The 288,358-nt window shown below is 41.2% G+C and overlaps 5 protein-coding genes across 6 annotated transcripts; 2 read left to right on the forward strand and 3 right to left on the reverse strand.

The window, feature by feature from the left end:
- Nucleotides 1-44,945: 44,945 nt before the first annotated feature.
- On the reverse strand, nt 44,946-53,361 carry TYW3 (tRNA-yW synthesizing protein 3 homolog). Its single transcript, XM_032192505.1, has 6 exons — nt 53,188-53,361; nt 52,985-53,068; nt 48,338-48,436; nt 47,413-47,484; nt 46,983-47,116; nt 44,946-46,144 (listed from the first exon to the last, which is right to left on the reverse strand). The coding sequence occupies exons 1-6, from the start codon at nt 53,359-53,361 to the stop codon at nt 45,922-45,924; spliced, it is 786 nt and encodes a 261-aa protein (XP_032048396.1). The 3' UTR covers nt 44,946-45,921.
- A 103-nt stretch (nt 53,362-53,464) lies between these two features.
- Nucleotides 53,465-61,912, forward strand: CRYZ (crystallin zeta). Of its 2 annotated transcripts, none has more exons than XM_032192721.1 (9): nt 53,465-53,523; nt 54,978-55,102; nt 55,465-55,617; nt 57,134-57,297; nt 58,122-58,173; nt 59,593-59,742; nt 60,164-60,265; nt 60,360-60,455; nt 60,736-61,912. In XM_032192721.1, exons 2-9 carry the CDS (start codon nt 54,986-54,988, stop codon nt 60,895-60,897), a joined length of 996 nt encoding a protein of 331 aa, XP_032048612.1. In that variant the 5' UTR covers nt 53,465-53,523; nt 54,978-54,985; the 3' UTR covers nt 60,898-61,912. The 2 variants fall into 2 exon arrangements, with proteins under 2 accessions (XP_032048612.1, XP_032048611.1); XM_032192720.1 differs by lacking the exon at nt 53,465-53,523 and adding an exon at nt 53,727-53,832.
- Nucleotides 61,913-63,864: 1,952 nt separating this feature from the next.
- On the forward strand, nt 63,865-98,951 carry ERICH3 (glutamate rich 3). Its single transcript, XM_032192210.1, has 15 exons — nt 63,865-63,904; nt 73,838-73,931; nt 75,464-75,589; nt 76,465-76,539; nt 78,364-78,492; nt 79,179-79,259; nt 79,758-79,913; nt 81,567-81,785; nt 82,198-82,378; nt 83,726-83,912; nt 85,898-86,196; nt 88,330-88,545; nt 89,900-90,403; nt 95,680-97,505; nt 98,034-98,951. The coding sequence occupies exons 1-15, from the start codon at nt 63,885-63,887 to the stop codon at nt 98,103-98,105; spliced, it is 4,185 nt and encodes a 1,394-aa protein (XP_032048101.1). The 5' UTR covers nt 63,865-63,884; the 3' UTR covers nt 98,106-98,951.
- Nucleotides 98,952-102,312: 3,361 nt separating this feature from the next.
- Nucleotides 102,313-160,698, reverse strand: LOC116492190 (serine/threonine-protein kinase TNNI3K). The gene is made up of 25 exons (XM_032192742.1): nt 160,659-160,698; nt 159,945-160,053; nt 157,432-157,517; nt 155,795-155,892; nt 154,382-154,492; nt 150,386-150,484; nt 149,174-149,312; nt 148,751-148,895; nt 148,555-148,659; nt 147,839-147,933; nt 147,041-147,190; nt 144,487-144,573; nt 142,735-142,791; nt 141,679-141,771; nt 141,532-141,589; nt 141,227-141,421; nt 140,765-140,869; nt 125,172-125,224; nt 123,705-123,757; nt 122,385-122,517; nt 118,684-118,793; nt 112,122-112,181; nt 109,796-109,965; nt 106,633-106,712; nt 102,313-102,471 (listed from the first exon to the last, which is right to left on the reverse strand). Exons 1-25 carry the CDS (start codon nt 160,696-160,698, stop codon nt 102,395-102,397), a joined length of 2,508 nt encoding a protein of 835 aa, XP_032048633.1. The 3' UTR covers nt 102,313-102,394.
- Nucleotides 160,699-168,013: 7,315 nt separating this feature from the next.
- Nucleotides 168,014-172,141, reverse strand: FPGT (fucose-1-phosphate guanylyltransferase). Its single transcript, XM_032192211.1, has 4 exons — nt 172,060-172,141; nt 171,764-171,931; nt 170,398-170,490; nt 168,014-169,692 (listed from the first exon to the last, which is right to left on the reverse strand). Exons 1-4 carry the CDS (start codon nt 172,139-172,141, stop codon nt 168,239-168,241), a joined length of 1,797 nt encoding a protein of 598 aa, XP_032048102.1. The 3' UTR covers nt 168,014-168,238.
- Nucleotides 172,142-288,358: the final 116,217 nt, after the last annotated feature.

The raw sequence follows: 288,358 nt of genomic DNA on the forward strand, positions 1-288,358 counted from the left end.
TAGCTCTGACTTGGGTGTTTTGGCACTTCCATGTGTTGTATTGTGTGGGCAGTTATCTAGAAATTTCCTCTGACTGGAAATGGGATGCTGCTTCTGTGGTGCTATTCTGAAACTTCTTGTGTGCATTTTAATATTTATTCAAATCTGTCTGTGTGCAACCCCCTAGGCAGCATAGGTCAGGAAAAAAAAAACACACTACTTTTTGTTTAGAAGTATTTGTAAATATCTTGTTTTGACTACATTTATTACCTTGTACGTGCCCTGATAAACACTGTCTTTGAGCTTTAGTCAATAAGCAGAGTGGTCAGGTCTTCCTTTACAGATGGCAGTGATGCCAGGGAGCAGGGATTTAGGGGGTCCATAGGCAGGTGTCTTATTCTGCTCAGTGACTCCTCGCACATGGATATCAGCATGATGTGGGGGGCTGTTTTTAATAATCACCAATCCTGTTTGAAAGTATATCTTCTAATCCTGTTTGTTTTTTCTGCTAATGAACATATTCACTGAAGCAAGCACCTTATGTTGTGCAAGGTCTTAGCGCTAAGCAAAAAAAAAAATAAAAAATTAATACGTATCATTCTGTCAATATTTATATAACTGAACTACCCAGGTAGCTGTGGGAGAAATTACGGTGGCAAGAGGGAATTCTTGAACCTATGCCTGTCTCCAAAGGAAAAAGCTAGCATGCATTTGTAGCAAAGAGTGTGATGAAATGGAGAGCAGTAAAATGCATGGTATTTCACAGGTGAGCAGAGCATAGCTGGCCCTTTGTCTCTCTGCTCCTGGACAGACTGCAGCATGGTTATCAAAATGCTTCCTATTGCAGAGGGGCTGCCTGAGCACACAATACTCTGCTTTTGCCTGGGGTCTCTACCTGTCCTTTCCCTGGCTTGTGTCTGTGGGAACCACACATAGAGCTGCCAGGGTGTGCGGTGCCTGCTGTGGCTGGCCCTGCTGCAGGGCTGTTGGTAGTGAGGCTGGCTTGCTTGGCAGTGGTGGAAGGCAGGACTGCGATGCTTGCTCCACTGCTATGCCCTAGGTTTTCCTGTGGGGCATAGCTGCCCCTGCTTGAGCAGATGCTGGTGTTTCTCCCGAGTTACCATTGTGGCTGCTACCTTGGAAGGTTAAGGTTAGCTGGAGCCACAGCACTGCAAATGCATCTCCTGCAGCTCCCTGAATGTTTATCTCAATAAACATTGTGAGAACAGTGAGATGGAGTGCAAAAGAAAACCAACAATCTAGCACACAGACTGCAACTAAAAATCTTTTTTCATTTTTAATTTCCACAAGGATTCACATGTTTATTAAAATGTTAAAATCTATTGTCTCACACTTTTCTTAGGCTAATCCCAAAATTTGCTAGAAAAATTCCTTCTTATAGAGAATGCATTATATATCTTGACTTGTTTAAATAGGGTTCATAGTAGAACTTGGTGAAATTAATTACTTAAATTTTGCATTTAAAGGTCTGTCTGAATAGTGTGGCTTTGCTCAAAGTGAGAGTATCCATGCACAAGTGCTGCATAGTTTTTTAAACCTCAGGAGAAAATGAATATGTGCAATACATGTGGTGAAGTGTAACTGTGGAAATAGCCAAAAGAACTGTCTTTCCTGAAACCTGAATTTTGATTTGTTTTTGTTTCTTTGCATTTTGGAGTAAGTCTGTGTCCACTTAATGTTGCTTGCAGAATGGGAATAACTTCAGGATATTGCACAAGAACAATAATTTTTTTTCGCAAGAGTTAAATATGTGCCATGGAAGTGCTCTTCATGGTTTAGTTGGCTAAATTTTACCACCAGCCTGACCCTCTTTGTCGCTGGGGCCCTGGGCTCCTCAGTGTGGGTGTTGGATCACCAGTGGGGCCCCAGCAGTGGTGCTTCCCAGGTCTCTCAGCCTCTGGGGTCAGAGCACTGGCGGCTCTTGGGCCATGATCCCATCATCACAGTAGGGACCCTACCACCTGTAGGATCAGGGCTTTGACTTTTTTGAAAGCACAGTGTGGAAAAAAGAAGGAAAATGAGTGGTGGGAAATTGTGAAAATACGATTTTTGGAAGTTAATCATCTTGTCTCCTTACTTTCTTGCTGCTGTTTGTAGACTGAGTTAAGAAGAACGGATTATTGAATTGCATTTGCTAGTCTTTCTCAGATTAATATGATATATAACCTGGAGCCCACTTATTTTAGTTAAAGCATTTTAGCTACATATTTTTTCTTGGTTATGTCCTGAGCAAAGTCCATATAATTTTGACTTAGTAAGGGGTGTGAAATTACTCTTGTAGTGAGTGAAATAGCTCTCTTCATATATATTTTAAAGGGGAGGCCTTCTGGTTAGGGTCTCAAGATAGGATAGATTGCATTTCTGTTTCAGTGGTTAGAGGAACTCCAGAGAGGTATACCTTGATGAAAATGACATTAATAAATACATCAAATAGACATTACTGTTGTGCCTTTCGGTCTCATTGTAATGGGGGATTGTTAATGATTATGCTGGAACTCCTGTGTGCTCTCAAAGGAATTCTGTATCTGTTTAGCTGTTGATAAAATGCCACTGGAGGTTAAAAGACTAAGTTTGAGCAGCATGTGTTGTAGGTACTTTCAGTCACACCAAGTGAACATTTACAGAAGGCTGTAAGTAACCTACTGCCCTGAAGGACTCCTTAATAGTCTTCAAGAATTTAAGAAATTTACAGAAATGCTTTTGTTCGCCATCTTTTATGAACAACTCATAAATAGAACTTCCATGTAAGGTCTGATTTGTAATTTCCTGGTAGGGACTTAAATCCCACGTTTGGTGGGAACTGATATTGCACAGAAGTAATCACAAGACAATGAAAATAACTGCAATGTAAATTAAAAGCATAAAACACTGGAGTCAAGTGATTGTCAGGGAAATATGTTGTAGCTAGAGTAAAGTGTTAGGATTTGAAACCTTAGGAAAGGTTTCACTTTTTAGTCATCTATGTGCTCTAAGGTGTGTCATAATGTATAAAGAATCACAGAATAGTTGAAAAGGGACTTCCAGAGATCATCTAGTCCAACCCCCCTGCTCAGGCAGGGTCATCTAAAGCATGTTACACAGGATCACATCCAGGTGGGTTTTGAATATCTCTGAAGAAGGAAACTCCACAGCCACTCTGGGTAGGCTGTTCCAGTGCTCTGTCACCTGAACTGTGACAAAGTTCTTCCTTATATGGTGATGAAACCTCCTGCGGTTCAATTTGTGCCCATTAACACTTGTCCTATCACTGGCCACAGCTGAGAAGAGTTTGGCTCCAGCCACTGTACATCTAATGGACTGATTTTTGGCTGTATCACTTTTGAAGTTTAATGGATTAGTTCTGTTGACCTATGAGACTGTCCCCTCTTGTTCTCTTTTTCTTCTGCCTGGAGAACTCCCTTGCTGATGTGCATGCACATGAAATGTTTGTGCTGTGCTGTTCTGCTGTGGAGCTCTGGAGAATGCAGCCTAGACTTTCTGCAGCAACAGGAAATCCATAGCTTTCTGCTAAGGAGCTAGAGACCAAGGCAACACCAGTACATTCATTTTCCACACAATTCAGCAGTTCAAGGGAATTCTAGATGGTCATAATTATTCTGTTTCCAGTTTTGCTGTAGCAGAGGATGGTTCTTCTGACTTTGTAACACAGTTCTTATACTCACTTAACCATGTGATGATTATTTTTGATATATACAGTTGGTAACATTTTAAAATTCAAGTAAGGACTAGGGCTTATTACACTATGCACTTGAATGTATATTAGATTTCCTTGTTCCAAAAGTCTTACTGTGCATAACAAAGGAGACTGCAGGGATTTCTTGATATCATCATTTCCCCTTTTTCCAAAATATGCTCCCTTTTCCATTTTTGATCTTCCTTTTGGCTTTAAGATGCTGTGCCCTACAAATGCTGTCTGCTCTTGTTAGTATTTTGTTACTTGTAAGGCTGAGGAGTGATATTGAGTTGCTAATAATGAACTGGATGTCAGTTGCCAATACAACATGTCATTACTTCAGGATATCTTTGGCTTCCTTTTGCCTTGTCTTGGAAGTGAGCTTTATTCCTATCTGCTGTGGTTGCTGGAGGCTTTGGCAAGGATTTCTGGGATGACTCACCAGAGGAGCAGCAGAAACAGAGAGAAAGCAGATGAGAGAGAACGTTTTTCTTTCTTTTTTTTTTTTTTTTTAATTTAAATATGAGTTCAGTTGAGAAATGACTCTCTTCTGGGGCTGGGAGGGAAAGCAATGATTGCATTTGTGTCCTATGGCTGACATCAGTGCCTGCCCTTAGGCTAGTTATAAGGGAGGGGATTTGGTTTAAGGCTTCCCATCCAGCTGAGCTCTGTTATCCTCAGTAAGTACCAGGTGTGTGAGGTTTTTACTGGGGAGAGCTCTTCATAGCCCTCTGCACAAAGGGGGGTACATCACACCACTGGAATTCAAAGAAGGCATAGAGATCTATTTTTATAAAATTCTCTAATTCTGTGTGACTATGAAGGTTCAAGTACTTTTTCTTTAAACAAAGGAGATGCTGGGGAAAAAAAAAAAAAAGACCTGTCTGCAATACCACCGAAGGCCTTCAGTATCTGTGAAGACCTGTCTGCAATGCATTCTTGAGTAGGCAATATATTGAAGGACAACATCCTTGTCATCCAGGACCACATGCTTAGCTGTAAAGGGTACTGTTCTGGTTGTGGTCTCCAGTGGGCAGCTTCATGGGTGATTAGCCCTGTTTTTGCTTTTCCCTAGGTGCTTTCACGGTCCATATTTTCTTCCACTTCCATATTATGATTCTTTCATGACTAATGTCTGTACACGTCAAAACCCAATAAAATCTTTCCTTAGTAGGAGATTTGTAAATAGAAATAGCCCAGCAAGGAAGCAGCTTCTGAACACTGCAGAGATCTAAGTCCTACTCACATGTCACATAAATATGGTGTTGAGTTTTAAACATAGTCATGTTGTTGTCAACAGTGATGTTGCAGTGCCAGTTGGTGGTACCAACTGGACTAGTGAGACACCTCTCATCCTTCCGTTTGCTATGTTCTCTCCTATAAATTGGTTTTGAAATCAGTGGTTTTCCGTGACCAAGAGAGATGTCAAATTCAAAGCAGAAGTCCAGGAGCCACAAACAGGAGCAGTTGGCTTGGGATGGATGTGGTAGCAAGTTCTTATCCCTTGGGGAGTGAGTGTGCATGTATTTATCTGGAATAGCATTCTGCACTAATGACCTGGTGACTGTAAAGAACAAAGATGATCTAATGTGTATAGAAAGTGGAATCTGTCTGAGATGAAATTGCATAGGGAAAGGATGATAGGAGAAGCTTTCGTGGGGCAGTGACAGGTGTCTGCTGTAGGCCCTCAGGGTTGCATCTGGAAATAAAGAGAGATCTTTGCAATGTTATTAGAGAGATAAGTAGTACCAGTAATTGGATCATTACAGGAGACTAACTTTCCAAACATAGATTGGAGAACAAATGCTATTAACAATAACAAGGTCCAGATATTTCTACTTATGTTGATCTCCAGATTTCTTTGGATGTAGAAGAAATCTGGAATTGCTTTAAACCAAAGGTGTAAAGACTATTTGGAATCTTTATGGCAGACAGAAATAGATGTGGAGAACAACTCCAGACTGAACTGGATAAATGCCTCAAAAAGACATTATGAGTGAGTATAGAGCATGCAATGAAAAAAAAAAAAAACAACAAAAAAATGAGCCTTAAAGAGGAAAAAATGCAAGATAAAGTGAAGATTATCAAAGGCTATGTGAACTATATTTTCATGAGGAAATTTCAAAGGTTTAAGTATTCATGGAGGCTTGAAAAAGTAAAAGGAATATTAAAATATAGCCTATCCTAATAATAAGCTAATGCTTTGTCCAAGCTTCCCATAAATGTTATTTTAGCATCATGAGCTGGATGGCTAATGAATCAAAATAATAGGGAAGAAGACCTGAATTAGAAACAGTCTGTTGGATTAACCCTAGCCAACAGTTAAACACTCTTGATCGCTCCTCCCCACCTGCAGTGGGGTGAAGGAGAGGATGAGAACAGCAAAAGTGAGAAGAATCAGTCAGAAGAGAGACAGTTTAATACATGATGAGATTTAAAAAAAAAAAAAAAAAAAAAGGTGATGCAAAGGCAATCACTTACCACCTCCCACCAGTAGATCTGTGTCCGATCAGTCTCTAAGCAGTGGCCACCTTGGAATGACTGTTCCCTGGTATTATTATGTGATGCCAAATGGTACGGAGTATCCCTTTTACCAGTTTGGGTCAGCTGCCCTGGCTGTGACCCCTTGCAGCCTACTCCCTAGGAGTAGAGAGTGTGAAGCAGAGATTGCCTTGACACAACAAGCACTGTTCAGCAGTAGCTGAAGCACTGGTGTGTTCACAGTGCTGGTTCAATCACAAGTCTGAAATGCAGCATCATATGGGCTGCTGTGAAGAATATTAATTCCATCCCAGCCAGACCCAGAACAGTTTCAAGGATCTTGGTAGAGCTGAGCAGATCATGCTATCTCCACCTCTGGAAGAACTTGTGTGTGAAACGGCAGTGAGTTTTAGTGAAACTGGTTGAGGGGGTAATGTGTGATTACAGACCAGTGGAAATGTAACCTCTGGGCAGACAGGTACTATCTCATCAACCAGGCCAAGAGAGCAGAAATAGCTTTACATAGGAAAGGATGATGAAAGGTGTGGAGGTAAATGACAAACGGGTTAAAATACAACATGAATTTAGCAAAGACAGGTCTTCCCAGACTCTAAGACAGTATCCTTTGCTTTAAAACAAACAAACTATTCCTAGAAAAAGGAAATGCAATGAACCTGTTTACTGTTTATAACAAGGCAATTTTTACAGTGCCATGTGAAAAATTCCTGGTTAAACCAGTATTAGTTTCACTTTAAAATATGATTTTTCTTGATGATGGTTCTGCATTCATCTTCCGTGTCTAACTTAGTGAGTGAGGGACTGTTGTGATAGGTAAATGGTAGAAGACAAATTATTGAATTGCAGGGAGGATAAAGATAGATGTCTCAAAACCTCATTTATGGGGCCAGTCACATCTAATATTTGTATTGCTGTTGCTGGCAAAAAGCTCCAAAACTTGTGGTAGAAAATCTGGAGGCAGTACTAGAACAGAGAAGGACAACAACATAATGCAGGGAAAAAAGTAGTGATCTTAGGAACAATGTGAATTCTTATAACTTCGCGGCCCAATGTAGTAGTTGTTCTTGTACTTCAGGATGAATAATTAGTTGTTCTGCAGCAAGCAAGAAGCTTAGTAAATGGAGAAGTGAAAATGATTAAAAATTTGGCTGAATGTGAGCCACCATAGTGAGAACGGCAAATGTGTTGAGTGAGGTCGTTTCTGGGACAGGAGATGTTAACACTGTTGTCAGTAGTGCTGATCTGCTTAAGCAGTGACCAGCTGAGCTTGAGCCAAGCAACCAGCATAAGTAGAGTAACGAGGAGGCTTAAACAGACCAGTGTGTTCAGCCTGACAACCAGGAAAGTGTTGTGAGAAATGTAGGCTGATCATGCTCTGTAAGTGCCAGTGGAGAAAGAATTTTTCAGGCTGTAGGAAAATACAATCACAAGAACAGGTATAGCGTGGTGAGAAACAGTAGAAAGTCCAAGAATAAAGTAGGTCCTAGAGCTGTCTCCATGCAAGGAGACTTTGAGAAGGAATATGCCCAGGGTAAGGAAGTGAGATGGTTGCTAGGCTGGATGTACTGTGGCCTCTTCTGCTAGCTGTTTTATCCTCTAGGAGATCTCTCAGAGGGACTGGTTGCCCTGGGAAATGCAGGGCTGTAATGGTGCTGCATAACCAGAAAGGTGAAGAAAGCAAACTGCAGACTGTATCTGGGGTTATTGCCTACACCAGTGGTTTCTCAGAAGGATGTGAGGGGGTAATACCTTAGTTTAGGCAAGTGCTTGCTATCTCAGAGGCTTTTTGGGTGATTCAGATGATAGCACTGGAGCATCTGTGTGAATTCCAGGCCTACTGCATCAGTTCATCCTGGCTGTGCTTTTAGTGTGTGGCATGCATGGCCCTTCCAGCCCAGGTGCCAAGAAGTGCTGGGAAAGGTTGAGTTCATATCACAAGTGTGTATCTGAGCACTTTTATGAAAGTGGAACAAGAAATTAGCTGAAACTCTTCAAAGTGATTTGTTCAAGATCACTTTTTTTTTTTTTTTTGGTGGGCTGGTGGTTTATCTTTGATTTATTTATTTTTTCATCTGCTAAAGCAGAATTTTGCACAGGAATAATCACAGATAAGTTGTAGGTGTAATGTTACCACTGAGTGGAAAATGATTTCTGAAATGACCAAAAGGTGGAATGTCTTTTCTTTGGGTATTTCAAAGTAAACTCCAAAACTGAGGAAAACTGTCAAAGGGAAATGAAAGCTTTGTTACTTGTCCATGCTTTTGCCAGGAGCTGAAAACAGTCCTTAGCCAGCCATAGGTTGTTGCTTGCTCTGGCAGAGCACTGCCACACTCTTCCCAAAAGCACAGCCTCAAGCAGTGATGATTACAAGAATGTCCAAAAGCAGATGATGGCATTGAAGCCTTAATGACTCACAGCTGAAATGCCTTAGTCTTACTGCCCCTTTCTCCATATTGTGAGAAGACTAAACCAGCACATTGAGAAACACTTTTGCGTGACTTTTTTTTTTTTAGATTTGCTGCTAGAACAATTCTCCCTTCAGTAATTCCAGTGTTCTAAAAAAATTAAGGCTCGTACTCATTGAGGTCCATAAGCGTTTTGCAGCCAAGCTTCTGATTAGATTGAGAAGTACTGGATGGCTCAGTAAATGACAATATGACAAGGTTCGTCCTCTCTGGGATGATTCCAACTGGTTCAAATTCAGACCAGACTGATAATGACTAGCTGCTCTCTGGGGAACACGGTTTAGCTACCCAACTTGCTGTTGGAGAATGTGTGATCCTCCTATCTATGACCTCCACTGCTACTAAACTAATCTTCGGTCTCAAAAACAAGGCCGTGGGCTGAGAGAATAATGGGAGTATTAGGAAAGTGTTAGAGTAGAGGTGGAAAGCTCTTCTTGCTGGTATCACGCTATAAATTTAAATGTTTCTATTGTAGATGTTTTGGTTAGCATCAGCCTCTCACTGAGAGGTTGCTGTACAAATTTTTATTACAGGAAGGGAGACAAACAGCAAAACTTGTTTTCATCCCTTTTTAAAGTATCACCCCGAAGTAACTCCAGTGAGTTTCCTGGAGTTACTCTAGTTTAAAAATTGGAGAAAATAGAATAGTCTCTGCATAATACACTTCTTTTAAAAAACATTTATTGGGAATGTGGCACCTTACAGTGCCCCAGGAATCAATGCATATTGTCGTAATGATTGGAAATGTTTCTAACTCTGTAATGTTAAAGTCAAAGTGAAGTGGAAAAGAACATTAATGGCTGAGCATTTTGTTGGTTCCAGGAAGGAATATAAAAACATAGCACTAGTGCTAAAAAAAAAACATTGGCCTGAAATGTCTTGGCAAGGAGTTATCCTTCTATCCAAAGAGCCAGGGCTCGTGGTGGGGGGTCAGGTCTCTGCTGTTCTTGATGCCCCTCATACCTTTCTGTAATGCAATGCTGCATTTCCCTTGTGGAGGGGGAGAATGCCATTACATCTGGTAATGATGTTATTCTTATTGCATTCGTGTGTTGCACTGCTGTACAGACCTTGAAAACATACATTCAGCCATTTGATACAGCTTTTATTTCACTATACACATTCTCTCAATCTTCAGCTCTGAGGCATATTGACTTAATTCCTTCTTTTCTAATGCTGTGTGTGGTTTAATCACATCCCCAGGAAAAGGTGTAATTATTAAACCACAGGAAAGTTAATGACTGGTATTTGCTCTTCAGCATTACCCATTTTGGTGTCCATGGTTTGGCATGTCATCCAATGGGAAAACCAGCCTAGAGACAAAATGCTTAAATCACATATGATTTTCCAGTGATTTATACAACTCCCCCCTCCCCCCATACGAGTTAGAACAATAGTTTTGCTGCTTGTTTTAGAAATGTGTTTTTTGATCAAGCTGTATGGTGCTTACTGTGTGGCAGAACGTAATACCTGCTGAAAATTCTTCCATGGAATTATCCTGTCTCTTAGATGGGGGATGGGCGCTTCACCATATGCAAACTAGGTTCTACATAAAATTTGCATACTTGTGTAAATGTTGCCTGCAGTACTTGTCATTACACAAATGCTTAATTCAGGTTTTTTTTCTGAAATCAAGAGCTCCTAATGTACTTTGCTTATTATGTGTAAAATCCCTAGGAAATTCACTAACAATTGCTCAACATTTTCTTTACTGAAGGGATTTCCTGGTAGTCTTGCAATAGCAGTTGCTCTGTAGTAACTCACTGTATGTCTTATGAATTCTATTTAACTAAAGATCCTCTAAACCATAACAATTCTTATATTGGTCAAAAAGAAAGGAATACCATCCATTAAAATGCAACCTTTCTGCATTTAGTTGGCATTTTATTTAACAAATGACATTCTAGAGTCAGCTCTCTGCTTATTGCCTATGAGATTCTTTAATAATAATAGAAGCTTAGAAACAGGCCCAGTTTAATCAGTGGTGTGTAAAACCAAACAAGAAGTATCTGAGATGTGATAACCTGAAATGCTACTGTGTTGATCCTGTAGCCGCTTGCACACATGTGAGTCTGTCCCTGTCTTTGCTCAATTACCCATTCAAACCAGTAGATCAGACACTGGAGAGAGACTTTATGTATGGATAATTAGGGAACAGTCAGAGTTTTGCTTTTTGGGTGGAGGAGACTTGTGCAGTGGTTGTGCTTTATTATATATGAAGCTTTAAGGTGAAGACAGAAGGCATACCAGTAACAGATGGATAGCTTCTTCAGGAATTGTGTGAGATAAGGGGAAACACCCATGGAATAAGGTGCTATTCTTTATGAGTAAAGGTATCAGAACTGCAATGAATAAATTTGAAACAGCACCATTGCTTTAAATAAAGTGGATAATTGTTCTGAAAATAGAGGTTTAACAATATTTTTAGAGTGAAATTGTCATAGTTTACTTTGTTTCACTGAACTGAATAAGCTAGAATCAAATTGTAAAGTTGCTCAGTTGCATGCTGATCCGCTTCTTGAACATTTGTGATGCTTCTACTATTAAATTGTGTAGAACTCACTTCCCCCTTAATAGAGCTTTTAGTCTGAGCTCTATAAGGGATGGGACTGCCATTCCAAATTATAGAGACACTAATGAGCTGGTTCTGGGTTTGTGCACAAACTTCACACCAGTGGTATTCTGCTGTATTCACTTTAAAGACTGTTTTTGATTTCATGTTTCAGTTCAAGAATGTCAGGTTTCCTAATTTAAACTGACCTTCAGGTCAGAAACAGGCTTTAAACTTTTTCATAGGAATTTATGTTCCTTTGTGCCACAGAAGGGACATAAAGCTCTTCCACAACAGGGATGGTAGACTTCATACAGGTGTGAAGATTGCAGCTGATATGGGCACTGGTGAACCAGGCCCAGAAACTCATCCTCCTTCCGCCTGAACACCTCATCCATCTCCTCATTCTGGCAGCTCAGTGAGGACAGTCAGTGTCCTCAACACTCACAAAATTTCCACACCCTTTACATGTAGATGAGTTACATCAGTGAAAGTGATTCTTGGAGGAGGTATTTGATTTCCACAACCCACTTGGATGTTGGTGGGGGCCAAGAGGACTGATATACTGGGAAACTGGCTGCATGCTGTCAGAGGTACATGGCTATATCAAAATCTTAACTCAAGTAAATTAGATGGTTTCTCAATGAAAATGTGCATGGCGTGGGAACTGTTTCCATGTTTTAGGTAAGATGAAATCTAGGAATGTGCTTTTGTTTTTTATACATTTGGGGCTTAAAATAAAAGAATGTCAGCTGGGGAGTAGGGAAACAGTTGTTCAGTTAGCAAGTTTGAAAGTTGTTTTTGAAGCAAGAGAGCATTTTTTTTTTCCTCTCCTCCCCACTCTATAAATAACTCTTGGCAGGCAGAAACAACCTTGATTGCATGAGATGAAGTAGAGCAACCAGCAGGCTCTACAGCAGAATAAATGGCACTGTGCCAAGAGCTTCATCAAATGAATAATAGCTTCCACTTGACAATCAGTAAAGTGCCTCTTCTCCTGTGGATTTAGTTTTTAATGATGATTAGAGAGGATGGGCCCCTAAAATTTCTCTGGTAGAAATGACCTCCTATTAATTTCTGTTACTTGAAATGCTGAATTTCAAAGCTATTTTACAGCTGCAAAACCAAAGGCATTGACATAAAGGAACTATTATCTTTGTAATTGTAGCAACAAGTACTAAATTTGTCATTGATTAACAGAGACTTTTTAACTTTATGATCCTTCTACTGGCTATGTCCCTTATATAATGTTCTGAGCTTTCTAGATTGCTGTGCTTTGAAAGTAAAATGTTTTCTAGAGTGTGAAAGAATATCTTGTGGACTAGAAACCATTTCTGCGTTTCTGCCTCTTTCTAATTTAATTCTTTCACATATTTTGTTCTAACATTTGGTATTGAACATTGTGGATAGCTAGATGTCTGTTTCAGTATGTGTGGGATAGGAGAGTAGTTCCCAGGTGCATGTATTCAGGGTAGGTAGGTGTGCTTTGTCAGTGGGATGCTTCACAGACAGTGAAAACAAATACCTAAATCCTAGATGGATGTCATTTTTCTCATGAACAATGGGATCTTTCTCAGCTCAGCTGAGTAAGGAAACCTGTGGATTTTAATGCAGAAGGATTTTAATTGCCTTGATATCCTGGACCTGCAAACATATCCTGTGCCTTTTTTTTTTTTTTTAATTAGGAAAAGTAGTAGAAAGAAACTTTGGAGAACGCTCCTGGAGCCTCTGTGATGCTGTTTTAGAGGGTAGTTATAAGGCTGATTAGGTCTTGCTTTGCTATTAAAATTAGGGAAAAAAAAAAAAAGAAGAAATAGAAGCAAATTACACTCTAGGCTTCTGTCCTTGGGCTGCTACTGCTGTTGGTTTGGGACAACACGTGCTGCACAGTGTTTAATAACACAGCATAATTTTACAAAGCTACAAAACACTTTGTACAATCACCCCAGTGTTTCAAATGCCCTGAAGGTACCTGTTTCACTGCTAGCAAGGAGCCAAAAAGTGCTGCAGTACCTTGCAAGTGTCTGCCCTGATGGAGAGCTGCCTTGCACCACCACTCCTGGCCCCTGGCAAGCAGAGAGGAACTGAACCTCTCCTGTGGCCAGTGGGGCCCGGAGCCTCGCAGGGCTGGCTGACCACACCTCACTGGTGGGGATGAGGTGATGGGACTCCCCACTGGAGTCTCAGTTGTGCTCACAGGAAGTGTTGACAGCTATCGATAGTACTTAGAAGAGTGCTGAAGGGAAAAAATGAGAAAAGATTAAAGACTACTGTCCGGATCTCTGAATGTATGGTTAGGACTTGAGGAACTGACTTCTGCAAGTACTTTATCGCTCATACAGCTCTCGCTTTTTGAGATACGATTTAATAGCTTAGTGGATAGTATTGGTGATAGGAGGGTGGTTGGACTAGATGATCTTGTAGGCCCTTTCCAGCCTTGTGTTTCTATGATTCTATGATTCATGACTGGCACTTCAGTATAGTAGAACCATCCAAGAATTCCTGGTAAAAAAAAAAATTCCTTCAGACTGTTTCCAGCTGTCCAAAAAGCAGCACAAGGTAGATCTATGAGCTCTCAGTTGCGTATTTTTGTCTTGAAATGTCATCATTAGTTACTTTCCTAAGAAGATACTTCTAGGAAATCCATTTCCTACTTCATGCATTGCAAGGTATCTTCTTCCACGTTTACTTTCTGTGCTGGACCTGCCTGGCTGATTTTCTGCTCAAGGTACAATAGCCTTGGTTGGCAGATGAATAAGCCTATGTGCTTATGCCTGGGCAGTTTCACAGGCTGTCTGCCCTCCTTTCCTAGCTTGAATCCTCTGTGAATGGCTGTATGTGGGGTAACATAGCTGGATCCTGCAAGAGCTTTCTGAGCCTTTGGTCTGGTAATGCTTTCTCATGGTCCTTTGAACTTCCTTCCTGCCTTCTCCTACAGGTGTTTGGATGTGCAATATTAAACAACAACAACAACAAATGCTATTTTTGAACCCAAAATTGGAACTTTTAATTTAGGATATTGAAACTGTATGGTTTGGCAATTTGTCATAACTGATGTTTTCCCCCACATGAAAAATCAGTGTTGATGAATCAGCATATTTATTAAATAAACATTTTTCTTAAAAAGTTTTGGCAAGAAATCTCAACAGAGTAGGCAAACAGATAATCATTTATTACTGGAACTGTTGTATATGCATATGGTGAGAGTTGGCATTTTCTTCAATTTGTAATGATTGAAAATTGTTTTGCAAATCTCTTCTGTAGATACTTGTTTTGGCTGCCTTTGTGTGTTGCGTACTATTGTGTTTTTTGCCAAGTCAACAAAATAGCTAACATTTTGAATTAAGAGCTTTTCATTTGCAAGTTCAGGTTGTAGGTGAACCTTGCCTAATGCTTGCATAAAAGCTGCTGCGTCTCTGATTCCTGCTGTTGTGAAATTACATAGCATTTGTGTAGCAAGCGTGCTGCAGAGGCACAGCATGAGAAAGGGTGAGGTGCTGTTTTCCTCATGAGCAACTGCGAGGTCTTCTGTCTCTCTCTGGGGTCTGCAGAACCCCTGTAACCCTGGTGGAAGAGGGCTGCAGTTCATTGCTGGTGCTGGCATGCAGGGCTGCGGGATCAGGGGATGGGGCAGCAGGGCAATGCAGGGCTTGTGCAGAACAGGGATGAGGGTTTAATGTGTGTTTTTATGAGGATGCCGTAGTCCTTCTAGCTGTTAATAACTGGCCTCAGTTTTTGGATGCCTGTCCCAGACACTTCTGCATGCAGGTTTCCAGCCATTGCTATCTGCGGTACACAGGTATGACATGGAGATGCTCAGAGTATTATTGGCTGTGATGAGATTGCAATGATGGAACACAGTCTTGGGTGGATGGTACACCATTCTAGCAGCCGCTCTGCTCGCTGGTCTGCAGAATGTGCCTCCACCATGTCTTTGCAATGAGATCAGTCTGTTTTTTCTCCTTCTGCTACTGGGACCTCTACTATGCATACACAATCATGTTTTGATGATTATTGGCATAAGTTTGTGTTCATTTAGCATGTGGTGCCCTATCACTTAATCTAGAGTCCTCTCACAGATGATGTGTTACCAGCTAACAATGTATAAATTACATTTCTATTCTTTCAGATGTGTACTCCAGGAAATTTTCATCAAAGCTTTTGGAACTCTTATCAAGGTCTGGAGAATACAATGGAGTATCCAGTGCTGGCAACTTGATTTTGCTGAGATATCACAACATTTCAAAAATTATTTCCTGCTTTAAATTTGTGGGGCTATGACACTGTCTTGGACATGGCTGTGTGGTAACTGTTAAGAAATGCTTCTTTAACTAGTGATGTGTGTGACTGAGGCAACACCGGGCAGTGCTGAGGTAGTCATGTAACCTCTGTTTGCTGATGAGGGGCTAAGAGGCAGAGCAGAGGCAAGGAAGTGCTGAGAATATCGTGTTATACTAGTGGGAAGGACTTTATTTCTTTTCTCAACAGACAGAGGCCCTATAGCATACATTGTAGATCTGCAAAATTCATAATGAGATGAAATAGCAGCAAGAAGCATGCTTTTACGAAGTCCCTCCTACTGATGAATGTCCTTTGCATACTACTGCATCTTCAAGAAAATTCATCATTCTATTTAGAAATTCTTGACCTATTTGTTCTTTCTTTTTGCACCTTCCTTCGTGATAGAAAAACTTCCCATCATTTCAGTTGCGACTTCAGTGTAAGTGCTGACGCTGTCAGGATATGCTTGATAAGGTTGTGGCAGCCTAGTGCTTCTGCTTTCATATACAATTAAATGTATCTGGGTTATTGCAAAGACACTAGCATTGCCCATGAAGCTTCAAGTCACTGTACATCTGTGAGAGCCAAATGAGGCTGTAGATAGTACCTCACCCAGTGATGTTGCCAGTGCCCTGTGTCAATTTCAAACCAAACACATTGAAGTTTGAGTTTGTTTCAATGTCTTTAAGTTCAAACTTATGAACAAGATAAGAGCTGAAACCAGACTATGTGGCTTTAAACCACACAAGACTTTCCCTTGTGATTTTTTTTTTTTTATGTTTAAGCTTAGTTGAATAAAGTAATCAAAACACTCTCTATAGGAATAATAAGTTTTAAAGCATCTTATCCCAGAAGTGTGGTTGGGATAATTCGTGGTAACCTGAAACTCAGAGTGGTCAAAATAATTTATTGTAAGTATTAGGAATCAAAATTAACTTTAGAAACCAACCCCTTCAGATATTCTTGTGGTTTCAGCTTGCAGAAACTGATCAGATTCATTTGAAAAGCTTTGTGTCAAATGTACGTGCATTCTGTAGTTGCTCAAGTTTTAAAAATGATTTGTATTTTTTTTCACAAGAAGCCTACTGCTTCTCTATGTCTCCATACTTTTTATAATCATTAAGAATAGTAATTATTTCTCAAAGATCCTTCTCTCTTCCAATGTCCGTTCTCTGGTTACCTTAAACAAAAAGAAGCAGTCATTTATTTCAACAAATGGTAAAGTTATGAAATCCTCTGAAATCTAAATATTCAAGAAGGAACCAAGGATCTAGCTTTCCACAACAATCCTGCAATAGTTTCTTCAAGCTGGAGATAGATAAGCTCAGAGGTTTTGTACTGCTGCGAGTTGTGAGCTGCTACACATGTTGCAAAGTGGAATTATTGTCTTGAGGTTCATTCTTTTCTGAACTGCAGCTAATTTTCATGTTATGGGGCAGATTCCTCTATAACAGGTGGTTATAGTCCTATCTTATAGGACTATAAGATATAGGACTATATCTTATAGTCAGGACACGGAAATTTTGGAAAATCTATGCAACTGGAATTGAATCCACTGCTTTATTATTTTGGATTTATAATAATTTCTGCAGGTTTTATAGGTCTGATCTACATTTACCCAGCAAAGTGAGAAACTTCCTTCTCAGGGAATAAGATATGTCTTAATGCATTACAATAAATTGTTCCAATGGAGCCTTCACAAGATGTCTGAACTGAATAGACATTCAACCAAGTAAAACTATAGGCAGAAATGAAGAATTGAGGGACAGATCTTCAGGTGCAGTTAATTAGCTTATTTCATTGACTTTGCAACTTTTGAGCTGAGGGAGGCAGAATTCACTATACCTGTAACTCATAGTGCCTACATCAGCCAGTGAATTAACTAGCATTTTCTTAACTGAAATGAAAGCCAAACTACTTATGCTTTTCCTTTGACATAACATCTCCACATCGCTGTTCCAGAACCATTTCAGATGTGAACTAAAACTCTGGAGAACTGTCTTTGTTTGAGGTAGATGTGCCATAAATTAGCAGTGTCTGCTTCCTCTGCATGGCCAAAGGTAAACCCATCCTGCTTTGCTGCTGAAGAGGTGGCAAAGCTTTGGGTCTATTGAATAAATGTTAGAAAAGTCTGGCTAAAATAACGTAACAGTTTCTTGATCTCAGTATGAATTTGTCTTGAACTGGTGAACTACAAAGCTGTAATATCTAACAAGTGGGACGGAACAATATTTATTCCAATATTCCCAAGGAGCCCTGAGTAACAAATGTACATGTTCAGGGCTCTGCCTTGTTAATATGGGAGTAATAGACATTTGCTGCAAAATTTAAGAACAGAATTTGCATCCCTTGCTCTTGTTGTGGTAATTAAGATGACTGTTATTTCTCTGCTATCATCATACTGATCTTCCAAAAATGTGAAAGCTGTGCATGATGCAGCCCAGTGACTCACCCAAAAGAAAACAATGCTTAATTATCTTTAATAAAAGCTGCATTTTTCAGGAAATCTAAGCCTCAGAACAGCCATGTTGAGGCAATCTGGTATTTATCAGTGAACAAGGCCCCTTGTGGGGCATGTAAGTGTTTGCTGCAATGTATGGGGAAGCACTGATGGATCGCTGACTATCGGTGTCAGGGGTGGGTCCCTGGAGGGTGCTCAGCCATGGCCCACCCCTGATACTACTCAGTCCCCGAATTATTCCTTATCTTTGCCCATGGCTTTACTATGCATTTCAGTGAGAGCACAAACAACTGTTAGAAAACCCTACTCACTGCAGAAAGCTGTCAGCACTTGAAAACCTGCCAAAATTTAGGCTAATTATTTGCTAATTAATTTGATGGTAGAGGTGCATTTGAGGAAAGAATGAATATCCAGGACCCCCACTGATAACCAGGGCTGTAATGAACTAAATTCTGCTTGTTGTGTGATGAGCTAGCACCCCTGTGAAAGGTTACTGCAGGACTTACCTGTCGCTGTAGCCTTGTTTGAAGGCTGCCCAGATGTCTGAGGAGTCCTCTGCCCTTTGCTCAGTCACAATACAAATTGTTTGGTAGCAGCAATAGTTTACTTCTGTTTGCTACAGATGAAGCTGATGCCTCCTGCTCACCAAACTCAGCTGTTTTCTCTTGCTCCTGGTGCTTTCCTTTGCCTCTCCTTGTGTGGTATCATCCCCTCCTCGCACTAAGCAAGTTTCTCATTCAATGAAAAATATAGAAAAATCATGTTTCTTTCTGATTAACACAGGAGCTATGATGGTTCTGGTGCATTATGCTCACTGGAAATAACACATCCCTAGTGTTTAACTGGTATGCAGTCCTTGTCCTGGAGTACTTCCGAACTCTCTTCAAAGCTGCCTGGGACATTGCAATCTGTGTTAAAAGCACAACAAAAGTAATTAGGCACTGAAGTTACACCCACAATGTCTCTCACAAAGGACTATGCAGTGTGTTTTAGCCACCTCTCTGCCTTGGAGATGGTGCTTAGCTGTGTTGGCCCAGCAGAGTGGTCAGGTGGTTACTGCTGGAGCTCCGAAGATGACGGTGGAGAGCATGCAGCATGCACCCTTCCCTGCCATGGAGTCAGCCAGTGCTCATGTCTATGCAAAAACACAAAGGTGTTTCCCAGACCACTCCAATCAGTCTCCTTGCTTTGGCAGTGACTCTTAAGCCAGGTCACATGCTTTCCTCTTGCTTCAGTGGGACTTAAGCATGTGCCTATGTTTTTTCCTGGTTGAGAAGCCATTAAGAACAGATAAAATGCCTTGTCTAAGGTAAGTAAGCCAAAAGGATGGTTGGCATGGCAACAGCTGAACAGTGCTTCCAGCACAGAAAGGTGGAGTGCTAGAAGGAGCAGAATCCTTCTTCCCAACTGGCTCGTCTAGCTGATAGCTTCAGGTATGCTCCGACAGCCCCTAGATCCTCCAAAACCACTTAAATGTGGTCAGCTGTCTCATCTTGCTTAATGCTAGCTGAATGGTTAGTTAGTTCCACAAGTAAGTACATAAAAGTATCTCTTTTCTATAATTTTTGATCATCATAATATTTACGTAATTTCCAAGTAGACAGAGCTTAGCTTTTACTTGTGATTATTTTTTTTTTGTGGAATTGCTCCTGTATATGAAGCTAATTCTGTGTTTGATCACAGCGTTGTCTCTAGGCAGAGAAATATCCCATGCAGCTCCAAGAGGTTCTCAAGAAGATCAATGTGCAAAATTTTCAGTTTAGGAGGCTGTATTTTTTTTTTTTTTTTAAAGTTATCATGGGTGGTTTTAACAAATTGTATTACTTAATGTGTTGATTTTGATTGAAGATTATAATTCAAAAAATGACTTCAGTAAGACACTATCCAAGCACAGATTTAAGTCTTAAGAATGAGAGTTAGATCAATAAACCTCTCTTAATATACTTTATATGCAGAAAAAGAATCATTTATCAGTTCACTTACAGAGAGCTTTTAAAGATAGTGAATGAGGAGCCAAGTTTGTTTTAAACACTGAGCCTCTGAGATAACGTTATTGACCTGGCTGTGTTCCTCTCCTGGCAATATGACACAGCCTCCAGATAGTCCTAGAAAAGAAATCACCCTTCTGTGAGTGAGTGAGTCTGAAGAGAGCCAAGAAAAGGAGAAAATTCACATGACGACACTGTTACTCATGCTCATGGGTACCTTGCTTTTCCAAGAGCATAGACAAAGGAACTGTGTGCATCTGTGTGTAAATTAGTGGAATTCTTCTTGTATAGGCTGAAGAACTGTCATATTTGAAGTAGCACTTGTCAGTTCTTCAGGATCACTGTTCTCAAACAGGGAAGGTTGAAGAGATGTGCTGAGTCCTGTAACTTATCTCTTCAGGGCTCAGGTGTGAATAGCAACTTCTTAAGATGGATTTTGTAATGTTGTGTACATTCTACTGTGGGTAACCACAGGAAGTTATTTTCTTTTCTACTGTTAATTCCATTGCTTTTTGTAGTGTCCTTTAGCAAAGCTATAAGCTTTTATGTTTGCATTGAAAAACTAACGCAGGTCAAGTTTGTTAGTTACAGCCTTAGTAACTAACAAAACTAATACATTTTAATGTTGTAAGTGGCAAGTATGCAGGCGACTACTCAGTAGAGAGGGTTGCAGCATTCGGCAGTGTATACCCAATTCCTGGATTTTAGAACCAATAGAAATGATTTATGATAACTGGGGATGGCTTGTTTTGTTCAGCTGTTAATTTTAACTTTTAATACTGAAAGTTGAATAGGGACCTGGCAGCTGAAAATGTTGCATAAATTCAGTTTTACAGAGGATGCCATGACTATCGTGACCTTGCTGTTTATTAGGATGGCTTTGCAATAGTACAGTGTTTTGAAAAAAATCATTTCCATATGAGCATTGGTGTGAGATTTTACTTTCTGAATATATCTTCCTCAGTTTGTCATGGTTTTTGCTGCCATGGAGCTATGAGGAGGAACCTGTTTTCAATTGGTTGCCAGAATACTCACATATTTAGACAGCGCAGTTCAGAATTGATTTATTTTGTGGATATAAAGTTGCAGTTATAACATTTTATTGAACAATCATCATTGGTAAAGAAAAAGCTGAGGCATGCTGCAAAGAGATTAAATACCTCTGAACCCATGGGTTTTGGACTGAGTGATGCAATAGAGAGCTGTCTTCCCTTATCTGGTGGAAAAGGGCCTGGGACACTCCATTGTCAGCCTGCTAGGAGATCTTGATTTCATACTGAGTGTTGTGCTGTAGGTGATAATGGATCTTTGATGGACTATTCTGAATATGGGCAAAATTCCCCTTTGTTTTTGTTGCCGTAGTCCCTCTGTAGAAGCAGTTTTTTTGTTGTTTGTTTGCTTTTAAGCTAGGATACATCCAGGCTGTATGTTGGAGTAATCTGAACTGGATCACTGATCGTTACAGTGAGGGTAGCTTTAAACATTTTTGCGTCTCTGCTTTCCGCTGTTTCTTGCTGGACTGCATGTGCCTTTGAGCACAGATTAGGTGTGGAGAATGGTCTTGTGTTTGGAGAATGAGTCAAAGACTTGGATATTAACATTCAATTTCCTGCTGTGGTATGACTTCCTGTGTCCCCTCAGGTAAATTGTCCAGTCACTCATTGTGCCTCAATTCACATTCTGCATAGTGGTGCACATTGTTGCCTCTTAGGGGTTTTTATAAGGAAAAATATACCAAGTGTGGTGAGCTGTACAGCTTCTATGGCAATGCAAAATGCTGCCCAAGCCTTGGGATCGGACCTCCACTGGGTCGGCTGGGTGTTTTACTTTGGCTGATTGTAGTAGGAATTCACAGTCATGGAGTGCAGAGGAAAGGTTCAAATTAACATCTGGGTATTTATTATGCTCACATTCATCTGTCATCTTTGCTCAGTCTCCTACTCTGATTAAGCCATCCAGGAAAGGCTGGAAAGGGCTGGTTTTGTAATTAAGAAGGGAATGCGTGGTTGAGTTTCCTTTTACCTGTTGCAGAACATGGAGCACCGGGCATGAGAGACATGAACTGGATGTAAACTTCCAAGAGGAACTGAGTAATCATCTTAGTGATATTGCTTGCAGCTTGTCTGCATTTTATGCAGCTATAAGATTACTGGAGGATTGTTCACATCACTGTGACTGCTCGGATTCTGGGATCTTGATGACAGTTCCTTTCACTCTGTTTATTTCTCTTCTATTCATTTGCAAGAGTGCATATTTTCTAGTTTGTTTAAAGGAGTCCTGGTCATGTTTTTCCCTCCAATTATTTCTCAAAGAAGCAAACTTGAAAAGAAGTGTCTTGTCAGTATTTTGGCTTCAATCTTTGGCAGATTTTGAGTAAAAATGTGGCATGAAAGGTGTAAGCTTATACTATTTACATCTACATTGAATAGCTGGTAATAATGGATTTGCAGTGTTAGGTTTGTTACCTTTGAATATCAGTCAGTGTTTGCAACTCAAAAATACTATTTGCAAGTGTCTGACTGCCAAATTTTTCCAGGCTAGGTTTTGTCTGTGAAAGCACAGATAGCTGTCCACTAAGATTTCCATAAATGTCTCTTAACTCCAGCTGTAATTTTCCTGGAGATGTCGCAGAAACCTCAGTCCATTCCCTATTTAATACCTGTGTCCACATGTGCTCAGTGCTGTTGGTGCAAAGGCATTGCCGTGTGTTGTGCCAGTGTTGAGTGCCTGTAAGAGGACAAAGTCACCTCATCTCCTCTTGGGTAGCTGTGAGCTTTCCCAGCTGGGAAACCTCCATGAGGAGACAAGCAGGTTGTTTTCTCCTCTCCCCTGTGCTCCCTGAGGCTGAGTGAGGGCAGTTCTTCCCATCTGTTCTTCTGAGAGACAGCCTCTCACCAGGTTCCCCCCCAGACACCTGGCTCTCCAGAGCAGGACTATGACAATATTTGCTGTTGTCTGTGCGTCTGCTGGTGAGTCTGTGCACCAGCAAAGCTGATGTGGATCTGGCTCAAGTTCCTCTGCAGGGTGACAGCAAGAGGGACCATTCAAACCCTCAGTAGTGCAGATGGGCACAGAGGTTATTTCATGGTGATGTCTCTTCAGCAATGCCCTCTTATCCCAGGCACCCTTTCTTTCTTTCATCCTCTCCTTTGAATTTGCCTGTGCTTCTCCTTGGTCTCATACAATTTGCTGCTTTACTATCTCCTGACCCTTCTTCCCCTTCCCTCTTCAAGAACTTCTCTTTTGTAAGTCTGTTGCAAGAATATAAGTTACTTATTCCCAGCAAGGGATGAAGTAAAATGTAAATTCAGGGTCTCATTGACACCTTTTTGGGAATTTGGTAACATCATTTAAATGAGAAAATATATCTGCTTATGTTCTTTCCTAATCCTGATATCCCTCTTGCAGAGGACATACTCAATTCTGTTGTTTTTATTAATTGACCTGTCAAATCTTCAGATTGGTCTTGAATCCCAACACTGAAACTGGTTCTGTTCATCACTGAGATACATAAACACCATTCCCAAGACTGTGGAAACAAATAAAAACTTACAAGTCCTCAGGTAGCACTGTGACTTAGATATGCTTTGTTAAGGGCTCAGCCTGCCTCAGAGGTTCCATTGAGAAGTTTTTATACCTGATGTTTGCAAAGCAGCTAATCAAACTGTTCTGAAAACATCTTCACAGAGCACTGTGCTGGTGCAAGAGAGCTGGATGAGATAGGGTGTCTGGTACTGCAGTTTTTATTAGGACTTGTTTTACCTGCCACTTTGTGTATTCCAGTCACCCTTTGAGATTAAAGCTCACTTTACAATTGGCAACTGTAGTTTGCTCTATCGAAAAATGGGAAAAACAGCACAAAAAATGGGTAATATATTTAAGGTCACATGGAATCTACAGGAGAGCTACTAAAGACAGATGTCAAATTTCCCAATAACTGGGCCTCAGCTATAATCATAAATCTGTTTCACTCTCATTTACTTGTATTGTCATCAGGAGATGATTTATTAATCCCCAAAAGTTACCGTGCTGCCTATAGTAAGAATGAGACAATACAAACTATTGTCTGCTATACTTGCCATAATCTGATATAATTGTTTGTGTTAACATTCACATCTATTCATATACCTAGGAAACTTTTTACAGTTTACTCTTGCTTGCTCCAGTTGTCCATTCTTGGTCAAATAATTAAACCTTGATATCCCACTGGAAACCACCATCTATCCTCAGTTTACTCAAACAGTGCCCTAAGCAGGGGAAGTGTTTTGGTATAAACTCCAGGCTCTGTCTCTGTGGAAGCGTACTTTGCTCAGACTCCTCCGTACTGCAGGTTCACGAAACTGATTGTGAAATGTTCTGCTCTTGGTTTTGCCTTTAGTCCTTCTTCTGGTTATGAAGGATTTTTTTTTTTTCCCCTTCAGAAAAAATCTGTGCTCAGGTGACGGAGAATCTTGGACTGAGAGTTTTCTCTTGAGTTTGACAGCTTGTGATGTATTCTTCTTGTACATAAGCACGTACGTGCTTTTTGAATGTAAGGGAAGGTATGGGTCATCCAGAGCCCCAGCAGCTCTAAGTTCCTCAACAGAAGTGGATGTTGTGTGAAAAGTATCTCAATGTGGTGTTTTTTTTTTTTTTTTTGTTTTTTGTTTTTTTTTTGGGGGGGGGAGGGGGGGAGAGTCTGTGTTTCATGCTTGCCAGTATGCTGACACTTGATGGGGCTTTGGACACTGCTCTACTTCACAGTATTTTTCTGCTTAATAACTGCTTAACAGGTAACCTGTTTCCTTTTCAGCATTTTGTGAATTTGGAGGAGAAGAAACTGGAGGAGTTGACAGGGCTGCTGCCAAGTCAGACTATCCAAGAGTTTTAGACCAGTCATTGTTTCAGGCTCTGAAGCACAAATGAGTCAGAAAATACTATGTTGCTTGACATTTTTACTTCCTCATTTGTAACAGTGGGTGACCTGTATTCAGATGTAGGGGAAAATAAGCCTCCTTAATTTTGTGGAAATACTAGAGCTGTTCTTTCACCTGATCTGGAAGGAAGAGGAAAGGGTGCCAGAAACAGCACAGGAATTAATGACAACATGAGATAGTGAAGATATGAGGAATTGGCTTTTATGCCTCCTTGGATAGCAAAAGTATCTTTAAAAGTAGCTTGCAGGGAACAGTCTACTTGTTACACAGAAAAGATCTTGGAGCTGACAATGAGGAACGCTTCTTTTGTACAGCTGGTGTTTCTGAAGGGTAGGAGGACAAGCCACACACCCTCTACACCAGGTGAAAAGTCTGTGTACATGTAAGCCAGGGTAGTGTAGAGCTGGAAGCTTCTTCCTGAGTGTTTCTATACTGAAACTTTCCTTTGGCAATTTAAATTCTACCTCAATCATAGCTAGTCATAGGGATACAAGATGTTTTTCAGGAACATACTGGGCCTTTGCTGGAGGCTTATTATTTCCATCTCAACTGAGATTGATGCCTGGAGAGCAAGAAGAGGACAGAAGAGTTTGTGCTATGCAAAATCAATGTGACTCAGCAAGTGGTACCTAATTTGGCTGAAGTATGGCCTTTGAAGTGGTGGTTGGGACTGGAAGGAACCCAGCTTCCATGGGCATATGTGCCCTGCAGTGCTTCTGCTAGCACATGTCTCTGTGCAGACTGCGTTTATCTGATGTGGACTCTTATTTTGTGAGTGGGAGTACTATGTGAGAACTTTTAGCTGTTTTTCTTGCTCTCCCAGGCTGGCTGTTTATGAGGTGTGACATGGGCCGCAGAGGAAGGATGGAATTGGAAGGAAATGAGCTTGGACACTCTGTGGGACGTGTGTCCCAGGACTGGGGTCCTTCCCTGGCAGAGAAGCGTTTTCATGGATGGGCTCTGTGCCTGTGGGGGTTCCTGGCTGCTGTGCTGGGGTGCACCCACTGCTGCCTTCAACCGCAGGGCCCCAAAGGAAGTGCAAACACCTTGTGTTGCACTGCAGTGGGGTTGCAGTCGCTGACGGCAGCGTGAGAGTGGGCCACCTGCCATGAGCCCTGCACCAGTGAGCAGGTGGCCTGGGCAGGGGGTTCTCACCAGGGCCTCGCAGCTCCTCATCCTGCGTCAGCCTGGGGAGCCCCATGAGCGCCCTAGGGGGCTGCCTGGTAGCAGCAGCGTGGTTTTAGGGCCCTTCTGCCTGCATTGGACCCACTGCAGGGAAGGAAGCCATGATGTGAGATGTTGGCAAACAAGTTATCTGAAAAGAAACATTTGTCAGTTTGAGTCAGAGCCCTGCTTGCTTCAGTGTCAAACCAGAAAATAACTGGAATCAGGTTGAGTTTCTTTTTCGTTATTGAAATAAAAAGCTGGAGAAAAATAAAATAAAACAATTTTTAGTGTGGGATTTTGTATGTTTTTTTCTAAACTGCGATAGAATTTATGAACACCAATCTGAAGTTATTTGACTGAGCATTTTTCACCCGGCTCTAACTATAATATTTTAAGCTCGTTTTAAAAAGGAAACTGCTGAGTAAACGTTTTTGAAGTGCCACATTCCTAGCTGTGAAGATCAACATCTTTTCCAGAGAGGTAGTATTTCTTGTACCTGTCATTTCTGATTTGACTTCTGATATTTTCAATGCATTTTTTTCATTTAATTTGTGTGCTAGTTTAATCTCCTTACATTCACAACAGTAATAATTTCAAATAATTACTGTAATAGAACCACCAATGGTTGCTGTCAATTGTAGGAAGAATGAGGCATATCTGATACACAGCTCCATAGTAATCACACATCACTAAAAATATATCTCTATAAAATGAACAAATAAAAAGAAGTTGGTTTTGCGTTCAGCTATTGGAGTAGGAACCGATTTTCAATTTCTTGTTATTCTTAACTTTTGTACACAACATTTTACTGAACGTGTGGTTTTATTTTTTTTCATTCTTTCTACTTCATTTTTACTACTTAATTCTGAGAGACTGGCTTTTCATTTATGTATACTTGTGTTTTCTTCTAGACCCTGGCAGCACTGCTGGTGGTGGGGAGGGTCTGAGGAGGAGACGTGTCTGCTGGGGGACTGGTGATTTGCTATTTGTAATTCACTCCAAGCTCCAGCAGCTGTTTGTGTTTTTGTATTTTTTTTTTTTCTACCCCACAAGGCAGAGTACCAGCTCATTTCAGTAGTTTTCCTGATGCTCCCTGTGTCTCATGCTGTTTTGAGCACAGTGTGAGCTGTGTGGGTTTGGGAGCAGAGCTGCCAGCTGTGCGAGCATTTCGGCTTGGTTGGGGCACTTGGTGTGGTGTCTGTCCAAGATGGAGCACAGCTCTGCTGGTTCCCACCACAGCTACTGTCTGGAAGCTGCCTCTGCTGCTGGCTCTGGTGACCAGACTCACGCTGGCTCTTCACTATGTGCTGAAGAGCCAGCCACAGCCACTGATGGTCTGTCCTTGGGCACCAGCACTGAGTTTATTTCTCAGGTGCTCTTCTCCTGGCAGCCTCAATGAGGTGGTCTTCAGGGATAACATAATGAGGATGTCATTGTAAGTTAGCTCTAAATGCATTTGGATCCTGGAGCTATTTTTGGTTCAGGTTTGGTGGAGCCTGAGTGAATGCTGCTGTGTGAGCATGCAGGAGTCACTGCCTGGGAACTGGACTGACAGCTCTGTCACAGCTGCACCAGCCCTATGGGTCCTGCACAGTAGCTGGAAGTGTTACCAGCCCTGGCATTGCTCCTGCTACAAGACCTCATGGGTTGCAAAGCAGTTTGTTACTTTCTCTGTTGGTGCTTTTTCTCTGTCCTGTTGTCCTTCCTGTTCATTGCTCACCTGATGATGCTAAGCCATTTGTGGCACTGCTGAACAAGCAAGATCTCCTGATCTTGTGGGATCTTAATGCTAATAAGCAGTATTGGCCACAACCCCCATTCAAAACGGAAGATGTGCTCTTTTATCTTTGAACTTTTTAAAGCGTCTCATGGCTCAGCAGATGCTGACATGTCCCAGCCCTGTGATCATAACTATCCTGGATTCAGTCCTGTGTTGTGACTGTTGTTGAAGACGGGTGCAGTCCTTACTTCTCTATGGTGGTTGCTAAAAAGGCTCCTGCACGGACCTCGTCAACATGTGATTTGACTGCTTCTCTTTTCCTGTTTTCAGATTGAGAGCCTGAAAGCTCACATGCTGCCTTTTGGTATGGGGGTCAGACAGTCCCAAGTCTCAGAGAAATCAGTTGTGATCTCTTAAGTCCACCAAAAATTCATATGCGATTAAATACTCAGGTGCAGAAATGATGCTAGTGATGCTGCTTGAGAGCTGAGAGTAACCTGAGAGGTGAGGGGGCTCTGGATGGGTAGAGAAACAAAACCTGGCTCAGGTGAAACAGGCTCCTGCCCTACACCTGGGGAGAGAGAGAGGAGTCCTGGTGCTCCCAGGTGGGGCAGGGCAGGGCAGGGTGCTTGCTTGCTGTTCTGTGCATTTTTCTTTTTCTTTCATGTTTTTGAGATTATTGAGTAAGGAAGAAATTCCTTACTTAGAGGGTGGTGAGAAAAGAAGTTGTGGATGCCCTCCAACCCTGTAAACATTCAAGGCAAGGTTGGATGGGGCTTTGAGCAGCCTGGTCTTAGTGGGAGGTGTCCCTGCCCGTGGTGGGGGGGTGGGGTGGGGTGAGGGGTTGGAATTAGATGATCTTTAAGGTCTCTTCTAATCCAAGCCATTCCATGTTTCTATGATTCTGTGACTTGATTATACCTTTCCTGGGTGAGCTTTGCTTCATTGAATTATTAATGACATTGTTGCAACTTACTGTGTGCAAACTTCTTTAAATGATGACTTTTGTTGGTAACTAAAATAACCTTCCCAAGTCATACAAGCCAAAGAAGTCACACTGGAAGCTATTGTGGCAATAAATTAGCCACTGACACAACAAATACATGAGGGTCGATGGAGGGAAAACATGAATGTGGTTCATGTTCTTACTGAGCATAGCTGACCTTGGGGATTGCCAGGGCTCTGTGGCAAAGTTTGGGTGGCTACTTTGAAGTCTGGTAGTCATGGAGAAAGGTGGAACCCCAGAAATAGATTTTTTGTTTTGTTTTGTTTTATTTTGTTGTTTGATTTTGGAGGGTAGGGGGGATGGGACTAAAAAACATCACTGACCATCCCAATGTGCACCAGGACTCTTCATCCCCGCAGTGCTCCTCTGTGTGTACTCACAAAGGCCTGGGGTTTCTGCTTCTCTGCAAAGTAGGATCAAGCTTCCGGCCTGACATCACAGCAATGAATGAGAAGAGCTGTTTGGAAACCAGATTTTCATTCTAAGGACTGAAAATTTGTTACTTAATATTTTTTTAGTGTCATTTCTCCTGTCTTTGAACTTTGAAAGCTTGTACACAGGCACAAGTGAAGTTTGTTATGAAAAAAATGGATTGTGTAATAGAAAGTTGACAAAGAATGCCTGGATTGGGCTTCCTGAATATGTAGAACACTGTTAATGGAGAAAAAACGTGGAGGATAATAACTGACTTGGAGAGGGTGTGGCTTGATCTTTTGGAGGAGAGTTTTTAGGAAGAGCAGCTCCATCTAACTGGAACACAGACAAACATTGTCTTAAAACAGACTTAAGAAACTGCTTGAAAACAGTGCAAGGGCAACCTGACAAGGCATTACTGTCCTGACTGTCAGGTAGGCTTGAGGTGATGTTCTGGTCCTTGTTGTGAGCAGCTTTTTTCCTGGCTTTGATGCTGTGTAGAGGCAACAGTCGCTCCAAGTGAAAAAGGATAAAGGCAGGATGGGAATTGCCTCATTGGCCATTGAAAAAGCTCATCTGACAGTGCATGGGGCAGCTCTGGCATCTGTCTCTCTGTGCCCCATATGCTGCTTAATACATCATATAAAAGTTGTCTTGCAGCCAGACCCAGAATGCAAAGATGTGGGGTGTGTGCGTGTGTGTGTATGTATATATATATATATATATATATATATATATATTTTTTTTTTTTTCCTGGGGAAGTGCCCAGAAGTGAGTCTGTAGTACCTGGCTTGTAGTTATCCCAAGGTAGGTCCAGTAAAGCCTATTAGCAATATGTTGTTTGTTAAAGGAAGGTTTGCACTCTGTTCCAGACTGCAAAAGTATCTGTGTGATATGACTCATTCCACCAGAAATATACCCCAAACTACCAAAAGCTCATTGCACTATGTCAGGAATAAAATTTGGACAGGAAACAGAGGGGTTTTTTTTTTGTTTGTTTGTTGTTTTTTTTTTTGTTTTTTTTTTTTTTTTGGCTTCAGGCAGAAAAAGAGAACCCCTTGTGAAAAAAATTTGCAATTTCAAGTGGAAAATGTGGAATGAGGGAAGAATGTACAAAGAATGCCAAGAAACAGACTCACTTCTCTGGCACCAAATATAAAAAGTCTTTCCAGTTGATGGCGGGGAAACCAGAAGCAATGGGGTGGTCCACAGTTAGCAAACTGAGTTGTCTTTTCATTCTGTTTTGTAGTTTTCAAGTAGATTTTGAAGAGCCTGCAGTATGTTGTAAAATCCCTTCTGGATGACAAGAGCAAGAACAAAACGCAGATTCTAAGTTTGTCAGATGCATATTCATGTTTTGCTGGTGAAAACAAACAGAACGGCCAGTTCTTTTGAACTTGGGTGTAGGTGTATACAATGAGCTCATGTAGATCCAGGTGCAGCCATTAAGGAAACATTTGATATTGCTAAGTTCCTTGAACTTCAAATGCTGGTACTTCTAGAAAGTGTGTTATTTAATGTAAGTGTAAATACCAGACAAGAAAGGGAGCTGCTCTTTATAGCTTGGGAAATCATGTACTTTCTAAATACAATTAACCATTTCATATGCTTAATATACAAGAATAGAGTTTTAATGAATCTGATGTAGAACCTGTGACATTATTCCTGTATACACTGCTGAAACTGTGGTGACATTGCCCACCCATAGTTTTACTAAAAACCGTGCTTGAGTTGTCCTCCTCCTACAAAACATAACCCACTCTCTTCTGAGGTTGTTTCCAGGTGTCAGTTCCCAGGTGTTTCTTAGCAGAACTTACATTGCTGATTCTCCTGCCTTCATACCTCTGAACTTTATCAAAATCAGTGTAGAGAAGTGATGGATTCATTTAACCTCCCTCCCCAGTTCCCTGCAAGGTGAGCTCACTTGGTTCCAGGTGACCATGGCTGGAGCTGAGAGCCGTGTTGGCACTAGGGAAGTGGAAATAAGAAATGGCCTGGGATGTTGAGGCAAGTTCTTCCTGCCAGCTGTGGGCACCACACCGAACACAGTGCTTGTTGGTTTTGTCATCTGTGCTTCTGAAGATGTGCTGGACAGACATGGTGGCTTCTGAGCAGGACAAAGTGATCTGCAGAACAGGCACTGTCAGTGGCCAGCCTGGGGCGGATGTGACCCTGCAAGGACAGCAGTAGCTGTGCTTGGAGGAACTGCCATGCGGGTGGCTTTCCTGCCTTCAGCAGGGATTTGGGTTCATTCTGTGAGCTGTTGGGTGTCAGTATGGTCCGCCTGGTATGCTGCATGGGAGGAAAAAGTTGGTGGTTGGTCTTAGTGAATGTGTCTTAGATAAGGAAACCACTTTGCTTTTGGCAAAGCAAAATACCAGGAAAGCATTAATAATAAAGATAGGCTTCCTCCTGCACTCCAGGTTCATTGATTTAAATGCTGTAAGGCAGGAATTCGTATTTCTTTAGTATTTCATCTTTTTAAATTATTTCCAAATTTTAGTAGTCTCTAAAAGCTATTTAAGGCAGTAAGTAATCAACCTTTGTCATTAAGTGTTAAGTGTTGGGGGTATCAGAATAGTTTAATATATTGGTGAAGGGAATGAACTGACAGATACTTGGTCAGCAAAACTTTAGGCTGAACTCTACTATCCACAGATGTTTATCCTGTGAAATGCAGATACAAAATCTTTTCAGACTTGTTTTGGAGTTCTCTTCAGTTTCTCAGCTTCTAATATTGAAGACAGCCTCTCACAAATATTGTCTAAATTTATTACATTCCTGTTTTTATTGACATATTTAGATTCTGAAATATATTGATCATCTCTCTTAAGTTCTTTTGTGAAGGACTAGAAATAAATTACCTTAGGTCAAGTTCTGTTTATACAGTGGACTGTTCTTGCAGAATTGCCTTCTTGACTTAATAGCTTCCTTTTGGATGACATTTCTCCCAGAAAGAAGACAAATTGTCTAAGGTCAGCTTGCAGATCAGCTCAGAGTGTAGGAGGAAATTGTAGTGGATCAGCTAAATTACGGCGGGTCTGCCAGGCAGTGTTAGGCAGCGTGTGGCTGCTCAGAGGCACGCACTGTGGGAGTGCTGCCCCCCGCATGGCCAAGCACAGCTTTTTGCTGTCTTTTTTTTCTCCCTTTTCCCTTCTCTTTTTTCCATTTTCTCTTTTCTGTAATTTGTCCAATTCTGGCTGTTCCTCAACGCTCACAAATTTGACTGGCCCAGTGATGATTAATTAAATGGGCATAGCTATCATTTTAACATAATGTTGAAATGTCCGGTGGTCCCCCAAATTTCTTGTATTAAATCCAGCAACTACCTAGTTGTATCCAAAGTGGTCATACTTCTCTGCCAACATTACACAATGCAATTTTCCCTGAACCTTCCCTTCCTATACTTCCTGCAGCGTTCTTTGAAATTGTCTTAAAAAGAGTTAGATGCTGAAACCATGCAGCTGAGCCTGGTCTCACAACTGCTCAGGCTGTCATGTGGAATTTTTTTCCTGATGTATAGCACTGGGGGAGAGGGCTGAAGGACTTGATGCAGGTCCCATTAATTCTACTTTTGGTGAATGTGATATTGCACCACAAATACATATATAAAATAAATACGAGATGATTGAGAGTAGTTGTGCTGCAGCTAGTGGCTGTATATTTATATGAAATTTACGATAAGAGAACAGTCAGGCCTGCAGGCAGAGATCAGAATAGCATCAAAACCTACCTGTGCATTTGAAGAAGCGCTTAAAGAACTCAACTAAAGGTTGACTTCATGCCTGTGTCATAACACACTCTGCCCATTGAGGCAGTGGTTTAGCCTGTTTCTCTGTTGCAATGCTTGTTACTGCACCATAGCTCTATCTTGAAGTGCACCTCCAAAGCCCTGCATGTGGGGTAAAAACCTAAAGCACAACTGTGTCATATTTAAAACACTGGAGTTACCTTTTCACTTTGCAAATTGTTCTGTTTATTCTAAGCTCTACAAGAGAAGAAAAATAAAAGTCTCCTTTTAATTAAGCTCTTTATCCTTTGAAGTTTTTTTGGATTTTTTTTTCCCATTGGTGATGTAATTTATGTAAATAATCATCTATCTATGAAAGGAGTGTGTCTGTCAAAAGCTAAAATAAAAAACATCCGTCATTTTGAAGTGATTAACATTCTCCAGATGTTTAAATCATCAGATTTCAGGAGTTTCCCTTTGTTGTGATAATGATATAGTATCCAGAACAAGAATGTTTACTTTTTTGTATGGGTCAAACACAGATTTTTCACAATCCTATTAAAGCATGCAGTTTATTGTAATTGTATGTGCAGATGAAAGCATATGCAGTTATTATTATTTCCCTTAATTGTAAACTGCTGCTGGTAATTTTACTGTAAAACTGAAACAAAAGGAGCATACTTGAAAGGACCACCACTGCCCACTTATGTAATCAATTTATAGATGTCAAGTTTGTACAAAGATGGTTATCCCTTTTTGTTACAGGACATGTGACATGCTACCACCCTGCAGCGCGTGCACACGCTCTCCCCCTCTTAATTTTTGGGAGGGGGTTTGGGGAGTTGCTTGGACATACTGTAGATGTAGCTGATAATATTAAGTGACAGTTCTGAACCCTTGCAGTCAAATGCGTTCAACTTTAGACTTCAGGGAGGAAATAAAAGCATGCATTCCTCTCTAATGCGACAGACCTCATGGCTGATCAAGAGAGTTCTACCCGGCCTCTGCCTGCCAGCTCACTATGGTAACTAGAGCCACAAAGCCTTGCTGGAAGTTAAAGGTTTTTTTTTTTTTTTTTTTTTTTTTTTTTTTTTTTTTTTTCCTGTTCAAGGAAAATGGCTACGCATATGTAAGATGGGTCATTTCCTTTCCCTTTGATAATGCTTGCATAGCAACTCCCTAGTAGATAAAACTAGCTAACATACAAGAGAAATGTAGGGATCTTGCATGTTACCGGACTAGCAAACCTTTCTCAGAGCTGAGAAAATAGACCCAGACAAAACTACTGAGTATGCTGCTGGATGATGGTAACTAGCTGGCATTTTTCAATGCCTGTTTTTAACAAAATCTCTTCTGAAATATGCATTTTGAAAAAAATCTCTAAAAATATAATAAATAACTGTACCAGATAAATAACTGTTTCTTTTTTCCAAGATTTCATTTGAGCTGAAGTGTTAACAAAGCAGTTGTTCAAAATTTAGATATATTTTTTTTTCATTTTTCAAAGTAATATCATGTCACATTGTGGGAACATGACAGTATATGAGCAATGCAGGAACGGCCTGCAAACTTGACACTTGCCACTTTCTGCCCTCTGACATCTTTTTCCACATGGCTTGTTTTAGCACCTCTATCCACTCAGCAGCTTCAAGCAGGCTTTTCTTAAAAATGGCAACAAACCTGTCAGAATGATTTCTTCCTTGTCCCACCCAGAATTCACATTTATTTAAAATTGCATTTACATGAGGTCCGTGAGGGGGAAGTTCTGCCTTTTGCCAATCTCTAGTCTATGCTATGAAAAACACGCCTTTTTGTAACCATTATCTCATCCCTCCTCACTGGCCTTTGCACCACTGCAAAAAGGAAGATAAGTGAAAGCTATGTTTTGTGGAAGATGAGAAATCAGATTTTCTCTCTGTTTCTCTCTAGGGGGCCCCTAAGATACTATACATGATTACATCTCTAAATTTTCCTTTTTATTTATTTATTTATTTTTTAATCTGGCTTTTCAGATCTGATCTTGCCTCTGGCAATGTGAAAGAGAAACCTCATTTAAGTACAGCTTTTTAAAGGTATGAGTTATCCCGAAGTAAGTTTTCTGTGGCATGTAACCTTTGCATGGCACAGTTACTCGTCAATGTGCTTGCTTAGTAGAGCCAAAATAATTTACAAATGACTTCAAGATTTACTTGCAAATAAAACAGACTTGCTCCACAGCCAAAGGGCTGAAATGGTGAGCCAGATCAGCAGAGACAGGCAGCGAGGGAAACACGCTCGGTCATGCACCCAGGGCTTGCATCCAGGACCCCGTGGGGTATGGCAGCAGCTGGTCAGGGCACAGGACTGGGGCAGCAGGAGCATGGCAGGGTGATGGCCCCGGTGCTGCTGTGCAGGCCGGGCTGTGGGCGACCCTCTTGTGCTGCAGTGGCTGCTGCCGCAGCAGAAGAGCAGCCAAAGGGCGCTGGTGCTGGCACTGGGATGCCATGGGCTGGGTGTTCAGTCTGGGGCTTCTTTCCAGCTGGGCTTCTGCTTCTGGATTGGACTGACTTTGTTTTCATTATGCCAAACTTGATTGCCATTTTAATTAGCTTAGCTAGGAGAGATGGACATGGGTTGTGTTCTGCATCATTTTCCATTATGTTTTCTTCTCTGTTTCTATGGGCCCAAATGGAATGGATGCATTAGCACAACTCATAAGGCTGCTAAGAATGGGTAAAGCTCATTGTTGATTTCCTTAGCCTTTACCCATAGTGAAGTCCCTGGCTACCTCTAGAAGCCTGGCAGCAGCTCGCCACCTTGCTGTGCTCTGCTTTGCTGTGTGGGTCTGCCTGTCCCTCTCCAGAGTTGGTGTGGAGCTTAGCTGCTCCGCTGCCTCAGCGGGCACAAAAGCTTCACCTGTGAGTGTGGACATGAAGATCAGGTGAAGCTCCTTGCAGTACACTTCACAATATATATAATTAACTGTGCAAATGAGGTGAGCAGCTCAGTGGGGCAAGTGCAGCTAGGCATGGTTAACTTAGTGCAAGGAGAGTGGGTGGATGAGCTTGGTTCTGAGTTCTGGGGTCAATTGGGAATGAAACAGTTGTCACCTTGAGAGTTATGTTAGCAATATCTAGCATAAATGGTTAGTGAATTAAAGCCAAAGGCTCTTCTGCCTTTGCCCTGCCTTGGTATTTTCATGTTATAGTCCTGTGCAGTTCAGTCTGGACTCAGTGATAATTAAAGGTAAGTACAATACAGAACAGTGTTTTTGAGCCTGTACTTTTGTTTGGAGCGTGGCCTGTTAATTGCGTATAATGCAATTAGTCAGAGCAAGGCCATTTTTTCCTCATCACTAGTACACGGTGCATCCAGTTGGCTTTTTCTGGTTTGTTTCCTCCACTTGTTCCCCAGGATTCATAGCAGTGGCAGTCCTTGGGGCTCCTTACCCATCCCTTGTAAATGAGAATGGCATGTTGCCTTTGTGATTGCCCGTGCAGTGGGAGACTGGTGCCCTGCTCCTTCGTGAGCAAGCTTGGCAAGTGGGGATGTGCCAGAGAAGGGCCAGCCCTGCTGCACTGCGTGGCCTCAGAAGGAAATGTGGGTGCCTGGGCAGCATTTGCAGAGCACTGCTCTTCCCAGCCCAGGAGAGCTGCAAAATGCAGTACTTGTTGCTTTGTACTGTGGACCTGCCTGCCTGCTCGTCTGGGCAGTGTTGCTGTGAGCACGGCTGGCAGAAAGGCACTGCTTCTTTAGGTGGGCATTACATACAAATCACATCAACTTTCTCCTCAGCACTGTCCTATACCGCTTCCAGGGGAAGGTGTATGCTGGTGCTGTGCAGTGACACTCGGTGAATGTAGGTTTAAAAGAGCGAGTAAATTCTGTCATCGCATTTCAGCTTCACTGTGCATTCACTGTTAGCCTGACTAATGACTTTTGTTCCTGTGATGCTGAAACAGATTCCTCTCTTTTCTGAAGTAACTCTTTTAGTGAATCTTCCATTACCTCATTCACATAAACTTGCTAATTGGGCTGAAATATGACCTGAGTGTGCAGCTAATTTTCCCCTTGTTGTACAGACTGATGACTTTGACTCCAAATGATGACTCTGAAAAACAAATGGCTACTAAACAGAAAAGAATTTACAAATGTGTATTAAAATACCCATTTTCCTATATTTGCAGTCTCTTGCACCCAGAAATATTTTTATTTCTACTCTTCCTGTTTTTACATACAGTAGCAAGTACGACCTTTCTCATGCAGCATTACATTACACAGTACAATTCAGCTTTTGCGTTCCCAGATCCCATTGTGCTGTTACAGTCATGGATTTGGAAGCATTTCAACACTAAACTGCTAGTTTTAGGGGTATGCCAGTGGACCATGGAGCTATGATTTATATGGTTGGTTGACATAGAGTTTCTGCCTGCAAATGTACTCTGAAGCAAAATTCAGCTATATCAGAGCAATAGTAATTGAAGAAATAAAGTAGGTATTTGTCACTTCCTACAGACGTGTTTCTGAACCCAAAAGTGTCTGTGTGTTCTGCAGCTCTGCAAGCTGCCATTGGAAATTGGCTGGCCTGGCAGCGAGCTGGGCTGCCCTCTCAATGCCAGCTTTGGCTCCTTGCTGCCTGTGCAGGGAAGTGGCAGCAAAACCTGGGGGTGATGGGGCCAACCCTGGTAGTCCACTGGGTGTTTGTCCCACCACCAGCACCCACAACAGCTGTACATCTCTAGAGCAAAGCTGGGAGGAGTTGTAAAATACAATGAGCCATTAACATGGACGCTTACAAATACAACATGGACGTACAAATACAAGTTCTTAGCCAGACTCTGGTCTTCAGGTGAACAGAATTTTAAAAGCAACACCTGGACAGCTGGTCCATCCATGCATTTGGTTGACTTCAGTCATATGAAACAGTCACTTCATCTGTATTTCTCAGGTAACTGCTGATTTGTTATGTGCCATGGAGTCTGGGTGATAACCCAGGCAGTTTCAGCTGTCTTCTTTCAACTTCATACTTGGAATTAAAATTCACACAATGTTTTCATTAAAAAAAAAAAAGGGGGGGGGGAAAGGATCCAAAAGAAAAAAAGAGGAGTAAGAGGGTGGGGAAGGAAAAGGGTGGAGGGAGAAAAGACACACAAAATGCTGTTCACTTAAAAATATCTCTTCTTGATGGAGGCTAAAAGGTGGCAGCTGTGCCAAAGTAGTGGACCCTAAATCGCTGAGCAAAAAAGAACAGGGAAAGCTCTGATTGCTTCTAGTACAGTAGTGAATGTGCGCTCTCAGCCTCAAATCAAGCAAGCTTTAAAAAAAAAAAAAAAAAAAGACCCAATCAAGGCAATAATGGCCTCCACTTCACAATCAGAGAAGTGCTTCTACTTCAGAAATCCTACCATTTATGGCTGATTGCTAACCCTGGCCTCATTTCTAATCTAAAGGGCGAGCAATAATTTGGAAAAGGAATTATAACAACTTCCCAACCATTTGGTAAATCGTTATTATTTTAAAGGGGTGTTGGGAGGCTGTTGCTGTTTGTCAGATATTTTTTCCTGCTGCTGCTCTACCACTTCCACCACACTGATTCTCATTGATGTCACACCAGAAGGAAAGTAATGTAAAGTGAAAATATATCAGAAAGAAAAGCTGAGAGTGATACTCTGATCACAGGGCTTCGGTGTGTGAGAAGCATGTACGGAGGCACACAAAGAGGAGTGAAAAGGCTCTCCCGTTGTTCCTGCAGTGCTGCCCAGAGCCTTGCACGGGGCCTGGGGCTCCCACTCCAGCAGGTCTGCTGGGATCCATGATGGGTGGGAAGCCTCGTGCGTCAGAAACTTCCCAAATGAGTGCTGAGGCAGGGGACAGTGCTGCCAGGTGCCGCAGCACCTGCACACATCAACGAGGCATCTCTGGGGGCATAGGGAGGCCCTTGGCAGCCCTCGTGGAGCCAGCCCAGCTCTGCTGGGGTTGGGGTCTGCCCAGTCTGAGCAAGCTGGTGCCCCGCTTCTCCATCTCTGAGTGCCACCTTGATACAGGCAGCATGGTGAGAGAGGAGAACACACATTTAACTGATAGGTTGTTCTGATGGGGGAATGCAGGATGTGTTAGTCCAGAACCCTGATATCTTAACTACGTTTATTGCACTTGTTTTCCTGTTTCAAGCATGGAGAACTGCCTATGCAAATGTATACATAGTTCAAAATGTATGCAAATATTTATTCAAACGTCTTCTGCAAATCTTCTGTCATTTTCACATATGCGTTTTATAGGGAAAAACCGCTGAATCAGGGGGTTGAGATACTGCATCTTCTAGCCATGAATCCAGGGAGTGCCCCAGTTGCCCAGGATCAGGACACAAGGACTTGTCAGATGCCTCTTTTCTGAATGACAAAGCACTTAAAAACAAATGCCGTGTGTCGCAGAACAAAAAAGCCAGGGGGACTTGTGTGCAGCTTTACCTGTGTTAGTTTGTCCTGTTGAAATCATGGTAGTGTATTGATAATAGCAGGTATTTGTGATCAAAATACCTCTTATTTTAGAGAATTGAGGACAAAATGGGATGTCATCATCTCCCTGGATGATTGAGCTCTGTGAACTGATGTGAACTGATGTTTTATGAAAAGGATAATCAGTATAGTTTGTAGGATGGCAAAATTTCATTCACTGACTCAGGAGATAAACACAGCTACAGTTTTACTGCAGCTTTGTACACCTGATCTCTGTTTTATGTAGTTATCTGATGCCATTGCTCTCTAAGTCTGTATTTTAAATATGATTTCAAGAGAGACCGATTTAAAAATTTTCAGTGACCCAGTGAAATCTGAACTACTTATTGCAAGACAAAAAGTCTAATGCTCCAATCAAAATAACAACTTGGAATGTGTTTTATTAAAGGGAGTTCATTTAATATTACCCTAGAGTGCTGTGGATTTGAAAGCACATTCTTGAATTTGAACATTCATATCTAGGTAATAAGAATGAGGGGAAAATAGTCATTTATAATATTGAACAGTTTGGTCCAAATTCTGATTCCATGTAGAACTAGTCACGGCATCTCCGCATATGTTTTCCCTAAAGTGGCATGTCCTTGGGTTCTGCCTGTCATTTTGAGGTGAAGATGGGGCTGGGAAAACATATATCCTGCACAGAACTCCACTAAGAATTCTGCTGTCTTTTACTTTCTCATCACTGCTATTTGTCTGCAATATTTTGAGGTGAGCCTACTTTCAGTGAGAAAACAAAACCTGATCCAGTCTCAGCGGAACTTAAGTCTAACATATGCCATGGAGCGGTGAAAAAATAATGGAAAAAAAGTAGATTATATGCATAAACTCTGGGAGCATTTCACTTGTAAATATTCCTTGATTTTTTTTTTTTTTTTTTTTTGTCAGCAATGTTATGCAAAAAATATTTAAATTAGCTGCTTATAAAAGTATTACTGTCAGGGTAACACGGATACGTAATTGACCACGGACAGAAAACCTTACAAAGCAATAGGATACATTTACATCTCTGTTAGTGGAAAATTGGTAGTCACTCCAAGGAAAACGGGTTTTTCCAGTGCAGCTGTTTAGTATTTCAGGAGAGTGGGTTTAAATGACTCCTAGTGACAGAAAGCAGCATGTATGAGACAAGTCACAAGACATGATTTTTCTCTTCAAAGATAGTTCTGCGAGTAAAAGACTCCGATACACATTGTCAGGCAAAAGAATAGCCTAGCGACTGACTTGCTATGAAGCTGAAATACTGCATCTCTCTCTCTCTCTCTTTTTTTTTTTTTTTTTTTTTTTTTTTTTTTTTTTTTTTTTTTTTTTTTTACGGGAAGTCTTAAGTAAAACTGTAATAATCTGTTTATTTGATCTGAGACTTTACAGCTTCTGTGATGTGAAAGGTATCTTTTTTATTTGTGGTAAAAACCACATCATAAGGTGGCTGTAAGATGCAGTCCAATCTGCAGCCAGGCTGGGGCGTAGGGTATGGCAAAGGACTATGAGCTCCCTGCGTGCGTAACGAACTTGGAGAATTGAGGGAATTTGAGAGGAATATGCAAAATAAATAAATAGTTCACCTGTTAATTTAGATGTCAGTGAGTTGCGGGTGCAGAGAGCCGCAATTTAAAGTTCCAGTATCACTGGTGAAGCTTTTTAACGGAGAACCAGATCGCGAACGCTTCTAGGTCCACGATTAGAAGCACCATAGGCCTGACGCTTCACCTTTCCTGCCGCCGTCCGCGCACTTCATGTGCTGCCTGCGGGCAAGGCTGAGGCTGAGCGGGGCTGGCGAGGCGGCTTGCTCTGGCCAAGCGGCCCGGCAGGGCGCCCGGCCGCCGAGAGCCAGCCGGGGGCGGGCAGCCCCAGCCCCAGCCCCCTGCCCGCGCCGCCGGGTGCCCCCCCTGTCCCCCTGTCCGGCCGTGGCGGCGCGGGGCCGCTGCCGGGCTGCGGCCGCCGGGAGCCGTCGGGGCGGGCGGGCGGAGCCGCGGCGCTGCCCCTCGGGCGGGTCTCGCTGTCAGCGCTCGGAGCAGCGCTGGGCTTCGGGACGGGCCCGGGCAGCGCGGGACGGTTCCCAGCACTACCGGAACGGGAGGAAGCTCCGGCACCCCCGCTGCGCGGACTGCTGCGGTCCCCACGACGCGGTAAACGCGCTGGGACAGCGTGCTCCAGAGGTGCGTGCTCGGGCGGCGGGGAAGCCTGCTCCGTGCGCGGAGCGAGCCCACCCGCACGCGAACCGTCACGGGCTTCTAGGTCGGGGTGTTTCTGACCCTTCTCACCCCTGGCTCGGTTGTTCTGACACCTTTCGCCACCGGCAACCTGTGCGCCACAGGTCAGGGTTTCGCTTTCTGCTGGGAAGGAGCGCACCTAGCAGCGTGTTGAGCTTTGTGGCAGCGCAGCGCGAGCGTTCATTTAAATGTATGCCTGCGGAGTGGAGACAGAACAAAGAGGTGCACGTTCCTCTGACGAGGTGCTGAAATTGGTGTCTGCCACTGAGGTGAAGTGATTTAACATCACTTAAATTGGTAGCTTTTGGGACTCCTCTTCAGAAAAGCTAATTACAATAACTATAAAATATGATCAGTTTTCTTTGATGAAAAAATATTTTTTTTTTTGATAAAAAACAAAAACGAAAACAAAGGTGGATTGAGAAAAATATGCTTTTTTTTTTTTTTTTTTTTTTTTTTTCACGGTGTCATGCTGAAAATTAAAACTAATTTTTTCCCCCACCCAGTATAAAATTGACTAAAGTATTCTATCTGCTTGGTTACTATAAATAAACTGTATCCAGAAGGCAGAATAAAAGCTCATGTACAATTGCTATGGGGGATTTGGATGTTGGTCTTTTAAAAAGGAGCTGAAGACACTTTCATTTTGACATCTAGATGTTGTCTGCTGTTGTCACACCACAGTGTTTCTAACACACTTTACTTTCTCTTGGTATAAAAAAATTGCATAGGCAGCTGAAAAAATCTACACACATTATTATTATCTACTTTTAAAAACTCTTAAATTCCTTTTCAAAGTTATTTATTTGTTAACTATTTAATGCACAGCATACTGCAGTGGTATTGTATTTAGCTGTTGGTAGACATGGATTTAAGCATCCTCCTTAATATCACATTTTGTAAAATCGAATTGCCAAGATATAGTGAAGTAATCATGTATTTCCAGTAACTGGAAGTACTAAGGACCTTCTAAGACACCAGTGCAGGATGTATTTAATAGTACAAAGCTATTTTAAAAAAATGAGACTAAATTTTATGTAATTGCTTGTTGTTAAATGCATAGACCCAGGCAAATTCAAGTAAAGCATCCATAGGAGTGATGATTGAAAACTCGTAAGCAGTCTTGTAAGGAGATTTTTAACCACATTTGAAAACCATGTCTGCCACTGCAATCTGATGCTGTTTCTGTTACATTCTTGAAAACTGATTTAAGGCACTTACGGTTCAAGGAAGAAGCTGTGTCAAGCAAATACATGTGCCTGTGACTTCTGAGATCTGCACATAGCATTGTCTTAGTGGCACAGTCAAGTGAGTTTCATGCTGAAATGCCTGCTGGATGTAGTATATTTGTGAGCACAACTGGCTACAGCTTTCGCTCTGATTTGAGGAATGACAACTTACATTGATTTTTCTGGTGTGGATGCTCAGTGTTAGGGGTGAGACAAGACAGTCAGTTACTAGAGTGAGTGAGTATGTCTGCTTCCCCAGAAACAATTTAACGTAAGGCAAAATGAAATCGTCCTTAAAAATGACCTGATATTTTAAGAAAGCAAAAGCAGATAAAAAGCTTGGGCTGAGAATACCCTTTCATCGATTAAGTAGCTAAGCATACTTACAAATGGCAAAGATTTGTCAACATTAGGAAAATGTTTGCTTATCAGCAATTTCTTCCTTCTCCCAGAGCCCCCAAATCGCCTTGCTAAAGGCTGCTGTCTGGTGTCATGTGTGCCCTTGCCACCCACCTGGATGCAGGTAGTCTGACTCTGAACACTGCTTTAAAGCATAACAGAGTTAGTCAGAGCAGCTGGAAGTAAAGCAGGGCATGACAAAATCAATCTCAAAAGGAACTTGTGAATCCTGTAAAAGCATGGCTGTCCCCAGGCATGCAGGCAAAGCAGAAGGCAGCGGTGTATGCAGGGGTTGTGCTGGTGTTCTGTTGACAGGGTGCAGGGGCTGTGGAACACAGGCTGTGGCATCACCTTCTGAAATGTAAAAAATCCAAAAAGCCTTGTAAAAGTGGCTCAAGTATTTAAGTAAAACGATTCCCTAATCCTTCGCTCAGAATCATGTGACTGCATATTTTTCTTGCAGTAGCGTCATGTTTCCTTTTATTTTTAAGAGTACGAAGACTCTCCAGCAGTCATCAGTGATTGCAGTTAACACACATGAAGGAACAAGATGGTGATAGTCCGGCTGCAACTGTTAAACAGAGCAGCCGCAGACTTCCGGAGGTGGTATTGCTTTTACGAGGGATGGGCTCATGCCACACGCAGGTTCTGACATGGTTGGTGGTCCTAAGGCTGCAAAGCTGCCCGTGCTGGCGTTCACCGTGAGGGCAGGGGCCGTGCCTGGTGTGCCCAGGTGTTTCCAGCGAACCGAGGCGGCACCGAGCACCCGCTCCTGCCGGGCACAGCCCTGCAGCCCCGCACCACAGTCCCGCCGTGAGTGGCTGGCGGGCACAGCGCGGTGCTTCACGGACATAGTCCACGGCCGGGCCCAGCTTGCATTGCTCATGCCGCTGCTCGGGCAGCTGCTGCAGCCGGCAGCTCAGCCAGCCCTCTGCGACAGCCCCCGCACACTGGGGCCACCGTGGAGACTGCAGGCCAGCTGGAGACATGCTGAGCCGTCCGTTCGGACCCTCCTGCAGCTGGGCTGCCCGCTCCGGTCTTGCCAGGTAGCAGAGGCTGAGGGGCTTCGGTGGTGCCTTGGGCAGAGACACCCACACACAAGTGCAGGCGCTGAGGCCTGCGGCAGCCCCTGGGCTGGTGGCCACTGAGAGGCTCTGGGAGCAGCCCACGGTCAGCCCTGAGAGCTCCCGCCTCCCGTGGCAGCAGCTGCCCTTCAGCCATTTCTTCACAATGGCAGTAGTGCCTTGTCCCCTCCGCCGAGGAAGAGAATAGGCCTGTCTCTAATTGCTCATTCTCTGCAGGTAGCCAACAGCTAAGGTCAGCATCAAGCACAGGCCCTTTCCATTCACGTGACTGACAACAGTTTCTCCACAAAGACATCTTGGTCTCTTGCTTTCCCATGCTCCAAACGGATGCACATGCCCTTGTCAAAGTGCTCAGCGTGTAAGTTCACAAAGCTAACAAACTCCACAAAAGGCATGAGCTTTTTTTTGTTTGTTTTGTTTTGGAGAGCCTGCTACTGCAGACGTAGTCTAACCAGTCTTTCAGAATCTATTTAAAGCCCTCAGTTTTCCTTTTGACTGCTACCTTGCATGCCAAATTTTTTACAGTGGAATTAAAGTGTCCCCAAGATGTAGGTTTATGTAATGGAAACAATGACAACCACCTAACTGTACCAAATAAACCATTTCCTTCAGTCAGGGTCCTGTGAGGCTTTGTTAGTAACCACTCAGTCATAAAAATAATGGCTTGGAGTTCATTGTTGCTAACATTTACAAATTCATCATTTTTCTGCAAAATAAACTCCAGCATGCACTGACTTTTTCAGAGGGACAATACAGGAATATATACAGATTAAATGGTGCAAACATCTGTAACATTTAAGGCACGTCAATATTTTATACCCTGCTAAGAAAGCCTGTTCGCATACACTTGGTTGACTTTTTGCCCAACAGTTTGGACTGATGCTGGGTGCTGACCAGATAGAAATGTATCTAAGTGAGCTAATGAAATAACAGTTTACGGAGTTGGCTAAAAGAAAAGTAACACTCAATAGCTGCTGGCCAAGGGAAGCAGAACACATTAAAGCAGTGGGGCTAGAGCTTGAAACAGTAAAGTGCAGGAAAACAGTGCCAACCTTGCTGCTCAGTGCAATAGTTAGGACAGGATCCTGGAGGCACCAGGCTGAAGTCTGCATGCAGCCATACTTAAGTTTTTCTTTCCTGTACTAACCTCCAGACCAGGTACTGTACTGCAGCTGACTAATGAGTGGCTGTGTTTTCTGAAAGAGCCATCTACATTGCTGCACACTTTTCTGAGTTCCTACTGGGTCTAAAAACTTTCAAGGATAACAACACAGTTTTTAGAGTCTCTCCTCAGGAAAAAAAAAAAAATAAAAATTAGCAGGCCTAAACCCAGCAATTGAAAGGGAAATGCTTCTACAAAGAACAGGGCCAAAGGCTATAGCAAACCAGTCACTTCTGTGATAACTGACACAGTAAGAGAATGTTAATTCAACAGTGCTGTTAACAACAACAACAAAAAAATGAGGTTTTGTTTCCTGTGCTTCTATGGCATTACATCTGTCCACAATTCTGTTTAATTAATTTTCTTTCTGGTAGTGTCCATAGGAGTGTTACTACCTAGAGCAATTTCAGTATCTTATAAAGAACATTACAGCTATCATCCAGTTTGTCATTTGCTTTCAAATGCCTTAGTCTATATCATGATTTCAGCAAAAATACCAAGGTTACTTTCTGGATCATCCTCAGGCTCTAATTCTTCACTATGATCCTTTGGAGAGGTGTGTACATCTTGTTCTTGAATGGTCTCTCTTTTTCTTCTGTGAACGTACACTGAGTGATACTTCTCCGTCTCCTCAGAATGCAAATTGTTTGCACTGACATCAGCCTCCAAAGCTAACTGTAAGCATTTGTAGAATCTAGAAAGACAAGCATGTAGTTATTTTTGTTGGTTTGCTCAGAATCTGCAAAACTGCTCTGAGAAATGAATGCTTTTGGAATGCAATCAAAACATATTAAAAAAATCCTTACTAATGTTGAAATGGTCTAGCCAGTTCTGGAAGAAAAATTAGAAATACAAGCATGTGTCCTTGTGTATGTCATGCCACTTTGCTCTGTGATGCCACAATGCTACAAATATTAGAAGCCTATTAGTGATTACATTCATGTCCCATTAAGATCCAATTAATCTTACAGAAAACATAAATGTTATCAGGTCACATATCTGATGAATGATGGCACTGATGACCATATGGACATATAAAAATAAATTGGTCTTAGTATATATAGGTGTCTCCTCAGCATTTGATCTTCGTGCTCTTTGGCTCTTCTGCTTATTCTGTTCCTCGTCTGGAAATAAACATATAGACCCCCTAGAGTGTAGCCTTCTAGCACCTTCATGAAGCACACTGGTTTTGGAAACTATACAAAACATTTAGTGGATTAAAGTGTGCATTGCATTCTGAATACTTCTGAAACAGTTACTGAGTTAGAACAACAAATGCTGCTGTAATCATTAGGAAAAAAAAAAAAACATAAATTCTACTCAGTAATACACAGTCTGCAAACTCTTTGCTTATAGGTTTTTTGCTTCAATAGTTTATAGTCTTCTGAGCTAAAAAAAAAAAAAAAAAGAAATTGTAATTTAAACATCTGGGGTATGTTTGTTTATCTTTCCCCCCCTTAAATAACACCCTTAATGCATTTTTCACTTTTGGAATTAGATGTCATGAATAGGATTAGTATTATCTAACAAACCTGTCAATCCTCCTTGTGTTTTCTTCCATTTTCCGATTAGCCACGTGTATAAGAAACTCGATATATTCTTCAGAGACCATCAACTTCCCCATGTGGCTCAATGGAACTTCTAAGCAGTGAGTACTCCGGACAGCCTAAAAACACACAGAGAAGGATTTCTCTAGAATACTTTTTTTTTTTTTTTGAAGGTTATGTAAGCAATATGGGCAATTCATCACAGGAGAACAAAACAAAACAACCAAACAAAACCCCTAAACTTATCCACACAGTTAGTTTGCTGTCAAATAAAACAATGTTATTTCTTCGCAACAGCTTTCTCTTTCATAGCTGTGCTTCACATTAAGAGACACAGTCTAAATTGTAAATATTTGAGGTTAGTATTAATGAAATATTTTTTATATTCTTTACAGCTAAGGCAGTAAGTCCTTACCATCATAATTTTTCCTCCTCTGCCAACGGTAATACCAGAGTTCTTAAACCCAGAATCAATAGCCACTGAATGCTGCAGCACAAATAAATGTCGTTAACATGTCATATACACTTTCACAGCAAGAAATAAATAGGAATGCAACGTGATTTATAAACTCCGTTTTTGGGGGAAAAAAAAATGAATTTATTCAAAACACCATTTCCCTGAATTAATGCAGTAATAGTTACATTGAGATGGCTTTAAGATCAAACCCACAAAGTGCCACAAATTTTTATGGATGGTTTTCAAAAGAACTACAGCCAATTGATTGTCTAATCCTAAACCATTAATCCAGATGGGCCATTGACATCTCTCCTGGCACTTTACTATTGCATCTTTAAGAGCTGGTAACCATACAGACAATCATACAACACTTTCATAGTTAAAACTGCAGCAGTACTTTAAAAGAACCTAATCAACTCTCTTCTCCATTAATGAAGGAATAAAACCATCATGCATTGCTCTCCAGAGTCACACTGAAAAAGCAGAAGACAAAGGTGCTACTCAACTAGTTGAAATGCTGGAGCCAAATGGCTTGGCCAGTAGCAAAACAATATTTTAAAAAAAAAAGTCAATTTCAGCCAGCAAAAACGATCTAGGCTCACTGCTTTATTTATTTATTTATTTATTTTTACAAGCCAACCTGCTTCAAAGAAGAAGATTAAACTGTAGTTAAGTAATTTTGTTTTCTAAAAAGTACAGCAAGATCTCTCCTAAGTTTAAAGCTGTTTTCTTCATCAGCTTGTAATACCACAGTTGTTAAACATATAGCACATCTGGGACTATTTTCAAGTGCTAAAACTTACTCAAGAGCCAATACTTTTACTTTTCTAGCAAGGAATATAACAGACCAACAACATTACATTGTTACTTGATGTAATTTTACCAGAAGCTGTGCATCTTGCAGCTCTCGACAAAGCACATGAAGAACAAATGGTTCAAACTTGAACACAACATCACCAGTGGCTTTTTCTAGTGCTGTCATCTGAAAAATACATGAAGAATTTACATTAATACTGTAAATATGTATTGTTAGTACCAAAACAACTAAAATAATAGTTAGCATATGAAGCAAACATTAAAAACATAGCAAATGAGATCCAAGCTATCATGTTCTTTCAGCTGCTTCCGATTTTTCATTGCTCATAATGCACAAAAACTCCACAGATTTCCACGATTTTGTTTGCTAAATTGATTAGGTTCAACAGAAATTCATGGTAAGGTAAGACTTCAAAAACTTTAACGTGCTTCCCTGTTTATTTCTTTGTGAATCAAGTGAATTGATGCAGTCACTACAGTATGGGAAGAGGACTGTTTAACTGCAATCAGATGAAACCTGAGAAGTCAGGTGTTTGTTTTGTTACGCTGTTCTTTACCAACAACCACATTTACTTTCTGAAATATATTTCTCAACTTCAGAAAACTTTCTGAGCATCAGCCAATTGAATATATGGCCTAACATATTTGATCACATTTTAATCCTAATTTAAACAACAATGCATAGCCTACAGTGTAAGAGTTAAAGAAACACAATTCAGGGGCTGAAATTAGACATATAAACAAACAAGACAAAAAAAAAACAAAACAAAACAAAAAAAACCTTAATTACACAATTCAAGAAGTTACCTTAAGACCTAAGTTCCAGTAGCAGAATGAGATGCTAGTAACATTTTTTTTCTGGGTTTGCAAGTGTGGAGAAAACTCTATGACATTCTGTATGTCATATTAGTACAATTTCTCTACTTTTCAATGCTATCGTTATGTAGAACAACCTTTAATGGTTGATACGGCTTTTTTTTTTTTTTCCATTCAGATGATCTGCTTTGATGCAGTTGTATTACTTACTCCATTTTATGATTTAATCCTAAGTATTGCTTGTATTTCGGGTTCTTGTTCACCTTCACTTCCTTTAATTTGCAGTGCTAAAAAGCTTGCTACATTAACCTGAGAAGTTTCAGTGACTTTCCTGTATTTTTTGTTTCATCTAGCCTCTCATCTTTTCTGTAAGACAAAAATATTCAATAAAATCTTCAGGAAATAATCAAATTCACATGCTTTTTAAGGCACGATGACATAAAATTGCTGAAGTAACACATTTTTCATTTAAGCATTGCAAAATATGTAAATATATTTATGCATCATCCCATCTGTAAATGTTCTTATTTTGAGTTGAAAGCAGGTCTTCCTGAACGTCTAATTTATGTGCCAGATTTTAAGAAATGCCAAGTAACCACGGCTGTGCTAAAGCTGATGAGAAACAGAAATGACCAACAGTGCATAATGCAGCGTTGTACAGAAATACCTAAGCTAACTTACTTAGTGTTTGCTTGGACCTGGAAACCAGTTGTGTTGACACAGCGCTCCACTGAGGTGAACATGCCCTGCTTGAGAGTGTGCTAACGTGGTGAAAAAGCTTCCTTATCCAGAAGGCTACGCAGAGTCAGTGCAGCTCCCCTGCAGGGCCCTGCACAGGGCGGCTGTGTGCACCCTGAGGCCCCTGCGCCGTGTCACGTCTGCCTGGGCTGTGCTGGTGTCAGCAAGGGTACCAACACGCAGCAGCCGGCATTCGTGTGGCTTAACCCAGGCCAGGACCTGCCATCAACATGTTCATTGCCTTTTCAGAGTTTTTTCCCTTGTTTGAAACTCAGTTCTGACCATCTGAGCGACAGTGTCCTGCTTCAGCAAAATGATTGGCATGTACTGTGGTTGGAAGCCAAGCTAGACAGCCTTGTCTCTGCCGCAAGCATTATAACAGAGAACGCATTATTACCTGTGAGCAGCGTGTGTGATTCCAGTGAGGGTGTTTTTAAGGGTTTCTGTTTCCCTGCAAAAGCTAATTAATTTAGCAGATACTTTAGAGGTAGCTTTTCAGTGAGAATACAAATAGCTACAAAAGCCCTATTGGCTGAAATTATCAATGTTTGTTAGCACCACCTCAAAGCTGTCTTACAATACTTATTTCATCAAAAAGCTTACTAATGGAACAAAACATTTTTGGTAATTTTTTTTTTTTTTTTTTTAAATCATCATCTTATTGCTTCTAAATCAATTAAGTTTCTGTAAACTCAAATTAATAAGAAATTACTTTCAGTAGTTCCCTATTAATTCCACAAACCTTGAGGCCCAGACTTGCTCCCAGTTAAGTGCATGGGAAAATACCTATTGGGAACAAGAGTAGGTACCTCATGTTACAGAATCATAGAGTTGTCTGCATGGGAAGGGACCTTGAAGATCATCTGGTTCCAACCCAGTGTCTAAATAGTCAAAGTTTAACTGCTACCATGAAATGACAGAAAGTATTTGTCTCTGGTGAGTAAGAAAGCTCACAAGAATGAAAATCCCTCTCTTTAGACCACAAGACCAATTGATAGAGATAGGAAGCAGAAAATGACTGGTATCGTTTAATGAAACCATGGCAGCACATTTACTAACACAGAAAACAGCCCCTATTTCAGGAAGGGCAAATGTCTGTGTTGCAGCAAACACTTTCACTTCCATGTTGTATGGCTCCTAGCCCAGGTATGATACCGTCTGACAAGAGCAGCGTGTAGCCCCCTGCATTTGGCAAAACCTACTCATGAGACAGGGATGAGCAATGATGCACTCGTGAGAAACCTTACACTCACAGTCAAGTACTTGTAAGGTATCCCGTACTAACACTTTTGTGAAAGGTTTGTCAGCAACAAACAGCAGCTGAAGACATACTTTATAGGTCCACCCATACCTACGGGTGGATTAAACTATGTATGCATAGGGCCTGGTAGAACTGAACACTCTGCGTGTGCATATCCTGAAGTACTAAATGCTGGCTACCCCAGTTTTGCTGTACACACATCCAGAAATCCGAAGCTGAAGGTGGTTGAAACTCACACCAGTAAATTGTGAAGGAAAAGAAATACACCAGTTTTATGTCACCTGTGTAATTCTGAGATTATGCTTGCGTCACGTCAATAACCTTGTGAAGAGCTCCTTAATAATACATAATGCTTTTTCTCTAAGTGCTGGGAGGATACTGGGATAAAAATAAAATAAACATCTCATGCTCATTAACATACATGGTGAAGTGAAATACTTTGAAAGCAGAAAAGCAAATCGGAGTATATGATTCTGATTTCCCTTCTCATTTCCTAAATATCGGACTGGCAAACCTTTATCAAAGGTGTTTAAAAATTATTCAGACATTTTTCTTACAATTCATGCATTAAGAAAAATCCATTTTACTTGCTAAAGGAATGGGAAAGATCAGAGTATTTCCTCTCACAGGAGTCAATAGCAACATCCTACTGTGTCCTACTCAGCCTGAAATATACTGATGGAAGTAGCAGCAAGTTCTGTTCTGCTAAAACAAATACCAGTAAAGAATATTTGGAAGATTTTTTTTATATGAATGTGTGCAAATGTATACATATGGCAGAGCAAGCTGTGATTTGAGAGAAGGAATTTGGGACCTTGTAACTGCTTCAGTTCTGGGACAGACCATGGAAAGACATGCACATAGAAGGTACAGTATTTTGAAAGAAAAAAAAAAAATTATATTTCAGGGGATTTTAAGACACAATTCAAAATGCTGTGTAAGAGATTCATTGTTACACTATTTTCAAGTGTCTGCTTGTAAATGAAGGCTGTTCTCACAGCAAGCAGGGCTCAAGACTGTTTTTAATGAAGAAGTTACTACATATGAAATGAACATACTCACTCACCGGCATGCTAACCTAAACACGTCTGCCTTTACTGTAAGCAAAGGAATTAATTTTGGTCGCTTCTTAAACTGCTGACCAAAACAATGAAGCAGAAATAGCCACAGGTTATGGAAGTTGATCACTTCCATTAAAGAAACATTTGTTAACCAGAACCGACCCATTCTGTAACCCACTTTACAGTTACTGCTGCAACACGCGTTTCAGGCTCTGACTGGTGGAGAACAGGACGAAGGCCACATCATCCTGCACCTGTGGAGCAAGCATCATCTCAGATGGTGCCCCGGAACTTGTGTTAGGCAAATGCCTATTTTCCTGAGGCAATTTGGTATTACCAAGGCACACGCTACTCTATTTTAGCCCAGCCTTGGCTGTTAACGACTCAGTCATCATTGTAAAAATACCAGCAAGTATCCTACAAAAATCAGTTTTATTTTGCTGTTGGAGGTGAAGGCATTTAAACCAGAATTAATCTCCAGTTGATACCTCGCTGGCAACCCAAGCAGCAGGAAAAACAAAGAATAGATGAAAAACACAGTTACTCTGACAGGAGCCTTTCAGGAAAGGAAGAATACCTACTACAACGGAAAACAAACAAACAAAACAAAACAACAAAAACCAATCGTGCTTATTCTGAACACAGGGAGTTGTTTGGAAAGAAATATCCCTGCTGCGAACTCCCCCCCGAGGGACGGCCTGCTGCTGCCGCAGGCCCCGCAGCGCCTCAGGGCACGCTCGCTGCGCGCCGACAGCCCCGGTGCGCGCAGACGGCGCGGCTGGAGCCCGGCCCGGCCCGGCCCGCCCCGCCCCAGCCCGCCCCGCCCCGCCCCGCTCACCAGCTCGTCGCGGCGGCACGGCTCGTGCGTCACCAGCAGCCACACGCAGCCCTTCTTCGGCGCCCCGCGGCGCTCGGCGTCCTCCTGCCGGGGACAGCAGCTCACGGGCGGGCTCCCGGGGCGCGGCTCCCGCCCCGCCCGGCCCCGCTCCCTCCCCGGCAGCCCCCCGGGACCGGCCCCGCCCCGCCCCGCCGTGCGCTCACCGCGGCGCCGCCCTGCGCCAGCACCAGGCGGCCCGCGCAGGAGCTGGTGGTGCAGAACCGCGCCCACGCGTTCAGCAGCCGCACCACGGGCGCCGCGCGCTCGTCCAGGGCGCCCTTACGGCTGGCGTCCGCGCGCGCCAGGCGCTGCGCCTTCCACCGCCCGAAGGCCGCCATGGCGCGGGGCGGGGCGCGGCGGCCGACGGGGGCCCGCGAGGCCCAAACCTCCCTCCCTCGCGTGAGGGCGGGGCCCGCGAGGCCCGCAGCGCCCGCCCCCGGCCGCGCCCCGCCGCCGTGCAGCTGGGGCCGGCCTTCCGCCGCGGGACGGGGCCGGCGGAGGTACGCGGCCGGCGGGGGGGCCGGTGCTTGTCCCCGGGCCTCCGCTGTACCCCGGGAAGCGGGGCGGGACCGGGCGGCGGCCGGGGCGGGCGGCGCAGGCCGCGGAGAGCGCGCAGGTGGAGCCGGGGCATGGCGGAGGGGCGGGGCCTGATGGGGCGGGGCCTCGGGGGCGGGGCCTGATGGGGCGGGGCCTCGGGGGCGGGGCCGCGGCCCAGAGCCGGGGCTGTCGCAGAGCCGGGCCATAGCGGCTCGGGGCCCACCCGCCGGAGAAGCCGGGCCCGGCTCCTCTTGGTCCCGCGGCGCTGCAGGGTGGGTGCCGCGCCGTGCCCCCCGGGCCGTGCCCCCCGGGCCGTTCCGTGTCCCCCGCGCCGTTCCGTGCCCCCGGGCCAGGCGTGCGGTGCGGCCGGTGACCGGTGCTCACGGCAGCGGCGCACGGCGGGGGGGGGGGGGGTTGTTGCCGCCTCCCCGCGGCAGGCTGCGGTTGGCCGGGCCTCCCGGCTCCAGCAGGAACCGAGCATCGGCAGCCGTGCAGTCCGCGTTAGGCGCGGAGAGCAGCGTTCAAGTCGGGCACGTTTCCAAGCGCAGCCTGCCTGCGGCCGCAAAGCCCGCGGCTCCTACACACAGACACAGCGTCCGCGGCCAGGGCCGAGCCAGAGCACGGCCCGCAGGGCTCCTGCAGCGCCGCGTACGGCTCTTCGCAGTCCCGTGAGGATTTGCTGTGCCCAGTAACGATCCCGTCTGAACGGGTCATGTTGCTGAAGGAGGTCCATACAACTTTTCCTGCGGCAGAAGTACTCCACTTGTGGCGTTAGTTAATACCTTACGAAAGGGTGCATTGGGGTAGTCCCAGCTTGACGTGTTGATAAATTGTCATCGCTGACATCAACACGCGGGGCTGTGAGCCACCGTCTCTGCTGCATACAGCTGCAGTGGCTAAATCCAAACCCAGCTGACATTATGAACTGCAATCTGTACTTTATTTTTTCCTGACTTATTTTAATATCCTATGGTATCTTTTAGTTTTGAAAGCTGGTTTTTTTTTTTTTTTCTTTTTTTTTTTTTCGTTTTTGCACGAGTTTGATAGTAAGCGAAGCAGGGACTGCAGTGCTACTTGGTTAGATTAGCCAGTCAGCTGGTGTGCAACAGGCTTTTCTTCAGCAACTCAAGGTTTATTGTGCTAGAAGGTAATAGTACGTGGGCAGTGCTTTTCCCCAAAGTACCACGCATCACTGCATACGGTATAGCCAGTGCAATGTTTACAGGAGCTGTTGTAGAAATACTTCTATGGATAAATTATTTCCATATAACTCTTAATACCCATGAAGTCCTGCAAATGGTGGGGTTATTTTTCTGCCTTTTGGGGAGACTTTTTTTTTTTAACAAAATTTAAATCAGAAGTGAGGCTTGTTTTAATCAGTTACTTGAGAGGAGGTTGTTTTCTGTCTTTTTTCCAGATATTCTGATGGCTATGGCAACCACAAGAAATGTAATGAGAGCTGTCAGAGTGTTTGAATTTGGTGGCCCTGAAGTACTTAAACTCCAGTCAGATGTTTTAATTCCTGTCCCAAAAGAAAATCAGGTATGTGAATTGTATGGCCTGAATAGCTACACAGAGAACAGAGTGTGAACAATGAAGTGTGCAAAGCAACACTTTTCATCCTCAGTTTGTACTTGTCGATCAGCCTGTTCATACTGGCCGAGACATCATATTTAGCAGATGCTTGTTTTTTAAACTGTTCTATGTACTGTTGTACACATTCCACATAAAGGATTACCTGAATATAACTTTAGTTCAGTGCTGGTTTAGTTCAGTTCAACGTTGTTTTTTTTCGTGCTGACTGTAGGAGTTTAGTTAAAATGCTGTGATGCTATGATACTCTGCTGTGAATTCTAAACTTTAAACCTTTTCAATTATTGTTTAACAAACTTGCTTTCTTTTAGGTATTAATTAAAGTCCATGCCTGTGGGGTGAATCCTGTTGAGACATATATTCGTTCCGGGAATTACGCTAGAAAACCAGCTTTACCTTATACTCCTGGCACAGATGTTTCTGGTGTGATTGAAAGTGTTGGGGAACATGTGACAACGTTCAAGGTATTTATATGGTGGCTTTTAATTCATTACTGTGTACTGAATCCTCTTTGTGTGATTGCTGTACTACTGTTACTGTTTTGCTGCTTATAATAATTTAATCTATTTTGGAGGGAGAAAATCATTTTCATAGACTGGCAAAAGCTTGCAGCAGGATCATACTGGCAATGCAGAGTCTGCAGACTGAATTGTGGGGAAGTTTTTTAGGCTGCTATGAACCTCCAAGTGTTACAAGGTCTTGGACAAGGCACTTCAGTTTGTCTGCTTAAAGCAATGATATCAAGTGTACAAAAGTTGTGGTTCAGAAGTACTTTTGTGGCATCACAGATATATTTGAAATTATTATTTGGTAATTCCATGCAGAACTGAAATAATTCTGTATGGCTTTCGGGGAAATGAAAATAGCTCTTATTTTGCTGACCAAAAAAAAAAAAAAGCATAAATTAAATATTTGTTGTTAAGACAGGTCAAATACAGTCTAGTAATTTTACTTAGGTTTTCTTAGAGGGGAGGATATTTTGGAAAAAAAGAAGGCAATTATCATTTTGCTAAAAGATACCCATGAAATTTACATAGTTTTTACATCTGTTCTTCCTTTCAAGTTACTATAGACTGTTGGTCTCAGACAAATGTATAAATTACTGTAAAAATCATTTTGGAATTTCCCAACTTCACATTTGTGTAACTGTTGTGGGAGAGGTGAGAGATTTGGTTATTCAGGGAGAAGAATCATGTTTATTCATATTTTCTTATCAGTAGCTTGCTCTATCTGCTATGTTAGCTTTTTGTTCCTTGTGGAAATCATGATGCTTGTTGCTTGAATAAAAGAGAGTAGTCTGCATGCTGTGTACTTACGGCAGTCGACACATAAATAGTAGAAAAATCAGACCTAATTAACTGTGAAATTTAATGGGTGATGATGTTGTTCTGCGAGCAGATACATACTGAGTGGGATACGTACCCGGACCCGAGCAGCTGGCATTCCAGTCCACCAGCAGGAATGAAGCACCTAAGCACACCTGTAAAGTACAGTGCTAGGTGGTCTGTTTCCTGCGTAACCTAGTGAATTGATGGCTTGAGTATTCGCTGCTGAAGAACAGCTGCAGTATTTACTTACTTTAGGGTATATTGTGTGTCTTTTCTCCATGTTTAAACAAAAATAATTAAGAAACCTTTCTTCTGTGTTTGTAAAACTTTTTTTTTTCACTTGAAATCTGTGAATGAATTCTTTGATGGTCAAATTTATTAAGTTTAATATTAATGAGACAGTAGGTTTGTGTGTTACACTGTAGAGCACTGTAGAGCAGTAATTATGACACTTTAAGTATATGAAATTATATGGTTGCTGTTACGTTGATTGTATGCATTAGCATTTCTAAAAATCTTCTCTGTGGCAAAGATAACAGTTCATTTTTAACGGGAGAGCTGTTAGAAATAGACCGAGCTAGTTCTTAATGTTTATTACAAAAGGAAGTAAGACAAATTATTAATTTCTCTATTTCCTTTTCCTGCTTTCTAGAAAGGAGACAAGGTTTTTAGCATTGATACGATCTCTGGAGGTTATGCAGATTATGCACTTGCTGCAGCTAATCGAGTCTTTCCTTTGTCGGATAAATTGGACTTCAAACAAGGAGCAGCAATTGGAATACCCTACTTCACTGCTTATCGTGCTCTTTTCCAAAAGTAAGTTGCCAAATCTAAGCTTCTGCATTTTACTTTTGAACATTTAAAATACTGAATCCCGTGTTTGTCATTGTCCTGTAAAATGGGGGGATGGAGACACTAACAAGTGCAAAATGTTTAAAAGACTTAAGTTATATTTGTTATACCGAGAGAATTGTCAGATAATTTACCTAGAAGCTAGTGACTGTATTTTCCTGTTAAGTGTTCCTTCTTAAGAGAACAGACGTGGAAAGGCTTCTTCAGTATGTATCACATAATAAAAGTGCAACTCTTTTTCAGTGCTCACTGGTGTTCTAGCTAGGGAGGAAAAATGGGAATAGTTCTAATTCTTAATTAACCTGACAATGCGCTGTAGAGCAGAATCACCTCTTTTCTTTATGAACCTCTCTGGTAAAGAAACTCTCTATATAGGCCTGTCTGTAGGACTGTATAATGACTAAAAGCCAGACTTCCATGTCAGCTAGATGAGAACTTAGAATTGGAAGTCTGGTTTGGTGTAATAGAACAAACGGTTAAAACTCGTGTGGTTTATTTTAAGTTTTTTAGCAGGTGAAGATTGTGAATTGGGGTTCAGTATCAGACTGTTACATGCTGCTAGTTGCATGTTGACATAACTGTATGTTACTTGAATTCATAAATTAAAAGGTTTATTTTGTCTCCTTGTTTTCCAGAGTCTGATTATACCTGTTTAGTGATAACATAAACTGGAAATAATTATGTGTAAAAGATAATATTTAATGTCAGTATATGCACTCTAATATATAATGATTATGTATCATAATTGTAATGTCCATGTTTGTTTGTTTGTTTTTGTTTCCTTTCAGAGGCCATGCTAAAGCAGGAGAAAGTGTTTTAGTGCATGGTGCAAGTGGGGGTGTAAGTATTTTGAGAAGGCAGGTTATAGAAAATGCTCTTTTCTGTCCTTCTATCTGCTTCTGTCTGATTTACGGTCACATTTGTATCAATAAATGGATTAACAAAATAGTTTTTTCTTCCAGACACTTTAGGATACTTTTTTTCTTAAAGCAAAAGCCCTGTTATCCCTAACAACTATGAAACTGCATGAATGATTGCATAAGGCCCCTAATAAAGAAGTCACATAATAAACACATTGCGGCAGTTGGAAGTTGATCCAGAAGCTGTATAATCAATCTTCTTCAGGTGAATCTAATAATGGAAAGCTGTAATTTTAAAATACGTACAAGGTGTTTTCAGTTCTCTGAGAAGTAATCACTGTTATGTAGCAACTATGCATTTCTGGGATATTTTTACTACTACCTAACAGCTACCTGCCCATGGAGAGATACTGGAACACATGAATTTATGACTGAATACTATGTTAAATTGCACATCTAATTTTCCTTGGTTTTACATGACAAGGTAACTTTTATCTCTGTCACACAACATAGGAATTTAACTCATCTCTCATACTCTGCATTTTCTTGTTCAGCTTCTACTGATGAGCCAAACAACTGCTATGAAATGACAGTTTTACGAATTATTTGGTAAACAGCAAAAAGGTGATTTTGACAGTCTCATATGGGGAAGAATTCTGATATCATTCTAAGATACTGCAATGCCATTCAGCATCATAGCCTCTTTTTTTTTTTTTCCTCTATAAGCTAAATGTAGTGTTTCTATAGTTACATATTTTACTTGCTTTCTTGAAATGACATTGATTTTTGGTTTGCTGAAACATATAGTCCAAATCTGTTTTTTCTGTGGAATTGTATCCTTTGCTATGGGAACATTTACAAAAGCTGTGAGATACACATATAGGGATGAATCACATGCTGAAGAGAAAAGATAGTTTGTGCTGCATCTTTTCTGTAAAGTCATGCTGTCTTCCATAATGATTCTTAAAAATGTACCTCCTTTTGAATTTTTCACTGATAATCAGTCTGGCTGTAATGCATTTTAATTGATGGCATGGTTGTTTTGTTTTTGTTTGTTTGTTTTTAATATAATTAAAATCTGATGGTCTGCTACTGGGAAAAGGTCTACCCTTTTCCACGCAACAAAACACAAAATTTTACTGTGTCTCCAGAAACATATTTTCATTTACCAAAGACTATTGGGTTATCCTTAAGCTTCAAGTTACCTATTATAGATGAAAAAGTATCAGGTCAACTTTTTAAATGGTTAAGTTCTAAGTCACTGGTAAAATATATCAAATATTTTATTTTATCAAATAAAAATAAAATAAAATTTGATAAATTTGGCATTTTGATATTTGATAAATTAAGAAAGAAAAGGCAAAACATTTTTAATTTTTTCCTTCTTCCTCTTATTCAGGTGGGAATAGCAGCATGTCAAATTGCCAGAGCTTGTGGTTTAAAGGTTTTGGGTACGGCAGGAACTGAGGAAGGCATGAATATTGTTCTGAGAAATGGTGCTCACCAAGTATTTAATCACAGAGAAGCTAATTACATTGATAAAATAAAGGTACGTTTGTATCAGGCCTAGCTGATGCAGCATCTATTTTTCTTATTAACATTATAAAAATGTATAAACAGTTGTTTCTGGAAGCTTTTAAAAATAAACGTATTTAGGAACAATAGTGAACTGCCTGATTCATTTCTACAAGAAGAAAAGATTTTCCAGGTCAGAAAAGCTGAGCTTTCTTCACAGGCAATGGCATTTAAAAACTTACACATTTCAGCAAATCTCAATATGATAATTTATCATAATTCAGCTTATCAAAATTTGCTAAAGTTAAAATTATTAACTCTTAGCCTTAGCACAAAGCCTGTATTTAAAAATTAAATAATAAATTGTAATATATATGTTATCAGTAGCATATGAAATATGCAACAGCACCAAAGCAGTAGTTGACTTTAATAACATGTTATTGTATTTTGGATAGGAATACACGAAAATGCAAGGAGTTGATATAATAATAGAAATGCTCTCCAACATCAATCTTGCTACTGACTTGCATCTGTTGTCCTATGCAGGAAGGGTGATGGTAGGTATATAAAACTCACTGACTTGAGTTTTTTTTTTTAGCGGTGCAATTCAACAGTTATATCTTAAATTATCTTTTAACTTCATCGTAACAGGTTGTGGGCTGTAGAGGTACCATTGAGATAAATCCAAGAGACACTATGAGTAAAGAATCTAGCATAATAGGAGTTGGTCTGTTTCTTGCAACTGAGGTATGAGAATAACATTTTTATTTTAAAGAATGCTCCATTGAACCTATTCCAGTACCTCTGTATTTCCTGTTGAAATAGTTAGTCTATTTTAAAAGGGGTAAAGAAAGCATATTTTTTCTGGAAGGAACTTGTTTATTTGTTCTTTTACATTCTGATTTCATCTCAGAACATCATAAAATATTCCCGGGTTGTAAAATTTGGTTTAAAGCTTGCAGAAATTATTAATACTTTTCTAAAATGTAAACACCTTGTGGTAAATGCTGTCTTTTGTTTTATGTAGGAAGAAAGGCATGAATGTGCAACAGCACTTCTTGATGGCATAGAAGCTGGCTGGCTGAAACCGATTGTAGGCTCCGAATATCCACTGGAGAAAGTGATTAAGGCTCATGAAGACATTATTCATAGCAGTGGTGCTCGAGGAAAGATGGTGCTCCTTCCATAAAGTCTTCTTCCATTTATTTTCTAGCTGTTCTAACTGCACCTTTGCTTATATGATTCATTGAATATATTTTATAAAATATACTTTTGATCAGGTTTGAAAGGAACAGTAAATGCTAGCTTACTAATTATATTGATTCATTAATCTGTTTTATTTTTCTAAGAAATGGACTTGAGCGTACTTTAATTTTTGTAACTTTTTTGGCTGATGTGGAAACAATAACTTTTCTTTGCTGGTGAGGCCTTCTGATGGAAACCTAGTGGTAGGGAAACTAGTATCTAAACTGGAATTTAAGATCATCCTCTTTACAGGGAAGCTATAAGTAGTGCAAAATGAATCCTGCTTTTTAAGCAGATAGACAAATATATGTAGCTTACTATATGCATGTAACCAGGACTGTAAATTCTTTAGCTAACGTTTTGTTCATCCTTTGTCACAGAATTTACTTGGAATCCATTGTTAAATTATTAAGGTAAGAGACGGCCCCACAATGTGTCTCTTTAAGCCTCTTCCTCAGATCTTAACATTTTGTTTTAATGCTTAGGGGACCACTATTGTAAGACCACACAGATAAAGGGAATGAAAAAATGCAAGTGTTGTACAAACTCAAAGAGAATAATATGTGCTAGCAACTACCTGAAACATAAGCTGAGCAGAGCACATCAACAGCACCAAATTCAGTTTAACTGGTTTAAACAGACTCAGCACAGTCCACAGAAAAGGAGCCACCTCTTCTTGGTGTGGACTCGGACTCTCTGTCAGCTGCCTGCACACTGACAGCCCACCCATTGGCAGGGCCACCCCTGGTGGCAGCTGCCAGGGAGGGTGAGATTCAACCCATTGTGGCTCAAGCATGGTGAGGACATTTTGGGGAAACTGATACTGGAGGGGTGACTGATGGGCAAGAGTGTTAAGTCATGTACCTGTGTTATTTGGAGTAAGGCCTTAAAGAATTGATTAACTGGAACTACATATCTAGCTGCAGTAGAAAAGAACTGAATAATTTTTTTTTTTTTTTCTTTCAGCTTTTTTTCCTTTTTCCTCCCTCTTTTTACTCGTATGCTTTTAAATACTCTTTAGCTTGACCTTTGTTCAGGGGGTGTTACTTGAGAGGTTTATGATTTACAATTATCCCTTTCTTGCTTAGTGCAGTTTCTATATTACAGATAGATAGTGTTAAGAGATGAAATTTCAGAGCAGAAGTGTCCCGAGCAGTGTCTGCTGTGGCGTTGCTCACCAGAAGGTGTCAGGGTAGCTCTGCTGTTGCTATTACACTGCTGGCTTCTCTGTACAAAGGTAACATAGCAAAGTAAGAAAACATAACAGACTGTTTTGTGAAGAAATTTAGAATAACAAATCTTTTGTGCATTTTTGAAGTTTTGCACAAATGGAAAAGGGTGTTTTAATATTGGAAAAGAATAAAAATAATGGCATAGCAACGAACACAAAATGCAGGAGGGAGTAAGGAAGCTGTAGTGGGTACTTTCAGTCTAAGTGCAGGAGATGCATATTTGAGAGACCGGAATTGTATTGCTGGTGTTGTTGCAAAAGTAATTTTGGGCTTCAGCTGGTGTGTAAGACATTGTCACCTCTGTCATGCCAAGGGTGGGGGGAACAAATTTCTCAGAATTGTAGGGGTTGAAAGGGACCTCAAGAGATCATTGGGCCCAACCTCCCTGCCAAAGCAGGTTCCCTAGAGGAACCAAAATTTGCCCATGACTCAGTTACACTATTAGGACTACTGTGTATTAGTTCAAGCCCACTTTCATAATGGTCTGCAAGTGGGAGCTGTTCATGGCTGTTCCAGGCTGTGTTCGCTGTCAGAGAGACACTAATGAGCAGTGAAAGGACAATCATCTCTGCTAGACAACTTCTTCAGCTGCTGCAGTTAAATTTGTTAGAGCCCTCATTAGTCACATTTCTGCCTAATCTTTTAGGTGTATGTGATCCATACCCCATCTGTACGGTCCATCAACATGGAAAATCCTTGTTTTAAATATTGTCTCCCATGGTGGGGGCAAAAAGGATGGAGCAAGAAGATGAGGATCGCAGGCAACTGAGTGAGGCAGAGTAATCCTGTCAGCCAGGTTGTGCTACAGCAGCTTGTCCCGGTTTCATCAGCTGGGGCTTCTGAGGCAGTGGTTCCCAGTGGCAGTCTGCTTGACACTGCCGCGAGGGCTGGGGGCGGGTTGCACAGGCTCACTTCTGTGCTGGCCTTTGCACAGGCAGAAGAGAAGGCTGGGGTTTGGCGTGCACGGCTCATGCTGTGGTGACGTGTGGGTGCAGCCTGCAAACTGCTGCTGCACGTGCATCTGAAGCAGAGAAGGGTGGAGTTCTTCTGAAAAGCATCTGGTATTTGGTAATCTTGTGCCCAAAACCCTCTTCCCATGGCTTTCCAGTGACTGACAGCGTTCCCCTTGCTTTGTGGTCATGGGGTCCCCTGCGGGCATCCCTGACGTCTTCCTGCGCCACGGTGCAGTGCAGTCAGCTCACGGGACATGACGGAAGGGCAGCAAACACAGAGCTCAGGGGGATGTTGACATTCTTGGTGGTCACTTCCTTTGCAGAAGACGAGTCCAAATGAAGCCCAGAAGGCCTGAGGACAGCGGAAGGCTTCCACGGGGGTGCTGCCGGGGGCTGTGCCTCGCCGGGAAGAGAGGAGGTGCAGCACTGGGTGGGGGGGGGAGCGCATCTCGCTTATCCCAGCAAGCGCAGAGCTCGCCAACGTGCGACAAACCTCGGGGTTTGTCCTGGAAGCAGGGGAAGGATGCTCGGGCCAGGCAGCGCCGCGCCCCCCGACCGCCGCAGCGCCCGCTCCCGGCCCGCGGGGAGCCGCGGCCCCGCCCCGCCCCGCCCCGCCCCGCCCCGCGGCGTCACCGCGTGGCCGTGCCCTGGCAACGGCGCGGACGCGGCGGCAGCGCGAGGCCCCCGCCCGGCCGCGCCGCGCGGACCCCGAGCGCTGCCCCTGGGCGCCGCCGCCCGGCGCCACCATGAGCGACCCGCGGCCGGGGTGAGTGGGGCGGCGGGCGCGGGGCCGGGGGCTCGGCGGGGAGCCCGGCGGCGGCGCGGCGAGGCCCGAGTCCCGTCCCCTCCGCGCCCCGCGGTGCTCCGGCTCCCCTCGGTTTTTCCGCGGGCGCTGGGGCGGCCCGGCCGGGCTGCTTTGCCGGGGGAGACGAGGAACCGGGCGAGGATCTGTTGCAGGAGTCACCGTGCAAATGTACTCGTTCCCCTGCTGCCTCGGGCAGCAGGACAGCTTACCTGAAGGGTCCGCATTGGTAGGCGACGCTTTCTTAACGATTACGTGCATTTGCAGCTTTGTAAGAGCAATGACTGCAAACAACCTGAAAGACCTAAAGGTATTTTCTTGCGCTGCAGTGTAGACAAAGCAGTGGTTCGGATGCTTGTGAGGAGTCTGGCTGCTGTGATGCATGCCTCGGAGCGACCTCGGGCAGCCTGCGTGGAGGCGAGCTCTGTAATCCCGGGGCCTGAGCGGCCCCTGGCTCTGCGCCTTCCTCCTCGTCTGACCAGCTCAGGGGGTTTCCGAATTTCCAGAGCTCCCCAAGCTGATGTGAGCTCCTCGATATTTGTGATTGAGGACCTCTGCAGCTTTCTGTAACCACGGCTGGATTTGAGACATTCCGTTTCAGTAGACAATGTTCTGAATAAAGAAATCATAATGTAACTTGGGCAAGGCCACGCAACAGTTTATTGCACAACAGGAGTCTTTTAGTGGCCTTTTCCATGTCTGGTTGTGTTCAGGATTGGAATTTGTAGCGTGATTTGAATATTTAAAATCCGTTGGAAAAGCTGTTATGTGTGAAAAGCCCTTTTATAAAGAACAGTATAGAAAATATATGATTAATTAATTATTAACAAAATACTTAGAGTCTTTTTCTTGGAATACTGTTTCACTCTAGTTGCTGCATATGGCACTTTTGCAGTCTGGAAGGCATCTGTTGTTAACACGGCTGTTGGGAAACAACAGTATTGAGGCTGATTGTGTTGTGTCCACAGCTATGTCAAGGAATACCTGCGGTCTGCATCTGACACCGAAAGCAGTGAAAGTTGCCCAGCCGTGACTTCCAGAGAGCATGCTGAAGTGGATGAAGCAAACCACTTCATCCAACACATGGGTTTTCCCTGTGCTCCTCACAGGCTGGGTGTAGAGCAGTTTCTTTACAGAAAGCGTAAAGCTATGCCAGACTAGTACAACTGCCAAATGAATCATAGGATCAAAAAATAATGCACAGTGGAGAAGACCACATGAGGTTTGTAGTCCAGTCCCCGGTGCGCAGTGAGACCAAGCCAGGTCACTTTATCCAAACTGATCCTGGAAACCGCAAGGATGGAAACTGTGGGCGACCTCTCCACCCTGTGACTATCCTCATGAGGAAAAGCTTCTCCATCAGACCCTGCCTGCACCTCTCCTGTTTCTACCAGCATCTATTGTCTCTTGTCCTCCCACGACGCATGGCAGTGGGGGCCTGCCTGGCTCCCCAGAACTGCCACTGCTCCAGGCTGCGCTTGCTCCCTCAGTCTCGCCTCCCATGGCAAGGGCTCCAGCTCCCAATGTCCCAGTGGCCTCCAAATGTCCAAAACCAGACACAGCAGTGCATGTGGGGTCTAGTGAGTGCCAAGTAATGGTGACAAACTGTTTCCTCATTCTGCTGGCCATGCCCCTCTGTACAGCCAGGGTACCGCTGGCTTCCCTCGCTGCTGGGGCCTGCAGCTGGCACCTCCTCGGCTTGTGCCCTCCGGACCCAGCAGGGCCTTTCCAGCAGAGCAGCTCACAGCCAGGCTGTGCGGAAGGGCATGGCCACCAGGACTTTACAGTTGTGTGCCTTCAGCTTTGTAAGGATCCTGCACCAGGCTCAGGCAGAGCGCTGAGCAAGTCACTGCTTCTAGTGCAGCATGGCTGCTTTTGGATACCCGCAGAACAACTTCACTTTCATTTGCTTGTTAGACCTACAGATGCCTTTGAGCTTGGTGACCATCCCTCTTGTGGCAAAGCATTCATAAAATAAATGATAACATTCTCACCGAGTATCTGGGCAAAGAATCCTCAGTGCTTTGGCCATTAAGTAGGTCTATCAGAAGAAGGGTAGGGAAAGTTGTGTAAAGCTTTTGAAACAAAAACCCAGGCAGGTGTGACCTGTGTATCTCAGTGGGAGACCAAACGACTGGGGCTAAAGTGGTCCTGCAAATATTTGAGCAGAGATACAGAGTGATTTGGAGCAACCACAACCTCCCCCTTACTTTGTTGAGTTACCACCTGAGTAAAACTACACATGTGCTTAAGGGTTTTGTGGGCTCAAAATAAAGCAATTAATTATTGTTAGAATCTGAAGTCCCATTAAACTTTCAAGTCAGCTGCTGATTTCAGTGAGTAGTTGTTTTTTTTTTTCATCTTTTTTTTTTTTTTCAGTAGTTGAGTTCTAGCATGGTTTCTCATAAAAGGAGCAGTAGTAGTGAACATTAGTAGAACATTAATAAATGTAGAAACTCAGGCTGTGCCTAGGGGTAAAGTCCAAAGGCTTTGCAGTTGTTGGTCAGTCAGTGACCCATTTGCTCAGGTGCACGGTTTCCCTTCTTTGCAGAAGGGCTGTGATCTAAGGCCTAGTTACAAGTGTTACAGCCTGTGTCCGAACACAGCAAGAACCTCCTTTTGTGGAGGCTGAGGGGAAGAGGAGAGGCCCAAAGAGAGAGGAATGCAAACACATCGTAGTCAGTTTCGCTTAGCTTGAACTTGGAGTCACCAAACAAAATCAGCATTTATGTAACAAAGAGTGTAACAAAGGCGGCAGTCTGTTTCCTGAATGTCTGTGATGAAATCGTACCATCTATTTTTTGCATGTGTGACAATTAGGCCATTCCCAGCTAGGATTCACAAAGTCCTGGCTTCCAGGATTTAATACTGAATTCTAGTTCTGCAGAAGAAAAACACTTTGGCAAATCTGATCTTAATGATGTTTAAAGACCCTGATAGCCTTTTTTGGGGAAGAAGGCTGTAGTTCATAGTTGCTGAATAATTTCCGTATGGAGGGAATGGCAGATGGTGGTTGGGTATCTGGAAGGCCTTGTGAGAGCCATCTTGTCTCTCAAGCAGATTGTGCTGTTGCAGGTGCCCCTGCCTTGTGCAATATTGAACTTGCTGTTTGTGGTTAACAGCTTGTGCATTGGTGTTATGGTTAGATTTGTTCTGCCCGAAAGCCAAACAAGCTTTTCTTGTTTATGTATCCAGCAGAAACAATGCAAGACTCAGTGGTTTATGAAAGGTTAGGAATGCCTCTCTCAGGTCAGGGCTGGGACTGTTGTTTGACTGGAGCAATAAGCTGCAGTTGTAACATATGACACGGGAGCTGTAACTCCCGGTGCCTCTACTAATCAATAACTAAAGTTTGATGCCCTCCTAGATTATTTATTTGGTAAGCAGTCACTGACTTCATTGCACAGTAAAGTATTAACTTTGAACATTTGCTTCATAAAAGTAACGTAAGAGGCCTGCTGTGACTTTTTGTCGTGACGTCCCTTCAAAACACTGAGAGTGGTCATCAAAATCATTGTGATACACAGCACTAGCTCTGAATACAGTGCAAGGTGCACTGTGAGCTGATAAAAAAATGGATACTGTTAATAAAATAACAGTGGCAATGATAATGCAATGAAACTCATGTAGAATGTAGAGTTCCAAATGGGCAGTTCCTTGATTTATTGAAGTCCTAGTCATCAGCTGTAGTGCGTTTTATGTTTTGTGTGGTCTGTCACACACGGCTGGACTCCCTGTGCTGCAAAGGGAGTTCTCTGTGCATTTTGGTCTGATGCGTATTGTACTTTAGCCCAAAATACATTTTTAAAACAGCAAACTAAACTGTGGCTCTTCCAGTTTCTGTGGTACCATTCTGCCAGTTGATCTGGGTATTTGCAGTTGCCTTTATTAATTTATTAATTCTGTTATTGGGGAAAAAGGATGAGTTGGCTCCAGTGACAGCAATTAATTTTCCTGAATGAGCTGTGAAGGTGTCACCCTGGAAATGTAAGCGATACTGAAGCGTGAGAGGCAAGCAGCGGAAATGCCGCTTGTGTCAGAGGCTGAAGGTGAAGCTGCTGCAGTGCAGAGCCCTGGGAGGGGACGAGTCTGCTGCCCCGTGCTGGTGGCTGGCACGCAGGGTGCTCTGCTTCCCTCTGGCCTGGGCTTCCTGAGGTCATTAGGTACCCACGCAGAGCATGTGCCCCACACGTCATGACTTCTGGTAGAGTGTGCGCCCTGGGCGAGGACGTGACCTGACTTAGTTTCCCACCTTTTTGGGGGTCCGGAAAGTCTTTGTGCTCAGATGACTTTGGGGATGGGAATCGTAGCTGGCCTCACCTGATGGGAGAGCTCCTTGGCAGCTCTTCCCCGCCTTGGCAGGTCCATGTTAACTGAGCTTTAGAGGTTTGCTCTTTTTCAGTAGAACTGGCTGGTTAATAAAAGCTGCATGTAAATTGGAACAATTTTCGTTTTTACTAGTTCTCCAGGTAACCAATGACAGGTGTGCGGGAATGCCACAAAGCCGGGCTGGGGATGGTCAGGCTGGGCATTAGGAAAAATTGTTTTATTGTGAGGGTGGTCAAACACTGGGACAAGGCTTCCTCGAGCGGCAGTAGATGCCCCTTGCTAGTCAGTGTTCAAGAGGCATTTGGGCAATGCCCTGAATAATGTGCTTTAACATTTGGTTAGCTGTCAAGGGGTCAGCAGTCGGACTTGATGATCATGGAAGGTCCCTTCCAAGTGTTCTGTTCTGTTCTGTTCTGGTCTTTTCTACATGGTCCCATGCTGTAAAATTCTAGTAAGGTGAGAAGCAAAATGTTTTTTGACTATTGGCTTTTTGCTTTAGAAATTAAGACTGTAATTAATCTCTATTGTAATGTAAAGTGTATTCTGGCTTCTGATAGTAAGCAAGATAAAGGACATTTATGGAAAAAGTGGACTTAATTGAAAAGTTCTCGTTAAGATACGATGCTACTGTTTTTCAGTGACTGTAGTAAAAGTTCTATGTCTGAAATGACACTGTTGAAGAATTTAAGATTTCTTAACTTGAATCAGTCTTGATTGGACATGAATTTGGGGAACTCAGCTCAAATTTAGATGCAAGTGAGGGAGGATTTTGAACAAATTGATCCAAAAAATCAGGAACAAACTGATTATATCCAAGAATTCTGAAGAGCCTTAAATATGAAATTACTGAATGAATTATGATATGTAGTCATTGGCAGTGATACCAAAGAAACAAGTGAGATACTAATTTTGAGAAGAGCTTCAAAACTAGTTCCAGAAACTACAGGTTAGTCAGTCTAGGTTCTGTGCCAGAAAAAATGCCTGCAATTGTAATAACAAAGCAGATTTTTTAAATAAGAGAATAAACAAGATGGACAGAGAAAAATGACTCCCAGCAATATCCAGAAAAATGACTTTTTGGGCTTACTAAGGTATAGCAGTAACAAGCATTTTGCATAATTCTGTTTAAGACTGATGCTTTTTCTTTGCTATGTGTTTTTCCAACAAGCATTTTTGTCAGTTCTGCACTTTCATCTGTTATAGAGGATTTAGAGGTGACATTTGTGTATAACTTCAATATTTAAATCTGAAGGAGATAACTTCTTTGACAGGAACTTCTATTATTTTTTGTTGTTAGTATGTGCAGGATCAGAGAAATAAATGAAACCAATGATCTGCTTTGCTGAGGAGCTTGTTTCTGACTGATACCAAGTTAGATAACTTTAGTGTTATATCTCAGATAACTTGCTCAGAAGTTAAAAGCTGCTGCATTATTCTGTGAAGTTAATAATGAGCCCAGACCTGTGTTGTATCAGCTCTGCTACTGCATCTTTCTGAATCACCTTCCTGTCTGTTTTACCTCTGTAATTTGTAGGCAGCATTCTGAATTTTCATGGTTTGTGAGTCTGCAGAGACTGAAAGGAAATAGCTCTTGGGATGTGTCCCTTTCACCACACTGCACACGTCTGTGCTGTGGTCATCTGTTGGCACAAGGGAACACAAGCTGTGGCTGAAGTTTAGGCTTGAAGATACGCTGAAGATACGTTGTGCAAATGAAGGGCACAAATCTCATCCAGAGGATAATGTCTTACCCTGGCAGCCCATAGACTGGAAGGTATGCCCGCCTTCTGTTCTCTGGAGCATTGCACAAGTCTGATCCTTTGATGCCAATGGGATAGTCCAGAAGGATTTTGACCAAGCCAAGGCATAGTACTGATATGACCCAATCCCACCTATGCCTGCCTAAAATCTTCTGGAGGAAGGTGAACTGGGCATGTGAAGTAAGCAGGAGAACTGGCAGATCTCCTTCCAAGTGAGCATGAGCTTGCAGGGCCAGCCCCTGCTTTCTGCATTTGGTTTGAAGTTGAATGCGGGTCGGTGCCTGGGGTGCTGTGCATGGCTCCTCCCTCTGGCACCCTGTTTTCTCGGCCAGGAGGCATTCATTCATCTGGGCAGGGAGTTCAGGCTTCTGTTGGCGGTGTGGCTCTGCCAAAGCCCGCTGGATTCAGTTGCATTCTAACGGTTCCCATGGCTTTTGGTTCAGGCCCAAAACATTTTCTTATTTCTCCCAATACTCTGTTGAACTTTGAATTTAATTCACTTGTTCATAATTTAAATGAGAAAATAAGTATAAAAAGATGTCTGTGAAACTATATTTGCTACATCTCTGTGGTCAGAGGGAACTGCATTTTAACTAATTCCATGGTCCGTGAAATATTAGATGGAAGGAATCAAATGGAATGGAAAGGACTGGAATTGAGTTTCTCCTCTGCCTCCATATGCAATTGCTAGGTGATAAGTAAACACTTAGGTGCAACTGATGTAATCTTGCAGTTTCAAATGCAAACACAAACAATGGATGAAGAAAGTAATGCAGAACAGTTGCTATAGTACCAGTGTTTAATCAATATGCATAACAGGGTAAACTAAATTGTTTGTTTAAAGTTCAATTTATTGTTGGTAGGCTACCTGTGAAATTACTGTGAAACCCCAGATAAAATTCCAGTAAATTCATCATCTCTCTCTCTCTCTCTCTTTTTTCTTTTTTTCTTTTTTTTTTTTTTTTTAAAGTCTTCTTTCTTTCCTTGAATATACTTTTGTGCATGGTAACTCAGCCTAGCAATAGACATTTATCTTGAATGATCCCATTGAAAGATATGTAATACAGGTATTTAAATTTAAAGCCAAAGGGAAGAAGAGCTCTCTTATTGTGTTAGTTAAAACATATTCTGCCTACACAGATGAAAGGTCACTATGAATATATTATGCAATATGTATCTGATTGTATACATTTTACAGATGTGAATGAATATAGAACATTAAAAAATTAAGCCTAATTAAGGCTACTGTCACACTGCTATTTGTCCTGTTTCCCAAGGGTTGAAATAAGGTAAAATTATGCTAAGAACTATATAAAAATAGATTATGGATGCTTCAGTTTTGTGTTCAACCCTCCTGTTTTAGGTTCAATTTTTGGAAGAACTGACCTTTGGTAACTGCAATGACTGAGCTCTGTTCGCTTTCCAGAGATGTGTGGCGTATCTTGGGTACAGCAAGGGAGGGCTTTGGTCTACATTGTCTGGTTATCCATGTTTATTGGTTTTACAGTTTTTCACCAATAAATATAAGAGAGTTGCAGTTTGTTCACTTCAAATTGTTACATGCATGCATTAAAGAGAATCTTCAGCATATGGAACTGAGAGCTGGAAAAAACTGAAGAGGTTCTTGCATTTAATTTTGGTCCCTTTTATATTGCTCTGGATACAGAAGAAGCCATGTACCTTAAATCTGAGATCATTAAATAGGAAAAGATTAGCAGAAGTCTAGCACAACCAGTCCGTCCACTAAAACAGCACAGCCCCAGAAGTCTGTTAGACTGAGTGACATTTGAGAGCGATTGCAGCACAAGATGACCAGTCTCTTTAATATCTGGAGAGCACTTTATGGTAAAATACATGTAGATCTGTGTCTTTAGCTTTGACCTGCATAAGTTAATACTGAAGTGGATGGTGTTTTTTTCAGTGTCTTATTTCTAAACTAGGTGAGGCTGGATTCTTGAAAGAGAGGCACTGTCCTTCACCTCTCAGCCATCTTCTGAAATCCCAGTTTTGATGAGTACTCTTTTTCATCCTTTCAGCAGCCTCTGCAAAAAGGTGGTAAATAGATAGCAGCTTGGTGGGTGTATCGGGACTGTCAGTCATGCAGACAGAATGGTGTAAGAGATGACTGCGCTTGCTGGCCTTCTATACAAACTCTTTGGTTTCCTGCAGAGTAGTTTTTTGTTTGTTTGTTTGTTTGTTTTTTAAATTTAACTTGAGCAAATCAGTCCCATAGAGTAGACCCAATGATTTTTGGTAAAATGAAGTAGCTGTTTTTAGAGGGGAAAAGTATTCTCATCAATGCTAGCTGCATTTTCAGACAAACTGCTACGATATGGTAACATCCAGAAAAAAAGTGTACTAGAGTAACATATGCTTTGTAGCCTATAAATATCACAAAAGTCATGACTCTTGCCCTGAACAGTCTTTGTGCAATTGAATTTACAAATATATTTGTGGGACAAGCATTCTTGGATGTTTGTTTAAATAGTCTAGGGTAACTGCTGTGTTTGAAAGAATGGTCCCTGAAGTAGGCAGGACAGTTCCTAATCTTGCTGTCATGGGTGGGTTTTCTTGTGTGGCTTGTGAGTTCTGTTGGTGTAAGAGTGAAATGGAGGAAATTGACTTTTCTATTCATTAACAAATTAGTTGTTGGTCAGGCAACATTTTATCAGACATGTAGCTGAATCCCAACTGAGAAAATCTTTCAAAGGAGGGTGAAGATTTAAGCTTACGTTTTTATAGCCAGAATTGAAACTAGTTAGATTTCTGTGTAGGTGTTCCAACTGATGAATTTGATACGCTATCCCTGTGATGGTGGGAACAATAAAGAAAAGGAAAGTGCCATAAAAACAGGTAGAAACATGGCTTTGGCTGAAAACGCAAATAAGTAGTCGTAATCAGAGTGAAGATTTACACCTAATATAATAATGTGTATACCGACTTTCAGAGTAATTAAAATATTACAGAAAGTGTCATGTCTTAAGTATGTGTTAGCAGTTTCTGCTAACATAAGTAGACTGAAAATTGCATTTTTGTAATTCATACCAGATATTAATGGCTGAGAACTGGCATTGAGGACTGATATGCTCAAGCATATTACATCAGACTTCATCTGCACAAAGGAATTGGACTAGAAGGCTTCTGGAGGTGCCTCCCAACCCAATTCCAATAACTTGAAATAACCAAGTTATTATTGCAGTTGCAAAAACTGGCAGAAACTCTGGCTGCCCTTTCTGGCACCATTTAGCAGGCAATGGAAGGAAGGGGGCACAGAGCACGTGCTGGGGCAGTGGAAGGAGTGCAATGGTGCAGGACTTCAGGGAACTCTCTCTCCTGGTGGCTAGCAATAGCTTGTGAAGCTCCAGCAGGGCCTGCTGCAGAAGCATAGGCTGGGATCTCTGTCTGCTGGACTCAGCCAGGAATCCAGCTTCAAATTCTGTATGGCATGGGACTGACCTGCCACAGGTCAGAGGTTATTATTTGGGGCAGCTCTTGTGGGAGTTCTTGGAAGAGGCCTTCAGGTGTGGGCTCTGCTGGAACCTGTGCCTTGGTACTGGTACACTGTTCAGCTCTGAGCGGCTGTACGCTGCATAGAAGTCACTTGTTTCTGATATGACTCTTTATGGGGCAACAAGATATTACTTTTACATAATCTAATGGGTGTTTATATGAAAAAATTCTGGACGTGAATTTTCGAGACATTATTTTGTACAGCAAACTATTGGGTAATTTTTTTAACTTCAGCAAAAATCTGTAACATGTAGGCTGTCAGGAGGCTTTTATGACATCTGTATTGATTTCATTTCAGGTTTCTTGCAACCTACAATAGCCTTACAGACAAACACCTGGCTGGGTATTTCAGCAATACCAGGATAAGACGACATCTTCAGAGATCAGGACTGGTGAGATTGAAAAGTTTCCTTTTTTGAGGAAAAAAAAAAAGAATTTGTGCTTATTTTAATATTGAAAAGTCAAAACACTGATGGTTCTGTTGTTTATTTGTTAGAGGTACATGTTGTTGTTGGTAAGAATTTGACCAGCTAGCCAAATACATGAAATGATGCTGTGCCAGGTCAAAAACATATGATCACACTGTGACTGAGGGCGGGTTTGTTCAGTCCAGATATTTCCCACTGTGTTATTTCCCAGTGTTGGTTGGCAAGATATCACAGGGCTGTGTATGGGGCTGTAGTGCATAAGTCTGATATCAGAACAGCAGAAAGACAGGTAATACTGAGCTCAGTGCTTAGCTCCCTGTGCTGAGTGGTTTTAAAGACAGTAGTACAGATGAAGAAATACCACTGCTGGTATTGAGCACATTTTGGGATGGCCAAGAGCCACCTGGGCTATGGAGATGCTGGCACATAGGTGGGTGATGGGTGGTGGTTCCACAGGGGCATGGCTGCTGCATGGCCTGCTGTGCTCCTTGCTGCCAGCTTAATGCTGGAAGGAAAAGTTTCAGCTTCTTGTTCCCTGTTGTCAGACCACAGCCAGCTGATGCCTCTGGTACCCTGACAGCATAGCAGCTGTAAGAAGTGGTGATTAAAAGTACCAGCAGGGAAACTGCAGAGACTTTGGCAAGTTGTGTGTTTGGTGCTGCCTTGGGCTGTGGGTTCCCCTTCAGTTTCCACCACCCAGTCCCTGACAGGATTGATGGGGATCCGTAGTTAGATGGTGGGAAAACCTCATGCCAAGGAGCACAGACTTGTGGAAGTGAAAAAAGTGTTCTGCTTGCGCCTATAGCCTCCCCAGATGTTACTATTTCCTTGCCCTTGGTAGCATAGTAGCGTAATGATATTGACAGGCTGAAAGATGTAAGTGGTGTTGCCTGTAGTTAATGTGGACGAACAAGGCACTCATTTTCTGTTTCTCTTCATGTGATGAATGAGATGATTCTTTCCAATTCACGACTCCTCTGTATTAAACAAAGAGATTATTGGACACAGGCGCTTACTTACAGTGGTAGGAAGAGATCACAGGAATAGATGACATGGCGCGGTGTATGTGTAGGATCAAACATTTCAGCTTGGAAAAAACATCAAGTTTTCTTGTGAAAGAGAGAGGACTGGCACTTAAGTCACTCCTAGGTGTGACTCTGTTTAGCAGAGGCAGATGCAACCCTTACAGTGTAGGAAGGCAAGTATTTAATTCCCCTCCACTGAGTTAGGCGACAGTACACGAAGAGTAAGACTGAGCCTCAGCTTTTACGAAATGTGGCTGCTTCTCTCTTGCTCTCTTCATTCGGCTGACAGGGTCCATGGGGTGAGAGAAACTACAGTTCTGTGCTGGGGAGGTGAGTCCCAGCACCACAGCAGAAGCAGAGATGACGGCTAGTGATGAGAAAGTAATCCTCTTGCAAAATTATGCTCTGTGTAGAAATATATTTTATTCTGTCTTCTCTTCTTTTTAGTTACATATTATTTGTTTATGGCAGATCTCAAGGAGTGGAAGAATAATACCTGAGAAAGAATACCGGCTAAATGCTATGAGGAGGGATCACCAGAAATATGTACAGGAGTGCCTGGCTCGGGCCATATTTCTTAAGGTCCTTGACATGGAGGTATGCATTTACTAGGAATGGATAAGCCTTTTCAGATGCTTCCCTGCTGACAGCTAGTGGCTGTTATCTAGAACAATTTTTATGCTTGATGTAGCCTGTGTGAAGTCTCCACTGGCCTCTAGCCGTTACCACAGAATCATAGAATGGTTTGGGTTGGAAGGCACCTTAAAGATCATCTAATTCTAACCCCCCTGCTATGGACAGGGATACCATACACGGCCATACACTGCCCAGCCTTGGGAGCACTTGTCATAGTGGCTCACTTACTGCACTTTGGTAGTCACCTTATAAATGGGGCAAGAGGTTAAAGAAAGCATGTAGGGAAAGTTTTTTAGGAAACAGTAGCACAAGTTGCATGCATGGGAGAGATTAGAACCTGCTGAGAGCTGATAGCTTTGGAGTTCATTCCGTCAGATGATAAATCTGTGACACATTCTACGGGATGACAGCTTTATTAGTTAGTATACCTGAATCCACCTATTTCTTTTCGTACATGAGGGTAAAATTACTTAAAATAAATAGATTATAAGATGATATTCACAGGGCTAGTTTGTTTGAAAACTTTTCCAGTCAAGCTAATAAAAAAAATATTGCATATCTTATCTGAGTACTAAATTTGTGCACATTCCTGCTGTGTATCAAGGATGGAGTTAATCACTGCAGCTTTAAAAATGCTCAGTTGGACCCTTGCAAATGTTAAGATACACAGGTATAATGCAAGTGGATTGAGTCAATAGCAGTTTTATAATAGGATTCAATGAAGCTAATGACCAGGGAACAGGCAAGTGATAAACAGAACAGAAACAAGTGTTCTTGTATTCATTGATATCTCATTATGTCTCTTAATGAGATTCGTCTTTCTCTTACATTAATAGCGTCATCATCAGCTGGAAATAAAAAGGAAACTTGAAAATTCTATGAGGAAGGAGAGGGTTCTGCAGAAGAACAAGGTAAGGCTTGAGTGCTACTGAGTGCTGGTGGGACATGGCAATTTGGCTTTGTTAAATAACAGCCAGAATGAGTTAGACCGGAGATTTAGTGAGCCAAGTGTCCTGTCTCTGATGTTTATGGGACAAGTACAAGAAACAGGCAAGCAGAAGATGATCCTGCCCCAGGTTACATCTCCTTCTTCTATCCAGAAATTCAGGAACTTCTGTGCATATTTCTGAGTCCTTTTGAATCTACTTCTGCAGTGTTCTCAGTTGTGGTATTTAATTAAGAGTTGTATGAAAAAACAACTTGTGTGTCCTTGCGTTTCTGCACAATAATTCATTTATCAGCTTTCTGATAATTCTGTTTGATGCTCCATTGTTCTCAGTATGTAAAAGTTAATAACTGTTTCCCTTTTCCAAGGCATTGATGGTTTTACATACCTTTCTCATATTCCTTCTCAGTCTTCCAAGCTGAAGAGCCTCAGTCATTGAATCTTTCATACGTGAGCCATTCCAGGCTTCTTATTACTGTTACAATTTTTTTAACCTTTTCTAGTTCTACTGTTTCTGGTTTGAAATGGTAAACCAGACCTGGATGAATAATTTAATGTAAGTGTTGCAGTTCTTCTAGTAATTCTAGCCACTATCTGCATTTGATTGTTGCTGAGCACTGAGATCATGTTATCAGTTGTTTGCCTATCCACGTGATATTTACTAGAAACAGCGCGTAAGTAATGAAGAGAGGTTTCAGAAGTCCTTACTCTGGTGTGATGTGAGTAAAGCTTGTTTCTGTGGTTTCAGAGCCATGAAATCCCACAGAAGTCAATGGTTGTTGTCCCCATGAAGTCATCTGAATGTTTAGGGGAAAATTTTTTCTCATTTTGGCTAAAATATCCTCAACATGTTATTTCTTTACTAGGAGCTTTATACATTAAGAAGAATGTATTAAGAAGCTAGCTGCTTCTTTGAGCAGTTGAAAAACAACGTCAAGTCTTTTAGAATTTAAATAATACATTTATGAGCAATTCATCAAGAAAAGAAAAGAGATGTACTTGAAAAACACTAACTCTGGTAATTGCAAAGACCTCATTTACTGACAGAACTTCTGCTACTAGAAGATGGAAGCAGCATAGTTGTTGTAGGGAAGGAGTGTGACTAAGGCATTCTGTTAAGGGATTCTGCACTTGGATAATATTGGTACATAAACCAAAACTGCTTCTTTCAGTGAGAGATGTAAGGGAGATGCCTGTGGATATGTGATCCGTTTCTCTGCTGTGATGCCACATTGATACTCAAGAACCTGGCAGGAATTTGCAGTGTAATTTATTCTTTTCTCACACATTCAGTGATCATCTGAGTAACTAATCTAAAAGGAAAGAAGAAAGACAGATAACTGAGAAAATGAGGATGAGAGACATAGCTCTCTATTTCCAGAAGTATAGTCAGTCCACTGTGGAGCTTTTGAGAAAAAAAAGGTAGGAACGGGCAGCAGTCAGGGCAAGGAAGTGGCAGAGGTAAGCAAATTTAAGAGAGACCTTCAACCAAACTAAAAATTGGGAGATGCACAGAAAAAAAGGCAGATGAACAGAATCTGGGAGGATCAGCAGCTGGTGAGGGCTGCAGAGAAATAGATCAGAGAAGGGAACAAGTATTTTCCCTCGTCCCTCTCTTGTTCTGTCCTTCTTCCCATGATTTCCTTCCTTCCTTAGCAGGCCATCCATTGGGTCTAGTCAAGCTAATTGTCTTAACTGTCCAATGAAAGACATGCAGAAGGCAAGCTCAAACATGCTGTTTGATACCTAATTTTTAATACCTCGGATACATACATTTTCATTCTTTTAGGTGGAACGGTCCAGAAGATCAGTGGAAGGTGCTAGCCCTGTGCACTCCCTACATCCACCAGTTGGTCCCAGAAGTCATTATGGACTGCATCCTTTAGTGGCTGGAGAACCAGCTAGTCATTCACAAATGGTGAGTTTCATCAAGTGCTTCATATGCTATATTAGCACACATAACAAAAAGCGTGCACATGTACCTATGACATCTGTGCTTAGCCTAGACCACTGATGGTCTGCAGACTGATTGTTGCAGAGTCTCATTCTGCATCACTTGTATTTGGTTTCCTGTTTGCAGGATTCTGTCACTAAAAGAGAAATCTAGGGAAGCCAGTGTTGCAGGAATGGCACATTAGAATACATAAAATTAATTTTGCTTTGAGATAAATCTGCTTTAATCTTTGCCTTTTATCTGCCATGTCTTTTATGCCAAGCCTTGGCTTTTATCTGCCAAGGTTAGGTATGTATCAGTACAGTAAATGTGGTCAATAAATACTGTGACTGTAGGCAAATTTGCACATGTTGTAAAATCCTGAAAACAATGGAGGTCTTTTAGAAAAAGGAGTTGAAGGGATGAAATAAGATGATGATTCATTCCAGAAATCTTTGCTTTGGATCTCTGACTCAGAAGCCTCTTACTCTCTGTTAACATGTAGAGAAGGAATGTTAATATACTCTTGAAATACAGTGATTCCAAAGTCTAAGGTCAATGGCCAAATATACATGTATAGTACAGTTCTAACTGGTTCTTCATTTCAATAATGATAACTTGTGCAGACTGAAAAGAGACTTCCTGAATGAACTTCTCTTCATCCCATACAGAGGGCACCTGGACTTGCAGATTATAGTGGTGGACATCCTTCTTATCAACACCGATTCAAGGAGTCTTCTTTTTTTAAGATAGTGAGTTAAACCTTTTTTTTTTTTTTAATTTTGATTTTAACATTTTAACTTGATATTCTGAAGGGTATAAAAGAGAAGGATGAAATAAATAAAAGTCAGAAAAATGATGAGTATTGAACAAAAATAGACATGATTTTATTATGAATTCTCTGTGTCCATGTACTCAAGTCAGCAAAATAGAGCATATTGCTACGGTTTTTATGAGTTCATTATGTTTGTTTCAAAGTTAGACCATGAATGGACAGTAACAAAGGCTAGATTTATGGCCAAGGGTTATTTTGGAAGTTCCAGTTTTTGGATGCTCAGTTAGAGATCCCTAAAAGAGTGTTGCTCTTCAGAAACAGAAGGTACTAGAAAATAAATTTGCCGAAGATACCTGAGCTCCACTCATCACTTCTGATTATCTTGATCAGTGCTATATTTTTTTCTGTATGGTACTGTTCTGCACTGGAAACTAAACACTGAGATTTTCTAGCTGTTTTCTTTTTCCTTTTCCAGACTTCCTGTCGACCACATACAGCTCCAGGAAATATGCAACACCCACTTCGACTCCAGCCACTTCACAGCAGTGCTGTAGTAGGGTCTGTTCCAAAGACTTCAGGCTCTAAACAAAAGTGCCATATGCTTGAAAATGATCAGCAGTTAGCTAGTGGGGTGAGGCCATATTTCATTCTGAAAATAATATATCTTAGTGACAGTTTTGTAATATTGCTAAATACTGTAGATCCCAGAACTATATATTTAATGTAGATAATATGCCTATCGAATGTTTAGCAGCTTTCACTGAACTCTCTTATCCTACCCTTAATTTTCAAGACGTTATTTTAATGGTTTAATGCCTGGTCACAGCCAGGAAAAATGTGATGACTTCTCTTTCATAATGTAAGATCTGTTATGTAGAGAAAAAGGCAGGCACGCAGTTAACACTGATAACTCAGGAATATTTCCCCACAGTCTTATAAGTTTTCATTTTCATCTACAATTGTGAAGTAGCAAAAACCTTTCTTTTTTTTGTACCATTCGTCCTAGTAAGCCCCACTAGTGGGGACAGAGAGCAAGAACTCTTTAGAGTAACAAAACAGTCTTCAAATGTACACAGTTACTCCCAGGTGAGATTTGGATTTGTATTCTGTCCTAGAAAACCATTATGTAACTGGCTTATGTTAGGAGTTCCTTGGGACTGGGAGATTTTGGAATGGGACTGTGATCTGCTACCACTGACTGGTGGACACTGTATGAATAGCTCACCTCTGCCGTGGATTTGCTCTGTATTGTGATGGTCACAATCCTTTCTTCAAGAATTTTCTGGCTTTATTTAGTACTGTTATCTACAACTTCCTTGCGAAGGGGAGTGGAGAGGCAGGTGACTTATTCTCTATAAACACCAGAGATAAGACCCACAGGAATGGTGTTAAGCTGAGGCAGGGGAAGTTTAGGCTGGACATCAGGAAGAGGTTGTCACCAAGAGGGTGGTTGCACACTGGAACAGCCTCCCTAGTGAAGTAGTCACTGCACCAAGCCTGTCTGAATTTAAAAAAACATTGGACTATGCACTTAGTCGCATGGTCTAAACTTTTGGGCAGACCTGTGAGGTGCCAGGAGTCAGACTTGATGATCCTTATGGGTCCCTTCCAACGTGGGATATTCTATGATTCTATGATAGGCCTACTCGCAAATTATGTGTGATTTAAATGGTTTCTTTAATGCTTGCTACTGACAAAACAACTAAATTAATTATAGATTATGAAGACATGTCAAAGAGCTCAGATCCAGTGCATGCAATGCTTGCAGAATATTGTGTCTTCTGTTTTGGGACCCCAGTGTTCTGTGTGCATTTCATCCTGAAGGAGGACTAAACCTCCACTACAAATGGGAAAAAAGCATTGTGAACCACACCTCATATAATTGGTGCCAAATCATGCTACTATTGGAAGATTCTGCTTCCTTTGAAATTTGCTTGCCAGTGGAGAGAATACAGCAGTGCTGTGGGGTTGTGCAGAGTTCTATCTGCTTGTGATCAGGACTCTGCATGGTTACTAGTAGTACGTGGTTTACAATACTGTGTATATCTATGTGTGACATTTTCAGCCAATCTGATCTTGGTTTCTCCATTTTGCCTGTTGCTTTGCAAATTGGAAAAAAAGGAGTTTAGCACAGAAATGTTTTCATAGAAAAAAATTGTGGAGGTATGAAATTCTAGAAGTATGTGTGTTTCTAAAAGTAAAGAATAGTAAAACCATGGTTAGTTCAATATGTTCAGTAGCTATTTTTGCACGACCAGTTTAACATGGTTACATTTTTTTTCAGGGGGAGAAGACTGAGTTAAGACTTATGAACTCAATGGAATATGTGACTGGTAAATCCCCATATCGACTCCCTGTTATTAACAATTATGTGATGCCAGTGCCACCTCCCCCTCTACAAAAAGGAGACAAGAGTGTAAAGGCAACAAGAAATGGGATGCCCAGAGGGAGACGATTTCGCCCCCCCCACACACCAAATGGTTTAGAGCAACTTTTAACAAAGGTAAGTTGTCTCTTTCTACTTCTCTAAGTACAGGTATATTACCGTCCTCACTGATACATTCAGAACTTCAGGGGGATTTATGAAGCACCCCGAGTGTATAAAAACTTCATCTGTTACACTAGATCTCCGGCCAGGAATGCCTCCTGGAAGTGAAGTTACAGGAACACAGGATTGGAACGGACTATATGGGTCATTAAAGCTGGCCTCTCCAATCTCAGGCCATTCAATGCATTTCAGTCTGAAATCTTTCCTTGCCCTTCTGTATGCTACAAAGCACGTTTCAGCTTAAGCAGCTCAAGGACTGTCTTAAAAGAGTGAAAGCTTCAGTTTTATGAAGCATGTGTATCATCATTGTGCTCACCTTTTGTTATTGTTGGAAGCTGAGTGCATTTTTATGTATTTTCTGCTGCAGAATTCTGGAGGATTACCTAAGCCCTCATTACGCAGCAATGCATTTATTACCATGATCTTTCTAGGAAAAAGTGTGCATTTATCTCATGATGATGCTGATTATAAAGATGAAGTCAAAGTCTGTCAACAACACTGTGGAGGAGAAAACCTTTGTGTCTACAAAGGCAAGCTGTTGGAAGGAGGTAAGGATAAAGAGTGGAAGAGTTCATTTTGATTCTGGCAACATCTTTTTGGCTAAAATACTGATGTGATATCAAAATGATTTCAACTGTTCTCAGTCAAGATATGTGCATCCAAGGATTTTTCACCATCTGCCTTCAAAGAGAAATCTGGATCTACAGTTTCATAATTGAAATTGAGGTTGCAATTACTTTTGGAAATTATGTTAGAAGGAGTTTAGAGAACTGATTTATCAAAATACTGTTAGATTAGATTAATTTTGTATAGAGATGTATGATTAATAAAATAGTTTTAGCTGTAAACTGTCCATAAATGCTATCTTTTTTTGACTTGCTATGATATATCAATGCATGTTTATTATTCCAGAAAGAAAAGTACCTAGCGAGAGCCCAGTTTCCATCTCTTTTATATGAATGTGACTCCATCAATATCTCAAGGGTTACTCACACTGGTTTATCTTGTCAGTAAAAGTCAAACTATGTTCTGGAAAATTAGGAAGAGGAAATGACTGGGAGATTTTCACTCATGAGAAAGAGAGCTGTACCCCTCATTCCAGCTCACAGAACCCACTGTGTCTGCATTTGCATTTTTACTGGATATGGGAAGATGGTGCAGAGATTCCTGCACTTCAGTCTGTCCACTGGCGTTGTGGATGCATTGCAGTGTGCCCACAGATCTGATTTAAAGATACTCATTGCAGCTTTGTCCCAGCTGTGCAAGAAGGTGTCCTTTGTGTGTCCTCCTGTTGTTCTGTGCTACATTCATACCTCTTAGGGAACCTGCTGGCGTAGTGTGGCTTCCTCCCTACTTGTGTGTGCTCAGTTTACTTTGGAAGGATAGCATGAATTGTAATTAAAGGCACTACAAATAAGTCTCTCTTGGAAGGGAGCTGGGTAGGAGCCTCAGTGCTCTTTAAGTTTGTATGCCTAACAGTGCCCTTGCAGAGTAGCTTGAAAAAACTCCAGAAACAGTAGCTTTCAGCTGCTTAGTGTTGCTATGAGTAAGATCATATTACTTCAGGCCCAGAGCCACTAATATGTGTGGAAAAGTCATTTTTTTTGAGATGAGAGTCTCTGGTTTCTATTAATGCTGTAGCAGCAAGTGGCTAAACTGGCGATGTATTAGCTTGTTGCAGGTGTGTCCATCCTGGTACTTCTGGGTTGGAAAGAGATAAGACTGTTGTGTTTGGAGGAGAGTAGAGTTTTACCAGCTAATACAGCTGAGAATGTAAGAACCCGACCTCAGAGGGCTGGATGCTCTGGCAATGATGTAGATGAGATGCAAGAAATGCAGTGGGCTGACCATAAAGCATAACCTTTTTCTTTGAACTCTCATTTCTGTGGTTTCAGAGACCTTCCAGTTTGTCTCAAAGAGGCACCATGGTTTCCCATTCAGCCTCACCTTTTTTCTCAATGGGATGCAAGTGGACAGGTTGAGCTCTTGCTGTGAGTACAAACATCAGAAGCGTTCCAGGCTGGGAGGCAGACATGGATACTTTGGGTTTCTTAACGTGGAAGGAGCATCTCCTTGCTATAGGTATGGAGTCACATGCACTTTTTTCACAGGGTCTTAGCAGCCCAGTTTTTAGAGTATTTATCACTTGTTTCCTCTTTTTAAATCTTTCTGGCATTCCACAGCTCTGTAGAACCTGGTCAGTTTCTGAGTACCCCTTGCAACGTGCATAATTAAGCTTACCCTTCAAACTCTTACGTTCAAGGATGTCATCAAAGTCAGCTGACTTTTGTGCTGCCTCTTCAAACACTCTGTGGAGTTCACATAGCAAAGGACAATATTTGCATCATATCACTTCATCTGTCAGCTTGTCATGAAGGCATTCAGTGCTTCATCAACAGCAGAGTTTGGAGGAATAGGCGTGGAGTGGTATAAGCATGCCACCTTCATGTTTCTGGTGGAAGCGATAAGGAATATCAAGAGTGCTGTTTAGTAAGTTGTAGTCTTTGGGGTTTTCTTTGTGATTGTGATAAAAAGATCATTTATTATTAAACAGCTCTGCCTCTAAAGTGTAATACTCCTGGCTGCAGAATATGGCAGTATTGAATGTTAGCCATGTTCTGAAAACAAATCCGTGCAGAGAAGAGTTCCATTCTCTTGGTACAGAGGTTGGTGCTGTGAGCAACAACTGGTTTTGCCAAGAAGCTTTAATTTTAGCATAATCTTCCTTAAACTTCCTTAAATTAAAATAGGTTAGATGTAGACTAGACATTAGGAGAAAATTCTTCACTCTAAGGATAGTGAGGCATTGGAATATGTTGCCAAGAGTTGTGGATGCCCCATCCCTGGAGGCATTCAAGGTCAGGCTCGATGGGGACTTGGCCAACCTAATCTAGTAGGTGGCATCCCTGCCTACGGCAGGGGAGCTGGAGTTAGAAGATCTTTAAGGTCCCTTTCAACCCAAGCCATTCTATGATTCTATGACTGAGTATCTCAAAGGTCCCTGAAAAATACCAGGAATAATTAAAGTCTCTTCTTAGAAATTGGCACATTTACATTTTATGCCTGCAAAACTAAAAGATTTCTAGACTTCTTGATGATGGGATATTCACAGTAGTTTGTAAACAGCTGTAATGTGAGAGGAATTACATTTAAACTTTAGATATGAAAAGCATTTTAGGTGGAGGAAACGTTTTTAAGACATAGGTGTCTATGAAGAAAATACAATTATCCACAGAGACTTAAGATTAGTTAGAGTGAAATTCCCAGTTTCAGTTTCACTCAGCCTGTAGATTTGAATCAACTTATTATATGCAGCACAATGTCCTCACACTCATAGGTGGTGTAGAGTTGTTCATTATGTCTGCAAGTAATGCTAAATTCGGAGTAGGAACTCTGGTCTCCTACGTGTTTCTCCTAACCATAAGAAAGGGAATTTGGCACTCCTTTTATATGAGAGGAGCAGTCTCAACAAGTCATTCAAAGCATTTTGTTTTTCATATGTTTGTATTTCTCTTAGATAAAAAACAGAACAGAATTTTTAAATAATCCAAATTCAATACCCCTCTTCACCCACAGTTATTTGACCCAGCAGGCAAATTAAAAAATGTTATATTCATAAAACCTGTGTTACTGCTTTACTTGCAGATAATGCAGGATCTGTATCCAGTACACCTCTGACTTGGAGCTTGCCTGCCTTTCACAGTGATTATGTCTTTGCAGATCATGCTTGGTGTAGCTTGAAGTTAATGAACCCTTTTGATAATTTTGATTCTAAACTGCTTATCCTTCAGTTGTCACCTTTAAGTGCAGATAGCCTTACTGTCCTTCAAGGGAGAATTGCATCTGTGTCTGTGGAGCACTTGAGGATTTTAGGGTGCTTCTCAAAGACAGTTGTTATCAGTATCCTTGTTGTCTGAGAGGTGAAATGGAGGCAGATACGTGCCTGATCTCACAACTGGTAATGAGCTGGAGAGCTCACTGTCTACTGTTTTTTCATTGTTCACTGACAGAAAAATGCCATGCTTTCCAATTCTCCTTTTTTTTTTTTTTTTTTTTTTTTTTTGTAGGTGCATTATTGCAATGGGTCTGGACAAAAAGCCATCCCCTCCCAAGAGAAAGATGGAGAAGGACTATGAGGAAAAGCAAGTGGGTTCCTGGAAAGGTGGAGCACACAGTGAGCCAAGTGATAGCAGTGTTGAGCAGAAATCAAGCAAAGATTTGGTGTTAGTCATCTTACCAGGTCATGAAGCAAGTATGGAAACCATTGAAGAGAAAATGGAGACCGGACAGGAGCATAGAGGAGAAGAAAGGAAAAAACTATTAAATCATGAGACAGAAGATAGTCAGGAAGACACTGGTAAAAATGGTACGGTATTCCAAAACACAAGCAGGGGATGAAAAATAGGAGAGGGTAATTCTGGAGAGGGTGCGGGACTGCAGGCCTCCAGCTCACTTGGTGGTATCCACTCTTAGGATAGCTCATATGTGAGAAAAATGGTGAGGATGGTGAAGTTATCAGTGGCTGATAGCTGGGAGGAACACACAGCAGCAAGATTGAGCGCTAGGTGAAATACCTCAGTCTTCTCTCTTTGTTGCCAGCAGCAGCAAGATGCTTTGTTCGTGTAAAGCTCTTCCCCTTCTCCATCACACAGCCCCAAGCACCGTGTACCTGCCAACCACCACTAACCTCCAGCTTCCTCACTCTTCTGAACATTCGTTCCCTCTGTCCCTGGCTTCCCAGCTCACCCTTCTTGCCTCCTCTGCTCTGACCCTGCTGTGATGATCATCCTTTCGCTTTACCTAGCACTCCCATTGACAGCTGTACCTGGCTGACCTTGCCCCTTTTGATTGAGTTGCACCTGGTTTCTATTGACAGAGATTTAAAAACAAAGACCAGAGAAAGGCTTCCCTTGCTCTAAATTTGCCCAAGGGATGTTTCATTTGGTGGACAAAGATGATATTTGTGGTATAAAAATAATGAAAATAATTGAAAATAATGGTATAAAAATGATGTGTAGCAGCTCAAACTTCATGCTGAGAATGTGGCATTTCCCAGTGCCACCTCAGGCCAGTCTCATCATCAGTTTGTGTACACCTCTGCCTGCCCCTAAAGGAAGAGACAGCTAGCTCTGCCTGTTCTTTCACTCACTCCTTGTTAAAATGCCTTTTTCAGAGTAAGTGTTACTCAGAGAAGATTTTCATTTTTATTTCCTAATCCTATATTTTACTTTCATAATTCTGCAGTGCTACTGCACAGCTTCCTTGTTAGTCCTTGTGGATGTGCTTTTGTGATTAATCAAGCCTTTTTCCTTCCAGGGTGGTAGGCATCTTTCTGACAGTTACCTAAAGAGGCCTTGTTTCCAACAATGCAGTTGGAAACTCAATTGATTTTTAATACAGAAAATAAATATAATTATTCCCTTAATCTGTGTTGTCTGGGTAATTGTTTATTTGCTAAATTGCTTCTGCATCAGATAATCGTCATTTCTGCCCATGGCATTCTGTCACTTCAGGACTTTAAAAGCATTGATGGAAAGAAAAAAGAAGTGAGCAATTATGGTGAAAGGTGAGAAATAATGGCCAAGAGGGACAGCTGGTGTGTCAGCAGTGACAATTTTCCATCACGATGTAGGTGTGTTGCTTCTCTGCAGCATGTGCAGTGAGCTAGTGGTAGCGGTGGAATTACTGAATTTTAAATGGAAATCATGGACATCACTATTCTTTCTGGTGACTGGGATTTAAAATAGTGCACTCCTGGCTGGAAAGGAAAGGATGCTTTAATGCATATGCATGAAGACAGCTTTTACCTCTAGAGCTGAGCAAAGTTATCTATCTTATGTGTCAGGCTAGTAGCCTAGAAAGAAATCCAGACCCTGTTAATGTAAAGATAGTAATTCTGCTGTAAGCGTCATTTGTACTAGGATTTCATCTGGGAACTAAATGAGCAAATTAGAATAGTGTGATAGCAGAATGTTCCTCTGCAGCACCCTTTGCCTGGATTTAATTAATTAACTCAGTTTGTAAGGCAATTTTTTGCTAATTAGCTGTGTCATTTATCTTACTTTGTTCCACCATATATTATCTTTCTACACTTTTTTCTATTGCTTCTATTTTTTTCTCATTGCAATGAGTTTTTCTGCTGTAATAAGAGAGTGTCTTGCATTTTATTTTTGAGTTTGCCTGTTAATTCTTGTAGTCCTCTCAATGGATAACTTTTTTTTTTTATTTATTTTGTTTTTAATGTATTAATCGTACTTTGTCCATCATTCAGTAGCTTTATTGCATTTGTGCTACTCTATCTATGAAGAATGTGATGCTTTTTTACAATAATGTGCTCTTACTATTCCCGTCTGTGGTTTTAGATTCTCTCATGACTTTTACGAGTGAACAAATGAAAAGGGAAAAGGAAATTAATGAAGTTAACCTTTGTCTGCTGAAAAAGAACTTTAGTAGTTGTGAATTCCATTTCCTGTCTCACAGTATGATTCTTTTATTTTAGACTATGATGAAGATTTTGAAGCAGAAGTTAATGAAGAAGGACAGACTAGTGATCAAAGAAATGGAATGTCAAAGTCATCCCCAGATGATGAAGAACATAATTTAGACTATGAAAAGGAGAGTGAAAACTCATCACAGAAGGCACTGCAGGCCTCTGTCAGTGAGAGAGATGAAAGTGATGGATATTCTGACAGTGACTTGGAGGATGACAAACAAGGTTAGTATTTTTATAATGAGGCTTAGAGAAGTTGACCTGATGCATGTTTTATATGTTGTGCATGTCCAGTATTGTATGTTGAGTCTGCATAGAAAAGATCATGTAGTGCCTACTGAACTGATAAAAAATAGCTATCTTACCTGTGTTCTTATCAGTTCCACTAACTGTCACAGAAAAAAAGCTAACCCTATGGGGCAATGTAAGCATGTGCCAGCTCACAGTAGACATGACTGAACTGTTTAGTTGCATAAATTGAGATAGTGCCAGCCAGCACTGTTAGAGATTAGTAGCTCTAAATCCTTGGGACAGGTAAGCACTTAATGGTAAACAATATCCTTGAAGCTATGACCACTTACACTTCCTGAGGATGTGCACTTTTATCTCAGAAGTCACTGGGAAACCTGACAAAACACCCTGCATTTCAGAACTGCTGTCTTTTAATGACATAAATTCTGAATAAACTTCAGTTTTATACTCTGCTAGATCTCTGGCTCTGCTTCCCCACTGTGTTTTCCCACCACTGTAAATCACTGGAGTCAACGGTGGTCCCTTGTACTTAGTAGGCCTAAATAGCTTTTTGTTCCTTGACTTTGACTAATCTCTTCTTGAATCCATATGAACTTTGGACACTGGCAATGTCCATTAGAGTGATAATCTCTACTGTTTGGTTAAATGTTACTGAAGAATTATCACTGCTTTTTTTTTTGTTTCCTGCAAATTTTCCATTTATGAATTTCAAATGATGCTCCATGTATGTATTATTAAAGGATACAGTGAGCTTCATTTCCTATTCAACTTGATTGTTTTACATCTGATTTTGGATATCTTTATGATATTCACTGAGATAATATACCATCTTTGAAGGTCTTCAAGAAACATGTAGATTTAGAAAGTAGTAGCATGGTTTAGTGGTGGGCTTTAGTACTAGGTTAAAGGTTGGACTATATGATCTTAGAGGTCTTTTCCAACCTGAATTGATTCTATGATTCCATAGCAGGAGTGCACTGAAGGACTGCTGCTATTGTTGAAATCTTTTATCAAGCAGAGCTCAAGAAACTATTCTAAAACTCATCTTAGCCATATTTACAGGGGCTTTTTAAAGTGTATTTTTTGTGACAGATGGAGCTACTGAGGCTCATTTCCATTATCGTAAAAAAATATATGTTAAATGGCTTTGATTTTAACACTGATACATTTGGGCAATGCTCTCCTATTACTGTTACTGGAATTTTGTCACAGTATCTTCAGATGGTTTAATACAGAGGTTGATATCAGACGAGTATCTGTCTGTGGCCAATGAATACAAATGTCTTAGTGATAGATACTAAAATAAAATTGTGTTTTCTATTTCTAGATAGGAGGTCTGCACATTCTCTCTCATCCACCAGTGCTCAGTATAGCAGTGGAGATGACTCTGATGTTCAAAAGATGATAGAAAATGTTAAGGGCAAAGAGGAGTATGATATCAAAAAGGCATCTGATAACACAGCACATGCACAATACAGAAGTGAGAATGGGGAAAATAAACTGTTCAAAACAGAGGACAACCAGGAAACTTTTACACTGGAAAAGGAAGCCATACATGAAGCAGAAAAGACAAAAGTGCAAGACCTACCAGCAGGGGAAGATACTGAAATTTTTCATGAAAACATAACGTCAATACAGCATCAAAGTCCTGAAGTTAATTGGGAACTCAGACAGGCTGGGACAGTAGAAAGTAACATAAAGGAAGGTGGGGAGAAGAATGCAAGTAACAAGAGGGACAGTGGGGAGAAAGACGTTCTAGTGCCTTTGGAAAATAATATGATGGAACTGGAGAATAGAAATGAAGAATTTCCTCAAAGTGACGAAGGAAGTGGTGAGTACAGTCCCCCTGCAGAACTGTGATGTGATCTGTGAATGCAACTGTAGCTGTATTTGCCTTTATCCTAAGTCACGGTGCAGCAAGGGGAATGCAGTTGCTGGACTATTTTCAAGCTACCGAAATACTCTATATTTCTGTGAGCTAAATAACCAGAATGTAACCTCATTTTTTTTTTTTTTTTCGCTTGTTTCTTTTCTAGTGTTTCCAGTGTAAGGCTTTGGCTATTCTTTTTTTTTTTTTTTTTTTTTTTACTTCACAAGTTAGGTTTCACATATCATGATATTACTATAAAATCCAAAAATAATTCATTGCTTATACGAGAATCAGTGTGCCAGACTGGGGAATTTTCTTTATAATGTGGAAATCACAGAACGGTAGGGGTTGGAAGGGACCTCGAAAGATCATCGGGTCCAACCCCCCTGCCACAGCAGGTTCCTCAGAGCAGGCTGCCCAGGTAGGTGTTCAGACAGGCCTTGAATATCTCCAGAGAAGGAGACTCCACAACCTCCCTAGGCAGCCTGTTCCAATGCTCTGTCACCCTCACCGTGAAGAAGTTCTTTTGCATATCAGTGTGGAGCTTCCTGTGCTCTAACTTGCAGCAATTGCCCCAAATGCTAGATTCAAAAAGAACACCAAAAAAATGCTATGTGAATCATGGTGCAGCAGATGAGGATCAAAACTACATCAGTAGTTCCATAGTTGTTTTGCTTCACTCTGTCATGGATTTGTTGGCAAGGAGCAGATCTGTTAGTTGTGTGACACCTCAATTTTCTGATAAAATGGGCATCTTGTGGTTTCAACTTTACCTTTATAGATAACGGGCACGTAAAAGACGGTTAGCCATATAAACAATGTCTGCATTATTATATTTGAGGAAGGGGAAAAATATAAGCCCTTGCTTTACAGTGTCATTTAGGTTATGGAAGAAAATTCCTGGATGTTGTTAAATCAGGCAGTATAACAGAATGGTCACCTGCACTGGTGTTTACATAAAGAAGGAGAGGCACAAGCCATAGCAGATTAAATTTCTAATTGTCTTTCTCCACGCTCCATTAGCAGTGGAATGTATAATGCTTTTCTTTTGTTTCGAGTTTTTTTGTTCTGTTTCTATTGCTTTCTGTTCACTGCAATGCATAGATCTAAGACAGCTATGTGTGGAATAAACTCTTCAAACGCTGAAGCTTAATGCTTGACAAATCTGTTGCTGCTGGGTTACTTTGACTGTCTCGTGCATTGCTTTTGCTTTGTTATGCATTCAGAATTGAGTCGGTAAAGACATTAGCATACTAATCATTGAATAATGCTGAAGTCTTCAAAGATGTTTGCTTCTAGAACCCCTCTCTTCACTTGCATGAAAGGAACTTGAATGTAAGCAGCTTCACCACTAGACTCAGATGAGTTGAGTAAGGACCGGTGAAGAAGAAAGAACTCTGAAAACATACAGAACAGGAAATTACATGGTAATACAAAAGCAAAGAGAGATCAAATGAATGTGTAAAGGATAGTAATTTCAGGCTGAGTTAGCATAAAACGATAACATTGTTCTTAGCATAAATTCTTATATGTTTACATTCAGTGCACTTGGTTTTATGGCTCTAGGTTTCAACAGAGTCCCTCTATCAAGTATAGATAGAATGTCCAAATGTTACACGGTAGCAGCATTTACATATGTAGATATATATAAACAGCATTCTTAGCCAAGCCCTGTATCATCTCTGCTGCCAGAAGACTACCAGAGATTCAGGGGTAGACCAGATCAAGTAGGGGAGAGGAAGAAAAAGAAAAATTGTTGAATCATAAAAAATACAGATAGGAGTTTGCAATCCTAAACTGAAGAAGGCTTTTTCCGTGTCCACATAAGAGTTGTATAGGTGAATTTTATAGCAAATAAGGAATTGCCGAGAAGCTTTGTCTAGAGAAATAAAGGAAAAAAATAATCCCCTTTTTTGAGATATAATTAGCATGTTGAAAGATACATTGTGGGGTAACAAACCTCACGTGGGAATCTTAGCTTCTTCTAGGCACTTAGTACAGTGGCAAACATGATAAAGATTCAAATTGCAAAATTTAAGGATGTTTATAGTTAACAATATGCCATGTGATTCCAACTTCCACTACTCCAGCCCTCCAAAACGCTGAGGGCTAAGAGCCTGCAGAGACACCAGGAGAGCTGAAAGCACTCAGTCCTCTGCTGTGTCAAAACTCGTTCTCAGTCCATTCTTGGGCTTCTGTTTTTTTCACATGAACTTCTCCATGAGGCTGGTCATTCTCATTAGCTTTCCAGCATCTGTTTGCATGAGATTGATAGGACACTGTTTCTGTTTCTGTTTTGCCCTGATGAGACCAATTGTGCTCTGCTCCTGACAGGGTTTCTCCAAAACAATTCTGTCATTAACAGTGCAGAAATAAATTATCGCAGTAATTCATGTATGCTGAAGGAAGCAAGTGGTGCAAAATGCTCCACTAGAGTGAGTCTGTGCAAATCATAAACAGTGGCATGACACGATCTCTCAGAAGTATGGAAATACCTGGGTTGGGTTCCTGCTGTGCATCTTCTGATCTTGCTGTGCTCTATGTGACAAGGAGATATTGCTGAGCCCATGAGAGAATTCCTGTGATCAGTATTTCTCATCCTTCCCTGGGCTCTGTGTTTTGATAGACTGTCAGTTTCTCTTTTGTCAAGTATTACATAGACAGAAAACTGGAAAGAATTTGAACTTCCAAGTAGTCAGACTTCAGGCCCATAACCAGGTCAAAGCAAAACAATGTGCACAACAGCTAGCAAAGAATTTGGTATTTCATTGAGTCTGAAGGAAGTGTTGCCTGGACATCAGCCTGAGCCAGCAAAGGGACGTCCTGGAGTGGAAAGCTTCTTATCTTCTCTTCAGCATTGGAACAGCAGAATGAATCAAACAGGCTGTGTGCTATTGCTCAGAAACCTTTGTCAGGATCTTGGGTCCCAGGAGCAACCTTGTCAGTGATCTCCTGTGAACTTCCCTGACCATCTTTCATGGTTCCTTGCTACGCAGATCTTAGTAATTCGGGTAGTTGCAATGTCAAAGCAGTAGTGAAGCCATCAATACGTTTTAGGACCTGTGGTGCAGGCAAAAAGGCCTTAATGCCGAGCAAGTTCTTTATGTAACATCAACTGAAATGGTCTTTTAAAAATTTTCTCATGCTTCTCTTCAGAGCTGTGTGGGTGCAGGGTTCTCATTGGGAAGGATAGTTGTAAGCAGGAAGTGGGAGAAACCACAGGAGGAAGGAGAAGAAAAAATAAAAATAAAATAAAAAAAAGAAGAAAAGTAACATATGTGGCCAAATAAAAAGAATCAACAGTGTACAAAACAAACAAAAACAAACAAAAAAAAACACAACCTCATAGGAAAAAAGTGAGAGATCACAGGGTGTGCACTGGCAGGGGAGAAGCAAGGACTTGGGAAGAGAATAATGCAAGTTTGTGGCAAGGAAGACTGTGGGAACAAGACCTCTCCCACTCCATGTGGAACTCTTCATTGATTCTGAAGCAGCAGACAGATTAAATTCCAAATACACAGGTACATGTGTAAAAAAAAAACAGGTGCTTTTTCTCCAGTCTCAGAAGAACTGATAACTGTTTTTCTTAATATATTGATGGAGGGAACATTCAGTTAAATGTAATTACACGTGGCTTGAATACATGACACCTAGAAGACACAGCGATTCACGGAAGACCTCTACAAGTAAATGTGTTGAGGCAAGACAGTATTTCCATGGGTTAAATATATTCTTAAATAGGGACAGATGCATCCTCCAGAGCAGATTCTGGAAGGCTATTTGTCGCTTCATGGCAGAGGTGGGTGGACAATTTGAATGAGACTAGCTGCTAGGTCAGTCAGTCTTATTGTACTTACTTCTAAGCAACCAATTCTTTTCTAGCAGACCTCCTAGTAGCAGAAGTGTAAATTTACAGGGCAGGAAACTAGTAGTACATGTAAGCAATACACCTGGTGCAAGGTGCTTTTGCAGGAAGGCATGACTTCTCATATTGCAACATGTAATATGGAGTTATTAATTTTGAAGTGTGGTCTACTGGTCAGGTGATGCATGGTCTGGTGGGAGGAATCAGCTTTCTGTGCTCTCTTCTCTCCTTTCATGGTCTCCATTCTCTCTCAGTAAAATTTCTTCTCAGCCTGTCCTTTATTCCGCTCCCTTACTGTCTGCAGCTGCTTGAGCTGCCTTGTGCACCTTCTGTGCTCCTTTGCAGCTGACCTACCTAGTGAGTGGTCACATCCAGCCCTGAAGGGCAGGAAGGGATGGGGGCAGCGGGGAGTAAGTAAGGCCAGTGGAAGGGTTGTGGGAAACCAGACATGGGCTCCACTCTTCTGCTGGCAGAGATGAGAGACAAATATTGTCCTCTTGGCCTGTTGGTCACCTGGAGTCCTCTTTGGCTGCTGTTCCAGAGATGGGGTTTTGTTGCATGGGTACATGCCCAAGCAGACAGCAAAAAGCAATGATTTTGGAGTACAGCAGTAGTGCAGGAGCATCAAATAAGTCAAACCGCGTGAGATGATTTGGGGCAAGAGAGCCTTTGCCCAGTTTGCAAAAGGGTAGCTTGGGAAGGACATTGCTCCTTGCTCTCTTCACTGGCACAAAACCTCCCATTTTCTAAATAAGAACCTGCTGTGTTTGTGCAAAACAAGGGTACAGCAATGCAGCCTGCTGGAGGTGCCTGCCCAGGGACAGGCCCTGGAGCACCAAATTCAGTGAGGAACATTGCTGGTAAATTCTCAGGGTGTAGGAAAAGGCCCTGTATTATTCCCCAGGTATAATTACAGAATGCATGGGAAGCATTACTCTGCATGAACAGCTGTGTGTTCTTCTTCCCATGTATGCATATTTTATATGAGCAGTTTACCACCTATTTCTGAATTTTGAGTGTTATTGTCAAGCTTGCAGCTATTTTGTGTACACACAAGCTCTCTGCAAGGCAGGTGGGCTGGGGGGGAGAGAGAGAAAGGAGTAGGAAAGGGCAGGCAGAACTTTCAGAACTGAAAGCCAGTCATGCATCGACATTTTTGCCTAAATTTATCATGGCAGATGCCAGAATGGCAGCACCAGAAACCTAGTCAGAGCTCAGGTGCATGGTAAGAAGCAGCATGACAAGTCTCTTTCTTGCCACCATGCTGATGTCCCTTCATTGCTTGCGAGAAATAATGTTTTTAACCCTGTAAACCAGCCTTAACATTAACTCAGCTCTCAGTAAAACCAATGTTTCAATTGTGTCTTACTAGCACCAGATGGAGCTTTCTTGGCAGAAGGAACAAGAGCACCTGATGTGCAGAAGGCAGCAGAACAAGAGGCACGAGGAAAGCAGGTGGCAGGGCAGAGACAAGCACTGGTGGAGGAAGGCCGTGTAGCTGAGGAGGGAGATTCTCACGCTGACGGGGCAAGACGGGGAGCGGCCCGGGCAGGAGATGTGCTGCCCAAGGGAGAGGTGGTGGCCGTGGTGCCAACAGCGGGTCAGCTGGCTGTGGAAAGAGTAGCACCTGCAGGGGGGGCCACGGCAGAAGGAGATGCCAAGGAAAAGGAGACAGGGAAGGGAGTGCCTGGAGCAGAAGTGGTAGCTGGGGGGCAGAAAGCTGTGACGAGGGTGATGGAGAGCGTGGGAGCACTGCAGGAGCCAGGGAGCAAGGGAGAGGAATCAGCAGGAGTGGGGGGGCTGGCACGCAGGGAGGCAGACGGGGCAGTGTCTGGGTGTGGTGAGGGAGCTGGGGAGCTCTCTGGAGGCGGGGAGGCCATGGAGAAGGCCTCTGGGGTGGAGAAGGCAGTGGGGGTGGCAGAGCCCCTATTGAAGGAGGCAGTGAGTGACACCATGTCTGAGGCAGAGGAGGCTGCGGAGGAGGGACGTTTTGCAGGGAAGGGCATTGTGGAGGATGCTGTATGTGAGGGAGAGGAGGCTGTGGAGGATGCAAACTTGGCAGAAGAAGAGATTACGGGAGTGGCTGGCCTTGAAGGAGCGGAGGCTGTAGAGGAAGCTATTTCTGAAGGGGAGGAGGCTGTGGAGAAACGTGTGGCTCTCAGGGAAACATTAGGGGATACCGAAGTTTGCACAGGCAGGGAAGAACTAAAGCCAAATGAGTTCACCCAACTGAAAGCTTCAGGGGAAGAGAAGGCAGAGATGAAGGATGCTGCCATAGGAATAGCAACGTCTGAGACTGACAGACCACCAGAAGTGGAAGAGAGATCTCTCCCAAGAGCAGAGGAGGTGGTGGAGGAGTCTGTGGATGCACGCAAGGGTCCAGTGTTACAAGCAGCATCTGGATTAGGGGCTCTGGTGGAGGCTGGAAGGGATCCTGCAAGTGAAGGGTCATCTTTGTTGGAGCAGACAGCAACAGCAGAAGATGAGGAGGGTTCAGCAGAAGCACTTTTGCTTGAAAACCCATCTTTGGGCAGCAAAGCAAAGGCAGATGGAGTAATGGAAGAAAATCTTGATGGGCCAGTGATGGGACTATCTGCAGAGATAGATGGAGCTGAGATAGGAGGTGGAGGAGTCATGGGAGGAGTGGCAGGTCCATGGGAGCTGGAAGCTGCAGAGCAGGGATTGAGGGAGTGTGCTACAGGTCAGGATGGGGTGGTGCTGGGAGCGGGGAGAACTCCTGGTGAGGAGGTGGTGGAGGAACCAGCACTGCCCTCAGAGGGGCTGTGTGAGAGCAGAGCTGGGGAGGCAGCTGGCACTGCAGTGAGGAAGGCAGAGAACGGGGGGGGACCGGAGCCGGTGGGGGGAGCGGTGGGGCTGGAGGTGGCGGTGGCTGGGGACGGCTGGATGGGTGATGGGGTGGGGGCATGGGAGAGGGGGACAAGAGCAGGGGCAGGGGGACAGAGCAGGATGGGGGTGGCAGTGGCAGAGGGGCCAGCAGTCCAGGGAGAGACGGTGCAGGCGGGAGCACATATCGAAGGGAAAGAGTCTGGCTTCAGTGAAAGTGCCCAGAAAGGAAAGGCTGAGGGTGTTTCAGAAGACACACAGGGTGACTCCGGCGCTCAGGAGCAGAGGAAGGAAAGTCCCATGCGAGGAAGCCCAGATGCGGGAGCTGCTGCCACGGATGGGAGCTGCTGTGAGGTGAGTCCTGCCTGGGTCTGCTGCTGGCATGTTCCTTTTCACATCCCCAGGCTCGTGGCTGCTGGGAGCAGTGTTGGGAGCAGAGGATGTCTTACATTTTCACTGCTGCTTTCTTATGCTCCCCTTAAGAATCTGCCACTGATAGCTGTGGTACAGGATGGCAAATCCTTCTGCATGGCAGCTTCTGTGTGCTTACCTGTTCCTGAAGCCCTGTTGCATGTACCTTCACCATGGTGCTAAAGCTTGCAGCCCCATGTCTTCTCGGCCCTCCAGCCATGCCCAGTGCCCTGTGTTCCTGGCTCTCAGCAGCACCACTCCTGCTCCCAGTGCTGCTGGTGGTGTGGAGCGGCCTCAGTGTCACCACTGCTGCTGTTACTGCCCGTGAGCTCTGTGCTGCACACCAGTAGCAGCAGCAGGCTTCTCTGGTTGCTCTGGCATCTAGCTGCACGAAGTGTCTTACAGTGGTATCTCTGTACCTCAGTTTAGCCTATTTTCTGTAAAGCTAACATTTTTCTCATCATTTCCTAGGATGCTGTAAACCTGGATGCAGCTGTTGTGCCCTCCATAGGGCCCCAGGACAAGGAAGAAACTGTCCTCTGAGCTTTTTCTGCAGCTTCTTCAGTGCTGTTTTCTGCAACATTTACACATCTACTAGATTTGTGCCCTTCAGGATACTCACTCCTTCATTTTACTTTGCGAGTACAACTGTCTGTCACATTCTCCTACAGCAGCTTCTCAGTGTGCAGCAGACAGCTCAAATTATCAAGTGTATGCCAGCCCGGGGAACAGCACTCCTTTGTAGTTATGAAGACCTAAATCACAAGGATTGTTCCACAGCTGCCACGCTTGCTATTTCCAAAATCCAGAAAAATATTGCAGTGGGGAACTTCCCATCCTCCCCAGACACCCCTTGCCTTTGCTACCTGATATGAGTGACAGCTAAGGATAGGTGCTCTGTGTGTGTTACTGTAGGACTACAAATGTACATCTGAGTGTATGTGCTTGATTGTATCTCCTCTCTGTGCATTTTTATGTGAGTTATTTGGCTTTTTAAACTGTAAACTCTTTCCTGTGAGATGAGGTTGCGTCTTCATTGGTGTGTGCAGGACACTTGAGCACGTCGGTCGTTTGATCTGGTGCGGGGCATCGGGGTGTTGCCGCAGGAGTGGGAAGCGGCCCCGTCTCGGCGGGTGCTGTGCGCAGGGGTGGCTGCTGTGGAGCACTCACCATGCAGAGCCAGGCTTGGTGCTGACCACACTTCAGTGTGTTCTCAGAACTTTGAAAAGATGTTGGGAAATGTTAAATCAGAGCAGTTGTAACTCATTTACAATGTAAATGAGGAAAGCCTGAGCCTTTTGCTTTCACTGGTGTTACGTGTAACTCCACTGGCCCATGCAGTCTGTGGTGGAACTGCTGCTGGGCCTGTGGCAGCATGTGGTTCAGAATAAGGACATTTCAACCCTAGGTTGGCTGTGGGTCTCTGCTGCCCATCCCCTTTTCAGCTCCCCCACCTCTGGAGGGACCCTGAGGTCCGGCCTGCCATGCGCAGGGGCGGTAAGCATAGCGGCATGTAGCTGTAGCTGGGTTTTCAGATCAGGAAAGGAACTGAAACAAGCAGGATTTTGACATGTTTGTTACCCTAAATTATTTAAGATCAATACACATTTAAATACATACAAATTTAAATGCAATCAATTCATTTTTGTTTCCTCCTGTACTAAAGACGGTTACATTTGTATTTTTAATCTGGATACCAGGAAGTATTTTGAAAGAAGAAAGCAGACAAAGAAGACTCATAGCTTTACTGTCATCAGCAGCTTAAACAAAGCATTGCATTAAGTGATCCTTTGTGGTGCAGTGGAAATGTTTATTCTGTGCAAGATAGGCAATATTTGCTTACAAAGCATGTGTTCGACTTTTGAGAACTCAGCAATGCTCCTTTCCTTTTAACCAGGGAGTGTCCATAAAATCAGTATTGGCTTATTCTCTGGACCAAGACATTTCCAGTGTTGCTCAGCATAAAAAACTACAGTAAATAAAAAACCTGTGTTTACATACTCTACAGTTGAATACACCTGGTATACAAAGTGTTTGGAATTCAAATTAATGCTAATGACCTCCAGAGTTGTTTTTTTTCTCTACACATTTGCACATACGCATATTTACTTGAGTCTATTAAAAACAAACAAACAAACAAGAAAAAAACATGATGTATCAGTCTGTGTAGTTCATTGAATTTTTGCAAATGATTAAATTGTAAGAATAATACTTGGCAATCAAGTAGGGCCTTGTCTTCAGTAGTTATCTCTGCTTTCTAACTGAATGACTAAGTAATGTTGGGTTGAGTGTTTGTGCTACTAAAACTGGATCATACAGTTTTGTATGAAAAGCAAATGGATGTGGCTTGTGGACAGGACCAGACAAAAGTGTTTTACGAATGCACATGCATACACACAGGTTGCTCAAGTGTTAGGGGTGGACAAAGGCGAGAGGCAAGGATTTGCCTCAGCAGTGATTCCCTGGAAGATTCAGGATTACAGCTAAGGCTGTACTCAGGCAAGTCACGAACCAAACAACTGGCTTGTTTGACATTTATCTGCTTTACTGAGCACAGGATGAAAATGGGAAAGGTAAGAGATTTGTGTGTCGTAGGTAAGTGCCAGAGTGATCAGCAAAGCATCTCAAAATGCTGTTAAATACTCATCTCTGCCAAAAAAAGGGCACAGGGAATGGGAACGGGGTCCCCATTGCAGCACTGACTGCGTTGTGGCAAGGGAGCCCCGTGTGGCTCTGCCCGAGGCAGGGATCCCCCCAACGTCAGCTCTGGGGCAGTGTCCCTGCCCCAGCGCGTCCTTGTCCTTTCTGTGGCTGCTGAGTGGCAGCAGGCGAGGCAGTGGCAGGACCCGTGCCCCACAGTGTTGTGCAGGGGACTCCTCCTGGAGCAGCTTATTGTCAGATTGCCAGCCTCCAGTCTCTGCTCCTGGCACTTCAGCCATGAGAGCACGAGAGCGTGTTTGTTTGTTTGTTTTTTCTCCTTATGGGTAGAATCTTCCTTTAAAGATATCTGACATTCAGAGCACTCTGGAGACGATTAAGCGGGGGTGTGAGTTTGCAGTAGCAGATATAACTAAATCCAATCCAACATTTTAGAAAAGATGGCAAGAGTTGGTCACTAAGAAGCACCTGAACTCCCAAGACACTCCTTGGCTGCAGAAGATCTGGGTCATCAGGGAAATCCCAAAAGAGTAAGGCAGCAGTGACTGTAAGGGACAGGAAAACTGATAATACATAATTTAAAATACTTCAATATTTATAAATGGTTCTTGTGTGTATGATTTTAACAATTAGGGAAATGAGTCCTGTGGTTAGGAACATGCTGGCTCTCAGAGCTTCTTGTATTGCTCTAAAAAAACACCACACTCCCAATACTCTGGTTTTACAGACTGATAGAAAATTTTTCCCTAGGTGAAACAAAACAAATGGGAAAAAGACCTGTAAACCTCACTAAGTGAAACCTTCCCCATTTTTATTGCTTCAGGATTATGAAACTAACAGCATGCAAGACATGAGTCAGCAGAGCCTATTACTAATTTATAGAGCATGTCTGTCACACTGCACAATGCCTTATCACAGAGCTCAGTTCAGACACTGTAGTCATAAGAATACAACATCCTGAATAATATCCACAGAGCAACATGCAGTAATCATGAACCCACATTTCTACCCACCTGACAGTTGTGTATTCAAATGCAATTAAGGAATAATATTATAGCAGTGTTGCTTGCAGCAAAAATTTACTATTTTCAAAACAGATTCCAGAAAAATAACAGCATAATTTTAACTGTGTAATTGCTTCTAGAAGAAGGGTTCATGTTGTCTTGCCCTTTCTATTTTTTTTTTTTTTTAAACTTCCAGTGAGAAATCTGTTGCAAACCCGGTCTCGGCAGGCACACTCAGCACACACTAGTTGGCACTTTGCCTTGGAACTGCTTTGAGTGAAAAATGTAGCTCTGTTCTGCTTTAGGATTATCACACTTGTGGCACAATGATTTTACCTGTCTGCAGTAACATAGGTGGTTTGGGATTTGATTTGCATGTTACCCTGCTGGTGAAAAGTTTCTTTTGAAGTTCCCATGTGGCTTTTTTGTTACCAAATGACTGAACTAGAGCATGTACTTTTTAAGAAAAAAAATAATAAAAAAAATAAAGGAACTCAAACCAAAACAAGGAAGCAAATGAGAAGACAGAAATGTCTGGAAGAGTACAGTTATGATGGCTACCCAAGTACCCCATTATTCTCAGAGAGCAGGAAAGCAACTGCAGATCAGGGCTCAGAAAAGATGTAGTGGGGCTGCTGTGCCAGCAAGCTGTGTGAGCCTGAGGTACTGAGAATGCAGGGCAAGGTGTTTCTGTGATGGTGGGGAGCTCACAAAAGAGACAATCTTGTTCAGGATCTGGGAGCTGGAGCTTGGCCTGGCATGGTGGCAGGAAGGACAAGCTGTTTCTCGCAGTGGCGAGGTGGGCTGGGGCTCCGGGGCAGCTGGTGGTCAGGGGATGTGGACCCAGGTAACAACAACTTGCAGCAGAGCTTTAAACTTTAACAGACACACCTTTACTGTCACCTCTTCATATTTTTAATGCTCAGGCTGGAAGTGCAGGCATTCACTTTGTATAAGGGTAGATGCACACCACCAAAAGAAAAAGCCCCCTCAAGATAAGCAGAAAAAGATGCTAGCACATAACATGAGAGGGACATTCATTGTCAGCAAATAAAGGGTTCAGTTTGGGTACCATCAATATAGCACGCGATGCTTGGGAGTTAGGCTGGTATGGTAAGAACAGTTGTTGCTGGTTTTTGGTGACTTTCTGCAGTAAGGCGGTCCATGCTGTCAGCTGCTTTCTTCAAAGCTACCGCTGCTGCTGCAGGAATGAAATCTCATGGTACTCATGGGATCCGACACGTAACCTGCAAGATGCAGAGGGAAGTTCATGTGCGTCCTGACACAGCAGCGATTCTCCCCTACTTACCCCTGCAGTGACAATGTCAACAAAATAATGTGCGTACCATTTTGAGATAAATAGGCACTGATCACACATACCTTTTTGCTGTCTGCAAGTCACCATTCAATATCATCTACCAAGGAGAAATTTAAATGGGAAGTAAACAGACTCAATCATTCATTGAATGCATGCAACATAGTCAAACACAAAGAAGCTTTGGTGACCAACATAAAAGAAATACATAAAATCTGACATAAAATCTCAGTGTTTTAAAGACATTTGGCATTAAAATATATATATATTTTTGTCCTTTCAATTAGAACTTAGGCGAGCTCAAAATCAGCATTCTGACAAGTGTTTTTAAAATATTTTAACTTGTTTAATTCTTGACACTACAAAATGGACATCAACTGCTCTTGACAGTGCTGTGTTTTCAATGAGCTTTCCAATAATAAGAATCCATTTCTCTCTTTACACTGTCGTTGGCAGCTGCTCCCACTCTCCTTGTTTTACTGTACTAACATAAAAATAAACCCTATGTAGTCATCTCAAATTTCCTGATAACAATGCATCATACAGAGCCTTTCAGATGCTCAGGGAACAAAAAAACCTAGTGCACAAAAACTTTCTGGGGTGTAGGGATTGGGAGAGAATTAGAAAACATTGCTCATGCTCCTCCGTGCCAAATTCCTACTGCCAAACAGAAATTATACACAGCTGCATAAAATTAAGGCTCTGGTAACTAAAATTGCAGTGACCATTATATCCCCAAGCTGTACTCCATAACCAACTTTGGTTTATCTTCTGATCATGGCGTGCTGTGTTTTGAAAGCTGCATGACAAAGTGTATCTTTAAGGAAATCTTACTCATGTTCTAAATATGCAATCTTAAGCCCGTGATTGTTGTCATGCATGCTAGATGTGCCCTGGATGTTGGGAGGTGAAGGAGGCACGTGCCTTCATTGAACCATTGAAGTTAAAGCCATCATGCTTCAGAAAGTGTTGGTCTGTGATGGGGCACATAACAAGAGCATGACGTACTTTTAATGACATCTCTGGTCATGGTGACAACACTTTGCACTCTGATGAGATTCTCCGGTCATGCTGGGTTGAAGACTGTCCACATGCGCCACCATCAGTTTCTTTGACTTTACTGCTTCCACACAATGGGGAACATTTGCTTTCTTAAATGCTTTCATGTCTCCAACCCCCCCAAACACAACCTGTACTTTTTTTTTTTTTTTTTTTTTTTTTTTTTTTTTTCTTGCTGTGCCTGTGAGTTTTGTACCACCCAGGAACAAGCTTACTGGGTTGCTTGGTTTGCCTTACTCCCACGGGTTTCTTCTTGTCTGCCCTGTGTTCAGGGAATGCATGCATTTCCTTGTGCTGCAGCAAAGCTGCTGTGCTGCAAGCCTTGCCAAGACCATCTTTGCTGTTGGGAAACCTTGGTGGCTGTTGCTGCAATGTCAGTAGCTTGTCTGCCTGTGTCTGAGTGCTGCAATGAGCAAGGATAAGCAGAGTTAAGGTTAAACTTTCTGTTTATGATAATCTTAAACTTTAGAGGATATACAGTTTTCTTTGGCCATTGTGTATCTATCTCATGTGATTTTTCTCCTTTCAATGTACTTTTTAACTCACAATTTGTGACACTTCCCACAAAGAGCAGGTCCTTTGCTTTCACTAAAGAGGTCATGGGTGTGTTTATTTGTAAAATTCCTGTTTTCAAATGCATTCAATAAAGAAAATTGTTCACTTTGACAAGGGCTCTTGCAGGAATGGGAACAGGGTGCTTTTAGGGCTTTTACTAAAAAAGAAAAAGAGTGAAGGAATTATTTATTGCTTACAGACTGCAAGTGCAAATGAAGATAATGGAAAACATTATGCAAAAAGCAAATGAAAAGAAAGAAGATCAAAATGGAGATGAGTAAGGAGAGACAACAGTGAAACTGGTTTATGTGCCTTAAATAAAGAGTGCAAATATTTGCAATCATTAGACCAAGCACTCTAATAAAAAAAGTATCAGGGCTTTCTGTTTTCTGGCGTGCTGCTCTGCATTGCAATGGCTTGATTACTCTACCAGGATCTTGGAAGGCTAGGGTGCAGCCTGAGAGAGTAGTGACTGGGATGCAGAGTGTTATGGAGGTCCTCCAGAGCAGCTGGTTTTGGTGCTTTGTGACAGAGGATGGTGATTCTGATGGTCCTCAAGACACTTATCCTGGAGACACCACAGGACTCAACTTTGAGCTGCATAAGCCTGATGAAATGAAGTATACAGCATGGAGTTTTCCAGTCCTGTTGTGTCTATCAGCCAGGATCCTGAACAGGTTCAAGGACAGGAATATTTAAAAATAAATCTTGAGGTTTTGTGAGTGGAGTCTGAAATCCCACCTTAATTCCACAGTTAAAATGAAGCCATGGACAGTCTCTTTTCTGACCAGCCCATATTCCCTTTTGTCCTTTTCTAGTGCAGACTTGAGAGGCCCTCTCCAGTCCTTCCTGGATGGTCTTACTCTAGGAGTTCACTGAACAGTCCCTGTTTTGTTCCTGGCTTCTTCTTCCTCAAATTGTCCAGCTGCTGGGTGTATGATAAAAGCTGTGCCCCGAGGAACTGCTTTGTGCAGATGTAGAATATAGATACTATAAGAAAAGTAGTAACATTTTTGTTCTTTTTTTTTCAGTTTCAAAGGTCATTAGCTCACTGCTCGTTATGGCATCAGCACTGCTCTTAATACTGTACTGAGTAAATATTTATATGACTGTTTTTTTTATTTTTCTCATCCAGTGTGCTCATTTCAGAGGAGGGGAGGTAGTGCAACAGACACATTGAGACCAGTGAAAGACAACAAAGATAACAAATAGGATGTATATGTGCTTCAGGCAGAATGAAACACTAAATTGTTTTGTTGGCAAAATGTGTTGGAAAGTAGCAGAAAAGTGGCAACAGATGACAGGAAAGGGGTGAGGGTGTCTCAGGGGACAGCTTAGCTGGCAGCAGCAAACTGAATGAGGACAGCAGCATCATGCAACCAATGGATCCGCTCAACACAGTTGTGATTCAAACACAGAGAAAAGCATATGAAAGCACATGGAACACAGAGAAAAGCATATTTTTCCTCACGCATACTCAGTAGGTATGCCTGGGAGAAACAAAGACTTTACATCAAACATAGCACATAACACCCCCTGATCCTAGCAAACACCTTCCTGGTGGGAACTCCTGGCTGTCAGAGACCACAGTGTACAAGTGTCCTCAGAAGTCTGTTGTCTTCAAAGTCCAGCTCTGCTCTTTGGCACTGAAGATACTGCTGTCATTCTCTACCATGTCAGCCTCATGGCTCCCACCACTTTTGTTTGTCTCCTTTGTCAGTCACACGCTAAAATCTGATATAAGTATTTGTAAAAAAAGTTCTCTACCCAGTTTTCAAAACCAATAGCTGGCAACCTATCCTAATGCCAACTACATTTCATATGTTCTTTATTTTAAGGATGTATTTATAAATTATGCTGTTGGGCTAGAAGTTGCTCTAAGATGAAACTACTCTTTGATTGGGAAACTGTAAAGAAGCCGGTAGTGAGCTCATGAGCCATTCAGAAAGGGTGGACAAGAAACTGAACCCCATGTTGCTGCCTGCAAGATGAGACATGAACAAGATCTATTTAACAAGAAAGTTTACAGGGGCTAGGAAATGCTAGATTGCTCTTTGTGTGGCAATGCATAAAAACATGCTCAAATGTAGTAGGATGGAAAATCAAGAAGAAAAGGCAAGAAGGAAAGGCAAGAGGAAGAAGCAGTCAGAACATTTGTTCTGGAGAGGAGCAGAATGACAGGATGTCCTCTGAGAGGGGTGAAGTTATAATACCACAATCTTCTCTTTATTCACAGATTCATGCACACAGATAGAACAGAACACCCCATTCCCAAAAAGCTTGGTGCACAAATAGATTGAAAGTGGCAAAGAGCTGCATGGAGCATGGGGTAAGACCTCACAAGCTCTCACTGACTGTAACTAGCAGTCTGCATTGAACATTAATTTTTTCATCAGGCTTTTTGATACTGCAGGAGACTGTAGCTCTGCACTGGTTAAACACTGCAAGATACTAAGAAGAGTATTGTGCAATAACTCACCATTTTTGTCAATCGGTGGATACTGGAAGTTTCTTCTCATGTCATCCAAAGAAAGACCCTGAGAAAGGTGTTGCCCAGTGCTGCAAATTAGATAGGAGGTATCAGTTTACATAAGACTAATAAAATTACATCTCCAGACCACAAAAACATTTCTAGAAATTTGGAAAGAAAAGACAGTAACATGAAGTATATCATCTTGATGCTCAGCCACTGGCAATTGCTGTGAATCAAAAGCAAGAAAAAGCTGCGAAATAAGAACATGAACCACATGCATGCCCACAATGCTTTTATTTTCAAAGTAACTTCCCTCAGATATATTGTTTAGGGCTTCAAAATTGTTAGTACATTGCTATTTTAGAAGCAACTCCAGGCATCAGTCCAGGATGTATTCTATGCATCCCTGCTAACAGGTTCCTGCAAGTAGGTTTTTCTGGCAAGGGAGATCACTGAATTATCTTTGAGTTACTGACCAAAACCACTGTCCTGGCAAGAGGTTCTTTATCTCTGACCCTGAAGAGCTATGAAGTACAGGATTTTCTCCTACCAGCAGCCAGTCTTTTTGTTCAGCAGTGGCAGTGCTGCGTGCTTTGCTTTGAACCACAAAGCTCCTGACTGCTGCACGCTGTCTCCAGTGGATGAGTGAGGCTCTGTCTGCACACACCCAGGCTGTTCCACAGCAGGCAGAGCGACGTGGTGCATGGCTTCTGTGTTCAGCCCAGATAAGGAATTCTTTTGGAATATTACCACACACCATGCCATATACATATATATATGTAAGTATGTATACACATTTTGTCATCTGAGGCAGCTTCAAGTACAGTCTAAAAAGCAGCTCTGGCATAGCCTCCTGCCAAAGAGTTCAGATTTTTTTTCTTTTTTCTTGGCCAGTTACTTGAGAGCTTCTTAAAAAAGAGATTATTACTTTGCAGGTGTTGTCCTCAGACTCTGTGGGGAATGTTAAAGGTGTAAAGTAGAAAATCAACAGTTAAAGCATCTATACTGTGATGAGTTGGCATGCTAAGCTGTCCTGTTAGACAGACAATTAAAATGCGCTGCTCTTGCATCCAGCTCATTACATGTATGAGACTACCGCAGCCCACCTCTCATTACTTTGTGTGTAGCAACAGTTGCCACGAGGGAGGGAGATTTGCTAAACACTGGCACTGAAGTTACAAGGCAAGAAACAAGTTTGGTGTTGGGGCTGTTCAACTCCATAGTAGATGGAGACTTTGTTAGTTGGGTTGTTGCTGCTGTGGAATGGAGTTGCATGCTGTGCAATACTGCACAGGACACGAAGCTGTCAGCAGATAAAACGGGGGACAGCCCAAGAAAAACAGTCCAGCTGGGGAAAAAACACAAAAATAGGGCCCATTCCCTCTGAAAATGCCTATACTTACAAAAAAGAAATCCTAAAAAAACATTGTCATTAGAAAGTGAATTCATTAATCATCTCAGGGTGTTGTATAATTGAAAAACTACTAAAGCAGTGGAAGCCATTCCCTTTGCATTGAATGCTGTGCCTCTGGATGAGCCTTCCTGGGTGCTATTTATAGATTTGAATGTTGTTAGTTTGTATGGCAGAGCATCTGATAAAAGCATACAACTTTAAATAACTGGTGAGGTTACAGAAGAACCCATTTTGGTGTGCTAACAAGCCTCAGTGCTGTATTGAGAACACTGAATTACAGGACAAGAGAGGCACTTTTAAGTGTCCCTTTTCTCTCTCTTGTATCTATGCTGTAACCTAAATACACCATTTTCTTATTCCTTTCATGCGCATCTATTACACCTAACAGCAAAATCTGGTCCTTTATAGACAATAAAAGGCTAGTTCACATTCTTTCCATCTTGACCTCAGTCCCCACCTCCATGTCCTGCCAAGGCAGTGTACATCAAAGCAAAGAAATTCATCTGGTATCTTATGTTGCCAGATAACATTTTAGGTGTGATTTTTATTTTTATATGGAAGTTTTCAGCATCTGTCTGCAGGTGTTTGCCATCTGCCTCTCTGTCAGAGACCCCAAACAGTGAAATGATTGATTTACCATGCTCCTCTACTCCAGCTCCTCATTTTAGCTGACTGTATTTCTGACTTTCCACATCCCTGTTACCAAGAATGAACCACAAGGGCAGGGCTTGCTCTGCTATTAATATTTCTGACTGCTAAGTGGTGCTAAAGGGTAAAGTTTAGACTAAGCGCACAACTCTTCTGGCAGAGATTAAGAGATCATTTCATTTTCATAGTACTCTCAGTCCCCATGGGACAGAGACAGGAGACTGCTAAATTTGCTCTCAAAGCCAGGTCTTCCTGAGTGGTAGGGTAGACTGCCTCAGATATTAACTTTAATGTTGTGGTTGTATAGAGAACTAGTATGTTGCTTTGCATTGAAAATGTTGGGAGTTCTTATCCTTCTGTGGGCATAAACTGAATGAAATGCAAATTTTAAGATGTGCCCCAGTAGGAACAGCTACAGCAGTGCTCTGTGAGGCAGAGATCCCTTCCTCTTCCCAAAGGAAAAGGGACTTTGCATTTGTATTTCTTGCCACGGTACCTGCTGGGACAGCCTGGTTTGTGCCTATCTCCTTTTTAGTCTGGATGCTTTCACCTGCAGAATGACAGCACCTGGCGGTGCTTGCTCCTCTTAGTGCAACACCATTAGCCAGTGTTAATTAAATCATTCATTTGATCATATCATGATTTGTGATCAAGATGAAAAAAAATGAAAACTAAAATCCAGAATTGAGAAACACAGTATTAAAAAATGACACCCGTTCAATTACTTCGCTTTTCTATCTCAGCCATTCCACTATCTTGATGTTATCCATTGTGAAAAATGCAAATGCTTAGTTAGCAGTTGTCTTGACAGCAGGACAGCTTCCTCAGAGTTCAGATAACCCAGACCACCATATTAGAGGAGCTACACGAGAAGACAAGACTGCAAAAGTGCTTTCCCAGGCTGGCCCTGGCAGTGGATCAGCTGTGTACTGCATCCCCCAGGGTGTGTTTCTACTGCCTGCTTCCCATGCAGCCACACCTGGTAGCGGGGGACAATCCCTGCCACAGAGAACTCCCATCTGAGCCAAGTGAGCCATACCGCCCTGGGAAGGATTCTCTCTGTTTCGGAGTAAGAGCCCTCCTGAGCATGCAATGTGTGGAACGTACCTCTGTGACCAGACAGCATAAGCTCTTGCATTTAAAGCATATTCCAACTCAAAACGACTACGTAATGCTGCAACATGACTACGGCCAGGACCTCCACGTGCAACGAGACAGTCTGAAGACGAGGAAGGAGACAGAGAACCACTGCTGTTGCTAGAGGCAGGAGACATTAACTGGATTAAAAAAAAAAAAAAGCACAAAAGGCACTGTTATTACATTACATTCATACATATATGTCCTCTCACAAGTTGTGTGTCCCATATTTCCTTAATGTTTGGCTGAAAAAAGCAATGCCTTCTGACTTTGAACAGCTGAGGAGGACAGCTGGATGCTGCCTGCCAACAAAGTGGTTGGTTCATCATTGCCAGCAGTTTTCAAGCTGGGATTGGATGACTTTCAAGAAGATAAGATAAACTTCAGCCCAGATGCAAGTTACTTGGCTTGTGAGCATTCACTGTGCAGCTGGGAGGCATTGCTGCTTCCCTAGTGGGAGCCATTGTGTGAGACTTTCCCACCTGTACCAGAAAGGTGGCAGTGCTGCCTGATCAGAGTGGTCCTGTCTGAGTATCTCAGGACACGAGTTCAGGAGTTCAGACTGATGGGACAATGTGAATACAAGGCTAGCACATTAATATGTGTGTTGATATAGTATAGACTCACTTCAGGATAGAATAAATCTTGTGGTTAAAAATTAATGAGAACAAAATAGATGACATCTTGTTATCTGTCGACCTTTTGTTATGTTGAAGCATCTTGTTAATTGAAACATCCCGTTATCTGTCAACCCTCAGTCAGGCTGAGACTTGAGATAGCTTGAGTCAACCTTCTGTTATGTCTTGTTAACTGAGACATCCCATTATCTGCCGACCCTCAGTTAGGCCAAAAGCCAACTCAGCTTGGAAAACAACTGATTCATCCTATCTGGCATTTTTTAAGCAAAAGGTGAAAAGTGCATTATGAGCAAAGACCACTGCCCACGTCCTGAAGACCCTGGCCCACAATTCTTGGAAGGCTTTGCGCAAGCGCAAGGACTGATAAGCTAATCAGCATACGAAGCAAGAGTAGGTGGGTTTAGGTAATGAATATGTATAGGCGCTAATAGAATATTCATTGTTTTGCTGTATAAATATGAGATGGTTTGTTACTTCGGACATGCACGATAGGTGGAAAGATCCCCCGTGCATCCAGCACTGCAATAAAGAATATACCACTTAAGGAAATTTCGGCTTCGATCTTCGAATCAGTGTATATACAAATGCATGTATGCAGCAGCAGGGCCATAGACTTGCTGGCACAAAAAGTCCTTGTCATGCCTGGATTCTGAGATATTTAAAAAGAGAAGAAATGATTTGCTGAGCAAGAAGAAGAAGAACAGGAATTAGAGGGAAGTGGAGAGTTTTCCCCAGAAACAAGGCTTTGCCCTGGACACAGTGGAGCTTAAGTCTAACTCCAAAGCTAAATAAAGCATTTTTTATTTGTGTGTGTGTGTGTGTGAACTCTTGATCCAGATTTCTTCCTGCATGCACTGCTGCCTGTGTATCATAGAAGTCATGTGTCCCACGAGATGGCACTGTTTCTTGTGATATAGTGCTTCACAATTTTTTGCACTTAAAAGCTTCCACCTATGTGTAGAGCAACCAACTATAGTCAGAACATGAAGAAATGCAGTAGATTATGGGTGTCTTTCTGATCCTTAAGCTCAAGAGCAGTGATACATTTTAAAAGGAAGGATTTATATTTTTTAAACTCTTAAATACATACATACACATGCACACAGAAAATATAATTTTAGGAACTGCAACCCTGATTCAAGTTTAGTTGCTGTTTGACCACTTATTTTATACCAGGCTGAATGCTGATACATCCATTTATGTCATAGCCACAGGGCAGAGCAGGAATTTGTCTTTGCATTCATCCTTCTTATGTTTTGTATTTTTACCTTTCTTCCATGGGTCTTGTCCAGTTTGTCTTTTCTTCTTCTTAAACCAAGTAGACTTGGGTTTGATGAATGGGAGGAAAAAACCCGCCAAGGACTAATGTGAACCACACCTCCACCCCACTGGTCGCACTCTCTCATCAGCGTTCCTCTCTCTGAGTAGTTGCTGACACTCACAGCAATATCTGGTGCTCCTTCTGACACCTCTGAAAACCATTACTGATAATGTGCCTTAAAAATTCAATGTGTTGGTTTGCAACAAGATGAAGCAGCTCAAGCACTTTCAGACAAAAGCTACCAATTCCCTCAGCACCTGCTGCTTCCCTTATTTGTATTTTTTTTTTATGACACTGCATACACACAGATATACCACAGTAGAAATAAGGTCCTTACCTCAATATTGCACAGACATTCTTCTAATTTTGTGACCACTTCTGAAAATTCTGGTCTTCCCTGTGCATACAATAGAAAAAGCAGAGCTGTGTTAAAAATAGAAGAGACATCTTCTGTGATTGAAAAGACTAACAGATATATGAGGAATCACAAATCCCCTCCATTTCCTTTTCTTTGATTTTCATTGCATTGCTTTCAGTCTGCTTGTGAATCTGATGGAAACTGCAGATTTAGTACAAAGCTATGAAACTAAGAGTTGTGTGTTTAACATTAACTGCATTATTCTATTTTTCGGTAACAATTAGTCTTGAACTAATAATAATTAGGTCATAAGATTTCAGTAATACAATGAAGTATTGGTGTTCTTTCTGTCACATGATGCCAACTGTTGCAATGAGATAAAAACAGATAAAAACAAACAAACAAACAAACAAAACCAACAAGGAGGAACTACTTTGGAAAGATACTGTGATCTCATGGAAATCTTGGGCTTCAGTAAGTTGCTTCAATAAGTTATTCACTGCTGTAAGTTATTCACTTCTGTAGTTATTCACTGCTGTGAATAACTTGTGCCTATCAAAATGTTCCCATGCAAGTAACTTCCCTACAAACACAGTATCCTTCACAGGGTCAAGGAATTCTCAGAGTTGCCTCTTCTTTAGCTGGTGCAAGGCTGGTGGGAAGAAAGGAGATCTTGTGTGATGACTGGACAGAAACTTCATTGTGAGATGATTTCAGTGGCTCCCTTTATAAAGGATTTTATTATAAAAATGGTATTTGACCATGTACCTAAGTCCCCTCTCTTGCAGTATTAGAGTATCACTGAGCTTTAGTCTACAAAGTGTTTAAGAAATACTTCATTTATTGCATGTGACAAGCTCTACCACCTTCAACAGAACTTGATCAAAAGCCCATCAGAGACTATGGAAGAACAGATCAGTGCCTTTAAAATAAGAGTTTTACTCACTAAACCTAAAGCAATGTTTATTTGAACCAAGCCACGGATTCTATGGCAAATACTTTGATTCTCATTAAATCTTATAAATTAAAATATCTAATGGAAAATGCTGGTTAAGAGCCAGTCTAATTTTCTTTTCTAGTCATCTATTTGCCTTTGTAAACAACTATTTTCAGGAGTGTGCAGAAAGCAGATGTTCAAGTACTCGATAAATGGAAACAGTGACATGATACATAGGAACTAACTTTCAGTTGGGATGAACCTTGAATGAAATTAAATATGATTAAAAGGATAAGTCTTCCAATCTGGAGGCATTTCATAGATGTTCAGCAAAATTCATCCAGATAGACATCATTTTATTACCTAAGTTTTGTTGTTGATGTTGTTTGTTTGTTTGTTTTTAAACTAAGCTAACCTAGGAGAATTCTGTGAACACTCATTGAGCCCCAAAGTTCAACCATTTTCCCCTAAAAAATAACCCCTCTTTTAAATAAATATATAGAGAAATATGTTTGTTTATGCACCTACAGTGAAATTCTGCAAAATGGGTATTTATATGGTGATGTTTTTTACCATTTAGGTATTTCACTCATTCTACTTGTTATGGTGGCTCACTAATAGCATTCGGTTCCTCTTCTTGTGTGTTATGCTCAGAAGATATCACTGAGTCAAGGATTATTATACATGCTAGGTACATACATGGTATAATGGAGACACTTTAGAAGAACTGGTTTTTAAGCTGTGCAGTGATTTTATAGCAGTATTCCATATTTGTATTCACTGTTTTAGGATAGTCTGTTGACTGTACAGCAAACCTTTCAAATGCTGACTAGAAGGTGTTAGCATTGTAATGTTCTTTGTCCTATGGCTGTCCTGAAATTTTTCTGAGGCCTTCAGAAGTAATCCAAAACCTTTGTTACTGAGAGTAAAGTAATTTTATGTAGCAAAACACCTTTTAAAAAAGCTCATTTCAATAAGTTTTTGCCCACATTTTGTGCAAAATTCAAGTTATCCTCTGACTGATTGAGCTATCAATTGCCTTATAATTCTGCCATGCAGCTCTGTAACATTAGTAAGATTAAATGATGTTCAAGTTATACTGATGAGCAGCAAAGTGCATTAAAATTCTGAAAGGATGTTTTCTTTTTATTTGGGGCTAAATGAGCTGTGGAAATGCTAACAAGATACAGTGACTCTATTCATTACATACTGCTCGCTTAAGTCAACAATTTACTATGACATCTTATTAATAACTCTAAACAGAATGTGAGTTACTTGCTGATGGTTATTAGCAGATGCTTTATAGTTACATGGAAAAAACAAACAAAGTGCCCCCCTCGCCCTCCATTCCATCCTAACATTAGCTCATAAAATGGGAAGACAACACCATATTCAAGTATCCAGGAAACTTTAACGAAAATGAGACAAAATAGCTATGAAATAAGCTAACTATGCCATGCACAGAACATACAACACATTTTATCTGCAATTCTCAAAATGAAATATTAGGTAAGTATCCAGTCAGGAATACAGTAAGGGGGCAAAACTCTCTGAAGGCAATTGGTAGCCCAAAGTTACACAAACTTCCCTCTTCCACTGCCTTGGTACAGCACCTAAGCATGTTCTTTAGTCCACTAAATCAGTTGAGAAAGCTCTCAAGTATCCAGAACAAGGATAGGTTTAGGAACACAAAAACCTGTCTTTCTAAGGTAAGCTAACTAAAAATGGTACTTAAGGGCAAAAATACAGGACTCTGCTTCCAGTGTGAAATTCAAAGTCACAGTATCTGGTTCAAATATGAAGCAGCATATTCAACAAGGCTTCTGTAACATCAGAAAATTATAGACGTTCTAAAATCCCTTCCCATTCATCCATATTGAAACTCCCATTTTGTTAAGTGAAGTCCTTTAATGCCAGCATAGCACCAGCAAACCAAACATACAAAAAAAATATATTTCCAAACCCAAAGCCCATTCGTCCAATGTGTCTCCTGATGTAGCTATCCCACTTCATGGAACATTTTATAAACAAACTGAATTCCTAGTCTCTGGAGCATCTTTCTTGACTTTTCAGACAGTTGATGGCAATATGCAAAAAATGTGTGTGTGATTGCTGCAGCTATGTATGCAAAAATGGCATTATCGACACAGGGTCACTTGCCTGGCTGATACACAGAAGCACAGAAAGGACCTACAGGATGTACCCATCTCTGTAATCCTCTGTGAGAAAAACCTCATGGAGATGGCACTCATCTGACTGCTTGACATTCTCTATCGCCAAACAACACTGTCAAAGTCCAGATATTATAAACAAAACCCATTATTCTGGTGCTCTACACATCAGAACAATAACACTGTCAGTAAGACAATGACAATACTGACTGGTATGAGCCAGAACAGTTGCCCACACACTCTCATAGTTGCAACTGAATTGTCATGTGCAAATACACAGGTCTGTGTATAATCCATCCAGTCAGAAAATACAGGCGGGATGTGGCATCAGAAGCGTTCTAGTTATCAGTCTGCTTTGGAAGATTTTGTGCTCAAAATAAGGACAGAGATCTAAAAACTGTTTAGTAAAGGGTCACTGCTGTCTGTCTGACATGTATCTGGATGGTCTCAAGCACCATTAAATCCTGCTGTGGCACTAAAGGCTACTACTTTGAACTAGTTAGTTCATGTTTCCTTTAGTGCAGAAATAACAATAGTTGTAAAACCCAACATAAAACAGTATTTCTTTAACCACTGTTGTATATTCTCAGAAGGGAATACTCACGCATTGTATTTTCTTTAATGCTGTTGCTATTGAGTTAATTGGGTAATCAGACAAACTTCTCCACTTATTAAAAAAACTATCTTAATTGTAATATGTGAGAGAAGTGCCATAGTAACAACTTTACCACAATAACTATGTTATATCAGACTCCTATCCTGCAGGGATACTCATGGGCTACTAGAGAGAGTAATTACGGCAAATGTAACACATATTTTTACATAGTACAGTTGCTTTCTATTATAAAGGAGAGATTATTAATTGTAACTCATTTCAGAGGTTTGTGTCTAACAGCATTAATCAGAATCCCATCTGAAAATTGCCAGTGTTATCAATAGAGGAAAAAAGTGTTCATCATATTTACTATTTTAAGCCATGGCTTGTTTTAGCCCTGGGTAGAGAGATGGGTCTAGTTTTTATAAATACACCACACTTCAGCCAAAACCTTGAAGATACAAACCAGAACAAAAACTGAACTATAACAGAAACATTGAGGATTTGGGAAGCACATGAAAATGTTTATGAGGAGGCTAACCTGCCTGTTGAACCCTATAATTCAGTTGCTGTGCCCAGGTTTATGTTAAGTATGACACAGTTTCAGCAGAAATGAATGCTGTTCTCTGTTAAAGTTAAGAGTCACCAAGTTCATTCTTGAGTCCTCTGGTTAACTAGCAGTTAAGTAGAAGAAAGAAGAAATTGATATTGTAGATAACCTGCATGGACTGATAATACTGGAGAAGATGGAATCAAATTACAGAAAAGAGAAAATATGGTGGCACTTAATGAAAATATAGTTGAAAATATTTTTCAGACACGCCAATACTCCTCATTACCAAAACAGAAAATTAACTAGAAGTTTTAGATAATGTGAAAAGCAAAACATACCAACACTATAAAAAACAAAACAAAACAAAACCAAACCACTGCTAAGTTACACCTAGTACAGCCAGTATTCCCAGTTCTAGTGAAAATGGAAATATATTACTGGACAGTATTACCAGTCTTCAAATTAACAGTGATGTGCATACAGAAGGCATTCAGGATTTGCAAGACTTTCAAAACAATCAGACTTATCAAGATAACAGTGTACTCAAGGCAGCTGAAATGACACTGAAAGAACATAGACTTGTCAGAATTCAAAGATAGCAGTTTTGAGGCAGATAATCAGGTGCCTTTAATTCTTTGCAGAATAAATGAAGATAAAACTCTGCTACAAAAGCTATATTGTACCCACCATCTGCTGAATATGCTTACATATCACCTTCAGAGGCAAAAGAGTGAGGAAAAAATGAAAATGACAGAGCTCTTTTTCTTTTTTTCAAAACTACAGACAAACTTTCCCAGCCTTCCTGAAAGTTATTAGCATTATTGTGGTGGGAAATTTCAGCAAGTCAAAAACTATAAAGAAGTATTTGATTAAACAATCAGAAAAAAATTAAAGGTAATTCAGCTCAAATAATTTTACTCAATTAATTGCATAGTGGTCTCAGTAATGATAAGAATCAGACAACAAACATCTGGTTCTGTCAGAGCCAAGCAGTACAACACAGAATACAAGCAAGAAAAAGATAAAACAGGAAATGTTAACTGACCAGAACTACAATTGATGCCTGTGACCTGAAACATACAGCATCAATTTAATTTAATGTAAAAATTCACATTTACAATGCTGGAACTCACATCTATTCTCTTTAATGTACAAGCTGCAGTACTTAAAACATCACTGTGATTTACTAATGTTTGCTTAATCGAAAATACTATTTATTTATTTACCAGCATCTGTTAAATTTTATCTTAAATTCACATAGCTTACTAAGATTTCTGGTCTTCTTCCATCATAAAGCACACATATCCATTCCATTCCTAAGGTGGCAGGGACCCTCTCTACAGGACAAGTATTTGGCCCTGTCTACAGGACAAGTGCTCTTCCATTCAAACAATTAGCTAGAGATGCTGCCTGGAACCCAGAGTTTTGCATATTAGAAGTTCTGAGCAGATCCAAAAAATTCTTAGTTCAACTTCAAAACCCAAGGTTCTGAAAATGCATTGCTACAATATCACCTTACTAGGACTGGTCTCTAGGCCCAGGCAATGCATCTTCATTAGCCTTACTATGCTCTGTTTGAGAGAAGAAAAATAGAATCTAGAGTTTGTCTTCATAGCAACTTAAGAACACAAAAGAGTGAGAAATTTTGTGTGTTATGAGCTGAAAGCAACTGCCATGAAGAAAGTAGCCCTAGAAACAAGAATTTTCATAATTTCTCTGTGTGTCCTATCCCCATCTGTTCCTAGAAGGGGGACTACCAGAAAGGCTAGGGAGGGGACTTCTGATTGTATTCAGGACCTGCTGTCTTCTGTACAACTCTTTTGCTAGTGTCTTTTCAGTGTATCATGGAAAAAACCTCAGGGCATGGTAGAAAAATATAAGCTTATACACTTCCACAGTACCTTGGCTCCTCTTTCTGATGATGCAAATTTCACTTTTGATGTGGAGAAAAGTCAGTAATTCATAGAAAAAGTCTACAGAAGTCTGAGAGCAGAAAATATTTTTCCACTCAGTATAAGTCACAATCAAAGTTTTATAACGTAATTACTCAAAATTTCATTGAATGTCTAAATAACCATTTGCTTTCCTCATCAATTCACCAACTATTCTGTGTTTCTGTATTTCTCAGCATTCATCATTATCTGTCCCAGAGCTATCTGCAGTGGCACTTCTCACAGTAATCGGTGCGTTTGGGGAAGCCCTGTGAAGTCAGACAAATGGCTGGCGTAAGTGTCTGTACCTCTTGTCCTGCTACCTCTCCAGCTGTGTGGAGCCGGGGCACTCACCTCAGGGCAGGCATTCCAGCCTCTCATCAGTAGGGCAGAGATGGGCTTGGGGATGGAGTACCCGATGGGTGGGCGAATGTGGTGGTATGCCATGTCTGCTGCTGCTGCTGCTGCAAGGGAACAGCCCAACAGAGAGATGTGAGCATCCAGGTGTTACAGGTGTTTCTAGGGAAGGCACAGACTACCTGCTACTGCTGTACACCCCAGGCACAAAAGTCCACAGCCACCACACCTGTGGATAAAACTTGTGGCTTAAAGAGGCTTTCAAATCCATACCACTTTTAAAGATAGCTAAGACCACCCATGGCCCTGAATAGAAAGACAATCTAGTTCAGGGTCATCCCTAAGAAAGAATGAGTTAACTTTTTTTTTTTTTTTTTTAATTAAATAAATTATTCTCTTAATTATTAAGACAGGATAACGTATAATCCAGTTGCAGATAAATTGGTAACAACTCAGATATCTTAAAATAAGCTGTGGTTAGTTCTATTACATTCTATTACTAAAATTAACTCAAAGCGTTTCATTAGTAAAAGTCTATTGCATATCATTTTATAAGCTATAGCCCCTACAGACCAACATAAAACTGCCAAAATATTTTCCCAATTGTGATAACACATTTACTGAATCCAAACACATGGCTAGTCCCTTCCATTCGTTTTAAGCAAAATGTTTTCAAGTGAAAACAAATGTATTTTGAACAAGTTTCAAAAGCTAAGTAAAGTCCTTTGTTTGCCTGGCACTTTAAAATGATATGAGATCAGAGCTATGGAACATGCGTAGAACCATAAGATTGCAATCACAAAATTGTAACAATAATGTATTTTTTAACCATATTCCATTCTCATCACAGTCTTTGTCATAGGAATGTCATCCATTCTCTGTTCTCGTTGCAATTTTTGACTGTAATGATATTTCAGAATGCAAATAATATCAGATAAATCCTGTGGTATTGTAACTATATGTGGACAGAAGAGGCAAACACAGCCACACAGCCTAATTTTGACTGCACTCTGATGAGGTTTGGAAAGTATGAATCAGATACTATTGGATTAATATTTTGCCTATCAGATGCCATGAAAAGAGAAGGCAAATGGAAACCAAAATAAAACTGCAATGAAAAATGCTCCCTCCTCCACCCCCCATTTATTTTCACCAAAGGTATGTGATATATTACCTATTGGTAAAATCTTATGCCAAAGTCATCAGAACTTCTGCTGACGACTAAAGGCCAGTGTGGTCATTCATCTGAGCCAACATGGGTTCACCAGGGGAAGGTCATGCCTAACAAACCTAATTTCCTTTTACAACAAGATTACCCAGCTAGTTGACAAAAGGATGCCAGTCGATGTAATCTTTCTAGATTTCAGAAAAGCTTTCAATAACATTTTTCACAGTACCCTTCTGGACAAAACCATCAGAGCACATTTAGTTAAAAGCATAATAAGATGGGTGAATGCTTGGCTGATGGGTCAGGCACAGAGGGTTCTTGTAAATGGGGTTACATCAAGCGGGCAACACGTCACTGGTGGAATTCCCCAGTGCTCCATTTTAGAACCAGTCCTCTTCAATGTTTTCCTAAGTGATTTGGATGAGGGACTTGAAAATTTTTTGAGCAAGTTTGCTGGACAAATTAGAGAGTTGGGCAATCAAGTGCCAGATTCTGCACCTGGGAAGGTGCAACACTGGTTATACTGACAGACTGGGAGACAAGAGTCTGAAGAGCAGCACCACAGAAAGGAATCTGGGGCTTTTGATCAACAGCAAGCTGAACATGAGCCAGCAGTGTGCCCTGGCAGCCAGGAAGGCCAACTGCATCCTGGGGTGCATCAAGCACAGCATTGCCAGTCGGTCGAGGGAGGTGATTGTCCCACTCGACTCTGCACTGGTGCGGCCTCACCTCAAGTACTGTGTGCAGTTCTGGGCACCACAGAAGACAAGAAATACAAGAAGGACATTAAACTTGGAGAGTGTCCAGAGAAGGGCTACAAAGATGGTGAAGGGCCTAGAGGAGAAGATGTATGAGGAGCAGCTGAAGTCACTTGGGTTGTTCAGCCTGGAGAAGAGGCAATTGAGGGGAGACCTCATCATGGTTTACAGCTTCCTCACGAGGCAGGCACTGAGCTCTTCTCTCTGGTGACCAGCGACAGGACCTGAGGGAATAGCTTAAAGATGCAACAGGGGAGGTTCAGGATGAATATCAGGAAAAGGTTTTTCACTGAAAGGTTTATCAGGCACTGGAACAGACTCCACAGGGATGTTGTCATGGCACTAAGCCTGCCAGAGTTCAGGAAGCGTTTAGACAATGCTCTCAGACACATGGTCTGATTTCTGATTTGTTTTTTTTTTTTTTTTTTGGGTGGTCCTTTGGGGACCCAGGATTTGGACTTGATGATACTTGTGGGTTCCTTGCAGTTTGGATATTCTATGATTCTATGATTTGATGACATCTTTTAAAAAATACTTCAGATTGACAAGAATCTGTTCTTCTCAAATATGAATCAAAAAGGTTTTGGGTGGTGCCCCAAATTCTGAACTTAGTGATGCTTTTCAACTCTCCTGTGTAATAGCCTTCAACCTCTGAATATTTTCTGTTTTTGACTGGCTGTTTCATCTACCATTCTTCTGGGTCAGAGTAACTACAAGCCAATATAAAAATGTTTATTCATTTTCATCAGGTAAAGAACTGATGAATAGGTATTTTATTCAGTATATAGTACACATTAACAGAATTGGATATCGTACTAGGTTCAGTATGGTAGATGGAATTGCTTTTAATGTGATAATACATCCATTTAAACGGGTGAGATTCTGTTAGCATGATATTTTATAATCATGCATTACTTTCAACACTTAATTATGACAATGAACTTCACAAGAATGGCTTCCTGGACCTCTAAGCCTGCACAAAGGTAACAATAAAAAAAAAAAGAAAAAAAAAAGTCATTGATGCATAATTAGAGTGACAGTGTTTTACAGATATGAGACTTTCTTCCTAAAAACTGTCCTGTTATTCCTCACCTTGCAATACATACTTTGATAAAAATATGGGATTTGTTTTTAACTGAATAGACATTATATAAACATATGTTGTAAATGTAGGAGTTTTATACATATTACAAATGATACAGCACCTTCAAAGTTGCTTTTTACAGAACATGTATACATACAAAATTACAAATATATATATTCTGCTTGGGCACAAACACTTGTATGAAGAGAAACTCACCTTTTTAAAGGTCAGAATGCTGCCATTGGCCATGCTTTCTCCAAACATCAAAAAATTCTGCCTGAAAGCCATCTGACAAATGTTGCACATCTGTTCCCGCAGCAACTGTATTCATTGTACCCAAAACCGCTTAACACAAACAAAAAAATCCCCCAATTTCCACAAGTTTTTCAGTTGCTGGAGTAAAATACATCAGTGAGGTTCTTCCTTCTGCCTGTGTGGAGGGAGCTGCATAACAGCATGGTCACAAATCGACCCCATGCCATAGGAGGACAAACTGGAAAGGCTGGTGTTGATGTCACGGGAGGTCAAAACCCTCTAATATAGAATGATAAAAATACGTAGTATATGGCATTATAGTGGGGTAGTTCTATGCCTTTCGCTGAGTTTTAACACTTAATGGTAATTTTTAGTAAAATAATATCTTGCAGTGTAACTGGATCTTTAAACATTAACTCACTGAGCATCTTACCTGGTTTTAGGTGAGCAAATGGAATTTCACCTGTTAGCAGCTCCCAGAGACACAAAGCATAGCTGAAAACATCAGCTTTTATGGTGTATCTTGTACACTGAGTGAACACTTCAGGGGCCATCCAGCGTAAGTTCTGCATACGAAACATCAAGTATACATTAAGAGAGTTTACTTCCTCATGCATGTCTCTTTTCCTCTAGTTGTATTGTTATTTTTCTTTTCTTTTGTTATTTCCTTGCCTCCATTGCTCAATAAAACAACTGGTAAGTTTGCTGGGAAAAGTTTTCACCATAGCATGCAAAATTCAGGCAGTAAATTTTTTCACATGATACATAACAGCATTAGTATGGTATATGCTTCAACCCTATAGAGACAGCGAACAAGCTTTAAGGAAGAGATTATTGCTAGAATAAAAACAAAACACTCAACTTTACATAGTCTGAAGACCACAGTATAAGGTCTGAGCTTGCCATCTAATACCAGTTAAACACTACTCTAGCTGGCAAAGGGAAAAACTGATGTCCGCTGTGTTGGGTTAGTGCCCCCTCTGGGATCTTAACTACTCTCTGCAGAAGCACAATTCTGAGACTGCTTCACAAGCAATCACCCTTTCACTGGAGTGATGAGTGCAGGGTCTCTTTGCCAATTGTTGGCACCTCACTAACCTTTCTCTCTTTACAAACCAGCCCTTCTCAGCAAGAGATCATCAAAGCCTGACAAGACCCAGGCCTAGAGCAGTAGTAGGTACTCCACACTGAGTGCACGTAGCAACTGGTTGAAAAGATGAGTGTTGAACCCCAGCCTTAGCATTCCACAATTAGTCATTATGATGATGGAAAGCCTCATGACCACAGAGTGATACACAGAATGCACTTGGACTAAAACCTGTAAAGACAATGCAGTCTTATAAAAGCTGTCTTTCTTAACAATATGCCTGAAATGGAGAAAAGAATTCTGAAAGAAAATAAGTGTCAAATAACTAACTTCTCATTAGAAATAGGGACCACCTGCCACCAATGTATGTATATGAGTTGGGAAGGGTGGATAGAAAAAAATATGTTTTACTAAGGATTTTGGGGGCACTAGAACCCAAGGAAGAGCCTTATAAAATTGTCTTCTGCTGCAGATTAAGAAAATATATTTTGTATTCACTAATCTCTGCTAGTAAAGAGGCCTAAATGAAAAAATATAAAAAGAGATATAACACTATACCATTTCATCTAATCCATCAAAAAATGACATTTCTAATATAATTTTCTCGTAAACTGAGCTTGCCTGTATGTTTTATACAAACTATGTGAAACAAAACAAGAAACAAACCCCAGGTTGTTTTGTCATGTTGTCTTCATCCAGGGACTGCAAAAATCTTGATTCTGAAACACACGGAAAAAAAAAGTTTTACTGTCGAGCCACTATAAATAACAGCCTTATTATAAATAGTAATAACTATAAATTCTTGGTAAAAAGTATTTTTTAATAGCACTGGGGTTTTGAAAATCCAGGCAAATTGTGATGGCAGATATTCAACAAGGGTGCATAGAGACAATGAGGTGTCTCAAACCTGCCTGCCAAATTCGGCATTGGTATAAATCTACATAGGTCTGTTGTCATTAATAGCAGTTTATAACAACTGAGGATCCAGTTCAGAATTTGGAACCTCACATTTATTTGTACTGGTCAATATCAGTGTATCTAGATTTACAGCAAACAGTAACTGAATATTGCATTGACATTCAGTCCCAAAGAAGCTTGTCAGTCTTATTTAATGTCAGAAAAGCAGCACACCTAGAAGTGACAAGATCTTGCATTAATACAGTGAAAGTAGTGTGTGCTCTATTTTGTGATACATAAATAAGTTCCCAAGCGGGACTTCAGATGCCTTTGACATATCAGAAAAATACACTTATACTTTCATCTATATGAACAGGAGTACTTTCAGCAACACTCCAGACAAGGAGGCATTCCCATGTGGTCCAGGCCTTGTGCTATCTCCTTGCTCCAGCAAGCTCAATAACAGCAAGTCTGGGTCAGCACTGTGTCCCTCACAGATAATATCATGCTACACCACACTCCTGTGTTAAGCTGATATCCATGCATCTCTAGTGATCACATCTGTGGTGATACTGTGCAGTAACAATGGCCATGTCTCAGGTGAAGTAGTTCTTCAGGAGCTACGTCAAAACCAGCTCCCCAAACTCCATTCTTGCACCAACATGAACACATTCTTGTGCAGCTTGACTGATAAACACCAAGACAACGCACAAGATACAGATTCATAAAATATAGCTTAGTTTTATTTTGAATAGAAAATGCCAAGTCCATAATTGAAGTTATGGACTATGGAGTAGTTCTTTATTATTTTGAACTACATTCTGCTATTTTAAGTAAAATGAAAGCCCTGGAGTTTGGCTGCTAACAGCAACAGACTGATACACAACACTGTCCTCAGATTCTGAGCACTTGTCTTGGAAGAGGAGGACATGTCTTCTACTAGAGGCATTCACTTAGTTTTCTCTAACCCACCCCTAAAACTTATTCAAACTGAGATGCACCCATCTCACTGTCATCTGGGTTTTCTTCTCACATATACAGTGGAGTACTCCACAGCAACCTCTAACTTGGCCGAGACACAAAATAGGGGCATTATCATCCTTAAAATGGGTCCTTTTCTCTCCTTTCATAATAACAAAACGAAGAACAAACTTCCTTAACATTTCCTTTGTCAGCACATATTTAGTTTTAGAGAATTTTAAGTTAGTTTATAGATTTATCATAAGAACTCTTTACCTCCAAAATCAGCAACAACTGCATGTCCATCCTCATATAGAAGAATATTATGACTGGAAAAAAAAAAAAAAAAAAGAAAAATATTTATTATAGATAATTGTTTAATAGTGTCTTAGAGACGCTGAAAAGTTTACAGTTTTTGATTTATAGCTAAAATCTTGATGACTTTAAGTCACTTAAGACACTTAACTTAAGTCATTTAGCACATTTCTGCTAAATGAATTGAGGACAGCAGGAAATCACAGGAAAATATGATGTTTATATGTTAGACATATATTAGGTATCTCAATATAAATCTTTGCCCCAGTTTCTGGAGTTAGAGAGGAGGAAATAAATGCAGGAAAACTTGTGTTTGGTCAGCACTTGTATGACTTATCTGTCAGGGCACCTGAGATCAGAGAAATTATTTATCTAAGCTAATTAGTTGTGCTGGCACATAGAGAAGTGTTTTAGTTTTACTGAAATCTTTGAAACCATAGCAACTGCAAGCCTCAGTGAATGTAAAGGATTGGATAACGAGAACTTTAACTGACTGTTGGCAGAGATCTATTTGGAAGCTTAGAGTTAAGCCTGAGTGGATTTATCTTAAAACTACTAGAACTGACGAGTTGAATTAGGAGATTTGTGTGGTGGTTTAAATCCATTTATCGAGGGTAATGTGAAGAAAATTCAGCTTTATTTACATATTATTTGTTCAAAGACAGAGATGGAAATGGATATCTGTAAGGAAACATAACCCTACATATGTATCCATCCTGTCAATTAGAAGATTTCAAAAAATAAACTTACAAGTATGAAAAAAAAAACAACAGATACAAGAAGATTTCTACACAAGGCTATAAATATTTCTTAATCTTTTTATACAAGTGTCATCTTATGAGCAGTCAGGCAGGAGAACTGAAAACAGAATTAAAGCAAAATAGTGTAATTCTAACACTGATGCTGTGAGATGTTCCGATTAAATTAGAACCAAAAGAACATTTATTATACTTTTTCTCCTTGATAGATTTAAATGAGAGAGGAGACCAAAAAAAAAAAAAAAAAAAAAAAAAAAAAGAGCATTATCCTTGGGAAAGAATTCTCATTTTGAGACACTTTATCCAAGGACTTGCACTGAATAGAAAAAACAAACAAAAAACAAACAAACAAACAAACAAACAAAACTAGATGATACCAATAGGAAATGTAGAAACTTCTGACTTCTGAAGATGCAGAGTAGATTCAATTGTAAAAGGACATTTTTGTTTTCTGAGTGATATTGTCCTTGTTTGCTAACTCACAGGGAATCTACTAGTCCACAGTTTAATGCTCCCTAAAGGTATTCATCTTTAGTTCAGTTAAGGAAGACAGTATCAAAGGATCACAAAGGACAGGTGGATCAGAAGATGTAAAGAACCCAGAATCTAAGATCTGTGTTTTTATCATTTCGTCTATTTAGCAGTAACAATTTAGTAGCAGTTTCAGCATATTACTTACTTGTCTCATCTCTTACGTTAGGGTTTGAAAATGAGGTCAGCATTGCAGCTGCTGATTTGAGTGATTTCTTTTTCCCAGTTAAAGTAACTAAGTGAAGAATGTTCAGTAAACTAGTGAGATGGGAAGGAATGCCACTTGTAAACAGCCACATCACTATTTTATTTTATTTTATTTTATTTTATTTTATTTTATTTTATTTTATTTTATTTTATTTTATTTTATTTTATTTTATTTTATTATTTTATTTTATTTCATTTCATTTCATTTCATTTCATTTATTTTATTTTTTTTTTTTGTACGGTATTTGTAAGTTTTAGGACAGTTTTAGTGTTGAGGAACTCTCAAGATGAAAAAAAAAACATCTTAGAAGTGAGCTATGATTTATCTAGAACAAGTCTTTAAGGAGTGCATCAAAAACAGACTTCAGCAGCTCACAGCGCTCGGATTCTCAAAAGCACAAGCCTCACTCATACAAGACGTTAAACTCAGAAGTGTGGAAAGGACAGCTTTTGAGAGTTTGCTGTAGGTCTCTGTAAAGAAGAATGCAGTTCTAGACAGAAGTTACCAGCCTTGAAAACTGAACATCTGCACTGGAGGGATGCTCTGCCTGGACTCATTGGCCTTCCTTATAGGTAGGGGTACATTTTCTCAGTAGACTGCCAAGACAACATACAAATGCTGTTTTTAGCTCAGGATTGGTATTTTCATGTGGAAGGAGCATGAGCTGGTGCTTGATGTGGCTGTACCAGCTCGTCTGCAACTGGGTCAGGGATTTTTAACATGGGGTTGCACTGAGGAAGAAATTCTGGCTCTGTAGGAACTTACAGTGGAAAAAAAACATCCCTATTTATGTGGCATTTCCACTGCAACTTGAATTCAATTAATATATTGGGGACTTGGAAGCAATCTGAGTTCTATAGTTGCTAAAAGGGTACTACAAAGAATCCAAATAGCTGTAACCTCTTGTTTCTACTGTACATCCCAGTTTGAGTTGACAAATAGCTATCGATTACAGCACACATTGATTTATAACAAATTAAAAAAAACTTTTAATGTGTTTATAACAAATGAAACATAACTTTTAATGTGTGTTGCTCTTGTTTGAGCAAAGAAGTCTAGGGAATCTGGCTAGGCCTGCAACAATCTCCACTCACCTCTGGAGCAGAGCCCAGAAGGGGCATCATATATCATTACTTTCCGTGCTGCTTTCCTTGTCACTTATTAGTGAAACAACAAAATTTGCTAAGCATTAATTTTCTGAAAAATTAATTTATTAGTACATGTATTTTGTGGAAAAAGAACTCTAAAATGACTGGCCAAAATGAGAGTTCTGCTTTTTCTATTTTTTACTTTTTAGCTGAGGAAGTATTTTTACTGATAATCCTTGCAGTGTCCACTCTTTGCTCCAACAAGCAGTATTGTTTCTGCCACTGCTCTGCCTGCTTTCTTCTCTATGGTCTTGCCTCAGTTGAGAAACCAGTCCTCTAATGAGGAAGTGAGGATCTTGTATTCGTGTACAGTTGCATCTTGTTCCAGCTGCATGTCTATTAGCTTATGGAGCATTTTGACTTTTGAAGGTTAGCAGCAGGGCAGTTCAATTCTTGGCAGTGTTTCTGCTTATTTTTGAGCTCAAACCTAACAAGAGAATTGCAGTCCATTCACTACTTTCCCAAGTGAGCCTAAAGGGGCTTGTTTGCCAGAGTCTGATTCTCTGGCAAAACAGCTTGATGTAGCACTTAATAACTTGTCCATAATGTTATTTGGAAGCTTCAGATAACTTCTTTCAGTTGTAGAAGTGTTAAGAAACATTACCTCATTGGTAATCCTATTTCAGTTGCTTGTAACTTGGTAGAAAATTTAAATCTGTGCTGAGCTGTGATTTGCCATGACAAAGAATAGAAATTGAAAAAATCTACCACTTGTATTTTATATTCCTGTCCTGCTTGTTGGTCATGATGGTGGCATATCAATGTTAATGTATAATTTCAGAACAAAAGAATTGTAGATAATTTTAATTAATCAAATGTAACTAACATATTAATTATTTACTCAGAGATGGGGTTTTTCTCTACAACAAACTCCTCAAGAGAAATGACAGAAGCCAATTTACAATGTGACATTTATAACACAACTGGATGAGGATTCAGGAAAAAGAAAATGAAACAATCCTGAAATGGCTACTAATATTTGCATTTACAGATTAAAGTCTTTAGGGACTACTCCAACCTTCTACATAACAAAGGACATTCAACCCCTCTGAATTCTTGACTCAGTTTAAGAAATGTGGCTGATCCAGATGATATGTTTTGAAACAAGAAGATGTGTTCCTCATTGGTGAGACAACTACACTGAAGGGGTCAAAAGACTTTTTGACTGAACTGGCACAACCATCTAAATGGTTATAGCGTAGCCTACATTACTGAAATGTACACCTTTCTGAAAGGCTTTTAGCTTGCCCTGTTACATGTGCCCAGCATATGCATTAAGTTCGTAACTCAGTAATATCTGCAACAGATGTGTTATCGCAATGATCTGGGAAACAAACTTCCTCTAATTGACTCTGGTCAGAAAGTACTGAAGGCTCATGCAGAATGCATACAGTATTTCATGCAATCTTACTTACACAGAGAGGATGCCGGATTAAAAAATACTCCAAAAGTTTTGTCACCTTCTCAAAACCTAACTCATACAACTTCCTAGGAAGAACACAACAACAACACAGCAATAACAAGAAGTTTGTTATATAACAAGTTATATAACTTGTTAATAACAAGTTATAATAATTTGTTAATAACAAGTTTGTTACCTTTCCTGATTGTGCGTATGTATAGGCATACTCGCGTTTAGTATGTAAAGCAATGTTCTATATATTTAGAAGGTTTGATGTTCGTGTGTGCATGTTGGTGGAGCGTAGACTCCCCTCACAGCCAGCGCTGTTTACTCGCCTTTTATAGCTTTTAAATATTTCTTTTATAAATATTACTAAATTCAGATTGAGATGAGACTTCATTTATAACAGAGACATTTCAAGGAAGTTGATAGTATAGAGACCAGGTTGATGTCACCAGGAAAATTAAACCTAAAGGTCTTTCAAATAAACTAATTTCCAACAGCAGGCTAGAAAATAAAGCCAGGTATTTGGGGAATTTTTCAACTTTTGTTTTTGTCCTGAATTAAGAAAATTAAGATGGAAATAAGATATTTCGTAATGTGCTGTGCAAGTAAAAAGACTGTTTCCTGCACACCTGTAAATACCTAAATAATACATAATGGTTAAAGTGTTCCAGTCTGCCTTTACCCTCTATGCTGGCACATGGTATAAATTACAATAAACCCTAGAAGCTTACATTCTTCAACTAGCAAACACCACGTATCAGAATGAACATTCCCAGGGGGAATTGCAATAAAATTCATGCATTACAGAAAACAAAAGGTCCCCCTCCTTCCTCCCCCCCCCCAACTTCTTTGGTAGAAACTAGTTCAGACGGAGTTTCCACAGTCCTGATCTAGGTTTATATGCAGGCTGGTCACTAGAGGGAGGTGCAATGCACAATTTGTAAGCATGTGACATTACCTCTGAATTTTCTTATACTGTGGATCTCTGTGATATGGAGCAATTATACCCTTTGGTAACACCTATTTTAGCTTAAATGCACATGTTCATTCTTGAGAGATAATTTAAATGACATTTATTTTGCCAGTACTAAGAAGTGCTGTGTAGAGAAAAAGAACAAAATATGGGCAATGTTGGAATAGGTAGTATTATCTTTTTGCTGACTGCTATCTTACATAGTATTACAATTTAAGATAGTTTCATTTGTTGCTTGTGTTTGTCAATATATTGTGGAACTAAACCACTAAAGAATGATGGCCTTTATCAGGTATATATATATATATTTTATCTTGCTTTATTTCTTGTATCTAATCCTTAATAGCCCCAAAAGGGAAAACAAAAGACAGAAAAAAGAGAGATTGTTTTCCCTTCTGTCAGTCTTTTAATCCCAAGAGAATGGCAATGAGTATTAAATCAAATCAGACTCTTTGACACTCTTGGTTACATCTCCCAAAGACAGGCATAGTCCTTGGTCTTTTAGAAGAGACTATTGGTTTTAAGAGCAGTGTGACACTGTAGATATAGCTTAGTGAATCTTCAAACATAAATCTTGAAAATCTAGCTTTCACCTAATATTGGCCCCCATTTCATGGCTTTTGTCTGAACTGTGGAATTTGCATCTCTTTGTCACATCTCTTCACCGCATCTCTCCATGCAACAAATTAACAAACTAGACAGGGGTTTGTTAGGAGAATTCATTCAGTCCCCAAGCACTGAATAAACACCTATATACGTTTGTACAATTATGGGCTTCTGTGAATCCATAAATGCCTTTCAGATGCATTTATTTTGTTCTTCTTCATAATATATTGAATATACAAAATGATGTGTCATTTTACTGCATTGCTTACTTACCTTTGACAGCATATGGATGTCAAAACAGAAGTGTTCCCTCCCTGTGTACAAATACATTTTAGCTACTCATGCTCAGAACTGGCTGTAGAAAGACTCTTATTTTCATAGATGTATAGCACATTTGAACACTTTTCCAGGAGGTAGCTAACTAACAACAGAGCTAGTTTCTCTCTCTTGCTTTTGCAGGCTGGAAATGCCAGGCCAGTGATCGCAAGCAGGTCTCTCTCAGAACTGAGAGGATGCCTTCAGAATAACAGAATCTCATCAAAATTTATGCACTACTGTTTCAGAGATGATGTGTTAAGAAAACTTTTGTTATGGAATAATAAAAGATATCTGCATGCTTAGAATTTCAGTATTTTCATATTGCCATCCACCTGGACTACAGGACTTTCACTTGGGAAAACTCCTGGTGTGACTCAAATCCACAACATTCGATGAGTTGTTTATGATTTGGAAAGCTGAACACAAACATATAACATGTATTTAATACAATGAAATTGCAGTCACTAGGAAGTTAGGAACATAAGCATACTTACAGCACCATGGAACTTCAAATTGGAATTAGGGTTTAGGATTAGGATTTAGGATTAGTGGCTGAAAACCTAAGGTGAGCTAGGAGGAAAATACAAAGCTTTTCTAAAGAGACAAAGAACACAAAATAGCCTTTTTGGAAGTCACCTACTTAATATTAAGAGAATAAAAGTTTTATAATAATCCAAGAGAATGTGAAGAGGCCAGTTGATAGATGTTGATAGATGTAAGGCAATTCCAACTTTTTAAGTGCAGATAAACTAAGAAAAGGTTAATATATTATTTGTTTCTTGAAGTCTTTAATACATAATGGCATTCCAAGTGAAATACATGCATTAGTCAACCAAAGTTACAGCCTACACTATAGATATCAGACTATGAAGTGGTTGGTTGTGACAGCAGAGGGCTGGATTTGTTGACTCACATAATATCTCTCAGTCCTAAACTGAGTGATGACTAAATGATTCTTTTTGGTCTTATTATTTACAGAGCAGGATGAAAAAAAGACTATGTATGGTGTTTGAAAATACCTCCCAACCGAGAAAAATGATGTTCTTTCACTCCTGTATGTGTAGAAACATGCTATTTTGAATCTTTTCTCTTTTTTTTTTTTTTTTTTCTTTTTTTTTTTTCTTTTTTTTCCCTAGGCATCAGTATTATTTCAGATTCATGTCTTGTTCCACATGACACTCTCAACTGAAGGTTTTTTTAGAAAAGAAGCTTATCTGTAGGATAGTTGATGACAGTTTGGAAAGCCATAGTTTGAAGTCAATACATTGTGAAAAATAAGGGATAATAGTTTTCAACTAGGATAGCATCTAGTTATAGTAAAAGGTAATCTGATTCACTTCACTGTATTTACAGCTTTTGAGCTCCTTTATTCTTAACCTCACAGTGGATCATTGCAACATCTGTGTGAAGTTATAAATGGTTGTATCCTGCAATGGGCATTGATTTCAGAGGATATTACTGTATACAAACTTCTGATGTGAGCTGTAGTACATATTGATTTCATCTGTGTCCAAATTACTTTTCTTGTAATATTGACTTTTTTTTTCTTTTTTTTTTTTCCTTTTTTTTTTTTTTCTTTTTCTCCCCAAAAGCAAATATGTGTGTGCAGAAAAGTCTTCACATTAGAAAGTCTGGCTTTCAAAACAGTTGAAAGCATTTCTGTGCTGCCCTTCTATACCACTAAAAATGTTCCTGAATCACATGTTGCCATACTGTATGTAGCGGAGAATGCTGGCTAACTAAATCATAAGAGCCAATAACTATCATTTGACTCACGTACAGGAGTTCACCATGTACACGAATCTTTCATGTACACCTGTGAACTAAGGTTTCCAATACCTCTCAAAAGTACACTGCTTTTTTCAAAAGTGAATGTGTAGAAATACAGATTTAAAATCTTTACTATGATTCCCTGCTATCTCTTCCATTTTTAGAAATATAAACCCCATAAGACTGGTGCAGAATAGATATAAATGCAATTTCAAAATGCTGAAATAAGGTTTGAATTGAGAAAGGATTTCTTAGTTGCTTTCAGGGCTCAAGACAGACGATGTTACCAAATTACGAATGATCTGGCAGGGGTCATGCAAGAGGGCCCATGAAGGGGGGCCCTCTGGTGCAGCGCCTGTCTGAGTGAACACAGACAGGCATTTTTCCTGTGGGACACTGGGTAGCTCTGGGTCTGTGTGTGCATTGGTACAATGCTGCTTTCAATGCATTCTGCCCTGTCAGCAAACTGCTTAGCACAGATACAGCACTGCAGGCATTCTTCACTTCCAGCAAGCTCAAAGCAGAGACAAAGTCATGCCTGTCTACACCTGCAGGCAGGCATGTCTAAAACACTTCCAAAGCAGGTCTTTGCTTTCCCAAAACCCATAACTGGATTTTATTTTCCTCCACTGAGTACACTGTCTCTTGACCTTCCCTCTCCCCCTTTCCCTCCTGCCCATTCTCCCACCTGATCACAAGGATCATACACCAGCCACAGCAAAGGCTGCTTCTCAGCAGGACTGGAGAGAATGGGATAGCTTCTTTGTATTCTTTTCTATTTTTCTGGTGCTTCACGAAGTTTTATTCAAGGTAAACACATGGCTGTCACCAAAGCTGGACTTTAACAGGTAGTTGCATACCTCCTTTCTTTGTATGGAGATGCAGCAAAAGGAAGGTGGCTGGCCAGAAGAAGCCTGTAGTTTATTGCAAATGTGCAGGTGCTTCACCAGGTATTTTAAAAGGAAATGTTCCAACAAAGACCTCCTAACGTGAAAAATGCCAGACACAGGACTCTCAGTCATGCTGTCCTGAAACTGGCATGCTCTCTCTTTTGATGCAATACATGGCAGCAACAACTCTCCTGGGCATGTGGCCAGGTGCAGCTTGTGAGAAGGGTGAACTAGGGAAACTGCATGCAGACCAACAGAGTACTGAAGAAGCCCGGTGTCGCAAAATCAGGTCACTGAGCGGGGACCTGGAGTCAAAGGTACCAATAAGACATGCTTTACTCAGCTGTGCTCTCCCCTGCTCTGTCCCTAACACTCCTCGCAATGTCCCTAACACTTCCTTCACCAGGCAGCGAGACCCAGAGCTCTCCAAGCACTGGGGAAAAGACACCTGCATGGTCTGATCAGGGTGATAGGCTGGAGGGTTTCCTGGCACTGAGTGTGCATGGACAAAGGCAGGCCGCCTGCATGGACTGGAGACAGCCTGAGAACTGATTTCCTCAGATGGTGGAGGCTGGGGTATACCACTGCTGGTGGGACCTGTGCCTTTCTGAATGTGTGTTTTCAAAAAAGCAACATAATGACAGAGACAGGTGGACTCTATCAGTCAGTACAAAAAGAAGTGACCATATGCTCACTGATGAGCATGGTTACAGTATAGGATACATGGGAAAGCTAACACTTATTTTTGGGTTCTCTAAAAGGGCTCAATGGAATCAATTTATTGGGAATTCAATTTCACAGAACAGCAACAATGAATCAAAATTCATTATTATGCTAGAAGGATGTCTGGAGATGTAAGCTTTTCTTTCAAAAATTGAAAACAGCTTTATGGAACCCAGTTCCTGGGAGAGACTTTGTAGTATGCACGTAAAATAGCAAATGGAAGGCAAACTTGTGAAGAACAGGTACTAAAAATTAATAATACTGAAGCTTTGAATATTTTTCTTTGTTTGTTTCTGTGCTTGATCAAGATAAAGCACTGCCAGCAGCCAAATGAAAAAAAAAAAAAGGAACTTAATGCATGTTCCACACAAAACATTACATTTATCCCAGTTTGGTTAAGTCATGTATGTCAACGTTTTGTAGAGTCAGGAACACTGAAGTAACTATTTTATATGCAGCATGAATTAGGATTATTTAACAGGTGGTTGTAACATTTTAATCTGCAGAGAAGGATCCACATGCTTAAGAGGAGGTAAAATACCATTAAATGGGGGAGTTTGGGAGAGTGAGAGCCACACGACAGAGTCAGTGCTGCATGCAGAGTTTTGCACACAGCCTGCCCTGAGCTGGATGAATTCAGCACCAGGAAAAGGTCCCTTGTGTCCTGTGCAGTGGAACTGCACCAGTCTTTAATCCTAATAGACCTATGGCTTAGGGCTCATCTATACTTTTCCAAGCAGCTCAGAAATGATCTGAAATTTGTTCAGTATCACTTATTCTAGGAGAAAAGGAAAATTCTGAGGTTTTACACACACATTCACTTGTTTTTTGAACCGCTTTGATATTATCATCATAGAATGCAAATACATATCACAGCAGGGACAAGATGTGCCATAAATATTAGCAACCAGAAAAAGCTGAAGAGAGGTGGAAAAACACCTCCTCACTTCTATACTTAACTGGGTTTAAAAAAATAAAAATAAAATAAAATAAAATAAAATAAAATAAAATAAAATAAAATAAAATAAAATAAAATAAAATAAAATAAAATAAAATAAAGGGTGATTCTGTGCCTTGTACAGAAACTTGATGAGAGAGGAAGCTGTTAAAATAAACTGGGAAGGTGAACTATTGCTACAGGTTCAAATCCTTTAGGGATTTGGAAAGAATCAAGCTCAAGGACAAAACAAAATACTTGCCAAATAAATATTTGCTAATTAAATATTTGCTAATGAAAGGCATGCACCATATCTAAGATCCAGTACAAGAATATGTATCATGACAATGAAGGCAAGATTTCTTTTGCCTTTTGTGAAATGCTTCTTTGCAGGAAGTGTATATAGAGTCTACTGAAAATTGATTTACTGATCAGAGAAGCTATTCCAATTGATTTAATTTTCAGCACAGAACACACAAGAGGAAGAAGAAAAACACCAATTATGTGCTACCAAATAAAAGAGAAAGACTTAGAAACTAGCATCACAGATTTTCAGAAAAAAAACTGAGAACATGGGGAAAGATTCAAAAAATGCTTTAGCAAGGTGAAAAAAAAAATTACTGTACAATTTTTTCATAAAAGCATATGAATGTGGATGCAACAATGCTTACATGATATTCATCAAAATGTTGACTGAACCAAGTAAATCATGAGAGTGAAAAGTATATGAAAAAAGAAATGAAAAAGCTGGCATGCATGATGAAGGGAAAATGAAAGTAATGTTGATGGTCTCAATGAAAAAGTGTAATTTGACCATATTAGAGCTGTAGATATGAGCAAGAACAGTTAGATGAGGAATACAAATTTTACCAGATCATAGTTTTTAGGACAGATACAACTTAAGCTCTCCCAGGACTTCCACAAATCACTATCTTTAAGATTTCTAGTTTCACTTGAACCCAAACCTCAGGATAATAAATCTAATTATAAAAATGTAATGGTTACGGTGTAGCCATGACTCTCATAGTTTATATTAAATCTGATTTTAACTTCCATATATATTTTCTATCAAAAATATTTAAGCAATTTTAGTAGGATATGTGGAATTGTTTTGAGACCCCCACTAGACAGGAAATGAAAACATTAATCTAATGTAAGGCTAACTAGAGAGACTCAAATGTTGTACCCTTGCTTGAATGTAGGCACATGAATCATGCAAAAGTACAAACTTTTCTGTGGCCTCAGTTTAAATATGGCGTCTGTCAGTACCACAAATATTATCACAATTTCTTGATGTGAAGAAAATGTATTGAGCCCTAGCTCCAATTTCAATCTTTTCAAGGACTGTATAGGCTTTGAATAAACCCAGCCTGACAATAAGCTCAGTCAGGACCTGGTTTGACAGTTTTTGTGGAGAAGCCAAGAAATCAATAAACAGACCCTCTCACCCTGTCTTTACATGGCATACATAAGTGCTTCTGACAAAACAATGCTGAAATCCCATCTTGGTGCTGAGTGTATGAACATATCTGAAAGCAGGCGGTAGTCTCCAGCAGGGGCTTGTCAGGCCATTACCTCCAGTGAACACTGTACTTACCAATTTTTCTAAGGTAAAAAACATATAACCCACAGAAATAAGGTTTAGAAAATTCAGCTCACAAACACTATTGTTACCTCAATGGCACTTGGAAATTTGAAAACCACAGATGATGCAAAAGGAACTCTTAAGTCTCTGTTTTGAGAAATGCAGGAAGATAAATGTGATCTGAGCTGACAGAAGGTTAATAATGAGTTCAGGAGAATCACAATTAATTGTCTTCTGTTAAGGCCTCACACAGTTTGAAACGGTGAGACCAAGCATCATTCTCTTCATGAAGCAGAGGAAAGAAAAAAAGATGAAAGAATCAAAGTGCGTAATCACCCTGGCTTTAACAAAAGCAAGTAGTTCTGCGAGCCTGGCAGATACAATTTCTCTTTCTAAGGGCAAGAGACAGAGAAAGAATATTCAGTGCATGTTCCTTTCCCAAAGAACAGGGCCATGAAAAGATCCTTCTACCTTTAATACACTGTAGGTTTAATGAAAGGCAACTGCTATTTTAAGGTTTTAAGGGGATTTTATAACAAAGAGGAGTTGCAGACACCATCCCCATTACCACCAGGCTTCCATCCTCTCTTTCATCTTTCTCACTAAGCCAGCTCTCAGAAACTTTTACAGATAGTTACAGCCATCAAATCAAGGTTAGTTGCTCAAAGGCTTGGTCCAACCATGTCCAGCTGTTATGGCTTAAATTAAATTGATACTAAAATAGTCTTTTATTATTATTATTACTAAAGTGCTATAATCATTGTGAGTACAATCCCTCACTGCTCTAAAACTCGATTTAAGTAGTAATAAGTTGATAGATGCCACTATTTCTGATAACGGTCAGAACTTCTTTTCCAGAACTGGAAAGCAAAATAAAACTCCCAATTATTCTTAAAATGGCAGAAGGATAACCCCTGTTCCAGGGTAGAGACATGAAAGATTCGTTTTCTTCTCTGTTCCATCAAGCCATGTTGCAGATTCATTTAATGCATTATGTGCATTGCATTAGATTTCAGAACTCACATAGAGGGTTACAAGCTATATGAAAATGAAAGGTAAAAAAAAAACAACATGGCTTCTGAGAAGCCACTGGCAAAACTTAACACGAAAGGGTCAGAATTTCATTCTTGGTCTTTCTGTTCAGTTATCATAAAGATTTTCATCTAGTAATTGTGTCTGTGGGCTGACTGGGACTCATGCTGAAAACATGACTTCTGCTCTTACACTAAAAAGTTTCAAAAGTTAAGCTACTCTCAGCGCTGTACATCAGCTACACTGATGTCCTTATAGCAATTTATCTTTTGACCCTTACAAATGTGATCTGGAATAAGTTCTGTTAGGCAATGATACACTTTTGGGCTCTCTAGTGAGACACTTTTCTGTGTGTGGAAAACTATTTAAAAATTCTTTTGTGCAGAAGCAGTTTTCTAACAGACAGTAGTGACAAGGCATAATGCTGAACCATAAGGTTTGGATCTTTTGCAGTCCTGAGAGAGTTACTTAGACTGTAGCATTCAGATGTGGGGATTTAGGCTTGTGCCATGATAGAGCCAAGAAGCCCAGCTCCAAAAGAAAGCATCTCACTCTGAGCTCCAAAGTTTGATGGTCTGAAAGTAAACTATGAAAGTATGTGGTTATATGAAGGAGACACAGTAAGAAAGTGGAAGATGTGTAAAGTCAGAGACAGTGGCATGACAAGAAGGAATCTTGAGTGTTAGGAGGAGGACATTGATGCTATGCAGTGGAGAATCTAGGTATATGGTATTTTATAGATACATAAAGGAAAAATAAAAATAAGGTAGTAAGAAGCCATTCTTCTAGCTGGTCATTTTTGCAGGTTGATATCCAGGTTGCTTTGTGCACAGCAACTTCTAGAAAATCCACCTTTTACTTTAAAAATTGGACACTCATTAAGGCCTAAGCCAGCTTTTCTCTTTAACTTTTTCAAAAGTCTCTAGGACTGTTGGAGCCACCTTGATGTTATAAACAGCTATATTTTTTTGAGAAAAAAAAGTTTAACTTAGATAACATCTGTCCAGTGCCAAGCTCTTCCTCACTCAACAGAAAGTTTATAATACCAGAAGTTTCTCTTTCCCCTTAGTCCAGACTTTGTTGTACAAGACAAAGTCCAGACTTTGTCTGCAAAACCTAGAAGTAAAAACTAAAAGAATAGCAAGAATAGAAAAAGTTATTTAAACTGTCAAAATAAAGCATTTCAAAGGCCTCTAAAATGTAGGTCTAGGCTTTGTTAGGCTACAAGGATTTTGATAATTGACATAGCTTTGAAAGTATTCAGTCAATAAAAGCAACATACAAAATAAATTTTGACAAATTTTATGTAGCTCTGTTACAGTAAAATTGCAGAATATGGTTTATACTATTTATAATATTATGCTATTATATTAGGTCTCCATACAATCAGTATATACAGATAAATAAATCAGGTCATCAGCATTCTCCTAAACATCGCATGAACATGTATGCATACAGAAACACCGTATCTGCACATCTAAATCAAGTAACTGGGTGTGTAATTGGCAATGGTTACAGGAGGTTAATTTCTGTTTAACTTCCTCAGTATGCAGGGCTGTTTTTTTCTTTCATAACCACAGATAGAGATATTTCATTTAATAAAGGGACCTCAAGAGCATTTTTAAAAGTACTGTTTTAAACCAAAATTTCTTGGGGACTGAGAAAATTCAGCTAGGCACAATATGTCATTACATATATGCCTGGCTCTCAAATTGCTCACAATGGGCCCCTGCAAGAGACAGAATGGCTAGTTTAAGTGAATTCTGGTACAGACACAACACAAAGAAATTCCACTCAGTAGAAATGTTTCTTGTTTCTAAGAAATATTGAACATCATTGGGCCAAATGTAAGAAGATACGTTTTTGTTTGTTTTTAACAGTTGCATCCTTCAGTGACAATTACAGTTCAGCAAATGTGTCTCATGAAGTTTGCATAAAAGCAGTGAGTATTTTTCAGATCGGTTTCACTTCCAGAGGGAAATCTGGATAACTGACTCAGGCAGACTCCCTTGTCAGTCTAGACTGACTCTAATGTAGACTACCTAATGTAACAGTGTGAGTATAAGCATCAGGCAGTTAATCTAAACTAGCTGGCTACTCCCTCCTAGAACAAGCCTAGGCTCATCCCATTTCAAGACAGGCTGCTAAAATGAATGGGAGGGATTGCCTTCTGCAAGTCAAGAATAATTTCTGTTATTGACCTTAGGGGGACTAGCGACAATTTAAAATTAGGTCCCTAATTATTAGAGGGGCAATTGGTGAAATGAATCATATAGTTCCTTGGATTCCAAATATACACTGGGAGGATATACCATATTGCATAAATTGTAAAAAGGCAATCCTGCATGATTAATATATACAAATAGGATGTAAATAGTTTGCAATTTCAGATAAGAAATCTGTCAATTAAATTATTATTAGCATGAAATTGTCTACTATGTATCAAGTTATTCAAGTAAAGTGTATTAAAGCCTTCTGTAAATGTGAAAGTATCATGTCCCATTTACCCAGTCCAACTGATGCAAGCAGACCCTCCTCCAAGCTCCACCAGTTTTAATGAGATACCACACAGATACAAGAGTCTGCAAGCACAGGTGAGACTGTAGACCATTGCTGCTGATTTTAAGCTTTATATTCCCTGAATTTTAGAATAAAGAAAGGCCTTACCTGTTCAAATCACGATGTATGATTGGTTGTGTGAGATTGTGGAGGTACTCCATACCTTTAGCTACATCTACAGCAATGATTAATTTAGACTGCAGATCGAGAGTTCTATATATTGAAAAAAAAACACACAAGTATTACTCAAAGTTAATAAACAGACAAAAATAATATGTAAATCATTCTTATCTGTAAATCCTGGAACCTTTAATGTTGTTTTAAATACAAAATAATATTATGTAATCTGTGTAATATAAACGTATAGAATATAACAAAATGTCTGCATTTTTTTTTGATTAGTTATTAATTTTCTTTGTGCACCCAATAATCGTAATCAAAGCCAATTTTTTCCTATTGTGTTCCTTTTACTATTGCTTTATAGTGAAATGATTAGCATTCACATTGGTACAAATTTACTTGTCTTTCAAATTCTGTACCACAAGCCCTAGCAAAGACCAAGTGTAATACCTCTTCTGTTCATGAAGCAGGGAGAAGAGTGATCCTCCAGAAATATACTGAGTGACTATTGCAAACTGACTTGGGTCATCTAAACAAGCTCCAACAAACTGGATGACACATGGATGATTCAGTCGACAGAGAATGGAAACTTCACGGCAAAACATGTCCACATCAGATTTGGAGCAGTAGGTATTGGCTCGGTAGCTTAGAATTTACATGAGACAAAATTAAGACAAAACCATAACAAAATCATTACAAAAATACTTCAAACTACCTCATCAACCAAGTGGAATGGAAAAGGCTGGCAAGCTTACCGTTTAATTGCTACAATTTTATTTCTGCATCGTCCCTTATATACTTTTCCAAAAGACCCTAAAATAATTTAAATAAATAAATATGATGATAAGATATTTCTTCTGAACATCAAACACTTAAAATGGAGGCATTATTATTTCTGGTACCTGAGCCAATAATCTCATGGAACTCTATTTCAGAGAGCTGAAGATGGAAGTGTGACGGCAAACCGGCACGGAGGAGAAGAACATCTGCCTTTTCTGCAAAAGAAAACAGTTATCTTGTTGGTAAAACGCAGAGTCACACAGAGGTACAAAATATAAGCATTTAACTTCACAAAACCATTACAAAGTAAAAACTGATTTTCCTCCTGTAAAGTGGTTGCCTGATAATCCTATTCCCTTTTCTTTCAAAATAAACCCCAATAACAAACAAATAATTGCAACATTACAGTTGCCTTGGGCCTTCTTGGGTTTAAAATCTTATCACTGATGAACACTGTCCCATAAGAATATTCTGACTGTATCAGGTAATGATTGCATAAAATCTTTTATATGGATAATTAGTTCCTTTTTTCTTTCCTGTATAGCTAATACTTATTACTAATGCAGTGCATGTTATTTCACATCTGATCCACTCTTCAGTGACACACAGAATCTGAATTTTGCAACTTAATTTAGTTAACAAACATCTCTCTCTTGTTAATCTATTTGGCTTATTACTATAAAGTTCATCAGAATATTTCTCAATGGAACATTTCGATGCTGCTAAAGGATATAAGGATTTGATTAAACCCAGACTGACCACTTAAAATAGAAAATTGAAAGGACCACCAAAAGTGAAATATTCATATGAATGTTTTATCTATAGGTGTTTCAGAATAATGCAATTTATTCATGGATGTGTGTGTATTTCATAAGTACTAATTCACAACCCTTTCTCCTAAAAACAACAAAATATACATTTTAAAGAAAATGAAAGTAAGATGCATAGAGGAATTATCATGCTGTTGAGCACCTCTGCAGACACCAAGAAGAAAAATTTCAAGATAATTGTTTCCTGAAATTATCCTAGGGAGATATAGATACTGCTTATGCACAACACTACATTTCTGAGTTAAAAGAAATCCAAGAATAATGAATCTTGTGTGGTACATTTAGGCTGAAAAACACCTTGCGTAGAAGAGTATAAAACTCTGAGTTTTCCCTTGCCATTGAGAATACCTTTTGTCATGCTTTTAATTTTTCCTAGAGGGGATGGAACTGACACATAGGAACCATCTGAAATAAAAGAACAGAATGAGTTTTACAAAATTCAAAGATAGTATAAGCATACTGATAAGTATACAGATAAATTAACAAGGCAATGGTTGCTTAAAGAACAACAAGAACAACAAAACCAACACCAGGACGAACATACATTCAAGTATTCACACACAAAAGATTGTGGCATGTTATATTGCTGCATTGGTCAAAGAGAAGCTTGACATGAGCTGGCAGTGTATGCTTGCAGCCCAGAAAGCCAACTCCCAAAGGAGGGCCACAAAAATGATCAAGGGGCTGAGAGTTGGGGTTGTTCAGCTTGGAGAATGCTCAGGCTCCAGGGAGACCTTATAGTGGCCTTCCAGTACCAAAAGGGGGCTACGGGAAAGGGGGAATGACTTTAAACTAAAAGAGAGTAAATTTAGATCAGATATAAAGAATAAGTTCTTTACTCAGAGGGTGATGAGGCACTGGCACAGGTTGCCCAGAGAAGGTGTGGATGCCTCATCCCTGGAAGTATTCAAGGCCAGGTTGGATGGGGCTTTGAGCAACCTGGTTTAGGGAAAGGTGTCCTGCCCATGGCAGTGGGTTGGAATTAGATGACCTTTAAGGTCACTTCCATACCAAACCATTCTAAGATTCTTGAATGTGATTTGCTTATAGCTTCACTAAACTCTGTAGAACAATATTGAATTTCAGTAACATTAAGAAGGGCCAATGTAGCCTTTCATATCAGATAGATTTTGTAAAGGTACTTAGATCATATTAACAAATTCTGACAATTGGGCTGCCAGTAAGTTGGTCTGTTCAGCTCATTAAGTAGATATTTCAAAAGACCTCAGCTTTGTTTACCAAAAATTTCATCTCATTTTTCTACTTAAACAGGAGCTGAATTCTTTTTAACAGTCAACATTAAAAGTCCCTCTGGATGTTTTAATGCCAAAATGGATTTCCAATGCATGAATAAACTTGGTCCTCTAAAGATTTACTTGAACTCGATATGTACAAAACCTAAACCTGGAACAAGTTAAACTACTCTGTGGATGTGGAAAGGTAGGGAGGAGAATGATCCTGTTGCTGACTGTCGGGTTCTTCCTATTTACATGACAGGAAGTCAATGACCTGGACAAGCTGCAGTGTATAACATATTTACCTTCTCCATAGGAAACATTCTCAAAACACTGTAAAATGTTTTATCTATCTGCTTGAATTAATATTCTTCTTGCCACTTGCCATACAGATGCCAATGAGTAATTTTGTAGCAAGAAAGGGTAACTAATTCTTCCCAAGGGTGAATTATGTATCTAAAGATATTAAAAAATATGAAAGGGACTGAGCATGGAAATATACTGAATGCCAGGAATCAAATAAACATCAGAGGTAGACAACAAAAAGAGAATAGCTAAACAAGGCATTAAGGATGTTAAAAGCTATGAGTAATGATTACTGGGAAATGATCATCTCAGCTTTTAGCTTTTCTTCCTAGCAAGGAATAGAAAGCGACAACTCTATTTTCAGATAAAGGAAGAATTTTGACAGAAAAAGGGGATATATGACATGTGGAAAATGGGGATTCTTATGACACTAGTTTTCTTTGTGCCATGCAGAATAGATCCAATGCTCCTTCGCATTGGTGGAGCACTCCCAAAGACTCCCAGTGGTCTTTGGATCAGGCCGTTTGTTTAGCAATTAAAGGGATTTCTCAGACCATACCTCCCCCAGGCTGCGAATATTCATTACATGGTGATTCATCTTGAGGTCGTTTATAATGCTTCAGAAGGGTCACAATGGCATCATGACCTAAAGAAAGAGGGAATATAAGGATTTGTAGGTAAACTCAACAGTCACTTTAAAAATCAATTTATATAAAATCAGGGGATTAAGGAAAAAAAAAAAAAGAACTGTGTCTCTAAAACATGTAAGCAAGGATGCAGCAATGCCAATCTAAAATTTAATATAATTTTAAACTACAGAAATACTGGGAAAATACCTAAAAGTAAGCATGTTATTTTGAGCTCACCTAATACTAACATGTGATACACGGCAATAGAAAAAAAAAACAACAACACCTGCTACAGAAATATATAAATGGAGGTTGATCGATAGAGGTTGATTGTAGTCTTCAAGAAGCCTTAGAAGGGAAACCAATGCCTGAAAATATTTCAGTTATGGTGTCCCAAACTGGACAAAATGTTTACACTATATTGCTGTAGACATTTGCTATACTCGTCATTCTTCTTGCAAAGAACCAGAGGTCTGTGTGCACACAATATGCTGAGTCTCTCAGATATCTGATGTACAAAATTCTGCTAGGTAATATTCAAAAATCCTTTCTAAGCCTTTCAAAGCTCTCTTTTCATTTATTTATTTATTTGTTTCTTTGTTTATATATTTTTCTACAGTATTTTTCGTACAAAATATTTTGCCAATATCAGGTTTCTGAAAGGCCCTTAAAGTCTACTGTTTTACTTCATTACAATCATTGTCATAATAAATAGTACTGCAATGGTTTGGAGTATGGGGGAACGTCCCAGAGTCCTCCAAATATAACTTGTATTTTTCCCCATTCCCTAGGAAACATACAGAAAAAACAGCATTTTGGAGTTCTTGTTTTGTGCTCACTGTGAAGGGTTGGGCTCAGCATTGCTTATTCATACACACAAGCTGGTAGGAAATGTTCCTGATTGCTGATTACAAATACGAGAGCAGGCAAGAAGAAAAAGACCTCATGCTTTTGGAATAAGGTTATGATGCCAAATGATCATGTACCAAATGCTTTCTTTAATTTCAATAGCTCTTGCAGCTCCATTTAATTGGAGCAATTTCCTGCCTGCTCAGTGAAAAAGCAGAAAAGGTAAGTTAAGATTTTTTTTTTTTTTTCTTTTTTTTTTTTTTTCCCTCTCCTGTTATTAGAAACTATGTTCTCCAGGAAAGATGTTCTGCTGGTTCAGAATGCTGCTAGGAACATGAGCTCACACCAAAGAGTGTCAGAAGAGGAACAAGAGGAACACTCCTCGAAAACACAGGAAATTAATTCAAGGACAGGTTTCTACAGATAACACCTTTATAGACATCCAAACTCATAGGATGCTTGAGATAAATGTTTGAAGTGTTATTGATTAAATTAACATAAATGCTAGCCCAAAGATGGAAACTTCTTCACCAAAGCAATTAAGAGACTACTTAAATATCCTTTCACAGTCCATAAGCATGGCAATGCCAGGAAGAATAAACTGCAGTGTAGTCCGCATAAATACATGGCTGTTGAGCACTGATGGGATTCCTTCATAAACTGGCCCAGCATGGGTCTGTAACACGGGGTCCATCCATCAGGAGCAAACTGCTCCCACCCCGTTTCCCCGTGGGCAGCAGCTCCCCCAGACCTGAGCTCCGGCCCAGGGCCTGCTCCTGAGGGGGCTCTCTATGGGCCGCAGCCTCCTCCAGGCCACATCCACCTGCTCCACCGGTGGGGCTCCTCCACGGGCTGCAGCGTGGATATCTGCTCCGCTGTGGAACACCATGGGCTGCAAAGGATCCTCTGCTCTGGCACCTGGAGCAGCTCTTCCCGTCCTTCTTCACTGGCCTTGGTGTCTGTGGGATTGTTTATCTCGTGTTTTTCTTGCTCCTCTCTAACTACAGTTGTGCAGCAGATTTTACCTTTTCTTTATTTTGCTCTCCCAGAGGCACAACCAGCATTGCTCACTGGATCATCTCTTGTCAGCAGTGGGTCCCTTTTGGAGCTGGCTAGACATGGCTCTTTTCTGACACTGGGCAGCTCCTTGTATCTTCTCACAGAAGCCACTCCTGCAGATCATCCTGCTACCCATCCCTTGCCACATATACCCAACACACCATGCAGCTGACATATCAACAGTATAACAGGAACCATGGAGAATACTCTGCTTTGAGCCATATTTGCAAGAACTGAAGATTGCTAACTCTGATGTATTGTTCCTTTTAATGCCTCCTTCATTAATAAAATTAAATCTCTTCATGTATGTCCCAGAAGCCTTTCTGAACAGGCTGTTTCCTGTTTTAGCAGCACATAAATACTTCTGTCCTTGACTTTGTGTTGAAGTAAACTCATGTTCAACAGAATATCTGAGAAGATAAAAATAAGGGCTTGTTTTTATAACCCTTCACGCCGTGAATTAGAAAGCAGGTGGTGAGAGCTCAGTCTACAGGGCTGAAGGGTTATTTTGTGCTCTTATCTCCTGTCTATACTGTTCCTATGAATTTTGTAATGAAAACCAGAAAACTGAAATACCTTTCTCATAAGCCCACATCAAACACGTCTGCTCATCCTTTTCTCCACTGGACCTGCTGGGATCACAAGCTACCAGATTCATATCAGCTCCATTATCCAGTAAAAACTGTACTAGACGAATATGACCATGATAGCAAGCACAGTGTAATCCTAGAACATCAGAGAAGCATGGTAAGCATAACTGTCAAAACACTATAGTAGGACTTGCAGCAACACATATAAAGAACAAACTAATTTACCTGATAAAGGAATATATTATGAAACAAAAACCTGAGGCAGTAGATGGAAAAATAATGCTGCAAGAACCAATCTGTTGCCTGCTATACAGAATGTCAACATTTACTCTACCACCTACAAATCACATTTAACAACTTTGCATGTGAGGAAAAACAAGTAGAAGCAAAGAAGCCTTTTTTTTTTTTTTTTTTTTTTTTTTCTTTGCCTGTAGTAGAGACATGGAGGCATGTAGCCCTTCAGACACTACATCCTATATTCACCATCCCTAGCAGAATAATACTTTGGCCCAATTCTTAGACCTGCTTAGAAGTCTAACTATGGGAGAATCACTTTACATCACATTTTACTAGTCATATACAAGCTGGCATATCCTCACTGAACTCTTACCATTTTTAAGCCTGTTTGAAAATATATTTTAAAAATATTCAGATCTCTCTGAGAGGTAATTGGATGCTGATCATTGAATTACCATGTTAGTTACCTTGGAAATCCTGAGTGTGTATGGCAATTTTTTTTGGTGCTGGTATATGCACTAATACACAATAAAGATGAGGATGTTACCTGTATGTCCATCTCTTCCCTGGTGATTTATGCTTACAACATTCTGGTCAAGAAGAAATTTCACAAGTTCTATGTTCTTTCCATAGGTACAAGCACTGCAAAAATGAAAGAAAAAGTGAATGCTACAGTCCATGAGAGGACAAATACTTTGTGTAGCTAAAGATTTAAAAAGAATTACAAAGAGATAAAAATGGCGTAACAGAATAAAAGATCCTTAGAAATGCAAATGCATGATTAATCCACCAAAGCAAATATGTTCATGTCTGTTGTTTCATGAGCATTCTAATTATTATTGTATAAATTAATAAAATCAGTTTTTCAAAGTCCTCTTATATAACACTTTGCAGTCTCACAGCATTGTAACCAAACTGTGTTCTACCACCTCATTTCTAGTTTAGAATATCTAGAACCCAGAAGGTTTCTGGGAAGAACTACAGTCAGCTTCCAAACTGGACAGAAAGAGGAACTATTATTCATATAGATGTTGGTGGACCTGATGCTCTTCCTACATTTCCTTCCCTGCCTTGCTCCTTGATCACAGTCTGGTTGTACCTCTTAATCCATGTCCTCCCCTGTATGTCAAGACATAAACGTAATATCCATGTTGAGCTCACTTTGTTCTTCACCTGGCTGGTGAGATGCTTGTTATTTCAGGTGTTGCATTGCATGCATCTAGAAATGCTATTCTATTGACAATGGTATTTTAAATATCTCACCTGTGGAAAGCTGTTTCACTGAATATATTTTCTTTAGTGAGACTTTCTGTTCCTGAGAGCTGAATTATTTCCTTTACAACTTCAAACTTTCCATTGTAACAAGCACTGAAGATGAAGTCAGTAAAGAGTTGTTAACAATGCCAACTTTTTAATTAGGTCCAAGCTATGTAAAATAGAGCTTCTCCACATGACTCACAGATGTAAAGGTGTGTCTCCATAGATATTAACCACATGTGGTTGAACTTCAAAACTGCTCTGGAGTAAGAATTTTACAATTTCATGGTGTCCAAATCGACAGCAGAAGTGCAGAGGAACATGATCTTCGTTGTCCTGAGCATTCACTGTCATTTGAGCCAGAAAGAAACCAAACAAAATATTTTATACTTAACATAACTTGTTCAGAATATTCAATAATACTTTATGTCTATTGCATATACATTATGAAAATATCTTCTACTAAAATATTGTTTTATATATTTTTTTGTTTTGTTTTGTTTTTGTTTTGTTTTATATTTTTCCTAAATAAGTGTTAGGAAATTAAATTCAAATTCAAGACTCAAGACTTGATTATCTATAGAATACCATGTTAAAGATGATTTTTAAAAATATCTTTTCTTACCATCAGCTTTGCTTCCCTCTTCCATCAAGAGCTTTGTAATATTGAGAAAGCCTTTGGCAGAAGCTAAATGGAGAGGTCTGTCTCCAACTTCTCCACTTGCATTCACATCAGCTCCAAATTTTAGCAAGAGATGAGTTACCTAATTAGTTCATCAAGATTAATTAAAATATCATATGAAAATAAATCTTTTCACAAAATCAGATGTGATTATTTTTTCAAAGTGGTGTATGGCAAATAAAGAAACTAATCTTTCAGACCAACATACAAGGAGCTTCTTAATGTTACTGGATGATGAGGTGCATGTATATGAAAAGAAGGATCTCAGGAACATATCCATGGTTCACACCTTGCTGACATTCAACCACAGAAGTGGAACGTTTTCAATCATGTGAATCTAGTCTCTGTTCTTTCAAAAGCTTTTCCTATAACTCTACAATGCACTCCGAGTAACGTCACTGAAATGAAAAATACATTCTACCTAGAGCTCATCTTTTGTAGCTTGAAAATGGCCCAGAGTACATGCTTTTAGCCAAAGAAAGGTATGGGGAATGACTTACATAAGCCAAAATAGACCCATTATTACTTTTGACATAAGAGAACTATTCAGGGCAAATGAATGGATTGCTACATTAACCATGTATGAACAACACTTCAGTAAAAGAAGAGAATTAGAAGATTGGATGTCAGCTTTGGTCAGTTTTTGAGACAGTGTTTCAATAAGTTCATGGTCTGCGTGAATGAAACAAGCACATTTGAACTTGTTATACGCACCATACTTCATGAAAAATCCATCTCTTTATATTTTTTTCCATGAACTTTAAAGTGTCCATAATTAAATTCGTGAATTTTAAGGAAAACCAATAGAATTGCCATTCAATTATTAGTAGGTAATGATATTCACCTCCTTAGAGAGACTTAAGATAGTGTACTCACATTACATTCCTTATGAAATCTCTGAAATGTGGGATGAATAAGAGTCAAATTAAATGTGTCTATGGGTCCAAGCCTGTTATAGGTTAATGGAGCTGTCTAGATAATCATTTGTTTCAAGAGACCCAGAGGGAAGATACCAAACCAGGAATTGACTTCAGTACATGAGCTCTTTTCATGGTAGGTCCCTCTTAAAGATAAAGTAAAAATATCTAACAATAAACCTGAAGTTTTCTGGAGTATTCCAACACTCAACTTTCAGAAATTGCTCCACTTAGTTACCTGTTCATGCCCATAATATGCAGCAATATGCAATGGGGTGAAAAATACTGCATCCTGAACATTCACATAAGCTCCATGCTGCAAAAGAATATCAACAGCCTAGAAGGAAACAGATAGAAAATTCCAGTTAGAAGCACTATATATATGAGGTCAGCTAGTAAAACAAGATTTCTAATCCTTACATCACCAATTTAAAAGAAGCAAAAAGCCCTAAACAAGCAAGATATAAACGTGAAGAACTATGTATAAAGTGTAAAAGTGATTAATTTACAGTACTTTATCTGAACACTGAATGTCACTGATGCTTTATAGATTAGCCTGAAGATGTTTGCCAGTAAAAAACTTGATTGGCAAAGCCAAAGGCACAGAAACGAGTCTGTCCTTTAATTTTCTTTTAACCATTATGAACAAAGAGCAGTAAACATATCAGAGTTTCCAGAAGTAAATAAAACAGAATGAAAGATCCTTTTAAATGTAAATGCATGCAGGTAAATCCTCAAGCATAATTCCCTCATTGTGTAAAGATTTCTTTGTATTTTAGAAGATAATAGCCCTTTGGCTTCAACATATAACCTTAAGCATTTTCTTTCAAATTATCACTTTTTCAACTTTCAGGAGACCAATGTTGTCATAAACAGCTATTAATCATCAAACACTGGGTTTCTGAATAACTGTCAAAATAGAAGTCTGAAATGAAACTGCCTTGAATTATTTATTGAAGCTTAAAAAGCTGCTAATCTATCTTTCTCTCTCTCTTTCTTTTTCTTTCTTTCTTTCTTTCTTTCTTTCTTTCTTTCTTTCTTTCTTTCTTTCTTTCTTTCTTTCTTTCTTTCTTTCTTTCTTTCTTTCTTTCTTTCTTTCTTTCTTTCTTTCTTTCTTTCTTTCTTTCTTTCTTTCTTTCTCTTCCTTCCTTCCTTCCTTCCTTCCTTCCTTCCTTCCTTCCTTCCTTCCTTCCTTCCTTCCTTCCTTCCTTCCTTCCTTCCTTCCTTCCTTCCTTCCTTTCCTTCCTTTCCTTCCTTTCCTTCCTTTCCTTCCTTTCCTTCCTTTTTCTTCATCACAAAGAAGGGGCAATAGCCAGCTTATATGCTTATAATCATACCTGTATGTCCTCATTGAGACTTCTATTGATTATGTCATTTAATGCCAGCTATGGTGATGCACATTTCTGTCAACTTGTATCTAAGCTGAGACCACCAAACCATTTCACACACGCAACGATGTGGCCGGTCCTTTAAATCCATGTCATTCTCAAGTACTCAGAGAACTAAAACCTGTTACTACGCAATATTAGTGTCCAGGGATTATTCCTTTACACAATTTAAATTTATTTTTTTTTCCGTATGACTGACAATACTTTTTCTGTGTGAGGTCCATTCCCTGCAGCTTGCATCAAAATCCCATACAGTGAGTTTAGCCAAAACTAGACACATGGTATCGCACTAGCAGATCTCAGTACAAGACTCTGCTTTACAAATATGACGGGAGGCAGCAATTAAAAACAAACAAATAACAACAACAACAAACTCAGCTACAAAAGGTACTTGTTATGAATAGCTCTTTTAGGACACAACGAGGCACTAAACTTGTGCTGATTAATAAACTAAGTTAACAAGTACAGGGTATGGGGAGGAAACCCTTCCTATTCAGAAAATATTATGAGATAAAAAGACTATTTTAAACAAACTTTTTACTAGTAACACATTCTATAGAATAATTTGAAGTCTTGAAACTCCATTAGAAAGTACAATTTCATTAATGATAAGATATATCCTCCAGGTGAAATATAATTCCTTAAAAAAAAACATTACCTAGTTACAAGTCCATATTGGAAATACTAAATAAACACTCCATTAAAAACTAAAAAGATCATTAAAGGGTTAAGTTTCTGGTTAGCATCTCCATCATGTCTTGCACAAAACAAATAGATATGGTGTTTTTTAAACTATTTTAGTAATAGGATACACTAGGAAGAGTTCCATTAAATTATTACAAAAAAACACCTTTATGTCTACTTGAAGGGAATGACATCACATGTGAGGTTAGGGATGTAATGCTGCAAGGTAAACACACATCCTTTCCCATTCTCAGCTTCAGTTGTGTACAGGCATACAGAGGAGCCTAGTTCTTCCATCCCAAAACTCTAACCTTCAAAATATGAATTATTAGCCAGCCCTGTTAACATGCTTCCTCACTTGCAGACAAACAGATGCTATAGATTGATTTGTCCCCTGATCACTGTTAGAGTTGTTGACTGAAACACTGAAGACTGACAGCTTTTTAATTGAATTCTTTGGTGTCCATCTGTAAATTGTCTTAACCTTCTTTCCATTTAATTTTCATCATAAACACAGGCTCTCTACAGAACGCAAGGTTTCTTCAGACTAATCAGAGACAGTAAGTCAAAGAAAGAAAATCTAAATGGTCTAGATTAAGAAGTATTACGGTTCCTCAGCTGAACTTCAGTGGCTACCCTCGTACATTCTTACACCAGGTACTTACATGTTGGCAGATTTCTTCAGACGGTATAGAAAATTTCTAGAGTTATCATTTCTCCAACAAAACTGTTTGTTTGAAAAGAAATGTCTTATCTCCATTTCATTCTATATAAAATTATTTAACTATTTATAGCTACATATGTGTAATAAACAGTGTGTACATCTGTATAATCTGACTGATAATGTAGCAGAAGAGATGGCTTTCTTTATATCAGTAATCTCAGTAACTGTGGTAACTTGTGTGTTCATAAAACATACATTCTTTCTTGCCATGCACATACGTGTAAGTTCTTTTCCGTTCAAAACTACAACCACTTTTTGTTCCAGTCACCCAGCCGAACTCCTATATTGGAAGTGCAATTATAAGTCTACGACATAATACTAAATTCACGGCTTAAAGCTGGTTATTATTATCACCTATATTTCCTTCTTCATAGTTAATTACTTTTTTCTTGCATTTCTTGCTTATCTCTCTTCAAAGAAATCTGATGTTTCTCTCTTGTTGAATTAGTCTAGCACTCCATAAAAGTCAAAATTTACCAAACAGATGACAAAATCTTTGTTTGCTTAAAGGACCCAAAGAAGATAAAAATTAAAATACCCACATTCATGCATATGTTTAGAGTAATAAACCCTTCATTACCAAAGTAATTTTGCACACTCGGTACTTCACAAGGTTAAAAAAATAATAAATTACACTGAGTGAGCTGTTGCCAGGGTGACAGAAGTGAGACGTAAAAAATGACTGAACTGAGGTGGTAAATGAAAAGAAAACAGTTTCATGACTGACAACATGTCTAGAAAGGAAAGGGCCTGATTATAGGTATTCCGGGAATCTCATCCCTCTCTTCATTCCTGTACTCCCCAAGAGAAAGGCTTCTTGGGACAACAATGGAGATGGGAGTCTCCAACTGACAGGCGACTTACCAGTACGGGTGTCTGAGATTCATGCTACAAATGACTTACCCTGATAATAGTTTTCTCTGTACTAAGCCAAAACAGCTCTAAACTGAGAATGCCTCTCCCCTTTCGAAGTAAAAATGTCAGAGATGTGGAGCAGAGCCTGTGAGACCTAGCAGAGGAAATAAACCTCTTTTATTGTGCTTCTTTCACACTCAGAGGGACAGCACTTCTAAGCCTCAGCCCATATCCAGGTTCAGGAATTCTGACACGTATGAATGACAATGTTTCATCATGTATCTATTGGTTAATGCTTCTGATATTTAAAGCAATGTTGTTTATTGCCAAGACTTTAAAGATATTTTTATTAAAGTAAGAGATGTACAAACAGATCTAGGCCCTTTGGGCATATATGTTCAATGTAAAAATCAATATACAGATATGTTTTTCCCCAAAATGTACAAAAATAAATAAATAAATAAATTAGCTATACTAAACCAATTCTGAGTTTTGTTTTGAATAGTATCAATCTCAAACAAAATGACTTCCTAATATTGGCACTCACTCATATCATTTCCTGTACACAGGAGTAGAAACATACCTCATGATGACCAGCTATTGTGGCAATATGAAGGGCTGTCAAGGCTCCATATCCAACTTGCTGAATATCAGCTCCACCATGCAGCAGTGCTGTTACTAGTTCTGCATTGTCCTAAAAGGTATGCATGTAAAACATCATTTCTGGACTCAAGTATCAAACATATTCACAATATCAAACACATTCTTCCAGGTATAACAACAGCAATGGGAACTATCAAATAATAGTGATAAAGTCATGCTTGAGAAAACATTAACACATTTAGTTAATAATTTCTCCTTTAAAAACAGTGAAATTAAGCACAGAGAATTAAAATGATTGGTCTGGTGGTAGAATTAATAGGAGAAGCCACACCATTTTTCTCACTATTACTTGTTCTAACTGAACCAAACAGAGCTATCATAATTTTTACTTCTTAGGGATCTATCTTCCATCATCATCCAGCCCAGAGAAGAGACTTCTCCAATTTATATTCACTGTTTGCAAAGGAGAAGTGTACACAATGTAAGGACAAAAGAGAGGCTAAAAGCTCCAAACTTATTGCTCTCTTTCTCCCAGAAATAATCACTAAATGAGTTCAGGCCAAGAATGAATCAATGCCAGAGAAACAGCAGTTAAAATATGCCTTTGGAAGTATAATATTTGTTCATACTAAAGTGGTTTTCCTATTTCCAGGAATTATTAGGAATTTATTTTTGATAATAATGGACAGCAAAAAGTTCATATCCCTTTTCCTATCAAATAGTTTTAGACACAGGTTGCATGTTATAAGTTATAAGTATAAGGATTGAACAACGTAGTCTAGAATATAAACTCCTAAATTTGATCTTAGTTTGCTCTAAAAAGCTAAATGCTTTTGTAGATCTGGAGCTAGTCTGTAGATGGATTAATTTTCCAAGATGCTCCATCTGCATAATAAGAATCATAACAACCCTTTTGAAAAAGGCAGTCTTTGCTCTGTTCCTTGCTACTGGTATTGTTGAGTCTTAACAGATGAATATAATGGTGAAGAAAATTAGTATTACATTGGCACATGAAACTTGAGGAAGAACAACAAAAAAGAAGCAAAAACCAGAGAAATTGTAAAATAGAGTCCTTTGAGATTATTTCTATTAATAGCTATAGTGTTAAAAATAGTAATCCGCTATCCTGAGATGCATTGCATAATTTAATCAATATTTCTAAAGCAACATCATATCCCCATGGATGACAGTGCAAAAATAAATGCTGATTTCCTGTACATGTGCTCTGTATAGGTTATTTTCCTGTTCATTGGAAATGTGAAATTGATATTTTCACTAGAAGTAGCAATTAAAGAGTTCAACTTGAGAGTTCAGACATCTCAAACTGCTCAATTCTGATTGCTTTTCATCAGTTCTATTTGAAGTAGTTTACCTTCTATTCAAAATAGTTTACCTTGTAAGCTGCCAAGTGCAGAGCGGTAAATCCATTTCTTGTTAGTCTGGATGGACGCAGTCCTTTTAGCATAAGAGTTCTAATATGTGATTTGTTACCTTTAGAATAAAAATCGGAAATCAAAATTATTTACAGAAAAAACATGCAGGTGGAAGTAAGAAACATCAGTGTGAGTTTGAAAGCAAAGAGAAATAGGTAATAAAAATTTTGCACCCTTAAAATTGAATTAAGCACCATCTCCTTACACACTGGGACCTGGCCGTGAAGTGGCTTACTGTTCATACTTCAATAAGAATTGGTTAAGGAAAGTTGAGCTTCTAAAGAAACAGAATTCTCTTTTAACATCCAGACTATGCTACAAAGAATTCCATTAATTAACAGATGCTTCCAGAAGCTCTGTTTTCTCGGACGCATAACTCTACATCCTTTCAGAAGAGAAGCTTTGGTCTCCCTCTGTACACAGTATTATTATAACAATGATACTTCTGATGGATGATAATGAATACCAGCTTGAGAAAGTAGCTTTATTCCTACTTTTCTGATGCAGTGATGATCTCAAAAAATGTTTTTCCTTCTGAATAATCATGACTATATTTAAGGACAATGTCAGCTGTAATAACTAAATGCTCACATACTCTAGCTAATTAATTAATAGTGTATGTTTTCTTAAACTTCCTCTCATCATTCCCACCAGTTACTCTAATGTTACCAAGTACTGATGTCATCTTTAGATATGATCTTGTACTCTCTAAAATTAAGAGTAAAGATCCACTTGGTGTTCAACAGTGCAGGATCCAGTCCTCCTTGATGATAACATCTAACTAAGATTGAGCAAATAATTTATGCATATTATTAGTACATATTTTGTGGAGCTGAAATTTTAGGGTAAAATTCTCTTTGCTTGTCCCAGCAAATGTAAAAAGTGCAAAATTTTTCATGAACTAATGGCTCACTAGGTGGATAACAAAGGAACAATGTGGGTTAGATTTACACACTTAATTAAATTACACACTTAACGTGCATTTGTGAACATGCCAGAAGACATCATGCATTCTTTTCTTGCATACCCTGATTTGTTATCTGCAAAAATTCTATCAGCTGATATTTTTCAACAGAGCGTTTGAGTTATTCTTTTTATCACTTTGATATAAAATACATATATATACATTTTACTAGAAAAATGGCTATATGTTGTATAAAAACACATATAAAAAATAAATAAATGTGTTATGTATTGCAAAAAAAAAAAAAAAATTAAAACTAGCTCTCTAACCTGAAATCTATGTCATTTACAGAATACATAATTGTAGAAAATACTACCTGATGAATATGGATGGATTAACTAAAGAATATAGTAAGTAATTTTGAAATAATTGAACATTTGTAATAAAATATGCCACACTATCAATCACAACTTCTCTTGGACTGAAGAATCAGTTACAACAAGGTTTGGTGTAACTTGATTCAACCAGCTTGGCAAATAGTGTTCCAATACTTGTGGATGCTTATCCAAGTGTCAGCAATGACAACACAAAGAAGGAAACTGACTGAAGATAAAATCTTCCTGACAGTTATTAGATAGAACAAATAATAACCAGGTAAATAAGATGCTTAATAAACATATTTCAGATACATACCCCCACATATGCAACATAAATGAAGAAGAGAAAGGCCATTTTCTGTGCGGTAATTTAAATTGACTTTGCAGAATGCTTCATCAGAGCTGAAGAAAAAGATTTTTACAGATTACTGTTTTCATCTTTTAGCATAGTTTCTTTTGTTTGGAAAACATTTAAAGGGAAATCTCAGTGGAATTTTGTGGAGACACAGTGCTGAATTTAGACCCAGTTTGCACTCTGTAAATATAGAAATACTTTACTGATATCAAGTCAGTAGTCCAGAAATATCTTTCAGTAAATTAAGTTAGTGGCTAACTTTGATTGTTTTCTGAACAATAAAAAATAAAAAATAAAAAGCTTTTCAGGAAGTAAGTCTATGTTCTCCAAAAGATATCTCAGAAACACAATAAAATCATTAAATATTTATATTTAAATATTTATATGAAAGAACTACAGAAGCACATACACTCCTTTAAATCTTACACATGTAGCTGTAACATTATTAAGAATCATACATAGGCTTTTCATTTCTGATAGCATTGAATGGAGCTGTCAGAATCCCCAGATTACTACTGTACATGAATTACCAGCATTTAAGGTCTGGTTTCATCCAAATCCAGTCCTTCCTCTGAATCAGAAATACTGGGGCAAGAGAAGGGGTATTTGTTTTGGGAACATTTGGTATTTTCAGACATGCTCAAGCATCAGCAATTAGGAGAACCAAGTAGTAGGTTTGTCTGGGAATCTGCATACCTCAGTGGAAGTTTAGGAATTCTAGGTCTCCTCCTAATTCCTTTCGGAGGACACAATTGCATGTTTTAGAGAAATGAAATTCTCACTTTTTATTTTTAGGGTGGTCTTAGTAAATCATTGCTTTACTAACTCTGAGATATAGGAATAGGACAGGGGCAACTTTTATACAAGAAATGACAGGTGCCATGCTACTTGTAGATTGACTTTTATAAATTTACTTTTCACTATTGCAGCTGTGCTTCCCTGCGCTCCCCTCTCCCCTCCCCCCCAAACAATTTACCCATTGACGTGTATATATTCCCTCAATGTAAAGTGGGGCTAATGACATTTCTTTCCTCTGCTGGGCTTTGAAAAATTTGTTTTATTTACCTTCCAAATCTTTCATGGCAGGGATTTTAATAGCTACTTATTTGATTTCAGTCAGGCAAATTAGCATCTTCTACTTATCTTCTAACAGCTATCCTGTTTCTTAGTCCTAACTTCTTTTAATAAATAAAACTTACTGGGGAGGAGGGAGGGGGGAATCACTTATTTTTTCTGATACTTCAGAGAAAAGAAGTTTTCAGAAAATAACCACTGCTACTGTAGAAAACTTTTTTTTTTTTTCTTTTTGTTTTTAATAGGCCAGTTTTGGATTACAGATATTTTAGAAATCTGTCTGGTTCCTGGCTAATAATAATAATAATAAAGCCTTGTCAGTACAACATAACCAGTGTCCACCATTTCTCTGAGCAGTGCTCTTTATCTAAGAAGAAGAGTTTGGCTGATATCTTAAAGAGACTTGCTTCAGTTGGCAAGATGGACTGAGAAACTCTGCTGCAACGGATCTACTAGCCTTGAAATTGCTGTTTCTTGTTTCTTTTATCTAATACAGGAATCAAGCACTTTCACCTATATGCTATATCTCTATATGGTGTATCTCAATTTTGAGTGTATCGCAACTGTTTTGCTTTTCTAAAATAATGAGTACTCTGGCTACAGTTTGTGAAGATAATTACTACTAAACAGGCTTAAAATTAGGGAAGTGCTGAAGTATCTTACCGGATCACAGCCAAAATCGTCAGCATATAACAAAATCAAGCCCAATGACTTCCTTCAATTAACAAGCTCAAACAGTGACAGTTATTCTAGCTGAAATTGACCAAGATGCATAATTTGCATCACCTTATCTATTTATTTATTTATTTATTTTGAGTTTGTGATGTATTCTGATTAGAATCCTCTATTTTTTCAAGTTGCTTTGATATCTGAAATTATTTACCAGATAATTTTCTTAAATTAACTTATTCATAGTCAATGGGATGGGTGTTTTCTCTATTTGAGCTTTTCAGGTGATGAACATGTAGGTATGTTACTTTGTTGGGTAAACACGGTTATTAGCATGTGATGTCCTGAGAAAGTGACTGCAGTTATAAATTTGAAATTCACTTCTGGAAGACAATTTGCTTAAGTGTTTAAGATTTTTTACTTAATTCCTGTTCCTGACTAAAGAAACACACAACAAAACTTAAAGTACATAATAAAATTAGACATACCATTAAACCTAATTTGTTTACAAAACCATATAGATGTTTGCTACAAAATGCTGATTTAGTAATTAACAGCCACTAGTTCTGGTACTGTCCTGAGACTTTTACCCACAACAGTAAGGACATATTCCAAGAAATACACTAAAGAACAGGCTCCTTCCATAAGAAAACACATGAACCTCAAAATATTGTTTAATAGCAAATACTCATCTGAAAGGCATTCATAAGCAGGTTTCCTGAATATTTTACCTAAAAACATGCTTCAGTTCTGCCAGCTCCTTTTCTTTGATTTGCAGGTCATCTTCTAATCGTTCTATGATTATAGCATATGATTCACTAACTTTCTTCTTCCATTCATCTAGCAACAACAAAAAAGACCGACTCGTGAAATCTTCAAAACATACAAAAACCAGGAACTGAAATCTGAATGTACCACTAACCAAAACACTAAATTTTAAACACACAATTGTACACTATTTCATATATTTTTCTATTGAAGTAAGAAAGTTTAATTACAATGTGACAGCCATTAAATCATTCTTGCTACAACCCACATAGATACATATAGACCGATTTCATAGACAACTAATACATATGAACCCTTATCAGAAATATTTTTAATTTGTACAAAAGAAAACTTTAACCATAGGTTGCATTTTTCAATTCTTATTACCTAAATCTTAGCACACACACACAGCATAGAAAGACCAAAGTTTTAAGGTTTTTCTAATGAATTATGAGTTAAATCAATACAATAAATTAAGCTAATATGATCTTACATGATAGCACAAAGACTTTTACAGACTGCATATATGATTTGGATTATTCAGTGTAAACTAACAATATAACACCTTATCCGTGAACTCAAGAGTAAATTAGCAATGAGTTATTTAATCAAATATGATTTGTTTCTTGTAGATGGAGGTATGGTATATTGTATTTAAAAAAGCCAACATTAATTACCAGTACAAGTTTGGGTTGGTCTAGATTTATAATTTCCCATTTGTTCAATGTATCTTCTTTGTTTCAGCAAAGTCTTGCAGTAATACGATTCCTTGTTCAAGAGCAGTGACAGTCCCACTGAAAAATACTTTGATAGTCTCTGGCTAAAAATAAACCCTGCGCCAAATGGAATGTCATGCAACAATGACACAGAGCAAAGCAGTGTGTGCTGTCAAGTGTAAAAAAAAATAATAAAGGTACCTAATCAGCTTGTTTAAATATCTACTGTCTGTTTCAACAGAAATATTTGTGTCCATCTGTCGAATACCTAAAACTGGTGGGAAGGAGGTGATTTGCTCCCAGTTTTGTACGGAAAAAGGAATTTATGAAGCTGACTCCCAAGCATACTTTCAGGATCCCCAAGGCATGCGTAGTTTAAAGAGGCTAGAGATGATCTCAACTCTTAACATTAAAATGTATTGTAACATACAGAATGGCTTTGGAACTTCTGGGTATTATAGTCATGAAGTGTAAATTGTATCATATCAGAGAGTACTGACTTCTTGCACTTAAGTAATATTTGTACATGTTGCTATGCCAAGAAAGTCTCACTGAATTAAACTACAAAATGAGTTTGCTGTCAGGAATTCAGTATGTTTACTTGGCATTCTTCTGTCCTTATGTAAAGAACCACCACAGAGTTCCAGCCCCTTCACAACCACAGGCAGCATCAACTCTACAGGCTAACATGTCCATCAGACTGCTAATGAAAGACTTAGTCTGGAGAAAACTAGGCTGGTACCTCTTTCAGACTTACTAAGAATGAAGGAGACTCCTGAGTTTGTTGTGCTGCGGTTCCTGCTCCAGATAGTATTTCCCCAGAAATGGAGGAGGAGGTATCTGAGCTGCTTTCCTCACATTCCAAGTAGACCATGGACAAGGCAGCTGAGGGCCAGGATCTATATAAGTACATAAATAAATGCTGTGCTCAATCTAATTTGTCCTGTTTGTTAGTATATTAGTTTGCACACAATGTCACAAAAATATAGGAAAAAACATGATCCAGCTAGGTTGAACAGTGAACAGAGCTCAACACAAACACAAACAAACCGTGACACAATGAATCTAGACTGTGTGCACATGTGATTCTTCCTCTTAAGAACCCAAAAAGAAGACTGATTAATTACAAAATAGAATTGCTTTTCACTCACATAAACTGAATCTCCTTGGTAATCTGGTTAGTTCAGGTGTGCTCATCTGTTGTTTATCCCCTTCATATCCATTTACCTATGTTTCCTATTAAATGGAACCACTTTAAACTCATTTTCCCAGCCCATTTTAGGATTTATGCTGTTTTCTGTATCTGTCTCTTTTCCTTCTTTTATTGCTTTTTAAAATGTATTATGTATGTGTATGTTGATATATGTACGTATATATATATGCATATATATGTTTAAAGTCTGTTGATTGACCTTGGCAACTATTCTGTTTAGTTTTCTGTTAAGGATTTCAGGCAAGAAGATATGTAAATATAATACACATACATAAAATCTTCAACTTGCTGCATCCCTCTATAAACAAACTTGCACTTCTGTGATAGTTCCTGACACATCACGAGCTCATCCATTTATTTGCACTGATTTACACATAAAACCATGGATATATTTCAGAAGACTTTGAACTGTTTTGACAATATGCCCTGTGATATGCAACCAAATATTTGCAAAAAGGCACCAGCCTCTTAACTGATACTCCTCATCCGGTTGCCAAGCAACCAGAAGAGCTGTAAATACAGCACAGCAAAGGGTGTCTGCTCTCCCACTGCTTTTATTAGCTTAGTGATGTTTGTTTTTCTTCAAATTTCTGAAAGGCAGCCATGGCTGTGCAGCCCAAGACAAGTTTTTGGCCACCTCCCCTACCTGTTAGTGTGCTATGGTAAAAAGGCCTGCCAGGACACCCCAGCACACATCTATTTCCATGGTCTGGATTAAGGAACTCAGTGACAAACTTTTTTTCTTTTTACATTAATGGAGGTTTCTGAGCATTTTGTGATTCATTCATGCAGGACACTTTCAATCTCAAGGAATTTTGCCTTAGATTGTCAAATAACTGGAAATTTGTCAGCTCAGGTAGAAATCATAGGATAGTCTGAAACAGGTCCATGGCAGCTCCTTGGCCCAGGGATCCCCCTTTGTTGGCTGGCTCTGGTGCTGCAGCTCGTGCTGCCCATGGGGGACATCCCAGGGCTGCTGTCAGCGCCATGCACAGCACTGCTGTCTGCAGGCCTGCAGCTGATGGGCCACTGCTTAGAGGGAAAAGGCTTTTAACAGCAGCTAAATGCAAGGCAAGGCAAAGTGAAGCAAAGCCAGAAGCATAAAGGTGAGGTGGGAGGTGAGGTAAGAAGCCATGGGTTGAAGAGCAGAAAATGCATTACACTACAACAGCATTGTAAAGTAATAGCATTTAAATTCCATGAGACAGATGTAAAATTATTGGCTTTGAAAGATGCAAATAACAGGCATAGTATTTGTTCTCTAATTCTTTCTACATCAGGAAGTTAGGGAAAAAAATAATCATCAGCTTCTATACTATACTTTTATTCACTGTTTGCAAATGTGAGTACGTGAATGCTCATTCATAGAGACACTGGTTGAGAGTAACTCATATGGATGCTCAGGGAAGATCAGCTTTTGACTGGAAACTACAGCAAGGGAGGATAATGCGGTGAGGCAGTGGAGTCAACAAAACCGTTTAGTTCATCCGTATTACACTTCTGAAAACAATTAACTGGTGAATTCTTGAAACACTCACATCATTGTCCCTGACAACCAGTTGCAGAATAATTGAATATCTGGGTAAAAAGAAAAATTAAAAAATGCAGAACCTGTTAACTATTTGCAAACAACCAAAAAAGGAGTAACTACATCTACTATTGTGTTAGGCAATTAACATGTATAATTAACATGTATACAAGTAGCACTAATATGTCAAAAGCAATTTTTTTTTTTATTGTATTCAAATGTAATATTTACAGAGTATTCAGGTGTACAAATTCATTTGATTGTTTTTTAGAGGTTTTATTTCATTTTGCCTGTATGTTTGGAATGTGCAGCTGTCATGTCCAATCTCACAGGGTACTATGTGCAAAATTCTTTTTCCATTTCTGGGTTTAAGTGTCCTTCTTAGGGAGGCACTGCAGGATGAAGTCTTTTGAAATTATCGTTATTTCAAATTAATTAGAACATATTCATATCTATTATTTACTTAAAGAGGCTGTAAGCTGCTCCTGTACACTTCCATGTAATTTTGGTAACATTCAGATGTCACAGAAAATGAAATGGACATTAAAATAAAACATGTTATTACAAAAATAAAGCAGAAGGAGCTCTATAGTCCACATAATGAAATGGGTGTTTTACAACAGCTTCCATGTGACAGTGGATTAAAAGAAGTGTACAGAAGACTAGTACTGCTATTTTTGTTATCACAATACTACAGTGGCATTTGCACAGGGATTAATCTTCCACATGCGCAGAGAGGAGAAAATGAATCTATTATATCAGCGATTTAGGAACATGAAGCTGGAAATGCTGAGCAGCACTAACTCCTTGTCCAAGTTAAGCACATTTCTTTTGAGATCCAAATGATGGAACTTTCTTTCTTAACTCAGTTCCCCAAAAGTTGCCTTCCCTTGTGTTCTTTTTTAAGCGCCCAATTGCTCTGATTTCAATTTCCTGCCTAAAAGCTTACTGAAATAATCCCCTTCTCTCAAATTTCATAATATAATAAATACAGTATGGCTAAATCTCTGTCGATTATAGCATGCAGACAGGGAAATCATTAAGATGATGTTCATTATGAGGCCTATTATTGCACAACAGAGCAAAACTAATTGAATAAAGAAAGCTGACGAGTAAAATGATTAAACATTCATCCAGCCTCAGTTGTTCTTCAGGATAGATGAAGACAGGTGGTGATCTAGAGGCCCACAGAAATTCTGCATCCAGCTAGGGAACTCAACAAGCTTTCCTCAAAATTGAACTCCAGGTTTCAATAGATGCCTCCGGTTCTTATAAAGTTTTACCTGTCATTTTCAGTATTGTATCCTTTATTAATCAGACTGGAGGAAAATTGTAAGCCAGGATTCCACAGTAAGTCATTTTCTGAATCTGGTATTAGAAACCAGCAATCCCTGAATTACAGAATCACAGAATGGCCAAGGTTGGAAGGGACCTCTGAAGATCATCTAGTCCAACCCCTCTGCTGAACATGATAACCTAGAGCACATTGAGCATGATGGCATCCAGGCGGGTTTTGAATATTTCCAGAGAAGGAGACTTCACAAACTCTCTGAGAACAATTATCTTACTGTTAAATTTCACTGTGTGTCCTTTGACAATTTTAGATAAGAATATTTATTGCAGAAGGAAAGTGTGGAATGGCATAAAGACTTAATGCAGAGAAATGTTTCTTACCTGGAAGGTCAAATATATGCTTATTCAATTATAACAGCATTAGCTAGCATGTCTCAGAGGATAACATTTTGTGCAGACTGTGAGTAGAGGCAGTCATTTCTTACTTTTCTGGCCTGCAGCTGGTCCAGCACATCTGAGTGGTTCAGGGAAGGTCAGAAGCACTCCGAGAAAGGAATTCTGAGAGATAAATACTCCAACACCTCCTTCTTTTCCTTGTGCACTTGGTGGACTGACAGAGGCAGCTTGTTGACCCAGGTGCCAACCATGACAGTATAAGACTTTAGCCAGTTCTCCTCTCCTTCCTTATTTGTGTTTGCTGGGAAGGAACACTGCCTATAAGACCACAGCAGCTGCATTTCATCATATCTACCCCAATACTATGCAAAACTGTTTAGTGAGTATACTTTTATTGTAACTTTTTTCCCCATTACTTATGTGTCAGAAGCAAATCCATTTTCCATTTATACCCTGGTTGCTTTCAGCAATGAAATCAATACATGGTACTTACTACCTTGTAGATGGCATAAGAAAGATGCCATTAGGGAGTTCAGTCAGCAGGGAGATAAACACTGTTATAATGAAGTTACGGGAAGCTTTATAAAAAGAAATCAGATAATATTTGTCCTTCTTTACAATACTGAGCATTAAAATAAGAGTGACTTCGAAAAGCAGGCCAAATTACTACCTGATTTGGCATATTTTCCCCTTTGATTATAATCCAAACCTCTTCTTCCTTCTGAAGCAACTCAACACAGGATATTTTGCTAATGTGATTAAATTATCAGCTTTACAAGTGCTTAGAAACATCAGAGCACTCAAATTGTTCATAAATAGAACTTGCAGTTTTAAGAGAGAAATTTTCAATGGGTTGCAAAATGTGGAAAGAGAACTGAAAACAACATTATTCTCTAGGAGAAACCTGAAGTGTTAACAGGATACATATGGATATAAGAAGAACTGACCAAAACCAAAGCTCAATGCCAGACCTCTGAAAAGGATCTGCTGCAGTGTATTGTTAGTTATTATGCAGCTGTTACACATAGGTATGCTGAGAGAATTTCAGGTATCCCGAAGTGATAGGGAACCTGGAATGATAAAATAACAGTAGCAGTTAGTTTCTGGGAATGTTTTGGATAACAAAAAGAATCTCACACTCCAAGTAGCAACAGAACCGACAAGTCGAATAGGTGTCCTCTCTCTGACAGCACACTGAAGATGGAGTCCCCAGAAATCAGACTAGTTCAGTAAAGCAAACAGAGCTAACCTCCAGAATGCCTGTACATCCCTGGCTGGGATGGAGTTAACTTTCCCTGCAGCAGCCCATACAGTGCCGTACTTGGCACCTGGAGCTGGAACAGCACTGGTATCACACCAGCATTGTGTGTGTCGCTGAGCAGTGCTGGCACAGCATCAAGACTCCCTCCAAACCACCCCCACTCCCCCACACCACCAGCAGGCTGGGGGTGGGCAGGTGGGGTGGGGACATCACCAGGGCAGCTGACCTAAACCCGCCGAAGGGATATTCCATGCCAGGTAGTGTCACACTCAATAAGATGTGGGAAAGGGGGGGGGGAGAGGGGAGGCTCCCATTGTGAAGACAACTGTCCTCCCAAACAACCACTACACCTTTTGAGGCCCTGCTTCCTGGGACATGGCTGAACATTGCTTGTTGATGGGAAGCAGAGAATAATTTTTTTTCCTCTCTGCTTTTGTGAGGCTTTTTTTTTTTCCCTCTTCCCTGCCCCTTTATTAAATTATTCTTATTTCAACCTGTGAGTTTTTTCTTCTCTTTTTTATTTTTTATTTTTATTTTTTTTTCTTTCTGGAATACTTTCTTCTCCACTTGTTCTGAGGAGGGGGAGTGAGGGTGTGGTTATGGTGGAATTCAGCTGCCCAGCAAGGTAAAACCACCAATGTGGCTCAAAAAAGAGAAGCTAAATTGAATCCTGACTTTGAGAGAATTAAGGATCAATTTCTTTTTCCATTAAAAAGGAGACTATACAGCATGAAATGAAACATGAAAACCCACTGATAAATGCAAGAGAAAAAGATGCATTATGTTGCTGTCAAATTATGGTTACAGAATACACAACATGTTCTTAATAATGTGAAATGGAAAAAATAAAAAAGCAGTCATTACAGAAGACATACTAAAAATAAATGATTTATCTGAATATAAACTTTGTGCAAACCTTTTTTCACCTAGTATTACAAATGCATGGACTGATTACTTATGTAATGAACTGTTGAAAATAATATGAATGAATACATAGGCTTGTATGCTCTCTGTGAATAGCATTTTTGTGGTGCCACAACCTAAAACAGAATATGGAGCTAGATGGAGCAATAGAAAACAGAAGATTTCTGTTTACCTTTATTACAGGGTAGGTAATATTATCTGTTTCCCCAAAGATGTGCATTGTGGTACCACTCAAAATACTTCATCTCTCTGTTTAGTCCACTGGTCTGCATAAGGATTAAGTATCATTCCAAGGACTATGACAGTTCATTTACAGAAATGCAAATTTGCCCGTGACATGTATCAGTATCTCTGTGGATAACAAAAAGTTGATAGCTATCAATCTAACACCTCCCAAATAATTAAACAGCAATCCCCACCCCAGGAAAGCAGCCATGGCACCAAGCTTGCTGGAGTTCAAGTGTTTAGACAATGCTCTTGGACATATGTAGACCCTAAGATCGTTGCAGGTCCCTTCCAACTGTGGATATTCTATGTTTCTACAAAAAATTGACATGTCTTGATGGCAGGTATTAACCCCAGTGTTATTACTCATAAGGGAAAGGTTGATTTCTCATGCAAATACTTTTTCTCTGATGAAAAACAGTAAGTACAAAAAATTACAACATTAAAAAAAAAAAGAAAAAAATCATTAATGCTTCGATAGGATGTCCCGATTAAAAAAAAAATCAATTTACCTACACTGATTTGAAACACTATTGTAAAAAGGCAGTACAAACAGGGAGAAACATAAATTACTGCTAAACTATACCATGCTGCTAGAGCCAATGAGATCTGTGTACTTTTTCCTTATGATTATTACAATCTGGGAAGTAACACATTATCCACAATGAAAGACGGGAAATTTCTTCCAAGTACCAATCCTTCTACAAATCAGATTTCTCTTTTTGTCTTTGTAGACAGATTTCATCATAAATTTGATTCCTGAATTTCAACATATCTTCTACATCTTTGCAGGAGAGCATTTCTTCAACAGATAGCAGCTTAAAACCATGCAATTTAAAAGCTGACTTGTGCTGCACAGAATGTAACATGTTTAATGACATTCTAACTGATTCACTTAAACTAGAACAAACAGGAAAAATCCTAGCAGTCCACAACCCAAACTGTGTATTATCACTGGAGAAGAGCTGGTTTGAAACCTGCACACCCCAGAGGTCCAAGCATTCTAGTAAGCTGACTCCAAAAAATTGTAGTGAATATATATCTGAAAGCAATTTCACACCCTTTTTCAAGTCATCTTCTACACTAAATACCATACTTGCATACTTTACTTGATCATCAATTTTTATACTCAATGAACACAGGAAACAGTTTGAAGGTATGTCTACTCTCAAGTTTATATAGGATCCACTAATAATGCAGTTCTTCCCTACTAAGACTTCAGGTCCAATTCTAGAGTATTCAATAACGGATCCAGGTCCTATAAGGCACCCAGGCTCAAGTATGCTTTGAATGATACTTGCTGATCTATCCAAGGTCTCAGCTTTGTCTGAAAAGATGCTAAAGGCCTTAGACAGTAAATCAAGCTCAAATTTCAGTTTGCTATCAGATGTAAAATGAAACAAGTACTCCTGAGTAGTTCCAATGTGATAAAACTTAGAGTTGTTTAAGACTATAACATTAAGTGGAGTTCCTTTCAGAATAGAATATAGCTTCTGTCGTACTTCTACTAACTGCGACTCCTCTTTTGTGATGTTACTTGTATTTTTTGTGTAATCTTGAGTGGCTCCAGGTCCCAGGGCCTGAAGGAAGTCACCATATGCATCTATTTCACAGCAAAGAGTATCCATCTGCTTATAAAATACCAATAATTGTTTTGCAATGCTATGATCCATGTAAAATATACTGTCTGTATACACACACTCTGAGTCCATTTCTGAGTCACTGTGGTCTCCAGAGGAACATGGCTGAGAACAATTTTTTCTTCTTACACGTACCGCACCACACTGGCGCATTGTCTCAATATCAGGCTTGTGTAGGAAATGATGGCAAGATGTGTATTCAAGTCCTCCTTTTCCTGAAAAACTGGATGGATCTAAAACAAACACTCCATGAGTGGTCCCAATTGTCAAATCTGAAGGGTGAGCTAAAGCGGTAAATCCAGGTTTATCGAATGTGATTGTTTCTGCAACGCCAGTGCTGTAAAGTTCTATGTCATCTGAACAAGTAATGAGAATTCCTGGTTTCATGTGACTGGGAAAATCAATGTACATAGCAAGCTTAAGCTCCAACATCTGGTAAACAGGATCACCAAGAGGCAAAGCTGTGAAAATCTTCCCCAGTGCACTTGCATTTGGTAAACGTTGACTATAACCACCTGGAAAAAAAAGACATTTGTAATTACAAAGTATATATACAGTTCTTAAGAAAGTGTAAACAAGCATAAACAAAACCTATACAGCTACATAGCTTGATCATATACTATGTATTCCTTAGAAAATGTCAGATTTTTTAAAAAATCATCCTTATTCTTAAACATTTCTCAATGCAGATCTGACCTTATGTCTAAAAATTAGTGTGCCTTAAGTAGCTTTTACTTAAACAGTGGTTGACTTCAGTACCTTTACTTTGCTTCAGAGCTGGAATCTGAACCATGTGTCTATTAACTAAAGTGATGAAATCAAATGACTCCTGCTCTTTGCTTGAAAATAAGAAGAATGAAAAAATGCCTCAAAGCAATTTTAAATCTATAAGTATTCATTCCGTACGTATTTATGAGGATTCCGCTGGGCAGACCAGACTGCTTAAACTCACATGTCAAGGCAGAAGATTAATTTAGATACTTTGAATTACATTTTCTTCTCCACTGACTGACTGAACAACTTAAGTGTTGAAAACAAATGCTTAAAAAACAACACCTCCAGAAATTTCACCTGAAATTCAAACATTGGATCAGCGATGTTTGGGATTATTTTTCTAAGGGAACTATATTTCAGAACTCTTATTACTTACCTTCCAACATATTTAGGAAAAAAAAAAAAAAGGTATGATTTTAAAATGTGAAATGACAAACAGTATTTACCAGAATGAATTAGCAGCACAATGAAAGAAGTCCATTTATCACCATAGAGATTCTCTAAGCACTGGAGAACATGAAGTGTTGATCCACCATTTCCTAAAGGAAGAAATATTTTATTACCGGCTGAAAAGAACACCAATAAAAAATGTAACTGACACATGAAGCATCCTGGGATCTGGTGCTGTGGTAGGGTGATCAGGTATTGTTTTTTAAATGTTGATTCATTCTGCTGTAGAAAATAAGCTGTCATTTGTTTTTTAAAAGTCCTTGTGACTGCAGAGATAATTTTTTTAACAAACTGTAAATGGATGCACAGATATCCATCTGAAATTTCCTCAACCAGTTCTGACAGCACAGTCTTTCTACTGCACCACAGTTGATAGAATCATACAAAGATGATGGACACTCACTCAGGAAACTCTGCACTCAAAGTGAAGGGCACCTCGAACAGGCAGGTCTTGTGAAAAGACGTGCTTTTTCCTCCTATTCCTTCTCTGAATAACCTCAGCATTTGAAGTGTTTCATCATTCCTGTAGGCCATAACTTCACCGAAAAAATTGGCTCGAGCATGAAACACGTCACACAAAAACTCACGAGTGAGTTGATGCAAGCTTTCCAAAGTACTTTTGACATTTGCAATAAGGAAATGAGGGAAAAGTATAATTGTTTGGTATTTTTTTTTGGTGCTTCTACAACTTAAAACAGCTGGATTGCTGAAAACGAATCCTTACCTACTATTTTATACTGCTGATATACTACTGAGATTTATTAAAATTAACAACCAAACAAAAAAACACCATGAGTTAGTGACATTCTGTTTTCTATATGTAGAAGAGTGCCCTACGGTATCATCAACACATACTCACTCAAAACCAACGTGACAGAGTCCCAGTTACCACCATGGAAATTTTAATTGCCAAGATATACTTACAGACAGTCCAAAAAACACCAAACCCGTGATGTTGGCAGCTGCGCACGTGAATCAAAATAACATACTATGTGATGATGTGGAACCTACATTTGTATTCCGAATAATACTTCACGTTTTAGCAGATTTTGGAGCCCTTCCACTACAAGAGACAGCGGTCAAAGCACTTAAACACAATGCCGATTTCTGCCTGACTGCAAGCGATCATAAATGTATTAGCACAGGTTAGAGGAGGCAGAAAACGGAATGCACACGGAGGACACTGAGCGAGCCCAACTCACGCAGCAACACCTGCAGGAAGCAGCGTCCGGGCAGCCCCGTGCTCGGTGGGACAGAGCCCACGGGCCCCTCCGTGCCTCCGCAGCCGGGGCCACCCTCCCGCCCCCGGGCCGCCCGACAAACCCCGCTCCCCGCCGAGACCGCCGGCCGTGAGATGCGCACCGATCTTGGGTCCCGGTGGATCCGCGAAGACGTGGTACCGCACGCCGCGGGGCAGCTCCCCTCTCGCCAGCTTTGCGGCCAGCTGCCGCCGGAACGCCCGCTCCTGCTCCGCGTCGGCGGCGGTGATGGCCACGAGGTCCCAGAACTCGCCGTGCCGCACGGCTCTGCCTGCCCAAGGAGCGCGACTCCCCTCAGGGGCAGCGCCGCGGCCGCGGCCGGGCCCGCCTCCCGCCGCCCAGGGCCCCAAGCGCTGCCCACCCCCGCGGCCCCCGGCCCGGCCCCCCCGCCCGCCCCACCTCGGAGCGCGGCGAACCGCGCCAGCCGCCGCCCCGTGGCCTCCCGCCGCGCCGCGCTCCGCTCGCCCGCCGCCGCCGCCATGCTGCCGCGCCCCGCCCGCCGCCGCTGCGGCCTAGGCGGAAGAGCCGGGATGGGAGCGGCCCGGCGGCGGGCGAGGGCAGCGCTGGTGCTCGGCTGCTGGGCCGGACCGCCTGACATCTCACCGCGTGTAAATCCTACCGTAAAAGTAGCTCCCGAAGCACTGCAGGACGTCCTGAAAAGCAGCTACTTACAAGAATTAAGGGTTTTTTATTTTTCTAATAAAAAAAGGTTGCCAAAAATCCATAGTTCTTCTATGTCTGCAGACTGCTGGCAGAAGATTAAATGAATAAATACTTCACTGCTCTTTCAGTTTGGGACTTCATGTGATGCGTGTCATGCATTTTTGTTCTAGCTTCCGATCTTTATCAAGACTTCCTAAAATACCTGTTTGCACTCGCTAAAATAATCAAAGTCTGTTACTGAATCCAAGTAGTCATGGTAATCATTCTTTTTGTACTTATTTCAGATTAATGCTTATTCATACTTTAACTAGTAATAGTTTAGGATCTGTTAATCTCATAATCGATTCCAGGAAATACTCGTTTTTCATCTATACCGTATTTGTCCCCTGAAATGAAGGACTGACTGTCCAGAGGAGGGCCAAAAAGGGCTGGAGCATCTTTCCTAGGAAAACAGGCTGAGAGAGCTGGAGCTTTTCGGCCTGGAGAAGAGAAGGCTCCAGGGAAATGTTATAGTCACCTTCCCATCCCCAAAAGGGGCTACGGGAAAGCTGGGAAGGACAGGACTTGGGGTGTAGTGATAGGACAAGGGATAAAAGTTTTAAAACGAAAGAGGGTAGACTTAGATTAATTAGACATTAGAAACAAATTCTGTACTACGAGGGTAGCGAGGCCCAGGCTGCCCAGAGAAGCTGTGGATGCCTCATTCCTGACAGTGCCTAAGGCCAGGCTGGATGGGATTTGGGTAGCTTTAAGGTTCCTTTCAACCCAAACCATTATATGATTCTATAATTCACTGTGCATAGTAAAGAATCCCAGGAGAGATTTTGTAATAGCAAAACTGTTTACACCGATATTTTAACTTAAGTTTAAATCCCCACGTTGCATTTCTCTATGAAAAGTGTCTTCACAAATAGCAGAAAACACTTTGTTGACTTGCTGAATATCTCACCTCCTGTCTGATAATGCTAGCCCTCCCTTGTTCTTCAGTTTCTGGTGTAAACAACCTTAGATACAGCCTAGTCTGCAGTCCCTGTGTGGAGTGGAGATGATGGATTAACACACAACTCATTGTATGTGTGTATGAACATTTGGTGGAGCAAATGAAATGTAAGTGGTGAGAAAATGTGCCAAGAGCAAATTACTTTGTATTACCCTCTGGAATGCAATATGTCAAATAAAATATGTTGGTAGCACAACAGTATTTTTACTTAAACAGTTAGTGTTGGCAGGAAGTTCCTGTCCAGGGAAGGTAGAACAGGGCTTGGATCTCAGCAAGGGTGGCAGTGTTCAGACTGCTGTGGAAGTTTTTTTTTTTTTTTTTTTTTTTTTTTTTTTTTTTTTTGTGAGAAGCTCCCAGGACACACAGTTGCAGGGGGGATGTGGTGAGAACAGGATCTAGTTTAATGAATCCTGAATGTGTCTCCAGTGTTGCAAAGCAACAGCGCTGTAGTGCCAGGAGTGTATGGCAGAGCAGGGGCTGCCATACATGTTCAGGAGCTGCCCCAGAGGGAAAGGCTCGCCTCACCCTGAGTTTCTCATAGGAGATCCAGGCAGTGCAGACCCACTACGAGGCACGATGTGAAGGCAGAGATCTGACCTGCTGAGGAATCCTTCCTGATATTCAGTTACTTACGGAAAATGACTAAATGAATAACGGGAATGAAGAAATGAATAGATGAACCATCAAATGGCAACACATACGGCTAGTCGATCATCTGTAGAAGCATCTTTTTTAGCTCCTTTTTTATTTGTTTGTTTGAACAGACTAATGGTTGGCAGTATGTATAACTGAAATATTTTCGCAAACAACTGGAATATATATTTTTAGAGCTGTTATACTGGAAAGCCTCCAAGTGAAGAATTGAGCTTACTGTTTATTCCTCACATGAGAATTTAGGTTATTCCAGGACAGTAGCAGATGCCATAATAAATCTTGCAGATGTCATAATAAATCTCGCTTTATTTACTAAGAGAAAGGTGATGTTCAGTCTGTCTGAAAGGTCAGTATACAGGTGGGAATAAAAAGCAGTAAGGTCTCAAATTATTTATTATTGTGAATATTTAAATATGCCTATTTATTATATCTGCAGATGTTTTTCAGATGAGGATGAGAGTTGTAAGTGTTATCGAAACAACTGTTACACTTCACTGTTCACAAATATATTCTGCTGTAAGGTGAATTAAGCTTGACTATAATTTTGGCAATACATGAAGAAGACAGAGAAGCCGAAAAAAATACAAGAGAATTGTGGAAAACAGCTGAAATTATGTATTGGTGTTTCGCTAAGCTGTAAGATACTAGAAATTCCTATTTTTGACAATCAAAAATGGCTAAAAGAAGGTGAGATCTAGTTGAATTTACATATGGCCCAGCTTCCACCCCAGATAAAGCTATTATTTCACTCACTTGTCTTTTGCACAGTTTAAAGCACCAAAATAATTTTTCCAGCATTTCATTTCTTCTGTATGCAATATTGGACATTGCTCTGAGAATTTTTAAACCCTGTGCAAACAAATGTCTCTGTAGAAGTGAATTGAACAGTCATTGACTGCATTGAATTGTTGTCTTATCTAGTCCTTCCTTGCTATAAGACAGATACCCAATAGTGCAGAAACTTGGCCCATTCTCCCAGCCTTTATTTGCAGCTGAAATAAAGTATTTTTTTTTTTTTTTTTATCACGTATGGACAAGTAGACCAGCTTGGAAAAAAAAAAAAAAAAAAAAAAAAAAAAAGAAAAAAGAAAAAAAAAAAAAAGCTAAAATCCTGCAGTGTAAAACTTCATATCCGTAGTAGTAGGAACAGCAGAGTTATTGGGAACACCAGAGCCATAGCCTCTTGATGGCCTTCTGGCAATACAGTCAGTGTTTTAATGGACACTAACACCGCTGACACATGGGAATTAGAAATACAGTGGTATGATAAAATGCTCTATGAAATACCTCACCATGCTGCTGTATGCTTATCCTGGCTGTATAGGGCTTCACCAGTTGTGGAACAGGCTGGAATTTGGGAACATATTGACTGTCTTGGAGCCAGTCTTTACTTTTTCTCATCTCTTCCCAGGTTTTTGTGTTTCTATAAGGTGATAAATTCGAGCTGTGTTCACAAAGAAATATCAGAATTAATAGACTTGATGTATCCCCTCCCCTCCCCTCATATTTCTTTTCTGAGGGTGATCGTATTCTGTCCATCAGAATTTTAATCAAGACAGATAAAGATCATGGGATTATTTTTTTGCTTATTGATCCTTCTTATTTCATTTTTTTTCACTGATATTTTTGTCTATTTTTACTTCATGGATTAAAAAAAAAAAAGAAAAATTGTTGTGCTCCAGTGATAGTGTTGTTGAACTACTAAGCTTACTAAGAGTGACAATGACTGTATTATTATTTTGAAAGATCAAGTGTTTCCTCCGGGAGAGTGACATTTTTACACTTCAGCTACAAAATTAAAAACAGTCTCAAAACACTAATGCTGTGGATATCCAGAGTAGTGTGCTCTGTTTGGAGAAGGCTGATGGAGCTGATTATTAACCGCTGTGTTACAACCGTGATGTCCATGTGGGATATCTGGAGAACCTTGCCAAAGTTTGGTGGCTTTGGTGTGTCAGAAGCTGTGCCTGAAACCACTGAAATGAGGTTTTGTGCATGCTGTTTGGCACAGAGTATCTGAAGAGCCTTGGTGCTCAGAAGCAGAGGTGGGCCACCACACTCATTCAGTGACCAGCCACAGCTCTTAGAAATGTCTTCTGGGTAGGTGAGGGGAAAAGGTGTTAGAAGAAGAAGATGGAGAAGTAATATCCCCATGACTTTCTGTTTTGCTACAGTGAGCTGCATGATTTTGCTGGTCATGTTTAACTCTAGTTAGGGCAGCTTTGTCTCCAAGTGGAGCAGAAAAAGCCAGTGAGGGTTTTTTGCCTATTCCAGCCCCAAGACAGAAGAACTACTGCCACAGCATGGCAGGAGAACATGTGCTGCTCCTGATCAGCGGTGACTTGTGATAGCAGTGGTGCCACCTGCACAGCGCCGCGGGTGTGAGGTGCTGGGGACCCGCTACCGGCAGTGTGGGGCCGCGGCAGCAGCACTGGCGCTGCATTACGGTTCTGTCTTACGCTGCCCCCTGTTAGCCTCATTTTTCACTGGTCTCATTTCTAGGCAGAGCAGTCCCAATCTGTTTTGTCCCTCTTCCTTGAAGAGGTGTTGCAACTGTTTGAGGGCCCCACTTACCCTTCTGGGAATAGTTTCCAGTTCATGTGTCCTTTCTGAACCAGGGCAGCCAGCCCCACGCACAGTGTTGTGTCCTGTATTGGGTACCCAACACTGAAAAATTCTCTCATTCTTTTGAGATAAAAGAAGGGTTTCTAACTAACTAAGTGATTGAATAAATGAATGAAATACAGGAATTGAAGGGTAGAAAGAGAAAATCTGAACACTACATCAGGATCTTATGCTAGACAAACTTGTGGGTGCTGCCAGTTCAGTACTGTCCCTCATTTCTGCAATAATTTTTAAATATGTGGTTGTAGTTTTCTTGAGAAAGATCCTCAAATCAAGGTCAAGACCAAGACCAGATGATGCAAAGCACTGTAAAAATATTTGCCAGCTGCTATCTTTGCCCAGAAGGCTTCTGCTCACTTACTTGAGCCAAAGGGTGCCTGCTTGCTGCTGTCAGATGAGCTGTGCGCTGTGAAGGTGACTGTATACCAGAGACCTTAGCAGCATCTCCATCCTGGTTGGCAATGCGCAGGATGAGGGGGAGCTCTGGGGAGATAGATGTTGGAGTGTGAGGCAGGGAGGCAGACGAGTAAAGTGAAAAATTAGTGGGGGGAATGAGAAGAGAAGGTTGGAGAAGAACTGTGGGAGAAACAGCAGGGAGAAAGAGGCATGGCATGGCATGGCATGGCATGGCATGGCATGGCAGCAAAAACAGTGAACCCAGCACCAGGAGGCACAGCTTGAAAGGCAGTGTATAGACTCAGGTGGTTCAGGAGCCAGCCAGGTGCACAGCAGGATATTAAGCTGGTGAGGAGCTATGAATGGAAGGGTGAAAGGAGCAGATGATAGCTTTCTTTCTTTTTTTTTTTTTCTTGGGAAATGTGTGTGTGCTAATATGATTCCAAGGAAGACTTAATGTGCTTCTCACCAGTTGTATCTGGTGTCTGATACAAAATATTCCAGAAAAGTACAAGAAACATTACTCTACACTAGTAATTTTTGGATCTTAAGGCAGATAGTAAAGTTAAATACAAACATAGTCCCAGTGACAAGGTTTGCACATTTTTCTACAAAATTGACACAAAACACACTGTCTTATTTGTTCCAGTGTAGCATTCAGAGCTGTGTTATTTATAACAGAGCACCAAGACTTGCTTTGCAGAATTTTCTGTGCAAGTCTCATGTTTCCATTCTAGGACAGAGGAGAAATGGTGTCAATGTCCTGATCATTTTCTGTCAGAGAGAAGTAACAGCAATTCCCAAACACAGTTGTACTCTTAAATAAATAGCTGTTCAAAGCATGGACCTTGAACATTTTTTTTTTTTCTTTATGCTCATGCATTTTACAGGTCATTATTGCTGTATTACCTATTACCATAAAAACCTCAGTGTCTCCATAATGGCTTGAAATCTGTTTCATTAGTATGTTAATACGAAGCTTTGTACAGGTAATGTTTTGTCAATCTTCTTGAAGTGCTGTACAGTGCATTCTAAGAATTATGTAAGTACATATATTCTCTGTACTTCATGAATATTAACTGTGACTAGCAAGGATTTCCTTAAATCTTGAAGATCGCTTCCAGACAATGTGTCATTAGATTAAACTCTTCATAACAGACCAGAGCCAAACCATTCAGGACAAAAAATACCGTTTTATAAAAAACATCCTAATTTTTCGAATTTCTGTTGCATTAAAATCAATCTCTACCATTGAACAAGGAGTATCTGTAAAGTTAATTTAGAATGATTAATGTCCCTAAGTAGCAAACCCAGATATAAATTAAATGAAAGATGAACCTGGTACTGTTTCTTTTTTTTCAGTCACCAGTGCCAGCTGCATTTCAAGAAGATTAAGAAAAGTCATTAAAAACATAATTATAGAATTAACTTATTTTCATTTGCTAAACACATGGAAATATATGTAAGCATATGAGCATGAAATATTTAAAAGCATGTGTTTTAGATGCTTTTATACATTAAAAAAAACGTCTTTTGGCAGCAAGGGGATGCTGCTCTAGAGTTTCCAGCTCCTCAGTCTGCAACAGCCATGGCTCTGGGGGCAGAGTCTGAGCTCACCTCCCCCTGGGCACAGATGCTGCTCTCCCCATTGCCATGCCGTCCTGGCTGTCCTGACCTTCTGCAGAAGTATGCATTGCTTCAAGACAATTATTTTGACACCTTTTTGGATTTGGTAGTTTTAAATTAAATTATGTTTTCCTGTTTTGTTCTATAGGAAACTGAGTGGGAATATGGAGTCTCCCTTCTGATTGTTACAGAATTTGAGTACTTCTTTCAAAGTGCATGTGTTTATTTTACCCTTCATCAGTACTTGTGATCTTCATTTGAATGCTTAGTTACACATGACACAATTTTCCATAAGTGAATTTTCCTCCTCCCCACATTTTTTTCTAGTTGCTAGAACTGAACAGTTTTCTTGGTGAGAATACACAACTGACCTCAAAAGTGGTACTGTATCCAACTTAATTTCTTTGTTACTCATTTATTACACACTATTATTATTTTTCATTGATGGTCCACTGTGACAGCAGTTTCTTTTCATGATTTTATGGTTACTTCAGAAATCAATGAAGTTTATCAATAAATCAAACTCCTCCCTCTCTCCCTCCTCCCTCCCTCCCCCCCCAATTCCCCCCCCCCCCCTCCCCACCGGCAAGTTAAGACTGTAGTTTGCACTGGTTTTCATTGGGTAAATCCTTGTGTTTGATTTCAGCTGGAGAATGCACTTGGTGTGTGTGAGGTGAACGCTGGGCAAGAGTAAATAGGGCATACATACATACAGCTTCGCCTTTGTGGCAGAGGGATCGAGTAAACCTGGGATCAGAGAGCAGGAAGATTTCCTCTCACTGCCTGACGGTGGTGCTACAGTACTGTGGGAAAAATTGGTCCTCTTCATGGTGTGTCATTGACTCAGTTCTTGTGTTCCATCTTGTCTTGGGCTCTACCTGTATGACTGGCTGTGTCTGATGTTGTTCAAGTGAGAATAAAGATACAATTCATTGTACTTAAGTAGAATCATTGTTTGTAATCAGCTAAATAGAAGGAAGACTAAATCATGCTTACCAGAATGCAATGTTCTTTGTGTTAACATCCACACCAAGGGAGCAAGCTATCTGACAAGAGTCAAGCAGTAACCCAAGAGCAGACCACCCTTTTCAACAGACAGGGTCATCTTGTCTATTGGCTGTGAAATTCCAAGTTTGGATGGGTCTAACCTTGACTGATGTAAGCAGGTATTTTTACAGTCAATTTTCTTTCTTGTAGATGGCAGCTGGTCAGTCCATCCCATTCTGGCAGAATTCTTGCACAGAGTATCTGAGAAAAAACTTACATTTTTATTACTTCTCATCTGCATTTGTCATGGCATATTGCCTATGAAAATGTCCTTTCTGAGATACGCAAAATAAACTTTGAAGAGCTCAGTTACGGATTTTCTTAAATTTTCTAAACTTTCAGACTAGATATTTCATTAATACTAAATGAATATTGTGGTATGTAAATTCATTTAATTTCAGCTTAATTTTGTTGATGCACTGTTACTGCAGTATGATTTCATTGCTACTGCAACTGACAGGTATTTTATGTATTTATCTATTACAATAATCTCTAGGATACACTGATGCATATATAATACTTTACTGTATTGTTACTACATGAGCTCTCTGCCACTCAGTACAAGAGGAGTATTTAGATGTGCCAGATATTACAATGCTGAAGTAAAAAAATGCTGTACTCTCTTAGTGGTATCAAGCATAAGGAACTTTAGAAAACCCACTTCTATAAATAGAAGAAAAATTTTGCTTCCTTCTTAGGTATAACTTTTTCTGCTATTCTGCCTTTTTCTGCCTTTTCTACACTTTTTTTTTTTTTTTTTTTTTTTTTTTTTTTTTTTTTTTCCCCTTTACAGTTAAAAGGTATAAAAGGTAGGATGGGGTTTTGTCCTACTTTTGTCAGTTAATGATAATTTTCTCTTCAGAGAGCAGGACTGGGATTTTTTTTTTTTCTTTTTAAGTTTTAAAATAACAAAATTACTTCATGCAGGTCATATGTCAGAAAAAAAAAAAGTAAGAAAGATGAGGGGAAATTCAGAGTAAAGAAGGTTGATAGAATTGTTGGATTTGGTCCCTCATTTTTTTAGGTGATCTATTTACAACATCAATCTATTACTTCTTTAAATGGGCTTATATTCTACAATTGTAATTCAGTAATGACTTTCATATGGAAAATTCCTGTCTTAATGTGGAGTGAGATTATGATTAATTGAAAACTAACAATCCTGACTATCTGAAACTTAAAGAAGCAAACATTTTGGAAGAGTTAGCTTCAGTTATATTTTCTGGGAATCAGGTATTCAATGATAAACACAATAAAGAACCACTTATGTAGTCTTTAAAGTGTGTTGTTTTTTTTTTTTCTTGTCATGTCTGTGCAGTGAAAGTATGTTACATTTCTTGCCACTGCTTCAAGAAGTTGCCATTGCTCCAAGAAGAACAGAAAATTCCACAGATCATTTCCTCATGAAAGTATTCTTTATGAAGTATTAGAGCTATATATTATTCATTATTCTTATGAGTTTGGTCACTTGCTTCAGGAGATCAGGCTCTTAACATTTCCTCAAGTGCCTTAAGGGTTTCATATGTATGTTGCCTTTCTTTTAGTAAAAAGTTAGTGGCAAATGTGCTAGAGATTGAATATAAATTAATGTTAGAGAAAGGCAAACAAACAGGAGAATGGTCACCACTACAGGGAGAACTGGAACTTCCTCATGGCACACTGTGTTAAATTGTACCTACTGTGAATTATTAGATGAATTCTTAGAGTTTAAAGCTGTCACTAGGCTTTCAGTGCAGCAATGCATTCTGGCCTAGGTCTCGTCTAGGTCTAGTCAGTGTGGTGAATTTCCATAAGTAATAGAAATTTTAAAAGCATCATCCTCCAAGTTTGTAATATACCTCTTAACTAATTAGAATGAGATAGTCTTTCCTATAAGAGTTGGTTCTCGCATATTCTTAACTAATGACATTATTGCACAGCTAGATCCTGCAACTGTTCTTTTGTAGGAGATACATCTTCTTTATATTATGAAAGGCTACTACCAAAACAAACAAACAAACAAACAAATCCAACCAATATAGCCCTCCCTCCTCCCCCCCAAACAATAATCAACTATTTTTTTTCTCCTGTACATCTTTCCTCCCTCCTTTCCCCTAGATGAATCAGAGCATTAGCTCCAGATAGAAAATACTATATTTAACCTGTCACTTCTGTTCTGACACAGATCGACAGTGTATGAAACAAATTTAAATCTAAATTTGGCAGTAGGTTGACATCTGTCTTCAGAGACATGCCTTGGGAGACAGTGAAACAACACTAGGAAAAATATAATTTCATCACTGAAAGAAATGGTTACTGCTTTTTTTTTTTTTTTTTTAATCAACTGTGTAAGATAAGAAGTCATACATCATTGCACTGTATCCGGAAGTGATTTTTTTGGTTTGTTTGTTTATATTTTTTTGGCATTGAAAGAAAACTACAGGTAGCATATCATTTACTGAGGGCATTGGGATGTGTATCACAGCCAATCTGGCAAAACTGCTTGGCTGAGCTAAAAGGGTAAAACTAAATAGTATGTTGGTTGACGTTCTGTGAAAATAAAAGATTAGCATCAGACTAGAAAAGACAAGAAAAATCTCCGTGGAGGAAGGTATGGTCATAATTCCTTCATAATATGTCAAGACGTAAAAAAAAATAATCAGCCATAAATAAGATGAAACTTGTTGTATGAGGACAAGAGATGTCACCATGCACATAAGCAGGTGTGATATCTGCTGTTAATCTCACCCAGAACTGCTGGGTGCCTCATGAAAGACCCTTGTTCCTGGCCCCATGTTGGCAGAGTGGTTGCGCTGCTTGGTATGGAGGTGACTCCCAGTGCTCCTGTTTGTGGAGATCTGTGCAGAGCTACATCAAGCCTTTGCAAATACATGCTTTGACATTGGAGCAGCTACTTGTGGGTCTAATTCTAGTAGAAGTTTAGCTATTTCCAAGATAAAATTTGGATACAAATATGACAGTTGTGCTGATGCTTACAAACCATACAAGAGTAGTTAAATAAATGTGCAATGATGTGCAAAGATGATAATGCTTATCCTTTCAGTTGGGAAAAGAAAACAAAAAAAAAATTTCTGATTGTGTTTAGCTCTTTTTAATACCCATCCTCATCCTCATGCTTGATGTGTGTCATACCATACATTCTTTTTGTTGACATGGATCTAGGGGATTTGGCCTGTTTTCTGCAATAGATAATAATCTACTCAGAGGATGAGCAATATGACAGCCATACTCAAATGCTGCATAAGGTTACACAAATGTAAATCACCACAGAGAAAGGTAGTCATTACATTCAAGAGTTTAAAGAGTTTCCTGAAGAGAAAGAAAGCAGAATTCTGAAAAAAAAAAAAATAAATAAATAAAAAATAAAAAAACTGAAGAAGAGGGCTTGAAAACTGTAAGAGCTTTACATCAGCATCAAATGAAAAGATCAAGATTACTGAAAATGTGAGGAAATGCATGCTCTGTTCTTAGAAAGCAAGAAACAAAGCCATTTGAGTATTCACTGGGTCAAAACTTCTGTGCTTGACATGTTGCTTTGACACAGGGTTGGTTAAGTCTTGATGGTGGAAACGTGAAGATACCGTAAAAGAAAGACAAAGAAGTGTTTCCTAACTTAAGCCACTTTTCCTGCAAAAAAACAATAATTAATAAAGCATGTCAGTGTGACTTTTGAAATATATCCTGGTTCAATTAGGATAAGATCTTATCTGGAACCATAAATGCTATATACATATTTTTAAATGAATGCTAAAAAACAAATTGCCTTTTTTACCTTTTTTTTTTTTTTTTTTTTTTTTTACCATTTTATTTATAAGTATTCTTTTAAAAGGCACTTTACAAGTTGCCTTTTGCTCTGAAAATTGGCTTCAAAATAAATGTGAGTTTTAATGTTTTTTGGATCTGAGAGAGAATTTATTTCCATATTGTGTTTCTCTACTGTTTGTAGACATTTTGCAGGATGTTGTAAGTTACAGCTCTGTCACTGATTCCTCAGTTTATGACCTCAGTGACACCAAAGCTCATCAACTGTGTTCTTTTGATTTATACTTGTGATGAATAGTAAATTAATAAACCATGCACAAAATGTAATTGAGTTCAGCTCACTCCCCTTAAGCTGTTTATTCTTCAGGCTAAGTGGAATAAAAAACAAAAACGGTGTTGCAGAAGATAAATCAATTACACAGAGCCATGTGAATTGACTGGATTTATCTTGTTTGTCCAGGAGACAGTGAGGAGGCAATGTGATCATTGTCTGTGAGAACCCTTTGTTGGAAGTTTTTTTCTGTGACTGCAAGCTGATGCTATAGACAAATTTAGAGAATAAACAAATTGCAATTATTTAGCAGCCAGTATAACTTGCCACAGGAACAGCCCACTTAGAGATCTGGTCGATCACTTGAAGTCACTAAATCAAATTGTATGTCTGTGCTCTAGTAAGACAAAAACTATGGGCTTCATATAAGAATTACAGAATTAAAATTGGTTGCATTATCTAGAAGGTCAGACTAGATAACCACGATAGTCTTTTTCTAGCTGTAAATCACTAAATGCTTATTTTTGTCCCAAATGTCAATGGGTATGATTCTGAATGCATGTAAGTTGCTGCTCTGAGGAGTAATTCCTTTTGTCTCGTTCCTCCCACTTCTAGTTTTCTCTCTCAATTTGTGTATTAGTTCTAATTCTTAGAAATCACAAAACTGTGATACTAGACCCTCTTTTCATATTCACCTGGCTAAAAAATAATAATAATAATAAAAAAATTTCATTAACAACTTCACTGCAGTCTCTTATTTAGCCCTGATTTTTCAGTGATCCCAGAACAGTAAATAACTGGTATTTTGGGTGGAATGCCATGGCATTAGGTATTTATATTGACAAAATAAGTACAGGAAATCCGTGCAGTTACCTGTCCATTTCCTTAGAACTAGATTGTTGCACTGCACCAAAGTGGGTTGAAATTCCTCTGCTGTGAATGCAACAGGCTCTAAATGCCCCCTGTGCCGAGGCTACATGCAGCAGGAGAGCAGCGATGCTGCTTGGGTGTCTGCGTGCATCGTGCCATGCGCTGTGCATACAGCTGAAGGGGTTTCTGCTTCTTTCCAACCTCCTGTGACACAGAAGTGTTTTCCTGGCTGCTAGCTTCCATTAACACATCTTCTGCTTTGATTATGGTCATTATGTGTTTTCATACATACAGTTAATTATGCCTCTGGTGTATTTTGCATAAATTCATTGTATATATGTGTTACTGTGGAAATATATCAGCTACATATTGGTGGCTGTTAGGCAGAAATATGCCTGTAGGCCCCAGATCAAATCGCAGTAGAATAACTTATATGTGTTGTTATTACTATTAACATCACTGGTGGCATTGAAAAAAAAAGGAATACAGTTCAGAATATTTACCTGTGAATAGCTTTCCCCCTCCGTTATTTTGTCTGTATAGAATTAATTAGTTAGCAATACCTAATTTAGTTAGAAAAAACTTCCACAAAAATGGACACAAAATACGTTATTAAAGTGATATGCTAGACAAATGTTAAATATTTTATAGGCTTATTAACAGTGCTTGAAACTTCTTTGATGTGCTTAGTCACCATTTGTAGGTAATATCTGAAATTTATTGGAGAAAAAGCAATTGAAATACTTAGAGTAAGATAAATGATCATTTTAGCTGGAGTATAGAGTCCATAATTACGTTATGAACAGATTAGGAAAAATAACATTTCATCATATCTCCTGTAAAGCATTTACAGAAATTCTGGATATTTATTTAATATTTAAATAGCCCATCTCCAATAGTGTTTTCATTGTTTGGCATGGTCTAGCCGTTCTCTGACAACTTTCATCATTCATCCAGATTATTTCTGCATTTTAAATTGTCTTTTTAATCTGCTGAGTATTTTTAGCCATGCATTAGCTAAAATACACTGTTAAATGGTTCATAATTAAAAATAGGCCTGACTTCAATGTTTCCTACAAGTGCATGCAGTGACCCCAAGTTTCACTGTTTCTGTGCTGCTGCTGGCCATGCCAGAGTAGGGGAAATGCTGCAACCTCAGAGAAGGTCCTGCATTGGCACCTGCCGCCCCCAGTGCCCCCGCCTCGCCCCCTGGGCTGTGCCAGTGCCGTGAGAGCTTCCAGGGAGCTGAGCCACTGCCTTGTGGCACCTCCACCCTGGTGAGGAAGGTCAGGCCTGGGAGAGCACAGTGAGTGGTCATGCTCCTGGATGCCTAATGAGAGAGCTCTGCTTTGCCCTGCAAGTGCTTTTTCTAGGTATGAGCATGCTCCCACTCTGCCATGGTGGAGGATTGGGATGTGGGTGAGCTGGAGTGGGAGCAGTGAGTGCTTGATAGCTCACAAGTCTCTTCTTCAAACAGGAATATCCTTCGCAGGCTAGACATGTAAAAATTCTTAGCCTAGAGGACTTCTTCACCTAAGCAACAATATAGCTGATGAGGACCTTGAAACTGCTTAAATTAGCCAGCTGACAACAGCAGTGCAAATTTATACAAGGACTATTCATAATGTGTTTTCTGGAAATAAAAGGTTCAGTGTCGTCTCTTAGTTTCAGCAGTGATTGTGTACCAGCTGTGCTTCTTGTACAGGGCCTGTGTCCGTGCCTGCTCCACTGCATGCACCATCTTCACAGCAGAGTGCTGGAAAGGAAGCACGTGGCTGCACCTGAAATGCCTATTTTGTCTGATCTCACCCACCTGGAGGTGTCACGAAGGTTTCTTCTCACTGTTGGTACAGGTACAGCTACATCTGAAATACTGACAGTAGCTGCACCATATGCACACAATTCTTAGGAGAAGTTTTGGTGTGGCAGAGCTACAACTGTGTGTGCATGTATGTTAACTAGTTAGTTCTAATTTCACAGGTTGGCCTGTTAGGCACGTGAACTTATAAATGAAATGAGATTTCACTGAATAGCTTTAATTCTGCAAAGTTACTCACAGCTTGATGAAAGACACACAAACTTATTTTCACTGAAAAATAAATAGTAGTAATATTAAGCCATTATTATTTTTTTTTTCATTCTGAAATTTAGTAGTGTAAGCCATTAAAACATTTCTCCCTGTGCATCCTGCACCAGGCCAATTTGGCATCTCAGGTCTTGGCATTAGCTCTGATCTCTTGGTGGTGACAAAATATCAGATGTTGAAAACTTGATGAGCAAGGTAGGGCTGTTGTACCAATTCCAGCTGGCATCCAGTCCAGGAACTCATTAGCTACAGTCTGGGGTACAAAGAAATCTGCATGCAGGTGGGGAAAGGCTAGGCAGGGATGCGGGTGGGTGGCTCAAGCCTGGCCAGCTATGTAGGGTTAATAGAACACAGGTTAAGTTTTACTGTTCTTCAGATGGTGTAGAAGTGCACCCTTGAAAGAAGGTAAGGCATTACGTCAGTGTCTGGCTGAGAAATGCTTTTTGGCCACAGCTGTGATTTTTCAGAGGGAAGGGCGGTGAGCCCACAGATGGGTAGATAGAGGAGGACTGTGCTGTGGCGCTCAGGCTGTATTTGCTCTGAAGACCCCTTTGTAAGTCTAAGCGAGACTGACAATGTAAGCTACACTTCTTTCTCCAATATCTGGGGCACAGCGTGCCCCTGTTAAGAATGCAAAGCTGTAGTTGCTGGAGAGACAGTACAGGTGAGCTCCTGGGGCTGCGCTCTTCAGCTTCACCCAATGCCCTCACCTGTATGTCCCTGCTCCTCTGGGGCCCCAGGCTGCACCCCTGCTGGGGCCAGGCCCTGGCCTTTCCTCCAGGCTGGCATTCATGTGATGTTTAGGGCAGACTGCACATTGTCCAACAAGCTATTAGTGGAGGGACAGGAACTGTAAAGTACAGGCTGTTCAAGACTGAGCTCTATAGAACCCTAAATATACAGAGATAATTAAATATTGTACTTTACTAATTAATAGCTGCTTGCTTCTGGTAGTTTTCCTGGTAATATTTTTCCTTGAATTGTTCAGACAACAGATTGTTTTCCTCTTCTTAGTAAATCAAGTTACCTGGTAACAATATTTTAAAGCTGAATCATGACTAATTTGTTCTAGTTGTCCAATGTTGCAAAAATAATTCCCTTCTTAAAAGGGTATTAGGCCAAATGATTGTGAAGACCCTGCTTTCATTAGTCCATATTTTCTCTGCCTATTGCTCTTCTTCAGCATAAGAGGATTTGTTCCTAAATGCTGGCTTTGAAATTCCCTTGCTGCTAGTTCTCATCTTTGTGTGCTGAGCTGAACTGGTGAGTTGCTGCTACCTCAGTGAGTACCCCATGGCTGGGACTGCCTTGGCATTTCTCCTGCTGGCCACTGCAGCTGCTTTGATGTTTATTGGTCTCTTGGGTGCCCCTCTACCATCACAAGGGCCTGATGCTCCCAGATGCCTTCACTACAAAACTTCCATGAATAACTTCTCCTGAATTACCTCTGTAATCATCTAGTTGTAGTTACTCAGGAATGAATGCTTAATTGAAGGACTTCGTTCACTGCTTTGTACTTTTTGTACTTTTTAATCTTTGTACCTCATCCTCTACCATTTCCTTCCCAAACTTATTTAACCAATATTAATCTGTTTCTTCCTCAATTATGTCCTTTAGTAGATATATTAGATATATTGAATTTGAAGATGAATCTGTAGACGGCTCTTATTTTTAGTAAGAAGTCAGCACTTTAGTAAGAAGTCAGCACTTCTTACTAACATAATACTTTTTTTTTTTTTTTTTTTTTTTTTTTAATGTGGTTCCTTTCTAGACCTTATTACCATGAATTTCGTGTTCTTCAATTAGAATAAAATATTTTGCCTATCCTTTACCCAGCACCAAAAAGAAGCTGTACTTCTTAATATGAAAGGCTGCACAGCCTTAATATGAAAGGCTGGAGGATGTTCCAGGTCTGGACATCCTGCTAGCACTGCAGAATAGCTATGGTGAAGCAGGCTCTCCCTGGGGTACACCTGAGGTATTCCCCTGGCTGTCTCTGAAGCGATGGGCATTATCTTAGCAGGCACTTGCCTCTGGGTGAGGAGTCCTGTGTATCCGCTCATTGGTATCACTGCTCATGTTTGGCATGTATTGGAGAAAAAACATTTAAATTTTGCTTTATGTATCATTTAACTTAACATCCAGTAGATGGCAGCATATATTCAGTGTTTAAAATAAATGAATGTAAAATCATTAGGAAAATGAAGGAAATGCTTACAAAAGTTCAAAATGTACTCTTACGATGTTGTTTACAAGCATCTATTTTTGATATAATCAGGAAATATTTGATAACTATTGATCTTAATGCTAATAAATCCTTTTAGAAGTTGTTGAGAAGCACACTGCAGGAGTTCAATAGAAAAATTTTAGTGAAGTAATTGGAAGAAAGCCTGTTTGACTGTAGGGTATTTTTTTCAGGCCTCAAACGCAAATGAGAAAAGCAGGGGTGTGGGGCTGTTTCCCTTCCCCCTCAGAAAATTAAGGCCTGTGATCCAAAGCTTAGTCTGGAATTAATGCTAAAACAAGGATTTGATTCAAGCTATTGAAAAGCAAGTGTGCCTTGAAATGTTATTTTTTCAGTGCAGCGCATGTTGCAGCACCACATAGAAATGCCAAAGGATGCTCCCTGTCTGTCTGTGGACATGGCCCTCTTGCTACCTTCAGTGGGAGATGCCCTCTGGTAAAGGGTGGCTGGTGATGGCTCAGCCGAGGGATCTGTGGGGCAGGGATGGCTCCTCACACCGCTGCAGGCATTTGGCCCTGCGGAGGTCTCCTGACCTCAGGATTGTGTGCAAATGTCAGCTTTTGTAACAAAATATTCTGACTTCTAGGTATACACGTACTTAGCAAAGTGTCTTCTAGGTATACTTAGCAGAATGTGATGCTGATGCAGGGGGACATAATTTTTTGTACTACTCCTGTCTGTAGTTTCAATATTTCTTTCTGTTTATTGCCAGTACTTTCCTTCTACCTTTGCAATATCTTTTTTCTTTAATACATAGCTTTTGCTGCTTTTGCACTTATTTATTATACATACATTATCCTTCAACTGTTTGCACTGATGTGTTTTGGGGACTTTTACCTTCAAAGATAGGAAAAGAAATAAAACAGATTTTTTTTTTCTTTTTTTTTTTTCTTTTTTTTTTTTTTTTCTGCTTTTGGAGCTGGTCAGTGCTGCCCCTAGAGTGGGCTGATTGGCAACTTCTTTTCTGAAAGCCTTGCCTTGGTTAAAAAACCTTGCTTTATACTACTACCACCACCCGCCAGTGACATCTATGCAGCCCCTTCCCATCCCTGTGTAAAAGCAGGGAGTGAGCAAGCTCACCCTGCTGGTGGGGCAGCAGTGGGAGAGATGGGAGCTGGCCTGAGTCACGTAGTACAGCAGATGTGGTAGCTACTAGAGACTCTGCTTATGGCATGGAGTATGGCCTATGCTGCTTTTGAGGTGGTGGAAAAAGGGTTGATCCTTCCATGTGCACGATCACCTTACAGTGGCTGACACATGTATGTGATCATGTCAGCCGTTACCCCACTGATGTCCAGAGATGGTGAGGTCTGTGGGTAACTTCGTGCAGCCAAGGGCCATGATGAGAAGAGGGTGGCTATCAACTGTGCTGTTGTCACTTGTTCCTTCCCTTCTGTCTTCAAGCATAGATACAAAGTCGAGTACCAATAGATGTTACCAAAGACCATCCAATTAATTTAACTGTTTTACTCTTCATTCATCCTCTGCTACCATGGGGCAGAGTATGGCTACAGGCAAGAGGGTTCTTTGCTGACTGGAGATGCTTTGAGATGTCTTATGTATATGAAGCAGGTAAGTGTGCACACCAAAACAAGTATGTAATACATACAAAGCGTATAGGTACATATGCCCACACAAGTGTGTGTACACATAGGTGCACAAAAGCTGCCTTCCCCTATTGTTTGGTGTCTTCCTGGTTGGATTCTGATGCTCTGCACTTGGAAGGAGCCCAGGGTGCTGCAGTGTGTCCTGCCCTTATTGCTGCATGAACAGAATGAAGTGAGTGGTCCATTATAGTGTTAAAGTCTGAGTGATTTGGTGTGCCCACAGCTGCAGTGTGAATGCAGGGACACGTGGTTTAGCTCCTGATAAGCAATGCTGCTTTACATTACTGTTTACAATGGTGAACAGCGTGGAGCAATTCTCCTGAGGCAGGTGGTATGCTAGATGATGCTCTTGCTCTTCTCCATCTCTATTTTTCTGGAGCCTCTTAGAGATAAAGCTGTAAGGTGTATTTTACATACCTGTCTGCAGGGGATGTTGCCCACATGCTGTCAGGACCTCCTGCTGGCAGCTGGCATCGGTTCTTGCCCGTTGGGCTGCTGCAACCTGTGGAGCCAGCATGCAGTGTCCTGTATGTGACAGATAAGCCAGGTTCTTGCTGAACTCTTCTTGAGCAATTTCTCTAATGTATTAGGCATAAACAATCTTTCTTTCAGAGTCAGGCGTGCATGTCTCATTCTAATTATTTTTTCCCCTCTAACCCATTTTAGTTCAAGTTGTTGCCACAAGCGGTGGTGATAATGTACTTTTCATTGTTACTATAGAGAGGGGATCTACTATAATTATTGCTTAAATTGAGTTTTTTTTTTTATTCATTGAAAATGTTAAAGTATCTGGATGAATGATAATGGATTCATACTTCTACCAAATACTTCATTTACAGGCAGGGCAGAGTTACTTCTTCCAACACTGTCATCCGCCCGTCATGGGTGTGCAGGACAGGGTCTGCCCATGTTGGGGGCACAGGCAGGAAAGGAGGCAAGAGGCACAGCACAGCATCTGCACCAGCCATGGCAGCCTGTGAGGTGCTGTCTTCCATGTGCACACAGAGAGCTGCAGCGCTCATTGTCCCCTTGAGAGACTGTGTTGTTTCTTAGGTTTGGCCATCAGCTGGGGGCAGCTAGCTTACCTCTTCTTCCACATCTTTTCCAGAAGAACGGTGTTTATACTGCTAGAAAACATCAGAGAAAACACCACTCCGGTAATGCTGTCTGCTCGGTGGTTGAGTCATCACCTGGATGAAGATGTGGCACTGCTCAGTGTAATGTGATTTAAAACCCTGCTGGCTGCTTACAGTTGTGCTGTGTCACTTGACAGTTGTGTTGTGATGCTTTACAGAGCTACAGCTGAGCTCTGTGCAAGGTGTGGTAGTCTCAGACCTGGCCCGACTAACCTTATGCTATCGGGAGTGCTATCAGCTTTCAAATCTGGTTTAGTATCATCTATTTCAAATACAACTATCCTTACATCTGGGTTAGCTCCCTGCCAGCCTGGACAGGGATGTCAGCTTCCATGCCACCTTGTAATGCTATGACCATTTATGAGTGTGAGCAGAAGACAGCTGAAAATGGGAGTTGCAGCTGAGAGGAGAAGCTGATGCTGGTAAGTCAATCAAATTGCTGTTTTGTCAAGGCCACAGAAGGAAAGCTTTAGCAAAGGGGTACAAAAGCAATGGGCCAAACTGTCATTTCAGTGTTCATTTATCCTGGGGTTCATGTTAGGACCTTGAAAATCCTCTTTTTCCCCTTCAGACTCTTTCTGACTAATGAAGATATTAAGAGACCTCTCCTTGGAGACTGAAGCACTACTCATTAATTGTCATGAAAACTACTGTGGAGCGATAAAATAGAATAGCCTCACCTTTACTATCTTAACACAGTTTGAGCAGGCAGTCGCTTGTTTTCTGTGGGTCTCTACGGGATGCTCAGTGTGCCCCAGTCCCATTTGAAGCCCACAGCTGAAAGGTGTTCTGCTTTTTCTACAAATCTCGACAAATGGTGAACGTGTTGATATGGGACTTGCAGAGGTGCAGTCTGAGTCCTAGCTCAGTAGCCTTCTGGGTATCTGAAGGCACTTCATTAAGTACCAAGAACTTGTAAGAACGAGTTTATGCATTCATTTCTGTAAGGTGAATTCCAAAGAGAATGAGACTTAAATGGTGATACATTCTATTCATGTATGTCTTTTCCAAAGATCTTTGGAACCTCTTGGATAAGCCAAACTAAGCTTGAAAGACAGCTGGAAATATTTAAGATAATCAAGTGCCTGCTTTCAAAAACCATGTAGGAAACTGGGTGGGTGGAAAACATCAACTTAGCCAAATGATGATGTTTCTTCTGACGAAATTAATCCCGGAATGTGACCCAAATTCATACACAGTCACAGTCAAGCCCATTTCCAACTTCTTGGTGAAGCCCCCCTTTGGAGAAAAACCTTGCCCTTGCATAACCAACAAGGAAGATCTGCCTGGGAAGATATATAGAAGCACTTTCACTGCACTTTTTTTTTTTTTTTTTAAAGGTAAAGAATTATAAACAACGGTATTAATAGTGCTCTATTTTCCTAGCCCCGTCTTTAATAAAAATCTAATGAAACTATGTCAAAAAGGGTGAGTAAGTGTTAGATGTATAATTAAACCTTCCTATGTAATATGGGGCACTGCAAGATCAAATGAATTATGAGATTCCCTTCTGGAAACATTACCTTACTGAGAGCTGTCAATAGTTTTTTAACAAGACTGAAAGGATGTGGATTTTTCAAAGAATTGGAAAGTTATAAGTCACTTAGCTATCAAATATTAGCTCTGAAAGAAAAAAGTGAAATCTATAAAAATAAATATTGATTGCTTTGGGGAGAACAAGTGGTGTCTCTAGCTGTCTGGAGACAGTGTTCTGTTGTTGTCCTGAGCCCTTTGTTTACAAGTTCATTGCCAACATTTAGTTCTTCACTGATTTGTGGTTAATAAAAAGATGAAGAATGATTGATGATACTTCAAAGGAAAACAATGGATGCTTGATTTTGCCTTCTTTATTACATCCTTAAGGAAACAAGAAACAGGTATAAGGAGCCCTTCACAGCTGGGGGAAGGAAATGAGGCTCCAGGAAGACTATTGCATGCTGCTCTAAACAGATTCCAGACAGTGCAATGGAGCAAAGCATCTTTTAAAGTGCAGGGAAAAAATAAATATTTTTAGAGGATTTCAGTGTATTTAACATAAAACATCTTGATTTATAAGAGTCTAATTATTACAATCATTAAAAGACTGTGATTATCATTAAAAGGCTATTATCAGAAATGAAATGCTAAAAACAAATGGTATATATTAAATAGGATCATACATATTTTATAGAACATATTATACTGCAAAATAAGTTGTCATGTAGCCATGGCAATGACTTTTAATTTACCCTTTTTGATGCCTTAATGTACCACTCTGCATGTTTTAGTGTCAAGTTTCTGAACATGCCCAGCACTCAAAAGTTCCAACTGAGAATGAATATAAAGGGGCAATTATACACCTAACTGGTCACCTGCATATATGAATACTGTTTACTGGCATAGGATGTGTCCCCAGCGTTGCTGCTGTTTAAGCAGAAGCTGGCAGGTGTAGAAGGTCTGGCTTTTTTGTCTCGAGGACCTTGGTGGACGTGGCTGCACCACTCCATTCCTGGGCACTCAGCCCCACAGGACCGTTCTGCCTGCTGCCTGGGGATGTGCTGGCCTTGCTGCAACGTGTGCCTGCTGGGGGCTGCTTATGCGTGGGGACAGACCCACGGGAGGTGGCACCTTGGCGGTGCTGGGGTTACAAAGTATGTCTTGGTGAATGGGATGGTAGTGCTGTAGTGTAAGTTACCTTATTTCTTTTTGGCCCGGCTGAGGGAAACAGTGGTTGTCGGAGGTGTTCCTCCCCATCCCATGTGGCTCCTGCTCAGGGGTGGGGTGTGCATGGCCATGGGTGTCCCCTTGCAGAGCCCCATAAAACTCTGCTGCAACATGGCTCTCTGCACTGCAGTGCGTGTCCATGTAGCAGTGTATTTAGTACCTCATTGGGTGAGTATTCATGAAAGTGGTGTTGGCATGACAATTGGAGCTTACCCTCTGACACAGCTGAAAAAAAAAAAAAAGAAAAGTTAATTTTCTTGACTTGTGCTGCTTAACATTCGATGATTGATGCCTCATGAGCTTAACTTTCAATATCAGGTTTTCCATACAGGTCCCAATACAAGGCATTTAAGCTTCAAATATACATGCCTGGATCTCACAAACTACAGACGAATATATTTATTAAGACCTAGATTGTCTGTACTTTGGGATAGGTAGGAATGTTTTTATTTTAGACTATAGAGCTACTCCTGATGGTATTTCTTCTGAGTGGCTGACATCTGGTTACAACTTTAAAAAAAAAAAGGGGGGGGGGGAAGGGTTGAATTACATTTGTACTCTTAAATTTCATATCTTTATAAATATCCTTTTCCTTTTTCATTTTATGCCCATCTCTTTTTATTTTGAGTTTTGTCTTTGATTTTTGTGTCAAAGAGATGATAGGTACAGTATGTCTGATAAGATCCAACTGAGATTAAAATAAATTCTGTTTTGTTGTGCAGAAGAGAACAGGTTTTACATACCAGAGCTCATAAAAAAAGAAGAGATGTATGTGTAGTGGGTGCTGAAGTCTCATTTACACTCTCATTATATTGCCTGGAATGAAAGCAAGTGCTGTTCAGTCCTCATGCTGCAGAGGGCATTTTGTCACAAACACTTCCCTGAGGTTGAGCAGCTTGGATATACAATTATCCACATTAATTTCTTCCTGATGGAACACAATACTTTGTAAACTGCCTCTCTTCTGTCATTCTTTGCTATTTGGACTTCCATGTCTCCCTCCCTGGTGTGGTCAATATTTTATCACCCACAAGTCTTGTGTGGCTTGACTGAAGTTGTTGGAGAGAGATGTGTACACATGAAATGATATTACATTATGGTACTTTACAGTGACCTTAAAGGAGGTTGTAGCAAGGTGGGGATTGTGCTGTTCTCCCATGCATCAAGTGGTAAGATGAAGGGAAATGGCCTCAAGTTGTTCCAGGGGAGGTTTAGGTTGGCTATTAGGAGAAATTTCTTTACTGAAAGGGTTGCGTGGCACTGAAATAGGCTGCCCAGGGAAGTCATTGAGTCATCGTTCCTGGAGGTCTTCAAGAAATACACAGATTTAGAACTTAGTATCATGGTTTAATACTGGACTTTAATACTAGGTTAAAGGTTGGACTAGATGATCTTAGAGGTCTTTTCCAAAGTGAATGATTCTGTGAGTGTGATTATTCCCTGCCACCCAGAGAAAAGACCCTGGTGGAAGGAATGGTCAGGGAAAATACACACTGCAAAATGTCCAGGCATCTTGCCTTGGAGACAGTTCAGAAAACAAGCCTTAGAAGTGGAGTTGCATGGACAAGACCTGCATCAGGCAGGGCAATTTTGGTTTTGGGTATGGCTTGCACCATTCCTGTGCTTGTTTATTTTTTAAATAGGCATTGTAGGGAAAGTATTGCAGATTAGCATGTAACTGAAAAGTGAAGGGACAACTAGTAGCTCCAGGCCAGGATGGGGATTACAGTATGGCTATCCAAGGCACATTCATACAGACCTTTGCTTCTGTGAGGCTGGAGAGAAGGGGCTGGAAAAGGAGAGGGGAGGAAGGCTGACCTGTGCAGGAGGAGGTGGGGAGCAGGAGGAGACCCATGAGTATAATTAGCAAAAGAGAAGGAGGTGGGAAAGAGTCACAGGAGAGCTTTGAATACTTCAGGTATGAGTGATGTTTTTGCAGTTCACAAATACTTTCCTTTCGTGGATCAGTGTAAATATTGTTGCTTCAAAATCAGAAGCAGGAATCCTATACCTTTAAAGGAACAGAATTTCTTATCCTATGTATAACATTATGATTCATACCTGATTAGATATTGATTATTGAGCTGAAAAACTGGGGGAGAGGAGGTAACTGCTAAGCACAGTCTTGTGAAATGCATCTCTGTTTATGATAATCTGTTGATACATTCAACATGACATGTTATGCTTATTTGTTGGTGGCCCTTAAGCCCCTTCTTCCCCCATCACCCTAATTCTTCAATTTCTTCATTAAAACCTATGCTTCATTAAATTGCAAAAAATAACAAAAAAAAATAAAATCAGGATTTACATAGTTTCTGCTAATTCATTCTTCTAAAGTGGTATGTTCAAAGGGTTTGAACAAATCCTTTCCAAATTGTTTCCCCCCGCTACTTATACTGCTGGTGACTTGTGTTGCTGGCGCATCATGTGTTAGCACAGGCAAGGTCTGCACAGCCAAGGAGCTGCTACTGAGCAGAAAACCCCGTGCCTACCCCATGAACATTTGGGGGCAAGTTTCTTCCTGACCCAACACTTAGCACAGAGACATGCTCTGGGAGGAACCTGTCTGTGATCCTAGGCCACCCCCTGAGGACAGCTGGCATAGGACAATGTGTGCCTCCAGGGCTGTCCATGGTAACTCAGGAAGAGAAAAGCTACCAAAATCTGCCTACACTTCATTTATCTTCTCTTCTCACATGGACTGTAGTCATTTACTCAGGATTATCAGATTCTGAATGTCCAAGACATTTTCCACGTCCTGGAGAATAGAGAAAAGCATTTCCATGTATGAGTATATGGGAAAGATGAGTTAGGTGGGAGCTGAGCTAAAGGTGAAGAATGTTACTTCAGTTCATTCTTGCTTCTTTGGTTGCAGGCTTTTCAATGACTGTAGGTGAAGTAGTGTTATGCTACTATGTGCTTGTAAGCAGCTGTACTGTAGTGTCTGCCTACACCCAAATAGCACACCCTACAGATAGGGCAATACTGCAAACATGTCATTGGTACCACAATTGGAGTGCCTTAAATAAGCTTCAGGGTGACATTGTAGTCACTCAAATTACACAGCTGTGGAAGTGACATTCATGTCATCCTGACACAACGGTGACATTAGCATCTAATTATCTTGTAGTCAATTTAACATCAGTCACATCCTGTATATCACATATTGTACAACCTTGACTAACTGAATCTCCTGGGGGACATTAAATAAGTTCAAATCACGGAGAACTCAGGTGATTGAGGAAGCCTTCAATAAATTTGGTAGGTGTTGCAGGGCTGAACTTTGTTTTGAACAATAGGTAGTTTTGTTGCTGTAATCCCTGGATGATTGTAATGGTAAAAATGAAGGAAAATTGTAATCTTGGACTCAGGAGACCTGATGGGTGCGGCATTAAAGCCATCTGACTACCAGCACCTCCAGCATGCCTGGACCTGGTGCCTGCCAAATGCAGCAGCAGTCCTGCCTATGTGGGCAAAGAAATGGACATGTAGGATGCACGATGGAAACTAGGCTTTGCTTGGAGGAGGATCCCAGTGATTAACCCACTGCAATTAGAGATGACCTGACTTAAATATGTTCAGCTTTCTCCTATTGTTAGGGCATCACTAATTTCTCATTAGCAGCAGCTGCAGCCAGGGTAGTCATGACATTATTGTGTAAAATGGAGGAACTTAGTTTATATGAGCAGAAGACAGGGTGATCATTACTGTTATCATCGAATATGGGTCATTTTATCCAGACACCTGAGACACCACTGAGGCTGGTCAAGTAGTGGGAGAAAACAGTGAGCAATATATTCCACAAAAAAATTCCAGTATGAGCTAGATAAATGATCTGCATTAAATTTGTGCATTAAAGTTACACAGTCCTGAAGTCTTCAAATTCTGCTCTACTGTGAGATGTTTGCTGCCCCTAACAGTGGGTTTTATTGAATAGTGTTGAGTTTTCTGTAAGAACATGCACATTATTCTGAAACAATACTGCCATTATTACTAATAAGCATTCCTGAAGAACAAGTGTGATTTTTAGGGTTCTTGATGACTTGCCACCAGAACGTTTTCCTTTATTTAATTAGATAAGAGTTGACATATATCAGACATAATGTTTCTCCCTCAAGAACTATTTGTTGTAAATGCCAAGTTTTGTTTCTCAATTTACCCTTTCTTCAGAGACCATTTCTGATGTTGATTGATTTTCACTTGTTATTAATGTATTTCTAGCTGTTTTATTAAAAAATGAGGAATATAAATTGATATCTGAATCTAATCATACCAGTATTACAGCATGTAATAGAAAACAAGACAAAAAAACAGGTACAACTTCTCAGTATTATTGAGTTGTGGTTATTTATTTATTTATTTATTGTTTGTTTGTTTGTTTGTTTTAAGGTGACCAGATCTGGGATTTTTATTCATTCATTCATTCATTTATTTATTTACCTTTTCTTATTTATTTATTTATTTATTTATTTATTTTTCTTTTCAGGTATGTTGTACAGGTAATTACACTTAAAAACCATCTTCTTGCTTACCGCTTATGGTCACTTAGGGTAATTGCAGAACTTAGTTTTAATGACATGGTTAGTAACAAATTGCGCTGGCTAACCAGAGCAGTTGTCCTAATGTTATCAGTCAGCTGCCTAGATAGTCACAAGGGAAATCTTATCGTTATTCACAGAGACAGAGAAACAAACATTAAATTTAATTGCACTACCAAGCACCAGAGTCATAATCTTTATATGACAGTTAGTGCTTTCATTACTTATCAATTCAGTTATTATGCTACTCTTTCAAAAAGCTAAGCATCTAACAAATAGAAGTAGATCTTTCTCTTCTACATATGTAAAGACAGATAAATGACAAAGAATATGATTGAATAAGTATCCTGAATAGTTGTATTTTATAAGAATAGTTTTACTAACTCCTGATGCCATCTTTATATATTTTGTTAAGTACATTTTCCTTTCAAATTTAAAAAAAAGTTTTCATCTGTCTTACATAGGTCTTATTTCAACAAAGCTTGCAGTACCTCATTAGAATTAAGCAGATGCTAGAACATCTTTTTTTCAGAAGCATTCTTGGCACATACCTGATTTGTGCAGCTGGGATTCACAGTGTATTGACTGCTTCAGCAGGATTCCTACTGGCATGATTAACATGTACACAAGTAATCCCATGTATGTCAACAGTGTCTACATGTTGAAAATTAGTTCTGTTCTTCAGTACCTTCTTGATTTCTCCCAGTATTCTCCTGGAGAAACTGGCGCCTCATGATTTGGACAAAAGTACAGTTTGGCTGGGTGAAGAACTGGCTAGATGGCTGAGCACAAAACGTCAGTGAACAGAGTTAATCCAGTTGGTGACTGGTCACCAGTAGTGTTCCCCAGGGCTTAGTATTGGGGCCAGCTTTATTTAATATTTTTATTGATGATCTGCATGAAGGGATCAAGTGTACCCTCAGTAAGACTGCAAACGATACCAAGTTACCTGGGACTGTCAATCCAGGTAGGAAAGCTTTGCAGAGGGATCTGGATAGGCTGGATCAATGGGCCAAGTCCAATTGCATGACATTCAACAAAGGTAAGTCCTGCATTCTGTGCTTGGGTCATAAGGGTCATAACAACCCCATGCAATAGTATCAACTTGGGGAAGAGTGGCTGGAAAGTTTCCTGGCAGAAAAGGCCCTGGGTGTGCTGGTTGACAGCTGTCTGAACATGAGACAGCACTGTGCCCAGGTGGCCAAGAAGGCCAATGCCATCCTGGCTTGCCTCAGGAATAGTGTGTCCAGCAAGGCTAGGGAAGTGATTGATCATTTCTATATGGCACTGCTGAGACCACACCTCAAATACTGTTTGTTTTTGGGTCCCTCATGAAAAGAAGGATGTTGAATTGCTCGAATGTTTTTTTTTTTTTTTTTTGGCATTTAAGAAATGCATGGACATGGCACTAAGGAGCATGGTTTAGTTACGGAACTCGGTAGGAGAGGTTGGTTGGACTTGATGATCTTGAAGGCCTTTTCTAACTTAAATGATTACATGACTATTTTCTTTGAATGCACTTCACTACAGGCCTGTTTAAATGTTTGGAAGAATCAGAGAATTTGGAAGAAAAGAGAATCAAACAGCAAGTAAGTCACAAAGTTGTATTTAAATTTTGATTCTACTTTAATAGGTTTCATGAAGATCTTTCATGAAGTTACTTTATGTAGAACACAACGTAGTGGTCATTCCAAACTAGTCTTAGCAAAGAGCTTTTCATATTTGATTTGTTTGATTATCAAATAGATAACAAAAAACCACTGGTTGATCAGTCTGAACAGACACCTAAAAGCAGCTTATGAAGTGCATGCAATGAATCCTGCTACGTGGTATTGTATATGAACCACACTTTGCTGCAGTTTAGTTGAAGTACTTGACTTTAACACAGTCTATCTTCTTGCTGAGTAAGTAACTCAAAGAGTGTGTAAAAAATCATTTGATCTGGACAGATATTAGATTTGGTCATATTTTCTACTACCCATGCAGATATGTATGATTGATAGAGGCAAATACAAACAACCAGATGTAATATCTTATTAATTTGTCTGCCTGGTGATAAGGAACACAGGTAACTGCTGAACCTTTGTTTCATGCTGGCATCAGAGGAGCTACATTCATACTTTTGCCTTTAATTAAAACGAGGGATTGTTTTCTCTGTTCCCTGCAATGATATCAGAGATGTATTCAACAGCAGGCACGGTACATGCCAGCTTTCTTCTGATTCAGTAATTCTTGCTATGCACCTTGAGTTAAGCTCTAAAACCCAAACTCTTCAGCAGTCTAAGGCTTTAGCTTATTTTTAAAATGATTATACTGCTGGTAATAAAGCTTTCACATGGAGTAAGAAGGAGATGAACATTAAAATAGTCAGGTTAAGTGGCACAATAATTGAACCTGCTTAACAAATTGGGGGGAACCCTTTTTGTAATAATTTATTTGCTTTGCATAATACTTGAGTCTAAAGCAAACATTTTTTTTACTGTGCTGTTGATGTGTGTATACTTTATATGCCATGTTAATAAAGCACATAAAAATTGAATAATCGGCAGGTTGTCCTCTTAACATGCAGCCTTGCCATTTCCCAGAGAGCGCATAGAAAATGAAGAGTTCAATAATTCATAAACTGTGCTTTGTACTTGGCAGAATCCAGGCAGCCAGGGTAATCCTGCCTTATAATGCAAGATCACCCTGAAGTAAACCCTTCAGGAGGAACAAGCCTTACTAAACAAGAAGTGCCTGGAGCATCGGTTCTTGCTGTTTCCAACAGACAGCTCCCTGGTGTCACTCTCCAGGCTTCCTGGTCCTCTTGGTCACCATCACTCTCCTCATGTCCTGCACCCTGCCAGTGGGCATGTTTTTGTCCATACGCCTATTTCTTCTGATGCTTTTCAAGAGCTGAGCCACCCATTCCTCAAACCCATCAAGTGTTCTGCTGGTGATGTGTCTCAGAGTAGTTCTGATAGCTTGCGTGCTCGAGCTGCCCTGCAGCCCAAGGCATCATGGTGTGTTCAGCTCTGCCCTGTCACAGCGCAGAACCGCTCAGGGGGCATGGTACCGGCTGCCCCTGTGGGCTGCAGCTGAATAACTTTTTTCAGACCTGATTTACGTTCCTGTGTGTTATCTGGTTGTGCACACCAGCTCCTGGCACCTCTGCGTTGCTGCTTCTACCCTCCTCGTCACTGTCTTTAGATGCTGAAGAGCATAAACAACTTGGTAAAATCATGTTCTCAGTTCAGGATTCAATGCATTTCTGTCACTTTTAATACGGCACCCAATTTACATTCTTCAGCACACTTACGAAGCAATAAAACAATAATAAATTACCAACTTCATTTATTTTGTTGCCAAGTTTGTTTTGTAATTATCCAATGATGGTGGTTGCAAGGATGGTCCCTGGGTTTCATTTTGTGTGTTTGTTTCAGGAGTGGTAAACACTTGGGGCTTGAAACTTTCTCCGTGAAGGGCTGAACACAAACACAGGGCAGCACGCCTGCACGGCTGGCACAGCTAGGGAAGGGACAGCGGGGTGCTGTGTGTGGGGCTGCCTCAGGTGAATTGCCCCCGGTCAAGGCTGCCTCTCACGGGTGGGCAGGCCCTGGGTGCCCTGTGGGAGGGGAGGCCGAGAAGCTGGGACATGGGGCCAGAGGGTAGAGGAGCTGTGGGCTGGGACCGGTCAGCATGGCAGCCACGGGTGTGAGGAGAGGGGCCAGGGAGGGCTGGGGGCAGCCCCAAACCAGGCCCTTCCCCACGCCATGGGCAAATTGGCCACTGTTGGGAAAGGGCACGAGCAGCACTGGTGTCTGCCTGATGTTCTGGAATAGACTGCTTGGGACATCTGTTCTGGAGCTATCAGGGCATTAAGAAAGTTAATTCTCTCTAGCGGCGATTACAGCTCATTTTATCTCTGTGTGATCACCCAGAATCCTTCTGTGACTCGATCAACTTCCAGAATTTAAATTATTCTTTAAATTGTTAGCATAACTGTGGCAATAACAGCAGCAGAGATGGTATGTGTTTTTTCCTACCAAAATTATGCACAGTATGGCTAAGGCAGAATGACTTATCAGTGCTATACTTTGTGTATTGACTTTTAATCCACAGTGTTTAAACGTGTCTCTTAATTGTATGTCAGATTTATGAATGTAGCATTAAATTGCATGTCTGGGAGGGTTTTTTTAAATAACAGTGTAAATTGCAAAGCTTTTCTGAAGTTTACAAAATATTTTCTATAGGTCTGGCTGGGTTTTCAAAGAAAACTGATAATGTTGTGTTACCAGCCATTTGTCTGGGTGCTTACTGAGGAAAAATTGTCCAAATTAACACTTAGCATAGATTACTTAATGCATAAGCTTTCCTGGGCAGAATTAATGTGTCTTTCCCTCCACTTTTTCAGTCCTTGTTTCAGGTTCAGGGAGTTCTGGGGGTTGCTTGCACACCAAACCTGAAGAGCTGCATGTCTGCAGCCGCATGGTTGTTTTCAGCGTCCCCCTCTGGCCTATTCTACGTGTCCACACTCAAAAGAAGGTTGAAAGGTTGAAAGCTGCCTGTTTACTGTAATATAATTTGTAAAAGAATTAAATACAATGCAATCAGGGGAATTTTACTTCTGAATAATGTTGTCCACACAAAGTTATAATGAGGTTTAAGTAATCTGCTTTAGATTCACAGCTGTTGTTAATTTAGATTAACTTTTGCTTAGTGCCTTCTTGAGGATAAGCACATTTACCTGTGGAAGTGTTGCCCCTGTTTTGTCTGCAGGGCATTTGCTGCCATGAAGCTGTTTCCACTGCTTAATATCACTCTCAGAAGTATTTCTCTGTGTGGGACTTTGGTGCTTTTGTTCCCTCCTTTATGGCATTGACTGTTCAGACTGTGTTTTCTGGAGGAGGGAGCTTCCAATGCAGACAAGTTATCACCATTTGCACCAGGGGCTCATGTTACACAAACACCCAGCACAGGGGAACCTGTCAGATCCTGTAGTCTCAAACTCATCAATGTCCTCATCTATGATGGATCTGTGAGGTTTGTACTGCCATGCTTACAAACCTAATGATGTCTTCACTCCTTCCAGGGACACGACACAGGTGCCTGGAGTGGGGCTGAAGCTCTGTGAGTGCTGTATGGGAGGATGTGTCACTCCTGAGCAGTTAAAACAGGAGCTTGTGGGCATGCTGAGCTGCCCTGGGGAAGGGCCCATCTCTGCAGCGGCTGCGGAGAGGGCCCACGTATGTCATGGGAGAGTGTCTGTGGGAAATGACAGCTACCAGAGAGAATAGAGACACCCAACCAGTCACGTGGGGAATGCATAAGAAAAAAGTCATGCCTCTTATTTTTAAGTAATATTTTTTAATGAGAGTTACAACTGCATTCTTCAGCAAAGTGCCATTCCAGGCTTAATCAGTTTGGAACCTGGCCACAATTTAAGACCAGTTTATAAGCGACAGTAAAAGTTATGTGGTTAAATAGTTACCACGTTCTGTATATGGACAATGATAACTGAGATTGTTAAAGAAAAATGAAAGCAACACCTGTGTTAATCAGCAAATTAATTTACTCTGCCTGCGCTTATAATGATCTTTTTCTTCCCTTTTTGCAGTTTCTGGCTAATGAATTTCTTGGCAAGAGTGCTGGCCAAAAGAAGAAAATTTTGGTCAAGTGTAGCAGAATTTTGATGACAAATGAAATGAGGGCTTAGATTCCACAGTATATTTGCTCGAACTCATTTCAAATGTTCATCTTGCCAACAAAAATATGAAACACTATCTGACTTGCTTGCAAACAGGCAGAGGACAAAATTATTTCTGCAATGTATTAGCTCATGACTTAAAACTATCTAAAAGAAAACTCTAGTCTCTGAGGCAAAGGCTGGACTGAAGAATAGTTAAAATACTTATTTGCTACATTTTACTTAGATTATATTTACCTAGCTTGCAATACATATTGTGACCTCTTAGAATTTCACAGCTGAACACAACTTAGGAGCTTCTGCTGTAATACACAGTACTTAGCATCAACCTAGAAAGAAAATCTTGTTTAATTTTAGCAGTTTCAAGGCCTATGTCCTCCATGGCTGAGTGACTAGAAGATGATAGGATGAGTGTTATGTCCAACAGGGGTATATGGGTACAGGCTAGTTGGTTTCCCATACGTCTACTCCCTCCCCAGAAAGTAGTAGCAATAGCCATTGCAACTCTTGTTGTGCCACTGGCTAGGAGCAGAAGGAATATTCAGCTTTGATCTATTTGTATAGCACTCTTCAACAGTATTTTTCAAATCACTGTACAAAGAAGGCTAGTAATGGTAGTCCCATCATTTCCAGATGGGAAAAATGAAGCAAGAGAGCTTACAGCTAGAGGCATACACATTCAGGGTCTGAATGAGTCTCTGTTGCATTTGATGTCATCAGAGTTATTTTAATTTTAAGCTAATTTTTTATATTGTCAGACTCAATATCATCAGTGTCACTAACACACCTATCTGCAACAAGGCCATTGCTTCTGCTGACACCATGGTCATGTGTGTCACTACTGATAATTTAAGTCTGACATTAGAGAGATTAATTTACTATGAAAATGACCCTCAGGAGGCTAGTTCAGACACAGGATGAATCATATTTGAAAAATTGGATGTCTCATTGTTTCAGAAGTTCTAATTAACTTTTTTTTTTTTTTTTTTTTTAACCATCAGAAGTAGTGGATATAGACACATCATGACTGCCCATTTTATTCCAAGGAGACGGTCACAGGGAGTCAAACTCCATGTTACTGTTCTGTGGTAGGTGTGATGACCTCTGTGTTGTGCTGGAGCAGAATTGGTCTATTGGGATCTCATACATTTTCAAAGACAAAGCTGAAAAATGTGTAGGATGAAATTGGAACAAAATTTTTTCAACCTTTTTCCTCAGAAAGCTTAATCAAATGTTTATGCATATCTTTCTACTTCTTGGGAGCTCATATGAGATACTAGTTCCAATCATGTGCTTATAGCTGCATGTGGTGAAAAATGGAGCAGAATCAGAAAAAAAAAATATATTTTTTTTTTTTTGGTGCAGTCCCTGCTAGTACAGAAGTGTTTATCACATCTAAAGATGTCTGTGTTGAGTATAGACAGCCTCCAACCAGAGGGCTGTGAAGCAGCTTCCTTCTGAAAAACATTTTCAGTGTCCCTGCTATAGTGGATGGTGATGCAGACAAGAGGAGAACACTTTCAAGGTGTTAGTTTAACAGTGGACTATTATGAGAACTGCCAGCCCAGCACAACCCTCCAAAAGCTCACTGGCCAATTACTAGACTCTGTCTGGGATCTGTGAGTCTGGGCAACAGGAGAATTTAAATCAAATTTAGCTTTGAAATCTGTAACTTGCTAAGATTTGTGATAACTTATCTGCTTTTTTTTTTTTTTTTTTTTTTTCCTTCTGACATTATTCCCCTTTTCCTCACCTCTTTTCCTGATGATATCTTTCATCCAATATTCTATAAATATAATACAAAAATCTCAAGGAGACTATAACAAGACAGTGACTTTAACTAAGGAGTTTCTGCTTCTTAAGCATTTTTGTATTGCGATTGGACCTGTTTTATATGCCCAATCAGCTTCTTGCTTCAGGACACTGTGTGTCTGATGTGCAGAAAAAGCTGGGATGTCTCTGAAATGCATTGAAGGTGAGGTAAAACACCTCCTTGCACATGAAAGATATAGGAAGAGGGGAAGAGATAGACACAACCTGCAGCATGAATCAGTCTAGTAGTGTGTTAGCAGTAGATCAAAAGAAAAGAAAAATATGTTTTCATTTTCTTGAACCCTGTTTGTGTAGTAGGATCATGCAATGCCTCCAAAACACCATTCTTTACCTGTATTGAGTCTTAAGCTGTGTGGTCAGAGCACTTCTGTAGCAGTCATGCAGGTCTTGGTCTCCTTTTCACTAATCATTATCTGAATATCAATAGTGGATTTTGAGTAAACTCTCCAGAGCACTGATATATCTGTAAATAAAATAAAGATCCCCCAGGAATTTTTCTCTGTCTGTTTTTTTCAGGATCTAAATGCATGAGCTCAGCTCAGTGTAATTTGAGTGACACTGTTAAGGTGCTTTTATGCAAGGTTGCCTAGGATTTTTCTAATATGGACTGCTTAGTCCAGTTTGTAAGATTTGAGTTGCTTTTGCAAATCCTCTCAGCCTCTGTAAATTGCCATGTTTGTTGAGGTAAGACAACAGAAAACAAAAATTCCTAGGTTCAGATGTCAAGGTGCTTTCGCTGGGAAGCCTTCAATATGAAATCCGTTGTTCAAGCAGGATCGCTGGGATGGGTCTGAGCCCCGCCAGTATAACTAGCACCTCTTCTGCTGAGTTATTTATTTTATATTAGACATGCAATGAAATGATGCTTTGAGTTTGCGCTCACTAGGACTGCTGTCCTCTGCTTTGCTTTGGTTCTGCTGCACAGCTGAAGTTCATGCTTTAGGCTCCTGCTCTCTTACCTCTGTACTAATCAACTTGGTACTACTGATACCTGAAAACTCTCCCTGCTGGTCTCGGGGCATTTTTTATTTTATTTTATTTTATTTTTCATATGCAACAGCTGTCTTGAATGTATATGGTTGAAAGCTTCCTGATGGCTCTTGCTTGGAAACTTGGCAATGATGAAGCTGGAGGACAGACAATGCATGCATTATATTTCATAGAACAGCTTTCTTATTTGAAAAGAAAAAAATCCCTACGTTCACAAAAGCATTTGATAGCACATGTCAAATCCATCTGCACATGTAAAACATGAAAAGGAGGTGAAAACTTAATAAAATGTAAATGCAAAAATTCTGTAATAGATGGGGGATTCAGATGACCTTGTTTCAGCAATAACCATCCCTACAATTCCAAATTTCTGAGTCTGCATGTACAATTGCATCTCAGTTAGCAGAGGGGAGCTCTGGTTGACATCTGTGAGATGCTCTGTGCATGGTGCCTGGACTACACGCGTTCAGTGCTCCAAAACCAGACTGGGCTGGCAGCCAGGACCTGTTAGTGACCTTCCATGTGCATTTGCATGCTTTCACTAAAGCAACTAAAGTTTGAATGAAACTCCTTCCCTGACCATTTCTGTGGACTTTTATCTGAGTTTGTGTATGGGTGTGTTGATTGAAAGCAGAAATTTCTGGTCACTGGAAGACATTATTTAAAGGATTCTAGGCTTCTAAAGATGCAGCTAGATGCATACTAGGATTTTCTCAAAGCTTAATTTTTCTGGAAATATACTCAATTCTTATTAATATCAGTATTTTCATTGACTTAAATTCAGATTCTTCCCTTTCTTCTAAGCTCTCTCCTCCTTCTCTTATGAGGAGAGCCTGAGAGAGCTGGGACTGTCAGCCTGGAGGAGGGTCAGGGGAGATCTCATCAATACACATAAATGTCTGAAGGGAAGGTGCAAAGAGTTTGGGGACATGTTGTTTTCGGTGGTGCCCAGTGCCAGGGCAATAGGCAATAGGCACAAAGCAGAGCACAAGAGGGTCCATCTAAACATCAGGAAGCACTGCTGTGCTGTGCAGGTGATGGGCTGCTGGCACTTGTTGCCCAGAAAGGCGTTGGGGTCTCTCCTTCGTGATCCTCAAAAGCTGCCTGGACATGATTCTGGGCAACCTGGGTGGCCCTGCTTGGGCAGAGATTGGGGCAGGTGACATCCAGAGCTCCTTTCTGACCTCTTAACCATTCTGAGAAGCTGAGTATCTAGGTAACTTGAAAATCAGAGTGGCTATGGGCATGTATTTATGCCTCAAGCCTGTCAACAGTCTGGCCTTTAAGTATTACCATGGCAGATGACAAATGTAAACTCACAAGTGTACAGTTTATCTCATCATGGCTTTTCAGATGGGACTAGCTCTGCATAATGTCTTTAGAGCTGGAATCACAGAAGGGATGCAGTGGCAGAAGTGTGAGAGCCCCATGTGAATCACATGCCTGGTGAGGTCTGGAGAAGTTCCTGCTGGGCTGGGAGATGTTATTTGTGTAGCTACCTGCTAGACCAAGAAGCTGTTGTAGAAGGACTTTGATTTTGGTGTCTTTTTAAATTTTGTACTGTCAGAACAGCTGCTGTCCATGGGGAATGTGGGAAACAGGCTCTATACAGCCATAGTGATGTGAGTACTTGGAGCAAAGATATTAGTGGACAATGTAATAAGCAAGCGAGCAAATGAATACCTCAGGCCATTTATCATGAATGGGATACGCAGGCAGAGCTCTCTGCAGCTCTGTTAAAGAGAAAAATAGCTCCATGACAACTTGTCTGTCAGTGTCAAGGAGGCTCTCTAATTTACTGACGTCTGGAGATAGCTGCCTCTGGGGGAAATAAAGATCATGGTTATCTACTCGGGCACCAGCCAATAAGCAGAGCATGCTGTGCGCTATATTGAATGGTGCTGGTAGTGCTGAGAGGAGGAAGGGCCCGCCTGGTACATGCAGTGCTGAACATACCTTTCTCGAGAATGACTCTGGAGATCTGCCCAGATGGTGTACTACATCTATATCTCCAATGTACCAATTAGCATTTGATCAGGCAATGTGGATGGTTACTAGCACTTTCTTAGTGGGTCTGGTATTGGGATTTTACTACTTTCCTTAAAAAAAAAAACAACACACAAACAAACAAAAAATCACACACACACACAAATATTGGCTGCAGCCAGCTATCTGGCAAGTGCAAAATCCAACACCTGTGCTACTAGACCCTGCCCGAGCAGCAAGCAGAATGCCTGCTGCCTCGGTGCCTGCTGAGCCATCTGCAGTGTGTCACGTCATCTGCACTGCTTGGGGTGGAGTGGCAAGTCACCTGGAAAAAAAGAGCATAGCAACAGTGCCTCTAGGATGCAGTTCACTACCCCTGCCCCTGCATTTTTTAAGCTCCACACCTTGAAGTGTCTGGCTCTGACACAGTAAGACGTGCTCAGCACTGGTGTGCTGCTCTGCAGACTGCCCGGGCAGGAATGCAGATGCAGGCACAACTTGGTGTGCTGTGCTACCAGGCATAGCTGGTATTTTGCCCTCTGCAAGTGGACAAGTGAACATGTTTAAGTGTGAAAGAGACTATTTCAGTTTACATTCACCTTTGATTAAAGAGGTATTGGAAAGATGTTGTGAGAGGATGGGAATGTACTTCAAAGTTGTTTTGGACTGACAAGTAATGATAGCATGTTTGTGGGTACAGATGGGAGAAAAATCAACCACAAAGGGAACACAATTTTATTTATCATTAGTTTTGACTTGCTTCAGCAGATGTTTTCTGGGAACTGTTTTAACCCGCTTAATTTGTCTCTGTGTAATGGGAAGCAGATATCCTCAATTAGGAGTCTGATTAGTAAGTTCTTTAATGACTTTCAATAGTTTTAGTCATTACTGCTGATACAGGATGCTGGATCCTGGGAGCTGGGATTTAAATAATACGTAATATCTGACACACAGCACAGTTGTTTCCCTGTTTGGGTGTGTGGAAAGTTGAAAAATATTTCATGCATGTGCTCTTAAACTACAAAGTACACAAAAGCATTTTGAAACATGTGATGCTGATCACCTGCCTAGTGGGTAGGGCAGAAATTTCCTTGGCCCTCCTTCAGTAATTCACTTTGGGAACTAGTTTTAATGACCCTGCGAACCTCAGGAAATGAATGGCAGCAGATCCCTGAATGAGAATTAAAGTAAAAAGTTAACACTGACTTTTTGTTTGTTGCTTGATGCACGTCTAGTCAAGAAATTTGCAGTAGCAAACATGATGCAGTAAAAACCTCATGTTAACAAGTATGATTCACAGGGTATATAACACACAGTGTTTCAGTTAACTGGTTTGTATACAATCTCTCATCTTTTGATACTAGTAACATACGTACATACCACCTACTGCTTAGATTAGAAGGGTAAATAGCATAACTCCATGGCTGTTGCATTTATTCTGCATTCCCTAACGCTGTTGTTTGTGTCACCCCTATTAATCTATTCTGTCTGGGACGGTCTGTAATGTTTGCAAACAGCTTAGGAGGTCCCACAAAGACATCACTTACATCATCAGAAGTGCCTTCCACAAAAACACATTTTGCTTTCAAATCAGAGATGGGATCTCTCTCCTTAGCCTACACCAGCCTGGTATCTGGTGTCGACAGACTTCATGCTCACGACAGAGAAGCTTTGTGGCCTGAGGCTGCATGAGATGTGCTGTCCAGAAACACCTGCCTTGCCTCCCTGGCTGGCTGGGGATTCAGCCTTGGTGGATGGTCTGGTGATTATCCTGGGCAGCCCTTTCCCATTGCAGATGCCTGAATGACCAGCCTGCAAAGCAGCTCTTCTCTCATTCAGAGAGAAATTCTAAAATTATCTGAGTCCTAACTGCGAGCTGGTCACGTTTTAGGTTTTATAGTGTTGATGAAAGGGAAGTTCATACAAGACTAACTGTAAATATTTATCTGAATATCTCAGATCTGACAGAAAGCTGATGACCCAAAGAGAACTTTGTGGTGCCAACAGCCATGCACTGGTGCAGCTGTACTGGCCACGGACCAGCAAATATGCCAGGGCCACAGCACTGCTGGGGTGCAGCAAAGTGCTGAGCACCCTGTCAGAAGGAAAAAAAATTCATCTCCATTTTCTATTCAGTAAGGAATTCTGAATGCAAATGTTGCTTTTTCATTTTTATTTTTTTTCCTTTTTCTGAAAGAGTGAGAATGAAATAGTTGAGACAAACATGAAGTGAAGTTCCAGGATAATGTGGATTGAAAGACTGATGTCTTCCTGTGAATGTATACACTCAAAACAGGATACTTTATATTAATTAATTTTGTTTAATTTTTTTTTATTCAGCCTAATTTTTTCAGACTTTCCACATTTCCCAGTGTTGATATAAATGACATTGTGAAGGAAAAGTTTGAACAGAAAATTTCCAAATCCCAATAATTTCCAAACAATACAGAGCATAGGAACAAAGCACTAATATTTTGGCATCTTGCAGTGTTGTTCTCTTGCTGTTTTTTTTTCAGGAGTTGACCATGTGCACAGCAATGTGAATACTGGTGGAGAGAAAGGAGGCAAGTAATCTGGATTGTGCTTGTGCCAATACATGATGTTCCCTTATTTAAATTAAGTGTATTTTAATACAGTGACACCAAGAAATAATTACTGGGATGAAGTGGGCCACTGACTGGATTTCCCTCCTCACTATTCCACAACTTTGCTTCAGTTTCTCTACCTGCAAAACTAATGCATTACTGTTGTTTTCTTATCCTTAGAGGTGTGCTTCATGACATTTGCTCAGTTTGGGATGAATTTCTTGGAAAAAATGTGCGTCATATCTAGTAGGGAGGATGACACAGTCTGTGTCCTAGAAATCTTGCAATCAAAAACTGTGATATAGAGCACCATCATGCAAAGACATGCTGGTATGCGTCAATTATCAGCCTTCTTTCTGGGGAATTTTATTACCTTGTCCTTCTTCTCAATATGTTTCTGTGTGCTTATTTTTGTGTTTTGCTGAACAAGTCATGGCAAGTACCATAAAGGCTTTTGCCCCTTGCAGTGAAATAATGGAAGTTTTTTTCCGTTGCACTATTTTATGACAGCATAAAATTTTATGACATTTATGAATGTTTGTCTCATGAAGCAGGTGGCTTGTTAGCCTTTATTTTATGTTACTGGTCTAGTTTGTACACATATAATATTAAATCTTTGTCATAAGTTGGTGACTTATGTTAAGATATTGTCTGAATCTGCAAAAGAGGAAACTGATGAACCTTTTTTGATAGTGACTAAGCAAGCAGGTTTATTTATCTGGTCTATATTTTGGTGTAGCATTTAAATCTTCCATATCACATAGGAACGATATGAGAAATGTGGGCAGCCAAGAGGCCAGAAAGAGGAGTCTGCCACTCATGGCTTGTATATAACCTTGTCCAGTTTATTTAACTTCTCTCTTCCATCTGTTCTTGTTCTCCCTAATCACAGGCATGCTGCAAGCATGAAGTAACTGGGGATAATACTTCCTTTGGTATTTGTAAAATGCTGCATTAGCTAGCCAAATGGCTATCTTGGTAGGTGCACACAGAAATAGCAAAGACAAATTCAAATGGCCCTAACAGTCAAAGCTCTGGATTGCCACCAAATCCAGATGCTTCCCCAAGATGCAGCTGAGGTGCTGGGTTAGCAGCAGTAAAACTCAACTGCGCACTTCTCTGCAGGTTGCATTCATCATGCGTCTGCAGATGTTTTTAGACACTCCACTTCTACCCACCAGAGGGATTTTTTAAGTTCTGGGATGAAGGGGCAGCTTCTGGCTTTCCTTATGCAGGAGACAGTTGTCATGATGAGATGGTGAGTGTCCTGCATTACAGTGAAACCTGTATTTATGGCCCCCTGTACTTACGGTCACCTGCTATTGGCAGTTGCCTGTGTTAATAGCCGATGAAATCTCATTCCCTGGGAAATGTTCTCTCTTGCATAATCCTTCACTCTCTAACAGGCAGCCACCTGCCTGGCATGCTTTGGCCACCTGTCGGCCTGCCCAGCTGTGTAAATTGCATTGCAATCAGCATGGCAAGGCAGCTTGAAGGAGGTACCGCTTGGTGCCTGCAGATTACTTGTGTAACATGTTTTCAAGTCATTGACTTTTACATTGCAAACAAAGTCTTTTTATTTGACCTTTTAAATGCTCTGTTGCAAAATGTACAGGAGTACAGTGACAGCACATATGTGGAAATTGCTTTCATGCTGATTTTTGGGCACTTTGTAATGGTGGTTACAGAGGTTTCTTCTTTTTTGGGGGTGGGGGGGAGGGAGCAGGGGGTTCCCCAGGATGTCCATTATTAGCTATTTAACATTTAACTATAATCCACAAATGGCATCCTTGGCTGTACTCCCAGCAGATACATCTCTGGGGCTGGGAGGAGTGGCAGACTTGTCATTCCAAAGATGCATATACCAGCCCTCCAGTAAGTGTTCCCTGCTTCACTGCAAGTCCAGCATATGTGCAAGGATTAACTTTTCTCTTGGCATCTTTTCTAGAAAAACTGATTAACTTTTTACTTTGTGCTGTCTAGCTTCCTCTGTGCTGCACACAAGCTGAATGCTATTTCCTGTCACTGTTCATGAGCCCTGACTGAGGGAGGTATTTTACTTGCCTATTATCTGACCACAAGGCCATGGAGGCATTGAGAGTTCGGGGTGAGAAGGGTTGGTCCAGCATAGCAGTGGTGCGCACTTAGCGTAACTGCTCCAGTGTTTAAGAAGGGGTAAGGTCAAACACTGGAGCAGTATCGTGTTTTGTCGAGGCAACAAGCTACTTGGGAGGGATTTTGGTTTGATGAAAAAGCTTGCCTTGTCCTTGTTTCAGCCTGTAGACTTTGGTCATGATATTTTCACTGGTTCTCTGATGTTTGGTTTTGAATAGTCACACTGCTCCTGCAGTCCTTAATACATGAGCATCACAGGCATGGTGCCCACAGGTCCATGTGCAGGCTCTATTCCATTACCTGCAACATGCCAGGCTGCTAAATTTAAGCAAGGGTTTAAAAGAAAGCTTGGGAAAAGAGCTAGAGCTTTCTGTGAGGCTGGCTGTGAAAGAAGAATCCCCTTCCATGTTACTTGGGCTTCTGAGATTCACTTCTGTCTTTGGCTGACTTCACTTGAATTTAATGGTTCTCATTGGACTACAAGATGAGACATTAATGAATTTAGTGTGTAGTTAAAAATTCACTTCAGTAATCTATTCTCAAGTCTCTTTGTGTCTTGAACACTTGACAGGTATGTTGTGTTGTGGCAAGAGGAGGGACTCGTATCAAAGCCTTGTGACAGACCTGCTTTTAGGTGGTTCAAGCTGTGGTGTTGAGCAAAAAATGCAGATTCTGTAATGGTGATGCTGGCCGAGTTGCAAACAAGGAATTACAGTAATCCCATCTAGATGTTATTAAATCATGTGCAAATTCTCTCAACGGCAAGGGACAAGGCAAGATTTAATCCAGGCAATGTTTATAAGATAGCAAAAGGCTGTTTCAGTTGCATTTTAGTATGTTAGGCTTTTACATCTCTTTTGACAAGCATAACTCCTTGACTTTTTGCAGATGTGTAACACAGATATAATAGATCACCTTTGGAAATGTGTTTTGAGTAAATAATTACTTTCAAGGATAAGAGAATGAAACTAAATCTTCAGTTATAGTTAGGGTTTTGGTGTAGCGACTTAAAGCTCTTTTTCTCCCAACCATCATAAACAATCTTTTCTGATATAAAAATATTTGTCAAGAGATATGTATAAAAATGCAAAGTAACAAGTGGAATGGCACACATTGATTGACCCTCAGGTTATATCTTGCTAAAAGTTACTACTGACATATATATTACAAGTTCTTATCAAAATGTTTCTTTGTAATTGTTGCATCAACACCTACAATCATTAGAGTGGAAAAGAGACCAAAAATGATTGATTTCTTCTGCAAGTTTTGAGTCTCCTTGTCTCGAGCACTTAACATTGTAAATCTTCTGTTTCTTTGTTTCTCAGTAAGGCCATTACTGTCATTTACGCAAGTTGAATGCCCTTACTAAGTCCAATGGGCCAGCGTATATGATGTGAGCTAAGTGTGTAGGTGAGAGCTCTGCTGGTTTGGAGCCAGAGTTAGAATTCCCTCTTTTATTTATTTATTTATTTATTTTTAATAAATATAAATAGTGAAAGAGACTTGTCATGTGTTTGTGGGAATCAACAGCACTTTGTCTCCTATCTTGTGGCCTCATCAGCCTTGGGCACATGGGGAAAGGCTGTTGGAAATCTTTGTGGCAATGCTTTAGTCTCCAGGAAGAATCCCTGGGTCTGGAGAAGGATGCTATGAAAGGTCTGCATCTCTATGCTATTTTTGCTTGTTTATCTCGTCAGTGCCAGCCTATTTTGTGGGCAGCTTGTGCTTGTCTCAAGGTATTTGGATTTGATAATCTGATCAGTGCCAGTCCATTCTTGGCTTCTCTGTCCACCTGCTGACTCCCTTGTGTTACCCTTCTGGTGCTCCATCCATCTGTTAAGAATTTACTTACAACATGCATTAAAATAAATCAGTATGATTTTATGTACAGAGGGTGCTGTTTCCAGCATTTCAAAAATCCTAATGAAGAGCCTGTTCCTATTATCTGTGTCTGCTAGTAACATAAAATCTTGTATTTTATCATTAGTGATTTACAGGGAATACCATGATGCTCAGAAAACAGCCTTTTAATGTTCAAATTTGCTGATTTTCAGAATTTATTTTATACTTTGTTTTCAGTTAATACAGGTTTTCTGCATGTGTGCATATGCTGAACACTATTGTCAAGGAACTATATTCAGATACAGAGTGCAGCATCATCTTCCATTGAATTATTACTTGACTGTAAAGATCACATCTGAGACCTGGGGCAATGGAAACACTACAGATCCAGCCATTTTTTAGATTCTGGGCTACTGATTTTTCCATGGGTATGTGGGTACAAGATGACCCTGCAGGGAGAGAATACGGTTTTCCATCCACTACAGAAGCTGACCTGAGCCTTATTTACTACCAGCACTAGTAATGCTATAGCTGGGGGAATCTGACCAGGGTGATGTGAAGAGACAACATTGGTCGGGCAAGGCCATGAGAGAGGGTGATGTCTGAGTCCCTGCTGGGGCTCAGGATTATCTGGGAAGCAGGTGTCCAAGCCTCCTTTCTGATTTATGGTGCAGGTCTATGGAGCTTTGGGAGCAGTGCCTGATGGAACAACCACTGAAGATGTAGCTCCTTAACAATCAAACTGCTGAAGATGCAGGAGAAGGACTTCCTGGAGGCAAGGTGGAGACTCATCAAAAACTTTTGGAAGCTGGCAGATTTCATAGCTGAGGGCTCTGGTCTCTCCACGCCGCTAAGCAGAGCTTAGCAGAGGGGTGACTTAGATGGGTGAACCCAGCAGAGCTGTGCTGGTTATTGCTTGGCCCCTCGAGCAGGAAGCCGCTGAACTTCCAGCCATTTCCAGGGGATTAACAACGAGAGGAGTTGCTGAATACAGCATAGTTGATGCCATTTTATCTTCCTGTTAAATGTTTGCAAGCTGTACTTTATTTAAATGAAGCCTTCATCTGTAATGTATCAGTAAATGCCATAATGTTATAGGAAGAGAAGGGCAGCCTGGCTGATGTGGGGATTAAATTTTTTTAATGTTATGTTCCAGATAATGAGTAATGTGATATAAAAGGATTCTAATGCATTCAGCAAAGCCAAACTCAGCAAGACCCGAACAAACCCCAGAGGACACAGAGAGAACCAACCTATAATATAGGTCAATGTTTTCATATGTGGTGTAAGTTCCTTTTGTCTAATTAATCTACATCTACCAATATGTTAATGAGAGGGAGAAAGTGAAAGCTCATTGCCACCAAAAGGTCCCCAAGGCTGAAAGAAAACAGTCCCAGCTTGTGGCTAATTATTTTTTGCTTAAAATTTATTACTCTGAAAGATAAGCAAACATGGTGTTTATTTGACCCGTGCACCTTGTACCAGACACTCTTTCCAAATGCAGTTCTTTAAAACAGCAATTAAAATGATAGAAAAAGAGAAGAAAATGTTGCTGAAAACACAGCGGTACAGCAGTGAAAGAATGGGATGACATTCTTCCTGAGACACCAAGCCAGGAGGTGTGTGGCTAAAGGGTAATCTCAGCCTTCCTCTAAGACCTGCCTCTGCCCATTTCCAAAGGGAATAAAGGATGGTCACGGCACCCTTCGGCAGGCTGCTGCTCTGGGGAGGGCATTGGGCTCGGCCACTCCTGTGCCCTTTGCGTGTGGCATCACTTTCTGTGGCATGGGGCTGAGATGGGTGCATGGTGCTGGGAACGCAGCCCCACAGCCACCCTTGCCCGCATGTGTGGGCAGTATGGGCAGCTCTTATCAAACACTCTGCTTACCCATGCCCCCTTTACCTGGGTAATGGATGTACAGGCTGGAAGCAGCAGCCCCTGGGGAGCTATCAGGATATCTGATTTATGCAAGAGACTGTAATGAACTTATGACAGATATTTCTGTTGCTAATGGGAATGTAAAAATTCAGATAACATATGTTAATTCTGATAAGAAAAATCCCTGATAAGAACAACTCCCTTACCACTAAATAGGAAAACTCAGCTCTGACTGCAGAAGTAAGTCTGCTGCTTACTGTCAGTGTGAAACATTCCTAAAAGATGAAGTTGTGAAATAGAAGTAGACTGCTAAGACTGAGAGTTCATCACTTGACATAGAACTTGTTCTTCCAAAGGAATTAAGTTGGTTGTGCATGTGTGACTTAATTTAACCTTGGATGAGGCCAAAAAGGAAGCCTTTCTGATTTGAATTTTATTGCATTTTTGAAACATTTTTTTTTTAAAAATATGATGCCCAGTCAAAGCTCTCAGCAATGACAGTGTTTGCTATTGCACACAGCTGTTACTACCAGTGAATGACTGAAGCCCGAAGGGTCGACACAGGGGCTTTGATCATTTGTTGATGCTTTTGAAATGCTCAGCTTTTCCCCTTGCTTCCTAATGGTTTTATAACAGATTCATAATCTCACTCTTCTGAATGAGGTTAAGATGTAGATGCTGCTAAATGGCTTGTTTTGTAGTATTTCTATTACGTTTGAAAGAAAGTATTACTGATGTACTTAAGAACAGGTCTATGTAATATAAGAGAGAATACACATCCTGACGTACATTTTTTTTATAACATGTTGGTAGACTTTATCCTGGGAACATTCTCTTAAACACACACTAAATTTAACTTTAAAGCTATGTTAATTCAGGAGAAAAAAAAAAAACAACAGTATGCATCATCTGTCATCAGTTTGATAGTCTGTGATATGTGTAACCAATTGTTCTTATTTACATTAATTTGCATTGTGAAAAGCAATTTTACAGTTTCAGTCAGACTTAATAGGCAATTTGCAGCTCACTGCCTAATGGCGTAGTTACTTAAGCCTGCCCCCAGGGTGCTTTCTAGACCTGATATGAGACTAAACCTTTTAAATGTTCAATTGAACATCTTAAAAAGTCAAAAAGTCTTTAGCTACTAGACCTGGTTCATACTTGCCATGTCATATTTGATATTATTGCTATAGATGCCCTTTGATTCAGATATACATGTATGTTTCCCTAGACTGCAGAAATGATGATTTGATTCTAGAAAGCATCATGGCATGAATGATGCCTTGCCACTGGAAGCACTTTACTGAAGGAAGAAGTGAAGGTAAGAATGTCCTGGCAAGCCTTGCACCATGGCATTTGTGGTTCACCTGCATTTAATGCCTGAGTTTTCACCAAAGCAACTCGAATCTTAATGACATTTCCTCATGTATGAATGTATGAGCCATTTCCTATAGGTATGAAAAAAAAGAGTATTCTTAAAAGAAGACTGAGTGAAAGCCCTTAATTCACAGCAATTATTCTTTGGGGGGAATATATAGGGGAAAAACAGAGAAATACAATAACATACTTTTGGGTGATGCTGCAGAGGCTGTTGTGATTTCTGGCATTCTCAGAGCACTAACAAAGGTTCTTTGCCCCACTGAGTTACATTAGGAGCTTGCCATTCTGGTAGCATATCTGATCAGCGACGAGGCTCTGATAAACAGTCCTGTAGGGAGGGTTGCTGGTTCTGAGTGGTGAAGATGAGGGAGAAAGGAGCGAAGATCTCAAAGGATGGTGCCCCATTTCTTAATTCCTAATTCTGGTTACAAGCCACAAGTGAAGGTCACAACGTGTTTTAAGTAAAATTTCATATGAAGAATACAGTGTGTGTGAAACTGAAGCAGATTACTCACTGATGGTGGGTAGGCTGAGCATTGACCATAGGTGTACCTCTGGCCTTTGTATTTAATATGTCATGTGGAAGTGTCAAGTGGGAGTCAGTTTTCTAAGAATTACAAAAAAAGATGTTTTGCTGTTCAGTCATCCTTGTACTAATGATTAATGATTAAAATAGAGAGTTGGGATACTCATTTACATGAAGATATAGACATGTTTGAGATCAAGATGAATCAAGGCCTAGGTTATTGTTGTAGCTTGACAGCGATCCTTTTTCACATTCAGCAGTGTTCACTTCTATCATGCTTCCAGATGCTGAAATATGTTTCTAACCCATGCTGATATCACATAGATATATGCATTTTATGCAACAGATTTTGAAATTGTGTGAATGTTATTGGATTCCTGTCTTCCCTAACACATCTTCCCTAATGTGATAAAGCAAATACAAGGTGTGCTAATAGCCATTTTCTCAAAAAGAATAAATAATGTACCATGCTGAAAGAATGTAATACCACCATCCTTCTGCTGTAGGGGTCTGCTTTATTTCTGCAAGTGTTTTACTTCAGAAGATGTTGCAATTCACTTCACAGTAGTATAAAAGAAATTCAAAAAAAGCTGCTCTATGTGTTCCTTGGCATATCTTACATTTGTAGCATTGTCCAGTGTGTGGAAAGATAGTCAAGGGAAGTTCTGTATCAAACCACTCCATGTCATAATGCAAAAATTCCCTTATCTACAATAAACTCAAAGTATTTGAGCCTGTGAATATCCCAGACAGTTTAGGGAAAAAAATGCTAAAATGAAATTAAGCTTTTTTAGTGTTTTTCGACTATATCAGGCTAGTTTCAGGCTGGTTTGAGGTCAGCTAAGTTGTGCAATGCATGGAGGTGGTTAAGTAGCCTAGGCAATCTGGTTCTGTCTATATTTGTACTTCAGAATATCAGTGATCTAACCAATTTTCAGTTTAAAACTTTTTTTTTTTTTTTTTTTTTTTTTTTTTTTTTTTTAAAGATGCCCTTTGCTGTTTTCTTACTGCTACATTTAAAATGGGAGGTATAGGACATTTCTATAGCACTAGCATGAATCTGTTACTTTTCTGAGATTCACTTGTAACCTGGTTAATATTTTTATCTTTTTATGCAAAAGAGTGACAATTATGGCTGCACAGTGTGAACATGTTTTGTGACTGAAGGCAGTGTCAGACCTGGAGCACAAAGAAGGCTTGAGCTCCTCTCCCTCCACCTGCACCACGTGATGTTGGTTAACGTCTGACACAGCCTAGGTGGCTGGAGCTCTCACAGGGAACCTGCTGTTGTCCTCACCAGCTCCTTCTGTAATCCTGCTTTAGAGTTTGCCAGAAAACACACTGGGGAAGTAATGGTTTCTTTGTTTCAATGCACTCTTCCTCTGAACTTACAAAGAGGTCCTTATCAAGTGATAAAGGCCAAGTCCCTGAGACAACTAGCTAAGTTTTTATTTGCTCCCTACTCTAGGGTATTCACTCAAAATCCTAAGGGTGTTGAAAACAGTCACTGCTGTTTACAACACATTTTAGAAGAATTACCTTGTGGAACTGTCATGCAATTCTTGTTCTGCTTGCCAGATACCCAATTCCTCTGTAAGTTAGTTGTGTTTTATGTTTCAAAGTCTATATTCCCCAAAATAGAGAGGTAATATTTCAGAAACAAATCACAATAATGGACAATTTTGGATTATTCACGTTCGCTTACCTTTAAATTAACAACTGACATGGACAATTTCTAGTTTGCTGCAGCACAGTCCACACAAAGGCTTCTATTATAATTATTAATATTTGAAAACCAGCAACCTTTAGATATAAAACCGTAAACTAGTATTTCTATGTTGTTATGAAGATGATGCACTGCATCTAACCCATCTGGTAATGGACAATACTTTTCATCAATTTCTGCAAGATAGGTTTTAAAAGTTGAGCTGCATACCCTCTGGGTTCACACTGAACACCGAATATATTCATTGTAGACAAGAACTCAGCAAATGTATTAATCCATTAATCACTGGCATGTATAATGACCTTCATATCTGTATCTCAATGTGACCAACCATGTCAGGCACACCAAAACACTCCAATTCTCAGCCCAGGCAATAAGCAGGCAACATGCCCTCTGAAGCTGTCTGCAGGAGGAAACCAGTCCTAAGAACAACACTATTAGCATGCAAAGAGATCACCCCAAAATGTATGTAATACGGCCAAAAGCAAGAGCCATAGGCATGCTGTCAGTTCAGAGCTCCCAGGAGCATTGTGTCCCAGCGGGCACTGAGGGACAGAGCCACCACCACTGGGGACCAAGGCAGGGCTGAGTTCTTCAGCAAAAGAGAAGTTGTGTTATTTTTTAAAAAACATTGATATTCACACAGACAGAGGAATGCAGTATTTTGGGACAGTGAAATTAACTCCTGTGCAGATTACTTACAACTTACTTGCATGGACAATTTCATGTCCAAAGTCTTTTTCAGTGGCTAAGAACGATCATCAAGGCAAACTGCAAATCAAATGAACAGACATGTTGTGCTTTAAATGATTATGCCAGCATTTTAAATTGATTACAGCATAGAATACAGCAGAAGATATTTCCTTAAAAGGAATTATGTACAAAAGCATGAAACCTTTTCTGCAACTATTCTGATAACAGAATGCAAAGACTGTCTGAAAAAAAAAAAAACAAGACAACTCCAGTGTCTAATTTGCCCATAATTTGTTTTCTTCTACCAAAGCTCTGCTAGACTTTTTTGGGGGAGAAAAAAAAAAAAAAAAAAGAAGGTTAAAAAAAAAAAAAAGGTGATTATCAGCTTTATTTGCAAGTTTTCAGTGACTGGCTTCAGAACATTCAAACAGCTTGTCTGCAGATTTTTAGTTAACTGCTGGGGAAGGTGCTGGATGACAAATGTATGATTAATGATTGCCTTTGCATGTCTCTTATAAATTAGATGCTCTGTCACTAAATAAATACATAAATAAATGGGCTGGATGTAAAAGAACATAGTTTTCACCAAAAATGACATCCTTAGTTGTAAATTTTAACAGATGTCATGAAACCAAAGATATTATAATCTATTACGAAAACCCTTTGAAGCTTTATTTTAATTAGCTTACAAAGTCATCAGAACTCTTGGAGAGAAAATGATACATAAAGTGCATCTTGAGAACCACTTGAATGTTATCACCAGGATGTGATGGGTATGGTTTAAGGAGAAAAGTACAAAAGAACATAAACTAAGAGCAGTCAGTACTCTAGTAACACATGGTTGATATTTAGCAAAGAAAGCCTGGCATGGAATGCAACTGTGAAAAAATTGGTGCCACTCCCTTAAAAAATCCTTCTTATCCCAATACAAAAAGGGGAAAGGCTCTGAAACCCGTGTTTGAAGTCGCTGAGCCTTACCAGAAGCAGAAAAATGATATATGCCAGCGTGAAAGTATATTCACAAACAGTTGATAATTTTATTTTAAAATAGGTTCCCAGGATGCTCTCATTCTTGGTCAATGTCAGTGACTTTCAGCCCATCACTCTGGTCCCCTGGCAGCAGTGCAGGGCATTGTGTCCTCTGCAGCCAGCCAGGGCTGCCCTGCACCAGGTAGTGCAGATGGGGCCCATCAGGACTGCTGTAGATATACAGCTTGGAAGTTTCCCACAAAAGGCATCTCCCTGGACCAAAGCCCCAGCCGTCGTCCAAATCTGGGCATGAGCAGAGGCTGCAGGACCAAAACAGGGCTGCTCACCTCCTCCTGCTTCACCATAGCACAGCCTTTAAACAAAAGATGTAAAAATGATTTGATATGAAGCCTCTGAACATTAAAGATTTCTTGGGTGGGGCATGTACTCATACTGGCCAAGACTAGGACTGAAAACAGTTTCTAACCTGCAGTCCTTCCATGCTGCCCTGCTACGAGCCCTGATGTGTAACCATGGAGTAGACAGCAATTCATGTTCATGTATGATAAGCATGTTTCAAATAGGTTTGTGATTCCCCTAATCAATATAAATTCTAATTAATCTCTCTTCTGAAATCCCATTTGCATGCCCACTGCTCACTGCTTTTCCAATTTCATCTTCTCACTCCTTTGTTTTCATGATGTTATCATCTGCTGTGTCACTTCTGCTGCACTACAGAGGTCTTCCATCCCTGCGCAGACAGCCATTGTTACAAACCATCTATTTTCTGCTGGATCAGCAGCTAAACGAAGCAACAGCACAGCAGGCATGAAGTCAGTCAGTTGCCAGCCTTCCTCTTATCCTACCTCTGTTCAATATCTCATTCTGCAATAGACAGCCTGCCGGATGTTGGACAAGTCGTACCGGTACACAGATCCCTGCCTTCTCACAGGAACACAGAGGCTTGAGTTACTGCCAGAGCACACGAGATAGCCACAGCTACACGAGGCACTGGCTCCCCGTCTGACAGCATGGGAGAGGCTGTTCCCTGCTTCGTGGCACCATGAAAGAGCAAAACCCAGCTCCTGTGGTGGTGGGACTGCAGGAGGAAAGCCTGGCAAGCCCACTGCTCCTGAGGCACAGGGCCTGGGGACTTCTGGAGTTCTGCAGAGGCCTGGCGGGTGGCAGCAGTCGCCTTGCTCGGGGGTACTCCAGTGTCCTGTGCCATCCCCACGGCCAGGGGCCCTTGTTCTGTGCCATCTCCTGGCCAGACGCCCTGGCTGCAGCCCCATGTCCCGTCCTGTTCCCACAGCCCTGGCTGCAGCCCCATCATCACCAGTGGCATGCCAGCCATTTCCTGCTTCACATAGTTGTGCAGCGGCTGTGGCTAAGCATTCCAACAGGGTGTTTCAAGTTATTTTTGAAGAGCTACATGCCTACTTAGGGGCTTACATGGCAGAAATTATTGAGTGAATAAATGAATCACTGGTGGGTTTGAGTTTTAAATTAAAAAAAAAAAAAAAAAAGAAAAAAGTGTTCTCTCTGTCATAAATGTTTGATTTAGAAAGTCCTTTTCAAAGGTTTATCTAAAAGCCGTGTGTTCAGTTGTGTCTGCAATGTACTGATTTATCCCCAGTGTGAAGTTCTGCAGAGAAAACCTTACCATTTTAGGGTCCAGGAAGAGTAAATGGGTCTACCTGGATTGCCGGTGTGAAGGAAGCCAGGCAGTACTTGCTCTTCATCAATGTTTCAATGTGGTCTCTCAACTCAAAAAGAAACCCTGGAGGGTTGTCAGCAGATTATCTCAGCTGCTTGGGATAAGTTCAGTGTACTGCCACCAGAGCAGTGAGCGCCTCCAATTTTATACCAGCTTAGCCAAGATATAAATCAGACTCCATGCTTCCAGCCTCAGAAGGCAGCCTGATAAAATTAATAAGAGTAATTTTTTGTAAGAATGTCTGTTGATGGCTTAGCAAAAGACAAAAGATTAAATACGAAGACAAAGACTTCAAGACATGCTTTCTCTGTTGGTGTAAATAGCTACTGTTACACTGAAACAAATAGAAGATCTCTTAATTTACACCACCTGAAGGTCTGACAGAGTCCCATTTGTTTAACATTATAATGAATAGGGTATTTCGTGGGTATCAGATGAGTTCAGGTAGAAACCTTAGTTTTTAATTTCCTGCCTGCCTCACTCTGATCTGTATAGCAACCACTGCATTATTTTATTGTAGTTGATTTAAAAATTAACTTGTAATGCACTTTAGTCAACCCTCCCTACCAAATGATAACTTTCCTTTTTCTTTTTTCCTTTTTTTTTTTTTTTTTTTTTTTTTAAATTACAATTTGGTTTTCAGATTGATATCCTCATTGTAATGCATCTTCATTCTGATTTCCACTAAATGCTTAGTAGTGTGACTTACAGAGAATTTTTAAGGACAGACTCCTAAGTTTGCAACTGCCAGTAATTAGACTCACCACTGTGCAATGCAGGGAGCAGGAACCTCTGTAGTAATCAAAGGTGCAGAGTCAGGAAACGAAGCAAAGCTTTATTTCCTCAGAGAAACAGGGGTTGCTGCCCCTGAGTTTGCTATGTGTTACTGGGAACGGCTTCATAGCAAAGTTCCATTATTTCTGACCTTTCTGCCCACATCACAGAGCAACCATTGCCATTTGGGACAGTTTAAGGTACATCAATCCCTTCTGTAATAGTCAGCAAACCATTCCATCATCATCATTAGCTGTCTTTGCAGCTGGTATGGAATGGAGGGGAACATTTTGGGGTGATGCTGAGCAAGAGTTCCTTCAGCATCATTTTCTCCTTCAGTAGTTTGATGCCGACTACAAATTTCCATGTATTATTGTACTGAGACTGACAATTAGATAATTTTTTCAGGTTTTTGTTGCCATCTTCCAGGAAACCAGAAAAGAGTACATTTATTTGAGCCTATAATTTATTGGTGTAATGACCAAGAATTAAAGACTGAGTATAACTAGCACCACCAAGCTTTTTTGGTATTTCTTTTAAACAGTCTCCTATTTTTTAAGGTTACTTGCTACGTGCTTTGCTGTATCCAACAGACATAATTTGGGTCTCAGTTAACTTGTATCTTAGGTCAAAAGGAACAATAGCAAAATTAAAAGAGTTTGACCAGCAAGAAATAATTGTGACTTTCTTACAAAGCAGTTGAAAGAAAGCAAGAATTACAGCTGTGGAGTCAGAATATGGAGGCTTTAAGGGACCTTGGAAGCTGTGAACCTCAGCTGTTCAAAGCCTGCTGGGTCATCAGGGAAAGCCCCACATCATTCCTGCAGCTCTCATGGGCTCGCCATGCATGAGGAGCAGTAGTACCCATCCCACCTATTTAGGGCAGTCCCAGTTCTCCATCCCATTAAATGGGATATCTACTGGCAAACCCAGTTCTCATTTTTGAACCTGGTTCTCATTTTGAACTCTGTTGTCTCAGATGTTCATGTATTGTAATACTGTTTTATTTTGGAGCAACTGTAAAACAATTTGGCAATGGTGCTGATGCTGGCATTGGATGGCACTGCTGAGGACAGAGTCCTTGCCTCAAACCCGATTCCCTGAAGATGTACCAGGTGTGAAGCAGTGTTGTTCTGGCACTCAGTCCCACTGGGGCAAAGCCAGCTCAAGACATGTCTCAAAAAAAACAGCAAGGTTTTAGCACTGGATTTGTCTCAACAATATGTGGTCATTTAAAGCTTCCTTAGTTGTACTTACAAGGAACATTTATAATGCAACTCTAGAGCACACAAAGTAAATATGTCTCGCTTGGTGGATGGCTTGAAGAAAACCTACTTAGTTCAATCATTAGGTCATGTCAAATAAATTTCTACCTTCTTCAAAGAAAATTACTAGTGAATGTCTAGGCTGAAGTGATTTTAACTTCCCTGACATTGAAGATTTAGTTACATCAAACAATAATGAACAGCTGAAAGATGTAATTTTGGTTATAAAAGGAGCGCAACACCTACGCATTCAAAGATGAAATAATTCTTACTATTCACTGCACCATAATATCTAAATACTTGTGGCATTAAGTATGAGTAAGATTATTTTTAGAGGAAGCGGATGGCTCTGAAGCTTAGTCCTCACTCAGTATGTTAAGGACTTTGCATTTCAGAGGAAAACCTGCAGAAAATCTTGTCCACTGGACGTTTTTCATTGTGTTATGGATTAGTAAATGACAGTAAATGGAGCTCTGGCAATGGGAAGGTTGCTGCTGGAACTTTGGAAGTGAAAGGGCTATTTTGTATCATACTTGGAGACTTCTCTTTACTTACTGGTGTGTGCTATCTAATGGCCAGGGTAATGGGTATCAGAAGAAAGTATTGTTTAAGTAAAATAGCTGTGGTTTGGGTTGGGAGTAACTAAAACAGAAGTTCTGAGAACTAATGGCTGTGTTCTCAGGCATCTGAAATGCGTTACTAAAAGCAAAGAATTTTTTTCTATTTCCAAAATCCCAGTTTGCAAGGATGCTAAGCCATCCCCCAGCTTATCACAATAGCCTCTTGTCAACTGCAGATGCTTATCTTGAAAGATTCATTTTTATTTTTTTTCAACAGATTGAATTCTCAGAAAAGAGACCAAACATAAAGATGTTAGGAACCAAAGTGAGACTCCAAAAGGGTTTTCAGGTTTGATTTAGTTAAGCATCCAAATGTTTGGATATTGATTTGAAACTTACTCAAGCGACTTAAATCTACAAAATTGGTAATGGGCTCTATCCTCCCTGCTCTGTGAAGGAAACTCTTGGCACATATAGTCCCAAATCGCATTGACCTTTTTTGCTGCCAAATTCTATTGCATTTTCATTTCTAATTTACTGTCCAATCCAGCCCCAGGGTCTCTAGCTTTTACTACCTTTCTAGGTTTGCATTTCCTATTCAATATGTGCTTTTTCACCTTGCTTAATAGTTTTCATTTATTTCCAGTTGAGTCTCATCTTATTACTAAAATTTTAGGGACTGATATATGAGATCAGATCTGTGATCCATCTGTGTTGTTATTCTTTCTTCTACAATTTACCAGGTTCAGATGCTTCAGAAGGGATAGGAAAAACACAGAAATTGGTAATTATGGAAACCTTTGCTAAAGTAAAAGTGTTTATATCGTCTTCCATAAAATCCTATTGAAATCACAGCATTTTTTCTCAGCACCCATATACATATCTATATTTTTCTGAATTCTATCAAATGTTCAATCTCAGTTATATACATTGGCAATGAGTTTCATAGGTTTATTTTGAAGGTCTGTCTGTTGTTTCTGCTTACATTTTTATTTCCTCCAATGACAGTAGGATTATTTCACTTTTTGCAGTAGGGGGGTTGGACACGATGATCTCTCAAGTTCCATCCCTTCCAACCCCTACAATTCTGTGATTCTGTGATTTCCTGGTTTGCTAATTTTCTGGGGTAATGCCACTTGTGATTGTCAGATTGTCATTCATATGCTGTCACCTCCTTTAGAGCAGGAAGAAAGACACTATGTAAAATGAATTACAGTAAACATCTTCTCTCTACTTTTAAAAGTATATTTCTGAAAAAGGTTTTTCTCTAAAATCTGTGGTCAGAATTACTGACCTCTTTCTTACTTGTAGCTCATTTGCATTGCCATCATCTGGTAAGTAGCTGGCTGGTAAGGGGAAGGTATCTCTCTGCATGTTTCTCTTTGACACCTCTGAATAGTCCTTATGCCATTTCACTTCACTTCACTCTTCCTAATGATTGCACCACTTTTCTAAAAATGACAGAATGAAAACATGGTATCACAGGTAAAGTAATGATAGAAGCTGTACCCATGGAAGTCTTTTCCTATCTTAATAACTCTGTGATGCTATGACTCTGTGTATGCAGGCAGGTGCCAGACACAAGGAGGGCCAGGAGATGCTAATGCTCAGTGACCAGTGCCACCACCTGCATTGGCCCGGAGGGGAAAGGCTCTGCAGAGCTGCCTCTGGGGGAGGTCCCTGGGCAGTCACATCCAGGCTGAGCTCCCGTGAGGTCACTGCTCTCCCTGAGGCAGGTGCTAGCACCACGCGGGGTTGGAACTAGATGATCTAGTAACCCTAGCCATTCTATGCTGTGATTCTTTGACACCTCCACCCAGCACAGCCACAGGGTGACAGCGGTGTCACATCCTCACCCGTGTGGCTGGCGCCAGGGGCTCAGCGCCTGGTGTGCCACTGAGGCAAACCCATGGGTGTTTTTACCTGGCACCAGCCCCGCTTCTCAGGATGTACTGCTTTCTGCTAGCACACAGGGCTTGCCAGCCATGCTGGACTAGTGGAACCTTTGCAAATCTTCTTGGCAGCACTTCCCGTCTTTTACTCAGCTTTCTTTCTCTGTATCAGATGCTTTTGATCTGTGCTTGGGATTTATTGGTTTAATCAATATAATCTCTGCAGTATCATCCATGCTAACTGAAATAATTCCTAACAATGTTTTGTTGATCCCTGTGACTGCTGAATGAGAGCAAAGCTATGCAGAAGCATATGGCAGCATTTCTTATCTGTGATGGCTGAGTTTAGCATTTCAGAGTGTTTTAGAGTGTTTTTATTCAATTTTCTTTTAATCAGAGTTGTCTATTTGCTTAGAGATCAGGCCATTTTTGTGTGCTTTCTTATTGATAAAACTATGCTTTTAAATGTTCTGTAAAATCCTATTTTGTTTCCATAGACTTTTGCAGGAGTAAACAATTTACAAAATTACAGGGCATTGCTACGGTGAAATGCACAGAGGTAGCACGGCACACATGCTCTGTTTGTTGAAGTATAAAAAGTGCTGATTAGTTTTAAATGTTTACAAAGAGAACAATGGTTTTTAAATAAGTATATGGCTAGATGAAGGCAGGACTATTCCCGATGATGGCAGTGGTATGGTTTCAGGCCTTATGTGTTTATACCAACAGTACAGTTAAATTGCTAATGCTTCTCTATGTATATACTATGAGCACACTGAGAGCTATGATAATCCTGTCTGCTAAGGACGAGCTGAAGCATTTTGGATTCCAGTGCCTGGTATTTATGGAAGGTTTTTATAGTACAGACTCAGCAGTTTGCACACTTTGGTGAATTCATTTAGAGTAATTAGTGTAACACCAGGCTGGCTTTGCAAGTCTGTTTAAGCCGTTCCTTTTCAAGTATATCAAACTTTAAACATCTAAAATATAAACACAGCTTTTATTTGGATTACTTAACCTGTTCTTCCATCTTTACTGAAATGACCTTGAGTGACTTTCAGCAGGCTTTTCAGCCGTGTCAATCCTAGGCTTGCCTGCACGGCACCTTGCTGCTCTGAGCAGGGGCAGTGGGAGGCACCTCTGGCATCACCTCTGCTTGTCACAGGGCAAGAAGGGCTGGCAGGGACTGGGCCTGCAGGTTTCCTTTACACCTATTTAGCTTATGTTTTGCTTACAAAACAGAATCAGTCCACATATTTGTGATACACTTTCTCTCTCTCTCTCTCTCTCTCTCTTTTTTTTTTCCCCTCCAGGAGTGGGCTGATTTTATTCTACATATCTTCTTTGGGATGTGCAGAAGGCTCTACAATGCTATCTGGAGACATTGTGTGTCAGAAATTGCCTTGAGAGAATTTTCTATTATGCTTTATCCTGAACTGCTTATATGGCTGTTCAACACTCTTCCACCAATTATTAAAGGAACCTTGTGCTCATGCAGTGTCCTGTGAATGTGACTTGATGAACATACCTACCGGAAAATAAGCTGGAGTAAAGCAGATTGCTGCCCTGGAGAAAATCCAGACTGCGTGAGAGTGGCATTTTGCTTTGCTTCCCATAGAAAAGTTGTAGTTGCGCAGATATAAATTATCCTTACAATATTGGCCTCCTCTTTTTACACTTTGTTCATTTGAAATCATAGTCAGATGTCATGAAGGGATTTTATTTTTTTGCAACTCCTAGTCTAGGTTCCCTGTTATTTATTTATTTATTTATTTATTTATTTCCCAGAAATCATTTTCAGCCTTCTTCACCCAAAATAGCGACAGGAAGACAGGTGAAGCTCTCCTGCCTCCTACGTGTATGTTCAGAGGGATGCTTTGGCCTGACGTGATGCACGATGGCAATTCTTGTCTGGAAGCCCCGTGGCACCAGCGGCAGTGCAGCTCGGCTGCTGGCGAGAGGTGTCGGGGCTGCAGGGCTGAGGGAGCCACAATGCCAGGCACGCCGCCCCATGCCAGCCCAGTGCTGCTGCCTGCTGCCCACTGAGCTGGTGCTGGTGGTTGCTGCTGCTGAGCTGTACAGTGCTGGAGAATGCCAAAGCTGTGTTACCCGTGCTCTCTAATTAGTTCAGCTTTCACAGGTAAGATAATTCAGGGTAGTTGATCTGCCCCTTTGTATCCAGCTGGGGTGGTCACATTCTCTTCCATCAACTGGTACAACTCAGCTTGGTTTTCTTGGTTAAAGTGGTGTTTAAGGGATGACCTAAGCTATTGGGCAGCAGTTTTGCTTGAGGCTGTTGAACTGTGGCCATTTTTCCATGGTAGGTGTTTGAGGTTCAGGTGGTTTTCAAATCACACAAATTGAAAGTTCTAAAATTAACACTTTGCTGTTGTTTTCTCCTCATCGATAGAACTGGCCTGAAGAAAAGTGGAAATTTTGTAAAAATGTTCCAAACCTACAGGGTTTCCAATTTATCTTCAAAGCATGTGGTATGTGGGCGCCGAGTGTGGCGCAGAGAGTGGAGCTGCTCCGTGCCCCTGGCACAGGCGGGGGCGTCAGAGCGGGGCCGGGGCCGGGGTCCTGCTGGTCACTGCGGTGTGTCCGGGCCTGTTAGCACATCATGGCCCCAGGCACGGTAAGGGAACAGCTGACACAGGACTCAACTGATGAACAATTAGGAAATGTATTCTAATTAGTGTCAATCAACTTGTGGCGGTGTAGAAAAGGACCACTAGATAAGGTTGACTTTTTTTTTAATGAGATGACAAATGCGGTAGAGGAGGAAAAGCATCGATACACAAGTATCTGCATGGCATTTGCTGACAGCAGCGTGACATCTTGGGTGAGAAGCTAGGAGGCTGCGGAGCGGCTGTGCACAGACATGGCAGCAGGGGTTAGAGGTGGCCGTGACACCATCACCTCCACGGGGCTTGGCCAGCCCCACCTCCATCCGCAGGGACAGCGGCTCCGGGAGCAGAGGTGGCTCGGGCTGGGGGCTGCAGGTGTCCTCTGTGAGCTGCCATGGGCACACATGGGGGCAGGGGCTGCAGGCAGGCATGATGCGAGGTCGTGGGGAGGGTGGGGGACAGGAGAAAGGGCCAGGCACCAACAGATGCAAGGAGTCGATCTGCTGAATTCAACAGAGAACAGCAAGGCGTTATTTGGTCTCAGCCTGTGATATGCACGCAGGGAGCAGGAGTTTGATAACTGAAAGCCCTTCAAAGTAGACAGGGATATAAGAAGATCCAAAGCTGGAAGCTGAGATAAATATGAATTTTATGTACAGCGGGAGTAATTTAATAACTGGAACATCCTACCAGAGCTAATGGCTGACTCCTCATTGCCAAAATGTCTTAATGGAGATTGGTTTGTGGTTTTCTGAAAGGGCTGCTCTAGCTCAAAACGAATTAATTCTGGAAAGTTTCTGTGTCCAAGTCACAATGGATGCCCACGACAGCCCTTTCTGGCATGGGCCCACAATTACTTGCTCCAATTAATTTCACTGGAAGCAGGATCAGACCCGCACCCCGTGAAGCAAAGAAGGCTGCCACTTATTCTGGGGGCGTTCACCACGCTGTAGCACGTCAGCAAGCAGCATTGTTCTCTGCGGCTCTGTGGCTAATCAACATGTCAGCTAAAGTGGATTTGATTTTGAGAAGTCTTATGGACCCCAATAAAGATCAGTAATCATTAAAATTAACCACACGCTGATTTAATCAACATATAGCTTTGTTAATTACTAGCTCTTTCTTCATGTCCATCTGCTTTAAAGATTTCAGTGAACCTGCAGCAGATGTTCATGTAAATATAATAAGCTGGTTGCCATGTAAATATAAAAATTTCAGGAGTGTTTGTGTTGCAGACTTCCAATTTATTTGTGCTGTTGTCAGTATCATGTCTTTAGTGGCTTACACACAAAACTGATAACTTTGTTAAAGACCCGTTAGAGGTGATTTCTGCTGTCAGGCTTTCCCTCTCCCTTGCCTCGCTCCCCGTGTCCCACCTCTGCTGCTCGTTCTCAGTGGGCCAGGCCCTGGAGATGTGCCACAGCATTTGCAGTGCTGTCCTGGGAGCTGCCACATAAAAATGAAATAGGCCCCTTCTATTCATGCTCTTTTCATGACTATAAAAAATAATTTCACACTCAGAGCAAATATGATTCATTTACTGTGAATGCTGTAAGTGGGAAGTGGTTCAGGCAGTGCAGCGGTGCAGGTTTGCAGCTAGCTTTCCTGCTGAATGGACAAACAGGGCTGGGTGGGTGGGACAGACAACAAACTGGGAAGCATCTTTAAAGCTGAAGGTGCTTTTAAAAAATGCATACTTCGTGGCATAAACTGAAACAAAAACAGTTTGCTCTGCCACTACTGACTAAATTGTGTGCGTGCTGCCGATTCATTTTTCCCTAGATAAACATAATCCTCAACACAATGGAAAAAAATGCCCACAAAAGTCTTACATTTGTCGAAGAGCTTTATTTCGATGAAAATAGTTATAAAGTTTACGACTTAGAGTCCACAGCTCTAATAGTTGATTTTTTTGACATGGTGATACGTGGGGCTGTTTCCTTATGTGTGAGCGTTGTGGATGTGGGTCTGTGGAGATCGCTGCCCACAGGAGCACTGCTCAGGATGAGCTCCTTCAGCCATGGCGTGCAGCGGAGGCTGGTGCGGGCGGTGCTGGGTGTGCTGCACAGCCCTGCAGCAGGGAGCTGGGAGCGGCAGCAGCCTCAGCCCTGGCCTCTGCCTCCGTCAGCCCTTTGTTTCTCATCTCGGTCCATTCTGCTGTCGCTGTTTCACTTTTACCACAAAGAGCACTGCACGGGGCCAGGTGGGTGAGTGTGGCTGAGCCCAGCGGTGCCCACAGGTGGTGCTGGGGGCACCTCTGGTGCCTGGCCTCCAGCGCTGCGGGTCAGGAGCCTGCTGAGGCCACTTAGGACCTCGTTCAAAATTACTACTTGTCAGTAGGGATAAGGCATGCAGAAAATTTGGAAAATCTGGCTCTGTACTTGTCTGCATTTGATCTTTGCTGGATTGAAAAAGTTTTCTTGATGCAATAGCCCAAGTGTTCTTTGTGAACATAGCCTGACAGCCAGCTCCTGTGCTGTAGAACAGGGCCTGAAAACTTGCAGTGTAGCAGCCAAGAGATGGCCCCAGCGAGGCCAGCTTGGGCAGGACGCCTGCCTGAAATCCGGTGTCTCCATCCTTCAAGAGAGCCCCGGCCTCACCTTTCGTCAGCGTGATTGGGAGAACAAGTGAGGATTGAGGGCTGGACAGCACGGCATGGCACAGCATGGCATGGGGGTGGGCAGGCTTCCTGCCCTGCAGGGTCCTTTCCCAGCACCGGGTGAGAAGCACCCATAGAAAGGAAAAAAGGAGTTGACAACTATATGGTCCAAATGGCATAGGTAATACAAGGAAATGCCTCTGCTCTATTAAAAATTCTTCTTTGCCATTAAAAATTCACTTTTTATCACAGGGAGATTAGTGATTCTTTGAAGGAAGCAGGCTGGCAGCATTAGTGTGTCACCAGCTGTAGTGAATTATTTGTGCTGTTTGTGACATGCAGCCCGAGCCAGGCCAGGGGCAGCTGTGCATGGATGTGGGGTGGATGTGCAAAGATGCAGAGCACCTGCACAGCTGCAACTGTGCCACTGTACCCAAAGTAAGGCTCTGAGAACAGGCAGTGTCAGCTGTGGCTGTGCCCAGGTGACAACCTATTCTCAGCTGCTGTTGAACCTGACAAAAGGCACCACTAAAGTAGTCTGAGCCTTCACAGGAGCTAACATAATATGTTCAGATTGTGAATTCAGTGAGCAATTTTTTTTTTTTTTTTTTTTTTTTTTTTTTGTGTAAAGGAGGCCCTGGTCAATGAAAGGCATTCCTAATTGTGCCTGCAGTGCTGTTAAATGATAATAATCCCAAAGGTAAGCAAACAACAAAGGAAGAAAGTCACTGTTCATCCACAGATGATGAAAAAAACACACTGATTCTCAAATTCACTCGGCAATGTCAAAGACATACAGCTGTACCTCCCTGCTTAGGATGCACAACCTGCAAATATGCCTCTAATTGACCGTACCTGGAGTTATGTCTGGAAAAGTCTGAAACCCCAGCAGAGCCCCTTGAAAGCCACCATCGCTCTGTTGTCCCCCAGCTCCGGTGCCCACCCTGGGCAGATAAGATGGGAAGGCTCCTTCCCTGCCTGGCAGAGGGGCTGGTGCGGTGAATGCGGGGCTGGCTGCTGGTGGGCACCACAAGCACACATGCCCTAAATAGTGGTGGGATGGGTGTGTTCCCAGCTGCGTTGCAATGCTTCCTTCACGATGGATTTTAAAGTCAATTAGAAATGACTGCTTACTGATATTGCATGATGGCATAATGGGAAAACTGACAAAACGCAGAAATGCTTATTCATAATGGCTTTCTATATTTTCCATCTGCCTTCTTCCACAAATAATTAATCTAACAAGTAACAGGACCTCAGCTTCATCTGTGATGCTGCTCTCTGGCCCATTGCATGCGCTGTTACTGCCCAGTGCTGCTGACCGCGCAGCCGGGACTGTGGGGATGCCCCCACCTTTCATCCCTGGGCCCCTGTGGGCCGGTGGCCATGCCACACACCCGGCAGCTTGCTCCTGCTGTGTGCCACAGGGCTGCCATGCTGGGCTGCTGGTGGACAGACCACCGAGGGCACCAACCTGGCCAGCTGCTCCTCTTTGCCTAGGTTTGGTGCTGCCGTCCCAATCAAACATTTGCAGCCTGGCACTCGTACCTCCTCTCCTGCATGGATTTGTCTTTGCAGAATATTATCCAGCAGCTGATTCTGCATGCTTGTTGAAGGTGATGTGAAAAATGAAACGTGTATTTTGGTGCTGGTTAGGGGAGTGGAGGGAAAGATGGATCGTAACATAAAATTTCCTGTAGATAGCTGAAAACAGCGTTATCCTTCATTTCCGTTGCTACTTGGAAAGATTCTTTCTGATTTCTTCTCATTTTTTAGCTTCTAAGGGTTTTGGTTTCATTTAGCTATGCATTGGCAATGACTTCAGGAGCCTAGACAGGAGGATGAGAGTGAAGGCAGATCATTAAACACTTCTCTTCAAGTTCCTTTTCATCCATGCAGTCCTTACTCTCAGATTGGCCACTGCTGGCATGAAATTCCCGTGTGCAGAAGAAGATTTACTGTGTTTCAGGGAAAGGAGCACAAAGGAACAGAGACAGACAAATGACTGGAGAGTGCTGAAGCAGAGGCTGCCTCTCCTCCCTGCCTTTCCCAACATGGGTACGAGTTAAGCAGTGCTGAGCAGCACGGGGGTGGGCGGGGGGCATGCAGAGCTCTGCATCCCAGTGAGGGCAAGTCAACGTCAGCAACAAAAATTAATTTAATGATGGTAGAAAATAATCAGCAGTCGTGAGTTTATCTAAACCAAAGTCATTGCATTATTTATATAAAGATATGCTTTTACAACTTCTGGTAATCTTTGCATAATTCTCACTAAAATTTTGTTTTAATACTAAAAATATAGTGTTCGTGACTGAACACAGCAGACAGTAGAGAAGCTTCCATTTCCCACCACAACTGAGTCTTACTATGTCAAATTCTTAGATTTCAGATGTCAGTGGAAATTAATAGTGAGAATAAAATCTTATAATTGAAACTGAAATGAAACAAAATCTTACAGATGGGATACTATCTTCAACTTCGCTCTGAGTGTCTGAGGAATCACTGTGCATTTTTTAATTCTTTGACTCCTTTCCATAAATATTTTGACGTGCTCAGAAATTTATCTTCATTATTAAGGCTGCTCGATTATCACATACTGCTGTGTCCAAATGCAGAAGTTTTTCCATTTTACTTGCCATTTATTCAGAAATAAATTCCTAACTGGAAGCACGCATTGCAGGCTTGTGTGCGGTGGGGCTGGGCTGGCGAGCAGTGCTCCCTGCCCTCCTGGCGGCCCGTCCTCCCCCGTAGTGTTGGTGCAAGGAAGGCCATGGTGCAGATGTGGTGCTCTGGGGTATGTGTTCTCTGCATATTGCTCCTGCCAGGAAGCCCTGGAAACTGTTCTTTTTAAAAGAAGGTATTTATACTTGTAGACCATATTGATATGTAAGTTAATAGGCTGGAGACCTTCCCTTTTGCATCTGGTTTTCTTCAACCCCGTCCTTTTAGACGTTACATCTCTACTGTGTATATAATTAAAAGCTGGCCCTAAGCATGTAGGAAATGAAAGGCTATTAAGAGGAGGAAAGTGTTTCATTTTGTGCATGTGTTCCAAGACAGTGTAACGTTGACTGAGAAAACTGATGTGAAAACTTGCCCTGGGGGACTGGTGCCCCCAGCCCAGCCCTGCAGCGCAGTCCCAGGCGCAGAGGTGCGCAGACATGGGGCAGTCCTGGTGTGGAAGTGGCACAGCTCTGCCAGGGCCAGCGGGCGCCCACGTAGGTCCAGGGCTGTGTTTCCAAGGGCTTTGAACCAGGTCCTCTTTGGTGCTCCCTACAAATGCTCCTATGTGACTAGGGGTCATGCTAAGCCTATTGGCGTCTGAGAGGAATTAGAATAGCTGTGGGACATAATGGAGGAAAAATCCTATATTATGTCCTCCTTTATAATTCATGTTTCTATAATATCCTTTAATTTCCTCTAAGCTCCTTAAATGCCTGTGAAACTGAAGAGTTTGGATCCTTTCTGCACAGTTCATGACTGAGGTGTGAAACAGGCAGTGCTTCCAGTGCTGATAGCACGGACCCTGGCCGTCTCTCCTGCAGCAGCTATGCCGACGGGGGCCGGACTGTTTGGTATGGTGAGGGCTGCTTGTGAAATTTTCTGTGTCATTGCTGATGCTGAGAAAGGACAAGAGGTACATTTGCCTTAGAATTTCCCTTTTGCATATGAGTTTGGGGGGAATATTACAGGAGCTCCTTCCGTGGCCTTTCCTCAGTTCAGTTTATTCCTGTGTTTCTGTGTGGCTGTAGGTGTTGGCCATGTACTTTGCACAGACGTCAGGTGTATGCAGTGGCAGAGGCGTCCCTGTGCCAGGTGGACTGAGCAGAGGGTGTGCTCATCGCATCCACCTCTACCTGAAGTCCGTGAAGACAAATAACTCTTCAGCATCCTGAAGCACACCACACTCCTGCTCGTCTGGAAACAGGTTAAGTGTCTCTTTATTGACAGATGTGTGGATTGTATGGTTGATGTGTCTAGCATGATCCACTAGTTTGACCTCTTGCGTAAGAGAAGCTTTAAAATTAAACCTGTAAATCCTTCCTGAAGCCCTTTTCCTTGTGATTAAGTAAAAGCATTTTATCTAGGAAAAAAAATCCATTTTGGCTTATTCAGAACTATATTGTTTCTTCACAGATGTGAAGATAGTTTTGTGTGCTAGGTTGAAGCCCTCTGCCATCAGTTTAAGTCAACTCCTGAGCATTTCAGGGTAAAATGAATCATTGATCTCCCTAAATCTCTTACTGCAAGAAGGCTTCCTGATGCAAATTATTCTTGTAGGTCTTCTCCATGCTGTTTCTAACGTTTCAGCACAATTTTGATGTGCTGATGACAGCAGAGGGTTCAGTATTTCATTGCCTCTCTCACGGTGGAGGTGGGTAAAGTTTTTCAACCTGCATTTTTTCTTCTTTAAAAGAATAGAAAGTTAAACCCAAATTACTGTGTGCTTTGTCAAATTGTCTATCAAGCATTCTGTTCACAAATAAAGACAATTTCAGAACTTTTCTTCAGATACTTTCATTTTTCAAACGTTGTCTCTAGACGTTTCCCATGTTTAAATTATAGCAAGTGTACCCCCTCCTATCTTTACTTTGGTGGCAATACTGAATATTTTTGTTTCAAGTCAACCTTACACACTTAAAAAATATATTTTTTCAATTCAGCTGACTAATTTGATCTAATTTGATCTCCTGAAAATCAGTTTTTACAAACCTCTTTTTTTGTTTGTTTGTTTTTAAATCTTACTTTCTCTTGAAGTGGGAGATTATGTCTTTTTGTCTCAACCTTACATGTTTTTATGTAAGGATGTCATGGGGCAGGGGCCTGGAGCCATCTCAGCGAGGGGTGCTGGCGGCAGCCGCCTGCTGGGGCCCCGCTTGCCGCTGCAGAGCCTAGAAGCGCCCTTCAACAGCACCTTATGGAGGGACCCCAGCCCGAACCAGGGGCATCTGGATCTGGAGAACATGCCTGTGCTCAAGAAACAAAAAAAACATCCTTGTGGCCTTTGCTTTTTCTGCCCTGTCCACTGAAACACTCTGATTTGCTTTTTGAAATGCTTGGACTGCAAAGTACATACACAAAGTTTCCCTTTGTTAATTTAAAGAATAAAAAAAATCTGAACGTTTTCTTGCTTCCTGACTAATTGCATGCCAAATTGCTTTACAATTGCACTAGAAAAAGCCTTTTTTTTTTTTTTTTTTTTTTTTTTTTTTGAGTGAAAGATTTTTATCTCTAATGCTTCCCAAAAAGGAATTTTCATAACAAGAGTCTATTAAGAGATGCTTACAGACTTCCAGGCCATCTGAGAGGTTACAGAAAAAAAAAATAGCTGAAAATGGTGTGACATCGTACACATTCCAGCTAAAGTGTCCGTTGCTATAGCAAATGAAGGAGCATAACTAACCTCTAACACAGCCTGCTTTGAAAATCTGTGTGGTTTGTTAAGGCTCTTTTGTTGCGAGGCATTCATTTTCTCCATTTCTGCTGCAGTTTTCTAAACTGTTCCCAAATTATTGGAATTTATAATACAGAAATGATGATACATGTTAGGTATGATCCGTAAAGCCTTAAAGAAACAATGAGTTCCCATGTCACCCTCACTGGCACAGCAGTATATTAATACAATATTTGTGGAGACAATTTCAATGTTTTATTTTACTTTATTTTTTTTGCATTAAAGATGGATCAAATCTAGAGGAGAGAAAATACTGGTTCTCCTAGCTAGAAGCCCTTAAATTTCTGGTTTAAGGTAACATTTTGAGGTTCCTGCTTACCCTAAGCTTTTATTGGCTTGAATGCACCCTCACACTGTCTCTTTCCCTGATGCTGTTACTACTGTCAGAAGTGCATGCTTTTTTCTGTTATTCTGTCTTGCAGTACTGCCATCCAGCTTGCAGCACGTCCTCAGAAGCAGCCCGTGGGCTGGAGCTCCAGCTTTCCAGGAGCATGGACCTTCCAGGGAATGGTCTCGTGGCAGGTGTGAAGAAAACATCTGTAGGTTTCAAATATAAATCCTAGCAAATACATGGTTTTCAAAAGTAATTGGTATTTACTTTAGCTAGCATGGGAAATAAATCTAGTCAAAACACCAAAGAACACTTTTTTTTTTTTTTTTTTTTGCTGTGGAAACCAGTAACTTGTGTGAACTTGTAAACTAAAAAAACACACAACAAACACACACACACACACACACAAAACAAAACAACCACCACCACCAACAACAACAACAAAACAAAACAAAAAAACAACATAATGTGCTGCCTGAAAGGTACAGAGAATTCACAAGACAAAACACAGTAAATGACTATAACCAAAACTGCTATAATTTTGTAGAGAGAAATAAGCTGGTGAATGTATACAGACGTCTGTTCAGGTTCCGTTGGATAACACGTTATGGAGCTGATGTTAAGTTAGAGCGAGGGAAGCTGCCCAAGCTGCATGTGAGGAGCTGGAGGGATGTTGGCTGGCTGCCCCAGCCTGCCCGGCGGTGCCCACGGCTGTAGCGTGCTCCCGGGGCAGTGCAGGAACGCAGCAGGGAGCGCCTTGTCCTGGGGTGCAGGTTAGCCAGCAGCAACCAGCAGTGCATGCTGCCAGGGGACCTGGCGCAGCTTCAGCAGCAGCATCTTCCTTGTCTCTATAGAATATTGCTCTATGCAGAAGAAGGAAATTAAAGGCATTGCTACTCTGGTGTCATCAGGTGTCAGAGTACTGCTCTGTAAGGGTGAGGAGTTACTGCCTTCATCTGATGTCCTGCATCAGGGCCATAACAACAGAGCCACTGAGAAGGGTAGCTGCGCCTCTTAAAAGGCTCCATCTCACCAGCATTGGAAAAACGACATTTTTTAGCCCTACAGGGAGCTTGGTTTAGACCCTAGAAGAACAAACAAGCATGAGCAAAGCCCCCTGCCAGCACAGTGGGAATTTTCCCTAGCTGGGAAGGGCGCTGGCTCAGTGTGGTTGGATTTATGCTGTAGCTGTCAGAAAGCCTGGCTCTGGCAAACTGCAATGAAGTGCTTGTGCTGAAGCAGCTGAGCTAAAGATGAACAGTATTAAATCCTGACATTTTAAGAGAGCAAAATAAATAAAAAAAAAATGCTCACTGTTTCACTACAGCCTGAGCAGACCATGCTCTGCTCCTAAAGTCTAAGAATAGCCGTCACCCATGTACAAGGATAGCTCTTATGAGTTAGTCAATTGGGAAATAAATCTAAAAGTCAGGCTAAACAGCAAAATATTGAACTTGTTGGAAATGAGTATGCTGCAGCGCTCCATTTCTCTGAAAGTAGGTTGATTACAGCTCACATCATGGGGGCCTTACAGGCACCACTGTTTGGGTACAAAGGCTCCTGTTCCCCAGGGATTTGCACTTCTCACAGCACTGGACGTGGCTGCCTGCAAAGTGACCTGGCCCCAGGCGCCAGCTCGTGCCATGCACCCCGATGGCCATGGCTGTGGATAAGAGTGGGGCTGCTGGCAATGCGGGCCTGTGCCCGTGCCAGGAGCTGCAAAGTGCCCCGCTGCTGGCCTCGTCCCACGTGCATTGAGGGGCAGCCCCCTCGCCCTGCAGACCCTTTCAGCATGACGCACACATCGTGGTTTTCTCTTTCTGTCTTATCCTGTCATCTTTTACCACAGTATTTCCTTTTCAGCTTTTCAGAAAGAGCAACTCTGTTATTAGAGTGTGTTTTGGCCCATCAAAGAAATAAAGGACTGCATGAAAAAAAATGATTATATGCTACTGAATCCCAATAGAATTAATGTTGAAGACTGTATTTGTAGTGGATTTTTCTTTTTCACCGTTTTAGATTTTGACAGATGCATATAACAAAGAAAATGAAGAAGTACATACTGCATCTCTCAGCTTGCATATGATTTAATAAAGGTTTGAATGCCATTAAACCCCAACCTTCCAGATCTTGAGCTTCAGTGGAGACTGTGATCAGCTCCTTTGAAATGAAAAAAAATCTATAAAAACTACAGCTGGAGAATGAGTATTTGAAATCCAAAGCTATTGTGCCCATAGGACTAATTATGTTTTTGCAAACTTTATCAAAACATTGCTGTTTATTTAAAGTTAGCAGCACAAGAACACCATCATAATGAATGGTGACTACTATGACTCATGCATACAAACATCTATTTTCTGGAGAAAGTCAATTAAGGGCTTGTAATGAATTTTGGTTGTTTTAATCTCTCTGCCAGGACACTGCAGAATTAGAGACACCGTGAGCATAAAGGATGCTGAAAACCTGGCCCTGCTTGAACAGGACAACTTTCAGTTTTCCATGAGGCACATGGGGAGGATTTACTCACTGCGAAGTTTGCTGTTAACTCTGGAAATGGAAAGCTAATGATGCCAGCCTATCAAAGCAATAGAAATGAAAAGCACACATCTGCGAATCTCCCTCTTTTTGAACCCTCCTGGGGACCCCTCAAAGATCTATGTCACATGTAAGGGTTTTCTTGGGTGTGGTGGTGAAGTGCTGATACCTCTCCCAGCAGATACACACGCTGTGGTAAAGTACTCGAGCTACTTCAAATGCTGAGCCATGGCATTGCAGTACAAGGAGAGTTTTATGGGTTGGCACAGCAGTCCTTTGTAAGGATAGTGGAAGTTGGAGCTAATTTTCTGGCTTACTGAAGATAAAGATGTAACAAGCCCTTTTCTGTCTACTTGCCCGTGCATCTCATCTTGTCAAGTGAAATTCCCTGTTCTTAGGAGTCTAGCTCCTATTTAAATATGAATAATCTCAGATTTATTGTGTCTCTTGTAATTTCATTTTTTTTGGGGGGTGAGATTTCTCTTCTTCAATCCCTGCTCCTACTTTGTCAATTTTACATAACTGTGAGTTCTTCCATGGGTCTGCACAACTCTAGGTTTTCTCATCCTGGGACATGTCATGTCTAGGATATTCCTTGACACCTGGCTTATTTCAAAATCTTGTGCAAAGCTCGTGCTATTTGTCCTCGCATGCGCTGCAGCTGGTTTGGTGCACTCTGTCTCTGCTGTTTGAGCCCACGCTCGCACGGTGCTGCTCCCAGGCTGCTGGTGGTAGGGCTGGCCAGCGTCACGGCATCGCGGCGGTGAGGGGATGGCCCGTGTGGCCATGGCCAGCTGGCTGAGGCTGCCCGTGCCCCCCTGTGCAGGGCCCTGGGGGCTCCGTGGGGTGCCGGGGAAATGTGGAGCTCAGCTGGTGGAGAGAGCTGGTTCCAAGCTTTGTGCAGGCGACACTTCAGATAGAAAACTCTGGGTTGTCTGCAGCTGAGGAGTCCAGATCAGAGACAGCTCCCACCAGACCTCTTTCCATGCCAAGTCTGCATCTACAAATGATGGCCAGAAAGCTGAGAGAGAAAACGCTTTTATTTGTGCATTTCTGAGTGCTTCACATTTGATTTGACATTACTCACATTGAGGTCACAAGCTGTGCCCTGCTTGTGAGAAAATAGTGCTGGCAAATAGTTTAAAAAGCTAAAAATATTAAATTACATAAAAACAAACAAACAAACAAACAAACAAACAAACAAAAAACACCAAGAGAGGATGTTAATATCATTATCATTTCCTCACTTGACTATTTTGTCACCTCCTAAGCAGACAGGGCTACAAGTTAAAACGATCACCTTTGCAAAGTCTGGTAGAGCCTATGCTGCGGTGGATTTTTGACATAGAAACTGGAAGCATCTTTTGTCATTAATGTTTTCACATCAGACTACTTCAGCTAGCATTACGGGTAGGGATGAGAAGTGTCTCTGGGAGAGGCAGACAGGCGTGCACTTTTGGGAATGGCTTGGAGATTCCAAAGCACTAGGCAATTCTCACTGGAAAGAAGGCACGGGAAAGGCATTTGAAGGGGGTGAAGCAGCAGTGATCCTCCTTGCAGTGGCCACCTCTCTCATTTGAGGCTCTTTTACTGCCCAGGGCCTAGGGTAGCCTTCTGAGGAGATGTGCAGAGCAAGAGGGCTCATGAAGCATAAAACAAGTATGGTTATTATGAGAACAAATGTATGAGAAATGTCCTGCTGCAGTCTGTTTACTTGCGTTGCCTTCGCATTCCCTGAGGCAGCAAGGCCTGTGGGGACCATGGCCACTCTCCCATGCCAAAACACCACAGCAGCAGCAGGGTTTGGAGGAGGTGAGGCCAGGGTGTTTTATGCATCAGACATTTACAGAAGGAAGAGCTGCTGCTGCTAACTGGCAGTGCAGGGATTTGCCAAGGGATGGCCGATGCGGAGGAGGCCAGGGGTGTGGAAGGTTGCTCCCCGTGCAAAATCCCTGCCCAGAGCCGTGCACCCGGGGACGCAGTGCCAGGCACACAGCGCAGTGCTGGGCCAGCCGGTGGCAGGTTTTCTGGGAGCGGCGTTCTTTGGGATGTCTCTCGCTGAGACATGGAGGTGACCAGAACTTGTGGGTACCTAGGAGGTGCACAAGGGGCTCGAGGGGCTTTCTATGAGTGGTGCGTGCTGGCAGTCTTAGGAGAGGTGCAAATCTTATACTCATGGATGTCAACAAAGAGACATTAAAAACAATTGACCCGGGATCAGTAAGTTTCATTTTGTACATGCATAACTTCTGGAATTCAAACAGACGCCTGCTGTTACCAGTAAGTGCTGTGCAAGCCTTGTTTTGTGAGAGAAGGAGGAAGAGGAGGTCAGATTAGTCTGTGATGTTGATTACATTATACTACTCTGCCAATGTATCCCATGGACAGACAGGAGTCCTGGTATCTGTTTATTTGCACAATTAATTTTGTGATGAATACATTTAGCTTATGCAGGAAGAAGAGTGAACTATTTGTTAGCATTTGATGCAGTGATTTAAACTGTCAGAGTCTGCCATTACAATTGCTACTTTTAGGCTATACAGTTGCAGTAATTTACAGTAGAAGTCAGAGGCATCTGCAAGTTAAAAGAGGCTCTCCTGTGAGGAGGATGTGACAAAGTTTAAGTAGAAAGCTGATCCCCTCTGCAGGAATTCAAAGATGTGTCTTGATAGCTGTAAGGCCTTGTAGGATGCGGGTTTTGGCCTTGTGCTTTCAAATTGATATTCTAGTGCTAGAATCTAGGCCAGCTTCACTTAAAGTTCGTTTCTTTTTATACTGTCTTACTTGTTTAATTATTGAGCTCAGCTCTACAATGGTTTGACTCTTTTTGATGTGCACCAACTGCTCTGCAAGCAGGACTGTATTCGAAAATCAGGCTAAGGAAAATGCTGGTGGAAAATGGATAAAACATCAATTATTTTGTGTAGAAAACAAGAGATCTGCTGTGTGTGCAGTGTCGTCTGTGATGGAGTACATTGCTGCAATACGCTGTGCGTGAGTCTGTGCTGCGCAGCAGGTTGCTGTGGTTCAAGGGAGCGGAGCACTGCGGGGTGGTGGGAGCATCGCTCACTTCTTCACAGCTTCAGAGATCCCAGCTATGGGCAGCCATAAGGGAACCTCAGCGTTAATCCTTCTGGATCTGTACCATAGTGCAGGTGGACAGCATACCACTAACATAACCCTGGTAGCCAGAGGAGCAATAAATCGAGAGCAAGCCAAGGACAGCAAGGCTGGTGTGAGCTTGTGCTGCCTTGGGCAGGGAGGGGTAGGTGATGGATACCTGCCCTGTGGGATGTGGGGTGGAGGAGGATATATATCTGTTGATAGATGTGAGGGTTTATGATTAAAACTAGATACGAACCATCTCTTTTGTGCATTGCACTTTGAGGGCTCAGCCTGAGAATATTATTGAACCAGTTCATAAAAATATGATACAATTCTTATACAGCGATGACTTTTAGCAACAGCCCCTGCAAGAGGCAGGGCTCCATCCAAAGTCTGCTGCAGTTAATTGAAAAACTCCTCTTTATTTCAGTAGGCTTTGGATCAGGTCCTTAGAAAGCAATTTGGGTAGTGAGGTGAGAAATTTGGGACGACCAGCGTATCAATAACATGAGCATTGAGCTCCACTCTTTTCACTTCACTTCACAAAATAAATTCCAGTCCAAATGCTAAGCAGCTGATCTTCCAAACATTGCCAGGGCAGATGCAGATACTAAAAGGTACATTTGTAAATGGGTATTTTTAATGCATCTCTCTAGTGTGTTATTTTTGTACTTTATTCTTAATTTGTTCATGGGTTTGGATTTTAGCTACTGCCCTAAGGTCATGCTCTGGCTGTACCAACACCTGTTAGAGCCATATTTTATCATGGTGTAGGTAAGAGAAGTGTGGGCACTGGTGGGTTTCTTTCCGCTCCACTGAACAGTCTTGAATTTCTGGGAGAAGCCAGTGGAGAAGCACGAGTGTGTCACAGTGGCTTTATGCAGGGCCTTCTTTCAGTGTAATCCTCACTCTTTTTTTCCGTTCCGTACTGCTCTCTAAAGCCTAGCATCCATGGAGAGGGGTCCTTGCTGGAGTATTGCTGCAGCAGCATGGCACGGGCATGACCACAGAGCTCCATTTCCCAGGCATGGCAATGGCACGTGCTGGTGCCGGCGGTGGGTGCCAGCTGAGGGGCAGGCAGGCATAGCCATTTTCTGAAGCAAAGCGCCATCATGTTGAGCCCAGACATAGGAACCTCAGCTCGCTCTGAATAGTGATGCCTATTTAAGGAGGGAGTACACATGTTATTGAGGATATCAGTAGCTTCATGCTTTGTGGCATGGTTTTCCTAGGAATCGTTGATCAGGTAAAATGAGGTTCTGGGCAAAATCACTAAAGCTTGCATTCAGCACTGCTCTGAAAGAGAAAATAGAAAGTGGAGGCTTCTCTCCACTGCTCTGTTCAGTGCATTTGGAGGTCCATTTCTGGCTTTAGGTACATAAGCAAGCAATTTGGTGGGGGTATTTTACCACCAGACTTTCCAGAGTCTAATCACATCACAGTCCCTCTCTCGGAAGGAAGGAAGGAAGGAAGGAAGGAGGAAAGGAAGGAAAGAAGATGTTTCAAGAGGGTAGTTCAAATTACCATCTGAAGGTGTGTATCTCTATTTCTTCAAGGAGTCAACAAGGAGGGTTGGAAGGAGGGTCCTGCACACTTTTGCACCTGTGCACTGGTCCAAACCCCAGGATGCTGAAAGCTTTTGGTTTGCAAGCACTAAGGTTCTGCATATGCCCAGTAACTTCTGCCCCTGCAGCATGTTCTCAGGTGTTTGTGTATGCCGATTCCCAGATGTCACGGTTGCCAGATACACTTCACAGCAGTTCCCAGTGACACACACCTGGGCACGGTCATCCAGCTTGCTTCCTGCCAGGTGGGTTGGAAAGCAGAGCCACCAAGCACTCATGGCCAGACTGCTTCCCCTTTTGACCAGGAGAAGCTAGGATCAGCTCCAGATGTCCACCAGACATTATTCTACAGCTTTATCATTGTCTGCCATCTTAAAATATTTCTATTTCACATTTAGTCTTGTGGCATTCCTGCTCCTGTTATTGCCTTGTACCAGTAAGATGGGTGTGAGTGCTGGGTGAGGCCAAAGAAGTAACGAGAAGATCATAAATATCCGTTATAAAGAGAGATGTTACTGGATTCCTGTGGCTATTTCCTACCGTAATAAGCATCCAGGAGGATATTAAAAGTGTCATTTGGGCTTTAAAAGTAATAATAATTGAAATAGGTTCTGGCATTTTTTTTATAACAACAAAACTAACAACTGTGACTGTGGGTATTTTAAAAGAAAACAAACACATTAAAAAATTAGCTAATTGAATCTCCAATATGTTGATGCTGCTGGAATTAATCTGAAGAATATGAGATTAGTAGCATGGTTTTGCACAGTTATAGCTGGTTGACATAAAATGAAGAGGATGGCTGGGATGAGCTCAGCTGGGAAGCAGCTAGGATCCGCACCAACCAGCACGGTGAGCCCCATACTGCTGAGGCACAGCCTTCCCCTGGTTGTCCTCATGGACAGCATCTTTGCAAAAAAAATCCACACAACCAACCAAACAAAAATCACAAATTCTTTTTTAAGCCTTGAGCATTGTAAACACTGCCCCTGTGGAGCAGAGAATATATTTAAATATCTATAGCACTCTTCTGAACACTCTATCATGTCTGGCACAGATACATGTACTTTATAAAACGTGTTGGCATTTCTCTGAATCTATTTCGTTTAACCATTGGAGCTATATGCCACGAACATTTTATTTGGAGAGCCTTCTTCCTGCATATTCATGCAGGCACAGCCCTCTGGTTATGCAAGGTCTGATGCTACACTTCCAAATGCACTCAATCCATGCTTGGGCACCACAACGGATTAACAGGTTTTTAAAAGCATTCAGCACATCGGGTGATCCTTGCGAAGCCTGGCAGTGAAACACTTCGGTGGAAGGTAAATCACTGATGAACCCACATTCTGCTCAGCACACGGAGCTCCTGAAAGGCCAGGCCCAGGCCCAGGCCCACTCTCAGAGCCATGAGGGCTGCGCTGCCCGGTCTGTGCAGGCTGCAGCCTGGGAGCAGAGAGCTGCTCACCCCAACGCAGCAGTCATCTGCCCGACCACAGGGGAATGTGGCTCATTGCAACACTGCTGCTCAGACAACATTTTCTTCCTTTTACATTTTTTTTTCCAAGGGCGAATGTAAAGGGTATCCTGACCTCCCTTCTCTCACAAGCTGGAATTGTGTCTTCCTTCAAGTGCTGGTGTGAGGCCCCCCTGCACTTTACTTGAAATACAGCACAAAAGCTACAAAAGCAGCTTTCAGCTTCACGTGCCTTCAAGTTCATTCTATTCTCTTTGCTGTAACTGGGAGGTATATGCCAGGAGCCAAGGCTCAGCTGTGGTTTTCCCCACTGCATTTCCATTTTATTCTGTATTTCATCATGCCAGCCACATGCAAAGTTGCATATAAATACAAATATGTATTTTTATACATAAATATATATGTGCAGTGGGTTGTTATTTAGAACATGTCCTGTGCTCCCTGTGGGACAGGTGCCATGAGGTGTGCACCCCTTGGTGCTGGGTTTGGGCTGCCCACCTCCAGGGCTCCTCCCTGCATGGGGAATGCGGGCACTCATTACAGAGTGATGAGAGAGACTCCTCAGAGACCTCAGAGGTTGAATTGATTTTCATTATCACAATGTACTTATGGGGTATTTTCTTTCTTTTAAGAAAACAAATGCATTTTTTATTTCACAACTGAAGAAGGTGCATGTGCACTTTATTCCTATCCTACAAACAGCAGTAAGCATAATGTCTGATGAAAGCTTGCCTTGCCATGCTTGCCTATATTTTAAATCATTAGCAAGAGCATAAAGGTCTAAGAAGCTGGTTAGTCACAAAGTACCATTTAATATCCATAGTTTGTTGTCCTAGTTTTAAAGGAAATAAAAATACTTCAAAATCAATAATTCTCATCCCAACCTTCACGACTTGTGTTAGAATTATTTCTCCATCTCTCCCCCTTGACAAAACAGATTTTTTTTCCCCCCAGTGTTGGCTGTGAAGCTTGATCTTTGCTTACAATCCTGCCCATGCATGGTGCAGTGCAGGGTGTGGGGGGAGCGCACAAGGCCTGGCAGAGCCCTGTGTCCTCATGAGCAGCATTTGCACCAGGAGGCTGTGGAAGGAAGGAAGGCCCTGGTGCTGCTCGTGGAGTGGGCATGGAGAAGGGGTGAGAGCTGCGGGCTCTCAACAGGCACAGCACCTGTAAGCGCTGGGCTCTGCCTCAGGCCCCCAAACCAAAGAAAGCCAGGGAGAGCCTGTTTCCAGCAGGCACCTGTGTGCAGTGTCCGTGGGCCTGCAGAACCTGGACCCAGCATCCTGAGCCAGGATGGGGCCTGCTGTGCTAGGTACCCCAGCGCCACGCCACCGCCCTGTCCCCTGCACCACTGGAGGCCACGTGTGCATTTGTTGCACTCCCTTCTTTGCCAGGGGTTCCATATTTTGAGGCTGACAAATCTCTATAAGGCAAATTTCCTCATCTTGTGATGCAGCTGGGAAGGAAAGCCAGGCTCTGGAAACTATTATGCATCAGTTGAATAGGCCAGGTGAATGCAGTCAAAGGGAACATTACTTTTTTATGCTGCTACTCTACACTCCTGCCTGACTTTTATTTTTCTTTTTCATGGGTTGCATAAAACTCTAACACACTATCAGCTTGGAGCCCAACAGCAGAGAGCTTTTCCATGTAGCACTGTGCCCCTAATTGTGTTTCTATTTATTTATTTATTTATTTTTATTCAGCATCATCAAGACTGTCTCACAAGAGAGAGATTTACCTTTTACCCTTTTTTCCCAATATGCTTTCCCTCTTGCCCATACTCAAGAAACATTCACTAAAACACCCAGTCTAATCTAAATGGCTTCATTCAGACTTCAATCTCATCTGGCTTCACCATGTTCTTGCTCTTTGTACAAATTATAAAATACATCAAAAACATTTTCTTGTTGTAAGTCTGAAGATATAATCATTACTTCTGGCTGCTGTTCAAAGCAAACAAAATTTATTTATTACAACTCATCAAGCCATGCTACTTGTCAATTTTATGAGATTTTAAAATAACATCTAATGTTAACTTGGCATAGAATTTGTCTTAAGACACAGTACCCACTCACATTTTATTTCCTCTATTAAAAGAAATAATGTATAAACACTAAGGAAAAGCATGGATCAAACTTTTTAGTATCGCCTATAATACAAAGAAATCCAAGTACAAGGAACTAAAGGAAATGGGAGTGCCTTGTATGTGCTCTTCTGGGCTACAGAAACTAACAATTATTCTGTCTTGATCCAGCTGCACAATAAATGCAAACAAATATCCCATTATGGAGAGACTTTATTTTTGGTTTCACAGTATTCATAGACGCTGGGTATTGCTTGCTATAAAAAGTACGTTTAGGTCAGATGGTTATGCTGTAACATTTATTTTGTTTCTGAAGCTTTATGATTAGACTGTGAGAACCTAATTCATGGATGACCTTCGTTTACAAACCCAACTTAAGGCATATAAATAGTCCTATTGATTTGAATTTTAACATTGATTATACTGGAGTAGGTGAAAGTCAGTGTGAATAAACGTAACATACAGTGTGCCTCCATTGTTCTCAGTATCACAAAAATGGAACTGCAATCACCTCTTGCTAGAAAAAATAGCAGGCACCTTTTCTGTCACGTGACACAGATTTTACTCACTCTCAAATATACTGAGGCCAATTGAATTTTATTTTGTTCTGACTTACCAATCCACACATGAAATATATATATATTTGCATTTCTGGAGTTAAGAATGTCAATGTTCCAACCTAATTCCCTCCTCAAAATAACTAAATAACCAAATAAATAAATACATTATGGAGTGGGTAGAACACCCCCTTCAGACAATTTTACTCACAGTAGCCGAGCATATTGTCATTCACAAAAAAAGATGCATTTGACCTCTTACTTCAGAAGAGATTCCTTTGTAACATGAAGTCTGACCAGCTGTGACACAAACCACGTTATCTATATAATGAAGTGCCCTTGTTGGTTAGCCCACATTGGGAAGATGCTTTGACCCTTTGTGATGGGTACCACTGAGTGGGGAGCTCAGCCCAGGGTGGGAGATGTCACCCATTTTCATCCAGCAGAAGACAGTGACGATGCCTGGGAACTGGCTTGCCTTGGAGTGCTCTGCAAATGCCAGCTTTTGGAGAGCCCCTGGGGGCATGGGGCTGCTGGGATGCCAGGGTGCCTCTGCTCCATGCCCTCAGGACACGCTGTGCTGGTGGCAGGGTTCCAGTTGACTGCTGGGGCTGTCGCCACATCCCAGTGCAGGTGCTGCTGGTGGGTGCTGCTAGCGCCTGCCCCGCGCTGCCCAGTGCTCCCGCTAGTGAGCTGCAGGAAGCTGTAACGGATCTTCTGCTTCAGCCTCGACTTATATTTGCAAGGCTTTCATGCATGAGTGTTGGGAGAAAGCGAACACAAAAGCAGAGTAAACACAGCTGAAGCAAATTCATTAAACATTAAAGCAAATATTTGTAGAGGTTTTGGTTTGCAGCCCTTCCACATTTCCGGAATGACAGTAATGGAGCACGGGCACACAGTCAGCTGGCAGCGGCAAGCCAGAGGAGATCTGTGGGTGCCAGAGAGATTGAGGGTGGCGGCAGGAGACCACTCCTGGGGGCTGCTGCCCTGTGAGGCTGTTTGTCCTGCTCCCCAGGGAGCAGACCTCCAGAAACATGTCTCCTCTCCCTAACCCTGAACTTCTTCTTTCATTGCAGCAGGGAGACCCTCCTAAGGCTCGAGCACAATGTGGAAGTTCGCAAATGGAAACTTGGAGAGGCACGTTTGCTGGTGAAGAGGAAACAAAGCAGGCCTGAGGCAGGTGTGCCGTGTGCTGGGAGGACGTTCAGGGTGGCTGTGCGAAGACATGACCACACTGAGAGTCCTCTAAGCTGCCTCACTATCACAAGGAGAATTTCAGGACACTGGTCTCCACACCCGCAGGGCATGGCTAAGGCTGGTGGTGGGCCTGTGTGGGCACACGGTCCTGCTGCGCTGTCAGTGCTGCAGGGAGAGGCAGCAGAGAGCAACGACAAAAGGAAAAGAGGGGAGAGAAAACATGGGCATGGACTGAACTGCTGAAAAGCACGCTGGTAAGTATAAACCTAACTGCCTAATCCTTATAGCTGCATCAGCTAGGAGTCAGCTGCTATCCATTATTTCAGCCAGTTGGTCAGATGATATTTCAGATCTGATGGAAGGACAGAGACTTCTGAAACAGAAGGATGGCCACTATTAACCCAAACATTTGGTTGTGTTTCCTTGACTCCTAATCAGACTGGGATTTGAAAACATTTGCAGGAGTATTTATGTTGTCTGCAAATCTCTGAATAGGTAACACATGCAAAGAACAAGCCTCGAACTGGGTTTCACCAAATATCAGCAAGGCAATAGTTGTAATATTATTCTCTGTCCTGATTGCCCTCTTCCTTAGATGAGGAGCAGAGACAACTAGCTCAGATGAGGTTGGATCCCAACAGCAGCTATGAAGAGACAGCTATGCATGGCAGTGCTTGTGGTTCGCATGGCATCTAGCCAAGTAGCAAGGATTTTATTCAAAAGAAAAAAAAAAAAAAGATTTCTGTTAGGGAGGGTTTCAAATATATGTAAGATACATTATTATTATTATTGTTGTTATTATTAAAGAACCTGGCAAGTCTGAAGGTGTGCAAGCAGCGCATGTGACTTTGTGTTGCTTTCCAGAGTTATATGTTGAATGCCAAGAAACAGTGCGGTGCCCTTGGGCACATGTTGGCACTGGAGGTGTCTCCCTGGGGGTGCAGCAGGATGGTGCCTCAAGGGTGGTGCCACCATGCATACTTCGAGCAGGGTGTCACCTTGCTTGTGCTGCTGCTTGGAGGGTGGTGTCACTGTGTATGGGTAGTGCAGTGGGGACAGCACCCACCTGCCACAGGCAGCTGCAGGGACTGGCCGAGGCAGCTTGTGTCATTGCCCAAGGCTGGCAGCTTTTTCATGAGCAGAGAGGAGTTCAGATTTATGAGTTACAAGTGGCAAGGTAGAGCATTTACTGTTTTTAAAATATTAATTAAGGTAACAGTAGAGCCTAGAATAACCTCCAGATAGGGTTACGAATAGCTGTGTCTAACACTTACCTGGTAAATTCCAAAGGAAAACAGAAGCTGCTCTTTAAGTGTTTTCTTGAAGATACTGTGAGATACGGCTGTATAAATTTATGTCATTGGTATAAATTATCTTTATGGTGGAATGCTGTAGATTGAATTGACATTGCAGAAGCTGAATGAATAGCAGTTGAACTTTACCAGTTGGTATTTTAGAATTAGCTTTGGTTGTGCAATCGTTGACAATTGTGTAAACACAATGACTCCTAAAACTAGACCAAATCTCTTGGACGGATCACTACAGCACCACCTGGATGCTAACATGACCTTCTTGAATATTCTAGAAATTGTCCAGGCTTTCATGTGCATTTCTTCTTAATTTTTAACTTTTAACTGTATTTTCAACGCTTATTTAATTGACCAATGCAATGGTCTTTATTTTAATTGGCTGTAAATTTTACCTTAAGTGGTTTGGTTAGCAAGGCAAATCCAACATATGCCAATTGAAGTAGCTGCCAGTGCACCCAGCATGGCCTGAGCAGCGGCAGCGGCGTGGAGGCACCGCACGGTGTGATGGCCCAACCCCATGCACCAGCTCTATGCCCCCTTGGGGTGGGACACTGTAAAGTCTGCAGAGGAGGCCAGGAGGAAAGCTGAACACATGGATCACACAGTTCACACCATTCATTTCTCAGCCATGATACAAGGATGAGGATCAATCCTAGCATTACGAGAGATCAAGCTCAGCATTGCAGGACAGCTTTTGGCATAGGGCAGACAATGCCCAAGTCTAGCAAAAGGTGATTCTTCCATGTCTGCCTTTTGCCACGTCACTCAACGTTTTTAATATATGTTCATTCATCCTTAGTTATTCACAAGACAACTACAAAGAACCATTCCACAACAAACTTATGCCTTCTAGGACTCTGATTTTTAATTTATACACACTTTGTTCTCCATGGGTTGCTACAGTCCACAGAACTGCCATTTTGTACTTAGTTTGCTGTTGTGCTATGTATTAAATGAAGCTGAATTTCCATTGTGCTAAAGACTCTGCAAAACAGGAGAACACTAATTGTTTTCAGTCTTAATAAGGTGTGATCATATGACCATACACAACCTTGGCAGATGCTGGAGCCAGATCTCCCACAACAAGAAAGATGTGATGGGCTGGCAGGGCTGGTGGCACCTCTGGCAGTGTGTCCATGCTTCTGTCCACACAGAAGCTCTTTGTCCAGTGCTGTCCTGCATCTCCCTGAGCAGCTCAAAGCCACCATAGTGGGGGCTTTGGTCACTTTTGTCCCACATGTTGCTTACTGTGCTCCAGGCTTTAACTCTAGCCACATATTCTGCTCCTTTGGTTACAGAGAGATGAGGGAAGAGGTATTTGGGGGAATATGTCCTTTCTAAAAAATACTATTATACCACAGAGTGGGTAGAAAACAATATATGCCAGTGGTAAATGGATATTCAGCAATGGATAAAACCACTGAAAGGCAAAATGCTTTGGTGGGAGCATGGGGGAATGACCACAACAACGAGGGGACCTGGGAGGAGCCCCCTGGCCCCACATGCAGCAGCTGGAGGAGGATACAGCAGTGCCCCAGGGAGGAGCTCAGTGGGTTGAGCAGTGTGGCACACAGCATGGGAAATTCATTGCTGCTGCTGAAGTAGATGCAGAATTAGGCTGAGATGAGACACTTGGCAGCTCTCTCTGAATGGAGACCTGATTTAATTATTATTATACCAGTCTCCTTGTAGAAGAAAAGGAACCTGACTGCTCCTTTCAGATGTGCAGCTTACCACCTTCATTAGGCCTTCATCAGACCCACATTAGGCATCTCAGAGGCACCTCTGATTAGCTTCCATTTGAAACAGTTACAGTATTCAGGAGGTGCAGGCCGTGCTTTTTCACTTGCAATGCAGAAATGGTAAAACCATCAAAATGGATGTTGCCAGGCTGCTGTTGCTCTGGTGCCCCTTACTCTGTTGCCTTTCCACAGGGGTTAGAGGATGGCTGGTTTGCATGGCACTGTGGTGCTATGTCTGCAATAGCTAGGGGCACAAGGAGCATTTTGTCTTGGAGATAAACAGTGACTACCTCCATCAGCAGTTGGTCTGTGTTTTTTTTTTTTTTTTTTTTTTTCTGGTCTTCCTTATATGCAAAAGTGTAATCCCTTGATAAACAAGACTTTTAAATTTTAGAGCCGTAGACTGTTACCAAAACAAAAGATCAGCCCTCTTCCAGCCTAGTCAATCTTCTAAGAACAAAGAAAAATGAAATTATAGAGTAGCAGTAATCTTATTTCAGTTAATGATCTCATATAATAACTTGCTTATGACAAAACTCATCTCTTCCTCCTGAACACTGTTCAGCCACTAAACTGCGGGATCAGGATCAATTTCTGAAATAGGAAGGAACACGTTCTTGTTTGTTTCATTTGAATTTCTCTTTTAATGTGTGGGTAATATCTGCAATGCCCACTGCTGATGTAATATAGATCTAATTCTCAGCTCATTTAGTTGGTGCCTTGATATGAAAACAATGCCTAGTGGGAGTGATGATTACAAAGCAACAGCAGAGATAGGAAGCATGGATAAGTGAAATAAATTACAGAAAAAGTTACTAATGACATGATCTCTGGCCACATCAGTCAAATGGTACTCTGACGCACTAAATTGCTGTTTTGATTTTTTTTTTTTTTTGAATGATAGCTACACTCTAAAGCAATGAAGAAAAGAAAAGCAAGGAAGAATGTATAATACATCCTCTCCTCCCGACCCCAGTGTCATGGGAGCATCAAGTGTGGAGGAGACAGAGTCATAAAAATGAATTGCATGGAGCATACCTCTCAAGCTGTTATCTGCTATTTATAAAGAATTAAAATGAGCTACTTATTTCATATGTGCCAGAAAAATGGGTTCATCAGTATTGTGCTGAAATGCATTATGACTTACCGATTCCTGATTTCATAGCTGTTGTACTTATTTGAAAACATATTTATATGCTTTGTATCAGCTGCTAAGCATTGAATTTTTATTGTACATTACTGAGAAAAATCTTATGTTTCAATTTGCATCTCACTAGATACATTGACATATAATGCATAACTCCAGCCTTGTGTTATTATTTCAAGATACCTGACCACAGGCTTTGAGAACATCCCCTCTTAGTGCGGGCACGTGGCTGCCGTGAGATTCCCTCACACCACGTGGCTGCAGGGGTGCACAGTGCCTTGGTCTCCTGCTGGGGCAAACCAGGGAGACAGCTCTGTACATACAGCCTGACAAGAGATACGTGTTGACGCCAAAGCGACACACTCAGACTTCATGATGGGCACTGAGGGCCTCCGGGGATCCTGTTGGTGTGCAGTTGGTGGGCAGGCACCTTGCCACACATCCCCCCACGACGCTGCAGGGCTGCAAGGCACGGCCAGCCTTCGGTCAGTCCTACAGCGTGAGTGAGCAGGGCCTGGAGACCAGGGCGGTGTTGTAAGTTGACTGAAAACTGGCAAAGCTCTTTTATTTCTATCCCAAAGAACCTGTACTGGCAGGCAGCATTGTAGTGGGAGCTGTCGATGCCTGGTGCACCTGAAATTCAGGCTGGTGTTACTGGGGAGAACACGTGTGGTTCCTGAAGCTCTGCCCAAGGGACCACAGCCTGAAGGCCTGCGTCTGGCTGTGGTAAGCGGTACTGCTGGGTGCTGGGTGCGGGCACTGCTGGGTGCAGGCACGGCTGGGTACATGCTGCCCACTGGCACTGCCGCACCCCACGAAAAGAGAAGCAGGAGGCTTGAGGGGACAGGTACCTCAGCCCCCACCTTCAGATTGCGTGGCAGCAGCCCTGAGTGGGTCCAGCACGGCTCTGCTACGTCCTGGCTGAATATGCTGATAAACACCAAGGGCAAACTTCTCATCCTGAGAAACAAAATGGCAAAACTTCCATTGCTTTTTAAATTTTTCACGATTTTTTTTTTTCCTTTTTCCTCTTTCCTTCACATCTTTATCAGAACATTTCGTTTAATTTTGCTCTTGGTCTCTAGATACAGGCAATGCCCAGCAAACTCTTGCTCTGGGCTATGAAGGAAAACTAATTTAAAAATGTAGCTTTTTTTCCTAAACTGACTATTTAGACTCCAATTAATATAAACAAGATACAGAAGCCCATGAAGGCTGTATTAGAAAGATCACCTGGAATGAAGGATACTAATGGTGCCCATGGTAGGATTAGCAAAGTCATATGGCTGAGAAACAGACTGCAAATAAAATAAAATAATGATCTATTTTTAATCTTCATGGTTTGCAAAGATAATTTATTTTTATTTAACTAACCAGTGATGCTCAAGAAGAGAGGAGTAAACAGAAGATGCTTAAAATTAAAACCTTCTACTAAAATTCAGATCCGTCTTTTTCTTCCCTCTTTTCTTTTGTTTCGCTCCCGAGGACACAATGTGGGGGCTTGTACCTGACCTGCCCGTGGCTGGCAGAGCCTGGCTCCTGAGCTCACCTCTGGTGGCGAGCCCATGAGGCTGCCTGCGCTGCTGGTCATGCTCCTGTCCAGCCACACACACGTGCACCTCAGCAGGCTCATGCCTGCCCTCCTTCCCCAACAGCTCAGACACCACTATCATTCTAAAACTTGGGGCCAAATGATATTGCTTATACAGATCACCAATGCTTTCTAGGTATGTCTTCTGAAAAAAATCGCAGTACTGTGCATTTATTCACTAATGTACTCCAGCACATTGGGCCATTATCAGTAGAACGGTGTAATAAAATTACTGTGAAAGGCCCCATCATGTGCTGTGGATGCTCAGTGCTCTGCTGTGAGCAGCAGAAGAGGATCAGCGCCAGAAGAGGAACCAGAGGACTAATGGTCAGTGTCAGTGCCACCAGCCCTGTGAGACACCCGGGGCAGACACAGCTTCTCTGTTCTGGCTGCAGGAGTAACCTCATTTGGGTGATGTTTCCATAAGCTAATTTCTACATTTTTTCTTCCTTCTGTCCAGTTAACCTTTAAATTAGAGGGCAGAGACCAACTTTTGCTTTTAATGAGTAGTCATTTAAAATTAGGTTTCAGAGCTACAAGCAGCGTAGCTCGTGTAATGCCCAAACCTGCGCGTGAGGAGGTACATGCAGGTTGGCATCTGCTTCCGTGGGCTTCAGCAGCTCCAGCCTGGTGTACCCAAGGTGAAACTGCAGCCTGCAGATGTGTGTGTGTCTGTGCACTTGAGCACAGGCAGGATCTGTGACTGAGGCTGCTATGGCCTATTCATTGTGTTCTTGGGGCCCTGGTACTTGGGGTAGAGACCAAGAGAATAAGGCAACACATCACAGAATCACAGAATGGTTGAGACTGGTAGGGACCTCTGTGCCTGTCTGGTCTGTTAGGCCTTTATGCAGAGCCTGAATTTGCCACCGTTGCTTTGCCATGAAGCATGTCCTGTCTGCAGCGATCCTGAGTGCCTGTATGCCAACATACGGCAACAGACAGCCTTTCCTATTGTTTCTTAATGGTTGCAGAATAAAGAAATTTGCATTAAACTTCCTGAGTTCCCCAAATTCTGACAAAATCTTCAGAGTGGCAATGGTTAAAAGTTGTTATAGCTCTCATCTGTTGCTGCAGAATTCCTTGCTTAATTTCTTAGCACTGTGATTCTGCAGCCCTGAAAGAATGAAGTCTAGGTTTTGAGGAATAGTTTTTCTTCTGATGGAACGACATGAAAACTACCTTGTGATGAATGTCCCGCTGTCTGAAATCACAATAAATGCTGGAGATGAGGTAAATTGGAGAACCAGTCAAAATATATATTATTATTTTAAAGGTCATATGTGTAGATGTTAGACAGGTGTCTTGAGTTCTGACAGTGAGATTTTCGATCATGAGGTTTTGGATTTCACGTGACTGAAACCCTCAGGAATGACTTGATGATCCTTAGGAGTGAGCTGGGAACTACCAAACTAGAATTAATATGAAGGACCAAATCCTACTGTATTGGTAAGGGAAATTAGCTTCACTGGATACAGGCTGAAGGTGCAAGCCTTAAGATCCAATACAGACTGAAGTACAGCTGTCTATACCAGCTACAATCAGTATAACTAGCACTTCCAGGTAGTAGTTCAGTGGCTAACTTTTGCTGTATATCTCACCTCATGCAGGGAAATAAGATGCAGAAGATCCTAATATGTATCACAATTGCAGAGACTTGAATAAGCCATGCTTTCATCAGTGTACAGTGCTTTCATCAATTGTATGATATTGCTTTTCTCCACTGGGAATCTGCAATGTGCTTGAGCAAAAATTTTTGGAAAAACAAGTATGAAATGCTTTTATATTAACCATTTCCATAATGGAAGAAAAATAACATTCAAGGGAAAGTTAACATTCAAAGTCTTCTGCTATATTTGCTTTTTAAGTATTCATCTCTTCAATATCTTACTTTTTTAACCCTTTGCTCTCTTCTGAAACATCTGTACCCAGAACAGTATATTGAAAGTGATGTTGTATTCAGGTAGGCTAATTCTCTGCTCTGTTAACTTGGTTTTACATCAGACAAATACATCTGAAATCAAATGCCTGAAAAATCAAACATGATATCAACTGCCCCTTGATACATAAAGAAACTAGTGTACTGGATCCATCCATTGATTTATGCTGTGGTTGACTTTGGTTCCAGAGGTGTAACAACTTAAACTGACAACTGTAATGACTCCCAAAATCAAAAATGAAGAAAAGTTACCACCTTTCCTTTTGGTAAGGTAACAGCGGGAGGTCTGTCACAAGTTTATGTCTCATAAATGAGAAGGGAAGCAACTTAAAATCACTCCTACTTTACTTCAGGAATTAATAGCTATTGAATTCGCTGCTGACAGTTGTCATTTGCGTCATTATCAGCATCCAATATTACCAATAAATAGCAAAAGCATCCACATACTGTCCCTGTGGAAAATACAGAAAATAATTAATAATATTTAATATTATTATATAGAAGCTGCAGAACATAAATCATCATTGCATGATGGTAGCTTTGTTGTGTTTCTTGTATTTTTTAACTCTCAGCTCAGGCATTTTATCATCTTACTTGGAAAAATCTCTGATGTTGGCCTTTTGAGGAAAGGGGAACTGGAGCAGATGTGTTGGATTTGCCTACACAGCATGGAAATTCTGATGGCCCTATAGAGATAAACTCACTAAAAACAGAGTGATTAGGTTGCACAGAAAATAAAGAGTCCCCATTTGCTTCTACAGCCTGACATAAATGCCTCCAAAATTCATTTTAGGGTGGGCTAAGAATGGGAAAAAAAGCACTTTACAGATTCACATTATTTTAATGTAATTCTCTAACTTCATATATAGCATCCTTAGGGCATAATATCTCACATTAAATAATGTGAAGATAAATCAACATAATATCTCAAAAGGGACTGTTTACTTTCAGACTAACTCTCTCCTTTCCTCCATTTCTGTATACACTTGGATTTGTCCATCTGGGGGCTTACCAACAAAACCTATTGTCTTTCTTCCACTTTCACTGGAGTCAGGTGAGGCCAAAGTCAACTAGTTTTGAGAGGATCCTCTACAGACAGTATGATCTGGATGTTTCTCCAAGGGTCAGTTATTATGGAGATTACAATTTAGCAATGTGATCATTCTGCGATACGATCAATACTGCAGTTAGTAAAAATTCTGGAAGAAATAATTTCACTTGGAGCCCCTGAGCAGATTGAATTATTGTAGTAATAAAAACCCACTTGTGATACAAGAAACTTTACAAGGCTACAGCTTCCAAGCTTCCTGTGAAAGGCCCACGCCTGCAGCTGCTAAGCAAGGGCAACATGCCTTGTGTTGTGCCATCTGTATCAAGTGTCCTGCAGGCTAAAATGATATAGGTAAATCCAGTCCAGTTGAAACCAAACATATGTCAGGCAAGAGACCCTCTTCAACAGGCATCTAGTCTAGATGAACGATAGGTCCCAAACCTACACACTCTGTGGCTGTTCACATTTCCATGGTAAGGCTCTGGCAAGACCTGAAGAACAGAGCGGAGCTGTGGCTTTGGTTCACCCCAACAAACCCACTGCTACTGCTCTCATTGCAGCCAGATGAGTCATCTCCACTTTGAGGCAAGTTTGGGCATTCCAAGGTCAGGCTACAGGGCACAATGTTGTGCACAGTCACCCTAGTGTGAGCGCAAATTAATACAAAATCACCAGGAAACTGATTTTGCTTTGGATTTTCCTCTTGTCAATCACTCTGCAGCACTTGGATTTCAAATCCAGCACTGAGAAGTAACTGGGTGGGCTGGAGCAGCAAAGAGGCCTCTTAGCAGAACAGCGTTTAGTAGACGCATTGTTCCACTTCCCATGTGCAATGGCTGATCAGTCCAGACCGATGAGTGGAGCATTGCCATCCGCAGGATTGCTGCTTGTTTTGCCAAGTGAGACCACGCGCTCCACAGTGCTGTATTAAATTAACATTGCAGTAGCGCCATTAAAGAACGTAAGACCAATATTTACAAAAGCATTGAAACAATTCTAATAGTGTACTGGCAATAAATGATCACTGTGAAAAAGTGCTGTTATTATTTTTACAGCTATGGTAGACATGCGTGAGCTGTGACTATAGCATTTGTAAATTCCAGTGCTGTGTGAAGTGTTTTCTGAGGTACTGGAAATGTTTAGGGTGTTAATCTACCTTTTGTTCCTAAAGCTTTAGATAACCATTAGTTCTAGCAGAACAAATACATAGTGTTCTATGTCACCCTTGAATCTCAACTTTTGAACTACAAAACCCCACCATTTTGTTTATTTTTACTGACTTTTGTAGCTAGGAAGTCCTCAGTGCAGTAGTATATCTTGATAAGCTCAAACAGCATACAGCATAGAGACTGTAAGTTTATGAATTCATTTTTGGTGTGAATTCAGCAATGATGTACAATAAATCTGACCTGAATGCCACAGAATGTAAGAGAATTCTATATTAATGCTTTATAATAGGTTGATAGTTAAATAAATTTTATGAAAGCATAGGGGTCTCATTGTTACCAAGCCAGCTTTCCCCATAGCAATATTTTCACATGATTAAGTTGGAGATCAGATAACCACCTTATGCAGTATATACCCAATAGCAATTTAAAAAATTCAATATCAGCTGTATTATTCTAAAGACTCATTCCATTTTCAATGCAAAATGAGCACAAAATAAAGAGATAAACTAAATATAAAATGTAAAACATGGAAAAATTTATCACTTGCAAACATAAAAGCAAGAAGGGTAAAAAAAAAGAGAACAAAAGCAAATGGAGGCTATAAAAGAATACAGAAAAAAAAGATAAATCTGCAGTGTTACCTTTTCCATATGCTGTTTAGCTGGGTTTTTATTAAGGGGCATACACTTTAGTATAGGAATATAATCATCTCTGTAATACACTTTACTACTGCAGGCTAAATTAATTTATGCCATGCTGAAATTCTTCAGCCCCACTTGATAGAAAAGAACAGGGTGTGTTAATTGCACCTGGGAAAGTCTGTGAGCCGGCTGATTTACCAGGCCTGCTGCACAGAGACAGGAGACAGTAAAGATGCAGGTGGCTGTGGCGGTGCGGAGGAGCGGGGCAGAGCCAGGTTGTGCTTGTGCTGGTGGGGCTGGCAGCTGCCCTAGTGCCCCTCCAGCGGGGTGGTGGACAAGCACCTCCACTTGCCCTTCCAGGCAGGGGACTGTGGCCAGGATGGTGGTGGTGGGCAGCGGGTCCCAACCCTGCAGTGCTCATGGCAGCCAGCATCCCTTGACCCTTTCAGCACATGTGCGGCAGCCACGGCAGCATCTTGTTCGTATCGCTGCCACGAAGGTCGTGCCAGCGATTCCATTATGAACTTGTTTTCAGGAGTTATAATTACTATATATTATCTGTGAAAAGTTGCCCTGAGCTGACATTTTGCATACATGGTTTTCACCCAGGCATAAATTGTTTTGTTTTTGTTCCTTCGCTAAATTGCTACCCGTGTCACAAAATCTGGCCAGTTGTACAGTTCATAAATATAACAGCAAATTGTTCATCAGGCACTCTGGGTTCACACAGCTTGTTCCTCAGGAAATAAAAAAGCTAATCGTGAATAATAATAATAATAAAAAAAAAAGACACACCAAAACCTTTCAGAGAGAAACTGGAATCATGACTGCATCATGTGCATTACCCAGTGACCCTCACCATAATTCCAGTCCCAGAGTTACCCATTTTCCACTCACTTTTGCTCTGGAGAATTAGCTATGTCAGAAATGAAGAGTTACAAAACTGAGGCAATAGGGTCTAAATATTTAGTCTAAAAATAAATTCTGTAGCATCTGAAGTTCTGCGGTTGAGCAACACATGGTGTGTACTCTGCCTGTTGAGCCTTCTTAATGATGTAGAGTGTGTCCAGGCTTTTGGCTAAGTCTGACCCCAAACCTTTTGTGCAGACAGAGCTCTGGGTGCAGGTGGTGGCGGTGGACTTGATGCCTCCAGGAGCATCCAGCACAGCCTGGCAGGGAGCACTGAGCCCACCGACCCCTCTGCACGGTCCTGGGGGCAGCACTGCTGTTGGCAGCACCATGTCAGTGGCCTGCCTTTGCTGCCATCCTTCTTGGATGGAGGGAATTCTCCCTGCTGAAGTCAAGGAAGAAAATCTGAATGTGCTTTTCCATAAGCAGTTATATCAGATGTTGACCTAACAGAACAGGATGGGAACACAGGCATAATGAGGCTGGATTTATAACAAACGTGACTCTTCTGAATCCACCAGGCTTGTATCTGTGGAAGAGGGAACAACATTATGCCCAATTTTTCTTGCAGGGTTCAGACACACACTTTGCAAACGGGCAAGCGGATTGCTTTATGCTGCCCCTGGCACTGGACAGGGCTCCACCTGCCAGATGCCATCAATATTTGCACAGCAAGGCCACCTTTCTCATAAATCCCTTTTACTGCACCTGACTGTTCACTGCCTCAGAGCACAGCGGCTGTCCTCAGCTGCCGCTTGGCCATGCTGGCCAGCCATCATCCTCTGCATCACCAAGTGAGGAAAAACACCCCCAGTATTTTTTGAAAGGCACTTCTGGACAGGGTGACTTCACAGGGGGACTGAGAACTTCCCATGGTGTATTTACTGTAGTCATTATACCTGAAGAGGTCCCTTAGTGCTCATGAACACATGAGAAGCAAAAAAAAGCTCAGTGTAACCATAATGAAAACAAGGAAATAAATGTGTGGCCATTGTTCGGCTATCCTTGTTACTTTCCTCTTTGCTCCACGTGAATCTTCAGGCTAGAGGGATTAAAGCTGAAGAGCTGCTGAGGGACTATGTCTGCGTTAACCTGGAAGCAACTAACTTGGTTTGTCTTTTGGCAAGTGCTGACAGACCAGAGCTGAGTTTCATGAGGGGCCATCCAAAGAGAACCAGACCTCGCTCCTAATTTTGCAGCTACCTCCTTCCTTCCCACAGCTCTCTGAGGGCTGCAGCTCCCCTGTTGCCAGAATTTTCCAAGTTATTTTTACTTTAGCATCAGTTTGAGGTAGTTCTGAACTGGTGCTTCTTTACGTAGCGGGTGTCCACAGAACAAGACAATGGCACCGGAACCAAGCAGGGGAGTGGGACAGATGCACACCTTTGATTTTTTCCTGCCACCATTCCCTCCTTAACACATCACAGTTTCATTTCATGAGTATTACCCCTCCAGTTCAGCTCTCTGCCTAGGGGTGCCCGCAAACTGCTCAGCCAGGCTCTGCCTGCTGCTGCTCTTGGCCCAACTTGGCCGTGACGGGAGAGATCCACTGCCTCTGCGGGCTGGGTGACGGGCAGCAGGGGACTCCTGGCGGCACAGTCAGGACTGCCCGGCCGCTCTGGGATGGACCTGCTCCCGGGGTGTCAGTGGACCTGCTCCCAGGGTGTCAGTGGACCTGCTCCTGGGGTTTCGGTGATGTGGAGCCCTGCTGGCAGCCCCAAGGCCTTCCTGCGCTCAATAGCCCCCTCTGCTCCGACATGCCTCCAGCAGCTTGGCCACCGAGAAAACTGATTGGGGATAAGTAATAAACTTAATGTGCGTGCATGAAAAACTCTGTCTTTAATAGTATCAGTATTTTTTTTTTTTAAAATTTACATAATGCTAAGCAGTATCTTGCTCACATACCCGTGGATCTTAGTGGCTTTGTTGTCATGGATACCCAGACATACCTTGTTTTCTTAGAGAGATCTATCAAATATGTGCATTTCGATGTTTGCTATATTTGCCTGAATGTTATGAGCACATTTTTACACTAGTAAATAATATTAACCAACTGTGTAATTTATGCTGGAAGACCAAACACACTTTAGCTCTGTATTTCAACACCCTTTCTCCCCTCCTTGAAATTTCACATGCAAAACACCCTGCCCAAATGCTATTCTAGCCAAGACTGAGCATGACTTGCAAGAAACAGTTCTCTTTCTGCAGGATTTTACTATGAGGGCCCCCACCATATGCCAACTCTCTCCAACCCACAGGTAAAAGAATAAATCTAAATCCTTGTTTTCAAGCAGGAGCTGATTCCTTTCAAGATAATGGTTCAAAGGATACTCTTGGTCTAAAAAAAAATAAAAAAATAAATTAAAAAAATAGCAGACTTTCTATTTCTGTGTGTGATAGCAACTTCAGCTTTTTAGTGGAAATATTACAGGTTACAGATACCGTGGGCAAAGCTTGGAAATAGCCTCCCATCTGCCCACTTTTCAAAAACTTAATCTCCCAGATGAAAGTAGTGTGCACATGGAGTGGAAGGCTCAAGTTCCAGCAATTACAGAAAATCCGAACTCATCATGTCCCTCTGGCTTCATAAGCATTCATTAATCCACAGGAATTTTCATGACACTTTAGTGTTTGACAACAGGAAGCAAAATATCTCATTAACAGTGAATAATAAAATTTCTTTTCTTACAGTGACAGGACTTGATTCATTTCATAGATAAAACTCCAGCACTAAAGACTTCACATCCTGGGGCTGAAGGTGGTTGAAAAAATGCAGATGAGACCTTAGTCTCAGTCTACTGAGTCAGCAACTAAGTTGTAAACTCCCTTATTATCCGGTTAGTTAATTTATACCAATGAATACAGTTCAAGTAGCTCAGGCAAGCTAATGGGCTTGCCCCCACAGTTTACAATATTAGTTCAATTAAGCTTCATTTATCAGCAACAGAGAAAGAAGACATTGAAATAATGACAAGGGAATGATAATGTTGTTAGAAAAGAAGCAAAATTTGTCATGATTAAAGAACAAAATTGCAATAGAACCAAATCCCTTATCTGCAATTTATTAAGTCGGGAATTTATCAAATAAATATGGGATAAATATTTGAGATATACTGGCACAAACCCATACCTCTGAGAGAAAAAACATCTTCCTTAATATTGATGACTCATTGCATGCTTCAGAATTGCTTTTAGATCACACCTGGGGCCTAGATAGTGAACGTGTTTTTCTTCTTCTTGCAAATAACGAGGATAAAGCTATGGCCCACAAAATGAAACCAGAAAGTCTTAAACAACATGTGATAACCAAAGAAACTTGCTAAATATGGGCTAGCTCTCAAGGAAGACCAAATGAAAGGCAAGATAATATACAAATCTCTCAGTACAGTGAGATTTTGTAGTTTTATATTATCTTACAATGTGGTAGAAATACCAACAATGCAGAAATAGCAGGAAGACTGAAAACTATGACATTTCCAAAGAAAGACCTCTGTCTGGAGGTCCTGAGTCTCACCTGCATGACTGCCCAGTGCCTGCCCATCCCACCCCATCCCATCCCATTCCCACAGCCTGGCCCAGCCCAGCCCCTGTCTGTCCCTGGCCAGCACTGCCTGCCTGTCCATGCTGCCACAGCAGGGGATAGCTGACCACATGGAAGTTGCACGGTGTGGGTGCAAGCAGTTCATGCACTTGCAGTCTCACTGCTGCAAACCAGGCAGTACTAGGATTAAGAGATACAAGTGGATAATTCTCAATATATTTTGTTGGCTTTTTGAGTAATTGATTGGCTTGACTTTGCACTATGACTTTGGATCTGAACAAAAACCATTCCTGACAGGATGGTTCCTTGACAGAAACAAGATATGCTGAATGCAAATATATGTAAGTCCAGACCAGCCACACAATGCAAGGGAAGAGCAAAGCAAGCCAATAATCAAGCTTTCCTGGCTGATACCCTGGAGAACTCCTCTGAGCCCAGCAGAGGCTTATCCTGAGAGCACTGCTGCGTGAGAGAGCATCAGAGCCACAAAGCCGCTGCAGGCACTAACAGGACATGCAAAGCCTCTGGTTATTCTCAGAAAACAGCGTGTGTCGATGCTGCTCATTGACGAGAGGCTGATCAGGGACAGTGCAGTCAATCGTTTTAACAGCTAATCATTTCAAGCCAGTGACCTCTCTTCCAGTATCTGGTCAGGAGCAAGCGCAGCCACTGTAAGGCCGCTGCGAGCCTCACACCAAGCACACGGGGTGTTGAGGAGTGGCTGGGGCACGGCTGTGGACGGCACTGCTGTCAGCAGTGGAGCAGAGCAGGGCTGCGCCGAACCTGTGGCTGAAATGAAAGCCCTGACTAATGCGCCACAGCATCTCAAGCATGAGCTCTGCTGCTTTAACAAGGTCCTTGATTAGCAAATTCCAAAGATGGATCAAAACCTAAGTAAAACCCAAATATTTAAAAGTCTGGTGTCATTTCTCTCCTTTATGTGACCCTCCCCCCAAACAAACAAAAAAGCAAAATGGAAAATGTAATTCTCTTTCATTTATGTGTGCATGAACAAATTAGTTTCAAAAGCAATTTTACAGTAATTATTACCATCTCCAATGGATTAGATTTTCAGAAATATTCAGTCTAATGTAATGATGACAACTATCACATCCTGATTTTTTTATTTGATGTTCCAGCAATTGAAGGGTTCCAATAATTTGCGTGCATGACTAGACTAGAACAAAAACACATTTACAACTTATAAGCTTTGTGACACTGAAAATTTTATGGTGAAGTGATTTTGACCTTTTGAGGATATGAAAATTTCAGTGGTAACATGATCTTTATCTTCTCAGCATGGCATGTTGATATAGTCTGTCATTTCAGCTCATATTCCCTGATAATGAGGTATGTTTGATCTTTTATTTCGCATAATACTTTAAGTGTCTCATAATTATAAATATATTTGCTAATCACTCTGATATTCCTGATATGAGAATTCAATTAGCATTATAAGTCTGTCATAGTTCCCTTCACAGGTGATACACTGGTTCCATCAAGAGTTAAAATACAAAGCTTTCTTCTCTTCTTGTCCATGGAATTTAATGTAAATAAAGTTCAGGGAAATTTGGGGTGGAGTTTGAGGAAATTCTGCATGGCAAATATCTATTTCTTCGTTTAATGATTACTTGGTTCCTCACTGCTTGTCCATTTTGGATGGCTTTTCTAGTCAATTAACTGCCTGCAGTTATTATACTCTGCAGTAGTATGCCATTAATAAATGGGTATATTTGAAATATCTTTTTAGAAATTGTATCTACCTTTATTTATTTATTTATTTATTGGGGTGGGTGGGGGGTGGGAAGGGCTGGAATTTCTCAAGCCTGGCTTAATTTTGATGTCCATTGAGAACATACGGAATTTTTCATCTGGTTAAAAACACACAGCAACCAAACCAGACTATTTTTGATAAAGGATAGCCCCTAACCCCACTACATTTAAACTTCAATTCAAGGGCAGCCAAGGCAGCCTTTCTGATGATGCAGTTTTGAATCTGATGCCAGATTTTAGGCAGGCTTTCATTTCTTCCCATGCTGCACATCTAAGCTGTGACAAACCATGGCCTGTGACCGCAGAACCAGCTCTCTGACTTCAGTTTCTGGTCAGGGCTGAACTGGCTTTGCTGTTCCTGGTGGTCACAGCATGCTGCTAATCAGGCGCTACTGGGAACGGTCACCACTGCTGAGGCTGATGTCAACACTGTGCTTGATTCTTCAGGTTGTTTAAACATCGCCAAGGCTTCTCATGGGAAAGGCACTTGAGATGCTGCTGTCCTTTCCCTGTATTTGTCTATGGCATTTAGTCTGAGAAGCCTCTCTTGGAGAGATGGTGAGAACTTGAGGGCCTTCTTTGTATATCTCTGAGCATGACCAAGTCCCAGTGAGGTCCCCTGGAAGTGTGGGGCATGGATGCATATGTCACCCTGCCTGCTAGTGATTTGGCCACTGCTGCGTGGCAGAGAGGCTGAGTCAGCCATTGTGAACGGTTATCATCCATCACCAGACGTTGCTAAGTGAGTCTAGTAACATTAAAAACCATGTTTAATAAAGCCAACGTTTCAATAGCACTTACGATAGGGTCAGCAGTTGCTTATTGCAATTAATCATTCATTTACTGAGGAAACGACAGGATTGGAGGGCAAGAGAAAACAACAAAAGTAAGAAGAAGAACATTCACTCAAAATAAAAAGCGGTTATTATACCGTGAATGACTGTTTATGTCTCATTTCTCTTCCTCAATTGCCTCCTGAAGTTTTTCAGGATCATCTTGCAGGAAGAAAGCAAGCAGATTAAGAAAATATACCTTAGAGGCATAATGAGGATATATTCCCAAGAGAAACAAGTATGGTATCTTAACACCATTACAGAAAAAGAAGGTTTGCTGTGCCACCTGTACAAAAACTAAGGAAACAGCCAGGACCACAGAGACAGATCTGTGGGTTCTTCTCACTCCAGAGACTCTCCCAAAGTCCCCCTAACCCATGCACACATGTCCATGTGTCTGAGTGCACGCTGGGAGACTCTGCAGCTTTTGTAGAATTCATCTGAACCCTGCTGTCTTTTGTGGCATGCACAAAATCATTTCCTGTTTTAAATAGAATCACAACAGATTAATAATCTGTCTTCTGGCTATTTGGGGTATGACAGGAAGTGAAAGCCTTTTCTACAAATTTGCCAACAAAGATCCCTGTGGCAAGCTACCCTCTCTGCACAGCACAGGCCGGTACCAGGAGGACAAGGGTCCCATGCTAAAATTGAAGCAGCCCCTTTTTGCCTTCACTTGAAATCCTTTCTTCCTGGTATGGCTCACTCTGCACGCCTGCAAAGTAACACGAGTAACACTGCCAAGGGACAATTCAGAAGTTGAACTCACAGCTACATCAAAGGCCACTGAGACGTTTGGGCTGTGAATACTATCAGATTAAAAAATAGATAATAAAATCAGATTAAAATTGCCTTGTTTAATTCATGGGTGGCTTAATTTAGAGTATGCTGACAATACATGTTAAAAATTTTGCTCTGGGAGATGCTCTGTTTAGCACGTATCAAAGAGCAGCAACTGCAGCCAGGCTCATTCACAAAGGCGGTGCATTCTCACCATGGATGAGCACTTCTGCCTGTCCCAGGAATACTTTCATTTACATGCATCTGATAACCCTGCAAAGGGAAAATGGGAATGAGCTGGCAGGTGGCCTTTCGAATGAAAGGGCACACGGTAAACTATCTGTTTGCTGCTTTCTCACCCTGGAATACTAAAGACGTCACACAGTATGCATATTCCTTTCCATCTCCCCTCTATTCAGTCCTTTTTTATGTTCATATTCCAAAAACTGAACGTATTTTAAAACCCATAGATGAGTAGGATGCACTTGGGGTTGTTCATTGCATTTGCGGCATGTAAGTTCTGCTGTTTATCCTAATGGTCCGTGTCAAAATACAATGAGGATAACAGCATTAGACTTTATATCTTTGTAAAAAACAAAAACAAAAACAAACAAACAAAAAAAACACCACAAATTAGAGTAAGCCTTTATTCTGTAAGCAAGATGTGAAAACAAAATTAGCATTACTTCTTGAAGCAATTACCTCAAGGTAGCATCTCTTTCTAATGGGCAAAAAGCTGATGCCAAACATATAATTTACTTTACATTTAAACATATCTCCTGATCTTACAAGCAGAAATACCTAGACATGAAAAACCATCAGGCACCAACATGAATATTTTAAACAATTAATTATTTAGCTCTTTACCTTGACTCAAAGTGATACTGTCACGCTGATACTTCAGTTCCTGCATTCCTAAAGCTTAGGCTGTGTGTGTATGTTTATGATCTGGGGAGAAAACACATGTAAAACAAACCTGAGTTGCTCATTGGGTTTAAACTTCACTAATTCCACAGCAAATCAATCCTTGTGATGGAATTAAGCGGTAGTCCTCATTAATAGCTTCTGCTCAGAGCTTCTGAGGTCTGCTCAGAGCTTCTGAGGTCTTTTTATTTTATTTATTTATTTATTTATTTTTAATAGAGTAAGGCCAAAATACAGGAAAATAGTCATTTACTTTGGCATCCAGTTCTCTTGTACATGCATATAAAGACACCCATAGCTGAACCTAGCAAATAATTACAAATCTTCTATTTGAATGTATCATAATTATTACAAATTTTAACTCCAGATTGAAAGCTTCTTTGTGTCTACCTTGTACTATGTATTTTCAGTGTTGCAGCAGAAACAGATAAATATCTGGATCTTCATAGAGATGCACACAGGTACACATGGAGTGAACATGGAACTATAAATTAATGACCAGCTGGTTTCTGATGGCCACTGCACTGGGAGAAAATAAGGGCAACTGTGCTGAAATGGGTGGAATTGCTTGGTACTCTAGTGACACAAAAGAGATGTGGATTGAACGCCATAGCTTTTGCTGTATACAGTATTTGTGAACTTCAGGTAATTACTGAGCACAAGTCTGTGGTCAGCGGGAGCCTGGTCAGAGCTAGAGGTGAGCGATCTGAGCTACAACAGGGATCAATAAGCAATGGAAGAAGTGAAATCAGTAGCTGATGGTTAGGGCCCTACTTGAACAAAGAGCTGATATTCATTTCCTGGTAAGGTCTCTGAGAGCAGGGGAGCTTGATGTGGGGGCTAATGAGGATCATGAGCAGGGGATTAAGGTTCTGACCATGCCAAAAGATTGCAGCAGTGGTTCTGGGGTAGATGAGAGGAAGTATGGCAAGTTTGGTGTCTGCTTACTGCAGCATTTACATGGTAAGGCACAATCCAGCTTCTGGTTTAGTTGCAATCAGTGCTTCTGGTTTAATTGCAATCAGTGGTAGCTGGTAACTCTGAGAAAAAATCCTCATTTATCAATTTTTTGGTTTTCTGGAACATTGAAAGTTTAAGGGCAATTTCTGCATACCTAGTAACACTAAAAGGATGTATTTCCTGTGCATTTCCCCATGTAGACATCTGGCACCAGGGTGGGTCTCAGGAGGTACCAGCCTCTCCTTGGTCTGCAGCCGACTCATGATGATGTCCCTGTGGCCCCTTGCTGGGAGGTTTCCACAGCAGTCTGTCACCTGCCCTCGGTTCAGAGCAGAGCTAGGTGGAGGAGCTGGTGTGGCAGGGGGAGAGCATCGCTGCTGACCCCAGCACCTTCAGCCTGAGCTGCAGCAGGGCCAGGCAGCAAAGTGGTGCCAGGGAGGGCTCTGTGCTGAGAAGGGTTGTAGGGTTTACGTGGCAAAGTTTTGGTAGTGGGGGGCTACAGGGGTGCCCTCTGTGAGAGCAGTCCAGAAGTTGCCCCAGGTTAGGCAAGGGTCAGTTTCAGCCAGACCCAAAAAGGACCTGCCACCAGCCTGAGCTGAGCCAGTAAGTGATGTTGTTTGTGCCTCTGTGAGAGCAGATTTAAGAGAAGGAACAAACAAACAAACAAACAAACAAACAAAAAAACCCACACCCACAGGTCCCACATGGAGCAGATCTCCATCCAGCATAGGTGCTGCTGCCGTCCGTAACACAGCGCTGACCTGTACAAGGCTGGGAGAGCACAGCTAATTACAGAGTCTGATTTTTGTTGGTTACATGTGTTAAATGGGGTGTGTTTGCTTGCAAAACCACAGCACCTGATTCAGCATGACGTGGTGCTTTTTGGATTACTGGTGATGTGATTCAGTTCAGCAGCTGGGAAGACCTTTTACTGAAATGGGCTAATACAATATTTATATTGTCTGCAGCCTGTCTTCCTCTAAAACTTTGACTTCAGCTCTCTCTTGGGCACTATTTATCTGTTACTATTGATGGCTTACCAAACGATAAATAGAAGAGTGAGCAAGCAAAAAGTTTAAGAAAATTGTCTAGAGGAAAAAACAAAACAAGAAACAAACAAACCCAATGTTAGAAAGCTTTTGCCTTCGTGAAGTAATACTTACGTGCTACACTGCAGTCATTTCTCTCCTGATGTTGTCATTTGATCCAAGAGACATTTGGGTTTCAGCACGCAGAAACTATGTGAGCTTAATTAAAGTCAATTACATATAGGGACAAAGAGAAGGGCAAGAACAGAGAAATACATTTCTGGTTTTGGAGCGTCACTTGCAGGCTGATGCCTCCAGGTGTCTGCATGGGAGACTCTGGGTTCCTCTCGAGGTCACCAGGTGCTGCCTCTGCTCTGCTGAACTCTCCCGCTCCTGGGGGTGCTGGGTCTGCCCGAGGGCTCCCTTCAGTGCTGGCATTGGGGGGGCTTTTCCCAGGCAGAGCATCACCATTCTAGTGAGTGCACTGCCCCGCTGCCTGCCCCCTGGCACCCTGTGCCACCTGCCCTGCAGTGACCGTAAGCCTGGGCCCCAGCTGCTCGCCCACTGCTGGCTGCTGGGCTCTGGGCAGCCCGGGCCCTGGTGGTCGGGCTGCTGCTGGCAAAAAGGCTATCGGACAGGCTGAACCCCATCTCCACAGGGAGCATTATTGCTGAGGTACTTCATCCATCAACAGCTCTAATTGTCTCATCCAACGCCATGGGCATCAAACGAGGTGGCAGCCAAGCTGCTACCTGCCTGCTTGGTTGCTGTCTGCCGAGGCATCTCACCATGGGGGTATTTTCGGGTTTGTGACTGAACGCAGCTCAAGGTTCCTTCATGGTGCAAACCCATTTCCACAAATGTTACGTCTGGGTGAATTCTTTCAATGATTGCTGCAGTGCTACCAGTGCTAAACAGAACCACACAAAAATTCTGTCACTGGATTTGTGCTTCGTGAGCCTTTCTGCAAGCATAACGTTGCGAGGGGTGGCGGTTATTTGTCATAAACAGTTGAGAATATTGGCATATGTTCGAGAATATCCAACGTGTCACCAGAAGGTGTTTTTATGATTGGTCATTCACTAACTACTCCTGTGTAAGGGTCTGACCCAAAGCCCATTAAAACTAATGGAAAGACCCCCAGTGACACCAATGGATCAGGTGACTAATTTGCCCAGCACATTAACACAGTCCAGAAATGTTGAGCAAGATGATGATGCAGTACTGCAGCCAAGAGAGAGCCTGAGTGAATTTTTTCTGCCTGCAGTCCAGTGATTTCTCTCTCAGTGATACTGACCACAGCAGCCAGGACAGCTGTAGGCTATCTGGCCTTGGAAGCCAATGCATGGATAATTAAAGTTGATTTTCATACCAAAGGTCAAAAATAAGGCAGCACAGTGGATTGTGATTGTGATTTTCAGGATGCTCGTGTTATTCAGAGAACACTGAAATAAATAAAAGCAGAATTACAAAGGAAGAGAGAGTTTAAGAAAATATTGTCTGTTCTTATAGAGTCATTACTAAGATGCTGAAAACTCTTGAGATGTGGAGAGCATGTTATAGGAGGAGGAATTTTGCCACATGGTTATTTGCTTTTTATGTTGACTTCAGAAAGATAATCTTTTTTGAAAAATAAAACAAAAGCACGTACACTCTGCAACTTGGAGAAGAAGAAACAATCAGGAAGTGGGTAAACTTTTTAGTAGTTAGATATTTCAGTTTTTGTTGATCCTTTACTATGCCCCTACACTCTGTGTACATATTAAATGTTAACACATGCAGGAGAACTGGAGCTGAAAAACTGTTTGACTATCAATCAGGTGATAAGACAAGCTGAACAGAAAAGTTTCTTTCATGGTGGAAGACACTGGTTCTCTTTAAAATACTCTGTGAATGGTTCCCTTCTCTTTCTGAAAACTTTTTTCCCAAAGCAATGCTTAAGGGCAATGTTCGGACTCCTTTTCTCTATTGATAGAGAAAGGGCAAAATACTGATACAAATCTTAGCGAGATGAAGAGGAGTCACTGCTGGTGTGGCTTGATGTGTGATGTATCTATGGAAGCAAAGGCGTCCTGTGACACTTGCTACACTTGTGGGTGTTGAAGGCATTGTGTCGGCCAGCAGCAAAACCCAGGCTGCAGCAGTGCCAGCAGACCTGGAGCATCTCAGGCAGTGCTGGAGCAAATGCACAGCAAGCGTGTGGGACAAGGAGAGATGGTAGAGGGAAGAAGAGCAGGATCCCGCACGCATAAAATAAAATTGGATTAATTTGCCTTCTCAGGCTTTTACCAAGCTTGTATAATACCTAGCCTGAAGGGTAATGTTTTTTTGACCTGAGATGCCAGAATTTGACAGTTACCTTCATTTTCATTTTGGCATCAGTGGGGTGTATTTTCTCCTTCAGTTCTTGGCAGCTTTTGCTTATTAAGCATCAAGAATGAGTACATTTCTGGAACAGCCTGGTGGGAAGTCTCTTACTTCCATCCTTATTCTTTGATCAGTCCTGCTGCAGTGCACCCGGAGTTTGAAGAGTGGCTGTGGGCTAAGGTGGAGTTTTTAGAGGGACAGTCACCAGGCTGGGCGAAATATTTGCCCATATGTTGTTTGCTGTGTAAATACATTTCAGGGGTTGATTTACTGCACACGGCTTGTGTGGACTGGGAAGTAAGCCCCAAATAGCTTTTCATTTGCAGTGGCCTTGGCAGCACAGAGTGTCAGTGTCTTTGAAAATGCATTTAGAAAAAACAGTAATAACCATGAACTCATGTTAACTACCGTGGTTTTTACAACCAGAACATTTAAACATATTTTGAGCAAAAAGATGATGTGAAAACATTGTTAGCAAGCTCATTAGCCCTCTGCAACTGCCAAGGAAAACCCATTAATGGTAAGAATCATATCTGATAAAATTAATGTTTGCAAAGACAATCTTTTGAGGACTTGAAAAATGTAAGTATTTGGATTGGGTTAGTTACAACAGTAAGCTTTAAACTACAGTCAGTGGTGCCCTTGGGTCTGGCAAGGGTCTGGTATTCACTGGATGAGTACTGTACCCACTTCTTGGGATGTCTCATTACTATGCCAGTAGTGAATGAAATGCTAAAAAGAAATATGAAAAAGCTGAATTGTGCCTTTCTTTTCTTCCACTATTTCACTGTTTATTTACCATTTTGTCTTTATTCGGTAGATTTCCCAGAGCTCACAGCGTCTGGGTCTGATGGCAGTGCTGGTACTACTGTCACTTCTTTCTTCACGTTCACAGGCGGTTGGGATTGCTGGGGAGTGCTTTTTCCCCCAGTGCTATTTTGATTTTAGAGGGGCTTGCATGGTCTGTGCTGGGGATATCCAGGTAAGATAGCGTGGTGCTCCAGAGATCCTTTGTTGGGATCCTCACACCACCTCTGATGGGAAACACGCACAGCACAGCACAGCACAGCCCCACGCCGTGCCCGTGGCACCGCTCCCGCTGTGACGGGTTGCGGGCACTGCCGGGGCGGCCGGGGGGCTGCAGCTGGGGGGCCCCTGGGTTATGAGCACACACAGGGAATGCATGGAGTAAACTGCAAGGAGCGCGAGTTACCCCAGGAAGGAAGAGAAGGACAGGCAAAGCAAACAGCTTTTTATGGTTCATTTTCCCCATGTTACAGATCCTTCTTATGTTCTGTAAACAAAACAGTATAGACTTCCCCTCCCTCACCCCCTGAACAACCCACCCAAATAGGCAAGTGGCAGTTCAGCTTCATGAAAGCCTTGAAAGTAATATGCTTAAATAATCTGCAGCATTTAATATTTGCTATATTTACACAAGGCCAATGTTATTAATGACAGAATGGTGTGATCAAGCATGAAAGTAATTATTAAGATGATTTTATGAGCAATATGGTGATAAGAGATTGCATGCCTAATAGCGGTATTGGTGCCCCAGACACAGGAGAAAATGGTCACTTTTATTACTTTATACCGAAACTGACAGTTTCTCTTTCAGTAGCAAAGGAATTCACACCCTTCCCTCCCATTCAACCTAAAACCCGATTTTCATTCTCTTCAATATGAGCTCCATTTTGCATTTTTTTTTTTTTTTTTTTAGCAGAAAAGCTACTCACTGTTGCCTCTGCTAGAGTAACGCACAGACTTTCCATGAATAATACCCCACACTTTCAGTGCTGACTGACATGCAATTTCATTTGCCAAGGTCTATTTGTCAATGAGGAATAAGAATAGTAAGTACAGGCACGGCAAATCACTCCTGTTCCTTGCTGCTGTTACAATCTGTGGTGTCACAGTGCTGCAGTATACACCTGTTCAGCTTTTCATAATAAGAAATCTTTGCATTACTTTCTTTATATTACTATGCACACAGTCTGTGTTGTTTGTTTTATGGATGGGAGGGGGGTGTATAATATCAGCTCCAGGCTGATAACACACTGTCAGGTCTCATCCAGACAAACTGTAGAAGTTAAGCCACAAACCTTAAAAACACAAGTTTCTAACACATTTTTCCACAGATCCTGAACTAGATGGTAGTGGCAGATACAACTGTAAACCATTATACATGTTTCTGTACACATGTACAAACACCCAACACAGATATAAACCAGTTCAAAAGGCTTTTGACATTGGCTCTTCAAACTTAGAAGCTTGGAAATACTAGAAAGAAAACAAGTGATGAGCTGAAAAGTGTGATAAAAATATGCCTGCATTTGCGTTTCAGCTTTGGTAGATAGTAAATAAATGCTGACTTGGAGGAACACTTTGGGCTGGTTTCCTCTCAAGCATCAGAGTGAGTAAAGGGTGGTTGGTGCACTGCCTCGTAGAAGAGCTGCAGTGGATTTTGGTCATGCAGCCATAATTTCTGGATGAGATTGGTCCGTAACTGTCACTTGTGCCTCCCCTGGCACCCCGTGTGCTGGGCGCTGTGCTTGCTGCTCACATGGGAGCTACAGAGCAGCGTCCTGCAGGACACTGTTGGGCTGCAGGAAGGAGCCACGTGCTGGGCACTCTGCCCCTGGTCCCACTGCGGCCACTGGCACCTGCCTGCAAAGCACGTGGTTGGGAGAAGGGCCTTGCTGAAGCCTCACTTCCTACCGGAGATTTCTATTTTCCTCACCGAGACCATGGTGCAATGCTGTTTTTACATTTCATATCCTACTTAAAGTAGTAAAGCAAATTAGATGAAAAATAGCGTATAACAATGTTATGGAGTATAACGAAATAAGATGCAAAAATTTTTAATCTAGAATTAAAAAAAATAACAAATATGTTGGGTTGTAATACTGAGATTTTCAGAAGTGGGGACTGTCTTTATCAATATCCCCTCTGTAGCCTGTTCCTTTGATCTGACAATGGGAGAGGGGAGGAAAACCAGAGGGTCCCAGGTTTCCAACACCCTTGGCATGATGCTTGTCTCTGCTGCTGCCTGTCTTTTGTCTGACATCTCCTCTCCAGAGCTCATCCTTCACACTGGGACAAATGAGGAGACCATGAGCTTTGCTCCTGAAATGACCAATGCTCAGGCAGAGCTGTGAATTGTGCTAAGCTCCCTGACCTTGTGGCATTATCATAAAATAATCTTTATGCAGAATCCAGCTGTCTCAGCAGTTCCCGTAAGATGGTGTACCTGAAGTATCAGGGGGGTTACTGTTATTTATAATCACTTTGTCATATACTTTTGCAAATTTGGGTCATTTTTGTGCTTCTGGTTTGAGTTTGCCTGCTACGTTTGGTCAGAGATGGGCGGCACCTGAGCTGTGCTGATTTTGGACTTTCCTCTCCTCCAGGTCTGTCTGTGCAGTGGCTGACTGAGGCCAGCCTGGCAAGCCCCTGCCCAGCACCCTGTGAGGAGTGGACCTGTCCCCACTGGCGGAGCAGGGAAAGGTTTGTCCTAAGTGCTTAGGCCTGCACAGTTTCATTCAGGGACTTTGTGCGTTTTGCTCCATGTATATTGATGTCTTTAGATGTCAGTGTGGTGCCTTTCTCTTGGCTTCCTGTGTAGCTGCAGTTTAAAGGATTCTTTCAGGAAGAGAAACAAACAGAATTTGGCAGGAATGCACAAATATGATTATGGGGGTGTTTTGATTTTTTTAGAAAAGCTTTGGAGAAGTCAGCCAACCTTGGAACCACTGCTGCACAAAAAGTAGGCTTTCCCCCATTATATGCTGGGTAACTGGAAGATTTATTTAAATAAGCTTTGTGGCCATTACTTCAAGTGGCACGATGCTCTGTGCCCTTTCTCGGAGAAAATTTTGGTTTGTCCCTTCTCTTTATGTTTTGTTTTGGTTTATATTTTATGTATGTTTTTTACTACCACGGAAGCAAACAGTGTATATGAAAAGTGTATACTGGATCTGAGACATCTGTTTTGGGACTGTCTAAGCAATTAACTGGGATTTACTCACAGGCAGCCAGGTGCATATGTACATGATTTATGGAATTTGCATATGCTTGATATGATTTATGTTTATGATTAATACAACAATATAATTTATATTCGGTTGGGGGCTGTTCTTGCAGGCTCATCCCTGTGTCCCGCTCTCCAGGTGTCTCCTCCAGGCCCGCAGTGGGCTGTTCCTGCTCTCCCGGCTCGGTGGTGCCTCCAGCGAGGCACCACACCAGCTCCTCCTGCTGCCCGTCTTCCTCGGGCCCCCAGAGGTTTCCTAGGGAGACAGGGGAAACGTCTAATCAGGAAACTTTGCCACACTTTTGTGCATTGGTGGTACAGACTTCTCTTGATACAGCTGCCTTGCGAGGCCCCCGGGGTGTCTTGGCTGCAGCATGGCTGGGCCAGGGTCCACCGGGCAGCAGGGGCGGTCCTGGCACCAGTACCAGTACTGGTACCAGTACCAGTACTGGCAGCGGGACCAGTGCGGAGCCGCCCCATGGCTACAAGCTGGGGAGGGGATCGCTGGCATGCCTCAAGCAGCGTGTGCCGGGCAATCAGTTCTGAACCCCAAACTGGAGATGTTATCCCTCTGTTTCACACCTGGCTTTGTCTTGTTTCAGGCTGTTCACAAGCCTGGTGAGATGGTGTATTTGGTGAAATGGTGTGCGTTGAAGCCAAATTGCCTGGGCAGCGGTGTGCTGTGATGCCCTTCAAGTTCAGAGTGTTGTAGACAGAGGTCTATGGCAAAACCCTGATCCTGACTACAGTAACACAGCTACTTGTGCTCCTCACTGTTCTTATTTATAAGTGCTGCTGCTGTTAGCTAAAAGGTCCCAAATGGAAATTGGTCTCTGTGGTATTAGCTACTGTATGATTTTACTTTTATTTTGGAGGGAATTACCAGCTGAAATATTGCTTAGCGTCTTGATTTTGTTAAATACAGGAGTATCAGCAATCTTCACTCCACCCCATTTATACTTTACTACTGTGGCTTTTTTATTATTTATTCATGTAACACAAGATAAGATAAATAAGACATCTGTTTATGAGTACAGCACGGCTAACACTCCAGAAGGCTTCAGGCTTCATTTTTCACTTATCATCCATAAATTGGATGGTGAAGGGCATCCAGATTTTATTTTTCTGTTTCTACATTGTGAAGCAGCGAAGCTGACGGCTGTGTTTTGGGTGATGACACCACGGCGTGGGCTCTGCTCCAGAAGCCAGCTTTGCTGCAGCAGGGCTGCTGCTCCGCAGGGGTTGTGCCGGGGCTCCAGCAGTGCAGGGCGAAGCCAAGGGGCCGTGTCCAGCACTGCCGGCAGCAGCAGCACAGCACGGCGCTCTGTTTTCATGGCAGAGTGCCCTCACCTGCTGGTGCTAGCTTCGCAGGGTAGCAGCTGCTGAATGGATCCCGGGCAGAGGCCAGAATCCTCTTCCTCACCCCTTTTGCCATGTGCAGTGACTCAGACCCTGATACCAGTTTGGGCCAGTTCTAAAGGTCTCAGTTCCCTTTCAGTTAAAACTTTTTAAGAGAATTTGACTTGGGTTTGGCATCAAATGTTTTCTCTTTCTCCCTGAGACAGGAGCATGGGGGCAGGACAGACTATTCTCACCACCCCTGGGACCATGGGCCTGCTCATTAACACAGAGGGAAGGGTCTGGGAAATCTCCACATCAGTGCTGAAGTCAGTATGAGCACAAAACCTGAAATCAATATGCTGTCAGTCAAAGAGACTGAAACATGGGAAATTTCGGGAATTTAAAGTTACTTTCAACAGGTATTCATCTGCATTGCACATAAAATTTCTAGAAATACTAGCACTTTTTTGCAATTTATTGTGATTTCACATTGGAATGAATACTGAACAAAATATATGAAGTGTGTTGTGATGGGCACTCAGCTCAAGAACTCTGAAATTCCCACTGAAGGAGCCTTCTCTGTCTCTGAACTGACAGCCTTCCAGCCAGCCAGGATGGCTTCCCATTCCTCATAGATACCTTTGTGAGGTTTCTAAAATTAAATGGCTTAAAAATTCCAGGGTTGTTTTCAACACTTCTGTAAGCATCCCATTCTACTTTAAATTGTCCACATATCTCAATTATCTGTCTTTGAAATGAGTGAAGACTCATAATGCTTCCCCCAAATTTTGTTAGCTATCTTTATATCGCTGAAACACTGGCTTTGATAAAACACTGTATTTGATGAAAAGTGTCATCAAAGATGTTCAATCAAAGAAGCAGCTCTGGAGATGGAACTCACATGTTTTTTTGCTTTTTGTTGTTGTTGTTGTTGTTGTTGCTGTTGTTGTTGTTTTTTTGTTTTTGTTTTGTTTTGTTATTACTGTCCTTACAATTTATATTTTCTTTATATATAACCAATGATATCTTGAGAGTCTGCAGCACTTCACAGAGACTTGGTACCACTGGCAGAAGTGGAGAAGGACTTGGCCACAAGGAGGCCCAAGGCAAGGAGTGTGTCAGACACAGAGGTGTGCAGAAGTCCATGTGCAGAGCTCACAGGACCTCAAACGCAGATGCAGACGTGGCGTGCAAGGGCAGCTGACCAGCCCAGCGCACCCTCATTTAGACCGCTCCACACCATTTAAGAGCTGAGAAATTGCGAGCGTATTGAACGCTGAATTTTCACAGCACAAAGTTAGCAGAGATGCTTCTGTAACTGATAAAGTGGGAAACTTCACAGGATTGAATGGTCCTCAGATTCACACTTCCACATGTGTCATAGTCTGGTGTTAATGCACTCTGAGCAATGACACAAAACATGTAAGAGTACTGGCTGGGCAAGAAAACCTGCTGGTTCTCTTGTGCTGTCCGTGTTGGTTGCTTAACACGGGGTTTCACGCCTCGGTGATGGTGACAGGGAGCTTTGTGACAGCAGCAGGGCAGAAGCTGGCCAGCACCTGAATACCAGCTGGTTCACAAAGAGAGCTCTTCACCTGCACGGCAGGTCCTTCACCAGGTGTGCACTGTGCTTGCATTTCATGTCTCCTTCAATGTGTAGAGCTTGTCTGTAATCCTGACATTTTCCCTTGTTAAATGGGGCAAAATGAAAAACCTTCTCAGTTTAGAGGTTTATACAGACTGCGAGACTTGCCCACATCAGCCTAAGCAGGACAAGTCCTTTTGAACATTTCTAAGAACTCTGGGTGAATGCCAGATGGAAACTTTTGGAAATTCATCTAACTTGGAAAAAGTATTTGACATCAGAGGAACACAGGCAGGTGAAAAAGTCAACTGTGAAAATATGCAATGTTCCATAATGAAACACAACATTACAGTTTTTCTAAATGGAAAATGTCTTAAATATTTCCATGAAGAAAGAAAATGCAGAGAAGAAAAGGGCATAACCAGATTATACAATCTGGAATGTAAGAAGAATATCGTAAGTAAAGAACTAAAAGCTTTCTAATAAATGTGGGGAAAATCTTCATGTAAATATTACAGTTCCATCATAATTTTAACATGGTGAGGAAACTGTAGGCTTGGAAGCCCTATAAAATTTGAATAAAGTATGACTTCTATCCAAAAATATCTATGCAAGCAGAGAAGAGAGACACACACAATAATACAGGAAAAAGAGAACGTGAGACATAAATAGAAATGGAAATGGAAAGATAAATAGAAAGATAAATTCATTTCAGTAATAGCTTGAAGTTGTTTCAGATCATCCTGCAAACCCATGCAGGGAAATTGTCGTTCGGCCTGCAGGTGAGTTTTACAAAAGGAGCAATTTTGCTCATCTCGGGAAGCCAGCCCTGCCACGCTGGTGGTGCAGGATGGTACGCAAGAACGAGCCGTGCCCACGCAGCGGTGACCAGGGCACCTCTTCCCTGCTTCAGAAATGTTTGTGACTTCACTACTTGAAAAAAAAAAAAAAAATCCATTGTGAGGATTAGGATAACACAACACCCCATGCAGTGATGAATTTGCCTTAGAAGAGGCTAACCATCCGCACAGGCAGGAGGTGGGCGTCATGCCTGCGCTCCTCCTTGCTCTGCCCCCTGTCCTGTCCCTTTGCCCCCAGCAGCACACAGAGCACAGAGCTCTGGGGCTGGGGCCAGCCTGTGTGGGCAGGGCCGCAACCACCACCTGTGCCCCCTCCCCAATTTTGTCTGTCCTGTGCTGCTGCAAAGCACCTGTATTTCTGCTGAAGGTGGGAGTTCTGCTCCTGCAGCACCATGCACCAGTGTTGGATATTTGGAGTGCGGACCACCAACCCACGTGAAATTCCTTTTCTTTCCATGGAAAAGCCAATGTTTTCTTCAAACTGGCTGAAAAAATGGGAGAATACCTTTTAAAGGAAAATGTTCCAGAGAGAGTAGTAAAATCTGTACACTAACTTTCTAAAAGAAACACTCATTTCTCTGCATTTTTCTTTTGGTTTTCATGACACAAGGCTTTGTGAAGACTTCAGGTGAAAGAAGAGTTTGCTGAAGGCCCTCTGGGGACCCATGCGGCTTTCCCCCAACCTGCTGAGAATCTGGGGGTAAAGCAGGGACAAGACAGCTTTGTGATTCAGGGGCTTGAGGCTTTCCAAGCAGGGACTAGTTCTTTCTCACCAGGAACAGATCCCAGATGGCTTTGCCAGAGAAAGGAGGCGGCATTGAAAATATTAAAGGGTAATATGTTGAAGGCTGAATAAGTGTTTTAAAAAACATGGGCTAATATACCAGGACTGAATAACTGAGAAAATAAGGCAAATCCACTAGAAATGAGGAACGGGATACACTATTCTTAAAGCTGACTCAAAAGTCAGTGAGATATTCATGTCCTTTTTAAGATCTATCTTCAGCAAGAAAAGTAGGTATGTTTGAAGAATTTTGAAAGTTACCCGAAGAGCAGCAGTTGATAAAGGAAATATATGGAAAACATGATTTAGTTTTGTCTGATATTCATGCTAAGATGCTGTGGGAGGCAGTAAATTAAGTTTCTCAGCCTCATGATAGCAGATTTTGAAAACTTGTTTGGAATAGTCTTGGAGCCAGCAATATAGAGAAAAACTAATGTAAAACTAATATTTACAGAGTAAAGGAAGAATGAGCCCAGGCTGGGTGGCATGGGTTTCCCTTGCAGGAGATGAGGTGCACGATGAGAGGAGGGTTCCTGGTGCCCTGTTCCGCCATGCCTCAGGGACTGCATCCTGCCCTGTGCCTGGAGGTGGCATGGGAGCCTGGTGAGCACACGGGGACATCCCTCCCACACGTTCAAGGCCACTGTGAAGCCTGGTCCCCAGTGCACGCAGGGGAGAGGCTGCAGCTCTGGGAGCCCATTCACACCGGGTGTCCTGGGAAAATAAATATTTATGAGGAAAAGCCATGAATTGCCAAGTTATCCTGCAAATTATCAGATGACTGGAACATACTGTGGAGGGAAAAGATATTTTCTGAAAAGAACTTTTGAGCACAATGCCTCATTCTCTGCAATACTCATCTTCAAAAAGTAAAATGGGGAAGGATTAATGGTCTAGGAGCCCGAGCATTCACACTTCCTGGAACAAAGAACAAAGACGCTAAGCCTGTCTTCAAATGTCCCTGTTTTCTACAAAGGAATATAATTTTGCTTCTGTCATCATTTCAAGAAATACTTTCTCCACAACGATTTCTTTTCCAAAGTCAAAGAGTTGAAATCTTGCACACACACACACACACAAAAAAAAAAAAAAAAAAAAAAAAAAAAAAAGAGAGAGAGAGAAGAAAAAAACCCTCACATTTTCTGAAAAAAAAAAAATGGCAACACAGACGCTTATTTTCCTGACAGAGGCAGAACCTATTTGAAACAAGGAGAAAGAAGGAGAAGCCAAGCACGTTTCAATTAGGAGCTGTGACGAGCTCACCGGGGGCCCAGCAGTGAGGCTGTGCTCCCACAGAGGCCGTGCTCCTGTGAGGCTGCATGCGGAGGCTTGTGCGCTCCCCAAGCCCCTCATGGGGCTGCCGGCTGCGTGGTGGTGCCATGCCCCTGGGCCCTGTGGGGGCTCACAGTGGGGCTAGTGGCATGGCGTGAGGGCTGTGCACAGCCTCTGCTCCTTACGGTCTTGCTGTCACTGTGGTGCCAGCAGCGCTGGTTCATCCTCCAGCTGTAGCCTGGCGCTGCTTGGGATGGGAATGGCACTGCCTGTATGTCTGCGTTTGGAGACTGCCGGGCAGGAGGCATTTTGAAATGTTTGTTGGGGGGTGGAGAAGAGCAGTGACAGGTCTCAGGCTGCCTTGGAACAGCAAAGGAGGGCCTCGGTGCTGGCAGGGAAGAGGCCAGGCTTTCTCTGAAGCACATGCTGTATGTTTGCACATACGTGTGAGCTTCTGACCCCTGTGACTTTGATGGGCAGACAAAGCAAGGTCTTCTTGTCGGAAACCAACCCTATTGATCACTCAGTGGACTTTTAAGTCACAGAGCATGCAGAATTATTGGGACCAAAAGGAAATCTATATGAATCACCTGAAGCCATGTAAGAAACAAATCAAAATCATACTTGCTGCTCATGCTGAGAGTAAGCAAACATTAGGAAAACGCCCCGGCTGCATTGTGCACTTGATGGTCAACACTGATCTCACTTTCGGGAGTCTCTCTTAATTTCCAGGCATGTGTTGTGGGCATGTAATAATTATATCTTATCTGGAAACAGACACTTAGGAATCAGCATATCTCAATCTGTAACATTATTATGGAGAAAAAACATTTCCAGGATAACAGTCCTACTAGTGAAATAGTTGGCAATGCTCATAGCTGTCCTGAGCAGGCTGATGAACTCCATGGCTTCTGAACTGTATTTGTTGTGAATGAAAATATTAGTCCAAGTGTTCTGAAATAGTGAGGTACTTCTAAACATAATGAGCACCAGTGTCTTACAGGGGATGACCTACTTGACTGCTGAGCTGTCATTGTTTAGAGTCTTGCCATACAAGAGCCACCATGTTAACTCATCATTTTGGACAGTGATACTTTAAGGAATGACACTGTTACAGTATCATAAAACACTAATTAGCTGTCACTGTCACATTACGCTTAGAGTTGTCATCTCATGGAGGTGGTGTTTCCAGGAAGACATGCAGTGTCAGCAGTCAGAGACCCTTGTTCTTGGGAAAGTGTGGGTTGATGCTGGTGTTCAGAAATGCCTGAAAAGGCATCAGCTCCAGAGGAACACCTTGTTGCTTCTGTTTTACCATTGAAATGCTTGGCTGTGCTGGAGGAGAGATGAAAAGCTCTGTTACTTTATCCTGTGTGATTGCCATCCTCCCCACAATTTTTCCTCTCTTACTGGCTGATATATAGTGTCATTTTATCCTGGTTTGGATCATGAGCCCAAATGCCACATTTGCTTCATGAACTGCAGTGTCAGAACGATGAATAATGAGCAGCTGGGATGACTGATGCAGCTCAGAGGCTGGAGAGCATCCTCCTGGTTTGCTCACGGACAACTTCTGGGGAAAGTGTGGCTGGAAACTGCGGCTCTTCCTCTAACACACATGGTTTTAATTCCACTTTCCCTGTTCCTTTAGGAAGCGAAATTTTCTGGCTTTCTACTCAGTTTTCACCCAAACAATATTTTAACCCAAGTTTTGTGTATTTCTCATAGACCTGAAGTGTCAAAGCTAAATAATTGTGAAATGTACACAACTGGTAGTCAGAACCAAACATTTCTAATCTGGGACTGTGAATGCCTTAAATATCACAAATAAAGCAGACATTATGCTAGTCAGTACTTGCGTAAGAGGCCACCAGAAAAGCAGGAAGCAAATTAACCTGAAAACCATATGTTGTTTGACCAAGAGCTCTCGCTGCTGT

This window comes from Aythya fuligula, chromosome 8 (genome assembly GCF_009819795.1).
Source record: "Aythya fuligula isolate bAytFul2 chromosome 8, bAytFul2.pri, whole genome shotgun sequence".
Taxonomy (NCBI): domain Eukaryota; kingdom Metazoa; phylum Chordata; class Aves; order Anseriformes; family Anatidae; genus Aythya; species Aythya fuligula.

Excerpts from the sequence above, each read along its gene's own strand:
- TYW3 (XM_032192505.1), bottom strand. The coding sequence starts at position 53,361 with ATGGCGGCCTTCGGGCGGTGGAAGGCGCAGCGCCTGGCGCGCGCGGAC. Across the intron at positions 53,069-53,187 it reads TGGCGCAGGGCGGCGCCGCG|GAGGACGCCGAGCGCCGCGG; the intron begins GTGAGCGCACGG and ends TGTCCCCGGCAG. Across the intron at positions 47,485-48,337 it reads TGCAAGATGCACAGCTTCTG|CATTCAGTGGCTATTGATTC; the intron begins GTAAAATTACAT and ends TTTGTGCTGCAG.
- CRYZ (XM_032192721.1), top strand. The coding sequence starts at position 54,986 with ATGGCTATGGCAACCACAAGAAATGTAATGAGAGCTGTCAGAGTGTTT. Across the intron at positions 57,298-58,121 it reads TATCGTGCTCTTTTCCAAAA|AGGCCATGCTAAAGCAGGAG; the intron begins GTAAGTTGCCAA and ends GTTTCCTTTCAG. Across the intron at positions 58,174-59,592 it reads TGCATGGTGCAAGTGGGGGT|GTGGGAATAGCAGCATGTCA; the intron begins GTAAGTATTTTG and ends CCTCTTATTCAG.
- ERICH3 (XM_032192210.1), top strand. The coding sequence starts at position 63,885 with ATGAGCGACCCGCGGCCGGG. Across the intron at positions 78,493-79,178 it reads CAGCTAGTCATTCACAAATG|AGGGCACCTGGACTTGCAGA; the intron begins GTGAGTTTCATC and ends CATCCCATACAG. Across the intron at positions 97,506-98,033 it reads CGGATGGGAGCTGCTGTGAG|GATGCTGTAAACCTGGATGC; the intron begins GTGAGTCCTGCC and ends ATCATTTCCTAG.
- LOC116492190 (XM_032192742.1), bottom strand. The coding sequence starts at position 160,698 with ATGGGAAATTATAAATCTAGACCAACCCAAACTTGTACTG. Across the intron at positions 149,313-150,385 it reads CATATTATGGGCATGAACAG|GTAACTCATCTCTTGCTAAA; the intron begins GTAACTAAGTGG and ends TGAACTAATTAG. Across the intron at positions 109,966-112,121 it reads AATGTCTGTGCAATATTGAG|TTAATGTCTCCTGCCTCTAG; the intron begins GTAAGGACCTTA and ends TTTTTAATCCAG.
- FPGT (XM_032192211.1), bottom strand. The coding sequence starts at position 172,141 with ATGGCGGCGGCGGCGGGCGAGCGGAGCGCGGCGCGGCGGGAGGCCACG. Across the intron at positions 171,932-172,059 it reads GCGGTTCGCCGCGCTCCGAG|GCAGAGCCGTGCGGCACGGC; the intron begins GTGGGGCGGGCG and ends CTCCTTGGGCAG. Across the intron at positions 170,491-171,763 it reads TCCACCGGGACCCAAGATCG|GAAATGGTGGATCAACACTT; the intron begins GTGCGCATCTCA and ends TTCTTCCTTTAG.